At 44.4% G+C, this 266,901-nt stretch overlaps 6 protein-coding genes and 4 non-coding genes across 14 annotated transcripts; 7 read left to right on the top strand and 3 right to left on the bottom strand.

Annotated features, from left to right (window-relative positions):
• Positions 1 to 76,831: 76,831 nt before the first annotated feature.
• On the bottom strand, positions 76,832 to 94,499 carry ZWILCH (zwilch kinetochore protein). 3 transcript variants are annotated; one of them, XM_032233093.1, is made up of 18 exons: positions 94,172 to 94,499; positions 91,534 to 91,585; positions 90,617 to 90,712; positions 90,424 to 90,539; positions 89,331 to 89,527; positions 88,469 to 88,548; positions 87,987 to 88,157; positions 85,575 to 85,646; positions 85,108 to 85,201; positions 84,751 to 84,806; positions 84,169 to 84,265; positions 83,946 to 84,025; positions 81,897 to 82,053; positions 81,419 to 81,447; positions 80,697 to 80,833; positions 79,561 to 79,656; positions 78,272 to 78,390; positions 76,832 to 77,432 (listed from the first exon to the last, which is right to left on the bottom strand). In XM_032233093.1, exons 1-18 carry the CDS (start codon positions 94,225 to 94,227, stop codon positions 77,344 to 77,346), a joined length of 1,794 nt encoding a protein of 597 aa, XP_032088984.1. In that variant the 5' UTR covers positions 94,228 to 94,499; the 3' UTR covers positions 76,832 to 77,343. The 3 variants fall into 3 exon arrangements, with proteins under 3 accessions (XP_032088984.1, XP_032088986.1, XP_032088985.1); XM_032233095.1 differs by lacking the exon at positions 94,172 to 94,499 and adding an exon at positions 94,077 to 94,093; XM_032233094.1 differs by having other exon boundaries at positions 76,833 to 77,432; positions 84,766 to 84,806.
• Positions 94,500 to 94,591: 92 nt separating this feature from the next.
• RPL4 (ribosomal protein L4) lies at positions 94,592 to 100,440 on the top strand. Its single transcript, XM_032233096.1, has 10 exons — positions 94,592 to 94,693; positions 95,969 to 96,140; positions 96,721 to 96,827; positions 97,176 to 97,314; positions 97,896 to 98,020; positions 98,357 to 98,486; positions 98,725 to 98,881; positions 99,789 to 99,872; positions 100,073 to 100,193; positions 100,283 to 100,440. The coding sequence occupies exons 1-10, from the start codon at positions 94,691 to 94,693 to the stop codon at positions 100,364 to 100,366; spliced, it is 1,122 nt and encodes a 373-aa protein (XP_032088987.1). The 5' UTR covers positions 94,592 to 94,690; the 3' UTR covers positions 100,367 to 100,440.
• LOC116519725 lies at positions 95,797 to 95,897 on the top strand. Its single transcript, XR_004256675.1, has one exon. It is a non-coding gene; the product is annotated as a small nucleolar RNA SNORD16 (small nucleolar RNA).
• LOC116519724 lies at positions 97,016 to 97,114 on the top strand. The gene has a single exon (XR_004256674.1). It is a non-coding gene; the product is annotated as a small nucleolar RNA SNORD16 (small nucleolar RNA).
• Positions 98,543 to 98,614, top strand: LOC116519722. Its single transcript, XR_004256673.1, has one exon. It is a non-coding gene; the product is annotated as a small nucleolar RNA SNORD18 (small nucleolar RNA).
• A 1,353-nt stretch (positions 100,441 to 101,793) lies between the features above and the next one.
• Positions 101,794 to 111,557, top strand: SNAPC5 (small nuclear RNA activating complex polypeptide 5). Its single transcript, XM_032233718.1, has 3 exons — positions 101,794 to 101,934; positions 107,917 to 108,006; positions 110,914 to 111,557. Exons 1-3 carry the CDS (start codon positions 101,845 to 101,847, stop codon positions 111,010 to 111,012), a joined length of 279 nt encoding a protein of 92 aa, XP_032089609.1. The 5' UTR covers positions 101,794 to 101,844; the 3' UTR covers positions 111,013 to 111,557.
• A 1,792-nt stretch (positions 111,558 to 113,349) lies between these two features.
• MAP2K1 (mitogen-activated protein kinase kinase 1) lies at positions 113,350 to 165,591 on the bottom strand. Its single transcript, XM_032232904.1, has 11 exons — positions 165,227 to 165,591; positions 137,141 to 137,351; positions 134,859 to 135,005; positions 132,160 to 132,237; positions 130,664 to 130,715; positions 125,701 to 125,825; positions 122,752 to 122,959; positions 121,366 to 121,430; positions 118,505 to 118,566; positions 117,161 to 117,206; positions 113,350 to 114,627 (listed from the first exon to the last, which is right to left on the bottom strand). Exons 1-11 carry the CDS (start codon positions 165,304 to 165,306, stop codon positions 114,514 to 114,516), a joined length of 1,188 nt encoding a protein of 395 aa, XP_032088795.1. The 5' UTR covers positions 165,307 to 165,591; the 3' UTR covers positions 113,350 to 114,513.
• Positions 165,592 to 170,263: 4,672 nt separating this feature from the next.
• TIPIN (TIMELESS interacting protein) lies at positions 170,264 to 184,710 on the top strand. 2 transcript variants are annotated; one of them, XM_032233573.1, is made up of 8 exons: positions 170,264 to 170,363; positions 172,705 to 172,857; positions 176,452 to 176,545; positions 177,647 to 177,722; positions 179,694 to 179,816; positions 179,914 to 179,977; positions 182,658 to 182,861; positions 184,260 to 184,710. In XM_032233573.1, exons 2-8 carry the CDS (start codon positions 172,728 to 172,730, stop codon positions 184,388 to 184,390), a joined length of 822 nt encoding a protein of 273 aa, XP_032089464.1. In that variant the 5' UTR covers positions 170,264 to 170,363; positions 172,705 to 172,727; the 3' UTR covers positions 184,391 to 184,710. The 2 variants fall into 2 exon arrangements, with proteins under 2 accessions (XP_032089464.1, XP_032089465.1); XM_032233574.1 differs by lacking the exon at positions 170,264 to 170,363 and adding an exon at positions 170,380 to 170,899.
• On the top strand, positions 181,414 to 181,548 carry LOC116519730. Its single transcript, XR_004256680.1, has one exon.
• A 2,513-nt stretch (positions 184,711 to 187,223) lies between the features above and the next one.
• On the bottom strand, positions 187,224 to 222,558 carry DIS3L (DIS3 like exosome 3'-5' exoribonuclease). Of its 2 annotated transcripts, XM_032233528.1 has the most exons (17): positions 222,421 to 222,558; positions 217,899 to 218,052; positions 212,516 to 212,644; positions 210,737 to 210,872; positions 207,536 to 207,712; positions 202,938 to 203,016; positions 201,903 to 202,082; positions 201,106 to 201,275; positions 200,838 to 200,999; positions 198,683 to 198,930; positions 196,957 to 197,049; positions 194,572 to 195,105; positions 193,227 to 193,381; positions 192,956 to 193,134; positions 190,365 to 190,510; positions 188,338 to 188,512; positions 187,224 to 187,681 (listed from the first exon to the last, which is right to left on the bottom strand). In XM_032233528.1, exons 1-17 carry the CDS (start codon positions 222,548 to 222,550, stop codon positions 187,367 to 187,369), a joined length of 3,162 nt encoding a protein of 1,053 aa, XP_032089419.1. In that variant the 5' UTR covers positions 222,551 to 222,558; the 3' UTR covers positions 187,224 to 187,366. The 2 variants fall into 2 exon arrangements, with proteins under 2 accessions (XP_032089419.1, XP_032089420.1); XM_032233529.1 differs by lacking the exons at positions 187,224 to 187,681; positions 192,956 to 193,134 and having other exon boundaries at positions 188,416 to 188,512.
• Between the last annotated feature and the right edge of the window lie 44,343 nt (positions 222,559 to 266,901).

The raw sequence follows: 266,901 nt of genomic DNA, 5'->3' as shown, positions 1-266,901 counted from the left end.
AAAAACAGCTTAATACTTCAGTCGCTGGGAACCTGGCAGCATGTAAATTTAATAAATTATTAAATCAGAATCAGAAGAGTTGGAAAGGACTTTGCAGGAGACCCTATACTATTTTTAACATATATTTTATTAAACAGATAAAAAAAGATAAAAAAGCCACCCCTTATTTCGCTTCTTTGTCTATATATGTGATACTATTATATACAGTCCTTAATTTAGAATCCTTCACTCCATTGAACATGTTTGTTCATCTCTACCTATACATTGTTAATTTCTAACTCCTGTATCTTCTTCATTTAGTCTTTCCTTAAGCCTTACACCTGTCCTGTACCATTTGTACCACTCGTTCCATACCATATAATATTCTGTTTCCTCCTCCTCTTTTATTTCTTTTATAAATTTGTCCTCTGCACACTCTTAACACTTTCATTATAACATTCCCCTCTGTTGGTATATTATTATTCTTCCAATTTTGTGCATATGTTATTCTCACTGCCGTTATGATATATATAATTAAATATTGTGGGGGTTTTTGTCATAATTCCTTGTAGGTATTCCCAATAGAAATAATTCCGGTTTCATATCTATTTGCTGTTTACTAAATAGACTGCATACCATTTCAAGCAGGTGGCTGTCCAGTCTCTTTTTGAAAGCCTCCAGTGATGAAGCACCCACAACTTCTGGTGGCAAGCTGTTCCACAGGTTCCACAGGTTAATTGTCCTCACTGCTAGGAAGTTTCTCCTTAATTCCAAGTTGCTTCTCTCCTTGATTACTTTCCTTTTATTGCTTCTTGTCTTGCCTTCAGGTGCTTTGGAGAATAGCTTGACCCCCTCTTCTTTGTGGCAGCCCCTCAAATACTGGAATACTGCTATCATGTCACCCCTAGACAGGGGTGGGTTCCTGCCAGTTCTATAGAAGAGGTTCCACAAATCTTCAATACCGTTTAGAATCGGTTCCAGCTCCCTCCCCACCCACCCTCATCCACACGTCATCAAGATGAAGAGCGAGAGGAGGAATTCTGGGAGTTGAAGTCCACAAGTCTTAAAGCTATCAAGTTTGAACACCCCTGGGTTTTTTTTCTAAAGGGTTAGGGGCGCAAGGGTCTGGTAACTTGACAGCTTTAAGACTTGTGTGCTTCAAATGCCAGAGTTTCTGAGCCAACATGGTTGCTAAGCAAGAGCGTTGTTAAGTAAGTTTCACCACATTTTACAAGTTGGCCATGCCCACCCAGTCACATGACTGGCAAGCCACTCCCACAAAGCAGGTCACACCTATAGAAGAGGTTCTAAAAAATTTTGAAACCCACCACTGCCTCTAGACCTTCTTTTCTTTAGACTGGCCAAATCCAATTATCAGTCAATCAAATTTTAGACTGGCTTTGGCACTTCTGTCCACTTGTGAAGTCCTTCCCAAGAACCTGGAATAAGCAGATGTCAGTTGATGGGGTTCATGTCACAGGCTGCAAGTTGCTCCAAGTAAAATTGCCTTTTGTAATTGACTGCCGGTGAATTTCTCAATGCCACTGATATTCAAATAGTGTTTCCAATATTTTGGAATTGCATCTGAGATACTTCTTATTGCTGGCATTTACTTTTTATTTTCTTTTGCCACAGTCCTTCTAATCTACATCTTTTTTGTAGGTCTTTGTATTTTGTGGTTTTTCTCCAGTTCATTCTCTTTTCTTTTGCTGTCTCCAGGTCCTGCCATGTCCCCTCTCCAGCCTTTTTTTTATCTTTCTTATCAAATTTTTATTATTGTTATGACTAGCAGAGCCATTAAGCCCCATGTAAAATTATATGAGAGCTTAGCAGAAGCAGAGTGCTTACTCAATAAATCAAAGAAAGTAAATCCACAAAGGTAAAGTTAATGAAATTAAATTTTTAAAAAAGAATCCATATGAGCATTGAGCAAATAGGTCATGCTTGGACTAACTGTTGCTGCGTTTTCACTGGAGCCAGGTAGAATTTTGGTTCTTGTATTGACAATAGCACAATCGATGCCTGACAGAAGATTAGTCTAAAAATCTTCAGTTCTTGAAAGTTTCTGCTAGGTAACATAAGGGCAGTCTTGTCTCAGAACTGGCTAGTTTCTTTGTTGATTAAATATCTTGCGTTGGGGAGCTGAAAAAGTCAGAAATGCAATTGCTATAGAGTGAGCCAAGTCCCAACCTTTAAAAAAAAAATCTCTTGCCCACCCTTGCCCCGGACCAACATATGTTAGTTTATGTGGTTTTGCTGGTTCTCAGAACTACTCAAAATTTCCACTACTGGTTCTCCAGAACCTGCTGAATTTCACCCCTGCTATAATTCCTTACGGGGTGGAATCTGGCCAACTGAATGTAGCTGAGTGTTTACTGGCCTGATGCCCTTCCTGTTGCCAATGTGGAGTTTTGTTCAGCAGATACTTTCTCATTGTTCCCAGAGAGAGAAATATCTGCCTCTACCTAGGATCAAACTCACTGCCTCCTGATTGTGAGGGGCGAGCTCCAGCTCTAGGCCACTGCACCATTCCCTGTTGCACGTGAGTCTGATGCATATAAAAAAGGGCGGAGTTCAACTATGGATTACAGATTCTGACAAGCCAAGTCGAGATTTGCTTAACAACTGCAGTGAATTGCTTAACAACCATGGCATAAAAAGTCACAAAAATTGGTGCATCTCACTTAACCTGCACCTTGCTTTGCTTAGCAAAGGAGATGCTGCTTCCAATTGCAGGCATAACTCGAGGACAATCTGTCATTAAACCTACCTGTTGCACACCCAAGTGTGCTAGGCCTTCGTCTCTTTTGGTGTAAGTGTGTGGAGCAAACACAGCGAATGTGAAATGATCAAGCAGCTTCTTCGGGAAACGGATTCTAGCTCACATTTGAGGTATAAAGAGTAAAAATGCTTCTAAATCAGATTTATCTCGTGGTGACTTCATGGATCTAACTGGGCAGTTTGCTTTACAAACACATAGAAGTAGATATGATTACAGATTAACAGAATTGGAAGGGACCAACTTCCTGCCCAAGTAGGAGACCCTACACCACTTCTGACAGATGGCTGTCCAGTCTCTACTTGAAAGCCTCCAGTAATAGAGCACCTACAACCTCTGAAGGCAACTTCTGTTCCATGGGTTGATTGTTCTCACGGTCAGAAAATTCCTCCTTATTTCCAGGTTGAATCTCTCCTTGGTCAGTTTCCATCCATTATTCCTTGTCTGGCCTTCAGGGGCTTTGGAAAATAGCTTGACCCCCTCCTCTCTGGGGCAGCCCCTCAAATATTGGAAGATTGCTATCATGCCTCCCCTGGTCCTTCTCTTCCCTAGACTAGCCATGCCCAGTTCCTGCAACTGTTCATCGGATGTTTTAGCCTGCAGTCCCCTCATTATCTTGGTTGCTGTTCTCTGCACTTTTTCTAGAGTCTCAACACCCTTTTCATAGTGTGGGGACCAACACTGGATGCTCTATCTTCTTCTTGGAGCAATGAATCATATATTAAAATTTCCTTCCTGGTGCTCTCCTATCCATGTATTCAACCGGGCCTGTTCTGGCTTAAGCTTCTGAGAGTAAATAAGTGATCCAGGTCACCTGCTAATACTTGTTGAATGACAGAAACGTCAGACAGTTAATATAATCATAAAAGTAACCCTCCATGGTAAATTTTCAGAAAGGAGTCCACCCCTCTGCTTTCTCCATTTGGAACCTTCCAAATGGGCTGGAAAACACCCCTGCTGGTCATGTTTCAGAGCGCCTAGAAGAGTCATAATGGTCCTCATCCCACTCAGCCATCAACACTCACTGATGGATGAGTTTTGACCTGTCACTCCCAGTCTAACCTGCATTGCAGGATTGTTGGAGGACGGAGTTCCATTTCACTGTCTTGATGTCCTGGAGGAAAAATGGGATATAATAAACCGCATTTTATAGACCACATTTAAAGATATATAAATGTCTTTAAATATCTTTAAAAATGATATAGACATCACATTTAGATATCCTTAAACATTGCATTTAAAGATATCTGAAAAGGGTGGCTCAGTGGTTAAGATGCTAAGCTTGTCGATCAGAAAGGTCGGCAGTTCGACGGTTTGAATCCCTGGAGCCGCATAATGGAGTGAGCTCCTATTACTTGTCCCTGCTTCTGCCAACCTAGCAGTTCGAAATCATGTAAAAAATGCAAGTAGAAAAATAGGAACCACCTTTGGTGGAAAGGAAACAGCATTCCGTCCGCCTTCGGCATAGAGTCATGCCGGCCACGTGACCACAGAGACGACTTTGGACAGCACTGGCTCTTTGGCTTTGAAACGGAGATGAGCACCGCCCCCTAGAGTCAGGAACGACTAGCACATATGTGCGAGAGGAACCTTTACCTTTTAAAGATGTCTGATCACTGCTGCATTACCACCTCTCTCCACTAGGCGGTAGATGAGGAATTTATCCTCAAAATCCTTGGAATCCTGCAACTCTTAAAATCCCAGGTATTTTACTCCCTTCGGTTCTGTAACTGGTAATATAATGCAATAAAACCCACAGTGGCATCTCAGAATGGAACCCCCGTATATTGGAAACGACACATTGCATTTTTTTCTAAAAATCGTATCATTCCTTAAGAAAAAGAACACACCAGTACGGGGTTCTCTTTTCATGGGCACCAAAAGGATGTGCCAGCTTTTGCCTCCTGCAGAAGACTTCGCCAGGCTTCAGGAGCAAAGAAAAAGGGAGTCAAAGAATCCAGAAGAGCCAGCATCTGCCAGGTGTTTCGGCCAGGGGACTGCGGCTCAGAAGCGGCCATCAGGTGGGGTGGTTGGCCAGACTGAGCTGGCAAAGTCTTTCTTTCAAGCGCTTTACTTCCCAAGTTGGATGGGCATGTCGGATGGTATGGCTGGATGGCAACCTCTGGGCTCGGAAGGTAAGCAGGGTCAGGACTCAGATGGCAAATGTGAGGACCAAAGGTTCATTTGAGAATTGTTTTAAAAAATCACCCCAAAAGGCAAGTGTCAAATGGCTTGTTGGAAGAAATGTCATTCTGGGTTCAGTTCTAAGTTGGGGGAAAGACACTGGAAACACGGCTGCTTGGAAAGATGGTTTAATGGTGGACAGGACCACATGGCTTGAGGTCCTGGGAAAAAGGTGATCACATGCTTCCAGATGTTGGGTAAAGAGAGAAAAGAGAGGGGAAAAAGGGACTTGCTGGGTTTTTAATACTCTGTTTGGCCCCACCTATCTGTTTCCTGTTCCAGTGTAAGAAATGTATTCTGATTGGCTGTCAGACTCCCATGGGGCCATGCAGAGGCAACTCCTAGGCTGTATTTTGAGTCCAAGTTTGGTTGAGTTCCCAGATGCCATGTGGTGAGTTTCTGTAGAAAGCTAATCTTATCTTTGTTATGTAGAGTAAACTAGCACAGGGCCTCTAATGGGCTATTTAGGTGGGGGCTATTAAGAGTGAGTCTGTTTCCTGCCTAAAAACATATTTCTCCATTTCTGATCCAGGGAAATATAATATTCTGCCTTTTCAATATATCCCAGGATATTTCATTTTTCTAGGGGTGTTGCTATCTTCCTACAGGCTTATGGACAGTTGCCAAAAAATCTCCAAAGATACCACTGGGACTCTAACTCAGCTGGGCCAGCCTCGATCTTCACTATCACAACAAATGGTGGCCCCGTGCTCATCCTAATTTTGGAAAACTAGACAAATCAGGACAGGAGACCACCAAGATATCATAAGGTTTTTTTCTGTTCAATCATGTCCGATACTCAGATTGCCTGGACAAGTCTCTGCAGTTTTCTTAGCAAGGTTTTTTGATTTACCGTTGCTTCTTTCCTAGGGCTGAGAGAGAATGACTGGCCCAGGTTCACCCAACTGGCTATGTGACTGTCAGGACTAGAACTCACGGTCTCCTGGTTTCTAGTCCAGTGCCTTACCCACCACACCAAACTGCATCTTGGTTTATAGTGAGACTAGGACATTTAAAATAAAATCCCAGAAGAAGGCAATAATTGCAAACCATGTTACTGAACATGTTTTGTCCAATGAGTGGGATGAGATTTCATTTTGTGGTATACGGAGCAGATTCTGCTTGGAGCAAATTTCCGTCCCAGGTGGAACCCTCTTCTTCCCTCCTCTGGCACCTTGTCTCCTTTGCTGACTGGTTGCATGGATATCTTGGCTGCCAGCTTGTGGGGTCTTGATTTAGGAGGAATTTGAACTGGAGGAATTTGTTTGGGGATCATATGGTACTAAAGTATGTTGTTACTGCAGGTCACATCTCTTACTTTTTTATTTATTTCTGTCCTATCTTTATTATTTTTACAGATAACTCAAGGCAGAAAACGCACATTCCTCCTCCTATTTCCCCCCAGTACAACAACCCTGTGAGGTGGGCTGAGAGAGGGGGGGAAGGGAAGGGAGAAAAAGAGAGGGAGGGAGGGAGGGAAGGAGTAAGAGAGAGAGAAAGAGAGACAGAGAGAGAGAGACAGAGAGAGAGAGACAGAGAGAGAGAGAGAGAAAGAGAGACAGAAAGAGAGAGAGAGAGAGAGAGAGAGAGAGAGAGAGAGAGAGAGAGAGAGAGAGAGAGAGAGAGAGAGAGAGAGAGAGAGAGAGAGAGAGAGACGCCTTCCAATGGCCACCTCTATATAGAAACCTCTTAAAAAGGGTAAATGACTTGTGTGGACCCCACCAGAGTCTTAAATAGGCGATACATGTGGGAAGGGAAAGAGAGGGGGAAGGGAAGGGGGAGAAAGAGAGGGAGGGAGGTAGGACTTGAACTCACCATTTCCGAGCTTCTACCCTCTAGCCTTAACCACTAAATCTGTCACGTGTGCCCGAAGTGGCATGGGGAGCCATGTTGTCTGGCACATGCAGCATCGCCCATTCCTCTCCCAGTTTTATGATGCACATGTGTGCACGGTGATCAGCTGGCCTTAGTGCATCCGGCAGTGCTGGAAACTGGGAGAGCTGGCCTTCCATTTTCCAGCATGAGCATGGGTGCTGGTCAGCTGATTGTCATGGGCGCATGTCAGGGGTGGGTTCCTGCCAGTTCTAACCTCTTCTATAGAAGAAGTTCCACAAATCTACAGTGCCCTTTAAAACTGGTTCCAGCTTCCTCTCCCCCATCCCACCCGTCCGCACATCATCAAGATGAAGAGCAAGAGGAGGAATTCTGGGAGTTGAAGTCCACAAGTCTTAAAGCTGTCAAGTTTGAACACTCCTGGGGTTTTTTTCTAAAGGGTTAGGGGTTCAAGGGTCTTGTAACTTGACAGCTTTAAGACTTGCACACTTCAATGCCAGAGTTTCTGAGCCAACATTTTGGTTGCTAAGCAAGAGCGTTGTTAAGTGAATTTTACCACATTTTACAAGTTGGCCATGCCTACCCAGTCACATGGCCGTCAAGCCACTCCCACAAAGCAGGTCCCACCTACAGAAGAGGTTCTAATTTCTTTGAAACCCACCACTGGCGCATGTGCACCAGTAACTAGAAGACTAGCTGGACGGTGTGCATGCAAACGCCAAAAACCGGAAGTTCCTTTTCCGGCACGCAGCTCCTCTTCTGGGTGGCAGCGCAGACGAGCATGAGAAGGACACTCGCTCGCTCCCCTTTCGGCACTCAGGGCTGAAAAGCTTCGTCATCACTGCACTAGACCAAACTGGCTGTCTTGTGTATTACATTCAATGGTGCTTACATGGCAACGATGCAAGCAGTACTCTGTGGTCTCCCATCCCCATGAGGCTAATTCTATAGAACTCTCTCTGTACTATTTACTATTTAGCTGTACCCTTCTGGGATTCGGACCCGGGCTACTTGCATACTGGATAGATGTATTAACCTCTAAGCCAGGAGGGCAGGGCTAGCTGATGAGAGCCAAACAGCTTGAAATAGACCTTTAGTTCTTTGTCAGTAAACAGAAATTTAACACAAAATAGTATGTGGCAAACGCAACTGCCGGTGAAGGCCCCTGGATTGGGGCTGAAAGGTGGAAATGGAAGCAGTCTGCTCCATCCCATAATTGGGTACAGCAGGTTGCCCTGATTAAAAAACAACAACAACACTTACAAAGAAAGTGAGAACAATAAACCCGTGGAACTGCTTGCTTCTGGAAGTGGTGAATGCTCCATTTCTGGAGATTTTCAAAAAGAACTTGGATAACCATTTGTCTGGAATGCTCTGTGGTCTCCTGCTTCAGCAGGGGATTGGACTAGAAGACCTCCAGAGTCCCTTCCCACTCTGTTATTCTATATTCCGTAATATTTTAGCACCCAGAGCAAATAGCACATTGTTCAGAAGACAATCTGCCTTTTGTGGTACTCCGAGCCTAAGCGGGCTGTAAGTAGAAGGATAGGAAACTCCCCCCCCCCTGCCTTCCGAGTAAAACTGTGTGGCCCACTTCCCAGCTCTCCAGCTCCCGATGGCCCCATTGTCTTATAGTTTTAACCTCTGGCAGGAGCGACAAACCACAATGGTCTTTTGTGGTGGCACTCGTGCCCTTCATAACAGTGTCATTCATAAGATTTTCACTTTCAAAGAATTAGCAGCATCCCGCCAACTTCATTTCTTTTTCTATCTCTGAAAAGGGAAGAGGGCAAAAGATTGCCAAGGACGTTCTCTTACCTTTCTCCAGGTGAAATAGCTCTGGGTGAGGACCAGGGACATCCATCAGCTTCCCTGGAGCAGAAGTTGCGGGAGCTTCACCACTGGAGGCTCTCCAGAAGAGACCGGACTGCCTTCAGTCAGAAATGGTGTAGGGCAGGGGTCTCCAACCTTGGCAACTTTAAGACTTGTGGACTTCAACTCCCAGAATTCCTCAGCCAGTGAAGCAAGCTATGAAATTAAAATTAAGTGATAAAGCTCAGTAGCATTGAATGGAAAATAAAGCAGCCTTTCCAATATAATACTTTTCCAATCACAGATCAGAGAAGGTTGAACTTTGAAGGCACTGATTATGAGAATCTGTTTAGAATTACAGATGGTCTAGCTCAGGGGTCTCCAACCTTGGCAACTTTACGACTTCAACTCCCAGAATTCCTCAGCCAGCGCATGCTGAAATCCACAAACGCATGCTGGCTGAGGAATTCTGGGAGTTAAAGTCCACAGGTCTTAAAGTTGCCAAGGTTGGAGACCCCTGGCGTAGGGAACTGATGGCGAACCTTTTCGGCACCGAGTGCTGAAAAGATCACATGGAACCATCATGTATGTGCGCTCGTCAGGGCCACACTGAGGAAAAGCCGAACTTCCGGGTTCTAGCACGCATATGCGCCCGTGCATGCGCAGGCCAGTTTTCGGCACTGCCACCCGCCCGAAGGGATCATGCTCCGAAAAAGTTGATGTTCTGTGTTCTGGTGCTGATGAGCACCCAACAATCAGCTAGCGGGTGTTCATGCGCACACCTGTGTGTATGTGAAGGGCAGCTGATCGCTGTGTGCGCATGTGCACCAAAAGCACAGAAGACAAAGAGGCAAGGCCATGTGTGCCACTTTGGACACGTGTGCCATAGGTTCGCCATCATGGGTGTAGTGTCTCCTGCTTGGGCGGGTTGGACTAGATGACCTTCAAGATCCCTTCCAATTCTATTAATCTGTTAATCCCTCCAGGGATTGCATGCATTCTTCCCATGGAGATATGCAAGAACCATAGAATTACAGGTAGTCCTCAATTTATGACTACAGTGGAGGCCAAAATTTCTGTTGCTAAGTGAAACATTTGTTAAGTGAATTTTGCCCCATTTTACAACCTTTCTTGTCACAGTTGTTAAGTGAATCACTGCAGTTGTTAAATGAGTAATACTATTGTTAAGCGACTCTAGTTTCCCCATTGACTTTGTTTATCAGAAGGTCGCAAAAGTTGATCATATTATCATCCCAGGGCAGAGCAATTGTCGTAAATATGAGCCAGTTGGCAAGGGTCTGGATTTTGATCACATCACCATAGAGATGTGGCGACAATCATGTGAAAAACAGTCACAAGTAACTTTTTTCAGTGCTCTTGTAATTTTGAACAGTCACTAAATGAACTGTTGTAAGTCAAGGACTACCTGTATAGAAACATACAGTTGGAAGGAATCTAAGAGGTCATCTGGCTCAACCCTCTGGACAAGGCAGGATTTACTTACTCCAATCCTTCTAGATGACTATCCTGCCACTCCATGCAATAACAACTAATTCACTAATTGATAGCTCTTTGCATCACTAAATTCTTCTTAGTATTTAATCCAGTTTTGGTCAACTTTGGCCCCTTGAAAATGTGTGGACTTCAACTCCCAGCATTCCCTAGCCAGCACATGTGACTTTCAACTCCCAGAATCCCCCAACCTTGCTAAATTGGAAATTCTGGGAGATGACATCTACACATTTCCAGTGACCAAAGTTGAGAAACGCTGGTCTTAATCTGTATCTTCTTCCTTGGAAATTAGTCCCATGCATTCTGGTTAGAGCACTGAACCAGCGCTCTCTCATTAGCTTTGGGCACAGGGCTTCAACCAAACCTGGGAGCTCAGACAAACATGACTCCTACGGGGCCACATGGGAGTCTGACAACAGCCAAGACATGTTTTTGTACAGGGGCAGGAAACTCAAGTTCAAAGCCCAAGAGAGGCAGGTATTCTGCCAGTTCGGGCCGGTTCGGGCGAACCGGTAGTGGCGGCGGTGGCGTGAGGCTCCGCCCACCCATCCAGACGTCATCATGGACCTTCTGCGCATGCATGTCGGTAGCACCAGGAGTGAAATCCAGCAAGTTCTGACAGGTTCTGGAGAACCGGTAGCAGAAATTTTGAGAAGTTTGGAGAGCCGACAAATGGGACCCCTGGCTGACCCCAGAGTGGAGTGGGAATGGAGATTTTGCAGTATCCTTCCCCTGCCACGCCCACCAAGCCACGCCCACCAAGCCACGCCCACACCCACCAAGCCACGCCCGCAGAACCGCTAGCAGAAAAATTTCACCACTGGGTAGCGAGCTCTCACTACCGAACCGGCAGTGAAGAATATAGGATACCATGACTGAAGAGAGGGTATAAAAGCCCCCCACTCAACTCTATGTGGTCAGCTGCCCAGAATCACATGTGGCTGGGGCTTCTGTTTGACCATTAAACCATCTTTCCAATCAGGTTCCATGTTTCCCGGGTCTTCCTCCTAGCTTGGAACTGAACCAGATGGATATTTCTCCCAACCGGTCACAACTCTGGGTGATTTGAAACCCTGCCTGTTTTTTTTTAAATGTGCCACAAACAGTGACAGAAGTCCCCACGGGGGCCACAACGATGTGGTCAAAGCCCCGTCCTTTTTTCTTTTGCTTGCGTCTCACAATTGTGACTGAGTTTTCTGACTCCTGTGGCTACAGCATTTGCCAGTCTCCACCGCCATACTCTGCTCTCGGTCCCCCGTCTGCCTCTTTGCTTGTCTCTTCCCCATCTCAGCGTCTGCCTTCCGTGGGCTGCTTGGAGACAGGCTGGGTTAGGCCCTCTGGCCCCGAGTCGCCGTCTCTGGTCCCGCCTGAGGTCATTTCCAAAAGTTGCTGCTCACAATGGAAGAGAACCGAGACTGGGGAGACCCACAGGAAGCCGAGCCGAGATGGAAGAAGCAGATATTCCTTCACAAAAGAGCTCAGAAACCTTTCATGGCTTGCTCCTTCCTCATTGAATACTCCCTATTTTCAATTTCTTTTATGAACCAAGAATGGTCATTCAAAGCCCCAAGTGCTTTCCAACAGCTCCATTCAAGGCCAGGATCCAGGAAAGGAAACTAGGTCCCTGTTTTTTGTTTTGTTTTTTTAAGTTGAATTCTTTTAGCAAAGTCTGGTTGTAGAAACCAGAGCAATTCTGTCTCTTTAATGCAGGCATTATTCAGAAGTAGCAACCATGGCACACGGAGAGACATTATGTCCCAAAAGGCTCAGGGTTTTCTCTCGCCTTCTCCCCGCTCTTTTTTCAACCTTTAAGATAGATGGACTTCAATTCCCAGAATTCCTCAGTCAGCATGTGTGACTTTCAATTCCCAGAATTCCTCAGCCAGCACGTGTGACTTTCGACTCCCAGAATTCCCTACCCAGCACCTGTGAATTTCAACTCCCAGAATTCCCCAGTCAGCACGTGTGACCTTCAACTCCCAGAATTCCCATCAGTATGTGTGACTTTCAACTCCCAGAATTCCCCAGTCAGCACGTGTGACTTTCAACTCCCAGAATTCCCATCAGTATGTGTGACTTTCAACTCCCAGAATTCCCCAGTCAGCATCTGTGACTTTCAACTCCCAGAATTCCCCAGTCAGCATGCTGAGAGTTGAATGCCACATGCCCTAAAGTTGCTAAACTTGAGAACAGTGGCCTACAGCGAGAATACAAACTGAGCCTGGAATATGATGAAACCAGATGAGCTGGTTAATTTAGAAAGGAGGCATGATGTCCAGTCTCCAATTCAAAACTTAGATAAGCAGCCTGGTGCTGCGGGGTTCAAAGACAGCCTGTCCTGGGAGCCTCTCTGGCTGCTGGCCGCGTCTGGCTTGTCCTTTGGTTTAAAAAAGATTATAAATACATTAGAAGCTGGCCTGCTGCAAACAAAGAGTCGGCTTCTAGCATTATCTTTATTCCCAAGAGAACCTCCAGGCTTCGCATAATCCCTGCAGGCACTTGAAGAAAATGGAAATTGAGAGCGGCTGCAAATCAGGGAGTTGTCTGTCTCCCCAGGACAGAGAAGAGAGTGGCCCCCTCCCCAAGGGGCCAGAAGGGAGGCTTGATGTCACTGCAATAGTTGGCATTGTAAATTTGTCTGCTGCGACATGTTTCCCAATGGCAAGTATTCTGAGCAGGCACCTTCCCTGCAAGTGCTCCCTTGGGAGTGCATGACTCCGCATCTGACAGGGGGATGGACTAGATGACTCTAAGGTCCCTGCCAACCTTTATGTTCTGATTTTAGGCTCCCTGGCAAAAAGAGATTTCTTGCCTGGGTGTATAGTAGAGTAGAGCAGAGAATAGAACAGAACAGAATGGAATAGAGCTGGAAAAGACCTTGGAGATCTTCTACTCCAGATGTATTAAAAACTTACTTCTTAAAAACCTCCAGTGTTGGTGCACCCACAACTTCTGGAGACAAGCTGTTGCCCTGGTGAATTGTCCTCACTGTTTGGAAGTTTCTCCTTAATTCCAGGTTGCTTCTGTCCCTGATTAGTTTCCATCCATTGTAGGAAAGTAGTGTGGAGAAGGAGAATGGAAGCTTTGCAGTGAGTGATCCAAACTAAGGAGGAATTTATTTTCTGACTGGGAGACCTATAAATCAGTGGAAGAGCCAGCCTTCTGAAGTTGAGGTAGGTTCATCGCTGGCGGTTTTCAAGAAAAGAAGGGACAGATATTTGGCCAGCATGGAATGAGGATTCCTATGCTGGGGAGGGTGGACTGGAAGATCTCTAAGGTCCCTCCCCACCCTAGGATTCAATGAACACTTCCTTTTAAAAGTCACTCCATACAGTGACCTTTGGCTCAATAGTAGTAATTGTGTTGTAATTTACTACTAAGTAAAAGCAGTTAAAGTTTAGTAGTAGTACAGTAGTAAAAGTTTAAGTAAAAGTAGTAATTTCCCTGGCTCAATAGCAGTAATTGTGAGTAGGAGCTGGGAGTCCAGTGGACAAGTACTTGGCCGCCGAGCCAGCCCTGTGCTGCAACTGCCAAAAAAACCAACATAATCCAAGGTTGAATTTAACAGAGGGATAGAATCAAGATCACATGAAATACTAATACCAGTTTATAATGCCTTGGTAAGGCCAACCTGGAATACTGCAACCAGTTCTGATCACCACAATATAAAAAAAGATTTTGTGACTCTAGAAAGAGTGCAGAGAAGAGCAACGAAGATGATTAGGGGACTAGAGGCTAAAATATATAAAGAACGGTTGCAGGAACTGGGTATGTCTAGTTTAATAGAAAGAAGGACTAGAGGAGACATGATATCAGTGTTCCAATATCTCAGGGGTTGTCACAAAGAAGAGGGAGTCAAACTATTTTCCAAGGCACCTGAGGGCAGAACAAGAAGCAATGGGTGGAAACTAATCAAGGACAGAAGCAACCAAGAACGAAGGAGAAATTTTCTGACAGTGGGAACAAATAATCAGTGGAACAGCTTGCCTCCAGAAGTTGTGGATGTTCCAACACTGGAAGTTTTTAAGAAGAGATTGGATAACTGTTTGTCTGAAATGGTGCAGGGTTTCCTGCCTGAGCTGGGGGTTGGGCTAGAAGACCTTCCAGGTCCCTTCCAACTCTTGTTATTCTGTTCTGTTACAGCATACCCCTGAGTGCGAGGTAAAGCGTCTTCAGTTTATACCAGAGCGGAGGAGTGTTTAGAATTAAAAATCTCTCTATTTGTAGAGAAAGCCAAGTTAGATGATGGTAGCCATTTCTTTCCTTCTCCCCTTAAACCTGCTGTGGGGAAAATAGGAGGAGGAAGGTGTGCTGAATATGATCACTGTCTTATTTATAAAAATAATAAAGGCGGGATATAAATAAATAAATGTCTGCTGGAAATTGCCACTCCCTGCTTGTGCTCAGCCCAGACCTTCCACCATGCACTGAGTGTCAAACCTTGACAGGCTAAATATCCCTTGAGGGGCCTCACTTGGGACAGTTGAGAAATAAGGGGAGGGGGGGATATTTTAGCAACCATAAGGACAACCTGCTGTTTCTTTAGCAATGTCTCTTTGGGCGATGCCAAAGATGCTGCGAATGGTTGAAAACACTCCCTAACCCATGTACTTTGCATAGGACCTGATGATGATAATGATGATGATGATTTCTCACTTCAGGTCTGGAGATCAGGTGAAGGGGAGACAATGCAGGTAGTCTTTGATTTACAACCATTCATTTAGTATCTGTTCAAAGTTACAACAGCGACGTACAACCATTTTCCTTTGCAGCATCCCCAGGGGCACAATCAAAATCCAGATACTTGGCAACTGGTTCATATTTATGACGGTTACAATGTCCCGGGGTGATGTGATCCACTTTTGCTACCTTCGGACAAGCAAAGTCCATGAGGAAGCCACTTAACGATCATGTTAGTAACTTAACATTTGCAGGGATTCACTTAACAATTGTGGTTAAAAAAAGGTCATAAAATGGGGCAAAGCTCACTTAACGACTGTCTGGTGTAGCAACATAAATGTCAGGCTCAGTTGTAAGTTGAGGACTGTCTGTCATCGGAAGAAGGTAGTTGGGCCATGATGAGGCCAAATGAAAAAAAAGGTCATCCTTGATATGACTGTTCCCTCTTTCCCCCACCCCAAAGCACTCACTAACGCAGCTTCTCCAATCTGGTGCCCTCCAGACCTGGTTGGATCTGGATAATTAAGTATAATCTTTATTGTCATTGTACTTAAATACAATGAAATTGGTTCATGTGCAATATTATCAGGATAGCTCTGATGGGCTAGATCTCTTCTGCTCAGGTTGAAAGGAAATAAAATTCTTCTGATCTTCTGGGAGAAGGATGGGGGAATTCGCCTGGCTGATAAAAAGTGGAGTCTTTGATCAGCAGATCGGAGGCTGTGTGAAATTCTCCATTGACACACTACCAAATTGGGGGGAATTTTCCACTGAAGTGTTGTAGCTTTTCTGGGTGTAAAATGTATTTCAATGGCCTTGTTCACCTTTGGGAATCCAGACCCTTATTCATTCAGTTAACCATGGTTCCCCAACCTTGGCAACCTTAAGACGCAGTGGGCTTCATCTCCCAGAATTCTCTGGCTAGGCTGGGTGGGGAATTCTGGGAGTTGAAGTCCACACATCTTAAAGTTCCCAAAGTTGGGAAACCCTGCAATAAAGCATGCATAAAGAAACAGTCCACGAAGTGTCAAAAAGTGGCCATGAATGTGTCACCAACACCCTTTTTCACATGCTTTGAAGGTGTGATTGTGGCCGCCATAATGACTCTTTTTTTGACCCTTCCCCACACTCTGGAACAAGCCAGGATCCTGCGAACCTTCTTTCCCTGAGTTTGAGAGACCAGATTCCTAAATGACGCTCCCCAATTGTGCAACCTGATGAGAAACGGCAAAGGAAATTTTAGGGGGGTGGGGAAGGCCCAGCGGAGAAATGTTTGCTATGGCTGCAGACTGCCCTGCCTGGCAGAATTAGGACTCCGTCGCTATCTGGATTTTGAGTCCCAGCTGAGCTGTCTTCTTGTCTTGCTTGTTTTTCTTTTAGAGACATTTTATCTCCTACTGTAATGAATTTTCCTGCCCAGTTGCTGGCATGGAAAGAGTCCTGAAGGCGCAGAAATAACAAATAAAGGAAAAAACATTTTGAACAGGAAAGATGGAGGCGGGCAAGGCATTTGCGCAAGTGGGGAAGGAGGAGGGTCATTCTTTGACCCTGGTTTTCAGGTGGGTTTGCCCTCTTTCACCTGGGGAGGGGGGGTTCTTTTACCCAGGGCTGTACTTTCTTCTGTTCATTTCTTGGAGTCCTGCAGTTTTTCCTGGAGAAGTTTTTCAGAAGCGGTTTGCCATTGCTTGCTCCCTAGGACTGGCAGTAAGTGACTGGCCCAAGGTCATCCAGCGGCTTCATGTCCAAGCAAATGTGGAAGAAGGAATGGCAGGAGGTGGGGAGGGAGTCAAAAGAGGAATCAGCCTAGAGTCTCTATGTAGCCACAAAGGAACAAGTCCAACCTCCCTTGAATTTCATGGACCCTTAAGGTAACAGTTCCCCTCGCATATATGTGCTAGTCATTCCCGACTCTAGGGGGGATGGTGCTCATCTCTGTTTCAACGCCGCAGAGCCAGCGCTTTCCTAAGACTTCTCTGTGGTCATGTGGTCGGCATGACACAACGCCGAAGGAGCACGGGACGCTGTTACCTTCCCACCAAAGGTGGTTCCTATTTCCTATTTTTCTACTTGCATTTTTTACGTCCTTTCAAACTGCTAGGTTGGCAGAAGCCGGGACAAGTAATGGGAGCACCCTCCATTATGCGACACTAGGGATTCGAACCGCCAAACTGCCGACCTTTCTGATCGACAAGCTCAGCGTCTTAGCCACTGAGCCACCGCGTCCCCACATGGAGCCTTATCTAGAGCTAAAACTGTGCTGTTATTTGTGGAGGTTTCTGTGCATAGGCATGGGTAGTAATTCATAAATTTAACCAGTCCTTGTCTCAGGATTAGAATTCACAGCCTTTCATCTTTTTAGCCTGCTGCCTTCTCCACATCACACTAACCCCGATCTCTGCCTATGAAATGACTCTGGGCAACTGGCAGAGTTGCTTTCCCAGACGTCCCCTGGACTTTCTTGGGGTTTCCACCCCCCACCCCACCCCATCCTTGAAAACCTTTCCCTTCTCATCCAAGAAGCCAATCCATTGAAGTTAGAACTGAATAACCTTCTTGGATGAGAAGCAAAACGTTTTCAAAGGAGGGGAAGAAAAAAAAAACACCCAAGAGAGGCTAATTGCCTTTTGGAAAAACACCTTTGGGACAACCATGACCAGAACGGTTGAGAATCTCCATAGACCAGAGGTCCCCAAACTTGGCAACTTTAAAATTTGCGGACTTCAACTCCCAGAATTCTCCAGCCAGCATGCTGGCCGGAGAATTCTGGGAGTTGAAGTCCACAAGTCTTAAAGTCCAGCTATGCTGGCTGGAGGATTCTGGGAGTTGAAGTCCACAAGTCTTAAAGTCCAGCTATGCTGGCTGGAGAATTCTGGGAGTTGAAGTCCACTAGTCTTAAAGTTGCCAAGTTTGGGGACCCCTGCCCATAGACCATCTGGGCAAACTCCTAGCCTTCAACTCTTTGTTGTGGGGTAGGAGGGGGAGGAGAGCAATTATTCCTGCTCTGCCACAAATTCAGCAGAAATCCCTAAGCAGCTCCTGGCTGCAAAGAGGAAGACTACGTTCTCTGTCTCAAACCGTCTAGACATTCAAATCGCACAGAGCTCTTCAGCAGACAGGCAGGAATCTCCACCGACGGGTTTCCCGGCTCTCCCACACGCCCATCAAAACCTTGGCGCAACTTTGGGGAGGGGGGTTGCCTCCCCTCCCCATACCTTTTGCAGGGGAGGGGAGGATCGTGGCGGGAGAAGCGGGCAGCGGTGGCCCAGCGGGTGGCACTTTTGCCCGGCAGGGAAATCTGGCTTTGCGCCTTCGCCGTCGGGGCTGGTTTCCAGCCCCGGATCTCGCCCGGGGGACCGTCCGAAGCAGCCCCTTGCTCCCCGGGGAGCTGGGGCCTTGAAGGGTAGGCGGCGGGTGGAACGCCCGGGAGGCAGCAGCGTTATCTCCCCCGGAGCCCCTTATTCGCTGCCTGGCTCCGGCGGGGTGGGCGTCTGCGGGAAGCCCCAGCCAAGAACCAGCCGGGCCGGAGCTCCGGGACATGCAGGCAGCGGGACTGGCGTCCTTATCTGGGCCGGCCAGTTGGATGGAACGCCTGGCGTCTGTCTGGGGGGGCTCGACGGCTCCCAGTTCACCCCACCAGAGACGCCCGGCTGGAATGCGGAGAGGACGCGCCTGGAGCTGCTTCTCTCTCTCTCTCTCTCTCTTCCCTCCTTTCTCTCTCTCTTGCTTTCCTTCCTTCATCTCTCTCCCAGGTCTCCCTCCCTCCCTCCTCTCCCTCTCTCTGTTTTCCTCCCTATTTCTCCCTTCTCCTTCCCCCCTCTCTTTCCCTCCTTTATCTCTCTTTTCCCCTATCTCTCTTTCCTCCCTCTATCCATCCTTCTCTCTCTCTTTCCTTCCTTCCTCTCTTTCCCTCCTTTATCTGTTTCCTTCCTTCCTCTCCCTCCCTCCTCTCCCTTTGTCTCTTTCCATCCTTTCTCTCTGTTTCCCTCCTCCCCTCCCTCTTTCTCTCTTCTCCTTCCCCCTCTTTCCCTCCTTTATTTCTTTCCTTCCTTCCTCTCTATCCATCCTTCTCTCTCTCTTTTCCTCTCTCTCTTTCCTTCCTTCCTCTCTTTCTCCCCTTTCTCTCTTTCCTTCCTTCCTCTTTCCCTCATTTCTTTCTCTCTTTTCTTCCTTTATCTCTCTCCTTCCTTCCTCTCTCTCCCTCCTTTCTCTGTTTCCCTCCTTTCTCTCTTTCCTTCCTCTCTATCCCTCCTTTTCTCTCTTTCCCTCCTTTATCTCTCTCCCTTCCTCTCTCCCTCCCTCCTCTCTCTCTTTCCCTCCTTTATCTCTCTCCTTCCTTCCTCTGTCAATCTCTGTCTCTCCCTCCTCTCTCTCTCTTTCCATCATTTATCCCTCTCTCTCCTCTCACTCTCTTTCCCTCCTTTCACTCTCTCCCTTGGCTGGTAACGGCCAGGGGCCTTCCCTGGACCACCCTTTTCCCAGGATGGGTGCCTGCCCCCTCCTGCATTTTCACAGGGTGGGGAGGGGGTGAATCCCCGCCAGGCCTGAGCTTCCCCAGCCCAGTCTCCCTCCTGTTCCCCCACCAGCCCGCTTCACTGCCCCAGGGCCAGACATCCAGGAGACCGGCTGGCGATAAGAGCCTTCCCTCCACCCTCCCTCGCCCCTGGCTCTGCTCTGCCGCCAGCCTCAGGCGGGGTCGCCAATCGCTACTCCCCTTTTGCTCAAGCAGGACTGCTCTTCCCACCACCCAGCCTGGGGAAGAGAGCAGAGGGGAAGGCCTGTAGCTTTGAAAAGAAGAACAAGGACTTTTCTCTGGGCGGCTTTGCAGAATTAGAACCTGGGGGCGAGAAGGGACCTCGGAGGTCTATCGAGTCTGGAGGTCCCCAAACTTGGCAACTTTAAGACTTGTGGACTTCAACTCCCAGAATTCCTCAGCTAGCATCCTTTAAGACAGAGGCCTTCAAACTTGGCAACTTTAAGACTTGTGGACTTCAACTCCCAGAGTTCCTCAGCCAGCTGGAGAATTCTGGAAGTTGAAGTCCACAAGTCTTAAAGTTGCCAAGTTTGGGGACCCCTGATCTAGTCCAACTCCCTGCCCAAGACAGGAGACCTTACACCAGCGTGGACAAAAGGCTGTCCAATCTTTTCTTGAAGACTTCCAACGATGGACGATGCACAACTTCAGGAGGCAAAGCTATTGTATTGATTCATATATTCTCAGTCAAGAAATTACTCTTCAGTTGTGGATCTCTCTTTAATGTTCTTCCACCTGTTACTTCTACTCAAGTCCTTTGGAAAATAGGTCAACTGCCTCTTCTGTTTGACAGCTCCTCAAATATTGGAAAATTGCTTTCATGTCTCCCCTCATTTTATTCTTCATTAGAATAGACATTCCCAGTTTCTGCAGCCATTGGTGGTAGGTTTGAGCCTCCAGTCCCCTAACCATCTTTCTTGCTCTACCAGTGCTTTTTCTAGGGTCCCATCATCTTTTTAGTCTCTTTTTTCGGCTGATGCTTAAGGTGGGGTTTTACATTTCCCTCTGCAGTGCCCAGAAGTGGCTTTTGCAAGGCTTACCCCCTCACCCTTTGTGGCAGCTTCAGATCTGTGCTGTGCCTTCATCTTGGCTGCCATCTTGCCGCCACTGCCTTGTGGGGCAACAGTTGTGCCAACTTCACCAACAGAAGAGACTATTTGTGGCCCAGGGTGGAACTGTGGGATCATTTGTGGTCTCTGAGCTTGGTTTTTTTTTTTGGGGGGGGGGGCAGACGTTACATTGCCAAATTAGATAACACCATCAGTACCAGAAGGGAATAGGGATTGCAGAGAGGAGGAGGAGGAGGAGGAGGAGGAGGAGGAGGAGGAGGAGGAGGAGGAGGAGGAAGAAGAACTGAGGGGTCTTTAGTGATCTCTGAACTTGCTTGTTTTTCTGCAGACGTTTCATTGCCAAACTAGGTAACACCATCAGTACCAGAAGGGAATAGGGATTGCAGAGAGGAGGAGGAGGAGGAGGAGGCGGGGGGGAACTGAGGGGTCTTTAGTGATCTCTGAACTTGCTTGTTTTTCTGCAGACGTTTCTTTGCCAAACTAGGTAACACCATCAGTACCAGAAGGGAATAGGGTTTGCAGAGAGGAGGAAGAGGAGGACTATGTGGTCCTTGGGGCTCTCTGAGCTTGGGTGTTTTCTCGCAAACCTTTCATTACCCGACTAGGTAACATCATCGGTGCTAGAAGAGAGTGGGGGGCCCAGAAAGAAAACCCAATTTCCTTCTTGCTAAATGAAATGGGACAACAGCCAAGCTCAGAGAGGGAACCATGGACCTCACAGCATCTATAACCATGTTCTCAACCTGGGAGACTTTATGATGCTATCCATGAGACAACCTCCCAAGTCTGATGGTGGATCTCCAGAGGCAGGATGCTTACAGTTGCCTTCAAGGACAACCCAGCCTGTCTGAGAGCAGGGATGACGGATGTCCTCCTGCTTTAATCATGGCTTAAACAAGGTTAGTTGCTTTGTTTTCAGCCAGAAGCTGCAATATAAATGATCTTTTCCTTCTGGGCTCAAGGAGCAAGAAGATGATGGGACATTTCATTGCAAATGCCAGGACAGAAATATTCAGCATTTGGAGAACCTTTCAGTGATTTCTTTCAACAGCCAGAGAGTGTGTTGAAGTGTCGACTTACAACAGTTCATTTAGTGACCATTCAAAGTTATAACTATAAGAGAGATTTTTGACTCTTTTTCACACTTATGGCCATTGAGGCATTCCCATGGTCACATGACCAAACTTCAGATGCTTGGCTGACTCGTATTTATGACTGATGCAGCATCCTGGGGTCACACAATCCCCTTTTGCAACTGTCTGATGAGCAAAGTCAATGGGGAAGCCAGATTCACTTAACAACTTAGCAAGTAAGTGGCTGGCTTAACAATTGCACTGATTCATTTAACAATTGTGGCAAGAAAGGTTGTAATAATGGTGCAAAACTCAACAACTGTCTTGCTGTGGAGGATTATCTGTATTTTTTCACAATGCCTTTCCGTTTTGAATTCCATATGTCAGTGATGGTTAACCTTTTTGTCGTTGCATGCCAGAAGCGTGTGAGTGACAGTGCTCCTGCGCGGCCCCACCCATAATACAATGCATGTGCAACGCCCCCTGCCTGTGCATGCACGCACACACACACACGTGCTCCCCCTGCCTGCCACATGCATGCGTGACCCGTGATCCATTCTGGGCCACGCTGCAACCCCCTGCGCACCCCCATCCCCCGTGCATGCACATGCATCTCCCGCATGCACCCTTCTAAATTCAGCATGTGCCGTAGAGCTGAGCTGGGGACAGGGCTCATGTGCCTGCAGAGAGGACTCCGCGTGGCACCTGTGGCCCATGTGCCATAGCTTCGCCATCACGGCTGTATGCGATTTGATCAACCTCGGCTGCAAAGTCTTGTTTAACAATCTGGAATATCCCATTGATTTCTCTGTAAATGCAGGCCTGGCTCACTTCACTATACATCTCGGCAATTCTGGGATTGCCAAAAAACAACCCCATTTTTTTCTTTGCCACTAAGGAGGCCAGCGTCTTGCAGGCTTCTCCCTTCCCTGCTGCTGCTCCTGTTCGCCTGCCTCCCTCTCCCCCTCCCCCTCGCCGCTTTTGCCCATAGCAGCTGCCAAAAAGGCCGGACCCAGCGTGCCATGAAAAATGCAGACTTCTGAATTTCAACCTTTTCCCTCAAAGAATAATTTATGATTGTGTGGTGGAAAGTACATTTTCCCACACCAATGGAGACAAAAAGAATATCTTTACAAAAATATATCAGCAGCCGATGGGGGTGGGCAAGAGACAGACAGAGAGAGAGAAAGAGAGACACACAGAGAGAGACAGAGAGAGACAGAGAGAGACAGAGAGAAAGGGAGAGAGACAGAGAGAGGGACAGAAAGAGAGAAAGAAAGAGAGAGACAGAGAGAGAAAGAGAGAGACAAAGAGATTCAGAGAGAGAGAGAGAGAGAGACAGAGAGAGACAGAAAGAGAGAGAAAGAGAGAGAGGGGGAGAGAGAGGGAGAGAAAGAGAGACAGAAAGAGAGAAGAGAGAGACAGAGACAGAGAGAAAGAGAGAAACAGAAAGAAAGAGGGAGAGACAGAAAGAGAAAAATAGAGACAGAGAGAAAGAGAGAGAGAGGGAGAGAAAGAGGGACAGACAGAGAGAGAGAAAGGGGGAGAAAGGGACAGAGAGAGAGAGAGTTGGGGGCTGCGCCTGCTGGCACTTTTCATGGGGAAGGAATCTTGGCTGTGGTAGTATAAATATATATATATATATTGTGAAAAATCCGATGAACTCACAGGCGAGGGGGAGAAGGCAGCATCCAAATGAGAGCTTGCTAGGACCCTTTGACTTATTTGGACACTAAGTATCCTTCCAAAGTGTCTTGTCTTTGACACTTTTTCAAATTACGAATAGAACAGAATGGAAAGGAACAGAAAGGAATAGGAACAGAAGTGGATGGATCCATGGAGGTCTTCTAGTCCAACCCCCGTGCTGATACAGGGCAACCTATCCCATTCCAGACAAGTGACTCTCCAATCTCTTCTTAAAAGCCTCCAGTGATGAAGCACCCAGGATGTCTGAAGACAAAACCTTACGCTGATTAATTGTTCTCACTGTCAGGAAATTTCTCCTTAATTCTAGGTTGCCTCCCTCCATTGCTTTATGTCTATGGAGATTCTCCATCATCCAGCTCATGGTTGTCCCAAGGGAGCTTTTTTCAAGAGGCAACTGGGCTTTCTGATTTTTCTTTGAAGACGTTTTGCTTCTCATCCAAGAAGCTTCTTCAGCTCTGACTGGATGGTGGGGAATGGGAATTTTTTTTACTCCTTGCAGACAGCTGCTCATTTGCATCCTTTCAGAGGGTCCTTGAGGCCACTTGGAGGTTTATCTGTGTCCTCAGGGTCACCCGAGTGGTGCAAATGGTTCCTGTGGAGCCTTCTTGGAACTGCTGAAAAGACTGTGCTGTAGACTGGAGATAGATGACGTCTCTCCCTCTCTGTTGAGAGAAGGTTGTTCAATTTGGACATAGATGGCCTCTTTCATTCCTCTTTCACACCAGCGGTCCTCTCTGTCCAAAATGTGGACTTTGCTGTCTTCAAAAGAGTGGGCTTTGTCTTTTGAATGCAGATGGACTGCTGAATCTAGTCCTGATGGGTTTGTTCTCCTATGTTGTGCCATGCATTTATGAAGTGGTGGTTTTGTTTCCCCAATGTACAGATCTGCAAGTATTTCACTGCATTGTACTGCATATACCACGTTGCTCAGCTTGCGCCTGGGTGTTCTCCTGTGTGCTGCTTGGAGAATCCAAGCATGGGTTAACTTTGTCCATTAGCCTAGAGACTGAGTTATGTAAATGTTGACCACGCCTTCTCTGACTGGATGGGTCAGTTTTTTAACTCAGTCCAGCCTAAAGAGACGTATATCAATTTTCTCTAGACTAATCGACAAAATTCTCATCTATTTATTGAATTCAGCAATCGTTAGGAACGGTTAAGATTGGTTTATTACAAGACGGAAGGTAGAGGCAGCAGTTCGCTGCCAGCCCAACCCTTTTCAGCGTCAGCTTTATCGTCCAGGGATCGGAGGCTGCGAGGTCCACAGGAGACATCGCGCCCTGGACGCAGCAGCCGCGTTTCTAAGTGTGGGATTGGTTCGCCACTTCCCCTTCTTTACTGATCGCACGCACCCTGGGTTGGTTTGCCGCCCCACGCCGCCTCGCATCGGGAGCAACCTGCCTGAGTGGCATGGTCTATCTCCAGGCTTCCTTTTACTGCCGCCGTTGCCTTTCCTTAATCGGAGCTGCTGCGGGTCTCGCCGAGGTGATGGTGTGCCGGAGACTTCCAGGCGCATCGTCAGTTGGTTGGCAATTTGAATTTTGCGCCTCTGTTGCGGTCACCATTTTGGACCGGGTTTTCGTGCACGCCCAGGAACGGCCAGAGAAGGCGTGTCGTGCATTTTTGCGCCCAGGCAGTAGCGCTGTGCCAACAGCTCCTCCTCTTTCCCTCACTTTCGGCAAGTTGGCTTAGTGAGGAGATCGACTCATCGCAGCTCTTCCGTTCCACGCGGTGCCTTGTGCAGTGGTGCAAATTCGTGGCGCTTTGCAATCCTTGTGTGAGATTGAGCCTTTTCAATTCTCCCTTATTATAATGGCTGATCAGTCCATTTGCGGAGGTGCTGTAGAGCCCGCAAGTGACTCCTGCTCCCCTGGTGTGGGGGGGACTAGCCCAAGGCCCGGCAGGGCCGTTACCAGGGCCTCCAGCCAGAAGCCCCGGGCCTCATCCACAGCTCTGGATAAGTCCCATAAGCGTAAGGATAAGTCCAAGGCAGCAACTAAGGCCTCTTGGGGGGGGGGGGGGGCTAGCATTTCACCTCCGGTGCTAATTCTGCAACGGACTTCTCCCGTGCGCCCTACAGAGCGCCAAGGTTGGTATTCAATTGCCCTGGGCATCTACTTCTGAGGAGGGGGTATTGGGGCCCCAATTCCCCCCCCCCCCGGTTCTATCGGAAGCGAGTGTAGCCTCGGCCCACACAATTCCATGTGCAGGGCCCTCTGCTACATTTACTCCTACCGCTGCAGGCCTCAGACCGGTGGAAGGCCAGGATCTGTGCCTTCCCCCTGATCTTTACCAGATTATCTCTGCAGCTATTTCTAGGGGCGTGGATGCGGAGCTGCATCGTAGAGCCCAAGTTCCCAGGACCACTGGTGCCCAGAATTGCCCTGAACCCCAGGCCATGCAGGTGGATTTGTCAATCCCTCAGACAGACCCACCTTCACCTCTACCCTCAGTCTGTAGTGAGGATTCGGTCTTGGTGGAGGAAGGTGAGGTAGTAGACAGGGATTTTTCTGATGATGAAGGGTTGACTCTGGACCAGCCTAATTCTTCTGGATTATTTTGCCCCACACTGTTTAAGTCTTTATTGTATAAGGCGAAGACCACCACTCACATGGGGGAGGCAGCCACTCAGGCTAACACTGCAGTTGGTTTGGATGCAACTGAATGCCTTTTTGCTGAACAGGTTTCACAGCAGGAGGTTATTCCCTCCCCCAAGCTGTTTCTTGATTTTGTTCAAAAGCAGTGGGATCAACCGACTGCGGTTACCCCACCCAGCAATGGGGATCAGAAATTGTACACTTCCACTCCAGAATTAGAAGGTATTCTGCAATTTCCCACAGTGGATCCACCTGTTGCTGCCCTAGCTTCACCAGCCTTAATTTCATCAGAGATTTCTGAAGGGCTGAAGGCGGAAGACCGTAAGGCCGGGTTAGTCATTCGTAAGACCCATCAGGCTGCGGCCTGGGCCTTACGTGCTGCTACTGCGGCGTCCTTCTTTAATAGGAACTCCTTGGTCTGGCTCAGGCAATTGCAGGGTAGGCTTTCCCCTGATGACATGCGCCTTCACCAAGATGTTACCAAACTGATGGCAGCCCTGGAATTCTCTGCGGATGCCACTCTTAATGCAGCAAAATTTGCATCCCGAGCTGTTGTTTCCAATGTTGCGTCCCAGCGTTTGCTATGGCTTCGCCATTGGCAGGCAGATGTTAAATCCAAGTGGCGCCTTCCTTCCACACCTTTCAAAGGTGGGGCCTTGTGAGTTTGACACTCATGGGTCAAATCCTTTCTAAAGGGTGCAGCTAATCTCAGACCTCAGACCGTGCACCGTTACCCTACCTGGGACTTGACTTTGGTTTTCAGGGCTCTCACAATTTCTCCATTTGAGCCCATTCAATCCATCAGCCTCCGATTAGTAACACTTAAGATGGTGTTCTTGGTAGCTATCACATCGGCCAGGAGGGTGTCTGAGCTGGGGTGCTCTCAGTTTGCGCAGACCTCTGCATATTCCATCCCAACAGAGTCGTCCTTCGTTTGGATCCGGCCTTCCTTCCAAAGATCAACACGTTATTCCACAGAGCTCAGGAGCTTGTCCTCTCGGACATCTGCCCCCGCCCTTCCCATCCGCAGGAACGCCAGTGGCATCACCTGGATGTCCGCAGGACTCTTCGGCGCTATGTGAAACGCACTGCGTCGTTCCGAAGGTCGGAGGCGCTTTTTGTTTCCTTCCAGCCGTCATCCATGGGGCAGAAGGTGTCTTCCCATAACATCGGCCGATGGTTAAAGGCATGCATCGCTCTTGCTTATGACAGCCAATATCGACCGGTTCCCAGGCGCATTACTCCTCATTCTACCAGGAGTGCGGCTACCACAGTGGCCTGGGCTACGCAAGCCTCAGTGGAAGAAATTTGCAGGGCGGCTACCTGGTCGTCGCCATCACCATTTATTAGACATTACAAGGTTGACATGTATGCCTTGGCTGAGGCTTCTTTTGGGCGGTGAGTGTTGCAAAGGGTGCTTTCTTCTCCGGAGGACCCTGACCAGCCTAGCTCCACACACACACACACACAGTCCAAATGCATCTGGGAAACGAGGAGGAGTAAATTTGGAAACAACAGGGAAGAAAAGAGAAAGGGAAAAACAAACAAGAAGAGGGAAAATCAGAAGTCAGAATCGGAAACAGGAAGAACTCAGCGTCAGGACGGGGCCAGTGATAAAGGCAACTGTGCTGAATACACAAACAAGCAGAGCTGTAATGGAGGCCAGGAGGGAAAGGACCCTTTGGCTGAGGTCCCCACTACTGCAGATCCCAGGACGGAGCTGAGATCTGACAAAGGGCGAAGGGAGCCCAGGCCAAGTGGAGGAAGAGGGCTGGGTGGGTTGAGGGAAGCGCTCGCATTGATCGCATTGATCGAGGGTCTGTAGCTGAAGCATTGGGGGGGGGCACAGGAGAATGCCTGATTGGGGGTTAAGGAGGGAGGGAGGAAGGAAGAGAGAAGAAGGAAGGAAAGAAGGAAGGAGGGAGGGAAGGAAAGAAAGAAGGAGGGAGGGAGGGAAGAAGGAAATGAAGGAACAGAAGAGGAAGGAAGAATGAGGGAGGGGAAGAAGGAAGGAGGGATGGAAAGAGGAAGGAAGGAAAGAAAGAGGGAGGGAAGGAAGAAGAAAATAAAGAAACAGAAGAGGAAGGAAGGAGGGAGGGGAAGAAGGAAGGAAGGAGGCAGAGAGAAGAAGGAAAGAATAAGGAAGGAAAGAAGGAGAGAGGGGGAAGAAGGAAATAAAGGAACAGAAGAGGAAGGAAGGGGTGTTCATGGGGGTCAGAAAAGTCAAGATGGCAGCCCAAGCAAAACCCCACCCCCGGGAAGTTGAATGAAATGTTTCTCCTTCCCTTAGGAGAAAAGGTTTTAATTTGGGATTGGGGTGGGGGAACGGCTTGCAACAATTCCCAGGGAATTGTGATTTTGATACCTCTGGGTTGGTGAGTGTTCTTTTTGTTTTAATCTGAGTAACAGAGGAGGAATTTTATACTCTCCGAGTTGGTCAGGATTCTAATAAATCATAATAAAATAGAGAAAGAAACACACAATCTGTTACAGGTAGCCAGAATCAGCTATGTGTGAGTTTATTCAATTTGTTTAATAAAATAAATAAAAATAAATAAAATCTGACATTCTCAATCTTCTGCTGCATGGTGACTACACTTCCCACGATTCCCAGCCTAAACAGTTTATCATGAAATGAACCAACGTTCCCGTAATGCCTTGAATAACACAGTTATTTTAACAAACACCTTTGTGAATAATTATTCACAGTGATGGAGCACCCACGATTTCTGGAGACAAGCAGTTCCACTGCTTAATTCTCCTCACGGTCAGGAAGCGTCTCCTCAATTCCAGGTTGCTTCTCTCTCTGGTTAGTTTCCATCCCTTGTTTCTTATCCTGCCTTCAGGGGCTTTGGAGAATAAATTGATCCCCTCTTCTTTGTGGCAGCTCCTCAAATACTGGGACACTGCTATCATGTCACCCCTAATTCTTCTTTTCTCTAGACTAGTCAAACCCAATTCCTGCAACCATTCTTCGTATGTTTTATCCTCTAGACCCCTAATTACCTTTGTTGCTCTTCTCTGCACTCTTTCCAGAGTCTCGATTTTTTTTTTATAATGTGGTGACCAATAACATTCATGTGGTTGTCAACATTTTGTTTATTATTGCCTGTTGCTTCATTCAGTTGTCTTTCAATTCTGCCTCTACCAGGAGACGCCCGGAATTAAGTGTGTGCAAACCTCCTTCGAAGGCTCTGCAAACATCCTGTGGTTGAAACCAAGTTTCCCCCAATAGTGAGATGCAAAGTCATTATCTTAATTCAGACCATCTGAAAAAAAAACAAAAAACCCAACAACTCCTCACTTTCTCCCAAAGCTGCAAGTCAGCAATTTCCACTTGAAGATTTCCTTTGAAGGTTTTGCTTGTTTGTTTAAGACTGACCGCTCTCAGATATTGGCCGCTGAGTCTTCAGAGGGGTTGGAAAGTGGGAGCCTCGCAAGGAAAGTAAAAATAACAGTCCTAATCGAAAGAGGATGAAGAGGTGATGGGAGAACAAAGCCAAGCAGAATTTACTAGCTCGAGGGTCCCCTTAAACAGTATCAAAACAAGGGGGGAATCCAGCTTCAGTCCAGTTGTGGTTAAGGACTTCTTAATCTTGTCTCCTTCCCGGCCAAGAGCCAGTTGGAGCAGCGCCAAGAAGTCCTGGGAGAAAATGTTGGGGCCAGAGTTACATCCATCCATTGGAGAGGAATAAAGTTTGCATAGCCAGCTTCTGGGCCAATCTCGGGTTGGTTTTCCTTCCCTTTTCTGTTGTTCTTCACCCATCCATGCATGGACCAGTTTGGGCAGGAGGCAACGACAATCCAGATAGAAGCCACAAACTGTAAACAAAGCTTGCCATTCCCACAGCCTCCCATTCTTCTCATGGACCCCGGTGGCCCTGTGTACTGGGGATGATGGTCTCAAGTGGGAGGAGAGCAACTTCTGAGTACCACTCTATAAAGCCCTAGTAATACCACATCTAGAATAGTACATACAGTTTTGGTCACCATACTATATAAAAAATGTTGAGACTCTAGAAAGAGGGCAGAGAAGAGCAACCAAGACATTTGGGGACTGGAGGCTAAAACATATGATGACTGGATAGTCTAATGAAGAAAAGGACCAGGGGAGACATGATAGACATTTTCCAATATTTGAGGGGCTGCCTCAGAGAGATTAGATTATTATCAGAGTTGGAAGGTTCTTTGTAGGTCATCTAGTCCAACCCCCTGCCAAAACAGGAGACCCTACACTATTTCTGACAGAAGGCAGTCCAGTCTCTTCTTGAAAGCCTCCAGTGATGAAGCTCCCACAACTTCCAAAGGCAACGTCCATTCCATTGATTGATTGTTCTCATTGTCAGAAAATTCCTCCTTATTTCCGGGTTGAATCTCTCCTTGATCAGCTTCCATCCATTTTTCCTTGTTTGGCCTTCAATTTTGTTAGCCTGAGTGAAGGTTTAGTGTGTTTGCAAAGCCATCCAGGGTCTTCAGTGCCTTTTTGGGTAGGGTTTTAGAGAATGAGGGTGGGATGGAATTAAGTTCTGCTTGGTCAAGCATTGGAAAGGCACGTTCTTAAATGCTGAATTGGACCTTGAAGATAAAGATAAGCACATCAGCTGTGGGCCTTCTAGAAGAGCATGTTGATTGATTCCATCTGCTCCACAGAAAGAAGGTCTTTCAAAGGCAACTTTGGTTCCATGGGTTGATTGTTCTCACTGTCAGAAAATTCCTCCTTATTTCTGGGTTGAATCTCTTCTTGATCAGTTTCCATCCATTATTCCTTGGCTGGCCTTCAGGTGCTTTGGAGAATAGATTGACCCCCCCCCCCTCTCTGGGGCAGCCCCTCAAGTATTGGAAGACTGCTCTCCTGTCTCCCCTGGTCCTTCTCTTCCCTAGACTAGCCAGGCCCAGTTCCTGCAACCATTCATCGGATGTTTTAGTTTATTTTCCAAAGCACCCGAAGGCCAGACAAGGAATAATGGATGGAAACTGATCAAGGAGAGATTCAACCTGGAAATAAGGAGGAATTTCCTGACATTGAAAGCAATCAACTAATAGAACAGCTTCAGAAGTTGTGGGAGCTTCATCACTGACTACCATTTGCCAGAAGGGCTGTAGGGCAATGATGGCTAACCTTTTCAAGACTGTATGCCCAAAGCGCACAAGCGCATGTGAACCTCCAAAGTGCAATGCACACACGACCCCCATGAATGTGCCCTGCCCCCCCCACACGCATGCCCCCCCCACACACATCTCACTCTCCCTGCATGTGTGCCAGAGACTCAAAGACCAGCTGGCCAGCAGGAGGCGCACACCCATGCACGGCCAAGCTGAACTGGGACGACGGCTCCCGTGCACACAGAGAGGGTCCTGCGTGACACCTCTGGCAAGTGTGCCATAGGTTCGCCATCACAGATGTAGGGTGTCCTGCTTGGGCTAGAAGGCCTCCAAGGTCCCTTCCAACTCTGTTGATCTGCCATCTGCTTCACAGGGCCTGGGACCACCATGAAATCACCGAGCTGTTCACACATACTAAACCAGAACAAACACATTATGGCTTGGTGTGATGTGTGGCTGCAGATTCTTAACTTTCTATAGAGCAACAGTATACAGGTAATCCTTGATTTATAACCCTTTGGTTTGTGACTGTTTGAAGTTATAAAGGCACTGAAAAAAACTGACTTATGACCACTCCTTGCACATTTGGCCATTACAGCCTCTCCACAGACACGTGATCAGAATACAAACACTTAGTCATCAGCATGTATGTATGATGGTTGCAGCATCTCAGAGGTTCTCAGGTCACCATTCACAATCTTCTCCTCCCGGTTTCTCACGAGCAAAGTCAATGGAAGAAAACAGATTTGCTTAATGACTACATGATTCTCTGCAGTGACTCTCTTAACCACCGTGGCAAAAAAGGTCATAGAATGAATCAGACACAACTCTTACAGGAACGGCTAGTTTATATTATTATGGAAAAGTTAAAAAATGGAGGTTTGAAGTTAATTTTATTCTATTGCAACGGAGGAAGTTGGAAGCCAACACCTTTTCTTTCTTTTTTAAACTTTCCCCTCCTCACTTTTCTTTCTCCCCCTCTTCCTCCCGTGTCCTCCTATTCACTTTTGGATTTTATTCTATAATCTAATCAAGTTTTTTTTTTTAAAGAAAAGAATCTTAACCGCCTTGCTTAGCAATGGAAATTTGGTTCCCAGCTGTGGCCGTAGATCAAGGATGCTGCCTCTATCCAGAGCAAAGTGTTGGGTTGCCACACAGCAGAAGGGAGGCCTTTACAAGCACTCTCTGGGTGACTTTAAATCAAGAGCAGTTTTATCCAGTTCTTGTACAGGGGCATCTGTGGCCTCTCTCTCTCCCTCCCCCTCTCCCTCTCTCTCTCCCTCACTCCCCCCCCCTGTGTGTCAAAAAAGAGCAAAATGGCAGCTGCAGCTACATGATGATCCCCCCTTTTTCCTTTCCCTTCTATTTTTGATAGTATAAAATACACACACAAAAAAGAAAAGAAAATAGGAAATGGGGAAAAGGGAGTGTGAAATGCAAGGGGGAAGAGAAAAAGAAAGAAAAGGGGGCATTGACTCTTCCAAGTCTTCCTAGCACAGTACAAGATAAACACACTCCAACCTAAACTTTTTGCTCTTACATATTAATATATAACTAGCCATTTCAATAACACCAAATCTTTCTAATCAACAAAACCAAGGTCAAATTTCATTTTTTTTCTTCACAAGCACAAATTCCAGATGTGATATCCGAATAAGAATATATTTTCCTCTTTGAATGAAGTATTCAATTTTACCATTCCTGCTTTATTTTCCTTGCTATGGAAATAGCATGTATTTCTATTTGCACCTAGTAGTCCTTGTGAACTTACAATTCTTATTTACAAAATTTATTGTATTTTTTCCAATTATTTGACCTTACCGGAAAAAAAGGACGGGGGGGGGGGTGAATATCAAAAGGAGTGGGGCTTTGATCACACAGCCCTGGCTGCCATCTTGACTTTTTTGACCTGATGACCTTCTTGCATCTCCTTTTAGCCTCTTCACTCCTGCCTTCGCAGCCCAGCCTGAAAAACTATTGGGCAAGTTTTGCTACCAGGTGGAATGTAATGTCACCAGCTCTGACGGGAGACTATGTAATGTTCACCTGTCATTTGCTTTATAGCATCATCGAGGCGGTAAACGGAAGACTCTATTTTCTGGCTAAAAATGGGAGGGGAGGATAAGAGGATGAAAAGCTTCCTTGTTTCACTGGCCGTCTAACACTACCCTAATCCATGCTGTAATCAACAGTATATTTTTGTGAGATTGAATCTGTTTTGCCAAGCCAACAAGAAGCAGCCAACTTCAGCAAGCCGTCTAAAAATACCCAGCTTATAATTTACACCAAGTCAACAAACCTCCTCATTTGCTCATCCTCTCCTCAAACCACATCAAAGAGGAAGCTGCTGGGAAAGCAACGTGTTGAAAGCCCAGCTGACGGCTCTCGCTTTGTGTGATTCCATTCGTAAATAGATTACAGAGTTGGAAGGGACCTTCTAGGTCATCTAGTCCAACCCCACCCCCAAGCAGGAGACTCTACACCTGTGATGGCGAACCAATGGCACAATAATACAATAGCAGAGTTGGAAAGGACCTTGGAGGTCTTCTAGTCCAACCCCCTGCCTAGGGAGAAAACCCTATACTGTTTCAGGCAAATGGCTATCCAAAATCTTCTTAAAGACCTTCAGTGTTGGGGCATTCAAAACTTCTGAAGGCAACTTCTGTTCCATGGGTTGATTGTTCTGGTCAGGAAATTTTTCCTTAGTTCTAGGTTGCTTCTCTCCTTGATTAGTTTCCACCCATTGCTTCTTTTTCTACCCTCAGGTGCCTTGAAGAATAGTTTGACTCCCTCTTCTTTGGGGCAGCCCCTGAGATGTCGGAACACTGCTATCATGCCTCCCCTGGTCCTTCTTTTCATTAAACTAGACAAACCCAGTTCCTGCAAGCGTTCTTCATATGTTTTAGCCTCCAGTCCCCTAATCATCCTGGCTGCTCTTCTCTGCACTTTTTCCAGAGTCTCCACATCTTTTCTATAGTGTGGTGACCAAAACTGAATGCAGGATTCCAGGTGTGACCTTCCTAGGGCTTTATAGAGTGGTATTAGTACCTCCCTTGATCTTGATTGTATCCCTCTGTTAATGCCATTTAGGATTGCATTGGCTTTTTGGGCTGCTGTCGCACTCTTGGCTCCTATTTAGCTGGTTGTCTACTAAGACTCCAAGATCCCTCTCAGAGTTACTGTTTTGCAGCCAGGTTTTGCATAATCTGTATCTGTACATTTGGTTTTTCCTGGCTACTCAATGCCCCGTTCCTTTCCCCCCTCCTGTGCCATTCTTTTCTGTTTTCTTTGTGTTTTATATTTTGACTCATAAAATTTGAAACGAGAATTACGCTGAAATTCTCTTCCACTTTGAAATAGTGGAAGAATTTCCAAAGAAATATCCTTTCCTCGAATGAGTACCACTAGGGAAAATAAATAGAGAAAAATGTCTGTCACTAAGATCAAACGGGTCATCTCAGATGCCATTTGTTTTAGAACACCAGGATTATAAAAAGAGAAAAAGTTTGCCTCTCTATGGCCACGGAGTTTCCTCGCTCTCAGCTTGAAGGAAAGCATTTTTTAAATTTAATACCATCAAGCATTTGGTTTCAATCCAGCCCAAATGAAGAAGATAGTTTATTTCCTCATATGACTTCTTCCTGTGGCCTTGTGGGAAGAAATGTCCCTCTGGGTTCAGCTCCAAGTAGGGGGAAAGACACTGGAAAGATGGAGGCTGCTTGGAACGATGGTTTAATGGTGGACAGGATCACATGGCTTGAGCTCCTGAACAGAAAAGGGGGATCAGATGCTTCAATGTGGGGTGAAGACGAAGAGAGGGGAAGGGCTGAATGCTGAAAGTCCCTGGTTTTATGCCCCCCCCTCTGGCCTTTGATCTTGAGCCTGTATTCTGATTGGTGGTCAAACTCCCATGGGGTCATGCAGGGGAAACTATCTAAGCTGTGTTTTGAGTCCAGGTTTGGTTGAGCATCGCTTCTTCCCAGGTGTCCTGTGGTGAGGTGGGTAAAGAGCTAATACTATCATGCCTTAATTCCATTACCCTGGAGCCGAAGGGGGAGATCTTTGTTATGTAGAATAGACTGACCCAGGCTTTTTTAATGGCCTACTGACAAAGGTGGGGGCTATTAAGAGTGAGTCTGCTTCCTGCCTAAAAACATGTTTCTCCATTTCTTATCCAGGGAAATATAATATTCTGCTGTTTCAATATTTCCCAGGAGATTCCATTCTTCTAGGAGAGGGGTGGATGCTAACTTCCTACAGCCCATTCCTAGGAAGTTGTTAAGGGCTGTGATTACAGCTTTTTATACTAATTAATTATGAGGGGGGGGAAATGGGGAACATTGTCTTCATTTGCATCAGAAAATGGATCCATCCCACATGTGCTTAATTAAACATTATTGGCACAAGGCAATTAGCATTGGAAGCAAAGCTGAGACAACGCGCCTCTTTTGCTCAGCTTCGCAAATGGTTAAGCTCTGCAATTCAGTGAAATTCCAAGCTTGAAGCAGACCAAACCTATGACACGCATGATTTTTGCCCTTCCAGCCGTTTTCGCCCTCCCTAGTTTTCGTCCTCCCCGTTTTCACCCTCCCCAGGCTTCAGAAAAGCCTCCAGAGCCTAGGGAGGGCGAAAAACAGGCCCAACGGGCGAACCAGAAGTTTGTTCCCAAATGTCCGGTTTGGGCCGTTGTGCTATTTTTCGCCCTCTCTAGGCTCCAGCCTTCTTGAAGCATGAAGAGGACGAAAAATAGCCCAATGGGCAAACCGGAAGTTTGGGGTTGTATGCACATGCATGGAGGGGGGGGGGTTGTGCATACATTTTGGCACACCTTTAGAAAAATGTGGGGTCTGCGGTGGGGTCTGGCCTGCTGGTTTGCTTGTGTGCGCACATGCGCAGAACTCAAAACCAAGATGGCAATGGTGATGGCGACTGGGCAACCGGTCCAGGGCGTGGCAGGCCTGAGTCGTAGCCGATTCCACTGACCCAGGCCGCCATACGGCTACTGGTTCGACCGAACCGATCCAAATCGGTAAGAACCCACCTCTGATCTGGAGTAGAGATTCCGCCTACAATTTCCCAGCTACAATTTCCACACTTCAACATCTAGGTAGTCCTCGACTTACAATAGTTTATTTAGTGACCGTTCAAAGTTACAACCGCAGTGAAAAAAGTGACTTATGACCATTTTTTCATACATTGCAGCATCCCCGTGGTCACATGATCAGAACTGGGACGCTGGGCGCCTGACTCATATTTATGACGGTCGCAGTGTCCCAGGATCATGTGATCCCCTTTTGTGGAAGCCAGATTCACTTAACAACCGTGTTACTCATTGAACAACTGCAATGATTCACTTAACAACTGTGGCAATAAAGATCATAAAATGAGGCAAAAACTCACTTAACTGTCTCACTTAGCAACAGAAATGTTGGGCTCCATTATAGACGTAAGTTGTGGACGACCTGCAAGTCGGTGTACAGGTACTCCTCAAACCTATGACCATTTGAAGTTATGACAGCACTTGAAAAAAGTGACTTATGACTGGTCCTCACACTTACAACATCTTCACGTTCAGCTGATCAACATTTGGACACGAGGCAACCAGCGTACAACTATTATGATTTGCTTTATGGCCAGGGTGATTCAATTGCCAATAAAAGGTTGCAAAAATCAGGCACGACTTACTTAATGACCACTTTGCTTAGGAACAGAGGTTCCAGTCTCAACTGTGGTTGTAAAACACTTTATGAAGGCTAACCAGCATCCTGGCCCTTGCATCCAAGTTGTGTAGCCACTAGAGCAGGGGTCTCCAACCTTGGCAACTTTAAGCCTGGCGGACTTTAACTCCTGGGGAATTCTAGAGAACCTTCTGCATGGCCTTTGGAGGTCCTCCTCCCCTTCTGTGTGCAAGCTTCCCACGCCAGCCATGTGTGTTTGTGTTTCATGCTGCACTCTCCCACCTCCCGCCTTGAGCCCCTTCCCCAAAGGTCAATGTCCTGTCTTCAGCCTTGGGCTATGCAAACAACCCAGCCAGAATGATAAGATATGAAGAGGGTTTTTCCTGTCCATCTCCCCAAACCCAAGAGTCCAGGAAGTGCTACTGGGGCCAGAGAGGGGCCCCTTCCAGCTGTCTCAGCCAGAAAGCCTCCAGACCCCACATTCCCTTCTCCTGCCTACTTAGGGAAGGGGCTGCAGCCTTATCTGCATAGACACCCCCCCTCAAGCTTCTGTGGAAGAAGATCCCCTGCAGAAAAAGGCGCCCAGCAGAGCTTCTTCTCTTCCTCTTGTCCCCCTCCCTCCTGAGCTGCCCCCTCCCTTCTCCCCCCAGGATCTCTGGAGCCACCTCCTTCTGCACCGAATTAATCTGAGGCTTTGGACAAGGGCCAAGCCCCCCCCCCCCCCCCAACCATCTACACAGCACCAGAGGAAATGAGATTAGGGCCAGGGATGGGATTCCTTTGGTTCGGTCCCTCTTTTCAATTACCAAGCCCTTCCTCCCAGGAAAAGCATCTTCAGGCCAGGCCTAGAAAGGGGCAGGAATGGGGCAGGGCGGGGTGGGTGGGGGAAGAATCCCACCATGGGGAACCAGAGAGAAAGTGGCAGGCAGTGCAAGAGTGATGCTGGAATCAGGATTTGCAGCAGCCTCTAGGACAGTGTTTCTCAACCTTGGTGACTTTTAAGTCCTATGGACTTCAACTCCCAGAATCCCCCAGCCAGCATAGCTTAAAGGACTTAAAGTCACCAAGGTTGAGAAACACTGCTCTAGGATGCCTTCGGAGACTCTGGAAGGCTTTAGGGAAGCCCATAGATGAGCTGGTCCCCTTCCTTCCTTTCCTTCCCTCCCCATTCTTCCTTCCCTCTCCTCCCTTTCTTCCTTCCCTTCCTCCCTCTCCTTCCTTTCCTCCCTCCCCCCTGCCCTCTCAAGCTGGGGAATTCTGGGAGTTGAAGTCCATGTATCTTAAAGTTGCTGAAGTTGAGCAGCACTGGGCTAGATAAAGCCGCATTGCATCTTGTTAAAGAAACAGACAACTCTGAAATCTCAGCCAGTAACTTTTCTCCTTTTCTCTGGATCCAAGACTAAAGGAGCGAGTAAGAAAACTGGGGGTTTCTCTGAGCCCATACCTCAGAGTACGCTGTGGTTTGCTTCAATAATGATTTGTTGCACCATTTTTGGTTGGGTTGCTGCATAATACTGAGTCCTAAACTTTGATTTGCAAAACACCCAACAAAGTGAAATCTAAACCAAACCAGTTGGGAAGAAAGAAATCTGCAAGGATAGACCAAGATATGCTGCTGTCTTAGAAATAGCAAAGACACCTTCAAATACAAGTACATATATAATATACAAATCAGGAAGGAAGGAAGCAGGGAGAGGGAGGGAAGGAAGGGAGAGGGAGGGGAAGAGAAGGAGGAGTGGAGGGAGGGAGGACAAGAGAAGGGGATGATTTAAGCTGCCAATCTCTGCTACCTGGAAAATTCATACATGGTGCCCAAAGCTTGTGCCATCTCTGTGCCCCCTCCATACGGTGCTGGCCGCCCTCCTGCTGATGCCTCCCCCAGCTTCAGGTTGTCCCAGAAGCAGCCACTGACCCTGTGGCCTCTTTCATGCTCACCCCAGACCAGATCTGTTGTTTAATTCATCTTAATTCAACACAGCTAATGTGATCCCCACCCCGTGGGTCCCATAAAAATGACACTTTGGATGGGTGACCTTTCCCTGGCAGAGAGCGTCCTGTGCACCTGGAAGAAAGCTCTGCTGGCTGGGGGATTCTGGGAGTTGAAGTCCACAAGACTTAAAGACAGCAAGGTTGAGAAACACTGGTCTATGGAGGTCCTCCATCATCCAGGTCACGGTTGCCCCAAAGGCGCTTTCTCCAAAGGCAACTGGACTTCCTTGGTTTTTCCGTGGTTTCACTTCTCATCCAAGGAGTTTCTTCAGTTCTGACGGACTGGTGGAGAATGGAAGGATTTAAATCAGAACAGAAGAAGCTTCTTGGATGAGAAGTGAAACCTCTCCAAAGGTGGAAAAAATAAGGAACTCCAGATGCCTTTTGGAAAAAGTGCCTTTGGGACCACCAGCCCCTTTCTCAGATCTGCCTGCTCTCGAGACCGTGAGCGTCTGTGTGTGCGTGTGCGTGTGTGTAAAGCAGCCCTGCTTCTTGGTGACTTTCTCCACACGGCACCTCTTGGCTGGGCCGGTCCCGTCCTGTCCCTTTCCCATGCCAGCAAGAGATTTGCTTGGTGCCAGCCAGTTCTTTGTCCCGGCGCAATTGATACAGCTTCTCCCAGATAAACAGGAGCTTGTTTAACTCCGTCTGTTGATAAGTCCCCGCAAGACCTGATAATGTGGCCGATCGGATGTTGTCCGGACGAAGGAATCAGACACGCTGGCTGCAGCTTTTTCCCTTTCAAAGCAGAATTGTTTAGAAAAGAGGCGGCCGAGGCGAAGCATCAAATGCAGCCTGGAATGCGCTCGCCCAACCTCAGAAAAGGGTTCAAGCAACACACAGAAACAACACACACACACACACACACACACGGACAGCCCCCGTGTCCAGACATTGGTGGTAGGCAATACAAGTAGATCTCAACTTACCACACTTCATTTAATGACTGTTCAAAGTTACAAGAGAACGTAAGTTTTTCACACTTACGACTGTTGCAGCAGCTTAATGGTGACAGGGTCAAAATTTGGACCCCTAGCAACTGACTCATATTTACGAGGGTTGCAGTGCTCCGGGGTCATGTGATCCCCTTTTGTGACCTTCTGACAAGCTAAATCACTTGTCTAGATAGTATAGGTTCTCCTGCTTGAGCAGGGGGCTGGACTAGAAGACCTCCAAGGTCTCCTTCAAGCTTCTCTTCTCTTCTATATTTTTCTCTATTGTATTCTATTGTATTCTATTCTGTATTCCGTTCCATTCCATTCTATTCCTATTTTCTCTTCTCTTCTATTTCTATATTTTCTTCTCTTCTGCATTTTTCTCTATTCCATTCCATTCCATTCCATTCCATTCCATGAAACTGGATTCACTTAACAACTGTGTTACTAACTTAACTGCAGTGATTCACTTAACAACTGTGGAAAGAAAGGTCATAAAAATTCACTGAACAATTGTCTCGCTTAGCAACAGGGATGCTGGGCTCAATCGTGGTTGCAAGTCGAGGATTACCTGTAGCTGGTTTGGGCCTTCAGTGTTGCACCAACATGGTCACTGTGATGCTTTTTGATGCTCTTGTGGTTTGCACATTATGATCCCAAAATAGCTTGTGTTGGAAACCCACCTAATCCTGGTTTGATAAAGCAGACTGAATCAAACCAGGATTTAAAGCTTGGGGCATACCCAACATGTGTGAAGGGATGCACTTTGGGGGAAGACTCAGGTCTAAATGCAAGTCAGCCATTGAGGGTGGCAATTGGCTTTGCCAGTGCCCTGCCGTAGGCAAACCTGGCAGAAGTCAATCATCCTGCGGAGAGCCGTGATGGGCATGCAAGTTGCAATTTGTTGATAACTTCATCTTGGTAATGAATCATGCAAGCAGGAACTCACCTCATGGAGACAAGAGTCTGGAGCTGTTAAGTCAAAAGGGAAATGTAGACACAGCCGACTCTCCCTTGGCTGGAGCTCCCTTTCAGGGTTCATTGTTTTCTCATTTCAAAAAATGACATTTCTGCTTATTTTAGCTGTTTATTTTTATCCAGTTTTATTTTGCAAAACTGGGCAGGGGACTGGTTTTAAATAAACACCACTTCTTCTCATTTTTTAAAGCTATTAAGAATGGAATTGTTCTGGGTTTTGTTTCTCTGTTTTGGTGAGGTTTCTCTTTTTAAAAAAACTAAACTAAACTAAAATATGCAACATACAAGAAGGAATACCACCGTTCTTTAAAAATAAAAAGAATATGAGAGCGTTTCTCCCATCTGCTGGAAAGAATCGTCAGCATGAGTTTCCTTTCTGCCATTAATGCCATTATTCAGAGATTTGGGGTGCTACCTTTTACACAAGAACTGTTGGGGACGGGAGAAGACAAATGGGGTCTCCTCGTGTGGGAGGGGGTGGTCTTGGCCCGGGACTGGCTGCAGAAACCCCTGGGGCTGGGCTGGAATCCTATTTGGTTTTGCCCTCCTAAAGATTCAACCCTTTTAAATTTTTAATAAAATGAAATAGGAAGCTGGCTCATTTTAAAATGGATTGATTATGTAACCATCAAGTCGATGCTTAGCGTCCACATAGATGAATCTTCTCTAGGACCATCGCTTTTCAACCTGGCTGTCCAGATCTTCCAACAATGACCCTGTCACTTCTCTGATGGAGTCCATCCACCACCATTCTCCCCATCATCCTCTTCTCTTCCACTCTTCCCAGCATTATGGTCTTCTCAAGGGAGCTGGGTGTTTGCATGGGTTGATTGATTAACTGATTTTAAACAACCTCTGTTTATAGAACCACAGAGAGAGACGTCCCAAAGGTGTTTTTTCAAGAGGCAGCTGGACTTTCTGGTTTTTCTTTGAAGACCTTTTGCTTCTCATCCAAGAAGCTTCTACAGCTTTGTCTGGATGGTGGGGAATGGAAGGATTTTTCCACCCCAAGGATAAAACACCCAGACAGAAAATGAGCAACGTGGTATATTCAGTACAATGCAGTGAAATACGTGCAGATCTGTACATTGGGGAAACAAAACCACCACTTCATAACCGCATGGCACAACATAGGAGAACAAACCCATCAGGACTAGATTCAGCAGTCCTTCTGCATTTGAAAGACAAAGCCCTCTCTTTTGAAGACAGCAAAGTCCACATTTTGAATAGAGAGGACCACTGGTGTGAAAGAGGAATCAAAGAGGCCATCTATGTCCAAATCGAACAGCCCTCTCTCAACAGAGGGGGAGAGATGTCATCTATCTCCAGTCTACAGCACAGTCTTTTCAACAGTTCCATGAAGGCTCCACACCCATTAGCACCACTCAGGTGACCCTGAGAACACAGACAAACCTCCAGGTGGCCTCAAGGACCTTCTAAAAGGATGCAAATGACCAGCTGTCTGCAAGGAGTAAAAAAAATGCCCATTCCTCACCATCCAGTTAGAGCTGAAGAAGCTTCTTGGATGAGAAGCGAAACGCCTTCAAAGAAAATCCAGAAAGTCCAGTTGCCTTGAAAAAGCATCTTTGAGACAACCAGGACCTGGATGACTGAGAATCTCCATAGACAAAGAGATAGACCTTCTCCAGTATAATCTGCCTCCAACCTGGTCCTTCAATTCTGCCAATGTTGCACTATTGATGATATTTATTCGACTTCTTCATAAACAACTTAGATGCAAGAATAGAAGGGAAACTCATCAAATTTGGAGACAGTGCTACACTGGCAGGAATAGCCAATACACCAGAAGATTGGCTCAAGATCCAGAGGGATTTCAACAGACTGTGGGAAGGATCTTGATGTCCTAGTGGACTATCACTTAAATATAAGTTAGCAAGGTGCTGTAGCCACCAAAAAGCCAATGCAATCCTAGGCTGCATTAACAGAAGGATAGAATCAAACTCATGTGAAATGTTAGCATCGTTTTATAAGCCTTGGTAAGACCATCCTGGTAACACAGGATCCAGTTTTGGTCTCCACACTGTAAAAAAGATGTTCAGAAAGGGTACAGAGAAGACCAAGAAAAATGATTAGGGGATTGGAAGCTAAAACATATGAAGAACAGTTGCAGGAATTGGGTGTGTCTAATCTAATGAAAAGAAGAACACATGATAGCAGTGTTCCAATATTTGAGGGGCTGCCACAAAGAAGAGAGGATCAACCTATTTTCCAAAGCACCGAAGGCAAGACAAGAAATGTTGGATGGAAGAGAGAAGGAAAGAAGCAATCTGGAACTAAGGAGAAATTTCCTGACAGTGAGAACAATCAACCAGTGGAACAGCTTGTCTTCCCAAGTTGCGGGTACTCCATCACTGGACACTTTTAAGAAGAGACTGGACAGCCACTTGTCTGGAATGGTATGGGGTCTCTTTTTCAGCAGGGAGTTGGACTAGAAGACCTTCAAGGTCCCCTCCAACTCTGTTATTCTGTTATATAACTCAGCATATAACCCCTTGCTGATAGTAATTCTCTTCTCTTCCCTTCCACTTTTCCTAGTTGCTTTAGTTGGATAGCAGGGATAGTTTTTATGCCTCAGGTGACCCTTCTGGGAGTATATATAGTTGCGAATATACCAGGCATTCTTTGTTTATACCTTCCAGGAATATTCCCACACCTATGATAAAGCAGCAGAGCAGGACATGAGGAGGCATTCAAAATTAATTATGAATGTATTGCTATGTAACAACTACAATAGTATTCAGCCACACACTCTATGCTCTTTTGTTCTGAGCTGAGTTTCCTGTTACAAATGTATAGTTGAGCAGTAAAACACATGGTGACCGTACTCTTTGTTTGCTCTGTGTGGTGTTTATGTTTATGTTTATTTAATTTGTATGCCGCCCCGAGGGACTCGGGGCGGCTAACAACCAAAGGAAGGGGGGGATACAAATAGGACAAAAGACAGACAGAGTAAAAACAACAACAGTCATAACGATTCAAGTGGGGCTGGAAATTCATCAGCCCCAGGCTTGCCGGAACAACCAGGTCTTCGTGGCTTTGCGTGAGGGTCCGGATCTCCACGGGGAGATCGTTCCAGAGGTGCTTTATATAAACAGAATTTCTAACAAATTAACATTTTTTTTCATACTTAGAAAGTTCCTAGCACCAACTTTATTTCCAAAATTCTTCTAGAACCCAAATACAGTTATTCATTCCAGGTACTCCTCATTTAGCAACTGCCTTGTTTAGCAACCATTTGCAATAGACACAATTATGAAAAGGTATCTTTGCAGGATTCGATCTGGGTCGGTTACTGGGACCAGAGGTTTAGTCTTCCAAGCTTTCATCAGCCATCAATACCCCAATCAACAACTAAAAAGCCACACACAACCAGGCACTATTTTAACAGATTAATAGAGTTGGAAGGGACATCTAGCCCAACCCACTGCCCAAGCAGGAGACGCTAGAGCATTTCTGACAGAGGGCAGTCCAGTCTCTTCCTGAAAGCCTCCAGTGATGAAGCTCCTGCAACTTCTGAAGGCAACTTCTGTTCCACTGGTTGATTGCTCTGTCAGAAAATTCCTCTTTATTTCCAGGTTGAACCTCTCCTTGTTTCGTTTCCATCTATTGTTCCTTGTCTGGCCTTCAAGTGCTTTGGAAAATAGCTTGACACCCTCCTCTATGTCAGCCCCTCAAATATTGGAAGATTACTATCATGTCTCCCCTGGTCCTTCTCTTCACTAGACTAGCCCTGCCCAGTTCCTGCAACCGTTCAGTCCCCTAATCATTCTGGTTGCTCTTCTCTGCACTCTTTCTAGAATCTCAACATATTTTTTGTGGTGTGCTGACCATATAAATACTATGTCTAGAATAGCCCAAAGCACAGATTCTGGTGAGAGAGATGTTCCCTGAAGATGGGCTCCAGCACGAATCTGAAAGCTTGGAAGACTAAACCTCTCAGTGACCGACCCAGATTGGATCCTACAAATGCAGATTACTTAATGCAATAATTTTTCCAATTGCTACTTACGGCTGGAAAACTTGGCCTCGGAAAAAGGCAGATAGAAAAGAGAAGGGGGGGGGGAAGCCTTTGAACTGGGGTGCTGAAGGCGACCATTAGGCATCCCATGGCCCGCAAAAAACACAAAGAAAGAAGTCCTAGACTGAACCTCCCCCAAAGTGTATCACTTGAATCCACCAGTTAATGCAAAAGTGTTTTAACAGCCATAGCCCCTGTTGCAAGGGCATGCCTCAAGGAGTCTTTTAAGAAGGAAGGTTGGCATTTATTAAATCATGACAGAATAAATTACATCAGGGCCCCTGCCAGAACATAATTGCTTGAATGGGGGGAGTGTTTTTCTAAACCCTGGCATCAAGGTGAGGGCGATGTGGCTGCCTTCTCTCTCAAAGGAAGCCAAAACTCTGGCAGTTGAGGCACTGCCTCTTCCCAGATTCCCTTGTAGGGAAGAGAAGACAGGAAGAATTTGGGGATGGAGCTGAGCGTCACAAAGGAAGACCCCGGGAGCAGAGAGGAATGGCGTCACCCAGCGAGACAGGCACTGGGGCCTTTTAATCACCCCATCACGGAATCATCCTTTGGCAAGAAGCAGGGCAGGATGGCAGCCCTCATTTAACCTCGCCTGGGGTTGAGGAGGCCTTGGGGCAATGCTCAACTGCAGGCTGCAGATCTTCTTTTCAAAGTGAGCTTTGGAGTTGCATCAAATGCTAAATAGGGAAGAGAGTGTTGGAACAGAGCTTGTCAACCTCAGCAACTCAGAGATGTGTGGACTTGAGTTCCCAGAATTCCCTAGGCAGCATATGTGGAGAAGTCAGCTCCGAGAATTCCCTTGACAGCATGTGGAGAAGTCAGTTCCCAGAATCCCCCAGCTGGCCTGGGTGGACTTCAGTTCCCACAATTCCCAGCATGTGGAGAAGTCAGTTCCCAGAATCCCTCAGTCAGCATCAGAGTATTCAGCCGGTTTGGACCAGTTCAATCAAACCAATAGTGGAAATTGTGGGTGGTCAGCATTTGTGAACCTCAGCTCCCAGAATTCCAAAGCCAACAAGCTGGCTGGGGAATTCTGGGAGCAGAATTCAACACAGCTTAACATTACCAAGGTTGAAACACATTAAGTTAGAAGAACAATCAAACAAGAAGTAAAATATATTCTAAAGTAGGAACAGCTATAGGTTTTGAGGGAAATAACCCACTGATAATGCACTAAAGAAAGGCTCAAAATTGGAAATTTCCAAATAAGCATGCCAAATCATTGAAGAATTGGCATGCTAAAGTAAGGTCAATGGGTTTTGGATATAATAAAATCCAGTTATAAAAAGCATATGATAAAATTAAATTACTGACATCTCAAAAAAATGAGTCATATTTTTATCAGATTTGGAAATATTATAGAAGTCATAATAACAATAATAACCTATGATTGAATATGAAATGCATTGTTCTGGGGTGTTATCTTGTTTCTGCTTGCCTTATAGAACATTAAAAAAAATAAAATTGGGATGGGTGAGTGGGTTAATTATTTTTCATCCTTTTTTTTGCAAGTAGGACAAATTCAGCTGATCAAACTTGTATAATTTTTTTCTAAAAGTTTATTCTACCATTTATAAATAGACATTTTGTTCAGAAGTGTGCATTTCTCTCCCCAGTAATGTCAAATCTCTACATATTAGCACAATAAAAGGCATTGTTGCATTATTTTCAGTTTGTACAGATTCCCCCTAATATGGAGCATTATTTATTTGATTTACGTGCCACCCATTTTGTTTGACTATTTCAAATACTAACAAATGTTCTCCTTCATAATACTTTGAAAACATAAAATTAGTTTCTAGGGCTGGGCAGTGCTTTGAAATTAAGTACAAAATTTTTGGGGGGTGGGTACGGAACCCACAAGATGGACACAAGGGGGAGGGGAACTACTAATGTGGGCCAGTTGACCACTGGAGGGGATTCTGGGAAGTTTTGAGAAAAGGAGGCTGGGAGAAGAAAGTCCTGTCCCCAAGTGAGTCTTCTTCCCATCTTGATCGGTACAAAACGGTCTCCAGTTCCAGAAGTAAAGCGATGGAATCTTTGTGGTTAAAAAGGCCTCAACCCTTAATGTAAAAATCCTTTTACTTTGGTTTTAACTTTGAATGCTACCCCTCCTGCTGCACTTTCATGGCGGTTCATCGATCTTTCTTACGGGCGTTTAGATTTTTCTTAGCTGCTCTGGGAGCTTTAAAGATGGGGATAGATTTCAAACCAATAATTCATAAATCAACTTGCTGGTTTGAACGCTTCGTGAGCATTTCCTCCTGGCCCTCTTCAGCCCTTTGGGAGGAAAAAAAATGAGGGCAGCTAACGTTTCAGCTGCTATAAAACTAGTAGGAGAAGAGATCAGGAAAAAATACTGTACGGTGTTAAAACTTTGCTGTTCTGACTTAAAATTTACTTATGGGCCTTTCCTCAAATGAACAGCAACATCGATATGCCTTGGCAATCTCTTTCTCTTTTGCAATGTCCTCATAACCTTAGAAATATAGAATATCAGAGTTGGAGGGGACTTGGAGGTCTTCTAGTCCAACCCCCTACTCAAGCAGGAGGCCATATTACATTCCAGACAAGTGGCTGGAAGACAAGTTGTTATACTGGTTTATTGTTCTTACTGTCAGGAAAATTTCTCCTTAGTTTCCAGATGTTGTCCTTATTTGGTGCCCATCCAGGAATAAAGCAGCAGGAAGTCATTGCTGGGTTGTCAGCTGGAAGGTGGTTAGTTTGGAGACCCAAGCATTGTGCAACGGGGTGAGCTTCTATCCTCACCCCAGTTCCTGCCAACCTAGCAGTTCGAAAGCAGGCAAATGCCAGTAGATAAATAGATACTACTTCAGTGGGAAGGTAACAGCCTTTGATGTATAGCCATGCTGGCCAAATGACCACAGAAATTGTCTTTGGACAATGTTGTCTTCCTTGACTAAGAGGAAGATGAGCACTGCCCTCTAGAGTGAAACACAACTGGACAGAGGAAACCTTTAACTTTTTTTAAAGTCCTCCTTACTGGCACAAATGCTAACGTAAAACTTCTTTCTTAATCTGACATCATCCCGGTTTAGTCCTACATCTTTTACACTTTGTCATCCATCAGCAGGTGATGGGCGAGACAGAGAACAACCAAAGAAGGATCTGGGTCAGCAAGAGGCAGAATGGGAGATGTCACTACGGCCAACTCATCCCGGGACAACTCGGCATGGCCAACTCGCCACAGGACAATCCGCTGTGGGTCAATTCAACAGTTCAATTTAATTATTTAAAATAATTTTAAAAATATTTTAACTTTTGTCATTTGTACGTCATTTTGTCCCTTCTTTGATAATTCTATTCCAGTTAGTGTAACTTTTGTCCCATAGCGAGTTAACCACGGCAAGCTGGCCACGGCTAGTTGGCCAATCCAGTATTGATGCTAGTGACTGATACTAGTCCAGTTGACTCAAGGATGGGAGGAGAAAATGTTGTAAAATTTGGTGTGAGTACTTAACAACTGCTTTTTTGCCAAGTGGAAAAATCTGTGTCCCAATTGTGTTTGAAAGTCAACATGTTGGAAACAATAGGGAACTGGTTTGCAATTGCTCCTTTCTAGGTGGTCTCCTGTCTAAAGATTTATCAGCTCCATCCTGGCTTTCTCCTTTTGAGATCAGCCAAGATCAACTAAGTGTGGTCACCTGTTCGAACAGTGTGAGAAAAGACACGGGAAGGTTTGGAGGAATTGGTTTTTACAAGCTGCAGAGATCTTTGGTCCTAAGGAATGGAAAGATCGGTTGAGTTTACCTTGGACCAGGCAGTTCATCTGAGCCCATGACGTAACCATGGCTCACTCCATTAATCTTCTGGATCTGCACAACACAGTGAACAATTGATTAACTCACCTAGACTGTGGTTTTGCAAAACTCACCAGGGTACAATGTGATTGGTTAGTTTGCGGTTCAGTTTGTTCTGTAAAACATTGTTTATATGAGGGCTGAAACTTGGCTCCACTCCAGACTGATTTTTTTCTTAACAAAGCACTCAGCAAAAAGAGTTAAGGTAATTTTTGGAAGAGGTTAGCTGCAGGTTTTTGTCAGATTAAAAACTGTAGAATACAACCATTAAGGAAGGCCACCGGCTTTTAAAAATAGCAACTATTGTTTCAAGAATTAGGATAAATATTGGGGAACTCTGGAAGTTGATGTTCGCCCATCTTAAAAATGACAAGGGTAGGAGATGAGCAGGCTGAGACCGAAGGAGGGGTCAAAGGTGGCCTCAGTCTCAGGTCCCTTCACGTCCACAAGATATCAAAGTCCAGCCATCCTTGAATTCCGTTGACTCTTCTCTATCGCCTTGACCGTTAGTAGTTCAGATTCTTGTAGAGAGCTTTAGCATTCCACGGTACCTTGAAACTCAACTGCTTTGAAACTCATCAAATTTGATACTCAACACATTTTGACGTAAACATTTTGTCCCAGTACTCATCATTTGTTTGATGCAGGTAGTCCTCAACTTGCAACAGTTTATTTAGTGATTGTTCAAAGTTACAACAGCACTGGAAAAAGTGAGTTATGATTATTTTCATATGCATGGCCATTTGGGCATCCTTGTGGTCATGTGATTCATACTCAGATGCTGGACAACTGACTCATATTTATGACGGTTGCAGTGTCCCAGAATCTCCTTTTGCAATGTCCTGACAAGCAAAGTCAATGGAGGAGCCAGATTCACTTAACAACCGTGTTCCTAATTTAACAACTGCAGTAATTCGCTTAACAAATGTGGCAAGAAAACTCCAAAAATGGGTCAAAACTCACTTAACAAATTTCTCACTTGGCAACATCACTTCTGGACTCAATTACAATCATAAGTTGAGGACCATCTGTTCACAATACACAAACCAAAAGTTGTCGGGGTTAGCTACTTGTGATTCACTATATTATTCCTTATGGGGAAAAATTGTTTGGTACTCATTATGTCTCCTAGAAGCAATTAAGGTTGAGTTCCTAGGTACCTTGGTACAATAAATGTATATCTTCATTTGAGCTGCGTGGACTCCCGATTTCCTGCACTTGAAACCGAGGTTGGGAAACCTTGCGTTAGAGGAAGGGAGATGAACCTTCACCCCATGCCCACTAATCCTATTACGGAATTAAGAAAACAAATTCCATCCAACATGTTATTTGGTGCACTCTGGGTCTTTTGAAGGAAAAGGAGGGGAAATCTTCAGGTTGAAATGCAAGGAGAAAATCCCATAAAATACCACATCGCTGGAGGCAAGGAAAGCAGAGAAAAAGATAGGGTAAAGATTGCTTTCAAGCTACTCTCTTTCTGCCTTCAGTCTCCTTCCTGTTTCTCAGGCTGTAGGATAAAAGGGAAGATTATTTTTAATTGCTGAAGGTGTGGGAGGGCTCTCCTGCTTCGGAGCCATCTTGATTCACCACAAAACCAACTAACAGATTCAGTAGCATCCAGGTGGCAGGCATTTTGTGAGTTTTGGGGTTTTTTGCCCCTCTTCTCAGTTAAATACAAAGGAGCATTTTGAAGAACAGAAAGGATGATGAATTCTCACCTTCAATTGCTCAGTTTTATGGGCAGCTCACTTTGAATAAAATATGGTGGACAGGGGCATAGAACATAGGGTTGGAAGGGACCTTGGAGGTCCTCTAGTCCAACCCCCTGCCAAGGCAGGAGACCCTATTGGACAAATGGCTATCCAGTTTCTTCTTGAAAACCTCCAGTGATGCAGCACTACAACTCCTGTGGTGCTTTCTTCTCATTCTTATTCCATTCCATTTTTTCCCCTCTTTTGTGTAGGCTCCGGAGAGTAACAAAAAACAAACTGTGGAGTGTGTGTAAACCATTGGCCTGCGCTGGAGGGGAGGGAATTTCCATCCTTTGTGCCTTAATCTGTTCAAAGGGCTGAAGGCTGGAGCAGCTCCTAACTGGGGGAGGCACTTTAGTTTCTTCTCTGCCCCCCCCCCCTGAAATAACTTTTAATCACAGCAATCGTTTAGAAGCCCGACAGGGAAGAAGCCCGTTTAAGAAAGATATCAACATTGGAGCTATTAATATATGTCTGTGTATAAAATATGTGGGTATATGCATTAGTATGTATGTATTTTGTCATGTTTATGTAGTGTATATTGGAGGTGGTGAGAGCTGTGTGCAGTGAAATTTCATTTTAATGTATGCCAATTAGTGTACATTTAAAGTGGCAGTGGAATTATTCCAGGCCTAAGCCAAAGTCATGTAACCTGATGGTGACCACAGGCAACCAGATCAAAACCTGGCTGGGATGGCAGCCCCAAAGCTCTCTTGGCCTAGATCCTTCCCTTTCTTTCTCCCCTTGTAATTTCTCCTATGGCTCGGCAAGAAGCTCGGAGGGGTGATTGTCCTCCAGTCGTGGCGCCAGTTGTAGGCTCTGATGAGCTCTGCGCCAAGGCTGGTGCAACCCGGCTGGGAGATAATGAGGACTGGCACTGCTCCCGTCTGAAGCTGGTTTGACGGGCTGGGCATACCCACAGGCAGGCAGCAGGCACTGTGCCACCACCATGCCGTTTTTTAAGGAATCCTTTGTATGTTCTCTTGACCTTCACCTGGAGGCCCTAGCCAGATCCTGTATTTCTCTGCAGGCACCCAGTTTTCCTGCCTATAAGGAGACTTCGGAGGCAAGAGAATTTGGAGCAGATTTCCCTCTGCTGGAAGGGAAGAGGACTGTATGAGATGTCAGAGAAAAATATCCAGAGTGAATATTCCAGAAAGCTGGGTACCAATGAACAAAGTTTGAACATTTTTAGGCATTTTCTAAAAGGAGGAGAAATTCTCCCATCAGGTCTCAAAGACGGGAATTCTCCTTTCAGGTAGCCCTCAATTTATGACCACAGCTAGGATAGAATTTCTGTGGCTGTCAGACGTGTCTCCGTTCAAAACCCAAGAGAGGAAAACTCCATCTTTGTAGAGAAAAGGTACTTTGACTGAGTTTGAATTGATAGCAATGAAAGAAAAGCAAGATCTGAGGCTAAAGGCAGGAAAGTTACATATTGAAAGTATGACCTAATCCCTCCCCCCAAGGACCCAGACTGAATGTCTAATTCCCAACCCACGTGGTGTCATGTGGGGCGCATCTTCAGGTGCTTCCACCCATCTGGTATGCTGGGACGGTTGACCCCGACTGGGCATAAACCAGTCCATTCAGCTGTGCAGTAAATGATGAGAGCAAACCTCCCTTTTCCTTCACACATATCCTCCAGCTCCCTTCCCCTCCCAAATGCAAATGCTCCCCCCTCCTTGTTACTATGGCAGCCGATAGCAAGCAAGCATCACAGAGGCTGACAGTTGCTAAGCAAAATGACTGTTGAGTTGCGCCCAATTTTATGACCTTTTTTTTTGCAACGGTTGTTAAGGGGATTGCTATGGTTGTTAAGTGAATCATGCAGACATTGAATCTGGCTTCCCCATTGCCTTTGTTTGTTAGAAGCCAGCAGGGAAAATTGTGAATCGAATGAGCCCAGGATGTCGTAAGTACATACTGGTTGCCGAGTGCCTGAATTTTAATGATGTGACAGTGGGAAATGCTGTGATGGTCATATGTGTGAGGACCACTTGTAAGTCACATTTCTCAGTGTGGTGGCAACTTTGTTCACTAAACAAAGGTTTTAAATTAAGAATTGCCTGTGGTCCTATGCTTTTGAATTCAGACCTCTGAATCCCAGGGAAAAGGTATTTAAGGTGAATATTAAAAAGCACCATACATGGAAGTTTTACTCCAGAAGTCATTCAAACCTCTCTTAACGCTTGAGAACAATTATCCAGTGGAACAGCTTGCCTGCAGAAGTTGTGGGTGCTCCATCAGTGGTGGTTTTTAAGAAGAGATTGGACAGCCACTTGTCTGGAATGGTAGAGGGTCTCCTGCTTTGGCAGGGGGTTAGAGTAGAAGACCTCCAAGGTCCCTTCCAACTCTGACATTCTGTGAAATGGAAAGGAAGGATAGGAGACAAACCTTGAGCCTTCTTATGTCCATTCCAATTCGATCCTATAAACTGCTCTGACTTGAGCCCATTGATAATGCTGCAAATTCAGGATAAAACAGGAATAGGAACGGGTGAGGGAGTCCTCAAAAGATATGCAAATTTTGGACTTCTCCAGAGTTCTTCATCGGGCAAGAAGCTTTAAAGAAGTGGAGATAAGGAAGCAGCAAAGTCCAAAAAACTAGGCCAGATGTAAACTATTTCTTTGTAAGTTCAAATATGACGTTTGCGACAAAATGAAATGTCAGTGCTGGCATCAGACGATGCCTACTTGCCAAGGACAGAGGAAACGGTGTCTCCTTCCCATCTCTGAAAACAGGAAGTCCATAATCCCTGCACTGAAAAGGGTTATGATCGCCGGCAAATATCTCACCGAAGGAAGCCAAGAACTGTTTTCTCCTTATTCCAGAGTTCAGGACACAAAACTATGGATTTAAATGACAGGAAGACAGATTCCAGTGCAATGTTAGAAAAAGCTTCTCAGGAGGGCAGTCAGATGTCCAAATGAAGTCCTTCACTAGAGAGCTTTGTCTTTATTTTCTATTTCAGAATAGAAGTGGAAGGTACCTTGGAGTCATCTAGTTCAACCCTCCTGCATGAGTAAAGACTCAATACCATTTCAGACAAATGGCTGTCCAGTCTCTTCTTAAAAACCTCCATTGATGGAGCACCCATAACTTCTGGAGGCAAGCTGTTCCACTGGCTGATTGTTCTCACTGTCAGGAAGTTCCTCCTTAGTTCCAGGTTGCTTCTCTCCTTGATTAGTTTCCATCCCTTGTTTCTTGTCTTGCCTTCTGATGCTTTGAAAAATTTAATATATTGAGCAGGTCTTTTGCCCTAGACAGCCTTCGGTTTCTTCTTTAATCCAGCAAGACAGACACAGACTTCAGAGGATAATTAGAACTGGGGAAAAAAAGATTTGCTACTAACCTGTCTTCCATTGAGGAACTGCACACTGCACGAGTCAAAAAGAGGGCTGTGAAAATATCTATAGACCCCTCACATCCTGGACATAAATTGTTTCAACTCCTACCTCAAAACGATGCTATAGAGCACTGCACACCAAGACAACTAGGCACAAGAAGAGTTTTTCCCCAAATGCCATCACTCTGCTAAACAAATAATTCCCACAACACTGTCAAACTATTCACTAAGTCTGCATTACTATTAATCTTCTCATCATTGGTATCACCCATCTCTTCCCACTTATGACTGTGTGACTCTTTGTTGCTTGTACCCTTACAATTTATTTATTTTTTTGATTTTTTGATTTTATTTTAATTGAACAAAAACACACAAAAAAAGAATCATCCTTCATTACATCTTGTAGAAAGCGTGTCAATTGGTTACAGATAACTTTTGTGCATTTCTTCCACAGTCATTACTTACAGTTCATATTAGATTATATACTTTAAGTAAAAGATCTTTGTATATCTTACTATCAGTGTACCATAATTCTCATTTGACTACAATTATTTGAACATGCTTTTACCTCAAATCATTCATACTTAAAGACACAACCACATAATGGCATTCATTAGCTATTTCAAAAAATCCTCCAATTGTTGAATACCAGCGCGGGAATACAAGCGCTGGAATAAGGACTCCCTTCTGATTGGCTCCCGGGCGGAGCCGTTTCAATCTCCGTCCCGATTGGTCGAGTCACTCGACGCCCATTGGTTCCTTGTTCAAACCTGGAGGTATAAATGTTTGGCGCGAACCACGCCAGGTTTGAATTGCAGTCACTCTGTTTTTAATAAAGGTTGCTGTTTTACATACCCGTTGTCGCGTTCGTTCCCTTCGCTCCAAGATGCAAAACTGGCGACGAGGGTGGGATTCTGATTCCCGCGACCACGGAGAAGAACGAGCCAGCTGCCACCGCGTTTGAACAAGCACGAACGCTATCTTCAGGCTGAGAACTCCGGCAGCGAACGCAAACTTTTTTTTTCTTCGCCCTCTTCCTCCCCCTCTCTGGCTTTACACCGATGGCAACAGCGCTTCCTCCTTTCGCGCCATTCGGATCCGCCGGAGAGTCATGGGATGGCTTCATGGAGCGTTTCGAGTGCTACTTAATCGCATCGAAGAACCAGGCACAGACCGACGAGGAGAAATGCAGTTTCTTCTTGTCCTGCTGTGAGCCTTCCATGTTTGCCTCTGCGAGAGCCCTGGCCGCCCCGAGGCCAGCCTACAAACTTGGGTGGGACGAACTGATGTCCAGGCTGAGGAACCACTATGCTCCTTCACCCTCTCTGATCGCACGCCGCTTCACCTTCCGCCGCCGGGTGCAGAAGCCCAACGAATCCATCAGCCAGTTTCTGGAGGTTTTGCGCACAGTGGCCGCCCAGTGCGATTTTGCAGACCTGGAGGAGAACCTCGTGGAGCAGTTTGTATGCGGGGTCCGCGACGTGCATTTGCGCAGCCGAATGCTCCGGAACCACAAAATCACTCTGGTGCAAGCCGTGGAGACTGCGCGAGCAGCGGAGCTCTCCGAACAATCCACGGCCGACATCGAACGCCTCCAGCTGAAACCCCCCGCGCAAACCGCCGCGGGGCCTTCCACCCAGACGAACCTCGTCGACGACCTCTCTCCTGCCGAAGATGAGGAGGAGGAAACCGTCGGACAAATGAGGACGCAGCCGAAGCGGAGGCCACATCAGCAACCACCGACGCCCGCTCAGTCAGTCTCAAACGTACTTTGCCGCGGATGCGGCGGCCGCCACAGCCGCGCATCCTGCCCGTTCCGTTCCGCCGTCTGCCGCCGCTGCCGAGGAGAAGGACACCTCGCCAGGGTCTGCCGGGCTCTCGTGCCAGTTCCATCGTTTTTGCAGTCCAGCGACCAGCGCCAGGCACCGCAACGCCGCCAACAGCCACGTCCCGCAAGGCGAGCTGAGGACTGTCACTCAACCTACCAGCCCTCTAGCGCCGACTGCGTGGTCTACCAGGCTTCCCATGTTCCCGCCGGCGATCACAAAATCAGTACCGCCGTCCGACTCGAAGGTCAGCTGTGCCGAATGGAGGTGGACTCCGGGTCTTCCCGTTCTCTACTATCTTGGGCCCTGTTTTCACGCCTCTGTCCCGGGGTTTCCCAGAGTAAATTGCGCCCCGTCGGGGTCTCCCTCCTAGACTACCAGGGAAATGGGATTCCCACGGCAGGAATATTCCACATCCGGGTGGAATACGGAGACTTTAAGGGGAAACTCCCAGTTCTAATCGTCAGGAACGATCTGCCCGCTCTCCTTGGGTTGGATTGGTTCCCCGCTTTGGGCCTCACCATAGAGGGGGTGCATAGGGTAGTCCCCCTTACCGTAGATAGCGTTCTAAGTGAGTTCGCAGATGTGTTCGATGGGGAACTGGGTTGTTATAAGGGCACCCCCATTTCCCTTTGCCTCGACCCCCAGGTTGCTCCTATTAGGCTGAAGGCACGCAGGGTTCCCTTCGCATTGAGAGCAAAGGTGGATGCTGAGCTTGATAAGCTTATAGAGCAAGGGGTAATCGAGCCCGTAGATCACGCCCGTTGGGAAACCCCCATAGTCATTCCGGTCAAACCCGACGGATCGGTGAGAATATGTGCCGACTATAAGTCGACCATTAATTTGGCCCTGCAGGCTAACCCATATCCGGTCCCCGTAGTGCAACACCTACTCCATTCCTTAGGGGAAGGCCGCATTTTTGCGAAGCTAGATATGGCACAGGCCTACCAGCAGCTTCCCGTAGACGACGACGCGGCTACAGCCCAGACCATCGTCACCCATCGCGGGGCTTTCCGTTGTCGCCGCCTCCAATTCGGCGTTTCGGTGGCCCCGGGGATTTTTCAGAGCCTCATGGAGCGTTTGCTCCATGGGCTCCCAGGCGTCGTTCCCTACTTCGACGACGTCCTGGTCGCAGCCCCCAACCACTCGGAACTCTTAAAAATACTGCGGGAGGTTCTCACACGTTTTAGGGAGGCAGGACTGAAACTAAAGCGCAGCAAATGCGAAATTGCCGTTCCTAAAGTAGAATTCTTAGGGTTCCTTATTGATGCCCAAGGCATCCACCCCTCTCCTTCCAAAATTGCCGCCATCAAAAACGCACCTACACCCACTTCTAGGGCGGAATTGCAGGCGTTCCTGGGGCTTTTAAACTTTTACGCCCCCTTTATACCCCATAAGGCGTCGCTAGCCGAGCCGCTACACCGACTGCTTGACCGGTCAGCGGCCTGGAAATGGGGTAGCCGTGAAGCGCACGCGTTCGCGGCTATAAAAGACATTTTGATCTCGTCGGCAGTCCTAATCCAATATAGCGATAGGATGCCCCTAGTTCTGACTTGCGACGCCTCTCCCTATGGCATAGGGGCGGTCCTGAGCCATGCCCTCCCGAACGGCTCAGAGGCCCCCATAGCTTTCTATTCCCGGACACTCTCCTCTACGGAGCGGAACTACAGCCAAATCGATAAAGAAGCCCTGGCTGCAGTGTCCGGCATTAAGCGTTTCCATGATTACCTCTATGGTAGGAATTTCACCCTTATCACGGATCACAAGCCGCTTCTGGGGTTATTGGCAGGCGACAAGCCAACCCCCTCCATCTTGTCTCCCCGCATGACACGCTGGACGGAGTTTCTAACGGCGTATTCGTATACGCTGTTATACCGTCCGGGGAAGCAGCTAGGGCACGCAGACGCCCTGAGCCGTTGCCCCTTGCCAGAGACGGATACAGCCCACGTGCCCGCTCTCTCTATTTTGTCCATCGCCGAATCCGACCTCCCCGTCTCTGCCGCGGACGTCGCAGCTTGCACAAAGGCTGATCCCGTCCTATCCCAAGTAGCTTCATGGGTTTTGAGGGGGTGGCCTACGGAAAAGGTAGCGGAAGGATTTCGACCATTTAAAGTACGACAAGCCGAACTCGCCCTTCACGGGGGTTGTCTTGTCTGGGGGGATAGGGTAGTGATCCCCACAGCCTTGCGGGCACGAATCCTGCCTGCACTTCATAAAAACCACCCTGGCATAGCGCGAATGAAAGCCTTAGCCCGTAGTTATGTGTGGTGGCCATTGCTAGATTCGGAAATTGCAGACTACGTAGGCCGTTGCAGGATCTGCCAAAACTCTAGGCCGAATCCCCCCACAGCCGCCCCTCGTGAGTGGGAAATCCCTAGAGGCCCATGGTCCCGTTTACATATTGACTTTGCCGGCCCCTTCCACGGCCGAAATTTTATGATAGTAGTCGATGCTTACTCCAAGTGGGTGGAGCTGGTAATCATGACCTCCACCACAGCAGAGAGTACAGTGAGGGCCCTTCGTAAGATGTTCGCCACCCATGGGTTACCGGATGTGATAGTCTCAGATAATGGGCCCCAGTTTACCTCCACCACGTTCCAAGGATTCCTGGTCGAACAAGGAATTAGACACGCAGCCACAGCCCCTTATCACCCAGCTAGTAACGGCCGGGCGGAGCGCGCAGTTCGCTCAGCCAAGGAAGCTTTGGGCCGCATGGACCAGGGTGACTGGCAAGAAAGGGTGGCGGCATACCTTTTGAGCCAGCACTCCATACCCTGCCCAACGACTAATAAAAGTCCTGCGGAGCTCTTGATGGGTAGAAGATTGCGAACCCCCCTAGACAGGCTCCATCCACTTTATGCAGGGGATCTATCGAGTAACCTGGGGGCCCTCCCTTCCCATGCGTTTAAGTTAGGGGATCCTGTATGGGCCCGTTCCTTTTCTGGGGACCCACGGTGGGTTCCCGCAACCATCACAGCTCTGACTGGCCCCTGTTCCTTTAGGGTCGGCCTGGCCGACGGAACACAATGGAGGCGCCACGTGGACCAGTTAAGGCGACGCCTCCCCGCGGAAACAGACGGCCCGAGCCCCTCAGACATCCACTCTCAGCAGGAGCCACCCTCGATGACCTTCCCCCCATTGGACTGTCTCCATCCGGGGAACAGGGGGCAAGCCGATACGAACTTTTCGGACGGACGTGCCTCACCCGGCTACCCCCTTTCCCTAAGTCCTTATCGAAACTCTGAACCGACACCCCAACTAGATTGCACGGGGCCACTGTCGGACACTCCTGTTGCCACGGAGACGCCACCCCGGACAAATGGACATCGGGTACGGGACCCGGGGCCAGCGCCATCTCACGGGGCCGCGCCGCAGATTCACCGCCCTGCCACAGACACATCTCCGCCGGCGGTTCCCCCCCCGACGACAACCGCCGGGGAGCCACGAAGGTCGGGACGAGAACGTCACCGTCCCGCCTACTTACAAGACTATGTTTGTCCTTCCTAGGGAGCTCTTGACTAGGGGGGGAGGGGTGTTGAATACCAGCGCGGGAATACAAGCGCTGGAATAAGGACTCCCTTCTGATTGGCTCCCGGGCGGAGCCGTTTCAATCTCCGTCCCGATTGGTCGAGTCACTCGACGCCCATTGGTTCCTTGTTCAAACCCGGAGGTATAAATGTTTGGCGCGAACCACGCCAGGTTTGAATTGCAGTCACTCTGTTTTTAATAAAGGTTGCTGTTTTACATACCCGTTGTCGCGTTCGTTCCCTTCGCTCCAAGATGCAAAACAATAACATTACACCTTAGAGTTACAAAATTCCTACTTATTAATCACCAAAATCAACTAATTTTTTACTATCAACTTTCATTGTCAACCTGTATCTTTCCAATAACAAAACAGTCTTATCTCTCTTGCCAATTGTGGTGTCAGTCTTCTTTTTGTCCTTTATAAGGTTTTTATAGGCTTCTCTCCGCACTTTGTTGCTTGAAGGGTCTCTCAGATAATCTTGTTGCCCACCAGTTGCTACTAAAATTAGCTTGTTTTTGGTTGTCAATCTTGCTTCTGAAAAAAATTCTCTTCTTATGTCTATCATCATTAGTATTTTTTCTTCTTCTGTGTCCTGGAATCTGGGGTAGAGCTCCAATTTGTCGAATTCCCTTTTCCATATTCCCTTCTTTCCACTTTCACTCACATTTGCTCCATTAATAAATTCATCTATTGTCTTATCTTTATCTTCTATATCTTCATTCTCCCCTTTAATTTTTGGGGCGCCAACCCCATCATCTTTTGCTGTGAGGAAGACTAGTCTTTCCAACTACTTCTCAATTCTCCCATATCCTTCCAATAGATTTTGAATTCCAGCCAAGATATTTTGGAATTTTAAGGTTTCCTCATCTAAGTATTGATCCATGTTTCCAAAACAGAAGAGAGAAAGAAACAGAAAAAAACCCAATAGCAACTGCCACTCTAGCCTTCCAGGCCTCTCTTATTTTTTATTTTAAATTGACGTGAACACAAGTTCTTTTATGCTCTTCAAAGGGGAAGGGTTCTGTTTTTCCACCCCTTTCTTTCTTTCCCTGCCAAAATAATTCTGAGGCACCTGTGAAAACAATTCGTGCCCTTGGTTCTTTATCAGTTTCTGTAAACAAGTTGCAAACCCTTCAGCTACAAAGTTAGTAAAGTCAAATAAGGAAAGAAAAGAGTTTCAAAAACCCCAGCCTTTGACCTCCGAGTGGCAGTTAATTTTCAACCTTCTATAGGGAACAAAGTTCTTTAGATTTCTTTTAGTGTGATTTAATAACAAATAGTAGGAACAATTGATTTAATAACAAGTAGTAGGAACAATTGTTAAAATAAAAAGGAAGGTTTTAATCCAGAAGTAAAAAAATAAAGCAACAAGAAGCAAAAGAAAAAAAATCAATCCGTTCACTTTAAGAGGAGATATGAAGAACGTTATGAGCACTTCAATCCACAAAAAATAGTTACAAAGAAAAAAAAACTTTCCACAGCGATCCAATTAGGATTATTTTCAAAGCTCAGTTCTTTTGTTTAAGGATCTAATTTGGCTTTAAAGAAACATTTATTTGGGCAGTCTTTAGCAAAATAGAAAAAATACCTCACCAGATGGACTCACTTTCTCTTTTCACTTTTTTCCTTCTGGAGCGTCCCGATTTCATCAGCCTAGAGGCTGCCTGTTTACCGCCGTCTTGAAGCACTTCCCTTGGGTCTATCAGGGATTTTGCGATATCCCTGAGAGCAGTAAGGCTTTGTCTTCCTGATCAATGTCTCTATGGGACAGTTTAGGTCTCAATGGACCCTCCAGTGGCAAAAGTGTCAATGGCAGTCTCGGAGTATCAAGACCACACGTTGTAACATCGTGACGTGGCTCCTCCTTCATCTGTATCCTTACAATTTATATTGATTGTTTCCTAGTATGATTTGATTGCTTACTTGTACTCTATGACTATCATTAAGTGTTGTACCTTATGATTCGTGACAAATGTCTCTTTTCTTTTATGTACACTGAGAGGATCTGCACCAAAGACAAATTCCTTGTGTGTCCAGTCACACTTGGCCAATAAAGAATTCTAGCTATCTCCTTTAACCAGAAGTTTTCCTCCTCCCTTTCTGGTCCTGGAAATATAATATTTGCTTCCTTATTTGGGAATGAGGACAGAGCCCTGGAACCCTCCATTTCTTCTCTGGATGAAGGATGGGGTGGAATAGATCCCTCCCTTGTAGAGCAATCAAGTGAATGGCAACAACCAGATCCTTTCAATTCCGTGTGCAAGGAGAACATGGCCGTCCCAATGGGGCTGCCCAAGTAGAGAAAGGCTGGCAGGGAAAAACCCTTTTGAAAGTGTGGGAAGAATTGTCCTTCTGGGTTCAGTTCCAAGTGAGGGAAAAGACACTGGAAACATGGAGGCTGCTTGGAAAGATGGTTTAATGGTGGACAGGATCACATGGCTTGAGTTCCTGAACAGAAAAGGGGGATCTCAGGCTTCCAGATGTTGGGTGAAGAGAGAAAAGAGAGGGGAAAAAGGGACTTGCTGGGTTTTTTATACTCTCTTCAGCCCCACCTCTCTGTTTCCTGTTCCTGCATAAGAAATATATTCTGATTGGCTGTCAGATTCCCATGGGGCCATGCAGGGGCAGCTCTCTAGGTTGTGTTTTGAGTCCAAGTTTGATTGCGTTTCCAGATGCCATGTGGTGAGTTCTGTAGAAGGCTAATCCTACCTTTATTATGTAAAGTAGACTAGCTTTAATGGCTCATTGACAAAGGGTGGGGAGGGGGCAGGAAGCTGCAGGGAACTACTTTGTCTTTAAAAACATGTTTTTGAGGGTAGAACAAGAAGCAATGGGTGGAAACTAATCAAGGAGAGAAGCAACTTAGAACTGAGGAGAAATTTCCTGACAGTTAGAACAATTCATCAGTGGAACGTCTTGCCTCCAGAAGTTGTGAATGCTGCAACACTGGAGGTCTTTAAGAAGATGTTGGATAGCCATTTGTCTGAAACGGTATAGGGTTTCCTGCCTAGGCAGGGGGTTGGACTAGAAGACCTCCAAGGTTCCTTCCAACTCTGCTATTGTATTGTATTGTAACATTTGCATGGCTGATTTTTGAACTGTGTGTGTGAGTGTATGTGGAATTGTTTCACACTACTCTGGCTTTTTCTTTTGGCATGGCATCAGGCGCAAGTGAACAGCTGTGTCTTTGCTCAGGGTATTCTCCAAACGGGGTTGTCCGTCTCCTTCCCATTTCCAAGCTTAATGGTCCTTGGATTAGATCTGAACCAAGGAAGCACACATCCACCGCAGTGTGCTAAATCTTTGTCAGGCAACTGTGAGCCTGCCTTTATTTTAAGGAAACGAGGCCGGCTGGGAATTAATTCAGGTCAACACCAATGTGCCAGAGAAACGGTGAAGTCTATTTTTGGAGCAATTATAGAGGAGAGCCGGGCTGAACCTCAGCAGCCAAAGGCTCTCCCATGACCCATCCATCCCCAAAACGGGGCGGCTGCGTTTTTATGCGTGCTCTGCTCCACGCAGGAGCTGAGGAAGGAAGGAATGGAGAATTCCCTTCTCCCCGTTAATGGACAGGTCCTCTAGGGACGTCTTTTCACAGCTTCTCCCTATATTGACACAACAAAAGTTGCATATTTGCTTCGAAGATTGGCTTTGAAGAGAGAAAGCTGGAAAAAAAAAATAAGCAGGAAAGACTTCCGCACGGCTCAGCCTTCTTCCACGGATACATACATTCCTCTTTCCCTCGTGCCACAATGGAAGTCTGTGGGGATGAACCACAGAGGTATTTGTGGTTTGTAATGTGATCCAACACACACACACACACACACCACCTTCTTCTTTTTAAACACCTTTGTTTTCCCAGGAACTTGGCAATATGAATGCCGAAAGGTACACAAGAAACTCAATACATGTCAAAACATTTGAGAGGAGGAGAAAGGAGAATATTTTGTTCTTGAAACCACCTTCCTCTCAGATCCCTCTGCAGATAGAATCTTTTACAGGCAGTCCTAGACTTACAACCACAATTGAGCCCTACATTTTGGTTACTAAGTGAAACACTTATCAAGTTTTGTCCCATTTTACAACCTTTCAGAGGTGGGGGAGACACCAGATAATTGTTGCCTTTTTCACCAGCATCTCTTGTGGTCACCAGAACAACAGAGTTGGAAGGGACTTTGGAGGTCTTCTAGTCCAACCCTCTGCTTAAGCAGGAGAATCCCATTCCAGACAATTTGCTGGCCAGTCACTTCTTAAACGCTCCAGTGATGGAACACACCCAACTTCTGGAGGCAAGTTGCTTCATTGGTTAATTGCTCTCACCATTAATAAATTCCTCCTCAGTTCTGATTAAATTAAGGTTTTAAAGGCATCACATAGAAATAAGGTATATACTGTACTTCTGATCCTGAGGTTCTGTCAACGATAGGAGATAACCAGGCTGAGCCTGAGGGAGGGATCAAACACACAATCAGTTTGGAGTGTCCACACCCTAAGTCCATCCACCCCCCTTGAAGTCCGTTGACTCTTATCTGATCCTAATTTGCCTTGACCATTAGTTGTTCAGACTCTTGTGTATAGATAGTATGGAAGACACTTGTAGTACTTTTAAATTCTATCCTGGTTTCTGACTTCTTGAATCTGAGATCAACCTTTCAGAGGTGAATGCCACAGGTTTGGGCAACCCTGAATATGTTTCATATCTGTAAATCCACCAGGAGCCTCATCCAAGCCAAGAACGGTGTTGGCTCATTCTCACATCCTTTTGACGACACAATGAAGATCCTTTGCTATTCCGATCATAGAATGGAGGGATTGGAAGGGACCTCTGGTGATCCAGAGATTACCAGAGGTCCATTCTATTCTATTCCTATTCTATTCATTCTAATTCAATTCAGAATTCTTCCATTCCATTCCATTCCATTCCACCCAAAATATCAAAATCCATCGCTTACTATCTAATGCAGACAATGTTCGGTTACCCACATCAGAATTTGCGATCAGCTGACAGGATTGTAGTTCCTTCAACTGGAGCCCACAAAAGGGACTTCCAGGCTGAGGGCCAAGAACGTAGAATGCCTGATTTCTGGACAAAGATCGGAATAATGTGAGTCTCGGAAAGGTTTTGGCACAGGCCGGAATGACACTTCGGCCAAAGCCAAATGCCACTTTAGCTGGCTTCCAGCTTATCCTTCCTTCACCCCCTCTTTTATTGGGGTCTTCTGCTCTGAGCAAATGGGCAGCCTCCCAAGGAAAGCTGAAGCGTTCACTGCTCTTGTTTCTAAAAAATGCTATTTCCTAAACTATCTCGAGATGCTTCAACATATGATACATAAATGGGTTGAATTCCAACTCAATCTAGTTGGAAGCAGATACAGGTAGACCTTGACTTATAACCACAATTGAGCCCCAAATTTTTGTTGCTAAGCAAGACAATTGTTTAGTGAGTTTTGCCCCATTTTACGACCTTTCTTGCTGTTGTTAAGTGCTATAATTGTTAAGTGAATCAAAGCAGTTGTTAAGTTAGTAACACAGTTGTTAAGTGAATCTGGCTTCCCCATTGACTTTGCTTGCCAGAAGGTTGCAAAAGGGGATCGTGTGACCCCGGGACTCTGCAACTGTCATAAGTATGTATCAGTTTACAACCATCTGAATTTTGATCTGCAACAGTCAAAAGTGTGAAAAATGGTCATAAGTCAGGTTTGTTAGTGCCATGGTAACTTTCAACGGTCGCTAAACAAATTGTTGTAAGTTGAGGACTACCTGTATTTGTGACATGAAAGCTACTGGGTAACTTTGGGCCAGTCCCTCTCTCTCAGCCCACCCACCTCACAGGGTTGTTGTTGGGAAAAGAGGAAGAGGAAAGAGTATTACATATGTTCAGTGCATTGAGTTACATACATACATACATACATACATACATACATACATACATACATATGGCAAATATCACTCACTCATCACGAAATCTCCAAATCCGTAAAGCCTACAAATTTGAAATGTGGCATGTACGTTCCTCTTGGCTTCTAGGTTGTTTCTTGCTAAAAAAGGGTTTCTTGAAATGACCATCAGATCATTAGTATTTTTTATACAGTAATTAACACGCTCTGATGCTAAGGAGTTCTACTCCCCCTCCCCACCTGAAAAGAACTCTGTTCCAACTGCCAGTTGCCTCACATTCTGTTACCTCAGTTCAAACTGGCAGATATTCCACTCTTTCACTCAAGAGCGGTCTGGGGTTCCTTACAGTACTAAATGTCGCTACCTCACCAAAATGTCTATGCCTTCCACCTATGGAACTGCTTCCAAACTCAAGGCAGCAGGAGCGATATTCTCTTATGTGTTTCAATCACCAACCATCACTGAGCCAATGGATTGAATCAGAGTGAACCAGATTTCTCCTGCATTGCCCGACCACATAGTTTCGTTGTGAAGCATGGGTATCCAGCTAGTAAAGTACTCTTTACCAGCCACCTCTTAGCCTGGGGGGTGAAATTATACACACTTCAGAGAGGGCCCGCAATTTGGGTGTCCTCCTGGACCCGCAGCTGACATTAGAACACCATTTGTCAGCTGTGACCAGGGGGGCTTTTGCCCAGGTTCGCCTGGTGCACCAGTTGCGGCCCTACCTGGACTGGGAGGCACTTCGAATGGTCACTCACGCCCTCGTCACCTCAAGACTGGATTACTGTAATGCGCTCTACATGGGGCTGCCCCTGAAGAGTGTTTGAAGACTACAGTTGGTCCAGAATGCAGCCGCGCGAGCGATATTGGGTGTATCTAGATACACCCATGTTACACCTATCCTCCGCGAGCTGCACTGGCTCCACATTGGTCTCCGGACGCGCTTCAAGGTGCTAGTCGTTACTTTTAAAGCCCTACATGGTTTAGGACCTGGCTACCTGAGAGACCGCCTCCTGCCATTTACCTCCCAACGACCAATAAGATTGCACAGGTTGGGCCTCCTTCGGGTACCGTCGACCGGACGATGCCGGCTGGCGGCCCCTCGGGGGAGGGCCTTCTCTGTAGCTGTGCCAGCCCTGTGGAACGATCTACCCGTAGAGATCTGGAACCTCACCACTCTCCTGGCCTTCCGTAAAGCCACCAAGACCTGGCTGTTCCGGCAGGCCTGGGGCTGTTGATTAATATCCAGCCCCTCTTGGACAGAATGGATGTTGTGTTAATTTTAATATTGTATTTCTTATTTTAAAATTTTTTAAAAATGCTTTTATCTTGCCTCTGAGCCGCCCAGAGTCCTAATGGGAGTGGGCGGCATACAAATTTCATTAAACTAAACTAAACTAAAGTACTAAAGGTGCTTTCTGTAACTTTTTGTGCTACCCTGAGCCAAAGGGGGCCAAACTTTACAGAGGAGATAAAACAGTTAGCAATATAGTCTGCACTGGGGGCCACATTTGACCCAAGCAGAACTGGGTCTCGCTTCTCTTTATCCCCTCTTGCAAATGCACAGGGCTACAAGACAAGAATCTGCTTGGCTCAGACGTTTAGTCCTGTTGTTTCCTTGTGCAACCTTGAGAGCTTCCTGCGAGGAGAGCATCTCTGCTTCTCATCGGGTCAAGAGACAGCAAGACTAATCGTTTCAAGACACGAGCCTGGACCAGTTTTCCTTTTCCTGCAACTGCTCAACTCTTCCGCTTTTGCATCCATCCAGAAAGCCTTAGCACATGCGGCTAGATTGTACCAATCATGAAAAGGAAGCAGATTGCAGGGTGCAGAAGCCAGAGATATTCATTTTGTCAGGAAAAAGCTCAACCTTAAACCACCAAGGGTTGATCGCAATTGTAGCAGGATGCAAATGCAATAAAGAAAAGTGTGAGAGACCATACTTTCAGAATAGCCTCTGGAAAAGCATGACCAGCCAGTTGCAATTTTTGCTTTGATTCCAATCAGAATCTAAGTGTGAGAAAGTGGCTGTCTTCCCAAATGAGAGAAAAGATGCCATTGGTCCCTGGGTAATAGAGGACTGGAACCTGGGTCTCCCCACTGCAACGTCAGCCCCCTCCCCTCTGTAACGCCTTGGCTCTCTCTTTGAGGACATTCACACACAAAGCATTGTGTTCTCTCGTGGTTCCCCTTTGCGTGCCAAAGACGGGTATGTTGGCAAACAAGGCTGCATTCAGAGAGGCAGAAGTCAGGCTCTTGTCCAATAAAGTGGAAGTGGAGATGGCTTGATGTACATAAAGGATCCCAAAATGTTGCATGCCGATAACAAACAAACAAACAAACACACACATACACACAAGAATAATAGAGTTGGAAGGGATCTTAGAGGTCTTCTAGTCCAACCCCCTGCTCAAGCATGAGACCATATACCATTTCAAATAAATGGCTGCCCAATTTCAACAAAATACAAACTCCAAGAAGAAAAAAGAACAGACATAAACAAGACATAAAATAAAAAATACAATTGTGAATACAAAAAGCAAAAAGCAAACATATACATAATTTGTTCCCCCTAGTTGAATACTGATAGATACATTTCAAAAATAATACTTCCCTCACCTTGTGAAACAGGCCTAGGGTTTATGAACTTCTACAACTCTATTTACACAACCAATTTGACCTGACATCTATTTACGATAAAAAAGCATAGTTAACAAGTAAAGCCAAAACAGCAAGGTTAAACTTCAAAGCCCTTAGTTAACAATCTATTCTCCTATGTCCTCACAGAAAGCCCACCATGGCTTTTAATCTACAATAAACCACAATTGTTATCTCTGGTTTCTCCAGGGTCAAATACCTTTGATTGATTCTTCACAATGAAACTTTTCCTTAAAATTTTAATTTTAATGGGGATCTTTCCCCAAAGGGTACAGGTGATCCTCGACTTACAACCACAACTTAGTCCAAAGTTTATGTTGCTAAGTGAGACATTTGTTTAGTGAGTTTTGCCCCATTTTACGATCTTTTTTGCCACAGTTAAGTTAGGAACACAATTGTTAACTAAATCTGGCTTCCCCATTGATTTTGTCAGCTCACAAAAGAGGATCACATGATCCCAGGACATTGCAACCGTCATAAATATGAGACAGTTGCCAAGGATCAAATTGCAATCATGTGACCATGGCGATGCTCCAATGGTCCTAAGTGTGAAAAACAGTTGTAACTTTGAACAGTCATTAAACGAACTGTTGTAAGTCAAGGACTACCTGAAATCCAAAATCTATTGGGAACCTTTCAAAGTGGATGTTGGACTTGAACCTAGAGCCATTCTCGTGGGCCAGCACGCTAACCACTGCACTCTACCGTCTCTTGCAAAGTAGTTGGGATTGGTTTAGAATGAATGAGGATTACTGTTATTTTTAATTGAATTATGTCTATTTTACAGCCCCCACGAGGTGTATTCTTCATCTTTCCCAGCTGCAGCGACAGCCAAAAAAGCCAATGGAATCCTAAGTTGCATTAACAGAGGGATACAATCAAGATCAAGGGAGGTACTAATACCACTCTATAAAGCCCTAATAAGGCCACACCTAGAATCCTGCATCCAGTGTTGGCCACCACACTATTAAAAAGAGGTTGAGACTCTAGAAAGAGTGCAGAGAAGAGAAACCAAGATGATTAGGGAACTGGAGGCTAAAACATGCGATGAATGGTTGCAGGAACTGGGCATGGCTAGTCTAGGGAAGAGAAGAACCAGGGGAGACAGGATAGCAGTCTTCCAATATTTGAGGGGCTGCCACAGAGAGGAGTGGGGTCAAGCTATTCTTCAAAGCACCTGAAGGCCAGACAAGGAATAATGAATGGAAACTGAACAAGGAGAGATTCAACCTAGAAATAAGGAAGAATTTTCTGAGAGTGAGAACAATCAACCAATGGAACAGAAGTTGCTTTCAGAAGTTGTGGGAGCATCACTTGAGGCTTTCAAGAAGCGATTAGACCAGTGATGGGCAACCTTTTTGGCGTGGTGTGTCAAAAATCGGCAAAAAATCGAGCATAACTCGCGTTGTGTGTCACTTCGACAAAAACATAATTTTGCGCAATTTATAGTTGCTGCTAATGGCGCTCACAGTTCCCGTTGGCACTCCGCTGTTCCCTGCTGTGGTGCGGTCGTAACCGACAGTCCCAGGAGTAGACTCTCTGTGCCGGCCTGACTGGAGAGAGGCGCGCACTGTTCCCGCGCTCCTCTCCTGCGGGTCCTCCCTCGCCGCGCTGATGACGTGTGTGCGCACGGCACGCGCGCCTTACCAGCAGCCCCTGTGCTCAGAAAGGGGCGGCGGCGATACAGTAAGTGAGTGTGGGTGGGGGAGATCACACGTCCCCCCCCCCGTTCCTCCAGCAGATTCTTTCATCCTCGGCGGCCGTACAGGAGCCGAGGATGAATCGCATGAAATCCTGTGCGTGTCACCCCAAATGGCTACGCGTGTCAGCACTGACACGCGTGTCATAGGTTCGCCATCACTTGATTAGACAGAGATTTGTCAAAAATGGTGTAGGGGCTCCTGCTTGAGCGGGTGGTTGGGCTAGATGACCTACAAGGTCCCTTCCAACTCTGTTAATCTGTTATCTGTTAGAAAATGATGGATAGCCACATGACCGGTTTTCTGCAGCCGCATTCAAAAGTTTGATGTTCCCTGGAATTGGGAACGGGAAGCCTTTCGGTACGAATTCATCCCTGGGGTTCCGTGTTGCCCTCCAAATATAAACGAAGAGATGTCTGGGATTTTACATGAAGCTCAGGATAAACATTCCCTAAATAATGTTGGGGTCTGGATGCTGCTGCAGTCCTGTGGAAACCCAGATGAGGCACCCCGGTCTCCCTCCAAGCAATTCAGCCAAATCAAGGAAGGATGTATCTTAATTAGCCATCAGCTGCACCATTAACAGGGAGCTCAATTAACTGTTCTAAAATGGTAGCTTTTAAGTAAATTAAGATAGGCGTTTAGATTTTGCCCGGCTGGTGAGGGAACAGATGGACAAAGAATTAAAAGGACACAAACTTCGCTGGAAGACACCTGAATTTGTTTCATTACTAGGACTATGAAATAATCCACCAAAAAAAGGAGTCATTTTTCTTTAAGTGAGGCCAACAATCTTTGGAGCATTACCATGTACCTTGACTTATGACCACAATGGAGTGCAACATTTCTGTTGCTAAGAGAGACAGTCATTAAATTAGTTTCACCCCATTTTATGACCTTTCTCACCACAGTTAAGTGAATCACTGCAACGGTTCACTGTAATATGGTTGTTAAGTGAGTCGGGTTTCCTGGTTGACTTTGTCAGGTTGCAAATGGATGACGTGTCCCTGCGATCATTATCAATATGAGTCAGTTGCCAAGTGGCTGAATTTTGACCACATGACCATGGGGATGCTACAATGGTCATAAAGTGTGAAAAATGATCATAACTGGCAAGTCACTTTTTTCAGTGCTGCTGTAACTTTGAACGGCCACTAAAAGACCTGTTGTAAGTCAAGGACTACCTATATGTACAAATATACCTTAGGAAATGTAAGAATGTAGTGGAGCACTCCCAGCCTTCACTTGTGCCCCATTGGGCCTTTTGTCTCTGTGACTGGGAGAGGAGGAATCGAGACAGCCATTTTTGAAGTGGGCAAGGCCTCTATCCTTGCAAGAGTGGCCAAAATTGCACTCTTAAGCAAGGATGTGGCTTGCAGAAGAGGCAACCTGGCTTAGCTTGCACTTTGCATTTCTTGGAGCCCCAGGTTTCATTAGCAATGGTGATTCCCTAGTGATGCTGGGTGAACAGCATAGAAACTAATGCAAGGGATATAAGATCCTGGCTAAGTTAACAGCCTGATTTAAATATCTTAAGAATAGGGTAGGATAGGATAGGACAGGATGGGGTGGAGTGGAATGAAACAGTACAACAGAACAAGAATGAATAGAAGTTGGAAGGGACCTCAGAGGTCTTCTAGTCCAATCACCTGCTTGAGCAGGAGACCCTATATTATTTCAGACAAATGGTTGTCCAGTCTCTTCTTGAAATCCTCCAGTGATGGAGCACCCACAACTTCTGAAGGCAAGCCCTTCCACTGGTTGATTGTTCCCACTGCAAGGAAGCTTCTCCTTAGTTCTAGGTTGCTTCTCTCCTTGGTTAGTTTACATCCTATTACTTCTTGTCCCGGCTTCAGGTGCTTTGGAGAATAGCTTGAGCCCCTCAGAAATAGTTATACTGCTATCATGTCACGATTAGTTCTTCTTTTCATTAAACCAGGCATACACAACCCCTGCAACTGTTCTTCGTACTTTTTAGCTTCCAGCCTCCTGCTCATTCTTGTTGCTCTTCTCTGCACTCTTTCCAGAGTCTCAACATCTTTTTTGTATGATTCAGACATACCCATTTACACCCATTACAACCATGATCCCCCCCCCCCCCCACTCCTTTGGCTTCATTCTTCAAACAGCCTGTTTCATCATTTCCTATTTTGGGGCGAGGTATTTTTATTTGATTGCATTTTAACTGTGGGCAAGCAACTTACAGAGATGTCTGTGTAATATAAACCCCTGTATGATTCTACCGGATGCAGAAAAAAAATTAAGACCAAAAGCTGAACATCGGAATCTGATCCTTAAGGGGGGCGGGGGGGGGGGGGGGAATTCACGCTTGTGAGACCATGCCCAGTTTTGCTATTGCTGTACCGGATGCTCATGTTTTAAAGTCTACTTTGCTGGAGAAAATGGGAGGGGTGGGGGCTGGCTGAGTGCTGAATCGTTGCCTGGGGCGTTGTGTCGATGTCAGCGATACCAACTAAGCCTGAAAGTATCCGTTGATTACCAAGTGTGATTAACCAATTAATAGCTTGATTACAGACTAAATATACAGCTCTGGTTAATTGGTGCTGGTAGCCCACTGGTATCTTGCCTTAAGCCCTCTCCCAGGCTCCAAGTTAATAAATTATTGTTCACTTCCAAGGACTTCTATTTTTAAAGCCAGCCGCTTTTACACGTTTACTCACTGTTTGCAAATGTGAACTGAAGCCTCAGAAGCTCCAAAAGGATGAAGGGAAGGATGCCAAATGGAGCTGTCAACTAATTTCTCTTGATAGTGCTACTCTCCCTCCTTAAAAAAAAAAAAGAGCGATTGAAGGCAAACTTAACTGGCAGAAATTTAAAACATCAGCTTTGGGACTTTCAACCATTCTGGCTTAGAGCCATCCTTTAAGCTGCTTATCGCTGACACAACAAATCACAAAAATTGTTTTCAGGGGATGCAACAGCACTGCAATTAATGAGCCTTTAACACTGTTTCTTGAGCATGCAGGATCGAAGGTTTCTTACCACACGGGTTAACCTGCTTAACCAAGGAAGAACATCTGGGTCACATTAAGCACGTTAACCAACTACAGTGTGTGTACATTCCTTTTTCAGGACTAGAGTCCCTGCCTGCATCAAATAGACTGTCACCCACCCAAAATGTGTGCAGCAAATATTTAAGTTGCCATAAAACTGTTATTTTGGCTGGACTCAACAGGGCACACCCTGATAAATGTTCTGGTGCTGCCACCTTGTGGCCTCAGCCAAACTTTACAGTTTCAAAGCTGTCTTAATGCACTCCACCTGCAAAGTGCCGTGTCCAGTATTTGTGCTGAGCTCTCCAAATGTGACTTGGGCACAACTCCTGGCTTAAGGGTAGGGCAAGGGGCACAGCAGGCAGTCCTTCCAACCAAAAAGCAACAGACGGGTTCTTCTTCTTGTGCCATATCCATCATCGGTCGAAAGGATGGATTAAACAAAGGAATTCACACTCTGTACAGTTTCTCCAAGTGAGGCTGAGCCAAATTTGTAGGAGTTTGTTTTTGTTTTCTTGAAATGCGCCCCAACACATTAATCTGGGGCATAACCAACCACAGAGGTAAGTCCACTGCTATTTTGCTGTGTAAAATTCCTGCCTTCTGGCGTATTTGGGTTGACCACAGAGCATAGTCCTTGACTTATGACCAAAATCGAGCCCCCAATTTGTTCCTAAGTGAGACATTTGTTAAGTGACATTTTATGACCTTTGCTGTTAAGTTAGTAACATGCTTGCTAAATGAATTTGGCTTCCCTGTTGACTTTGCTTATCATAAAGTCACAAAAGATTACGTGACCTGGAGACATTGCAACCGTGACACACATCAGCTGCCAAGCGCCCAAATTTTGATCACGTGACCCTGGGGAGGCTACAAGGGTTGTACGTATAAAAATTGGTCATAAGTCACTTTTTTCAGTGATGTTGTAACTTCGGCCAGTAAACAAATGGTTGCAAGGCGAGGACGGCAGAAACACTTGGGGTTTCCATATTTCTCTGCTTGGAGTTTTGTAAATGAAACACATGCTAAAAATCCATTTTGGGACTCCTGCTTGAGCAGGGGGTTGGACTAGAAGACTTCCAAGGTCCCTTCTATCCTAGAACCAGAGCTGTTTCCAAGAGCATCTGCAGGGGGACTCAAAAAAGCCAAGACGGCAATTGTGATCACAGGAGCATAAAAAGAACAGGGCGTTGGCCCCCAATAAGAGTCCTATTTCCAGAAATCTGCAGATAGGAAAATCAATTGGTATCGGACCTGGTTACTTGAGAGACCGCCTCCTGCCAGTCACCTCCCAAAGACCTATCAGATCCCACAGACTAAGCCTCCTCCGAATTCCAACTGCCGGCCAATGTCGGCTGGCGATCCCCGGGGGAGGGCCTTCTCTGTGGCTGCTCCGGCCCTATGGAACAATCTCCCTGTTGAGATCCGGACCCTTACCACCCTTCCGGCCTTCCGTAAAGCAATTAAGACCTGGCTGTTCAGGAGAGATTATGCTTTTTTAGTTGAAGAACTTAGAAACCATCAGATACAGTATAGATGGGACGCACCATTTGGCATTATACTTACATTTGGTAGGCAAAGATATTGTCTCAACTCCGTATGGAAAGCCCGAGATTTTTATCATATTTTGAAGGCTGGACACCCTGCACCATCTGGACCCGGAGAAAGACCACAAGGACAGGACAGACAGCAAACCACACAACTACCAAATAAGATGGATCATCTCTCTCCCCTAGAAGCGCAAGGTGTTATGGAACAAAGACCTAGCCGTATGACTACTAGACGAATGGAGAAACAAGCTAAAAGGCAACAACCCCAACAATCACCAGCCATTGATCAAGGAGCCACAGCAACAAGTCCAGAAGCCGTGGGAGGAGCTAGGCCAAAGGTTAAACAGGCCATGCGGAGGCTCTAAAAAAGCTTCAGGTAACCAAAGATGACAACTAAGATTTTAACATGGAATGTCAATGGATTGAATTCTCCACAGAAGAGAAAGAAAACATTTCACTATCTTAAACAGTTTAAGAATGACATAATTTGTTTGCAAGAAACTCATATTAAATCAACCGATCAAAAATATCTGATTAACCCAAAACTTGGTCAACACTTTGTAACTTCTGCTATGGAAAAGAAAAATGGTATAGTTGTATACTTAAGAAAAGATATGAAAGCTGAATTAATTGAAGCAGATCCCTATGGAAGATACATTGTGTTAGATCTAATCCTAGAAGGGAAAAAGACATTGCTTCTGGGAATTTATGCTCCTAATCAACAGCAAGAAGGATTCTATAGAAATCTTCATGCTAAATTAGTACAGTGGGATTATAGGTCTTGTATTATTGGGTGCCTGGAATGGCGTTATAGATACCAAGAGAGACAAGAAGATTTCTCGCCCAAATACTAAGATGCGAGCAAAGCTACCTAAATCCTTTTTTGACATGATGGATGACTTTGAACTGAGAGATATCTGGCGAGACGAAATGCAGAGGAATATGATTTTACCTTCTTTTCTGATAGACATCAATCCTTTTCTAGGATTGATTTCATATTAATCACTAATGATTTGCTTTTTAGGGTCAAGAAGACGAAGATTGCGGCTAGGGTCCTTTCGGATCATAACCCAGTTTGGATGGAATTGGGAGGGGTGGTACAGGCAAGAAGGTCTTGGAGATTGAATGAAAACTTATTTAGATATGAAGAGTATATCAATGATTGTAAAAAATTGCTAACCGAATACTTTGTTTTTAATATAAGGGTACACCCATGGAATTCATATGGGATGCAAGCAAAGCGTATATGAGAGGAGTACTGATAAATATAAACAAAGCACATAGACATAAACAGAGTAAAACGAACAGAATTGGAAGAGGAAATTAAGAGGAAAGAGCTGGAGTTACTGTTGAAGATATTGCAAAAACTGCAGATAGGAGATTTTTACAGTCAATTAAAGCAATATATCAACAGCAAACAGCTCAAATCATAGTCAATGGAAGTTTAACAGACTCTTTTCAAATTGGAAAAGGTACAAGACAGGGCTGTCCTTTGTCCCCACTATTGTTTATTATAACTTTGGAAGTATTGTTGAATAAAATATGGGGCTTGGATGGTCTTAAAGGAATTAAGATTAGGCAGCAAGAATACAGAGTGCGTGCTTTTGCGGATGATTTGGTCATAATATTGGAACAACCGCAGGAATCCAGTATGGTTTTAATGAATGCGATTAATCAATATGGTCAAGTGTCTGGTTTTAAAATAAACTTAGGGAAAACAAAAATATTAGCCATAAAGACCTGGCTGTTCCGGCAGGCCTGGGGCTGTTGAAGTATCCAGCCCCATCCGAGGTTATGATTGTTGTGGAATTTTAAATTGCTGTTTTTATTTTTATTTTTTGTACCCCCTCGCTTATTGTTAGCCACCCTGAGTCTCTCAGGAATAGGGCGGCATATAAGCTTAATAAATCAAATCAATTAATCAAAGCACCACACTGTGTCAAGGGTGGGCAGCTATGGCCCCTTTACAACCTGTGGACCTCTACTCCCAGAATTCCTGAACAATCTGAAGTCCAGATTGTAAAAGGACCACAGTTGACCATCCTGTTATAGGTATAACTTTGCACTGAGTAGTTGCTTACGCATTGGAATGGAGAAGCCCACTTGGGAGGAAAGAATGGATATCAGCTGATTCACACACACACACACACACACACACAATTGCAAATTTGTTCTGATCCAAAAGTTTCTACTGGCAATATTAACCTAAAGATAAAGGTTTCTCTCGCACATATGTGCTAGTCGTTCCCGCCTCTAGGGGGCGGTACTCATCTCCGTTTCAAAGCCAAAGAGCCAGCACTGTCCGGAGACGTCTCTGTGGTCATATGGCTGGCATGACTCAACACCGAAGGCTCACGGAACGCTGTTACCTTCCCACCAAAGGTGGTTCCTATTTTTCTACTTGCATTTTTACGTGCTTTCGAACTGCTGGGTTGGCAGAAGCTGGGATAAGTCATGGGAGCTCACTCCGTTCCACAGCGCTAGGTATTCGAACTGCTGAACTTTTTGATCAACAAGGTCAGCATCTTAGCCACCACATCCCTTAATATTAACCTAAAACAGTAGCTAAAAGTTTTGCTTGGCTACTAAAAGGATGCTGGTTCAAATCTCAGTAAATTTTTCTTCCTTTCCTCCCTCCTTCTTTTCCTAGCTATTAAGTGAAAATAACTATTTCTGCTAAGTTTCTGCTGGATGCCAAAACAGCAACCTCTTGCGTAGTAGGTAAAGTTCTTAGCCACCAAGCTGTAGGGGAGATTACTAAGTTTATTAGACTACAGACTGGCTGAAAATAAGCTGCTTGCCATGCATATTTATTTTACAAGTTAATCTGCATTTTAACTTACTACCTAGATAAAAATAAATGCGTATATATCAACCCTAATATTACTTCGCATGGATTTGTTTTTAGGCTTATGTGTGAGCATTTGCACACATACTATAAGCATATACACACTTCTTCTCACAGAGATAAGAAACTGGTTTTTCCAGAGTAGAAAATTGGGATGGCACAGCAACAAGAGGAGGTTGTAGCCTTGGGATAGGATAGTGTATCTGTATGCTGCAAATTGTTGCCAAAGTCTAAGCAGGGTTTTCTTAAGCCTGCGTGAGCACAAGAGCAGCATATATTTTAAGTGTGTATCTCAGGGGTGTCCAACCTTGGAAACTTTAGGATCTCTGGACCTTAACTTCAAGAATTTCCCAGCCAGCATGATGCATATACAAAGGCTCCCAATGCTTTCTGAATTAACGGCAAGGTGAGCATGAAATGAAAAATAAAGAGAGGGCGGGGATTATTTTGGAGGTTCCAAAATAACAGTTTTTACTTTGCAAACCAGAGCTTGAAATTGCTTGATATTTTTGGCTAAGGGGCATTTCCCAAAAGCCGACTGTTCCCAATTCCAAGATTTGGCTGGATCACCATCCCAGTAAGAGGAAATCTCTACAGATACCAGATCCCTAATAGGATTCCAAAATGCTGAAGTGTTCCTTGAATTGCCTTTATTAATGTCGTTAACAAAGAAGAGAAGCCTTTTTGCTGCATCTCTCACCTGCTTTTTGTTACTCGGAGCAGTAAGGAACTTCTGAGCTTTCCTCCTTCGATGGGGAAGGAAGCATCCATCAAGGGCAGTTATGGCTGCTCTCCACTAAAATGCACTTTTCCTTTCAATCTGCCCTCAGCTAAAGAATTTCAACAAATGCAGCAAGCACAACAATGCAACTCTTTCTGGGTGTAGAAAAGAATCATGAATTGCACATTCATTTGATGAAGTCCACTTGAGAGCACTCAGAAAGAGTGATAAAATGCTTCCCTTCGTTGCCACAGATTTTGGTGTCATCCAGTGAATCTGCAGAACAAAAGGCAATGGTAACAAACATGGGGGAGGACTAAAAAAAACATTTTAACTGCCTTGGATGGGAGGCTTACTTATGAGGGCTCTTTCAGGTTACAGGGGAATTTTATTGACATAATTTCTTCTGGGGAGATACATCCATGGCTCAAGATTAGAGCCAAGGTGGCGCAGTGGTTAAATGCAGCACTGCAGGCTACTGCTAGATCAGCAGGTCAGCGGTTCAAATCTCACCGGCTCAGGGTTGACTCAGCCTTCCATCCTTCCGAGGTGGGTAAAATGAGGACCCAGATTGTTGGGGGCAATATGCTGACTCTCTGTAAACCGCTTAGAGAGGCCTGAAAGGCCTATGAAGCGGTATATAAGTCTACTGCTATTGCTATTGCTATTTGGACAGTCTCTCAGCTATGAAGCCAATTAAAATTATGCAAAACAAGAAAGTCAGAATCTATTCACTCTGGAAACTAACTTCCCCAAACATAAGAAGAAAATAGGACAGAAGGTCAACTATGGGTTCTAGTTATTTTAACCAAAAGGAAAACAAAACAAGGGCATTCTTCTCATAGACAGAAAACACAATTTTATCTAGATCTGTGGATGCCACCTGTTAGAATAGAACACCCAAAACAAATAGAAAGATGGATAAGTTCCATAGATAAGAAGCCAGAGAATAAACAGAGGGACACAAAATATTATATGCCACATGCCACCAAGTGATCTGCTAATTAATTCCAGAAGTAAATTTCAAAACAGGGCTTTGATTACAATAGCAGCGGTAATGAATAAAACATAAAAGCTAATGGCATTCTAGATTCCAGACTGCAAAAGTTCCTCACCTCCATTGGCTGGCTGCAGGTGTGCAGTTGGAGGGGTGTTGCTAAGTTGCCATATTGTTTTCACCCTTTTTGGTCCTTGACCGCTGCTGATTGCCACTCTCCATATCTGAGGATGAGCACTGTAAAAAAAAAAAAAAAAAGGTAAGAATTGAACCATATTAAAGAGGTGCATATATTTGGAAAGCTCGGTGGTAAAACCTAAGGGTCTCCTGCAGGTAGCCAGATCTCAAGACTACCTCTAAATATTGTAGCTACAAAGGAAAGCCGAGAGCCTTAAGTCAGAGAGATAGATGCCTTACAACTGCTTCCAGTCAGCTGAGACAGGGAGTAAAGGTCAAGCTGTCAGCCACCCCATTAAGTGGGGCTCAGTCTTCTCCCCATTACTATTTAACACCCAGATGAAATGACTGGGACAGGTTATTTTTAGGATGGGGTGAGGTATCACCAATATGCTAATAATATATCCAAAGTAGGCTGACAGGGGACAAGTAGAAATCCTCACTTGCTACCTGCAAACTGTTAGGTCTGAATAGGGATCCTAGCTTGGATCTGGATGCCAGTTTAAGTCCCGAGACAGTTGTCAGACGCAAAGAATCAGAACAACTCTGTGAATGGGCCAAAATTGTTTGGTTATTGATCACCTATTTATCAGAATCTTGCAAAACTGACTGCAAACCCCTGAGAAACTGGGAATAGACTTTCATAGCCTGGCCTCTGTTGTTTCCTCCCCTGGAAAAAGATTCCATAACAGGATGTCTTTTTACTCCCTCCGTTCTCCCTTGGCAGGTATTTCCCACACAATAATTCATCGTTGACTCTGGAAAGGAGAGTGCTTTGACAAATGGAACTGGACACTCCTTGGGGAATCTTGGGATTCAACTTGAACAGGACCTGGAAGTTGTAGCCAGGAGAGCGGGTGAATAACTCCGTCTGGTGCAGCAATGGTGGCCTTTCCTTGATTAGCTGACTTTACTCAGTCTCATCACAGATGGATTACTGTATTATGTTCTAAGTGGGACTGTACTGGAAGACCAACTGGAAACTACAGCTAGCGCAGCATCCAGGAGCCCAGGTAATAATGAGCACACTGTGGTTTGTCCATCCACCCCATTATAACGAGAGTTGCACTGGCAGTCTGTTAAGTTCTGAGTGCAATTCAGGGTGCTGGTTGTTACCTCTGAAGCCCTACATGACATTACAAATGTCATACTACTGCCCACCTTTACCTGACAATTATTATTACTTCTATGCCAATTGATCGGCTTTAATTCCCTGAGGACTTAACTTACTTTTGGTAAAATTCCTTCAACAAACTTGTCCTGACTGGTAGCTGAAATGCATGCTTTTCATTCAGAGGATTTTCTTTATAATAATTGATACAAGATCTACAAAAACAAAAACATTTTCACACCATAAATTCTTAGAAAAATATATTAGAGAACATGTAGATTACAATGTAAATCAAAACCAGTGGCATCTTCCGATTTCTGTTCAATACATGCAATTATATTTATATTTAATATATATTTATATTTAATATTATAAATAGCAATTTATAGATATTATGACGAACATGCAAAAGTAGCACGTAACTGAACACAATGGAGACTCATGACTCTAACAGCTTTCAGGAAGAAGAAACTTGGACTGAACTGAAGAAAAAGCAAACGACACTAATTATACCCAAGCTGGGAAGTTCACCCACAAGGTAGCCTACATGAGCCAAAGAATAAGCAGATCAAAACAAGTAGGCAAAGCTAGGCCAAAAACTAAAGTTGATTCTATTTTTCATACTTAATCAAATGCAATACATATGATCACTTTCCAGTCATATCAAATACATTTCTGTGTTATATCAGATTAAGTTTTTACTTTGGTAAGAAACAGGGATACACAAGTCTCAAAATATTTGTTCTGTGACAATTGAGAAGTCTTTTAAGTTTGAAAGGGATTTAAGTTTTTCAGGGATTGCTCTGAACTTTAAACCCTTGCAAAAAAATGGATCTCACATCCAAACTTTCAATTTCAAAGTATATTCGCCATTCAATACTCCTTGGAGATGGTTTTTAAATAGCATACATCAGGGAGAACTCTCTTTTCAAAAATAAATTATGTTGTGACTTTAGGGGCATAATGGGAAGAATAAAGTTTCTTCCCCCGCCTCTTGATTTAACACAAAGATAGGAATTGAAAATGAGGGCAAGAATGAAATGCCACTTTTAAAGGATCAAAACAATTCAGTAGCTATTAATTTATGGTGTTCCCCATACTGCTGAAATATTCCTTTAGCCTTCTTTCTCCCAGTGCAGAAAGAAGCGTAGAAGCTGCACACTTTTTGCACAACTCTGTGAAGCAAAACCACGCCAAACATCACATTATTCAAGGGAACCCTCTTATTAAGCGAAAGTTGCTGGCAAGCAATTACTGTGTGAGAAAGATGAGGTTCTCTTGCTCTAGTTTGATAAGATTCATGCAGTTGTCCACAATTTCCAACATGTGGTGTAGTTTCTGGATACGATGAGCCTGTTCCTGAAGACCTACTGAAGTGGACATGAAGTAGTCCTTTGAAAGAGATAGCAGAGGACAAGCATCAGGAGCTATTGACAGCATCTGTAATCTTAATCAAAGGCTAACTTTCCTAAGGATTGGGTAAATAACAATATGTAGGCAGCCTCAGTTGCAAAAATCTAGTAAGAATCTCCCCAATGCCCTCCACGCCAGACATCTGTCGCTATTCAACTCTCAAGTAGAGTAGTTCTCGACAGCCATTTTTAGCAACCATTCAAAGTTACAACGGTGCTGAAAAAGTGACGTACGACCGGGTTTCTTTCCCACTTTTAAGCATTACAGCATCTCCATGGTCATGTGATCAAAACCCAGGCACTTGGCAACCAGCAGAGTCCCAGAGTCATGTGATTGTTCTTTGCGCCCTTCCTCACTGGCTTCCAACAAGCGATCAATGGGGTACTTAGATTTACTTAATGGTCTTGTGATTCACTTAATAACTGTAGCAAAAAAGGTCATAAAATTGGATGTGACTCATTTAACAACCACTCTGCTTAGCAATGGAAATTCTGGTCCCAGTTGTGTTCATAAGTCAAGAACTATTTATATAATATTATTTGGAAAGTGGGGACTATGACTTACCAAATGAGTCCGTATGGCAAATTCTTTGCCTGAAACACAAAAAATATAATTTGTATCACAATTTCATACAAAATAAATGCTAAAAGCTGCAATGAAAGCCTTCATTTATTACAAAATTAGAAAACCAAAAGCTGGAGACAATGACATTTGCCTCCATGTTTGCATTATTGGGACCCTCTGAAAAACTGAAAGAAAAACTGGAATTAGAGACAGCTAAAGAGTTTTTCCTTCCCTAGTTCAGAGTTTGGCAGGGCAAAGTGACTGTGGGGAGGCATCCAGCAATGTCAGATAATCAAATTTGTTCAGAAAAAGTTTCTATTTGTTAGTTTGTAAATTAAATCAATACATTTGATCTCTGATAAGTAATTTGCTCACCCTTGGTATTAGTTGACAAGATACTAATATCTTGTTTTTTTTAAACAGAAAGATAAATCATTTGGATACAACTACCCAAAATCAGGATGGGTAGCCAACATACCCACAAAATAGCTGATATAGTCTCTCTTCATTTTATCCATGCCTATTTCTAGAAGCATCTGAATGGGAGAATCTCCATCAAGAGAAACTGTTTCCATTTTCCCATGATAAGACTGCTTGATCAATTTGCTCAGTAAACTGTTACTTTCTTGATGAATCTACAAAGAAAACAAATGTTTTACATAGATCCTCCTGCTCTATATAGTATACCCTGAAATATCTCAAAATAGCTATTGAAATAAATCTAATTTGAAATATTCCACATTTTAAGTGTACAAAATAATCCTGCTCCCACCGTTCAACCAAAATATAGTTGCCAACCAGCACCCCCAGTCTCATGATAAGCTCAGTTTGGAAAAGAATCACAAAAGAATATTTGAGACTCCCTCATGCACAGGGCACAGATTAAAGAGCCAAGGTGGCGCAGTGGTTAAATGCAGCACTGCAGGCTACTGCTAGATCAGCAGGTCAGCGGTTCAAATCTCACCGGCTCAGGGTTGACTCAGCCTTCCATCCTTCTGAGGTGGGTAAAATGAGGACCCAGATTGTTGGGGACAATATGCTGACTCTCTGTAAACCGCTTAGAGAGGCCTGAAAGGCCTATGAAGCGGTATATAAGTCTACTGCTATTGCTATTGCTATTGCTAAATCAGAATAAAAAAGGTTGAAGCACAGAGATGGAATCGTGGAAGGATGGGGGATTAGAAGATGGAAAGAGGGAAGGAGTGTGTTATCCAGCCCAAGCCTCAGAAGCAAATCTCCTGAAAAAGGAAGGAAAGATATTGTCTGGGGAAATGTAAGACATCAGATTAAAAACACTTCCACGCGATGGGGTGTTAATCACATGGTTGTGGCTGCCATCTTGAATTTTTGAGCACCACCTGAGTAGATATAAATGCTGTAAAGATCAGCAGGAAGAAAAAGGAAAACAAACTAAGTCCTTTGAGTACCTAACATTATTTCTAACAATTAAGTACATATACTTGGCCAGGAAAGACTATTTGACTGGATTGATATCTCCTAGCAAGCCACATTTTATTTAACTGGTTTGGGAAATCTGGAGTTTAACGGGAATTAGACCTAAACCAGAATTAAAAAAAAAAACACATGATACTGTTGTGCCATAATAGGATGCTAATGCCTATTATGTCCGACTAGTGAACCCAAATAGTGAAACCAAAATCTAAGGGATCTGATTTCTATTAAGTGCTCAATGTAATATTATTAAGAAGATTTGAGGATGGAGGACTCATTAACCTCTATCAAGCAATCCCAAACCAGGGAGTTCCTAATTTATACAATTCTCATTTTTTTAAAAACATCCATCTATAGGACATGCCTTCTCTCCCCAGCCCCATGTGGTTCTCCAGCCCTCCCCTTTCCTGAAGTGGCTAAAGCTGCCCTATCTTCACAAATTTTTCTGAAGGTAGCACAGCTTTAGCTACATGTAGTGAGTGGCTGGGTCTGAAAATAAGAAAGCAAATTCAGTGGGATGCTGGGAACAACAGGTGAAAGGTTGGTGGGAGAGAAGGCAAATGAATGCTTGCTGAGGCTTTCTGGGCATGGCAGCACCTGCAGAGCACTGCAGTTGTTTGGGGTGGGAGTTGTGCCACCTCACAAGGCAGGGTACAGGGCAGCCAAAAGAGCAGAGATGGGGGGGGAGGCAGGTTTGGGGGGTGGGTGTTGAAGTGCCTCTGTGGTCATAAGGGCAAGTGGGCTGCCAAGTGGTTGAATACTGATCATGTGACATGGAACTGCTGCAACTGCTGTAATTTGAGCACAGGTCGTAAGGCCATTTTTCAGTTCCCTCATAATTTCAAACGGTCACTGAACAAATGGTCGTCAGTCAAGGAATACCTGTAACTGCATTCCGCTTGGGTTTTGATTTGGTTTTGCCTAGTTCTTGGTCCTAATCTTGCCCTGGTTTTAGAGGGTGCAGCCCTTTGCACATCGCATCACCTGCAATGTGCAAAGGCTGGTTCGAAAAGGCTGGGCATGCTGAAGAACAGTATGGCTCTGCCTGCATTCCAGGTTTGTTACTCCGACTCACCCATGTCTGCAGTTCTCCATGCTGAAGGGCTCTTATTACCAACGAAAAACACTTCACCAGTTCCTCATGCGAAGCAACATCTGGGGGACGGGGGGAGTCAAGTATTAAATAAAGCAGTAACCAAACTCAACGTAGACCAGGTAAATTAATAGAAATCCTTCCCTGGTCCCCTTAAAGACAGCATCTCAAATTTTTTTGAGACAGAACCTAGAAACATACATACTTCTCCATATATTGCACCACAGCAGTTCAAGGAAATCAAGGTCTCTGCGCTGATTAAAATGCGTTTTCATGGAACCATTGATTGTTGTAGTGTTATCCTGGAAAATTAACAAAGGGAAAATGAATTTCAAATTGAAACAGGAATTACTATTTTAGTTATTTAAACATCACAGTTCAAAGAAATTTTGTAACCATATATTTATGTGATTAAGAAAACTAGAAATAGAATTTTAAAGGTTCAAAATAACAAAGTGCATTAAAAAACTATGAAGGTGGAAGGAAATATAACACACTTTTGCCATCAACTCTCCAAGAAAGGGTGATTGACACTTCTAATATAACTTCTGCCATTTCTAGTCCCCTCCCAGCATTCCATTTAAGTTTAGAGGTGTTGAGTAACAAAATGGCCACTGCAGGAGGCAGTTGCTAAACAACGACTACTTATATCAGGCTTGCAAATAGGTTTCCCAAAAGAATGTCTGTTATTTTTGCCATTCTAGTTGAAGCAAAACTCACTGAAAGCTTCAATATTGAAACAGTCTTCAGTCAATCTAGAGTTCTGAGGGAATATTTTTCTACTCACTATCTTACCAAATACCTCAGTATCATCTTCATTTTCAGTATCATCATCTTTTAAGTCTAAAAGAAAAAAAAAAGAAAGCTATGTACTATGGCCATCAGCTTTAATACAATGGAACATACTTTGCTGTCATGAAACTTTGGCTGGAGGGAACATTTCCTGAATACATCAATTTGTGATGATGTGGCACACTTGCCTACATGCCACGTATTGGCTCATATGTGGTATTTTCTTTTTGGGATTAACATGCTGTGTGAATGCAGCCACTCTAGTTTATTCAGCAGACCAATGCAAACACAGCCATTACAGATATTTCAGTTAAGACTTCAAGGGAATTATTTCCAAAATGCTTAGCATTACCTTTCAAAAGTTTCTGCACTAGTTCAACAGCAGATTTTCTTCCCAGACTCTTCGGACATTTTGTTAGTCCATTCTTCAACGTCTCAGCCAAACTCTAACGCCATCATCCAAAAAGAAAGAAGTCTAAAGTCATGGCTTGATACAGCAGAGTGCAACACACACGGCTATTTAATACAGGCTGCTGCCTGTATTAAACTATCCCATTAAGGGTGTTTGCTCTTCAGCAGAATGCATTACATATACTTGTGTGACCAGATGCACACACACACACACAAAATAAAAATGGTACTGAAATTTCCACAACATTTAAGCATTAACACATTAAAAACATTCATTTAAAGCATGTTTAACAATTCTACCTTGATTCCATTTCAAAGAGGACTGTTGAGTTTTTAGCTCGCAATCATCCTTGCTATTACTCAGCTAAGCATTATTTTCTGACTGGGAAATAATGTTGCAATACTCACCAAGAGAAACTGCAATTCTCTGTTTTGCTCATATACAGAACTCAAGGGGCTCCCAGAGGCCATCTGAAGGGTCTGAAATTTTCAAAAATAAAATGATTTGTGTGTGCGTGCTGGTGTTGTATTCAGGTCTTTTCCTGTGTAAGTTTGATATTGTCTTGGCAACGTTTCGGCGAGGTCTCACTCGCCGTCTTCAGGCTGATGTTTTCGGCTTCGTGTTTGTGTCCATAAAGCGTGATCAGAGCTGCTGTCTTTCTATAAATCTTGGTGGAGTGGGTTGAGTGCTGGCTTTGTTTCAGTAAGTAGATTGATTGGCTGTGTAGTTGTATCATGATTGGTAGATTGGTGCTGGCTGTGTGTCTGTCGTTGTTTTGTTTTGTAACGGCCTGGGTGGTGGGTGGGGCTCATTTGATTAGGGCTGGATTTTTTGTAGATTAGGACAACCCAATGGCTCCCTAGGACACACCATCTACCAGAAAAAAAAAACCAACCGCTAGCTAAAAGCACAATCCCATCACCACCCTGCACAGATCAACTCTGTAGCCAAGACCCTCATCACCAGAACCAAATGCCTAGCCGATAAAGACCACCTGAAAACTGAATTACACACTCTCACAAACGTATTAATCTCCAAAGGATTCCAAAGAAAAACAATTACCAACCTAATCCAAAGGGAGACTCCCCCCCTCCTGAACCGAGACACAGAACAGGACAACGGCATCGTCCTCCTCCCTTACATCAAAGGCACAACAGATAAAATCAGCAAAATTCTCCACAAACACAATATCAAGATAGCCTTCAACACTGACCAAAAAATAGCCAATATCTTAAGAAACCCCAAAGACAAAATCCAGCTAGAAAACCAAGGAGTCTACGAAATACCATGCAAAATCTACCCTGCAACATACATAGGACAAACTACTGTATATACTCGAGTATAAGCCTAGTTTTTCAGCCCACTTTTTGGGCTGAAAAAAGCCGCCTCGGCTTATACTCGAGTCAGTGAAAAATTTGCCCGAAATGGAGGAGAAAAAGGGGTGGGGCCATGCCGCTGGGTGACACTCGTGAATGGCCCAGTGCCCCTGTGAGTTTCCCCTCCCTCTGTGTCAGTTTGACGCGCAGCGCGCACCGCACCATCCCCCCTCCTCACGTTCTAATGTAATGCAGGGCTGTCTTACGATTCCCCTTCCTCCCCCTCCTGCCGCTCTGCAACGATGTCCCACCTCCTCCTTGTTATGGCAAGCAGCCACATAGCGATGTCCCACCTCCTCTGGTACAGTGATCCAATGATAGGAATCACTGTGCCGTGTGTCATAGGAGGCGGGACATCGCTCCCGCGGCTGCACGGGACATCATCATCACAGCGGGACATCAGCATCATGAGGTGAGTGAAGTATTTCATTGAATACACCGCTAGTTTACTGTTTTTCTTTGAAATAAATATTCAAAAACATTATTGGTATCTATTTTTATTTTTGAAATTTACTGGTAGCTGCTGCATTTCCCACCCTAGGCTTATACTCGAGTCAATAGCTTTTCCAGTTTTTTGTGGTAAAATTAGGTGCCTCGGCTTATATTCGGGTCGGCCTATACTCGAGTATATACGGGTAATAGGAGAATAAATGCACTCATCGCAGAACACAAGAACGCAGTCTGAAAAAAAGAAAAAACTTCCTCCTTTTCCAGCACCTTAAAGCTACAGGACACGAAATTGATTTTGAAGAAACCAAATTAATCTCCAAAACTGAACACTTCAACAAGAGAATAATTATGGAAGCTATTGAAATAGAGAAAAAAACCCACAACATGAATAAACGTGACGATACCTCCTGCCTACCAGACATCTGGAAACCAGCCCTAGTCAACAAACCTGCCCCACCCACCACCCAGGCCGTTACAACACAAAGCAACAACGGACACACAGCTAGCACCAATCAGCACCAATCAACGAATCATGATACAATTACACAGCCAATCAATCCACTTACTGAAACAAAGCCAGCATTCCACATACCCTCACCAAGATTTATAGAAAGACGGCAGTTCCAACCATGCTTTACTCACACAAACACAAAGCCGAAAACACCAACTTGAAGATGGCAAGTGAGACCTCGCCGAAACGTTGCCAAGACAATCTCAATCTTACACGGTAAAAGACCCGAATACAACAAGACCAGGATACCTACACCCGTGAAAATGTACAAAAACACACACACACACACAGAGTCTAGGCCTAGAAAGAATGAATCATTTATTTATATTCATTATTTCTTGAATTGCCTTTAAGAGTTTAGGTTTTAAACAAGATCGTTTGCACACTACCTCCTTTACCCAGTTCACAATTAAATGGGTGCTAAATTAGCAGCAACATTTCAGCATCTGTTATCACAGTATTAAAACTGTTAATTTCCTTACCAGCAGAGCAGCAGAGGAGAGGGGAGGGGTTTGCAGCATCATTTTCACACCCTCCCAAGAAAAATCTGCATATATATTTCTCTCCAATGGAATAAGAGAATCCTCCTGAGTCAAGGAGTCCAGTGAAGTGGATTCAAGAAATTCATAACGGGCAAAGCCTGTTATTGTCAGCTAAGATACAAGAGAGTTTATAGCTGTAGCCAGCCAAGCTGAATGGCTGTAGCCATGAAAACATCACATTTTATAAATTACCTTAAAATCAGATTAAGACTGCAATAATAAAAACTCCCTAAAAGCCACAATGAAAACAACGGCTTCTGCATTCAATATATAATGATCCATCATATATTGAACTCAAAGTTATTGTGCTACATAATAAAACACCATATATTAAACTTAGAAATTTTTCAATTGAGGTTTGTTTCATTTTTTTTAAATGTTAGTGTATATTTAGTTGTGAATAAAAATCAAAATAAACATACATCTGAAGCATGATGTCTCATTCTATGTTTTTCTTTCAATTTCTCCAAGTCAATAGAATAATTACTATTTGACACAGGACCTAGGGAAAAAAACTGAATTAAATGAGGACTATCTAATGATCAAAACTAGATAAAAAGCTTTGATTTCATTTTTAAAATCTTCTAATATTAATTCTATTATTCCTATCAGCAGCAAAAATGTAGATGAATACTGTATCAAAAATTATAATTAGCAACCAATAACATACCTCAATTAATCTGTATGTTTGAAGTAGCAGAGAAAAACATATATTGAAAAGTAAAGAGATATTTCCAGAGACTACTTTAAATAACCAATCCTGTTACATACAGTTTTAGCCCACAACTTCAAAAATAACAGTTTGTCTGAATCAATTTGCTAAAACAGGTTTCATTTTAGAAGAAGTACCGCATTTTTCGGAGTATAAAACACACTGGACTATAAGACACATCTTGATTTAGAGGAGGAAAACAAAAAAAAGTAGTTTTTTTGCCTCCACGGGCACTCTCCAGGCCAAAAACAGGTGGGCCTCTGTGGGTCCCGTTTTTGTCCTTCCCAGCATCCAGAAGCACTCTCCAGACTAAAAACGTGCCCAGGGAGGGCAAAAATGGGACCCGCAGAAACCTCCGGAGGCCTAAAATGGGCCCGTATTCACTATATAAGACACACAGACATTTCCACCCACTTTTTTGGTGTGTGTGTCCCATACTCTGAAAAATACGGTATATACCCTAGATTCTGACTTTTAAAAAAACAGGAAAAACATAGTCCAGTTGCCTTTTGAAAAAGCATCTTTCGGACAACCATGACCTAGATGACCAAGACTCTCCCATAGACACTTACCACTGCATGTAACAGTGTGAAGCCTGATTCCCAAAAGGTTATTTCCATTCCTCGAAGGTTCTGCTCCAAGCCAAATAATCTGTTTTGGGTCAGAAGGTTCACATCGTACCCAGAGCGGAGGAAATTGCACTGCATGGTTTATTTGTAGATGTTCCATGTTTGGATTTTGAGACATTGTGTAGAAAGAAATCAATTGCCTATCAATGGTGAAAAGACATTATGGAAGATTACTAATTACAAAATATTTGATGTATTTTTCTTAACCTTTATTTTTTTGTATCCCAAAATAGCTAACATCAATTAAAAAAGAAAGGTAGTATTTATTCCATTAGGTCAGTGATGGCGAACCTATGACACGCGTGTCAGTGCTGACACGCGTAGCCATTTGGGGTGACACGCACAGGATTTCATGCGATTCATCCTCGGCTCCTGCACGGCCGCCGAGGATGAAAGAATCTGTGCTGGAGGAACGGGGGGGCAGGACGTGTGATCTCCCCCGCCCACACTCACTTACTGTATCGCCGCCGCCCCTTTCTGAGCACAGGGGCTGCTGGTAAGGCGTGCGTGCCGTGCGCACACACGTCATCAGCGCGGCGAGGGAGGACCCGCAGGAGAGGAGCGCGGGAACAGTGCGCGCCTCTCTCCAGTCAGGCCGGCACAGAGAGTCTACTCCTGGGACTGTCGGTTACGACCGCACCACAGCAGGGAACAGCGGAGTGCCAACGGGAACTGTGAGCGCCATTTTTGTAGTTTAAACTATAAATTGCGCAAAATTATGTTTTTGTCGAAGTGACACACAACGTGAGTTATGCTCGATTTTTTGCCGATTTTTGACACACCACGCCAAAAAGGTTGCCCATCACTGCATTAGGTACATGAATGCTTATTATACACATACACAAACCAAAGGAATCTTATAATTGTCCTTCTTTAAGGAATTGTTGGTACAAAATTCTACTCACTCGAATATCTAAAGTTGATACCATTTTGTAGAAACTAATATACGTTGAATTATAGCTGTTCTGCTAGGCAGTAAAATTAGTTTTTGCTTTAGGAAGAATAAAGATTAAAATAATCACACAAACATGCATACCTTGCTCTTGAAAGGGCCAAAGGAGATGCTGAAAAATTTTCTTTTGGGAAAGCCTCGGAAACTGAAGGTTCACCATTTTGACATACTTTCAGGCTGCTGGTTTCTTCATATGATCTCTGCAAAAAAGCAGCTGTGCTAGACATTTGCTAAGTTCCAGAAAGGTGGAACATATGGAAGTTATTTACCAACTTACCAGTTTCTCTACAACAAAAAAACTTCCATTTTGGTCCCAAAGCTTTTCTAAGGGATTTGTATGGCCTTCATTGATCAAATGGACTTGTAGGTCAGTCTGGTAAAAAGAAACAAGTTGTTTCCATAATACAGTACTTTTCTCAATCTAAATTTAAAAATAATTTGACTTACAGCACCACATGCTTATACACTGAAAGTATGGAAGGCAAATTTATTGCAATTTGCATTCATGCATATCCTTTCCTTTGCAGCATAGTCTTGCTTCAAAGTAGCAGATGTCAGAATTTCAGACCAGATTTTTCAGTAACTTTCTATAGTCTGGGATCTCCTTAGAGGACCGTGTGTTCCACCAGACTATATAAGAGTTTTAATGTTGATACATACATAACTTAGCAATCATGCTTTATAGCAGACTTCAGGACTTACGAATAGTCCTTCCCTAGCAAAGTAAAATTTATTTAAAGATAATAACCATAGTCATAGAAAAGTAACACAAACCAAGCTACAGAGAAAAGAAATCTATATTTCCTTTCATAGAATATATTCAAATTAATTTGAATCAACAGTCCAAATTTGCAATTTGAATTATACAACATATCTGTTAAGATGACTTGTAACCATATTACAACAACGACTTGTCATTTTTATTATTTATTATACTTATATCCTAAGTTTCCTTCTGGAGTACATATATAGCACTACCTTTCCAAATTTATCCTTACAATAAGAAGGAACATGTCACACTTAAAAATATAAATAAATTAAACTTCATTCAGCATTATACTATATTTTCCCCTTCTAGAATCTATATCTAACATTAAACTATTTAAAATCTTAGCATTTCTAAACTTTACTACCTTTAACTGCACAGCATTTCCTGTAAACCAATACTGTGTTTAAAACACTTAATAGACATACCTCAAAAGTAGAAGGGCCAGTTGTATTGTTCTGCTTTCCTTCCTCATATACTCTGAAATATAAATAGTGATTTACTTATTTTTCTGAATACTGGAAACAGATCTCAAGAGCAAAATGAAATTAATATATTTTCAGAATGTAGCCAATGCTAAAATGCTGTTTGACATGAGATGTGCCTATATACACACGTGCTAATGTTACTTTTAAAGTCAATCTACCATAAAGCAACCTAAAACAAAATAAGAAAATTCTGTCCATCACTTTCCTGCTCATTGCTAGCAGAGGAAAATACAAGACAACTCTACACCATTCTCTTGACTAAATTCCAAAGTATTTGATAAGCACAATGGCAATTACATGCACACAGAAGAAAATAGATACCCATAACAGAGTACTCAATAGTTCTCAAGAACAAATGAAACCATAACTGTGCTTATGCTCTTACTTCAGGTTCCTTTACTTTACAGACCTGTGAAAGTCATAAATATGAGGATTGGTTGAAACTTTTTCATCACAGTTATAACTGTGGTTGCTAAACAAGCCTATTACATGAGGACTACCAATAAACTATAAAGGTTCCAGCTAATATTCACAATGCATTTTGTAAACTACTACAGTTCTAGTATCTGGTCTGTCTACAGATAGACAAATATTAGATTTGCCTAATACTTCCTGTAACACACAACTTTCCACATTGCCTGTAGCTTCGGAAATGTATGTATGAATGAAAAAATAGTTGATTTTTGTTCTATTAAAAAGTGGGGTTAGTCTTGGCTAGTACTTGGATGGGACACTCTCAAGAAATCCTAGGGCAATAGTCTAGACTGGGAAATTTTATAAACACCTCAGAAAAATCCAGCTGGTGAACTTCGGCCAGTTACTCTCTCTCAACCCTAGGAAGAAAGCAGAAGGAAGCCATTTCCAAACATTTTGCTAAGAAAACTGCAGGGTCTAGTCTAGACAGTCATCAGGAGTCAACTGACTCAACGCCCCCCGAAAACTCCTAACACTCTTTCTATACTTTGGGCAGAATCAGCTGCCTCCTTTGACTTTGGTTCCTCCACAATGGAGCCAAAACTTTTCATTGCTAATTGAAGGCAATTGTTGAGTTTTGCCCCATTTTATGCCCTGTTTCCAGTTGTTAAATGAATCACTGCAATTATTAAGTTAGTAACATGGTTAAGTGAATCTGGCTTCCACATTGACTTTACTTGTCAGAAGGTTGCAAAAGGGGATCACATGACCTCCCAGGGCATTGCAATGGTCTTAAGTATGAACCAGTTGCCAAGTATCTGAATTTTGATGACGTGACCATGGAGATGCTGCAGGGGCCATCAATGTGAAAAACAGCCATGTGTGAAAAACGACCATTTTTTTCAGTCCTGTTGTAACTTTGAACGGTCACTAAGTGAATTATTGTAACTCAAGGACTACCTGTATTAGCATTTACTGAGAGCTGGAGAGAAACCATCAGGGTCCTCTTTAATTGGTTACAGTGTGTTAATCTTTCCTTAGTTTTGTCAAGGTATATATTACCTGTATTTTTTGGAGTATGAGATGCACCAGAGTATAAGATGCACCAAGATTTTGAAGAGGTAAATTTAAAAAAAACATTTTTGCACTCTGCAGACCTCCCAAACCCTCTGCACACCTCATTTTTTGTGAAAAACTGGCTATGCAGAGAGTTTGAGAGGCCTGCTCCTGGGGGCTGGGGGGGCAAAAATGAGCAAAAAAGTCAAGTTTTTCATGAAAATGGGCCAGTTCTCCCCCCCCCCCTAAAAAGGGCAAGCATAGCCTTTAGGAGGCTTGTAGGGGCTGGGCAAACACGACCAAAAATAACTGTTTTTTGCAAAACCAAGCCCGTTTGTTGCCCCAAAAACGGTATGCATAGCCTTTAGGAAGCTTACAGGTTGGGGGGGGGGGGAAACGGTCCATTTTTTGTTCTTTTTTGTCCTCCCCAGCCCCCAGGAGGACTTTGCAGGCCTCCCAAACCCTCTGCACGTCCATTTTTAGGAGGCCAAAATGCTGTATTCAGTGTATAAGACACACCCAGATTTTCACCCCCTTTTTGGGGGGAAAAGGGTGCGTCTTATACTCCGAAATTACAGGTCCATTTTTTTCACAGGCTTCACTGAAAGCCACCACAGATTCCAGCCCACTCCAGTATTTTCACACTGGGCTTTTACAGGATGGAACCTGGGTTCAAATCTTCCCTCAGAGTTAATAGCCATCCCTGTCCAGGAATGGAATGGGTTCCAAAAATAATTGCAAAATAACTAAATCTGGATAATTTCATTTACTTTATTTTTTAAAATTAGTTATATGAAGCAAAAGAGTTCCAGCAGGAACCTAAAGGCAATTATTTGAATGGCAGATTTTTATTACCCAGAGAATAAAAATAAACTAGATCATAATAATCGCCCTATTACTGTATTACAAGGCTAGTAAGGCTCACTCCTGGTGTTTCACTTTTTCCCTCCCTTTTTATAATCATCTCTTAAGCTGGAGACCCGTGAACCTCACCGCTACCCTTTCAAGCCTACCTCGCTGGGTTGTTGTGAAGATTAAAGCGGAGAGCTAAAAACCCTATTCTTTTTTTTGAACAGTTTCAAGATGAGAGGAGGACGGGCCCACTTACTGCACGAGGAAGCTGTGGAAGCGGAGGATGCCCTCCTGCCTCCGCCGCGAATCCATCCCAGAACCGCCGCCTCAGAGACGGCCAGCAGCCCGGACGCCGCGCACATGCGCAGTCGCTTCCTGTAGCTCAAACTTGCGCGCCAGAACTACTTCCCAACACCCGTGGGTGCCTGAGAAATCTCTCCGCCGAAGAGAGACGCCTGCCGGATCCTTTCTCTCTCTTCCCCCTCCCCCAAGAAGATAATCCCGACATCTTCGGAGGAGACTTTAAACGGAGAATGCGGCTGGAAAAGATTTTTTCCCCTTCATCTTCACTAGACGAGGACATCAGAACGGAAAGAGAAGAAAACACGGGCGAGCTGCCGACTGAGGGGCGCTTCCTTTGCTCGTAAGGGGCGGGGTCGTGCGCGCAAGCGGCAAAAGCCATAGAGCTGTGAGATGACTTTCCTTTTCCGGTCGGGGCTGAGGCGAAGACGGGCGCCGCGCGAGGGGCTCCTCAGCGGTCTTGACGGCGCCCATCATGGTGAGGAGAGAAGCGGGCCGGATGGTGGGGAAACCGGGGGAGGCGGCGGGGGGGCTCGGGCCGGAACGCCTCGGCTGACAAGCGGGCAGCGAAAGGGGCGCCTCCTGGGGAACACGGGGAGAGAGGAGGCCGGGTAGGCTGGAGGCCGGGCAGGCGCCATCTTGGCGTCATGGAGGAATCGCTGCCGCGTGGAGGCCGACCGAACCAAGGCGGAGGCCCGGGCCTCGCCTCGCAGGGAGTCCTCACCCGCTTTAAATCGAGGGGAGCGGGGAAGACGGTCGCCCTCCCAAGAAGGCCGACACGCACCGTGGAGAATGGTCCGCGATGACTCCATCATCAGCAATAATGAAAGGGTAGATTCCAGATCACATTAAAGCACCAATGTTGCTGCAACCCTGTGCTGGGCAGTTCGTTTAACCTTGACAGAAATAAATAATAATAATAGTCTTAGGAATGGTTGTAAGGAGGTGAAATTCCCGTTTGGGTTTCTTGAAGCAAATCAGCAGACCGGGGTATATCTGATATATTCAAATTCCTTTCAGCTGCTCAAGGAGGATTGACTTAGTGTTAGATCACACGCACACCATCGAAATGCCGAGCCAGAGGGGATCTCCATATCGAATTGTCTCCTATCTAACATTACTCCCCAAAATTGGCCACATGCCTTCATTTCAGTTCTTGTAGTTGCAAGATGAATGTAGGCTTGTAGGACCTTTTGTGACTACATAAGTATTGGTATGATCTAAACTGTATTACTATGGTCTAAAATAATGGAGTACATAGATAACTATGTAGTTCAGTATTAGTTATTCCTGATTATGATTGTAAGTGGCTGAAATTCACGTATGGGTCTTGTGAAGCAAATTACAAGTTCAATGGCTTGGGAAGGATTGGGATGGGATGGTCCTTGTGACAGAAGAGGCAGCAGCTCTTCCATTATTACCTTCGTGTTTCAACCTCTTCCCGCCAACCAAGTGTTGAGGTAAATTAAATTTCCATGATGAGAGGCAGTATAATTCATATTAAACATTAAAGTCAAGATGCACTATGCTGCAGCATGGTGGTTATAGGCATGCAGAATCCAATGAATTGAACACCTGTATTGCTATGATGTTGTAATTTGCGTCCTATCTGGTATTCAGGGGCGGTTGCCTGCTGTCCATAAACTGTTGCCATTGAACTGACGATTCTTCCAAACTGAGCAATAGTTCTATATTATTAAGCATCAGCAGAATGAGTTGAATTGCAAGCCTAATGCTCCTTTTCCCTCTACAGGCTTGTACTCGGCCATTAGTATCGGTTTACTCCGAAAAGGGAGAGGTTTCAGGTAAAAATGTCACTATGCCTGCTGTATTCAAGGCTCCGATTCGCCCAGACATTGTGAATTTTGTTCACACTAATTTGAGGAAGAACAGCAGGCAGCCCTATGCCGTCAGTGAACTTGCAGGTAAGTTGCAGAAGAGTTGTGCTTTTGTAAAGTTTGAAAGATGGGCATTTAGTGCTTTTCAATATTTAGATTGATAGTAGTTATCACATCACAAGCAGTAATGATACGTAATTTGAAATATGCAGTAATCCACTATAAAACACATTTTCTTCAGACGTTAACATTAAAAAAAACAAATATCATAGCGTGTTGATTTAGTTTAGGATTTAAAATCATCCAAAGAGTTACTGGGTTTGAAAATGAGATACTGCAACAGAATATTAATAGAATGGTGAAATTTTATTATTGGTCTTGAATTTCCCATATTTCCATACCACTGCAATCACATCTTTAGATAATATACAAACTTGCAAAAAATCAAAATCATTGATAACCACTTTTAAAAAAATCAATAACATTTAGAATAGCTCATGGATTCATTAGGAAACATAAAGCAGATGTTTGCTTCCAAGGACTGTTGGAAAAACATTTGCTTTTATTAATATTACTAGACAATCTGATGTTGGTGCTTAAATCTTCAGGGAAATTACCTAAAATCTATCATCTGTGTGGTTAATATATATATTTTTTCTTTCCCCAGGGCACCAGACCAGTGCTGAATCCTGGGGTACTGGAAGGGCAGTTGCTCGTATTCCAAGGGTTCGTGGGGGTGGAACTCATCGATCTGGCCAGGGTGCTTTTGGCAATGTATCCTTTGTTACAACTTATTTGATATGCATAGCAACTGTGTAATGTAGATGGCTTTTAAACTTCACTATTTTGATTTAAAATGTTTGTTTTGTTTGATGGGCAGTTCACTTAAAGCCCTAGTAGCATAGAAAACCCTACACCAATTGCTTACCTTGTTTTGGTTACAAGAAGAGAGGTCCATTACTTGCAATGATGTTGTAATTTGCGCCTTACTCTGTATTCAGTGACAGTTGCCTGCTGTCAACAGCTGGTACAGATGATTGATGATCCTTTAACTCTGAGCAAGGTGGAAGAGGGGCTTCCTGCAATAAAAAAAAAGTTCCATCCTTGACGCCTGAAGCATAGATGTGTCGTGGAGGTCGCATGTTCGCCCCAACCAAAACTTGGCGACGCTGGCACCGCAGAGTGAACGTCACTCAGAAGCGCTATGCCATCTGCTCTGCTCTGGCAGCTTCTGCCCTTCCAGCTCTAGTCATGTCTAAAGGCAAGTGTCTTTCTGCAATGGTATTGGTATACAGAGTAAATGTAATTGAACAGAGCCTATGAAATATGTACAAAAAGGTATCAAATATTACTGCACTTGTATAAATGTCCTTGTAACCATAAGAACTTCACAATAGATAAATCCATAAAATGTAAAATGATACTGCAACACAGTAACCATATGCCACAATTATAAAATCAAAACAGTAATTTAAAAATAACTTACAACAAACAGATATAAACTCCAGTGGAGTTTACCACAGTGTTTTTACTACAAAAACACTTCCAAAGCCTTGAGTTGTATGAGGGTAGGTGGGAAATGAACCTGTAGGGAGAAGTTATTCAACAAGGCTGTGAGCACATAAAAACATAGCTTGCTTCCCTTTCAATTAGGGTAGGGGTAGTGAGTGATATAAAGCATGCTCAAACAGGTTGCACAGAAGAGGTCATTTTGGAGACAACTAGATCACTCCATTAAGTCTTTAAATGTACTCAGAAATTAATTGAAAGTCAACGTAAAAGTCAGAGTAGTAGGTTTTGGGCTTCGCTTGCAAACTCTAAATGATTCTTTTGCTATCTTAGGTCACCGCATTGAAGAGATTCCAGAACTTCCTCTGGTAGTTGAAGACAAAGTTGAAGGCTACAAAAAAACCAAGGAAGCTGTTCTCCTACTTAAGAAGCTGAAAGCTTGGAATGATATCAAAAAGGTGGGTTGATCATCAATTACAAAGCAGAAGCGTTGCTGACTGATGGACAGACTGATTGTTTTATTTGGCTTGAAAAATCTCTGTTGGCCAGTTCATTACTAGAATTCACTAACTTCAAAGAGCTTAGCGTTTAGTACAAATATATATGATTACCGCAAAGAGAGGTACCAAAAATGACTGATCATACGTAATCATTTGCCTTTGCATATGATGAATTTTTCACTGGTCCGTGTTTCAGATAAACGTTGACGATGGTGAAATTCTGAATTGCTGGGTAACACATCTGTAATAGTGAAGTTGGTGAATTTGGATTTTTACACACATATTTCTGTCCAGGTCTATGCCTCTCAGCGCATGCGGGCAGGCAAAGGTAAAATGAGGAACCGCCGTCGCATCCAGCGCAGGGGACCTTGCATCATCTATAATGAAGACAATGGCGTCATAAAAGCATTCAGAAATATCCCAGGTACTCCCTTCAGTTGCCCTCCAGGATTCAAACAAGTTTGTAGGCTAGAGAAAGGCCCTGAATGATGATATTCCACTTCATTGGTCCGTGTTTCTGAAAACACATGATTTGGTGGAAGTTCTGACTTAGGTATCAAATAGTGGACCATTTGAGACACATTTACTTTCTAAACTTCATGGATTGAGTTTAAGACAATAACTTTACATGAAAGGGCATCTGGCATCCTCTCCCCTAATAGGAATTACTCTTCTGAATGTGAGCAAGCTGAATCTCTTGAGACTTGCTCCTGGTGGCCACGTTGGACGTTTCTGCATCTGGACTGAAAGTGCTTTCCGCAAGTTGGACAACTTATACGGCACTTGGCGCAAGCCTGCCACCCTGAAAAGTAGCTACAAGTGAGTCCGCCTTAGCCTCATTTTCAGCTTTGCAAACTGGAACATTGAAAGTCCTAACCCAGATATGACCAACTCAAGGGGCCATTGAATGGGGGTAACCTCAGTCCGTGTTCATCTTTGCTGTTCCTTTCACGATGCTGAGGTCAGCGTGTTGAAGGGAACTGGGCAGTATCCTTTCTCTTCATTGGGGGAAGGGGTTTACACCCGGGAATCAGAAATGACATTTTGGCTCATAGATCTACGTTACCAGTGCATGAACATATTGTTGCCAATTCAGATCAATGCTGATTGAAAAAGTTGATCCTGGATATCTCTCCAACACAAGTCATGGGGAAATAGCAATAGCACTTAGATTTGTATACTGCTTCATAGTGCTTTTACAGCATTCTCTAAGCGGTTTACAAAATGAGTTCATTGCCCACAACAATCTGAGGTTTTTTTTTTACTTCCATCAATTTTACTTCTATTCAAAGGATGGAAAGCTGAGTCAACCTTCCATTAATTTCCTAGTGCTGGGCAGAATCAGCCTGCAATAATGCCTTCTAACTGCTGGGCCACCAAGGCTCTTTTAGTAATTTATATTATCTAGAAATATAGTAGAAGCTGTGCAGTACTTGAGCTTTGAATGAGAGAGAGGCTTTCTTCAGTGTAATTGGCAACTCCATAAAGTAGTTGAGAGGTGTTGCATATACCTGTAGGCCTTCATACCTGAAGTGCCAGAGCCAGTCTCTGGGTAATCACGTTTGGACGGGTTTGCACTATAATCTCAATCTGGTTCTTTTTTAATGCTTGTTCCACCTGTTTTTACTATGAAATAATAATCATGTTATATATACCTCTCAATACTCCATCTTGAAAAGAATAATTCATTAGTTATATCTTTGTTCTAATCTGTCTTTCAATGCAGTCTGCCAATGCACAAGATGACCAATACTGATCTTGGAAGGATCCTAAAAAGCCAGGAGATCCAGAAGGCCCTACGTCCACCCAAGTACGTATCCAAACCATAAGCTTTTGTTCTCTGGAGGATAAAGGTGTGTTTGTGTTCCCATGAAGATGGAGTTGTGTTATACTACTTTTCTGCATGCTACCTCTTCTCCCCAGTATTGGTCTTTGGTAGTTACCCTTCATGCACACTGAGTGGTCCACCAAAGTTGTGTTCACAGTTCTGTCTACCCATCTGTTCTGCAGGAAGAAGATTCATCGTAGAGTCCTTAAGAAGAATCCACTGAAGAATTTGAGAATCATGGTTAAACTGAACCCATATGCCAAAACTATGAGGCGTAACACTATTCTGCGCCATGCTAAAAATGTGAGTGGCTTGACATTTCTGAAGTGTTATTCCAGAACACCTGTTTTAAAGGAATAGAAATGACGGAACCCTTTTCTCTTTTTTGATAGCACAAACTCAGAGAGGAGAAGGCAGCGAAAGGGAAAGCGAAGATCCAAGTTGCAGGTGCTGAAAAGAGTGAAAGTACAGCATAAAAAGAGCTGCTGCATTTTTATGATTCAATGCCCAAAAGATGACAATTTACTCATAATAAAAAATATATACAAAGCAGTGTCATCATTTCATCTTTTAGAATGCAATGTAATTAGAAATAGAGCAGCATGACTGAGCTAAAGGATGCTCTTTGCATGAACATATTCACTCGAGCGACCAGATGTTGCAGGAATGGCAGAAGCAGAAGACTAGGTTTCATCAGCGAGCTGGAATCTTCCCATCACAGCCACAGAAAAGGAATTCAGGAGCAAGATCAAGATCTTGGGAGAAAAAAAATGTGGGAAGGACCTTCACAATTAGTTCCTTGCTTTTTTGTTACTTTGCTTTTTATTTCTGCATAAATATCTCGATTAGAAATTGATAGGAAAAGCAGGATATGCTATTTCTGTATATATTAAATGTGCAATTAACAATGGTACCTTTTGGGGGTAACAGCTGCTATGTTGCACCAGATTTGGAGGGTGTTTGGCTTTCCTTTAATGCTTCCTGCTCAGGGATCCCCCAGCTATATAACAAACCTGATGTGAAAGAATGATGCCTGGGAAAACAGATTTACAGAAAACAGGATCTACCCATGTGATTGGTGCTTGCTGTTTCTGTGTTCAGAGATTTTCCAAAATGGGAAAAGCATTGTAAATGTTTACAAAGGAATTTTTTCTTTATCAGATTTAAAAATCCTGGCACACATTCCTTATACCACAAACTGGCTAAACCAGCACAGGAAGATGGTGCGTTTTAATCTCAGATGCTGCACTGCTTAATCGCAGGGTATTTGAAGCAAAAATATCCAGTGTGAGCCTTTGCACTCCCCAGCTGTACTGGGACAGACTGCAGCAGGGAGAAAAATGCAGATTTGCGATACAAACATTGGCAATATGTGAAGATGTATTGATCAACATTTTTAAACTGCCCATCTCCCTCACAAATGCTAGGGTGCCAACAAGCCTTCAAAAAAAAAAAAAATACCCAGCGTTTCTTATCTGTCCTTCGAGAGTAACACCCTGAGCCAGAGGTCTTGAAACTTGGCAACTTGTGAACGTCAACTTCAGCTGGCTGGAGAATTCTGGGACTTAAAAGTTCACAAGTCTTAAAGTTGCCACGTTTGGGGACCCCTGCCCTGGGCATAAAAATAATGGGTAGAACGGGAAGGGACTGCTGTGGCTGGGCACTGCTCCCCTCTGCCGCTAGCCTCTTTCCTGACCAGCTGCTTTTCTGCCCACGTCATTCCTGGCCTTTCCTTCCCTCCACATTTGGGGGGAGGAGAGAAGCATGAAGAGCTTAACCCGAGCTCTTCAAGGCCTACAAATCAGGCACGTGGCTTTTCTTCCCTCTCTTCCGCCCTGGAGCAAAATGGCGCCCCCCGCGTCCCACGGCTCTTCTCCCTCCGGCCGGCAAGAGGGCCGTCGCCGGCGACGTCATCCGTGCGCGCGCGCCCCCCGAGGCGGGGAGGGGGAGCAGGATGCTGAGCCGCCTGCAGGAGCTCCGCAAGGAGGAGGAGACGCTGCTGCGGGTCAAAGAGGCGCTGCACGACCAGCTCACCCGCCTCAAGGTGCGCAGGGCAGGGGGGGGGGGGGAAGGGAGCGGGACCAGCTCCCGGGGAGGGGGGGCAGCAGCCCAGAATTACGCACGTGTGGACGCCCACACGCGTGTCGTACCCCGCCCGAGCAGCATGGGGCGCTGTCACCCCAAAGACATAGCCTCTAAGCTGGGAGAGGGGAGGAAGAGGGTCTGCCTCTTCCCAGTGGTCAGCCCCCCGACCCCCTCCCCCCAATTGTCCCAAAGGTGCTTTTTCAAGAGGCAACTGGACTTTCTGGCTTTTTTTTTCTTTGAAGACGTTTCGCTTCTCATCCAAGAAGCTTCTTCAGCTCTGACTTCCATTCCCCACAAATATATATATATATAGCCTTTCTTGTCATTGTACAAAATAAATACAACGAAGTTGGTTTTAGACCACTGGTGCAATCCATGACAACAAATACAAACAACATAACATATAAAGAATAAAATAGGGGAAAAGAAGAAAGAAAAAGAAAAACTATTCATACGTGTGTGGGAAGTGATTGTGGTTGTGTTTAAGAGTCGGACAGCCCAAGGATAGAAACTACTTTTAAACCAATTTGTTTGGTTGGCTATGCTTTGGCGTCTTCTGCCATCCAGTCAGAGTTGAAGAAGCTTCTTGGAGGAGAAGCGAAACGTCTTCAAAGAAAAACTAGAAAGTCCAATTGCCCCTCGAGGGGGGGGGACCCCTTTGGGTCTGAAGGAGGACTGGAGGACTGAAAATCTCCAAATCTCCCCTCCTCCCATTGTCTCTAGGTCTGTAAGACCCAAGGCACAGGATAATGGGTGTGATAGTCCAATAAATTTGGAAGGCTGCAAGCACAGAGACCAACCCCCCGCTTTTGCACCCACACAAAAATAGAGGGGATTGCAGGCAGGGCTGTAACTCAACTTCCCCCAAAAGATCCTCCTGAATGGCCTACTCTTCCTCCCTCCCCGGACTATTTCTTTGCCTGGGGATAATGGGTGTTTTAATCCAAAAGCTATAGGAAATCGGATTGAGGAGTAACAAAGCCTATGTTCCTTGCACCAATACTTTGTAAAGGCCAGTGTGTCTCAAATTATGGTTCAAGGTCCCAGGGAAATCCTTGAAATCAAAATGATTTGCCAGCCTACATAATTCAATATTTAAAAACCCATGAAACATTCTTGACAAGTGGCAGTGAATGCATCAATTTAAATTTTAATATGGTAAATATTGATAAATATAAGCCATGTGAACAAAAGCTTATTTGTGATTCTCTATAATTTTTTTAATGGCTCAGTGGCTAAGATGTTGAGCTTGTCCATCAGAAGGATCGGCAGTTCAGCGGTTCGAATCCCTAGCGCCGTGTAATATTGTGAGCTCCTGTTCCTTATCCCAGCTTCTGCCAACCTAGCAGTTCAAAAGCATGTAAAAAAATGCAAGTAGAAAAATTGGAACCAGCTTTGGTGGGAAAGTAACAGTGCTCCTTTGGCATTTAGTCATGCCGGCCACATGACCACGGAGACGTCTTCAGACAGTGCTGGCTCTTTGGCTTTGAAACGGAGATAAGCACCGCCCCCTAGAATCAGGAACGACTAGCACATATGTGTGAGGGGAACTTTTACCTTTATTTTATAATTTTTTAAAGTGGGGAGGGGTCCTAAGAGATGAAAGCCTAAGATAGCCAAGGCAGCCATCTAAGCTGATCCCTCAACCCCAGACCTGCCTTTGGGTTTATGGGATGGGCCCTTGTTCGGTGGGTGTTTGGTTTTGTGTTGTGCTATTGTTGTTCATCATTTCAGTTGATGTGGCTGTCAAGGATAGTCATATCAAGATATGACTCCGGGCTTCAGGGAATTATTATTTGTAACCCATTTAAGGATTGAGGAACTCTGGAGAAATGAGGACAGAAAATGCATCAAACCATAATGATAAAGATTTTAAACGCCTTGATAAAAAAGGAAACACTTGGTCTAGCTTGCAAGGAGACATGGTTCGGGGCTCCAAGCAGATTGTTCCAAAGGAAGGCATTTCAAAAATGGAGGGCCATAACTACAGAAGCCCATCCTTTGTGCCCGTCCACCTCCCTTCAATTTGTGGAGTTGCTTAGAAGACTTCTGAGAATGGCAAGAGGACTTGGGCTGGCTTTCCCTGAAAGGCATCCCTTGAGATATTCAGTTCTTGGTTTATCTCCAGGCAAACGGCAAAAAAACCCATTAAAAATGTCAAAACAGTTGGACTGCCTGGACTAAAATGATCTAACAATAACTCAGATCAAAGAACACCCCCCCCCAAAAAAAACCCTCCCCAAAATACAACAGTACAATCAAATCCAGGTCCGGGACCAAAGCCAGGTTTTAAGAACTGTCGGAAAATCTAGGATGACCTTTGTGTGTGTGTGTGTGAGAGAGAGAGACCTTTTCTCTGAAGAGATGCTGTTCCAGACCCTGGGGGTCTTCCCCAGAGAAGTAAGTGTTTTTTTTTCCCAGTGAAGCCGGTCTATCAAGGCAACCTGGTGTACCAACTATGGGACAGAGCATACTGTTTCTGCTTTCGCCTTTCAGCCCCAATCCAGGAGCTTTCATAGAGAGCCGCTTTTGCGATAAACTATTTTTGTGTTGAATGTATATTTACCGGTATAGCCGACAAAGCAAGGAGAACCTGTGCCCTAGAAGTTAATACATCTTTCTAATATGCAAGTAGCCCAGGTTCAAACTCCAGAAAGGGTATGGCTAGCTGATGAGAACAAGTACTTTGAAAAAGATCTATATTTGTTGTTGTTGTTAGTTGCGAAGTCGTGTCCAACCCATCGCAACCCCATGGACAAAGTTCCTCCAGGCCTTCCTGTCCTCTACCATCCTCTGGAGTCCATTTAAGCTCACACCAGCTGCTTTGGTGACTCCATTCAGCCAACTCATTCTCTGCCGTCCCCTTCTTCTTTTGCCCTCCATCGTTCCCAGCATGAGGCTCTTCTCCAGGGAGTCCTCCCTTCTCATCAGGTGCCCAAAGTATTTGAGTTTCCTCTTCAGGATCTGGCCTTCTAAAGAGCAGCCAGGGTTGATCTCCTCTAGGACTGACCGGTTGGATCGCCTTGCAGTCCAAGGGACTCACAGGAGTCTTCTCCAGCACCAGAGTTCAAAGGCCTCCATTCTTTGGTGCTCAGCCTTTCTTATGCTTCAACTTTCACAGCCATCCTTTGCAACTGGGAAAATCGTAGCCTTGACTATATGATCTATACTAGTCTATATGATCTATACTAGTCTATATGATCTATACTAGCCAATAGATCTATACTAGTCTCCCTTTATTTCTTGATCGGTAAATAAAAATTCAACACAAAATAGTTTGTCACGAAAACAACTGCCTGTGAAAGCTCCTGGATTGGGACTGAAAGGCAAAAGCAAAAGCCGTATGCTCCATCCCATATTTGGGTGGACCAGCTTGCCCTGATACGCCGGTCTACCTGAATATCGGTTCTCTGGTCTCACTGAAAGAAAACAATCTGTCCTCTGGTGTACCCAACAAAGCGAGGAGAGCCCATGGCTTAGAGGTTAATGCATCTACCTAATATGCAAGTAGCCTGAGTTCGAATCCCAGAAGGCTAGGCTGGCTGATGAGAGCTAAATAGCTTGAAATAGATCTAGATTAGTCTTCCTTTATTTCCTGGCCAGTAAAATATAAATTCCCCAGAGGATATTTCCCTGGTGCTGCTGCCTGTCTGGATAGAACTAGCAGTGGGTGGATGAAAATGCAGGCTGTGATCCAAGTAGGAGCTAATCTGCCTTTGGAAGCCCAACCCAGCCTAGAGCAACTACAGATACCGGTTGGCCCTCAAAAGCCCTCCTAATCAGAAACATTACAGATAGTTCCCACCTTGCAACCATCCTTTTAGAGACTGTTTGTGAAGTTACAACAGCGCTGGGAAAAGCGACTTGTGGATGTTTTTCACACATTAGGACCATGGCAGCATTCCCACGGTCACATGATCAGAAATCAGACGCTAGGCAACTGGCTCATCTTTGGGACAATCGCAGTGTCCTGGGATCATGTAATCACCTTTTTGCTCTGAGGGCAAACAGGTAAGAGCCCTGGTGGCGTAGTGGTTAGAATGCAGAATTGCAGGATAACTCTGCAGCAGTTCGATTCTGAGCGGCTCCAAGTTGACTCAGCCTTCCGTCCTTCCGAGGTGGGTAAAATGAGGAGCCAGATTGTTGGGCGCAAATAGGCTGACTCTGTAAACTGCTTAGAGAGGGCTGTGAAGCACTGTGAAGCGGTATATAAGTCTAAGTGCTATGGATAGTGCAATTTTGTGACCTTCTGACAAACCAAGTCAATGGGGACCCAGATTCATTTAACAACCATGTGTGAAGTTCCCAGAAGATGCCTAATTAATTTAAGAGCCTTAATATTACCCATTCATTTGAAATCCATTCGTTTATTAGGATCAACATTCTGGCATGTTCTTCTGCGGAGCCAAAACTGATTTCCACTTAATTGCGTTTGGACTTTATCTCTCTATCCCCTCCCTTGTGCCTGTGTCATAAACCATATCCACCAACTAGGATGTAGAAGTATGAGATCCGACTCTGGCCGAAGGTATGCATGGAATCCCCCCTCCAATGCCAACCTGATAATAGTCATGGCAACACTTTACAAGTTGACACCAGGTTACAAACTTAAAAACTGCAGAATTCACTTAACTGTGGCGAGCAAGGTTGTAAAATGGGGCAAAGCTCACAACAACTGTCTCGTTTAGCAAAAGAAATCTTGGGCTCAATTGTGGTCGTAAGTCGAGGACTACCTATAGACCTCTCTATGTTCAGTGCTGGGGAGTCAAACCACCAACTTTTCCAAGCCATTGGGAGAGTTTTCTGGGGAAGACCCCTCGGATGGGAAGAGGGTCTGTTTGATTTCACTGGGTTGAAAGGGACCTCAGAGATCTTCTAGTCCAGTATAGGTAGTCCTCGACTTACCCCTCCCTCCCCCCCCTCTTTACATATATACACACATATATACATATATATAGTGTGTGGGTATGTATGTGTGTTACATTTTTGCTGATAAAGGAAGTTTGTCATGAAAGCGACTGCCTTGAATACTCCTGGAGCGGAGTGAAAAGTGAAAGGGAAGCAGTCATGCTCCCTCCCATATTTGAGTAGACCAGGTGCTCTGACAGAAGAAAAAAACACCACACACACACACCTTTTTCATCAATTGCATTCATCTGCAAAGGGACATCTTCTGAATTTTGGCTGCCATAGATGAATATAGCTCTCCTCCAATAGTGGCTTGAGACTTAACGCCCCGTTTCTCCCCATGGCACTCAGGGCCATACAAGGGCTGAACCAGCCATACTCCAGGCCTGGTGTTTGCCATGTGTATTTGAATGACACAGGTGCTGGCGAATGCTCGGCCAGCTGTTGGCAAGGTGCTAAGACCCTGGTATGAATGAGAAAGCCAGACCCAGCCATATGCACAAAGGGTAGCATTATAAATAGACACCCAGGAATGTGCTTTCCGGAGGGGATTAGCCTTTAAGTCTGGTGTTCAGCTCCACTTCCTCTTCTGCAGATCTGCTTACAATTGTTTGGATACCTAAATACTTAGATACCGAAAACTTAAAAGAAGCCCAGCCAGTTTCTAGGCCTCCTGATGTGGCCAGTCGTTGACATGTGGGAGTAGTGCAAGTCTCCCCTTCATTCTGGGGTCTCCCTGAGGCTTGATATTCCCTCAAAACAGAGGGTTTCTGTCACAAAATATCAAGGGCTTTTTTGTCATTTCCAACTATTGTCTCAATTGCAGGATTCTCTTGACCAGATTTGACTTTAAATTGGTCATATTCATCTCATCTCACAGGATTGTTGCTGGGATAAAATTAGAGGGGAGCCCACACGTTTTGGTCACCATAATTTTGGTCACTATACTACAAAAAGGATATGGCGACTTTGGAAAAAGGTCAGAGAAGAGCAACCAAGATGATCGAGGCTGACCGTTATTTTCTGTTTCCAGGTGGAAGAGTTGGCTCTTCGGTCCATGATCAACGCCCGGGAAGAGACGGTATTCACTCCCTCGGCTGATGTCACGGAGGAGCATGTAAACGTAAGGCTCTTTTACACCGCTGATGTAGCTCCTCCCGTTTAGACGCCACCAAGACTGAGTCCCCTTCACCACAAGAGAGAAAAGGATCCTTTGCAGCTCTGGGGCTAATCATTTACAGTTACTGGTTGCAACTGGTCCCTCATTTATCACAATGCCAACTGAGCAGAGATTCTCTCCGCTGTTTCTGTCTATGCAAGTGAACCATATTTCCAAGCAAAGAAACTCGTTTTCTTTTTAAAACACTCGAGATCTCCCAAGGATGATTTTTTCTAAAGACAGTTGGATTTGTGACTTTCCTTGAAGATATTTCACTTCTGATCCAACTTGATTTTCTTCCTGAGAGTCCTTGAGACCACATGGAGGGTTATCTGTGTCCTCAGGGTCACCTGAATAGTGCAAATGGGTGTGCAAGAGGGGTGAAATTCAGCAGGTTCTGGAGAACCAGTAGCAGAAATTTTAAGTAGTTCAGAGAACCAGCAAATACCACCTCTGGCTGACCCCAGAGTGGGGTGGGAATGGGGATTTTGCAGTCTCCTTCCCCTGGAGTGGGGAGGGAATGGGGATTTTGCAGTTTCCTTCCCCTGGAGTGGGGAGGGAATGGGGATTTTGCAGTATCCTTCCCCTGGAGTAGGGAGGGAATGGGGATTTTGCAGTATCCTTCCCCTGGAGTGGGGAGGGAATGGGGATTTTGCAGTATCCTTCCCCTGGAGTAGGGAGGGAATGGGGATTTTGCAGTATCCTTCCCCTGGAGTGTGGAGGGAATGGGGATTTTGCAGTATTCTTCCCCTGGAGTGTGGAGGGAATGGGGATTTTACAGTATCCTTCCCCTGGAGTAGGGAGGGAATGGGGATTTTGCAGTATCCTTCCCCTGGAGTGTGGAGGAAATGGGGATTTTGCAGTATCCTCCTTCTGGAGTGTGGAGGGAATGGGGATTTTACAGTATCCTTCCCCTGGAGTAGGGAGGAAATGGGGATTTTGCAGTATCCTTCCCCTGGAGTGTGGAGGGAATGGGGATTTTGCAGCCTCCTTCCCCCATCATGCCCACCAAGCCACACCCACAGAATTGGTAGTAAAAAAAAATGAATTTCCCCACTGGTGTGCAATCTTCTTGGAACTGCTGACAGGACTGTGTTGTAGATTGAAGATAGATGATGTCATATCCCTCCCCATCTGTTGAGAGGGCTGTTCAGTCTTAATGCAGGTAGTCCCTTGGACCCCTCTTTCAAACTTTTGAATGCGTGCTAATGACCAGAATATGAATCCTTCCATTCTCCACCATTCCGTCAGAACTGAAGAAGCTTCTTGGATGAGAAGTGAAATGGCTTCAAGGAAGAACAAAGGAAGTCCAGTTGCCTTTAGAAAAAAAGCATCTTTGGGACAAGCATGACGGTGAATCTCCGTAGACCCTCATAGGCTGGATGCAGGCATGACGGCAATGATTTATAAACACTCTGTCACTATTGAGTGGGGAGGAAAACGCATCAGCCACATACGTAGGCAGGAGAAAAAGGACTTTAGAAACTTTTCCCTGGCAGATTCTTACATCTTCTGGCCCAGGGAATCTTTAAATCGGGGTGCATAATGTGATTCACTGGGGTTCAGGAAGAGCAACAAAGATGATTAAGGGACTGGAGACTAAAACATGAAGAACGGTTGCAGGAACTGGGGATGTCTAGTTTAATGAAAAGAAGGACTAGGGGAGAAATGATAGCAGTCTTCCAATATCTCAGGCATTGCCACACAGAAAAGGGAGTCAAACTATTCTCCAAGGCACCTGAGGGTAGAACAAGAAGCAATGGGTGGAAATTAATCAAGGAGAGAAGCAACTTAGAACTGAGGAGAAATTTCCTGACAGAACAATTAATCAGTGAAACAGCTTGCTTCCAGAAGTTTTGAATGCCCCAACACTGGAAGTTTTTAAGATGATGTTGGATAGCCATTTGTCTGAAGTGGTGTAGGGTTTCCTGCCTAAGCAGGGGGTTGGACTAGAAGACCTCCAAAGCTCCTTCCAACTCTGTTATTCTAAATTCTAAAATATTAGACCCATTTCACGCTTTTTACATTTTGTTTGGGGACAAGCATATTTTATAAGGTAACATCTTGGTGTGCTAATACATGTAATTTCTAACATATATGGGGGGGAGGGGTGTTTGACAGTTTTACAATGTTTTTGCTGAAAACCAGCAGTTTCTTCCCATTTTCGACAAAATTGTGCCATAGCAAATACTGGATTCATTTAAAGATCTTAACGCTCATTTTACAATCACGTTTAATGGTAACTGTGAAAGAGGTCGTAAAATCAGGTCACACAACCAACCCGTTTTACAACCATGACGGCATACAACCTTAATGGTTAGGCTCCATTATGGTCCCATGTCAAGGACTACAGTATTTTTCAGAGTGTAAGACGCACCTTTCCCCCCCAAAAAAGAGGGTGAAAATCTGGATGCATCTTATACACTGAATACAGCATTTTTGGCCTCCCGAAATCCCCCCCTTTGCAAAAATGGATGTACAGAGGGTTTGAGAGGCCTGCAAAGTGCTCCTGGGGGATGGGGAGGGCAAAAACGAGCGAAAAATGGGCCTTTTGCTCATTTTTGTCTCCCCAGCCCCTAGGAGCACTCTACAAGCCTCCCAAAGCTCTGCATACCCCTCCCCCTTTTTTGTGTGCAAAAAATGAGGTGTGCAGAAGATTTGGGAGGCCTGCAGAGTGCAAAAACTTTTTTAAAAAAAATTACCTCTTCAAAATCATGTTGTGTCTTATACTCCAGTGCGTCTTATAGTCTAAAAAAATACGGTATCTCTATGTTCCCACCAAGCACAACATATCCTCACCTGCTTCAAACAGCATTCAGGATGTTTCTCCACCCCGACTGGAAGTGACCTGTTTCTTCTTTCTTTGAACAGATGGACAATGAAATGGCCATTAATCAGACTAAGCTGCAGTTACAAGTGCATGGTGATGAGGAGGAAGAGGAGGAGGAGGAAGAAGAATCAGATTCCTAGGGTGCCAGTGTCGCTGTCAGGCCAGTTTCCCAGGACAGACTAACGAAGCCTCCTTGGCTTTGATGAAACTTTGTGTGGTGCTACAGAGACTAAACTCCAACCGGAAATGCCACTGAGCATCTCACAAACTTCCAAAGGCGGTAATAAAATCACGGGGCGGGTTTGGAAAAAGGCAGCATTGAAGCCTAACTATGTAGCACGAGTCATTTTCTAGAGCAGACCTAATGTTTCAAAACAAGTAGCAGTTCAGGAAATGAAGCTTTTGAAGCAATAATCTGTCCATGAAACATCTCCTCCCCGGTTATAAAAAAAAAAAAAAAAAGAGCTGGGACCACTTCTGTGCCACTTGTTTTCCTGACCTTCCTATGGATAAATTGCACAAGAGTCCTGAAAAATGTGGGAATTTCCCCCCCACCCCCCTGTATGGCTGTATACGACTCCTTAATTCTGCTTGGTTTGGGCCCGTTTTATGAAACTTATGTTTGAATTTTAAAAAATGTTTTGTTTACTATGGGTAATATTAAAAAATACTTTCCTAGCGGGCAGATGGCATGTCCGTCCTTCCGACAGATGTCAAAATGACTGTTTGCTTTGCATCGCTGGGGATAAGTTTCTGATTTTGGGGATTACAAATCACTCCCAAAATAGGAGGGTGCTTTTTGGCCTGGAAGCATAAATATTTTCATCCCCAGTTTGACTCTAAAATACGGCAGTGAATTGGCAGCTATTTGGCAGGTGGCATCCCATATATTGGCACTGTTTTCAGGGAGAAGCAAACCAGCTGGAATGGAATGGGGCAAGTTGCAAACTTAAAAAGGCAGGCACACAAGTGCAAGCATGGACAACTATGTCAACTTTACAACTTGAGGACTTCAACTGGTAGAAGTCCTGCGCCAGCTATGCTGGCTCAGGAATTCTGCCAGTTGGAAGTCCACAAGTTGTAAAGTTGCAATCATGGCCTACCCCTGCACAAAAGAGAGTATATGTTAGTCACCACCATCCTTAATTTTCTCTGTGTCCCTCCCTTGTGTGTGTCTTCTAGTCTTCCATACTCTTATGTTGTTGAAAGTGAACAGCTGCTTCCAAGGTTTCCTATAGGCGACTTGGTACAACTGGTCGCTTAGGGACCATAGGAAATTTTAACAGACCGCTGAAATGGTTCTTACAACCTGGTTACAAAGTTTGGAATGCCAGCCACTCCCCCGCTGTCCCGCATGTCGGCCATTCTGTAACTGACCTGCCTTTATGGCAGTTTGCGGTGTCCCATGGTCACACAAGTGCGTTTTGGCTTTTGGCCAAAACCCAGTACAGGTAATCCTCAAGTTACAACCACAATTGAACCCAAAATTTGTGTTGCTAAGTGAGACCTTCGTAAAGTGAGAGTTGCCCTATTTTACGACTATTCTTGCCAATGTTGTTAAGTGAATCATTGCATGTATTAAATTAGTAACACTCGTCAATCTGGCTTCCCCGTTACTTTGCGTGGCAGAAGGTTGCAAAAAGTCATCACATGACCCCAGAACACGGACATAAACATGAGTCAGTTGCCAAACGCTTGAATTCTGATCATGTGACCATGGGGATGCTGCAACCGTCATAAGTGTGAAAAGTGGCCACAAGTCACTTTTTTCAGTGTCATTGTAACTTCCAACAGTCACTAAACAAACAGTTATAAGTCGAGGACTATCTGTGGGTATGACAGTCCAATTGGGGGCTGGATTGCAAGGGGCAGCAGGGCAACAGCTATGCTTCATGGTCATCGTCCATCAGGTGCTACAGCATCTTTATACTCCATGCTGCATTGTTCACAATCCTCAGGTTTCCTAAAAATGCCCTAATTGATTCATGAGTATCGAGCCAAGTTTCAATACAAAACTAGTCATTTATTAGGAGCGCCATTAGGCAAGGCCTTTTTGCAGTCAGATCGGAGCTTTGAGTTATAGCTGAACTTTACCCCTGTTCGTTCCCCTCACCCCCGTCAGTCTGTGTCATAAATCACATTCCCCAATGAGGTGCACCCCTCCCAAGCCTGCTGCAGTAATCTGAGATCTTACTCTAACTGAAAGTATGTGCTCCTCCCCACCCCTTCCCTCACCATGACAACTTTAGGAGTTGACACCTCCATCTGGAGAAGGGAGATATCTTCAAGATGGGTTATGGGGTATTTGCAGATGGGTTACGCAGTGTTTGCAGATCCTTTGTTCAATCTCATGCCTGGGAGACCAGCGGCATAGCTAAATCCAGAAGTCACTTCCTCTCCCCCCCCCCCCCCGCAAATGCCACCAAGTCCACCTTAAAGCCAACAGCCGTGTTGAAAAACCCCACAACTCTCCAAAGTGATTTTGTGTGACATTTATTCAATGTAAGATGCAGTTGCTCAACATCTGAAGAGTAAAATGATTAAAAGAAGTTTCCAACACAACGGATGTACAGAGTTCATGATATCTAATAACCTGGAAGGGAAATAATCTTGATGCCTTTAAAAGATAAAGAGAGAGAGAGAGAGAGAAATGCACTGATTCTGCCAGACAATTTCCTATGGCCCATGCTCAACAGACAGATACCAAATTAACAGATGGAGGAGATGAATGCCACTAAGACAGTGTCTGTCTCAACCTTGGCCACTTGAAGATGGGTGGATTTCAACTCCCAGAATTCCCCACCCATCTTCCAAATGGTGAAGGCTGAAAAACACTGCACCAAGCCAGCCCAAAATATCCAACAAGGCAAATAAATAAATGCATCAGCAGTTGTGTTCATACTGACCCAGGAGCGGAGGCCAAAATAAAACAAAACAAAACCGCTACTCGGGCTGAAGCCCACTAATGGTTTCCCACCAGTTCAGGACCCAGGGTTCTTCATAACTTCCACCTCAGCTTAGTGGCATCAAATCCATTTTTTGGGGGACCGTCTCGTCTAAAGGCAGTCCCCCCCTAACTCCCGCTAACCGTTCTGACCAGGACTGGCTAAGCAAAAGCCGGAGAAAAGAAAGGGGACCACCAGGATATACACAAGGCTCACGGGACAAAGTCTGCAAAGGGCTTTGGACAGCAACCAGGCCCAGCAAGGTTCCCCATCATTCACTTCAACTTTTGCAGATTGGCGACTCAGAAGGGTCACATTTGGTCATTAAGAATCAAACACAACAGCTGATCGCGCGAAGCCTCAAAAAGGGATTCGACCTGGAAAAGAATTTGGCACGACAAAGCTGAGAAGGCGCAGCACGGAAGCGGGACGGCAGTGGAGGGGGAACAGCAGGATACTTTGGAGTAGACAGGAAAAGGAAGGGGGGGAAGGGAGGGTTACCCCAGAACAGCATGGCTCTAAACAGCGGGAAGTGGCTGGGGACACCAATGCCCCACATGCCATGCTCCCCAACCCCGGTGCGCGTCAATGGGTCTGGAGTGAGCAGTTCCGAGTCGGCCTCCCCCGTGGAATGGAAGTTGCATAGCAGCAGCAGCAGCAGCCGGTGGAGTCTTCGTACCGTGGCCAGCGAGCGGCTCAGAGTCCGCCGACGTGGGTTGGAGTGCTGGGCTGGTTGAGGCCGATGGTGGAGCACAGCCAGCCCGCGAAGTCCACCTCTTCCGCTTCCGATCTTTTAATGAAAATGTGGACCTGGAGAGGGGAAGAGACAATGGCAACAGCACTTAGCCTTGTGTATTGCTTTAAGGTGCTTGACAGCCCTCTCTAAGCAGTTTACAGAGTCAGCCTCTTTGCCCTGAACAATCTGGGTCCTCATTTTACTCACCTCGGGAGGATGGAAGGCTGAGTCAACCTTGAGTTGGTCGTCCCAAAGGTGCTCTTCGAAAAGACAAGTGGACTTTCTGGCTTTTCTTTGAAGACGTTTTGCTTCTCATCCAAGAAGCTTCCTCTGCTCTGACTGAAGATAGATATCTATCCCCACCATCCAGTCAGAGCTGAAGAAACTTCTTGGATGAGAAGTGAAACGTCTTTAAAGAAAAGTCCACTTGCCTTTTCAAAAAGCACCCTTGGGACAGCCAGGACCTGAGAATATCCACAGACATTTAACGATACACCTTGAGTTGGTCAGAATTGAACTGCTGGCAGTCAGCAGAGTTAGCCTGCAATACTGCATTCTAACCACTGTGCCACCATGACAGTAGAGTAGAAAGAATGGAATAAAATGGGATGGGATATGGATAAAATATGGACTGGACTAAGAATAGTGCTCACACTTAGACTTATATATCGCTTCATAGTGCTTTATAGCCCTCTGTAAGTGGTTTGCAGAGTTAGCCGACAATCTGGGTTTTACCAGCTCAGAAGGATGGAAGGCTGAGTCAACCTTGAGCCGGTCAGGATCGAACTCCTGGCAGTGGGCAGAGTTAACCTGCAATACTGCATTCCAACCACTGCACCACCAGAGCTCTAAGTTGCAGAAACACAAGACCGTTGTATAGGTAGTTCTCAACTTACAACAGTTCATTTAGTAACCAATAGAAGTTACAACGGCACTAAAGTTACTTACAACCATTTTTTTCACACTGCCTTTGCGGTATCCCCATGGTTGTGTGATTTACATTGGACCGCTTGACAACCGACTCACATTTATGACGGTTGCAGTGTATCAGGTCAGGTCCCCTTTTGACTCCCTTTTGTGACCTGACAAGCTAAGTCAGTGGGGAATCCAGGTTCATTTAACAATCGTTACTAATTTAACAACTGCACAGATGAAAGGTTGTAAAATGGGACAAAGCTCACTTAGTAATTCTCGCTTAGCAACAGAAATGTAGAGCTCAATTGCGGTCATAAGCAGAGAACTGTGTGTAAACATGATCAGGGAAGTATTGGGGTTACCAAGCAGATAAAGCAAACATTCCATAAATGCTACTTTATTGTTCAAGGGTATAATAACAGAAAGCTGAGCCTGCTCATATACTCAACAGAACAAGGAGGGGGTGTTTTTCTCTTCCTTCTTCTTTCTCTTTTCCCACCTGCAAGTTTTCTTCTTTTTCCTAAATGTTTGCTGCATGGTTGAGCTAGATTATATTCTTCTACAACTGTTTCTCTCAACCTTAAAAACTGTTTTAGATCAGTGGACTTCAATTCCCAGAATTCCCCAGCCAGCATAGGAGTTGAAGTCCTCACATCTTAGATCTGCCATGGTTGAGGAATACTGGGGTTGGCCAGTAATGAAAGGTCTTCGCCATTCACAAGTAGCTGCCTCAGGGCTCTTGCCTATCACAGCTACCCCAAGGGAACCATCTGGAACTTCTCCAAGGTTGAGTTCCACAATTTACTTAGCCTGGTGATGTCTCCCTTGGACGACTCCTCAGATTCTTCCTCCGAGTTCCTGGCACATCAGGAACGGAGTTAATTAAAGACTCTGAACAGCCAGCCGAAAGAGATTTACTCGGCTGTGGACAGCTTGCAGGGGTGGGCGGTCAGTGAAGAGGAAGAAGAGGAGCTGCCTTCCATACTGAATCCGAGAGCACACAGGGCAGAGAAAAGACAAGAGCAATGGAGATCTGCCAGATTACTCTGGAGACGGCCCTTCCCGTTTTGATGGGCTGCACTAGAAAGCTATTTATTGCAGAGGGGAACAATGTGTTTGGTTTATGACTATGTGTGCTTGTTCTTTGTGCTTCCTCCTTGACTTTGTACCTTGGAAACTCTGAACTTCTCTTGCAAAGTGAGCTCTCGTGGGTGTATTTCAGTTTGGCCAGGTGGATTTAAGTTTGTTTGGTAGACATATTTATTGGAGCAACTTTCAATCATTTTATGGACTATTGGCCATTGCCTTGTGGACTGATCTTGGTCTGCTTGTGGCTGGATTTATTTGGGACAGTGCTGAGGCTGGGTGAAGGGAATTGCTGGGGAACATTAATGAACTCTCTAAACTACACTTATGTGTGTGTGAATGACTGGGGCAACACAGGTTACTAGATAAGCCATTACCAGGGGTTTCACAATTAACTCAGGCTTAGATAAATGGAGAGCATTTATACAACACCCTAAGTCTACTCCAACCAAATCAGGATTAAAAGTAACCTCATTTGGAATTTGTGCATGTTGACTTTCTAAGTTTTTAATGAAACCACTTTAGCATGTTAAAGAAACCAGTACATTCCAAGGGGAGGAATCCTGCAATGTGCAGCTTTCAAAAAACCAGGAAGAATTCACTCACCATAAGCTGTTTTAGATCTGCTCTCTCAGCCGGATTCTTGATCAAGCTGTCAAAAATAAAAGTTATACATTGCAGCTGATGTATGGGAGACCAACACACACAAACTCCCCAATCATGGTTGCGGTATATGTTAAATTGGAGGCCTGTAATTCTGGATTCCATGCAAAGGCTGAAGGAATGACAAGCCAAAATGCGAAGCTTAAATGCATGGTCCAACTTTCATTACGGTCCCAGACCAGAATAAAATTAAAACATTAAAATAAAACAAACAGCAGAAGAAGATATAAGAGTGTATTATAATTAGGGATGAGTTCATTGATGGATAGCCAAAATCTGCCTAATTTTACAGTGTAGCAAAATGTAACTATGCTCAAAGAAACGATCATATGTACCTAAAAGAGGTAAGATTTTGATGATGATTATATATACAGTATATACTAGCTTCACGACGAAACTATGTGATCAGACTCTGCAGGAGAAATTTGGTTCACAATCGACTCAGTTGACTCAGTGGTCGGTGACTGAAACACATAAGGGAATATCGCTCCTGCCATCTTGAGTCCAGAAACAGTTCCATAGGAGGAAGGTGTAGACATTTTGGTGAGGTACCAATGTTAAGTACTGTATGGAGCCCCAGACTGCTCCTGAGGAAAGGAGTGGAACGCCTGCCAGTTTGAACTGAGGTAACAGAATGTGAGGCAACCAGCAGTTGGAACAGAGTTCTTTTCAAGTGGGGAGGGAGAGTAGAACTTCTTAGCATCAGAGCGTGTTAATTACTGTATAAGAAATACTGATGATCGGATGGTCATTTTGAAAAACGCTTTCTTAGCAAGCACCTAGAAGCCATGAGGAACATACATGCCACATTTCAAGTTTGTAGGCTTTACGGTTCTGGAGATTTCCTGATGAGTGAGTGGTATTTGCCTTTGTATATATCGAAGAGAAGGATCTTATTATATCCAGTGCAATCTAATAGGACATGAGCTATGGTTGCAATGGACCATACTAGGGGTGCAATCTTAGCTTAAGCCATGGTCAATCATTCCCACATTTTATTTGAATGAAATAACATCAGTTTTGGATTTTGCCCTGGCTTTATCCACATTGCTGGAGTGTGCATCCCAGCACATGGCTCAAAAACTATGTGTGGCCATCAAATGATCCCCCCTCCCAAATCTTAAAAATCATGTCATCATGTTAAATTGTGAGCAAGTGTAGTCCAGAAGGGCACAAACGGGCCTCATTTTATTAATTACCAAAATGTCTTTTCAAAGAGACTACCCCCCCCCCCACTGCATTTTCATTGCCCTCCTCCAAAGGAAACAGTTTGGAGACCAAACTCACCATTTGTTCACAAAGTCTTGGAATTCTGGACTGAAGACTCTGCTTGGCAGCTTTGGAGGGGGCTGAAAGCAACCGAGGGACAAAGGTGAAAAGGGAAGAAAAGATCTTGCAACGCAGAGCATTTGTTCACTGCGTTTTTAATACCGCCTTTCTTACTCTATAAGTAACTCAAGACAGCGAATGTACCTAATAATCCTCCCTTCTCCAATTTTCTCCATAACAACAATAAACCTGTAGGTTGGGCTGAGAAAGAGGGACTGCCCAAAGTCACCCAGCCAGCTTTCATGCTTAAGGCAGGACTAGAACTCTCCGTCTCCTGGTATCAAGGCCAGCACCTTAACCACTAGGCCAAACGGTCTGTCTGTCTCTTTCTTTCTTTCTCTCTTTCTCTGTCTGTCTATCATCCATCTATCTATCTATCTATCTATCTATCTATCTATCTATCTATCTATCTATCTATCTATCTATCTATCTATCTATCTATCTATCTATCTTACCAATCTACAGTATCTATCTTCTCTACCTGCTATTGCAGGAGTCACAATTATGTCAGTCTTTCATGACTGTTGATTATTTAAATGCTGCTCCATTTTCAAAGACTCTCAGCAATTTTCCAAATGCTGTAGGGTAGGGTAGAGTAGGGTAGGGCGGAATAGTGTAGAGAAGGGTAGGGTAGAGTAGAGTAGTGCAGTGTAGTGTACTATCGGGAAGTGTAGTGTAGTGTGTAAGGTAGGGTAGGGTAGAGTAGAATAGAATAGAATAAGAAGAAAATTAGGAATAGAATAAGAATGAATAGAAAATTAGAATAGAAGAGGAATGGGAAGAAAATTAGGAATAGAATAGAATAACTTTATTGTCACTCTGAATGTACACTAATTGGCCTACATTAGAAATGAAATTCCGTTACATACAGCTCTTCAAGGGTCACTACCTCCAATTTTACACTACATAAATATTGCAAGACAAAGAAATAAATACAAAGTTATGCATATACCCACATATATGACACACAGAGAAACAACACAGTCTACATGTTTATGGTGAGAAGAACCAATCTTGTGAGTTTACCAGATGGATGGCCTAGGGAACAAAGCTGTCACAGAATCTGTTAGTCCTGGTGGAAATGCTACTAAAAATTAGCAGAAATGTGGGAACTAAATGAAGTCAACCTGAAACAGGTCCTTGAGGAAAGATGCAAGAGATTCGCAGGTGGAACACCAAGAGGGAAAAGAGTTAAATCTGCCTCTACTCAGCAGAGAGGGGCCAACAAACCATCTTGGATTCTGTTCTGACCTAGGCTTCCTGAGCAAGCATAAATCACAATCTTAGTCCCCAAAACCCTTTTTTATTTATGCGGCTGTAAATTATGGTCATTCACAGTCCGCAAGGCTTCATAAATAGTCTGTGAAGGTTCCGACAGATGCCTGCTTGAGTTGCCACAGTCTTTCAGGGGAATGTTGACAAACACCCACCTTATCTCCCTGGGAATCATGCCAGAGACCTAACTGCCAAATGCAGAGCAGGACTAAACTTAGCACAGAATCAAACAGAACTTTTCAAAGCTTGAACTGACCAGATAAACGAACTGCTTCCTGCAAAAGCTCCTGTCCCGTCCGCTCCTCTTTTATGTCTTATGGGAGGGGCCAATCATCTCCAAGCTTTACTCCTGAGTAAACCCTGTTTTCTTAATGGTTCTTGCCTTTTGGCAGCTCTGCGCATGCACACACTGGGAACAGGCTCCTGCTGTTCTTCTGCCTCGCTGATGTCAGACTCCGGAGGCAACAAATAACTACCAGATGGCCTTGGTCCTCTCTCTGCCTCCGATGCAGAACCCTTGTCCGAGCCTTCCCCAGCCTCCAGGACTGACCCATGTTACTCCCCAACCTCCTTACTGTCCTAATATGCTGCCAGCTCTGCTGACTTCTTTTCGCATCCCAGCATCAGCTGCCTCTGACTTTAACGTTGCCACAGAAACGGGCGTTGCAACTCATGCGCCGGTTAGAAGAGCAAGACGTTCAGCCACACAGGGAAAGGCTGCTTCACTTTCAGATGCACCACTAAAATAACCCTTTTTTTGAATATCTGGTCTTGCTAAGACCTTGGGTGAGACTGTCTATCTCACGTGAGATGTCATCCATCTACAAAGATTTTTGGGGGAACATCCCAGCCATTGCTTGAACCTCATTGGGGGTTCTGAGCACTGCAGAATGGAAGGGGTCCTGGAGGTCACTGTTCTGACCCAGCTCCCCAAACACAACAAACCCTCTGAAGTGAACTGAAAGATTCCTTTATTAGGAGCCACAGCAAAAAGTTTCTCTCTCAACGGAGGCTAACAAATCTGTCTGGCCAGAAGATGAATAATTGTCTGCCATTATTCATCTCCAACCCCTGCCTTTTATCCCCAGAGCTAGGATGGGGTCTCACTAGCAGCAGTGGCTCTTCTGTCCCAAGGACCGGCCAATTGATTTCCACTGCTCTCCTCTCCTCTGCTTTCTGCACATCCGCACGTCAGGCACTGGACCCAGCTGTTCCCCCTCTTCCTCATCAGCCACCTCCAGACCTGGGGGCTGTTGACTCCCCATCTGAGGGCTGACGGACAGCCCAGGCTCTGCCTCTGTCTCTGACAGCTCCATTCCCTCTTCCCCCTCAGAGCTCTCAGGTTGCCCTGATGCTGACCCTAACTCCCAAGCCTCCTCCTCTGCTTCGGCTGCTGGAGTGGCCAGTGGCCGATAGGCCACAACAGACATCTATCCAGGGCAGGAGCCAATCACGACAGCATGATTCCAAGATGCTTCTTACGATAGCAAAAACCCTTCTGATGGCAGGAGACAAAAAAGCAGAAGACTCACTATTCCACTCACCTCGTTGACAATGTAGTCCAGGAGCTCAAAGATGGCCATAGGTGGCCGGCTGTCTGAACTGTAGGCTGAAAAATGACAATACGTCAGCAAAATTAATTTCACTCTTTGGTTTATAGCTTATTTTTCATTCTTTTCTGATGAGACTTATTTGCCTCCAAAATTCGTTCAGTGGGAGGTCTTGAAATTTCTTCCAGAAATGCTGATGAAGATAGTGTAGGTTTTGTCAGCGAGTGTTTGCTAAAAACAAAATGTTTTTCAAACTCAACAACCTTGAGATGTGTGGACTTCAACCCCCAGAATTCCCCAGCCATCATACATAGACCAAGTTCCGGGTAGTGATTAAGGCGCTGGCCCAGAAACCAGGAGACTCTGAGTTTAGTCCAGCCTTAGGGATGAAAGCTGGCTGGGGGGCTTTGGGTCACTCCTGCTCTCTTAGCCCAACCCATCTCACAGGCTTCTTCTTGTGGGCAAAATAGGAGGGGGAAGGTGTGTTGGGTATCTTCGCCATTTTCAACTAATACAAGACGAATGAATGAATGAATGAATGAACACTGACAGGAGAATTCTGGGAATTGAAGTCCACACATCTTTAATTAGCCCCATTTGAAAATCCCTGGCCTAGACTGTCAGGAAATCTTGGCCCTGTAACCAAGCAGGGGCTGTCTGAACGAAAGCAAAGCCTTGGTAGAAGCAGGTGTGGGCAGTGGGAAGAAATGGCCCCTTCACTGAAGATGTTTCAGCAGATCGGAAGACCCAGTGTCAGCCTCTATATTGCTTGCTTGCTATTGGCTGTCATAGTAAGGGGAGGGAGTGGTATTTGGGAGTGGAATCGTCTGGTGGAGACATTTTGAAAGGGGGAGTTTTGTTCTCACCATCTTCTGTGCATGCTGAAGGCTCGTGCTTGGGTTTGGTCAAAGCTAACTGTTTCTGCATATCTGCTGGATGAGGCCACCTGAAGATGCACCCCACATGACATCTTTGGGAGCTGGAGATTGGACATTGGTTGGGATAACCAGGGGGAGGGATTTGGGTAAATGTTTGATATGTACAAATTCGTGCTTTTTTGCCTCAGATCTTGCTTCATCTTCGCTGTTTTCATTTCATATCCAGTAAATGTACCTTTTCTCTAACTAATTGGAGTTGGGGGTTTCTTTTCTTGGATGCTGAAGGAGGCACGCCTGACATTCAGCTCCTAGCTCCAGTCCATGCTGGAAGGATCAGGTGGCTTTGGCATGGCCAGCTCTGCCTGTGCCCACCTATCCCAACATGACTGCCATACCCACAACACCCACTGGCCTTCCTAAAATCCCCAGTCACAATTCCCTTCTCAAAGGAGTGGTCCGTTTCCAGCCCCCAAGGTGGCACTGCCAGTTGGTGCCCTCTTACCGCTCATGGGCCGGCCTGGCGTTCTCTGCCGCGGAGACGTCTCTGAGACGGGATAGTCGGCTCCGACAGGACAGCCGAACATCAGCTCCAGCTCCTTGCCATCGGGCGGAGGGATGGGGTACCTGCCGATGGCCATCTCGACCAGGGAAAGCCCCATGCTCCAGATGTCCGACTGCACCGAGTAGTGGGTCCCTTGCAGTCTCTCTGGCTGGGGGAAGACAAAGAGAGAACGAGTGGCAATGGTGGGAAAATGTGCCTCGTGCAGCAGCAAAAGCCCGTCCAGTCACAGCATGGAAAGGGAGATGTTAAATGTTGACCCTGTAAAAATTGAACTTGAAGACATACGTTGCTAAACAGAAAACAGATGGAAAAGAAATGATAAGTTGATTTGTTTCTAAAGAGGAGGGGGGAAATGATATTGTTTATATATATTAAAAATTAGAAATGGGAAATTATGAGAAGAAAAGTATATGGCTAAAATTGGAAATAATGGAAATATAGTGTAGAATGAATGATGTGTTTTTGGAAACATTAAAGGGAAAATCCGGAGAACATTCTATTCGCAAAAGAATTTTTTTATTATGTAACAATAATAAATGAAAAAAACTTTTTATTATAAAAAAGGAAACGGTGATGGAGGGAGAAAAATCTGATAATGTGAAACTAGATTCCACTTCTTCAAACCTTTAGGTTTTGTGGCCAGGGTGTGGACTCAAGAGTTTGAAAACTTATCAAACTCAACAATGGAACTGGGGATTCCATAAATACCAAGCAGAGTGGCCCCATTTTGGTCCTTCAGATCTTCTGGCTGTCATCATATCAACCCTGAAGCTGGGCTGACCGAGGCCATTTTGAGACTTCAGTGCTGACACACCAAAGAAGAGGGATAGGGATAGGGAATAGAGGTAGTTGGGTAGTTGTAGCCAAAACAAAATACTTTTTCATGGGACCCAAGGACATTCCTGCAGGTGCTTGGAAGGAGTGGACTGGAGTCACCTGGCAACTGGACAAGTATCCTGATTGGACCGTGTGACTGATTGTTTTGAGAAAGTGACAAACTTTCACTTTTAATTACGTAGGAAACTCTGAAAATATTCAGAGTTGTTCCACCAGCCTGTGCCAATATGACATATCCAATAAAGCCATCCTTTGAGGAAATTGCCTGCCTCGGAGTTTTGTTTGCTATGGGTATGTTACTTGGAACCCCAACACATCACTGTAATGAAGCCCATCCACCTTGTTGCATTATAGACTTCTCCATAAGGTGTCCAAACTAAGAGCTTGGTCATTTTTGCCTTGGGTGAGAATCTCGGGTTGATTTATTCTACAATCCATTGGTGGCTTTTCTTAACCTATCCAAGACTCCCTAATCTACCAGACTGAAATTTCCTATGAAGTTTTTTAAAAATTCCTTAATGGGAAGCCCATCCATTGAAAAACCAGGTGAGCCTTTCAGCATTCTGGAACCTTCGGCCCCTCTGGAGACTTCCAAGGATCATTCCGTGGGGGGAAATGGTGGCTGGTGGCAGCCTAGTGGTTTGATTAGAAACATGCCCCAGATTTCTGCCCTGAATTTGCAGGGGAACAGGAAGCATCCTTGTTATGTGCTTTTGACTGCCCACTATGGCAGTTGATTTGTGAGAAGGCTAGACTCCATCTCCAGATGTACCACCAGCCCAGGAAGCTCTGGACTTCAGCCCCAATCGTACTCCTTCCACATGACTGAAACTCTCCAAAAGACAATATCATAGTATCCCAGCACTGGAAGGGAGGAGGTTGGAGATCTTCTATCTAGTCCAACAGCTTGCCCAAGGCAGCAGTTCTTATACTATGTCGGGCAAATGGATATCAAAACTTTTATTGGAAACCTCCAGTGCTGGAGCCCCCACAACCCCAGGAGGCAAGCTGGTCCACTGATTATTACATCTTCTCACTGTCAGAAAATTTCCCCTTACTTCTAGGTTGTATCTCTCTTTAATGATCTCCCACCTGTTACTTCTGGGCCTGCCCCTCTGGTGCTTTGGAGAATAGGTTGACCATCTCCCTGTGACAGCCATCAAGTAATGGAGGATGGTTATTCTGACCTAGACTTCCCAAGATCACGAAGCAGACTCCTTGTCCCAATAAAACCCCTTTTTACTAAGCTAATGTGAATTCCTCTCATTCACATCCAGCAAAGTCCCGGCAAACAGTCTTTCAAGGGTGAATTGACAACCACAGACCTTATCAGGCTTGGAGAGCTGCCAGGCCGATATCCTCCAAAGGTAACTGCTGTAGAAGGAAATACTTGGCAAGGAATCTCTGAGAGTCACGAACAAATCTTCACACTAATTAAACAAACTAATTGTCTCCTGAAAACTCCCCTCCCCTTTTGCTCCTCTTTATTCCCTATGGGAGGGGCCACTCACCGTCCACCTGTGCCTTTACTCCCAAGTCAACCTCTGTTCCTTAGCTGTTCCCTTCTCCTGGCAGCTCTGCACATGCGCACATCGGGCACAGGCTCCAACTGTTCTTCTGCTTCACTGATCTGTGACTCCGAAGGCAGCTAATAACTGACAGATGGCCCTGGCCCCATCTCTGCCTCTAAAGCAGAGTCCTCATCAGAGCCTTCTGCGGATTCCAGGACTGGCTCATGTTCCTCCCCAACCTCCTCACTGTCTGAGTCTGCTGCCAGCTCTGCTGGCCGCTGGTGGGCCACAACAGCTATCTTGTCTCCCCTAAGTCTTCTCTTTGTTAGGCTAAATACCACTCTCTTTAGCATCTCTAAATCTCTGCCTCAAGCAGCAGCCCTGGGCAGAAATGAGAGGGCATCCTTATGTTGCACACTCCTGTGCAAAACACTTGTGCTCTTTGCAAGCAAGGAAACACTCAACAAGAGATTGATCATGACACTGAGCAGCTGTTAGGATGTCGGAATTCGACAGCAGCTATCCCACGGCCTGAACTTACCGACATGTAAGATCGCGTGCCCACAAAAGAGTTGGCCATGGAATCAATCAGTTGTCCGCTGACCCCAAAATCGCAGAGTTTGATTTCTCCTCTTGAGTTTACCAAGATGTTTGAGGGCTTCACATCTGGAGAGAGATGGGAGGAAGTGGGAGAGGGGGAGGAAAAAATGGGGAATACTTCAAATATTTTAGCTCTGGGACAGCTATTCTGTTTGGTAGCACACAAAAGATTGTAAAATCCCCCAAGCGTTCTCTCTATTGTGCTCACGGACAAAATATTCAAATCCTTAAATAAAAAGGAGTAACGCATCGGATATACAGGGGGTCCTCGACTTACGGCCACATTTGAACCTGAAATTTCTGCTGCTAAGCAACAGTTGTTAAGTGAGTTTTGCCCCATTTTACGACCTTCCTGGACCCAGTTGTTAAGCGAATCATTGCAGCTGTTAAGGGTAACAGTAATTATTAAGTGAAGTTGGTTTCTTCATTAACTTTGCTTGTCGAACGGTCGTAAAAGGGGATCACATGACCCTGGGACACCGTAACATGACCCTGGGACATCGTAACGTGAATTAGGTCTGAATTTTGATCCCGTGACCGTGGGGATGCTGCAATGGTCATAAGTGTGAAACACGGTTAGATGCCACTTTTTTCAGTGCTGTTGTAACTTTGAACAGGCACTAAATGAACTGTTGTAAGTCAAGGAGTACCTGTATAGAAAGGGGTAAACGAGATTAAAATGTTAACATCCCACGGAATCAACCTTGGTCTAAGGCAGAGTCACCAGAGAACAATGTGACTTTCTCTGCTAGCCATGATGACTGACAGCCTGCTACTGATGTGAATGTTGCAGTGAGAGGCATTGCTCTAGAGCAGGGGACAGCAAACTGCGGCTCTGGAGTAGCATGTGGCTCTTTCCTCCCTCTGCTGCGGCTCCGTCACTGGTCGGCGCCATAATTTTGAGAGGAGCTTCCGGTGGGGGGAGGCGAGAGAAGCACAGTGCGCCAGGAGAGGACTCTATGGCAAGGGGAGGGTTTTCCAGTTGTCTCCACAATTGAAAGGGCTTTCGGTTATGACAGGTAGAGGAAAAAGTATGTTGCGCTAGGAGGAGACCATGGTGGGGGAAACTGAACTTCCGGTCAGCTCCAGAATTGAACAGGGGGCTTCCGGTTAGGACCTTTGTGGCTCCCGGTGTTTTCTTTCCTGTGGGAAACGGGTCCAAATGGTTCTTTGAGTGTTTACGCTTGCCGACCCCCGCTCTAGAGCAGGATCTCCAATATTGACAACTTTAAGACTTGTGGACTTTAACTCCCAGAGTTCCTCAGCCAGCAAAGTTAGCTGAGAAATTCTGGGAGTTGAAGTCCACAAGTGTTAAAGCTGCCAAGATTGGAGATTCCGCTCTAGAGGCCTCTGAAAGCAGAGAAGATGCATGGAACTTATTTAGAGACACAGGAACAGCCATCGAAATCCATTAGCATGCTAACATTATGGGATACGGAGAAAAGTATAGCCATAAAATTATTAGAAACAGATTTGGGGTTTTTGAAAGCCAGTAAGTTCCTTTCATCTTCCATCTCAGTAGGCATTCCATTCTAAACACAGTTACTGGATGAAATAGATGATCCCCCTCACTCTATTATATAGCTCCCACTATAGGACGTAAAATAACAGAGTTGGAAGGGACCTTGGAGGTCTTCTAGCCCAACCCCTTGATTGAGCAGAAGACCCTATACAATTTGAGACAAGTGGCTGTCCAATCTCTTCTTAAAAACCTCCAGTGATGAAGCACCCATAACTTTGGGTGGCAAGCTGTTCCACTGGTTAATTGTCCTCACTGCTAGTAAGTTTCTCCTTAATTCCAGGTTGCTTCTCTCTTTGATTAGTTTCCATCCATAGTTCCTTGTCTTGCCCTCTGGTGCTTTAGACCTGTGGGCATAAGACTCCCCTGTATGCCAGCTTGGATACCAGCTGTTGTTGGTATCCAAAAAGCAACAGCCAGCTCTGTCTTGCAGGACCATTTCAAGAGTCTCTACAAGCCACTCTTGTGGAACAAGACAGGATCCACCTTTCGCTAGGTTTCCTGATCATCTGAATGGGCTTCTTCCACCTGAAGTAAATCAGCAGCCAGAATCTTCTCCCTGCCTGCAGCATCTCGAGCTCTTTGGAGAACCACAGGATGACCGGGCGGGATGAGGACATGTTGGGATGCTCCTCTTCCCTGTGGGAAGGCTGCTGGTAACCAGGCAACGGCTTCTCCACCAAGACTGAAGCCTTGCAAGCCGCTCCCCCCCCCCCTTCCTGTGGGCGTAGGACACCACTCAGCAGAGCACAGCACTTAAGCAGTCATTAGCCCTGCATTAAGGCTCCCGGAGAAAGCAAGCCCATCTGCCATTCATCCCACCACCCGGGCAGGGAGAAAGGAGGAGGGGGGGCGAGTTCGAGGAAAGCAGGCATCAAGCAGCGGGAAAGAACTGCTTGCTGCTTCCACTTGTGGACGCAAAGCGCCTTAAAAACCACAAGAATGGATAGAGATATAGGTAGGTAGGTAGGTGGGTGGGTGGGTGGGTGGGTGGATGGATGGATAGACGGATAGATAGGTGGATAGATGATAGATAGATGGATGGATGGATAGATGATAGGTGGATAGACAGAAGATAGATGAATAGATGCTAAATAGGTAGGTAGGTAGGTAAGTAGACAGACAGACAGAAGATAGATGAATAGATGCTAAATAGGTAGATAGATAGGTAGATGGATGGATGGATAGATGATAGGTGGATAGATAGTAGATGAATAGATGCTAAATAGGTAGGTAGGTAGATAGATAGGTAGACAGACAGACAGACAGAAGATAAATAAATAATAAATAAATAAATCCATCCATCCATCCCTGGGCTGTGGTTTCACCCCTTCTTACCTCCCCCTAAAGAAAAGGTCATTCAGAGCAACTGACCAGAGCAGTTGGTTTTGTTTCATTCGGTGTAGCATCTTATGGGACCCTCACAGGGGAACATAGGACAACCCCTCCCCTCCTTTCCCCTGAATTGTTGGAGGTAAAGAACAAAATGAACACAACGGTGAAGAAAGTAAAATGGCCGCTGAAGAGCAGGTGTGTTGCTGCCATTTCAAAGTGCGTGGAAATCACCGAGGCTTTGAAGTTTTCAGACTCTTTAAGCACAAAGCAACATCCAGTTCCGGTACATTGTTTCTCACGGCTTCGTCAGTCTCATTTTTCTCAGCCGTATTTCCAGCTTGTATTTTCTCTGAACTCAGGTATTGATTTCCGCCACCTGAGCGTCCAATAATGACTAGCAGGAACCAGCTGGCGGATGTGAGCATATCGAGCGCATTGATTGGTGCAAATGGCATTATTTGCCCCTGGGGAGCTGGGACTGGATCGTGCTGGGACACAGCCCCCCACCCCCACCCCATTCCTCTGCAGGAAGCCAACTTAAGTGGCAAATCTTACACTCTACAGCATTCTGGCTGGCTGGGGAACTCTGGGAGTTGAAGTCCACAAGTCTTAAAGTTCCCAAGTTTGGACCCCCTGCCCTATAGGCATCGTAGATAGAAAGTGGTCTGAAATTCGGTGCTTAAGATGAAGCTTTTTCAACCCTCTCAAAACACAGGTAGTCCTTGACTTATGACCACATTTTGGGCAAGTGGCTCCCATTTACAACAGAGTCCTGCAATGATCCAGCCATTATTTGAGATGATTTTTGTCATTTTGTCATAGCAGAAAATGGCAAAAAACACCCATCAGGCCATGCTGGATTCACTTAAGGACCAAGTGCTTCATTCAACAACCATGTGATTCCCTTACCAACCATAGTGACTTGTTTTACAACAATGTATGGACGATAATCAAACTTAGTCTCGTCACATGAAAACTCAAATTCTGACAATACCTTACGACTGAAATTATGGGTTTGTTGTGGTCGTAAGTTAACAACTACTTTTATCGCCCGGTTTTCAAGCCAGGGAAATGCAGCAACATTGGTGGACCACTCCCCAGGTGATTTGCAAGGGAGTGGGAGGGATGTCAGGCCCTTTGGGGTAGACCCAAAGGTGCTTTTTTCAAGAGGCAACTGGACTCTGGTTTTTCTTTGAAGATGTTTCGCTCCTCATCCAAGACGCTTCTTCAGCTCTGACTGGATGGTGAGGAATGGAAGGATTGATACTCCTTGCAGACAGCTGGATATTTGCATTCTTTTAGCAGGTCATTAAGGTCACCTAGATGTTTATCTGTGTCCCGAGTGGTGCAAATGGATGTGGAGCCTTTTTGGAACTGCTAAAAAAGGACTGTGCTGTAGACTGGAGATAGATGATGTCCTGTCCATCCCTCTCCATTGAGAGAAGGTTGTTCAATTTGGACATAGATGGTCTCTTTGATTCCTCTTTCACACCAACGATCCGCTCTTTCCAAAATATGGACTTTGCTGTCTTCAAAAGAGAGGCCTTTGTCTTTCAAATGCAGATGGACTGCTGAATCTAGTCCTGATGGGTTTGTTCTCCTATGTTGTGCCATGCGTTTATGAAGTGGTGGTTTTGTTTCCCCAATGTACAGATCTGCACGTATTTCACTGCATTGTACTGCATATACCACGTTGCTCATTTTCTGTCTGGGTGTTTTATCCTTGGGGTGGAAAAATCCTTCCATTCCCCACCAGTCAGAGCTGTAGAAGCTTCTTGGATGAGAAGCAAAAGGTCTTCAAAGAAAAACCAGAAAGTCCAATTGCCTCTTGGGGAAAAAAAAGAGGGGAAAAAAGCACCTTTGGGACAACCTGGATGACTGAGAATCTCCACAGAGTTTTAGGAGAGAGTTCCGGTTCTGTAGTCTCAATCTTGATTTTCCTGACATTTCTATCTCTACAAGCCCTGCTCGCAATTTTTAGCAAAACATTCCTAGTGACGAAAATCTGGCTGCGTTGAGGATGAGCTCGAAGGAAAGATAAATCACCTACCTCTGTGCATGATCTTATGCTTTTCTCTCAAATACGTTAGGCCTTTTATAACCTGTGAATCAAAAGAAGGCGCTCATTGCAGCAAGCAAACAGTGACCAGCATGTCACTGGATAAACATTGAAGGAATGTAACCGTATTCCTCCTCAATAGAATCTTCCAGTTTGATGCAGGCACACCCAGGTACCTGTTATCATTTTCTCCAAGCCCAATATATATATTTTTTATAAAGAAAAATTGTTTGCAGCTCAACCAAGCACAGGAACATTTTCCACGGGGCAGGTTAATGTTTCTCAGTTTTGCCAACTTTAAGATGCACGGATGTTGACTCCCAGAATTCCCTAGCCAGCAGTACTAGCTGGGGAATTCTGGGAGTCGAAGTCCACGTATCTTAAAGGTGACAAGGTGGAGGGACATTGAGGCAGGTCATCTTACGTTGTCTTAAAACTTTAGGAAAATTGGGAAGCTATTTTTTTTTTGTTTCAGCCGATTATGACAGATGGAAAGCAGAAAGAGAGACGCACATAGAGAGAATGTCTTTTCCACTTGTCTTTTTTTCTGCTTTTTCTCTCTATGTGACCCCAATCCATATTGTGTGCCAAGGAATGGAGAGCTGTTGTTAAACACCATCAGGTTTAACTTCTGGCAATCACACCCACAAATGTTCACCCATCTGGATGGGTCTTTCGTAATAATTCACACTCTTCCAAAGGCAAGTGAGTCATTTCTTTGCAAGAGCAAATGTGTTCCTGGGGATGGAGGCATAAAACAGAGGCTACTACATGATTTACAATCCTTGGAGGGGAGGAAACATCCCTGATTTTGCCCCTTGCAGAGTCAGCCTTATTTGAGGCCTTCATTTTGAAAGGAAAAGAAAGACAGAAGAAAAAAGAAGAAAGGATGAGAGGAGGAGGAAAAAGAGGAGGAGGGGAAAGGAATAAGAAGAGAGGAGGAGGAAGGAGGAAGAAAGAGAGGAGGAAGAAAAGGAAGGAAGAAGAGATGAGGATGGAAAAAGGACGAAAGGAAGAAGAGGAGGAAGAAAGGGACAAAGAGGAAAGAAATAGAAGGAAGGATGAAGAAGAACAAAGAAGAAGGAAGGGAGGAGGAAAAGGAAAGAATAAGAAGAGGTGGAAAAGGAAGGAAGAGAGGATGAAGGGAGGAAGAGGAAGGAAAAAGGAAGAAATAAGGAGGCAGGGAGAAGGAGGAATGAGGAGAGAGGGAGAAAAGATGAATGAGTGAGGACAAAGAAGAAGGAAGGGAGGAGGAGGAAAAGGAAAGAAAGAAGGAGAGAGGAGGAGGAGGAAGGAAGAAGGGAGAAGGAGGAGGAAGAAGAAGGGGAGGAGGAGGAAGGAGGAAGAAAGAAGGGAGGAAGAGGAAGAATTTCATGTCTCGTTGCTTTAAAGATGTTCTCAGCACTCTCTCCCTTCTGGGCCTCTACCCAGAGTGACACCAACCATGTTGACATCTGCCTTTTCACATGCCCAAATTACATACTTACCGCAATGCTGACTTTGCCGAGAATCTTCTCGGGAATTCTGCCAGCCTTCTTCAAGACTTGATCCAAGGATCCGCCATCCTATTAAGAAATGTTCAAGCAGAGAGAGAGAGCCTTTAATTGTGTTCATTGTCAAAGTGTTGAGGACACAGCAAAAGAAACCCAGGGAAATGTAAATTTGGCAACTGGCTGATGAAACTCAACCTAAAAAAAAAGATGTTTTCAGCATGGAATAATCCCGCATGGCTGGAGGAATAACGCTGAATCAAATCTCTACAACTCAACTCTTCCCAAACTGACCCTTCCTTTGGTAATATCAAGGCTTTAGTCCTCAAGTCTCCCAACTAAAACTCAGGATACAAACACATTCCAATACTTGAGAGATTGCCAAGGGAACAGGTGCAGAACAGATGTTACCTTTCTCCTCTCATCACACAAACTGCACAAACTTCATCCTTCCCTCTCTTCATCTCTTGATGGTTCTTTCCCCAAGAGTCTCTATTTTCTGTGAAGTCAAAACTAAATTTCCACCTCAAAAGGAATATTAGCAACCCAACAGGGGAAGATGAGTTAAAAGCTCTGCTTGGCCATGAAAAAACCTCCGTAGCAAACATGGCTCAAAAAAACCAGGAATCAAAAGCTATTTTTTGTTGAATTATTTTTTGCAGAGCCCCAAAGCAATTTCTTCCCCACATAGAGAACTCTTCCACCTCTCATCAAGAATCAGGTGAGGAGGGGCACAACTGACCCCCGAGCACAGAAACAGAGCTCTAACATGTGTGTGTCGGGCTCCATCTGGTCAGACCAAGGCTGACAGATGTCCAAAATAAAGTGAGATTTTTGTTTCTATTAGCAGGAATGGCAAACATTTTTTAAAAAAATGAACAGGAAGGTGGGCGTAGAAGGGAACAAGAAATATTGCCTGCAATGAAATAGAGACAAACTCAGTTCCCCAATTCTTTAGTTTAGTGTTTCTCAACCTTAGCAACTTTAAGATATGTGGATTTCAATCCCCAGAGTTTATGTTGACATCCACATTTTAAAGTTGCTAAGGTTGAGAAACACTGAGGTCTCTAACCGTAGTAGCATGGCTGGCTGGGGAATTTGGGGAGCTGAAGTCCATGAATCTTAAAGTTCCTAAGGTTGAGAAACATTGAAGTCATCGTACATAATTTCTAGGAAGTCAATTTGGGCATAAGACAATCCCAGCACCGGTGGGATGGTAAATTGATGAATCTTCCAGAATAGGAAGTGAAATGTCTTCTTTTCCTCAAAAAATCCGCCCAGTTGCCTTTTCAAAATTAAAAATCACTTTTGATGCTATATCAAGAGTAATAATTCATGAAATGTGTGTACTGAAATTCTGGATAGTTCACAAATCGTTAAAAACTTTTAAAAGAGACAATGCAGCAAATACAAAAACAAAAGGAAAAAAAATGGCAGAGAGAAGAAACCCAGTTGGGAGTAAAAGAGAAAAAGGTCCAAAGTTTGGGGCATTTAAATCTCAGGGCAACCTCAGTCCAGAGAGCAGATGCTGCTATAGAGAGGGGCCATTTTGGGGTCCGGATAGATGGCCTTGTTTGAGCCCTGGGTCAGTGCAGGACATGGGAGGCAAGCAAGCTCAGCCAATGGCTGCTTACTGTGTTGTGAGCGAAAGCAGAATTTCTGGCTGGCAAAGCCCCCAACAGATGGTCTCCAGTGACTCAAACCCTTCAAAAGAGCAACTAGGCCAGCAAAGCTGCATTGGGTAGCACGTGTTAATCAAACAAAATGAGCCTTAATCCTAATTCTCAAGGTCAGAAACCATTTTTTTTTAAGATTTGTTTTTTAGTGTTTCGTCTCGACCTGCCTTTCATTGGCTTTCCCAATGCAATGAGATGAACAACTCTGTCCTTAGGCAACTAGATTAGGGTGGCTTCTGTCTGGAGGGCCAGCATCACAATTATGATGTTATTTTTGTGTTTAGTTGGTATCCATAGTTGGGGTTTTTTTGTGTGTGGCATTTTTGTTCATTGGATTATTATACATTGCCCAGAGTTGCATTGCTGAAGCTGGTAGCCATAGGAAGGCTTTAAATCAGGAAGGGAGGGAGGGAGGAAGAAAGGAAGGAAGGAAAATAGAAGGATGGCTGAACAGAGGGACGGAGGAAAACAGAAGGTTGGCTGAGGAAGGAAGGAAAATAGAGGGATCGATGAATGGATGAGGAAGGAAGGAAAATAGAGGGATGGCTGAGGAAGGAAAATAGAGAGATGGATTAATGGATGAGGAAGGAAGGAAGGAAGGAAAATAGAAGGATGGCTCAACAGAGGAACAGAGGAAAATAGAAGGATGGATGAGGAAGGAAAGAAGGAAGATAGAAGGATAGATGAGGAAGGAAAATAGAGGGATTGATGAATGGATGAGGAAGGAAGGAAAATAGAGGGATGGATAGATGGAGGGGAGGGAGGAAAATAGAGGGAGGGAGGAAAATAGGATGGATGGATGAGGAAGGAAGAAAACTAGAAGGATGGACAGATGGATGAGGAAGGAATAAAAATAGAGGGATGGATAGATGGAGAGGAAGGAGGGAGGGAGGAAGGAAAGAAGGAAGGAAGGAAGGAACTTCTGGCTCTGCTCCTCCAACCAACCTCCCTTAGCCCTTGATGACTCAAGCACCACAGGGACCCAAGCAGTTCCCCCCGCAAGCAAAGAGGGTCACTTACCATGTGCTCCATGCAGATACTGATCTCGCCGTCACTGTAAAAGGCCCCGTAAAACCCCACAATGTAGGGAGAGTTGCATTCGTGCAGGACTTGGAGCTCCCGAATGATCTGGTTGCGAATTGCCGGCTTGATCTCCAGATGAATCAACTGCCAAAAGAAGCAGTCACTGTGGGTTGCCCCTCGGTTCCTTCCAGGACTTCCAAGCCCAGCCCACCCTGCTGCCCGCAGAGGACTCGGGGGGGGGGGGGGGGCTCTGATCTGAAACCCCTTCTGATCTTTACTGCTCTGTGCCCACAAGCCACCCCTCAAAGGTGCCCGTGCCATCCTTCATTTACCAAGGAAGGAGGCATTTCATCGTTCCTTGCCTGCCTAAGAGGGGAAGGCAAAATTCTAAGACTGAATATTGGCAGTCCTCGAGTTATGACCACAATTGTCACCGGAATTTCAGTCACCAAAGACGCAATCATCGTGCAAGTCATTGTCTGACCAGATCCAATTTTATGATTTAATTTTTCCCCAAGTTCATTAACCAATTCAGGTGGCTGTTAAATGAATCACATGCTCATCAAGCAAATCCATCTTTCCCAGTTGGCTTTGTTTGTCAGAAGTCATCTGGGAAGGTCCCCAAATCACGGTCATATGGAGACAAAAGACATCGCAACCCTCACGGCTGTACATTGGGTTGCAAGTACGTGAATTGCCATCGCGTGACTATGGGGTGGTACAACAGTCCTTAACTTCTGGGGCAGGTTGTAAGTCACTTTGAAGGCTGATGTAACTTTGAACCATCCTTCAACGAAGAGTGGTAAATCAAGGACTACCTGTGCCCCATTTGAATCTCTCTCTATCTGAGCTCATGATGGAAGAAAAAGAAAGAGTTTGATACAGCAACAAGCTAGCAGGTGACTCATTTGTTAATTATGTCCTTAAAGAGTTTCTGAAGGACACGAGCTTGACGAAAACGAGCAGGCTCAGAGAGTGACTGGACCAAGAACATGATTTTCTGCGGGTGAAGGCAGACTCCAGCCCAGCACTTCCAGGCCTCTGCTTTCACTTTTAAGCATTTTTAAAGGTAAAACAGGTGAGCAGAGAAGCTGGCTGGTTGTTGTGGTCCGCGGACTGCCAGCAGAGCTAGCAGGGGAGTCAGAGGAGGTTGAGGGAAGGCCCGGGCCAGCTTCAGAGCCTTTGGAAGGCCTTTGATGAGGAAGCAGAGTCAGAGGCAGGTGGAGAGGCAGCTGTCTTCAGGGCCAGAGCTAAATGACGGGGAGGAACAGATGGGGCCCATCTCAGATGCATGTATGCATAAAGAGGAGAGGAGAACCACGGAAAGCAATAAGCCGGCTGTCGGGGAAAATAAGTCGTAGACGCTAACCAGCCCTTTCCTGGCTGGGAAATAAACAGTAGGGGTTTGGGAGTGGCCTGTCGTTGCAGGCAACTGTTCGTTTGCATGTGTGCATCCATCAAGTCGGATTCCTTTGCCAGAACCAGGTTTGTCTGGACTAATTGCTCTGTATTTGAGCTGCTGACAGACTCCCCTGCTGGGAAACAATAGGGAGTGAATTTGCCTCAGCCGGGCATGAACAGGGGCTGTTTCTGTTTGGCTTAATCATTGCAAGGGCTTTTTATCCTGAGTTCTCATGTCAGGCCTGCAGCCATGTTTTCTGTTGGATCTTTGGCCTGCCACACTTTCTATTATTCTGCTAGGCATTTTCTATTGTGGGAAAATGGGAGGGATTGTATGGAGTTAGATGTGATGTAGCCATAACAAAATTCTTTCCAGAAAGCCAAGGTCATCCTTTGTCTTTGCACCTCTGCATCTGACCAGAAATGGATGGGTGGAACTGCCAGCATGGCAGTGGAAGGTTGGACCATGTGATGGACTTGTGGGTGTGGGGGCAAGATCTTGGACTTTCAACTGGGTGGGGAAAACCAGGAAGTTTTCAGATTCCGGTTTTCCCAGATGTGCCAACATGGCTTTCTCAATAAATTGGAACTTTGAGCAATACTTTGCCTTGGACTCTGATTTACTTTTGAGCGCTATTTGGAACCCTGACAACGGCTCCTGCTCTGTTTTAAAAAGGGGGTTGTTTTACGTGAGTAAGTGATTTCTCATTGCATGCAAAGGCTGGGCCAGAACACAGGTAATTGGAGGTACATCAATGCTCAGGAGGTCAAATTGTCCACCTCCAATTAATGGCTTCTACAAAAGGCAGCTGATTGAATAAACCATGGTCAGAAATGGCTTAGCAAGACATGCAAACTTTGCCAGTCACGAAACTCACCTTCCTGGCCATGATGAGTCCAGAAGGCTTGTGTGAGACTTTGAAGACCACGCCACCATTGCCTGCACCCAGTTCGCTGATCTTCTCGAAGTCATCGTCCTTCAGTTCTCCTACTTTTTGCTTCTGGGTTAAAAAGGCCTCCAGCCGTTTCCGCTGCTGCTCATCCAGTTCCAACTCCTCCAATTTTTTCTGCAGGGCTTCCAAATTAGTCCTGTGGGACCCAGGTGAGAGAAGGGAGAAACTCCTATTATTAAAGACACAGGAGCCGAGAACTCTGGGCATGCTCTTTTCTCTCAAGGTACAGAAAACTTGCTCGTAAGAAAGAAAAGTTTTGATGCAGGTTAGAGCAAAGCTGCCTTGTTGTTTCTCCTGTCACCCACTACCCTGACCAATTGTTATGGTGTTTGTGTCTTGCCTTTTGTCTGCAAGCTCCCCTGTAAGAGGAGGAGCGGCAGAATCTGGGGGTGGAGTCAAGAGAGGAATCAGCTTAGAATCCCAACCTAGCCACAAGCGAGCCAAGTCCAAGTCCTCTTGAATTCTGTGGACCCTTGTCTAACTCCAAGCAGGTGCAAACCATGAGTTGAGATGATTCTTGTGCATAGGGTGTTTAGCAATAAATCAGTCTAACTTAGGTAGGTATATATGATCTTTTAGGTAGATATGATCTTTTTCTCTTGACATCTCCTTACAAAGAGCTCCCTCCTAGTTTTATCGCCCAACCACCCTGTGGGTAAATTGGGGCACAAGACAGCATGGCCCCTAGGCATCCCAGGTTGGTTGGTTTATTGGTTTTGTATGCCGCCCACTCCCGAAGGACTCCGGGCGGCTCACAATAAACAGGGGAGGGAATAAATAAGACAATACAAACAATTTTAAAATCCACAACAGTCACAATTAAGACGGGGCTGGGTGCTTTAACAGCCTGCCGGATCAGCCAGGACTTAGTAGCTTTACAGAAGGCCGGGAGGGTAGTAAGGGAGCTCTACAGGGAGCTCTACAGCCTACTAAAGAGCAGGTAGAAGCCGCAAGATCTTCAGCTGCCACAATGCACCTCCTGAGGTTTGGTTGGGAAGGGAAGGACCAATTCCACTTTCTATGAAATGGATTATTAGTGACTGGCAGCCATCTTGTGAGAGTGCTCCACTTCTGTTCTCAACGTTAAAGATATGTCCCTATCCACACACATGTATTTTTCCTGCCTCTGTTCCTCCCTGTTGCACAGATGGAACACCTTAATGCCGGGGTCTTCAACCTTAGCCACTTCGAAGACTAGTGGACTTCAATTCTCAGAATTCCTCAGCCAGCAAAGCTGGAATTCTGGGAGTTGAAGTGGCCAAGGTTGGAGACCTCTGCCTTAATGGGACGCCCATCCAGCAGAAATAATAGCAACCACACAAGCATCACTAATTAACTTTCAAACCGAAGAAAAACGTTTCCCATCCTCTGGCGTTCATTGATTCAACACAGCTGTCTTGTTCCCGATGAGCAATCATTTCCCCTACAGAAAATATTCTCAGATTCCATTTGCCACAAACAGATAGTACTTTCCATTCTGCTGAAATGTTTTAGGCACTCAAGGGAACCACATCTGCAAGCCGTTACGCAACCACTCACACTTCGCATGGATGCACCTCACTTGTTCATCATTTCTCACAAGGAAAATACAGTAAACAGGTTTAAAAGAAGACGACCGGAGATGCTATGCCTCTTGTTCTAAAGGTCCATCATCTCTTAGACCAGGGGTCTCCAACCTTGGCAACTTTAAGCCTAGCGGATTTCAACTCCAAGTTGAAGTCCACCAGGCTTAAAGTTGCCAAGGTTGGAAACCCCTGTCTTAGATACCCCCTCCCCAAATGTTACAAGGTATGATGATTTCATTTCCCAGAATTCCATGCTGGCTGGGGAATTCTGGGAGTTGAAGTCCACACATCTTAAAGTTGCTAAACACTGTCTTGGGCTTCTTTCAAGGTTCCTGCAGATGGTTCCTGGAGGTTATTTTTAAGCTGAGAGGTGTAAAAGCCATTCTGTTCTTCTCTTGCAGCAGATCCTGTCAGCTGCTAGTGTATTTTGGGGTCTTCAGCTAAGCACGTTTAAGGAGTTCAGGAAAGCCAGCGGCCACTTTTGAACCTTGCTAACCAAAAGACAGAGAAATGAGCTGACGCCAACTGTTAAGCCTAACACTTTCCGCCTTGAATTTTGGCAGTTGTTGCAAGATTAGGCTTGACCAGTTCTCACCATTAAGCAAGACTCCTGCAGATGAAAAAGGGCTTATGAGAAATCCAGCAGGAAAATCAGCAACAATTTGCAAACTCAAGCGCTGCACAGCAACAGATTTGTGGACCAGTAATTTTTAAAACAGCAGGAAATCACTTTTCACGCTCACAATGAAATGGGTTTTGGTTAGAACACAGCTACGGAACATTGCAATTTTCACAGAATGGATGGTTTAAACCACAGGTCTTCAAACGTGGCAACTTTAAGACTTGTGGACTTCAACTCCCAGAATTCTCCAGCCAGCATAGCTTCAACTCCCATAGCTGCCTGGAGAATTCTAGGAGTTGAAGTCCACAAGCCTTGAAAGTTATCAAGTTTGAAGACCTCTGGTTTAAATTCTCCTTTGGTGGGAGGAGGGAGGAAGCAGAGGGCAATTTCCAAGCACTAGCTGAAAATAAAAAGCTGTTAAAAGAAATAAAAAACCCAAACAGCTGTCTTTGCCTACCCCTGTCTTTAGGTTGACAATCTCAAACCAAAATGTGAATAAGCTATCATTAGGAGCAGCACAGATCTCGCATTAGTAAGCCACAGTAAATTTTCAACTGTCATTGCAATTGGATTATGTGCTTCCTGCTCCGGGAAAGATTCTTTTCCCTTAGCAGAGTGGAAGACAGCTCGTGTGGGAAATTACCCCATAATTGGCTGGGTGAAATTAGCTGGGATCAATAGGATAGGATAGAATATCTCAATTCTATCTGGATCAAAGGATCCCAGTGAACATTTGCCAAAGAGCCATATGGAAAAAACAGTCCTGGGAAAGCTTTTAGATAAGGAAGCCAAATTCATTTCGAGTGTCTATGTGAATAGCAATACACAGATACACACAGAGATGAGAGGCCTCTATTATCTGAGATATAAACACACAGAATTAGCCTTGCATCCTTTTGCCGCCTCGTGTAACAAATCAGTCATTCCCATATGCCTAATGTAGCTCTCTGTATGATTTACAATTCCTACCTCCCTTATCAAAGAGTACCTTTTGTCCCTCCTCCCTGCCCTTTCTGCCAGAATGTGTAATCAAGAAGTGATTTGTAACATACTGTGAGATCCTTTGTTTTGTATTAAACTGCTGACTAGCTTTCTTTGAACTTTCCTAATAAAAAGTGTTCTGGTTTAGCCAGAAGACGCCATTTTCACCCAGTCTGCAGTGTGTGTGTGTCTCATTGCCAAAGCAGCCTAGGAATTAGAGATTCGTGAAGTGGACCATCGGATTGTGAGAATGCTTGTATTCCCAATGCAAGCTCACTCTAACAAGTGGTGACCTCCGACGTGATCCATTTCACAACGCCAGGAATCAGTCGAGGTGCGACGCAGGGAGGCCCGGACAGGTCGAACGGACTTTCAGCGTGCCCAATATTCCCATCTCTTACCCAGCGCACCTTCCGTAAGTATGGGAAAAGATTTGTCTAAAGGGCGGGCGGCCCATCTTAAGGAAACAGGACCCCTGTCCAGAGAGCAGAAGGCTCACCTTAAGGAAATTGGACAGATTATTGGAGCTCATAAAACTATATTAAAGGATAAAAGTGAACTTCCCACAAAAAAAGAGGTTAGAGAATTAATGAGATACATTTGGCAATACTGCCCGTGTTACCCAACATTTGGATCTCTTAATATAGACACATGGGAGAAAATAGGCTCCTATTTACACGAGGAGCCCAGAGCACCCACAATAATATTAATCAGCTGGAAGGCTGTTTTAACCGCTCTCTGTCTTCATCACGGAGACACATTCACGCTTTCCAAAAAGCAGGCAGATGAATTAGCATCTCTAAACCCCACTGCCCCTCCCAAGTATGAGGAAATAACAACAAAGGCTGTAGGGGGAGAGAAAAGAGAAAGCAAAGAGGAGATTTTAAAGCAAACTCCTCAGGAAGAAACATCTAACACCCCAGAAAAATCTGATATCCCTCCTAAATATGAAGAAGTAACAACAGAGATTGTAGAAAAGATAAAAGAGGAGATCAAACAACAGGCTCCTCAGGAAGAAAAATCTAATATTTATCCAGTTTTAAGAAGTACTGAGTACTCACTCGGTCCCCTCACTGCAGGAATGCAAAAAAAGAGAAGTGGGGACGATGTGAAGTTGGACGACCTGAAAATGTTAGCCACCTTTCCTGTTGATTTTACAGGACAAAACCCTGTATTCACCCCCTTGCCACATAATATTTTAAAAGATTTAAAATCAGCCATAATAACCTATGGCTTGTTGTCTCCATATGTGCAAGGTTTATTGCAGAGTTTGTCTGAAAATTATGTTTTATTGCCAAATGAATGGTACTCAGCAGCAAAAATACTTTCCACTTGGCAGATTGTCACGGAATGTTTAAAAACTCATGAACAAGCCGTGATGGGGGGAACAGACACCCCCCTGCTATATTTGAAAACCTCTTTGCTAAACTCTCACTCTGAATCCAAGGCTTTCTTTTCCCTTGTATGCATGCCTTTGAAGCTTCTCAACGTTACGCTTCTGTCTGTTTCACGGTCGGGAGATTAATTTTGGGGCATTCGGCCAGCCCCACACAAAAGGCTGTCTTTTATTTTCCTTCTCATTTCAATCTTTTGGCAAGTGAATCTGCCTGGCTCTTCCTATTTCTTCCGGTGATTCCGGCTACCTCTATTTCATTTCTTGTCTCAAGGAGTTCTTGTTACTCCCTTTCTTACTGACTCATCTAATTTTTCTTCTGATTGCTTTAAGCACATTCTTCTGCCTGAGCACCTGAAACTTTTTCACAGATGTTTCATTTCTCAGAAACCTGCACTCTTTGCAGCTCTAATTACAAAAGCCCGTGTCAGATTTGAATTGGAATGGAGAAAAATGTTTTTGTGAGTGCATGAATGTGTGCCTAAGTTTTTGTGCACCCTCAAGGTAATTGTAGATAAGATATTTTCAATCCAAAAGACAGGGATTTTAAAGTGTTCAATTTTATAACAAATTTGCTGATTTTCTGGCCACCATCAGATGAAAATTGTTACAGCTGTAATAGTTGTCTTTTAAAGGTTCTATAATTAAGGCACGTATCCGACCGGTCGTTTTAAAACTGCATGTTAATTTGTGGGGGAGAGATTTGTTGTCTCAGTTTGGGGCAACCCTAACTTTGGAGTAAAAGTAGAAAAAGAGTGAAAGAGAAAGAGTGATAAAAGAGTGAGAAAGAGGTAGAGAGAAAAAAGGAAGTGAATAGAGGTAAAGAGAAAGAGGAGAATTGACTAAAATTGATGTTTGAAGTTTGTAAATGGGCTTTGGCTTGAAGCTGTGAGGGTGAGAAGATTAGTTAGGATTTAAACTGCTCTCTGAAATTCCTCGCTGTTTGAAGAATGCATGACAAAGGATTTTGCATGTGAAGTTAATTTACACAAGCAGTTTGATTGCAGTGTTAAATGGTAAAAGTTGGTATGCACGTACCTTGATTTCTTTCATATAAAGAAACAGCAAGTTGCAAAGATTGTTTATGTGTGTATGTTTGCGTGTTATCATTTCCAAGCTTGTTTAGAGGAGGCAGAGTGAGAACAAAGGAGAGATTGTAAGAGGTTAACACCCAGCCATTTCCCCCCCCTTCCTTTCCCCCTGAATCATTCCTTGGAAGGAAACAGGAGAAGGGGGGAGAGAAAGAGAAGTGTGTGTGAGTGACTGCTTTCAGATCTAGAGGGAGAGAGACAGTGAGAAAATAGAGCTCATTGGCTTACGTATAGCTTTTTGAACTGATGGTAATGAATGTTTTGTATTAAGAATAAATGAAATGGACCCTTTAATGAAGCTTACATTAAAAAACTTTAATCCAATTTGGATTGAACAGTGGTCCCTCCCTATTGTTAAATTAGAAGCCTTAAAAGAAATTGTGCAACAGTTGTTATTAGATAAAAAAAATAGAATTGTCAAATAGCCCTTATAATACTCCTGTATTTTTAATTAAGAAAAAATCAGGGAAGTGGAGAATGCTTCAAGATTTAAGAAAGATAAATGAAGTGATTTGTCCCATGGGGCCCCTGCAATGCGGTTTACCAAATCCTAATATCATTCCTCAAAATTATGCTTTAACAGTCATTGATTTAAAAGATGCCTTCTTTTCAATACCTTTACATAAAAAGGACAGAGTATTATTTGCATTTACAATTCCTGTACTAAATTATAGTGAGCCAACAGTAAGGTATCAGTGGAAAGTTTTACCCCAGGGAATGCTAAATAGCCCAACGCTTTGTCAATATTACATTAATAAAATTTTAAAACATTTTAGAGCCAAGTATAAAGGTATCCTATTCTACCACTACATGGATGATATCTTGCTAGCCATAGAAAAAGATGCACAAAGTGCATATTCACAGGTTTTAAAGGAGATCATACACGATTTTAATGATAAAGGATTTAAAATTGCTTCAGAAAAAATTCAAACTATGCCACCATATTTATATTTGGGACATAGAATCATGACATCTCATGCCTCACCAGTAATTCCAAAACTACCTGAGATGGATAAATGTAGTTTGGTGCAGTTACAACAGTATTTGGGTTCAATTAACTGGGCACGTCCCTACATGGGATTAACTACGAGTCAATTACAACCCTTATTTGCATTGCTGGCAGGAGGAAAAGAGCCTGCTGCTATACTAACCATAGGGGACAAAGAAAAACTGTGTATTCAGGTGATTGAAGCAGCTCTAGCAAAGACTTGGGTAGACAGGATGGTTTCACACGTTCCTATCTCAGCTGCTATTTTCAATACCAAAAACTTGCCCACAGGGTGTTTGCTGCAAATACAACAGAACAAAGTGTTAGTGATTGAATGGATACACTTAGCAAACAGCCCGGGGAGAACAGTTTCAACAAAACCTCTATTGTTATCCCAGATAATTATAAAGTTAAGAGAGAGAGCTCGAGCTGTACTAGGAACTGACCCAGAAACTTTTTACGTTCCTTACCCACTACCTTGGTGGGAAAAATATTTTCAAATATCAGATGCACTTCAATTGGCCTTAAGTGACTATTTAGGGACAATTAAATACCACTATCCCACAGATTATAGGTTTTTGTTACTGAATCTACAACATTTACAATTGACTTCCTTACAAAGTAAACTGCCAATTAAAAATGCAGTTACAGTTTTTGCTGACGGAACTAAAAACAGGGGTGCATGTGTGTATCAAATCTCAGGACAATGGGTGATTTACCACACGCACCCTCAGAGTTCAGCACAGCGTTCTGAGTTGGCTGCCTCCATATTAGCATTTGAGAAATTAAAAGATCAAGCATTTAATTTAATTGTGGATTCATTGTATGTTTACCAAGTGATTAATAACTTGTTTGATGCCTATCTTTCACCAGCCCTAGATAAGCAATTGTTAGATATGTTTTTACAGTTACAGCAATTAATTATGGATAGAAAATTTCAATATTTTGTGGCTCATATTAGGAGTCACCAGTCACTTCCTGGAATGCTAACAGAGGGGAATGATTATGCAGACAAAGCCGCTAGGGAAAGTTTTGTTGGATTTGCAACTCCATGGGAAAGCCATGAGTATTTTCATCAAAATGCAAAAGCCTTAGTGAAGATGTTTGGAATTTCAAAAACTGAGGCTGTAGCGATTATCCAGCAGTGCTCAACCTGTAGCAGGCAAGGTAACGCAATTCCTATGGGAGTTAACCCCCGAGGAATTAAGCGTTGTGAGATATGGCAAATGGATATCACACAATACCCTTCCTTCGCACCCTGGAAATATATTCATGTCACAGTGGATACCTTTTCAGGTTTTATTTTTGCAAGCCCACAGCGGGGGGAAACAACCAAACAAGTGATCAACCATTGTATGCGCTCTTTTTCAGTCTTAGGAAGCCCCCTGGAGATTAAAACAGATAATGGACCCGCATACAGTAGCGCTGCATTCGCTACTTTTTGTGATCAATGGAAAATTGTCCATAAATTTGGCATCCCATACAATTCCCAAGGACAAGGAATTGTAGAAAGAGCAAATTTAACACTAAAAATGATGCTTGAAAAACAGCAAGGCCCCTTTAAGATAGGGTTGCCTGAAATCCAAAACCGTTTGAGCAAAGCCTTATACACACAGAATTTTTTAAATCTTACAGGCTCACCCATAGCTTCCACAGCTGGGGAAAGACATTTTCAGCATAGCGTAGTTTCTCCCCGCCCTCTTGTTTATTACAGACAATTGCCAGACCCTCAGTGGAAGGGCCCCGTGGAGCTCGTTACCTGGGGACGTGGATACGCTGCTGTGCAACTCCCGGACAGAGTGTTGTGGGTTCCTGGAAGATGCATACGACCGTTTCATGAGAAATCAGTGAAAACAGATGATAAAAAGGATCCCGAAGCAAGCCTATCCCTTTTGTTTCAAGCCACAGACGACTAACATTGCTCCCTGCGAAGCCTGTTGCTGTTTCCATTGCTTCTCCTGTGAGCTGACTGCAAAATCCCGTGTGACATTGTGATAATTGAACAGTATCTTGAGGAAAATTTTTCCTATACCAATCCTTCTCACACTGAACTCCGTATCACACCAACAGTACAACAAGCTATTGACAATCCTTTTTATAACCATTATCACCAAGGATCTCTTGACCCCTCTTTTGATATCTAGTACTCAAGATGAAAATCCGTCCGGAACAGGTTGTTGGCCGGTCATATGTTCCCAGAGTACGTCAGCCCCGATGCCCATTTTTCAGAGGACCGTCGCCTGGACAGGAAATGGGATTTTGGGATCTTTGGGCTCTTCCGATGTCTTGTAAGCATTTTCTGTTGCACCTTTTGCTGATGATGTTGGGAATGGGAATTATGCTTTTAATTGTATGGGGGGCATGTGAATATGAACGCAAAAATAAGAAGGGAATAGTGGAGGATATTCAAGAAATTCCTTTCACACACAACCGCTCAAAAAGAGCGATCATTCCATACTCCAATGGGAAAAACTGCAATTCTCAAGGGATATGCATCTACCCTCACAATACATACGGAGAAGCCAATACACAAGTTACCTTAACTTGTTATTTGAAAAATCCAGCTGCAGCGTGTTTAATTACATGGCAATTTTTGCCTGCAAAATTCAAAAAGGCAATCCAAAATGTGAGAGGTATTTCACACCCGAAAGAGAACGGCTGTTTATCACACATTAAAGTAAAAATTACAGAGAATTCTATAGGTTGGTATCAATGCACGCAATACCAAAAAGGGTTACCTAATAAAATAATAAAAACAGAAGTAACCTCAAGAGCAAGTATAAAATTTCCCCCAGTTAGTGAATGGTTCTTAACATTATTGAGTTATCAACAAGAGATAGGAGGAGACAGCTTTCACCACCTAACAAAAAGAGAGATAAAAGAGGACATTTGCACAGCCTGTTTACAAAAAACCAAACAAGGTACAAAAATTTCCATGACCTTAATATATTATACTATGAAACCTGAATGCAATGGAACCTTAATACCACCATGCACACATAATAATACACAATACAATCAGTGCTATACACCAAATGGAATACAATGTTATGAACCGAAAGCGGTAGGACCTATAACAAGTAGCATCTATGTTTATGGCTATAAAGGAGGATCTAGTTTAAAACATCAATTTCTTACAGCACAAAGATTATCAGGGTACATAGCCCATAATGTTTCAAAGGGAATGGCACCTGTCACTGTTTGTTTTGATACATGTTTAGCAATTGATATAGGGCAAGGAACAGGATCCGCGGGGGTAACCTGTGGAGGACAGTCGTGGGAACAATCATACATCCAAAACCATAGATATTTATTCACTCGCTCGACACTTTCAGCACATGGAGGCTATACCCAACCGAGTGTATATTGGTATACAAGTGGCTATGGACCTAACAATTTTGATCTTTCTGTTACTCCAGTCACTACTGATTGTCAATCCCATCACTGCACACCACTCTGCCTTTCTGCACAGGTAGCAGGTACTTTAGGCACCCGATACTATCATTATGGTATTGGTATAGATAAAGCAGGAAAGGATCCTTATGGATACATCATTGTAAAGACTGAAGCAACAAAATTAACAAATCAACCTGTAAAGTTTTTTTGGAGCTATGACCAGGAGATTGCTAAACTTAATGATCTACCTACACCTCCAAAAGCAAAAAATATGTTTATTAATTTGGCTCAAGAAGTTGCTACAGAACTTATGTTAAAAAATTGTTTTGTATGTGGAGGAACCACTATGGGAGATCGCTGGCCATGGCATGTACAAGAAGCAAACTATACTGAAATAGCTCAATGGAAAGGGAACTTCACCTTTAATAACAACTTCAATGAAACCTGGCAAGTTACCTCTCATATAATAGGTCACATATGTTATACCAGAAATAAAAATAATCAGACTAAAAGAAATAAACCTATGGGATTTTTAAAATGTTCTAATGAGTGGGAAAATAACACTTGGGTTTCACAAACTAATATGACCCAACCTGAAAACTCATTGCTGGAAGTAACTAAGTTACGAGGACTTTCAGACCCTGAAAATGATACTATTGTGTGGAATTCACCTGATGGGTTATATTGGATATGTGGTAATTTTGCCTATAATATGTTACCCACGGGTTGGTATGGGTCATGCATCTTAGGGGCGATTCAACCATCATTCTTCCTAATGCCTATAGAGAAAAAACAAAAATTGGGAGTCCCTGTATATGATACTCTTGAAAGACGTAAACGTACAATAGATCTTGCTAAAGGGATAAAAATAGGTAACTGGAAGGATGATGAGTGGCCCCCTGAGAGAATTATTGCATATTATGATCCTGCGACGTGGGCACAAGACGGATCGTGGGGATATAGAACGCCTATATATATGATAAATCGCATTATTAGATTACAAGCTGTATTAGAAATAATTACAAATGAAACTGCATTGGCATTAACTAAGCTTGCAAAAGAAAGTGTATTGTCAAGAACTTATATTATGCAAAATCGTTTAGCCTTAGACTATTTGCTCGCTGCCGAAGGCGGAGTGTGTGGTAAATTTAATCTTAGTAATTGTTGTATACAAATTGATGATTCTGGAATTGTGATAGAAAAAATAACTCGAACTATGATACAAACTGCACATGTTCCTGTACAAACTTGGAAAGGCATATTGGACACTGACGGTTGGCTTGGAGGTATTTTTAACAATTGGAAGCAAGGATTATTTTTTATCGGAATGATATTTTTGGGATTAACTATGTTGCCATGCATAATACAATTATTGAGATCCACTATGCAAAGTATTGCGGACGCTGCTATCCAGAAGCATCACGCATTATTAATAAGTGTCAATACATCAGAATTAATAATCCCTGGATATCCAATGGAAGGGGGATTTGTGAGAAAGAAACAACCCATGGCAATTGCTTCCATTTAAAAAATAAAAAAGGAGGAGATGTGGGAAATTACCCCATAATTGGCTGGGTGAAATTAGCTGGGATCAATAGGATAGGATAGAATATCTCAATTCTATCTGGATCAAAGGATCCCAGTGAACATTTGCCAAAGAGCCATATGGAAAAAACAGTCCTGGGAAAGCTTTTAGATAAGGAAGCCAAATTCATTTCGAGTGTCTATGTGAATAGCAATACACAGATACACACAGAGATGAGAGGCCTCTATTATCTGAGATATAAACACACAGAATTAGCCTTGCATCCTTTTGCCACCTCGTGTAACAAATCAGTCATTCCCATATGCCTAATGTAGCTCTCTGTATGATTTACAATTCCTACCTCCCTTATCAAAGAGTACCTTTTGTCCCTCCTCCCTGCCCTTTCTGCCAGAATGTGTAATCAAGAAGTGATTTGTAACATACTGTGAGATCCTTTGTTTTGTATTAAACTGCTGACTAGCTTTCTTTGAACTTTCCTAATAAAAAGTGTTCTGGTTTAGCCAGAAGACGCCATTTTCACCCAGTCTGCAGTGTGTGTGTGTCTCATTGCCAAAGCAGCCTAGGAATTAGAGATTCGTGAAGTGGACCATCGGATTGTGAGAATGCTTGTATTCCCAATGCAAGCTCACTCTCGCAAGCTCGTGTTTCAAAAGGACATCCGCTGGCAATGTGCTCCTTTCCCAGCTAACTGATTGAGTTGAACACCCCAAAACCTGGGGATTTATCCTGTGAAATTCATGGAATTCCATTCATTCCAATTCCAATTCATGGAAGTCCAGGTTTACTCATATGCTAGACTTCACCACAATCTGAGATACACAAAATCACTATACAATGGCAAAGTCTACACATACATCAAGCTTAGAACACAGAATCACAGGATTTGAAGAGACCTCAGAGGTCTTCTAGTCCAACCCCCTGTTCAAGGCAGGAGATTATACTATAAAAAAGATGTTGAGACTCTAGAAAGAGTACAGAGAAGAGCAACCAGGATGACTGGAAGCTAAAACATATGAAGAACGGTTACAGGAACTGGGCCTGGCTAGTCTAGTGAAGAGAAGGATCAGGAGAGACAGGATAGCAGTCTTCCAACATTTGAGGGGCTGCCCCAGAGAGGAGGTGGGGGGGGGGGGTCAAGCTATTTTCCAAAGCACCTGAAGGCCAGACAAGGAATAATAGATGGAAACTGACCAAGGAGAGATTCAACCAGGAAATAAGGAGACATTTTCTGACAGGGAGAGCAATCAACCCATGGAACAGAAATTGCCTTCGGACGTTGTGCGAGCTTCATCACTGGAGGCTTTCAAGAAGAGACTGGACGGCCATCTGTCAGAAATGGTGTAGGGTCTCCTGCTTGGGTGGGGGGTTGAATTAGATGACCTACAAGGTCCTTTCCAACTCTGTTAATCTGTAAATCCCAAGCAAATGGTTGTCAGCCTATTTCAGGAAACCTCCTGTGATGGAGAATCCACAAATCTGGTAGACAAATTGTTTCACTGATTAATTCTTCTCACTGTCAGAAAATTTCTCCTTACCTCTAGGTTGGATCTCTCTTTGATCAGCTTCCACCTATTGCTCCTTGTCCTTCCCTCAGGTGCTTTGGAGAAAAAGTCAACCCTCTCTTCTCTGGGACCGTCCCTCGAGTACTGGGAAATGGTTATCATATCCCCCTTAATCCTTCTCTTTGATAGGCTAGACGTACGTAGCTCCCTCAACCATTTGTCATACAATTTAGCCTCCAGATCGTTTCTCATTGTAGTTGCTCTTCTCTGCACTGTCTCCGATCTCACCATCTTTTTTGTATTGTGGTGACCAGAACTGGACGCAGCACTCAAAAGGTGGCCTCCCTCCCTAGTGCAGTAGAGTGGCACTGTCACTTCCCGTGATCTTGAAGTTATCCCTTGGTTGATGCAACCCAGGACTGCAGCACGTTGCTTAAAATCAGGTTGCCCCTTTAATCAGAAATAAGGTAAAATACACAACCTCAGCCAGGCAGCAGGAGGAATAACAGAATTGGAAGGGACTTTGGAGGTCTTCTAGTCCAACCCCCTGTACCGCCTCCTCCCCACACATGCACGCACAACTCCCCCCAGGCTCCGGAGGCTTTCCTGAAGCTTGGGGAGGGCGAAAATGGTGTCCCCCGGCCCCCTGGAAGCTGGAAACAGATCGTTCCCGAACTTCTGGTTGTCCCGTTGAGGCCATTTTTCGCCCTCCCCAGCCTCCAAAGGCTTTCCTGAAGCCTGGGAGGGTGAAAGCAGCCTCCCCTGGCCCTCCGGAAGGGCGAAAAATCCAGAGCTGACGGCTGGCGTGCCACCAAATATGTCTCCACGTGCCACAGGTTCACCATCATGGCCCTATACCATTTCAGACCATTGGCTGTCCAGTCTCTTCTTAAAAGCCTCCAGTGATGGAGCATCCACAACCTCTGGAGGGAAGCCCTTCCACTGGTTAATTGTTCTCACTGTCAAGAAGTTTCTCCTTATTTCTAGGTTGGTTCTCTGGTAGCACCTTAGTAACTAACAATGGAAATGAGTAAGCTTTCATGAGCTTCTATCTTTATTTGAGTCTGAAAAAGTATTCCAGACTCCTGATTTCTGGCTTCCAACTAACTTGCTTTTGCTCCAACGATGAAGAAGTGCAAGAAGAGAATTTCAGAGTGATTAAACAGACTGCTGTTTTGGCTCTCCCCCTTGCCAAAAAGATAATTCTTTAATTCAACAATTGGATGGAGTTAGACACAGCGGGAAAAGCCTCTTGCTTCCGTTCAACTTAAGTTTGCAGTTGTCATCAGGGTTGGCACTTCTGAATCACAAACGCCATCCATTTCTTCTCTCAAAGGGACCAGATAGCAGATAATGGCCAATTTGGTTCTCAGCCCAAGGAAACAATTCAACAGGCTGGGCTAGATGGAGGAATAGGCTGAGCTCACATCCTGCCTTAAGCCATGATGTAATTTGGCCCTGATGGGAGGGGTTGCTGCTGCAATTCTAGCTGGAAACTATGGTTTGTGACTTAGCATGTTATGGAAATCCAGCCCAAGATGATTACGGTAAGTCAATAAACTCTGATTTAGCAGTGTGAAAACCTAATGATATGATAGAATAGAACAGAATAAGGAATAGAAGAGAATTAGAATAGAATTGGAATAGAATAGAATTAGAATGGAATGAAATGGAATAGAATAAGGAATAGAAGAGAATTAGAATAGAATTGGAAAAGAATAGAATAGAATTGGAATGGAATGAAATGGAATAGAATAAGGAATAGAATAAGGAATAGAATAAGGAATAGAATAGAATTAGAACAGGAATAGAATAGAATTAGAATATAGGAATAGAATAGAAAATATAGGGAATGGAATGGAATAGAATACAATAGAATAAGAATAGAATAAAGAATAGAATAGAATTAGAACAGAATAGAATTGCAATAGAATAGAATAGAATAAGGAATAGAATAGAATTCTTTATTGGCCAAGTGTGATTGGACACACAAGGAATTTGTCTTTGATTCATATGATCTCAGAGAAAAGATACATTCGTCAAGAATCATAAGGTACAGCATTTAATGATAGTCATAGGGTACAAATAAGCAATCAAATCATACTAGGAAACAATCGGAATAAATTATAAGGATACAAGCAACAAAGTTACAGTCATACAGTCATAAGTGGGAGGAGATGGGTGATAGGAATGATGAGAAGATTAATAGTCATGCAGACTTCGTGAATAGTTTGATGGTGTTGAGGGACTTATTTATTTATAATCCCTCTTGTTAAGGATACTTTCTGTGTCCTTAAATTGTTCCTCAGCCAGAGGTGTTAGAATGAACTTGGTATTTTAAGACTGATGGACTTCAAGTCCCAGAATCCTCCAGCCAGCAAAGCTGGCTGAGAATTCTAGAAGTTGAAATCCACAAGTCTCAAAGTTGCCAAGTTTGGAGAATATCGTGTTAGAATATTGATAACCATCTCTTCTGGGTCCATCGGCTAAGCATTCTGGGAGTTGGAATCCTCAAACATCTGAAGAATGCCTGGCTGGGAACAGCTGCTTCAAGCTCCAGTATTATGCTTGGAAAATTATCACATGTTCTTTGTTTTTTTTTTCTGCTTCAGCAATCAAGGATAGAAAAAGACAGTTGCCCTTGAAAATGTATGAGGCTGTCTTCAGAATCACTCCCTCCCTCGCTAAAAGCCTCCTCCACCTCCCCAGTAATTGCTCATGCAAATTGAACTGTTAACTGCCTCCTACCTTCTCAAAAGTGCGTGGGAACACAGCAGAACAATTTCAAGTTTTGCACTTCATCCTCCCCCAGATCTAACTTTTTCTAGGGGTATAAATGCAACCGGACCCAAGACAGATCCCTTGGGCAAATGTGAATTTGTTCAAAGCTGGGGTGAAATCCAACAGGTTCCGGAGAACCGGTAGTGGAAATTTTGAGTAGTTCAGAGAACCGGCAAATGCCACCTCTGGCTCGCTTCAGAGTGGGGTGGAAATGGGAATTTTGCAGTATCCTTCCCCTGGAGTGGGGTGGGAATGGAGATTGTGCAGTATCCTGTTGCAATTTTTAAAAAATATATAACATAGGCTCATGATGTCAACGTTTAAAGCGTTTCCATGACTACTATCAACTTTAGAAGGGAGTAGAATTCCATGCATATCTTTGGTCTCATATTTCTACAATCTAGTTGGAGAATATGATTTATGGCAGGACAGAAGGGGGAAGTTTGGAGGGTAAAGTTCAAACGCAATTAAGCGAAAGTCAGTTTAGGCTCCACAGAAGTAATGCTAAGATGTTGGTCCTAATAAATGAATGGGTTTTGTTTGAACTCTGTCTCGAGGCTCAGGAACTTCACATGTGGCAGATCTAAGGGTAGTCATCCTTCCAAACTAGAACGGAAGCTAAAAAAGTTCCTAAAGTTGCCAAACCTGAGAACACTGCAAAACAACTAGACACAAAGATGGTGTCTTTCCCCTCGTGCTATCACTCTGCTGAACACCTAATTACCACAGTGCTGTCTTATGTCTAAGGATATTTACCCATGTAGTAGTGCTATGTTACTATTACCTTCTCATCTTTTCCCTCGTGCCATCACTCTGCTGAACACCTAATTACCACAATGCTGTCTTATGTCTATTTACCCATGTAGTAATGCTATGTTACTATTACCTTCTCATCTTTTCTATTACTTTTCCCTATTGGTATCTTATGATTATATTACGCACATTAAGCTTATTTACTGGAGACTAATTCTTTGTCTGTCCAATCACACTTGGCCAATAAAGAATTCTATTCTGTTCTGTTCCACACCATCCCATTCTGTGCTGTTCTGTTCTATTGTAGTTCTATTCTATTCCACTCCATTCCATTCTCTATATTTTCTATTCTATTCTGTTCTGTTCTATTCCATTCCCCATATTTTCTATTCTGTCCTGTCCTCTCCTATCGCATTATCTATATTTTCTATTCTATTCCATTCCATTCCACACCAACCAACCCCATTGTCAGCATTCCAAATATCATGCAGAATTAAATCAGAGTCCAAGGCAGAGCTATCCTTAAAGTTCCAATTTAATAAGACAGACATGTTGGCACAAACTGTGGAATCCTGAATCTGAAAGCTTTCTGGATTTCCACCCAGTTTAAAGTTCAATATCTTGCCCCCACACCCACAAGTTCATCACATGGTTCACATTGGCATTTCCACCCATCTAGTTCCGGTCAGGTGCAGAGGTGCAGAGACAAAGAATTACCTTGGGCTTCTAGAAGGGAATGACAATAACACATTCTACAATTCCACTCTTTACTATTCCCCCTCCCAATTACTACACTAATAAAACAGCATAGGAAAATAATAGTGTGTGGCAGGCCAAATATCCTAAAAGAAATATAACTGCAGGCCTGACACCCATTCTGTATTCTATTCTACTCTGCTCTGTTTCACTTCACCCCATTCTGAATTCTATTTCTATTTTATTCTGTTCTGCATTCTATTCTGCTCTGTTCTGTTATTCTATTCCATCCCACCCCACCCCACCCTATTTTGCATTCTATTCCATTCCTATTCCACTGAAATTAAATGCATGTCAATTTCATGTTAGACTGAAGGTGATTGTTGCTTTCAGAACAAGCCTCCCCAGTCGGTGCCATCTGTCCTATAATCTGCCATATTGTCACTTCATATAATAAATAAATCTCACAACCTCCACAGCAGTTGGCAAAGCAACCAACTATTTATTTCTGTTCGAAGAGCTAGGAAAGGCTGTTTAAAATCCAGATTTAAACGGCACACAACCCACCATAGGGGCAAGCTTCAAGATTTAAAATAAGTATGATTATACAGAGTACTTTTGGCCAATTTCAAGGAACTTACAACATTCCATGTAATTCAGCAATGAAAGATTTTGGAAAAATTCAGGCCTTTACTCAGGAAGGCTGAGAAGTAGTTAGATGAGATGACTTCTAGGAAGAGAAAATGTTTTCTCAAGGTTTATTCTGAAGACAATTTTGCCCAAAGGCTATAAGTTCACTTATCAAGAAGAGCCATTTTGGAGATCTGAGATATGGTAGTAGAGAAATGAGCCTGAAACCAATATTTGATTCATTGGGGTTCATCTAAAAAGAGGTCATTTCTGCCATCTGGACATTTTTTGATGGCCATGGTACGGCAAGATCTATTTTGTATTTAACATGATTGATCTGTAAGGAGAATTTTTTCTTCCCTGCAGGCCTACCCATACTTGCAATTTGGTGGGGACTTTGGAAGGTCACCATGGGTGGCAACCATCCCTAAAGAAGTCATAGTGACACCTTAAGCTTTACTTCCTGGACAGGTAAACATTCCCCTCGCACATATTTGGTAGTCGTTCCCGACTCTAGGAGGCAGTGCTCATCTCCGTTTGAAAGCTGAAGAGCCAACACTGTCCAAAGATGTTTCTGTGCTCATGTGGCCGGCATAATTAAACACCAAAGGCACACGAAGCGCTGTTACCTTCCCACCAAAGGTGGTTCCTATTTTTCTACTTGCATTTTATGTGCTTCTGAACTGCTAGGTTGGCAGAAGCTGGGACAAGTAACGGGAGCTCACTTCATTACGTGGTGCTATGGATTTGAACTGCTGAATTGCCAACCTTTCTGATCGACAAGCTCAGCTTCTTAGCCACTGCGTCACCAATTTGCTTGGTCCTTATGTGCCCCTGAGAAAACATTCCAGAAGCAGTGAAATCGTGAGTAAAAGTTGCCTCCTTATCCTCGCTGGGAAGGACCACCAGCTAACAATGTTCCCACGGAATTCGTGATGGAGAAGGCCTCAGTCAGAGAGCAGATGTTGGTCAAGAATTGCTTCTTCCTCTTTAAGTAGCCCCTGACTCTATGCAGGACAAAGCAAGCAATTTCATCATTCCCCCCATCAGATGTCTTGTGTGCAATGAGTGGTGCGGTGGCCTAGAAGGTGGAGCTCTCAACTCACAATCAGGAGGCTGTGAGTTCAATCCTAGGTAGAGGCAGATATATTTCTCTCTCTGGGCACAATGAGAATGTATCTGCTGAACAAAACTCCTCATTGGCAACAGGAAAGGCATCCAACCCATAAGCACTTCTGCTAGCTCCATTCAGTTGCCCAGACTCCACCCTGCAAGGGATTATGGGGTTGTTGAAAGATGATGATGTTCTCTTTGTGCAATGGGAGAAGAGGAGGTGAAGGAGACTCAACCGGGATGAAAGAAATCTTGTCCACGCTCCTAATGAAGCTCATCAAGATGTTCTCCGCAGTCAAAGTATTCTGTATCTCAAGACTTTATCAAACAGACATTCACAGTGATAAAAGCCTCCCACAGGCTTCCCCAACCTGCTTCCCAGATGTGCCAGCCTGCAACACTCATCACAGCAGCCCAGGGAAGGCTGTCCCTGCTTAGGGTAAAGACCTGCCTGGAATAACTGGAGAATGCAGAAGAAACCAACTGGCTTGGTAGAAGGCATCTCCCGAAGGAAGCTGGATTGGGGCCAGGGAATGTTTGCGCACAAGGCAATTTGCCGTAGCACAAACCACACAGGAACAGATGCTGGGTTGGAGGAGACCAGCTGAAGATGTCAGCTGCTGCTTTCATGATGAAGCTACCAGAAGCATCTGACTAAGAAGCTAACAGAATGCCAGATGAGAAGCATCTTTGGCCCAAAGTGATGAGCTCCCTTTCCTCTTCCATGAAAAAAAAAAGGAGACCTACACAAAATTGCTCTTCCCTGTTTTATAAGGCATATAATAATATGATTTCATAATATCAAAGGTTCTCATCAACTTACCACTATTTTTTAAATGACATTTTGATGACAAGTTATGATGAAGCCGGACAAAGTGACTTACGTCCCATCCTTGAATTTACACTTGCACCCCCCCCCCTCACGGTTGCGTGATTACGATTCAGGCACCCGCAAACGGGCTCGCATTTGTGAAAGCTGCAGTGTCCTGTGTTCGCAGGGTTTCAATTTGCAGCTTTTCCCAGCCGGCTTCCAACAAGTCAATGGGGAAGCCTGCGGGAAAGGTTACAAATCGTATCATGTGAAGTCTCGCTCAATGACCATGGTGGTTGACTCAATAAACGTGGCAAGAAAGTCGTAAAATAGGGTGCAGTCATGTGAAGCCTCACTTAAGAATTGCATACAATGAGTTTTCTGGCCCTGGTTGTGACTGCACGTCAAGGGCTCCCTCTAATAGTGAGTAAAAGAGAAGCAGAAACTAAATAGCTAATATAGCAGCAATAGCACTTACAGCTTCACAGTGTTTTTACAGCCCTCTCTAAGCAGTTTACAGAGTCAGCCTCTTGCCCCCAACAAACTGGATCTTCATTTTACCCACCCTGGAAGGAAGGAAGGAAGGAAGGAAGGAAGGAAGGAAGGAAGGAAGGCAGGAAGGCAGGCAGGCAGGCAGGCAGGCAGGCAGGCAGGCAGGCAGGCAGGCAGGCAGGCAGGCAGGCAGGCTGAATCAACCTGGAGCCGGAGAGCTTTGAACTGCCAAACTGCAGCTTGCAGTCAGCTGAAATAGCTTGCAGTACCGCACTCTAACCACTGAACCACATCGGCTCATATATATTGCACCAGAGGTTGTTCAGCTGTTTGCTGCTGGGGGAAGTGGTGGGTGGAAGAATGGAAAAACCAATTTCCTGTCCTTCTACACCACCTTGTTGGTGGATGAGACCTTCAGAGATGCTAGACTGGAGTCCCTCACGCAGGGCGAGACTGTATTGGATTAGACTTACTCACTCCAAGAAAGGAGGGGACCACCTGGGAAAGGTCTCTTCCAACCCTATCTCTTCATGCCCAGGTGTAATGGAAGGCAGTCTGGATTCCCAGAAGGGATTGGGTCAGAGGTGAAATGTAAATTTTTTTGCCACCAGTTCTCTGGGTGTGGCTTGGTGGGCAGTGGCTTGGGGGTAGGTGTAATGTGACTGGGTGGGAGTGGCCAACTTTTTTTAAAATTTTTAAAGCATTTTTTACTACCTATTCGCCCAAACTTGTAGTAAAAACTGCTTTAAGAAGTGGGGGGAAAAAGGTTCAGTTGTGCCGGGCAACAGTGGGAACCTTTTTTTCTACCAGTTTGGGTGAATACGTAGTAAAAAGTGCTTTAAAAAGTGGGGAAAAAAGGTTTTGACGATCGCATGGCACAGCTGATTGTCATGGAACCTGTCCCCCCACTTTTTAAAGCATTTTTTTTCTTGCCATTAGGCAGGGGGAAAATGCTTTAAAAAGTGGGGGGGGGGGGGGGAAGCTTCCGACAATCACAGCTGATCCACGCGATCGTTCGGAAAAATGTTTCCTGCTTTTTAAAGCATTTTTTTCCTGCCTATTCGCCCGAACCAGCAGAAAAAAAATGCTTTAAAGAGCCGTGCGATCCTCGGAAGCTTTTTTTTAAACTACCGGTTCATGGAACTAATGGCGATCGTCCCTAGCGGTTTGCGCAAACCAGTGAGAACCGGTAGCATTTCCCCCCCTGGATTGGGTGCAATCCAGAGAAGTCAGAGACAACTGAGTTCAGATAACTTGTGTAAGAGAAAGAGGGTGAAGATAACTCCTCCCTATCAGTTCCCAGAGTACATGCCGGAATATCTATGGAGATTCTCTGCCATCCAGGTCATGGTTGTCCCAAAGGTGCTTTCTTTAAAAAGGCAATTGGACTTTCCTTCCTTTGCTTGAAGACATTTTGCCTCTCATCCAAGAAGCTTCTTCAGTTCTGACTGAATGCTGTGGAACCGAAAATGTTTCTTGAATGAAAAGTGAAACATCTTTAAGCAAAACAAGGGAAAGTCCAGCTACCTTTTGAAATAAAGTCCCTTTTGGGATAAAGAGGATGGCAGATTGCTTTAGTCTGGCAAGAATCTGTTAACAGGTTAGGAAGAATAAAAGAATCTGCTTGGAAGAATTACCATGTGGTAATTGAGCCCAAAATTTTGTTGCTAAGTGAAACATTGGTTGTGAATTTTGCCACCTTTTGTGCCACAGTTGTTAAGTGAATCACTGCAGCTGTTAAGTTAGTAGCACAGTTAAGTGAATCTGGCTTCCCCATTGATTTTGCTTGAACGAAGGTCACAAAAAGGGAATACATGACCTCGGGACACTGCAACCATCATAAATATGAGTCAGTTGCCAAGTGTCCAAATTTTGACCAAGTGACTCTGGGGATATCGCAACAGTTGTGTGAAAAACAGTCACAAGTCACTTTTTTCAGTGCTGTTGTAAGTCTGAACAGTCATTAAATGAACTGTTGTAACTCAAGGATTACCAGTATATCTTTCTTAATTTTTAATTTTTGGAGCCTGACATCAGTAGACTAAGCAGACCGTTCTCACACTGAGGACAGGCCTCTTGAGATGGGAGATTTCTTTCAATCCACAGAAATTCTGCCCGATGGGTAGAGAGCATCATGAACTGTCCATCAGGAGGGGAGGTTGTTGAGAACAGGTCTCAGCTGGACATCTTGGTGGATTCCACCAAGCTGCTTGCCATAAATCACATGTGAGACATGGTGGTGCAGTGGTTAGAGTGCAGCGCAGCAGGCTACTTCTGCTGCCTGCCAGCTGCCTGTAATTTGGCAGTTCAAATTTCACCAGGCTCAAGGTTGACTCAGCCTTCCATCCTTCCAAGGTGTGTAAAACGAGGACCCAAAATTGTTGGGAGCAATATGCTGACTTTGTAAATCACTTAGAGAGGCTGTAAAGCATTGCAAAGTGGTATATAAGTCTAAGTACTATTGCAACCAACGGCTGTCAAGATAGCATACAATTAAAAAAACCTTTAAAACCATCTACTTTGAGGACTGGGGCCTTAGTCCCCCATTCCACCAGAGCCACCGTTCTTTAGTATTTAGCAAATGAAAGCAGCAGGATATTTTTCAGGTTCCATGTTGTATTAACTGCCAGATGTTTAATGTATTATACATGGGCCTGCCCTTAAGATGGTTTCATAACAATTCATCGATATGGGTGCCAGATGACTAAAATGAGACCAGGCTCTCTGATCCTATTATGCCAGGAATGGCAGGGTATAAATCAAATCTAATAAAAATACTTCAGCTGCCTTGTGCGTCCTATTTTAATTCACAGCGCTGGTTTTGATCTTTATAGCTTTTTATCTACATCTATATTATTACCTATATTATTTTGACAATAAAAACTTTGTATTTTCTCAGGTGTTTTAATTCAATTTCTTCTACTCTCATCTTGTTACTTTAATGTTATTCTAGGATTGTGTGATGCTTTAGAATCAATTTGTGACAGATGTTTTGAAAAGCAAGAAAGTACCAACTCAGCATCTCTGGGTGACTCATTAAAGCAGTCCCATCCCAGACTGTTTCCTGCAGCTGTAAAAACAGAGGTGGCTACTTTCATAAGTGACAGGTGAGAGAGAATTAATGCTCTCACTGCCAAAATTATACATGAAACACCCAAGCCTCTCTTCAACTATCACAAGTGTCTTAAAAAGAACATTTTAACTTGCATATTTTATTCTGCGATAGATTAGATTATAATCTATGCAGTATTACAAAATGCAGCAACCCGGATAATCTGAAAATTCACACATTCAAAGAAAGTTTGCTTATACAGGGATCCCCAACAGATTTGCATCTCTGAAATGCAGAAAATTACAATTTCTGTCAAGCAGCATACCTGGATAACTTTTGGTTTGGAAAAAGCAGTAAAGGTCCAAACATCTTCAGCCTTTTGGTGGAATTGAGTGTAGTGCAGAATTTCTCAACTGTGGCAACTTAAAGACATGTGGACTTCAACTCCTAGAATTCCCCAGCCAGCATGGAGTTGAAGTCCACTAATCTTTGTCAAAATCAAGAAATATGGCCCTAGATTCTGCTCACCTCATGCCCATTTTCACAGTGCTTAAAGGCAAAGCTTGAATTGTTAATGATTATTCCTTGGTCTTTTGTTTGGGGCCAACAAGGGTGCTTTTGGGCAAAATATCGGAACATAGTTCCAAATTTATTTTCTAGGAATACCTATGGATGATGATAGCATTTTGCTCTGCAAGCTGTCTATTTGTATTTCCGCATTTTCTGTGTTAAGAAATGGTGACAAAATGTAGAGGTCAAAATATAATCCCCCTTTTTAAAAAAAAAAAATCATGCCATGTGCAGTTTTCAGGCTGGGCAAATAAAAGCTGGATGAATCACTTGCATTTACTTTGCAAACTGCATCAGGGATCCAATTCTACCCCCAAAAGAAAGGAAGGATGATTTTCCTTTTTATTCCATTTTTTTTTGCACCAACTGGTTGTTCTCTACAGGGGCTTAATATGTTAACAAATCCTCCTCGATCCTACCATTTACTAAATTATTACGGTACTATTGGGAGGAAAGATGGGGAAAAAACAGTTCTGGAAATACTGCTGAGAACTGAATATTGGTCTTGGGTCATTTTCTCTAAAAGTGTTTGAATTATGACACTTCAGCACAGACTGTCCAATTGTTTGTCAATGACTTTATTTTACTTTTTTGGCTATATGCTGCCTGGAGTCACTCACACATCTTGTAAGATGGACAGCCATACAGGTTTGATAGCTTATTCACCTACTCCTCTCTCGATAGATGGGTGGACAGATATTAATTTGATAGTTTATCCATGTATTCCAGAGAGAGAGAGAGAGAGAGAGAGAGAGGGGGGGGGGGGGGGGAGGGAGGGAGGGAGAGGGAGGGAGGGAGAGAGGGAGAAAGAAGAAAAAGGGAAGAAAGAAAGAAGAAAGAAGGAAAGAAAGAAAGAAGAAAAGAAAGAAAGAAGAAGGAAAGAAAGAAGGAAAGAAAGAAAGAAGAAAGGAACAAAGGAAAGAAAGAAAGAAAACTAGGAATGCAATCCGATCATTTCTGCAATGGAGAAAGTCAGCACTTGACCTTCTCAAGAATCGCCATGGCTATTGATCGTGATCATTAATCTGGAGTTTACAATGAGGGTAATGTTCATTCTGAAATGTGTCCCATCAGGTTGCTGAATCCTCCCATTTGGAAGGGATCCGTCCTCCACTTCAAACTCCTGCTGGATGCCATCTCAGGAAGGCAGGAGCCAGAACTGCACACCACGTTTCCTAGCTTGACACCACCACATCATCACAGCCTCCGCAGTAGCCCGAGTGCCAAAACAATTACATTGAACACCCTCGGCTGCATGGCAGGTGGGAATATTTCCTGGCTCCCGGAAGATCTGCGTCATTTGCTCCAGACTGACTTTCTGGATCCCTCTCCAATTTGGCTGCTCCCATTTGGTCAATACGATCAATACTCGGTGCCCAGAAGGGGACACCATAATCTGGAGGGCAACCTTCGATCAGCAGAGAGGCACAGCTTCTCACACTGCGGTTACTGTGCTCACCTGGAGGCAGCTTAAAATGGCGTTTGCTTTTTTCGCAGTTAAGTTGCCCTCTGGGCTCAAGTTTGCTTTGCAGGGTGTGAGCTTCCATTTCTAAAATAAATAAACCTTTTAAAATCAGACGGGGCGTGAAACCTGTCAGCAACCTGGTGCCTTGCTTGGGCCAGGCATCAAAGCAGAATGAACACTATTCTCATTTCGAACTCTAAATTATTTATCACCGCCCAATATCAATGGCAATTCTTGAAAAAGTGAAGTGCTGACTTTCCTCCACTTCACTCCTTCGTTTCTAGTTTTCCATTACCTAATCCGATATATATGGGTGGGAGAGTGGGTGGGTGGGAGAGCGAGAGAGAGGGAGAAATGGAGAGGTAGATAGATAGAGATAGATAGATAGAGATGAAGAATCAATATTCAGATCTCAGTGCATTTCCAGAAGGCAGTTCTATTCTTTTCCCAACTTTCCTGCAAATAATGACAATAATTTATTAAACTTGTAGGCTGTTGCATTCTCATGAACTCTGAGTGCAAAGCAAACACAGAAATTACAGTGAAATAATAAATAATGGAAAAATACTGAAAAAATTTACTCTCCACAAAGGCTAAATAAAGGAGAAATACAACTTAGTGCTTTGGGGTGTGTTTTTTTTTTTTTTTTTTAATAAGGAAAGGTTTGTTACTACCAAAATTTCTGCCTAGAGCCTATATTCTCTCCCGCCCCAACCTATCTTGTGCCCCAGCACTTCCACTGATATGGTTTAATCTGTCCTAACCAGCTGACCTGCCAATTCTAAAGCCTATTTTTTGGCCACAGACTCTACAAATACTGGCAATTACAACTGCACATTTTCAGATCAAATCAAGCAAATGCAGAAGGGGGGAAAAACACCTCCCTGATCTAAAAGCACCATGTTGACACCATGATAACTGTCTGCTTTGGTTCTGCAACCCAACAAGACAGACTCAGACTTCAGAGGAGAATCAGAACTGCAGAAAAAACAATGGCTACCAACCTGCCTTCCATTGAGGACTTGTGCACTGCACAAAAAGAGGGCTGTGAAAATATCTACAGACCACTCGCATCCTGGACATCAATTGTTTCAGACACTATAGAACACTGCACACCAAGACAACTAGACACAAGAAGAGTTTTTTTTCCAATGCCATCACTCTGCTAAACAAGTAAGTCCCTCAAGGCTGCATTAAGCCTTCTCATCATTCCTATCACCCATCTTCTCCCATTGATGACTGCAGGACTGTGTTGCTTGTATCCTTACAATTTATATTGATATTTTTTCCTGATTGCTTATTTGTACCCTGTGACTATCATTAAGTGTTGTTCCTTATGATTCTTGATGAATGTATCTTGTCTTTTTATGTACACTGAGAGCATAGGCACCAAAGATGTGTTTGTCCAATCACTCTTGGCAATAAAGAATTCTATTCTATTCTATTCCATTCCATTGTTAGGATCCCTCCTTCTTGGGTGCATTAGATAAAGCGAAACCACCTTTCTAATCAGAAGCCCAGCATCAACTTCTAAACAGGGGCCAGAACTATTGTTAAGTCTGCTTGGCATGCTTCCCTCATCCTGTCCGGGGTCTGCACCGAAATCCTAGGAAATCCCACCTGAACCTTCTTCCATATCCCAAGGAAGGGGGCATCCTGGTTTTGACCTGAGCGCTGCCTGCCCAGAATAAGGAAAGCCAGGACAAAACAAGGGAAGAGTCCAGGCAAAGAGGAGGGGGGAGCAGGTCCCTTGCTTGGGGAGGGGCTGCAGAGCCTCACTCCCATTGGGGGTCCCGGCTTCCAAGCAAGGTTGCTTCCCGCGCCAGGCGCTCCAAGGGGCTCCGCTAAAGGGCGCTCCGGGACGGGCAGCAGCCCCGCACCAGCCGCAGCGCCCAAGCGGCTCCTTCGGCGGGCGAGACGCCCAGCGCGGGCCATGCCTCTCCGGGGCGCGGCGCCTCTCTCGCTCGGGCAGGGCGGCATCCGCTCCGCGCGCGCCCGGCAAGGATTGCCCGAGACCAGGAAGCGCCCAGCGCCGTCCGGAGCCTCCGGCAACAGGCAGTCCGAAGACGGCCGGAAAGGGGAGGGAGGGCGCGGTTGAGAGCTGCCCGCACCGGTGGCCGCAGGACCTCCGGCTTCCCTCTTTCTTCGCTCGCTCGCTCCCTCCTTTCTTCCTTCTCTCCTTCTTCTCCCACTTGTTTCCTTTCCTTTCCCCCTCTTTTCTCTCCTCCCTCCCTCCTTATTTCTTTTCTTTCCGTCCTCCTCTCCACTCTCCTTCCTTCCCTCTTTCCTTCTCTCCTATCTCCCTTCCTTTCCCCCTCTTTTCTCTTCTCCCTATTTCCTTTCCTTCCTTTTTTCTCCCCACCCTCCCTCCTTCCTTCCCTCTTTCCTTCTCTCCTATCTCCCTTCATTCCTCCCTATTTTCCTCCCTCCCTCCTTTCCTTCTCTCCTATCTTATCTCCCTTCCTCTTCCCTCCCTTCCTCCTCCTTTCTCTCCTTCCTCCTTTCCTTCTCTCTTCTCCCCTTCCTTCCTTCCTTCCTCCTTTCCCTCCTTCCGCCCCACTCACTCGGCGGCGGTGGTGCCGTTGATGGCGGAGCCGTCGGGCGCGGGGGTCAGCTGAATGGGCCCCGGCTTCTTCTTGGGCATGGCGGCGGCGGCGGCGGTGGGCGCGGGCAGGGCGAGGCTCGCGGGGCGCGGGGGCGGCGGGACGGCTGCGGTCGGAGCGCCACGGCGGGGCCCGGCGGGCGGCTGCGCTCGGGGGGCGCTTTAAGGCGGGCGAGGGGAAGGGGCGCTCCCCCTCCCTCGGGCCGGGCGGCGCGCAAGGCGCATGTGCTCTTGGCTCAGCCGGCAGCGCCAAGACGCCGCCGCGCTTCCGCCCCCCCCCCCCCCCCCCGGAATGCGTGGGAGGGGAGGAGGGGGAGAAAGGGGGGACAAGAGGGAGGAGGGATAGGAGGAGGCAAGGGAGAGGAAGGAGGAAGGAGGGAGAGGAGGAGGGGAGGAGGAAGAGAGGGTGAGGTAGGGTGAGGGAGGTGGGGGTGGGGGAGGAGAGGAGGGAGAAGAGGGGAGAGGAGGAGGCAAGGGAGAGAAGGAGGAAGGAGAGGAAGGAGGGAGGGGAGGAGGAAGAGAGGGTGAGGTGGGGTGAGGGAGGTGGGGGTGGGGGAGGAGAGGAAGGAGAAGAGGGGAGAGGAGGAGGCAAGGGAGAGAAGGAGGAAGGAAGGAGGAGGGGGAGGAGAAGATTGGGAAGAGAAGAGGGGGAGAGGAAGAGTAGGAGGGGAGGGAGCAAGGGAGAGGATGAGGAAGGAGGGAGAGGAGGAGGAAGAGAGGGTGAGGGAGGTGGGGGTGGGGGAGGAGAGGAGAGGAGGCAGAAGAGGGGGAAAGGAAGAGTAGGAGGGGAGGGGCAAGAGAGAGGAGGAGGAAGGAGGGAGAGGAGATGGGGAGGGGAGGAGGAAGAGAGTGTGAGGTGGGGTGAGGGAGGTGGGGGAGGAGAGGAGGGAAAAGAGGAGAGGAAGAGGAGGGGGCAAGGGAGAGGAGAAGGAAGGAGAGGAAGGGGGAGAGAGTGTGAGGTGGGGTGAGGGAGGAGGGGGCAGGGAAGGAGAGGAGAGAGAAGAGGGGGGAGATGGAGAGGAGGGAGAGGAGGGGGCAAGGGAGAGGAGGAGGAAGGAGGAGAGGAAGGAGTGAGAGAGTGTGAGGTGGGGTGGGGTAGGAGAGGAGGGAGAGGAACAGGAGGGAGAGGAGGGGGCAAGGGAGATGAGGAGGGCAGAGGAGGAGGGAGAGAGGGTGTGGTGGGGTAAGGGAGGAGGGGGTGAGGGAGGAGCGGGTCAGGGAGGAGGGGGGAGAAGAACAGGAGGGAGAGGAGGGGCAAGGGAGAGGAGGAGGAAGGAGAGGAAGGAGGGGAGAGGAGGAGGAAGAGAGGTTGAGGAGGGGTGAGGGAGGAGGGGCAGGGGAGGAGAGAGAAAAGGTGGAGAGGGAGAGAAGGTGGCAGTCAGGCGCTGTTCCCACTGCGCTCCCCCTTTCCTCTGGCTCCCTGGACAGTGGGAGGGTCAGGGGAGCCCCCCCCTAGGTCGTCCACACTACTCCCAGGATTTTTGGCTCTGGCTTGACTCTCCCATTTATGCTCCGGGTGGTGGTGGAGGGGAGGGATCTTCCCAGATGGGAATTTGACGGATTGTTTGGTGAAGGGCACCATTGTTACTTTGTAAACCCCCCCCCCCCCCCAAAATAGGCGGCTGTATACAGTACAGGTAGTACCACTGTTTGCTTAGCTTGCCGGTACAACCTTTGCAGCATCCTCAGGGTAACATCATCAAAATTCCTCCACTTGGCAACTGACTCATATTTATGATGGTCACAGTGTCCTGGGGTCACGTGATCCCTTTTTTGCAACCTTCTGACAAGCCAAATTGGGGAAGCCAAATTCCCTTAATAACCACGTTACTAAGTTAAGAACTGCAGCAATTCACCTAACAACTATGGCAAGAAAAGTTGTAAAATGGAGGAAAAAACTCACTTAACAAATGTCTTGCTTAAGCACAGAACCGTTGGGCTCCATTGCGGTCATAAGTCGAGGGCTGCCTGTGTTGCATTCACCTAGATCGGAATTTCCCAAACTTGGAAACTTTTAAGACCTGTAGATTTCAACTCCCAGAATTCCCCATCCAGCTTCCCTTCATGGGGGAAGCTGGATTTGCTTAACAACTTATGTGATACACTTAACAACCGAGGCAAAAAGGCCAGGTGCCGTGGTGGGTGCTAGGGAGCATGGGGATTGAGGATGGCCTTTGTGGCGTTCGAGGCCTCGTTCCGGCCAGTGCTGGCCCTGAATTAGAGGCATAGAAAAGTGGCAGCAGATGGAGACCCCAGGCGGCCACTGGTGTGAAGGGCCAATTCAAGTCCTCTCCTCTCCAGCACCTATGGCCCCCGCCTGCCTGGGACTTCTGACTCTTCCTGCTTAACGACCTGCAAGGTTCTGGGGTTACGACAGCAAGCAGGACTGTGAGGATTGTGATCCCTAAATGATGCCGTCATGCCCATTGGGCTGTGATCACTGTGACAGAAACCCTGGTCCAATGACTGTCACAAGTCAAGGAGTAAATGCACTGCGGACAATTGTCTTTGCATTGTTTGTGAGAACAATGTGGTCTGTGAATCCAATCCCTCCACGGTTTTAATATTCTGCAAGGCTCTTAAGGTGGCTGTGTTCACACATTGCTTTAAGCCAGGTTGTTCTTTTTTTAAAAAAGGTTTTTTATTAGGTAAACATTAAAAACATTTGACATAGTGCAACATTTCTGGCATAAACGTTTCCATATAGTGATTAGATCTTACAATGATTACATTTTATATCCATTACATAAGTGCATGTAGTCAGTCAGATTACCCGTCCATTGATCCTTTCTTTTATACAATTACTAACTATACAAATACATATCCAATTCCTACCTATCCCACATTCTTAATACCATATTTTCCAATTCTTAACTTGTCTGTGTTTTTCTCTCCCGGCCTTTTCCCCTCATTTCTCACCATCATTTGTCCCAGATTTCGTGATATTCCGTCTCCCACTTGCCTTTGAGCTCCAGAGTCAGTCTGTCCATTTCTGTACATGTCAGTATCTTATTTATTATTTCTTCTTCCGATGGAGTCTCTTTTTATTTTTCAATTTTTGTGCAAAAACTAGTCTTGCCACCGTTAAAATATGCAGCATTAAATATAGTCCACCTTTTCCATATTTTTCTTTTGTGATCCCTAATAAAAATAATTCTGGGGCTCAACTCCATCCTTTGATTTAGCAACTCTTCCAAATACCTTCTAACCCAGGGGGTTCTTAACTATGGCTTTTTAATTCTGTTGCAATGGCACACTTGTTACACTAGCTGTCAAAAAGACAAGCTGTCTTGTGCACAGGTCAGTAATAGAAGCAATTGTGTCTAGTTCATTCAAGGTGTATTATCCAGCAGACAACATACTTTGCCACATGGCATACAACATACTGTGTGTTATATATGCAGAATTTTGTACTTATTTTGTCATGTTTATGTAGTGTCAATTGGAGGTAGAGACCCTTTCGAGAGTTGTATGCAACGGGATTTCATTTTAATGTATGCCAATTACATTCAAAGTGACCATAAAGTTATTCTAAGTCTTAAGCCTAAAGAACTACAACTCTCAAATGCCCCAGCCAACAGGGGGAGTGACCAGCAGTAAATCACTGGGCGTGTCCACATGGACAGGCAACTCAGTAGACGCTGCAGCACAAAAGCAGCAGAATCGTCAGAGAAGTGTCCTAAAAAATGCAACAAGATTTCATGCTCAAAGAAAACCCAGCTAGCAAAAAAAACCCCACAATATTAAAACTCAATTATTCTTACCTATTTCGTTGTATTTATATTGTACAATGACAATAAAGACTATACTATTTAATACATACAGCATAATATTAGACTAGAAAAACGTACAGAGATTTTTAAAAAACATTAATATTTAGGTTTAAAAACCTTACACTAGCAAACCCGACCAGAAAATAAACGCACAGAACGAACTGCCCAAAGTTCTAAGAAAGTTGTAGCGGCAACAGCAGCGCATGCGCACTCGGCGGCAGCAGAGCGGCCCATAAATACGAGGGCAGGGCAGGCCGGGAGTGGATACGCATGCGCAGAGGAGGAACGTCACCCACCGGAATATGAGCGTGGCAGAGATAGGAGATTTTTTATAGAGGTGACCTCTTCCTCATTCGGAACTTCTCTCACCTGATGGGACCTCTCAGCTGGGCTGGGCTGCCTTTTCACCCAAGCTATCTGGAATGGGGGGAAGGCGTTTGTATCTGAGGGTGGCATCTCCATGAAGGAGGCCCCTGCAGTAGTGAAGGGCAGCATTGTTTTTTCCTGGGTTGCAGCACCCGGGTTTGCTTTGTTTCACAGCAGGACTGAAGTTGCTTTCCCCCACTTTATCCATAACCTGGGGATTTCCTCGTGGCCTCCTTTCCATTGCAGCTATTTTTTTAATGCCGGCCAAAGGACCTAGACACAATCTAAACAAGCCTCTTTCTATTTTTTTTGCCCACCCGCTTTGCAGAATGTCAACCTTTTAAAACGCAGGCCTTCCAACTTGGCAACTTTAAGACTGGTGGACTATTTTGACTGGAGGATTCTGGGAGTTGAAGTCCACCAGTCTTAAAGTTGTGCCTGGAGGATTCTGGGAGTTGAAGTCCATCAGTCTTAAAGTTGCCAAGTTGGAAGACCTGCTTTTTAAAAGGTGTTTGAGCAGGAGAGAGAACGTGACCTCTCTCTACAGCTATGGAGATTCTCAGCCATCCAGGTTATGGTTTTCCCAAAGATACTTTTTCTTCACGAAGCAACTGGACTTTGCTTTTTCTTTTGAAGACGTTTCACTTCTCTTCCAAGAAGCTTCCTCAGCTCTGACTGGAAAGAGGGGGGGGGGAGGAAGCTTCCCGGGTGAGAAGCGAAACGTCTTCAAAGAAAAAAAAACTCCAGTTGCTTCTTGAGGGGGGGGGATAGCACCTTTGGCCGCTCTACATTTTTAAGTTTATGGTACCGCGGCTCCTCACGCGAGAGGACGCGAGATGCCCGCCTGCGATTCCCGCGCTCCCGCGGTTTTTTTCCTTCGCTCCGGAAGCGGAAGCGCAGCGCAGAAGGCGGGATCAACTGTGTCCGGAGCAGCCGGCGAAGGCGAAGCCGACTCTCTTGGTATGAAGGAGCGGGATGGCGGAGCCTTTCGGGAGGCAGCGGGATATTTGGGGTGCGGGTTGGATGGACATCCTCTGCGCTGGGAGGCTTCTCTCTCTGGCGCAGGAGGTTCATTTGGGAAGCCCCGGTTGTCCCGGTCAGTCCGTGGATGGGAGGCCACCAGGAGAGCCAACTCCAGGGCGACATTCTTTCCTGACGTGAGAGATTAAAACCCAATCCTTACGCTCACAATTCGAAAGACGAGTCTGGTTCAAAATTCAAAAGGTTTATTGCAAAGAAATGGAATAGAGGTTACCCAATGGCTTGAGTACAAGGAGCGCAAAAACACAGATTTCAAGCAATACTGTTGTCTCCAATTCGGGTCTGAGTTTGGTGCCGAAGCCGATGATGGACGCCAGACACGAGGTGCAGGTTTTCTGAATGCTTTTTATGGGAGGACTCCAAGGAAAAGGGTTCCTGGTCAAAAGGCCAAGAACAAAAGAACAAAGGATTAAGGGAGCTTTGCACATTTTCATTAAAGGAGAAGGCGGGACAAGGTGAAATAATAAGAACTTTCCTCTAATAAATATTTTAGCAATTTCTACAATTTGTTCTAATAGTCTATTGCTGTCCCATTGCTAATCCTTGGCTAATGAATGCCCCAGGAGTTATCTAATGCGCATTCCATTTGCTGCAGGTCACCTCCATTGCTAACGTTTAGCTGAGATCTGCAAATTGTCTAATTCTTGTTATTTTTTATCAGCTTTCCAGCTATCCATAATTGCAACAAGCTTTACACACGCATATTTCCTGTTGATAAGCATTCTTTGTTCTTGTGAGACAGACAGACAGACACCCCCTTCCCCATTACAGTCTTCCTGATTTACTTTCCAGTGTGTGCCATGATCTTGCTTTAGCAGCCAGCCCATCAGTACAATTTATACTTTTCTAATCATTACGCCCAACGCCTGAGAAGAAGCCCTCCCCACCTCCAAGGTCATTCTTTGAAGTTAATTCATCTTTCAAGAGGTCGGCCTGACTTTTCTTGCAGACCCCTTTAACTCATCTGTGTTCCAATCTCACTAACTAGTGTCCTTGTCTTCAGACTTGACTTTACTGTATTTCAATACCAAAGGAATTTTAGCAAGTCATCCTGTAGTGTCTTTACTGCTTACATTTGTGTTTAATTTACATTCAGGAAAAACAGCTCCAAGAGTCTCATACCTTCGTGTTACATTTTACACTTTTACATGAAAGAGTAATTTATTTTTATTTATTCATTTCCTTCACTGGCATAGTACTGTCTCCCATCTTTCCTGAGGGCAACACAAGGAGCAATGGGTGGAAACGAATCAAGGAGAGAAGCAACTTAAAGAACTAAGGAGAAATTTCCTAGACACCAGGCCCATATATATGTGGGGCACATGTGCAGAGGCAAAAAAACATTGGGCAAAAATTTGCATGTGTGGGAAAGGATGATACAGCAGCATATTGATTTAAAGCTGGAACTGTTTTTGTTGGGTATTTTACCAGAGAAATATGGTAAAAAAAGTGTATATTTAATTATTCACGTAATAGTTACAGCTAGAATTGTATTTGCACAAAATTGGAAAATGGAAAAAAATTCCCTCAGAGGGTGAGGTAATTAAAAAGAATATTAGACTGCAGAAATGAACAGATTAACATTGGCAATTAAAGAGAAGGAAGAACCAGAGTATTATAAGATATGGGGATGTTTTTATCAGTGGATAGAAAACGAATATAGACAAAAAGAAACAGAAAATTGAATAATTTGGAAAAGAATGCAGAATTATAGGGGAGGAGTTGAATTAAAAGGCAACTGAAATGTAAAGGTACATTTACAAAAATAGGATTGCCAACATGATCGCCAATGTCTGATGATAGATATGGCACAAGAAGAAAAATAGAACAGGTAAGTACCTGGCTAAACAGCACTAAGAGAGAGAAAGATCTTGGAGTCCTAGTGGACAATTGCTTAAATATGAGCCAGCTGTGTGCAGTCGCCGCCAAAAAAGTTAATACAATTCTTGTTTGTATAAACAGAGACATATAATCAAGATCACGTGAAGGGTTAATAACATTTAGCAATAAGGCCTTGCTAAGACCACCCTTGGAACACTGCATCCCATTTTTGTCGCCACAATATAAAAAAAGATGGTGAGACTACCAAGTGCAGAAAAATGCAATAAAAATGATTAGGGGACTGAAGGCTAAAGCAGGAAGAACAGTTGTAGGAATTGGGTATCGCTGAATTTTGAGATGTCATTTAGTTCTGCAAAGATTTCAGAATTCTGCTCTTCAGCTTTATATTTCCTCTTCCTCTTTTTATTGATATCTTCAGGTTTTAAGCGTTCTTGAGGCAACATGATAGATCCTGTTGAAAACAATTTGTTCGATCTTCCTGATTATGAAAACACCCACGATGAGACCTTTCAGCCCCTCCTCCCCCCAGACTCTCCAGGGGGGGCAGCTGAAGATGCCTTACTCAATGGAGGTAACTATTCTCTTGACAATTGAAATATCTGTTTATTTGTGGATAAGCCTTACAATATTCGTTGGGAGTTTCTCCAAAATATACATGCAGATAAATGGTCAATGCTAGTAATACCAGTTATTTTAGGAGGATTTCATTTTATATATAATTATATGCATGCAATGGGTGGAAACTAATCAAGGAGAGAAGCAACTTAGAACTGAGGAAAAATTTCCTGACAGTTAGAACAATTAATCAGTGGAACAGAAGTTGCCTCCAGAGGTTGTGAATGCCCCAACACTGGAAGTCTTTAAGAAGATGTTGGATAGCCATTTGTCTGAAACGGTATAGGGTTTCCTGCCCAGGCAGGGGGTTGGACTAGAAGACCTCCAAGGTCCCTTCCAACTCTGCTATTGTATTGTATATATCAGTGATGTGCAGGCAGGGGAGGCACAGCCTCACCACTGTCATGAAAAGAAAAAAAAATGTAAAAGGAAAAAGGCGAGAGCTGAGGTCAGGCTGAGCTAGTTGCTGCCTGAGCTTGCCTCACCGATTGCTCTGCTTAACTGTTTAAAAAAGCCTCTAAAAAGTGCCCTCTACTATGAGGCAGGAGAACTGTGTGCCTCTCCTACGTCAGGAATTTTTAGGCTTTTAACCCTTAAGTTAAGCACGCAGTTCTCCTGCCTCATAGTAGAGGGCGCTTGTTTGGGCGGGGCTTCTTCAGAAGAAACAAGGCAAGAGCAGAGTTGAAATCCTCTCGGAAACAGCTGGAAAAGGTACATGTGGGTCAGAGGGAGGGGGAGGAATTCAAACTTCATCCTCCTGGTGCAATTTTGTGTGTGTATGTGTATTTGAGAGAGAGTTTGTTTGAGTGAAGAGAGGGAAGTGGGTAGGAGAGGCAGGGAGGGCAGCCCGCCTTACCTGGCCAGAGGGGCATCACCTCCGGCTTCAGTCCAGCCTGCGGCACTTGCAGTTCCTCCAGGGAGTCCCAGACTCGGTGCTGGAGAACCGCCACGAGAGAGGCTGGTCAAGTTGCCCGAGCGGCGGCAGAGTTCCCTTTGTTCTTTTGGGAAGGTGTGGGGAGAGGCTTCCTCCGCTCCATCCACGCCCCACCTGCGCTGCCCTCGCCCGACAAGCACGCCCCGGATGCTGTGCAGCTCTGGCGGGCAGTGCGGTGGCTGAATCCTAGGGTGGAAGGCAGCAGGAAGGCCAGGCCGGACCCTTCACAGGGTGGCCGGCTTCCCCCGAGCCGGACTGACCTTGGTTGAGCATGAGCATGCCTGGCTGTGGAATTCTGGGAGTTAAAGTCCACAAGTCTAAAAAAATTGCTGCCTCATCAGCCATAAACCTCACCGCACGTGACCTTTATGTATGTGTCTGTGTGTGTGTATGTATTTTATATATATACATACATACATACATACATACATACATACATACATATATATATATATATATATATATATATTATTTGTGCTGATAAATAAATAAAGGGAGACTAGTATAGATCTATTTCAAGCTATTTAGCTCTCATCAGTATGGCTAGCTGATGAGAGCTAAATAGCTTGAAATAGATCTATACTAGTCTCCCTTTATTATTTATCAGCACAAATTAAAAAAAACACAAATATAACAAAGGCAACAGTAAAAATATTGGGTTTCTGTCGTGATGGACTCTTGTGACGAGCCGAAGGACAGATGATGGAAGCAGTTAGCTTCCTCCCATAATTGGGGCTTACCAGGGGTTGTAAAAAATCCTATATATATATATATATATATATATATATATATATATATATATATATATGTATATGTATATGTATATGTATATGTATTTGTATATGTATATGTATATGTATATGTATATATGCTGCACATGGCAGAGCTGTGGCAAAAACTTGAACTAGTGTACATATTTTCTATCTGGCTGAAAAAGTCACATGTAATTAAAAATAATTTAAAAGGGTTGTCTAGAGTCACTGAAACGGAGTGGGCAGCCATATACATTTTCTAAAAAAAAACAAAAGGAACAACAAAATATCAATATATCATAACTTAGATGGTGTAGCGATACTGGCTAGAAACCAGGAGGTTATGAGTTCCAGTCCTCCCTTGGGCACAAAGCGATCTGAGTGATTTGGGGCCAGTCACGTCCTCTCAGCTCTAGGAAGGAGGCAATGGCAAACCACTTGTGGAAAACCTTACCAACAACTTGTCCAGGCAGTCTCTGAGAATCAATGAAAGGGAAGTAAAAATTTAAAACGACCTATCTCTGATGCTGGGGTCAGTAGAACCTGTGGCATTTCTAGCTATGTTGTTTGGTTGGTCTTGAAGAACCCAATTTTGCCAGGATTGTCAGACAGTGGCTCCTTGGCATTCATTTATGTAAGCTTGTTCATCAGTGATGCTATTTCTCACCTTGTCCTCTTGGGTTGTTGTTTTTTTGCGTTCGATTTTTCCCCACAGGCTTTCCCAATGACCCTTCAGTTATCATTATGTGGCCAAAACATTTAAACAGAACCAGCAGCTCTGGCTTAGCGTTTTGCCATTAATCGGGGAAGGGAGGGGGGAACAAATGAGCAATTTGCTGTAATACCTTTATGATGGGAAATTGGGAGGCGGGGATTTGACAGTTGAGGAAGAACAGAGCCGTTTGGAATCTGTGTTGTGTGGGCACACTGACCTCTTCAAGGCCGTTTGTCCCGAGAGTGGAATTTTACCAGCCCAAACACCTCAGCTTTAGTTCTGTATTGGCGCTCAGGAATTTTAGATTCTGCTTGACTCTCCTGCAATCTTAGTAAAAGTGCCTTTTCACTTCAAATGGAGTGGAGAGTTTTACTTCCCTAAGGGATCAGACTCGGATAGGTCTGACATGAACTTTTCTTTCATTTAGCAGTCTAATTGTACTTCATCTAGAATTATTTGGTTCTGAGGGGTCCAAGGAATTCTCATGATTTTTTCCCCACCATATTGCAAAGGCCTTTTTCTTCATTTAGCTGCTCCTAAGGTTAAGCTTTTCCAGCCTTCTCCTATATGGACTTGATAGGGCATGTTCATATAAGAGCTGTAGAGGCACAGTGGTTAGAATGCAGGACTGCAGGCTACTTCTGTTGACTGCCAGCAGTTCGATCCTGACCAGCTCAAAATTGACTCATCTTTCCGAGGTTGGTATAATTAGGAAGCAGATTGTTAGGGCCTACAGGCTGACTCTGTAAACCACTTAGAGAGGGATGTAAAGCTCTGTGAAGTGGTATATAAGTAAGTGCTATTGCTAAATGCTATTCTTGTTGGCAAGAATAGCCTCTCTTCATTTTAATATTTACTCAAGTAATATCTGTTGTGCCTATAGGAACCATATTTGCACATTTTGAGCCTGGGTAGATAAAAGTCATGCCTTATCTTCAACACCATTTCTGCCCACTTGCAGTAGATTGGCCCTTGCTAGTAATACTGTCTCTTTTAATATTGGCTATCCTGTTATCTTTGGCATTCTCTTCTTGGTTGTACACATATTTTAGCTAGATGTATTTCCTAATATGAATAATTCATGACGAAAATCCTATAGGTACAATTTGTGTTCCTATTTTTAGAATTAGATTTTATTTCATTCACCAGATCCAGAGGGAAATCAGTTGACACAAAGCAAGGATTCTTCTGTGACCACAAGAAAAGCTGTTAAAAGAACAATACCCAGATTAGATGCTCAAAGGTATGTAGTCATTTTTTACTCCCTGTATGATGCTATCCTATTTTTATATGTATGCATGTAAAAATATGTACATACATACAATATATGTATGTATGTATGTATGTATATATGTATATGTATGCATATGTATGTATATATGCTACACAAGCCTCAATTTTGCTGTTTTGAAAATGGTTTTCAGGCCAAACTCCTGGAACAGAGATGATAGGCTATTTTTTTTCTCGGTTGACCTGTTCGTTGTCCTCCCAAAGTTATGAGAAACATCTTTTGTTGTTGAGTATTGGGAAGCCCCTCAGCTGCCTGTAATTTCCGCTAGAGACACATGGGCTCACTCCTTGACATTTAGCTATGGGATTGCCCTGACTTGCTTCATGGATTTTTCTTAAGTGCCTGTGATCTTAACACCTGGTTTCTACAGATAGTCCTTGACTTACAACCATTCATTTAGTGGCCGTTCAAAGTTACAACAGCACTGAAAAAAGTGACATGACCATTTTTCATACGACTATTGTAGCATCCCTTTAGTCACGTGATCAAAATTCAGACACTTGTAAATGACTCATATTTATGACGGTTGCAGACTCCTGGGGTCATATAATCTCCTTTTGTAAGTCTTCTGATAATCAAAGTCAATGAGGAAGCCAGATCCACTTAACAACCGTGTTACTAACTTAAGAACTGCAGAGATTCACTTAACAACTGTGGCAAGAAAGGTGGTAAAAATGGAGCAAAACTCACTTAACAACTATCTCACTTAGCAACAGAAACATTGGGCTCAATCGTGATCGTAAATAGAGGATAGCTGTATTTTGTAAAAAAAAAAGTCAAGACTGACTGATTTCAATTTTTGTGTAAAATGTGTTGATTTGGGAATTATGTGTTGCAAAATGTACTGTTCCTTTATGAACCCTGCTGGGCCTCCAGAGGGGGGTTGTGGGAAGGTGATTAAAGGACTTGGAAAGTAAATCCTGCAACAAAGCCTGTTGGCTGGACAAGGACTAAGACTCATAAAGGGTTGACTTTCTCTTTCAAGATCTTGGATGATGGAGAACCTATTTATGATATTTCCCAAGTAACTGGAGACCCTTCTAATGTTTGCAGATTGATTTCAGAGCGCGGACTTCCAGCTTTGTGCAATTTGTTCGACAATGTAACGTTCAAAGGTAAAGGTCACGAGGTAAGAAATTGGTGGATTTTTGTAGTTGTTGTATCCATATATAGTCTAAAATATGTCAAAGTTGTAATGTCTTTGATATACTGGCTGAAATTTCCAGAGCTTCCATGCCAGCCTGATTATTTTAAGTATTTTTTGTTTGATTTTATACTTCTGCAACTGTTGAGGCTCCATCTCTGCAGACAAAATAATTATTCAAATAAAGATATTCTGGATAATAATGAAATGACAGACATATTACAGGTAGTCCTTGACTTATGGTCACAATTGAGCCCCAAATTTCTGTTGCTAAGTGAGACATTAGTTAAGTGAGTTTTACCCCATTTTACAACCTTTCTTGCCACAGTTGTTAAGTGAATCCAGCAGTTGTTAACTTAGTAATTCAGCTGTTGAGTGAATCTGGCTTCCTCCTGGACTTCCCTTGTCAGAAAGTTGGAAAAGGGGATTGCATGATTCTCCGGGACACTGCAGCCGTCATAAATATGAGTCAGTTGTCAAACATCCGAATGTAAATCAGATGACCATGGAGATGATGCAACGGTCATAAGTGTGAAAACTGGTCATAAGTCACTTTACAGTGCTGTTATGCCTTCAAGTCATCACTAAATGAACTGTTGTAAGTTGAGGACTACCTGAATGCAGTCTCAAGACACAACAATCTGAATACAACATCTTAAAAACAGAAACCAAAAAAAGGAGAAGTGCATTCTAATATTAAGATGTGGGGTTCTAAAAGTTCTTTTCTGAATGCTCTTGCGGCATTTAACCTGTTTATAAGGCTATTAAATGGTCAGATGGTGTGGTGCTAACAGGGAGAGGCCAGGAGAGGCTAAAATGCTGCATTTTCTTCATATACTTGAGGGGCTGCCCCAAAGAAAGAGGAGGTCAACTTATTTTCCAAAGCACCAGAAGGCAGGACAAGAAACAATGGTTGGAAACTAACCACAGAGAGAAGCAATCTGGAATTAAGGCGAAACTTCCTAACAGAGAGGACAGTTAACCAATGGAACAGCTTACCTCTAGAAATTGTGGGTGCTCCATCACTGGAAGTTTATATTTAAAAAAAGACTGGAGAGCAGCTTGTCTGAGATGGTATAGGTTCTCCTGTTTGAGCAGAGGGCTGGACTAGAAGACCTCCAAGGTCCCTTCCAGCTCATTCATTCTATTCTACTTCAAATGCCTAATGCAGAAATAATTATTGCCATCGATGTAAAAGAGCCAGTCCAATTCAGATGGAAAGCCAAGGTGTTTCTAGCATCTCAAATTTCTGCTAAGGAGGAAAAAAAAGCTCACAAGGACAGTGAATGTAGGTGTAGTATAAACATCACATACTGTAGCAACCGGTTTGTCCAGGCCTGGGAATGGGAGTGTCTGTGTGTGAGTTCCCCTGCCGCTTTGGTGGCCCAGTTCCGAATGGCTCACGGCTCAGCAGTGGCCACTGCCCGACGGTTGGGAGCCCTGCTTTACGTGATACATATAAAGAAGGTTTCACCAAATCCTTTGAATTAAACAACAAAATAAACCCTAGTGACAGACAGGTCTCATTTATTTATTTAAAAAACATGTCTCGTATAGCAACAGCATTTAGACTACTTGACTAAATATTAAAATGAAGAGGGACCATTTTTGCCAACAAGAATAGCCCTTAGATTTATATACCGCTTCGCAGTGCTTCACAGACCACTCTAAGCCGTTTACAGAGTTGGCCTCTTGCCTCCAACAATTTGGGTCCTTGTTTTACCCACCTCGGAAGGACACAGCTTATCTAATGATCCCAGGGCCCTCAAAGAGACAGTAAGAAGAAAAATCAAAAGAAAACAACCCTTCCCATCAGTTGCCAGCTCAGACCAACAGCCTCCAAACTGAATGCCATCCTAGCTTAATGCTCTTCGTGGCCTTTGGGAAGACTTAAAAGGGAGGGGTCCCTCCAGTTTCCTGTTGCTATGCTGGTCAAAAGTATTCTCCTTTGTTTAGGCAGCCGACCTGAAGACGCTTATAAGGCACATGGAACATTGGGCCCACCGCCTCTTCCCCCAACTTCAGTTTGAAAACGTTGTGGAGACAATAGAGAGCTTGGGAAATAAAAAACCTGTTCAGGTGAGTGTTAACAGGATTAGTTGGGGGGTGCGGATAAAACAAGGGAAAGCTTACACCTCTTGACCTGGGATAAACAGCATTACCTTTGCCCCTCTAGGCGTCCTTAAAGAGAATTCGACTTGATCTCCCTCTTTCGAACGAAGACTTCAGAAATCATGAAGGCATGTATGGCTTTAAAACATTTGCACTCGATTCTTTTCGTTTGAATTGATCAAACGTAAATGCCCCTGAGAAAAAACAATAAAATAATAAATAATAATGGTCTAGGATTTTTAGTCTTTAGTTATTCGAAATTATTAATCCTCAGTTAAAATTAACGAGAATTTATACTGAGGAACTTATGTTAATCATGTAGCATAGTTAGACCTCTCAGGCGAAGCTCTCCCCTTACCATCAGGAGGCTGCAAGTTCAATCCTAGGTAGAGGCAGATATTTCTCTCCTTGGGCACTACGAGAATATATCTGCTGAACAAAACTCCACTTTGGGACAGGAAGGGCATCTGGCCATTAAAACACCCAGCTCTATTCAGTTGCCCAGACTCCACCCAGCAAGGGATTATGGGGTCATTAAAAGAAGAGGATAGGTAGACCTCAACTTATGAACACGGATTTCTGTGGCTAAGCAATTCAGGAGTTAAATGAGATGCACCTGATTTTATGACCTTTTTTTTTTTTTTTGCCATGGTGGTTAAGTGAATCATGGGCATTAAGCAAATCCAGCTTCTCCTGTTGATTTTGCTTGCCGGAAGCCAGTTGGGATGGTCCCGAATGGCCCATCACATGACTGAGACCCTGCAGTTGCTATAAATACACGCCAGTTGCCAAGTGTCCAAAATTTGATCACGTGACTATTGGGCATGCTGCAACCGTTGTAAGTGCGGGGATCGGTCAGAAGTCACTTTTTCAGTGCCATTGTAACTTTGAACAAGCAAATGGTTGTAAGTTGAGGATTGCCTATAGTTTCTATTGAGTAAGCCTAGAAAATAAAACACCTGTGTGTGTTTGTTAATGAATGTTTTGATGAGTAAGAGCAAAACCATCCCAATTCCACTATAGCCTAACCAGACGCTTTCCATATAAATTGGAGTCACTTTTCCCAAGAATCCCAGCTATCATATTTTGGTTAAGAATCCTCTACTTCTTTCTTCATAAGGACTACAGGTAGTCCTCGACTTACAAACATAATTGAACCCCAAATTCCTGTTGCTAAACGAATCATTTGTTAAGTAAGTTTTGTCCCATTTTATGACCTTTCTTGCCTTCTTGTTTGAGTCACTTGTTGAGTAAATCACTGCAGTTTTTAAATTATTAACACGGTTGTTAAGTGAATGTGGCTAGGTCAGGAGTGGGCAATTAACTTGAGTCAGGGTCGTAAAATGCTCATGTCTGTAATAGGTAGAAATATTGGAAATCGTTAGGACAGTGGTGAATTTCATTAAATTTATTTGAATGGGTTAAGAATGACTTTGAGAGTATATGTTAAGAGACAAACTGGAATTGGGAAGAAATTCAGTTACTGATTTCCAAACAATTGAAAGCCAGGGAAAACTGTTCAGACTGTTATAAGGAGTTGTTTTACTCTCTTTCTTCAAAACATGTGGCTGTGATAAATTATCGGTTGTACTTGTAAGCAATACAATACATCCCCAGGCAGCCACACACATTAATGCAATGGTTCCTGCCGACAGTGTCTGTCTAGTTATCAGATTTCTGTGCGATGGTTCCATACATTTATTTATGAAAGGATCGGGTTGCAAGGAAAGAAAAACGATGTCAGTGCTTGCTTTGGTATGAATTCCAAAGATTACCATATTTTTCGGACTATAAGATGCTCTGAAGTATAAGACACATCAAGCTTTTGGGGAGGGGAAATAATCTGCCTCTGCCTCCCAGCAATTTGCAGCAAACAGCGTGGTCAGCTTCAGCACAGCCTGATTTAGCACAAGCAGCTGATTGGTGGTTGGATCTGCCTCCCGGAATTCCTCCCAATCAGCTGTTCTAGGCTGCGGGGATTGTTGTCACCCATCGGCGCCTGGAACAGGTTAAAAATGGGATGCGTGGAGGCTGAAAAAGGGGCATGACCAAGCTGTTTGCTGTTTGCTGCAAGGAGGCAAATTGCTGGGAGGCAGAGGCTGAAGGGTGGGGACAAGTAGGTGGGCGGGGCTTTGGCAACATTTGCTGTATAAGATGCAGACATTTCCACCCACTTTTTGTGTGTGTGTATGTGTGGGGGGAGTGCTTCTTATACTCTGAAAAATACGGTATGTAAATAGTTTTACAACTAGGTTTCTTTATTGTATGGCCACTCCAAAGTTGCTTAGAGAAGTGGGCAACCATGCAGATCGAACAATAAATTAAAAAATGAACATATCCTGAAAAGAGGGCATATTGATTTGGGCGTTTCTAGCAATGAGATATGGCTTAAGGGTGAAGTGATCCCTGGAGGACTTTTTTTGAAGCAATCCAGCTTAACTGAGTCCCCTTAGGGAAAAGGGCGGCATACAAATAAAGTATAAATGAAATGAAATAAATAACTGTCAAGGTTGCCTGGATGAGGGGTCTCCAACCTTGCAACTTTAAGACTTATGGACTTCCACTCCCAGAGTTCCTCAGCCAGCTTTGGGAGTTGAAGTCCACAAGTCTTAAAGTTGCCAAGGTTGGAGACCCCGGGTCTAGATCAATGATTCTCAATCATAACAACTTTATGCTGTGTGGACTTCAACTCCCAGTTGGCTGGGGAATTGTGGGAGTTGAAGTCCACACAGCTTCAAGTTGTTACGATTGAGAAATACTGGCCTTGCTGATAATTGATGAATAGTGATACTCTTCCATCTAAAACAGGTGAAGATGAGACCAACAGACTAAGCCCAGCCACCGAGGAACCAGCTTTCCTTCCCGAAACGCAGAATACCCCCAAAGAATCTGGTTCTCCATCTTTAAGTCCTGCCCTGACCGAGGAGCAACAGCAGAGAATTGAAAGGAACAGACGAAGAGCCCTTGAAAGAAGACAAGCCAAAAACCAGCTCAGTCAATCTCAGAGTGATGGTGAGCTCTAAGTATCCACTGTGAAAGACCGAGGCATTTTGGGGACACCAGAATGCTCAGGTTCCTGCTCAAAAGTCACAATTTTAAACCTAGAGAGGCTCCTCTTTCCATCCCCCAAAAGCTGCTTTCCTGAAAGCCAAAGAGTAAATAGTAATTTTAATATTATTATTAAATAATTTAAATAAGTAGAACTTTGAACACAATGGCTGGAGGGAATTTTCATGTTTGTGTTGCTAGAATTCACCACTTCAGGCTGTGGTTGAAAGTTGACGCTTCTCATTTAATTTGATTTTTGAAAAAGGGCACCCAATCTCTGTTTAATGGTGATAATTGAGAGTAACAACTAGTGAAAAAAATGCAGGCATCTTAATCCGCATTGTTGGGAGACATAGATTCATGTTGGTCAATTGTAGTATGGGTTTAAATGGGGGGGGGTGGACAGCTGTGGCCCCTTAACAGCCTGTGGACTTCAACTCCCAGAATTCCAGAGCCAACCTTGCTGTGGTTTATTAAGGCAGCCCTCTTTTTTTCTGAGAAAATCAGTTTACAACGGTATTTCTCAACTCCTGGCAAAAATGCAGGAAGGCTACCCCAAACTGCCAGGGCTGTAAACCAGTGTTCACCCGATACAGCCATCCCAGCTGTTGGGTGCACCGCTCCAAGAATTGTTTTCAATATGGCAGAAGAGGAAATTTACTACATACATAAGTAATTAACTATATTGAAAGTTTTTCTTCTGTTAAATTGTGTCCAATTTTCAGAGATCAGTTTTCTTGGCAAGGCTTTTCGGAAGTAGTTTGCCATTGCCCCCTTCCTAGGGCTGAGGGAGAGTGCCTGGCCTAGAGCCACCCAAATGGCCTTGCACCTAAGGTGGGACTAGATCTCCTGGTTTCTAATCCATTACCTTTCCCACTACACCAAATGGGTCATCTTGAAATTTTACTTGGGCTTCATCCCGTGTAGTTTTGGCCCCAAACTTTTCTCCGAGTCCTTCCCGGGCACTGGGACTTCTAGCCACCCAACGGATGAAGCTGGGAACAGAGAAACACCTCAAGGTTTCTTATATTCTGTGTTATTTAAACAGTGCAAGATTCTGTTTTGAGAACTCTGGCAGAGCCTGATAGGATTTGGTTATAGTCTTCCATGGAAATCTATAATGACCAGTATGTGCCTATCAGTATGTGCATTGGTTTTTTTTTTAAATCAAGTATTTCCTGCAAGTTGATCCCTGAGTGATAATTATTTCCCATTTTCTACTTAAGAGAATTTTTTCACTTCATAAAACTCATGAAGCAATTGACCAGCTGGAAAACTCTGCCATGGTAATTATGTATGTTAGAGGAAAAGAGCTGATGCACAAATCATGATTTTAAAGCCAACTTTTTTTGTTTCCTTTAGAGTTGCCTACAAATGAAGAATACGGCACCCTTACAGCTCAGGAGGAGGACGAGGTCTGCATAGACCAAGCTGGTGTTCCTTTTCAAGCTACCGAGGACACGCGAAGTAGTACAGAGCAAGTGACTTTTTAGTTGTGTGGAATGGGAATTTCAGCATAGTTTTGTTTTTACTGCAATTTTAGATGTCAGGGCTGGTTAATTTGGCAGCTACTATAATTTTTAGTGTTTTCTGTTATGCCAACGTTTTAAAGAAGTGTTTTCATTTCAGCGGAAGAACATTTTAAGCTTTAAAGCAACATTTGTACAGCAAACGTTAATGAAAACTATACATAAAAGTCAAATGATGCTATATTTCTACAATTTAAATCTTTTATAACTTTCCCATTGTGAAATATTTGTAATTGCCCATATTTTATACTAGAAATGAAAATAATAAATCTTGGAAACCAGAACTAATATATAAGTTTCAACCTGAAAAAAATATATTCTAATGCCGTAATTGCTGGTTAAAAGCTATGATTGCCTTCCAGAAATTGGCTCTCCAGACCTTTTGGATTTAAAGGCATGGACTGAAGGATATGCAGAAATAGTGAACTAAAATCTTTGTTTACTAAAAGAAGCAAGGGATGAATGAAAAATAGAATAGAGCTGGAAGAGACTTTGGAGGTCTTCTAGTCCAGCCCCCTTCTCAAGCAGGAGGACCTATACCATTTCAGATAAGTGACTGCCTATTCCAGGGCTGTCAAACTCCCAGCCTATGGCCGGATGTGTTATGTGCTGGCCATGTCACATAACCCCACCGTGATGACGTGAGTTTGACACCCCTGGTTTAGTCTTTTCTTTAAAAAGATATCCAGTGACTTCTGAAGTCAAGCTGTTCCACTGGTTAATTGTCCTCACTGTTAGGAAGTATCTCCTTAATTCCAGGTTGCTTCTCTCTTTGACTAGTTTCCATCCTTCGTTTCTTGTCCTATCCTCTGATACTTGGAGAATAATTTGACCCCCCCTTCTTTGTGGCAGCCCCTCAAATACTGGAATATTGCTACCATTACACAATATGCCCCTAATTCTTCTTTTCTTTAGACTAGCCAAACCCAAATCCTGCAGCCGTTTTTCATATGTTTTCGTCTCGAGGCCTTTGATCATCTTATTTGCTCTTCTCTGAACTTTTTCCAGTCTCAACATCTTTTTTGTAGTATGGGGACCAAAGTTGGCCGCAGTATTCCATTTCATGCAGATCACAACTAACACTTAATGGTTTGCCACTGTCTCCTTCATGGGTCTGAGAAAAAGGGATTACCCAGCTATTATGCCCAAGTTTCCCTTCTGACACCTTAACATCAGACCCAAACTGACTCCAACTTATATCTAGAGACTGGATTTAAAATATCTTACATACCTGATGTGGGGAAAGAAAATACACCCGTGGCTCAGACTTGAGTCCCGATGAACACATCTATGCTTTTTTTTGGTGGCAACTCAAAAGTTCTTATCAACACCGTCCTCTAGAACTTCAGGATGTTTTGCTTCTTACTGTAAGTTACAAACTAGAAATTCCCTGTAAGTCTCCAATCAGGTAAGAAACAACCCTACTTGTATTTGGCTTCCAAGTCTAGAGAGTGTGAGCACACATTGTACAAAAACAGGTTAAAGAATAACCATTTTTATTTTCCAAAACCACTACAAAGAACTGTACAATGTGGATGCCCACATCTATAACCAGCCAAGTTTCACAGACACTAATTTTCCATTCCCCCCCCCTCCCTCCCCCCCTGGATGCTAAGTTCAGACAAGGCCATGAAATCTTTGGCCCTTCCACTGAAAGTGATGCCTGCCAGCTTTGATTGTAGTTGGGGAAGGAGAAGACATTTGTATTGCTTCCACAAATTCGTATGAATTAAATCTTAAGCCTGGCAATTCACAGACGTTTGCTAAGAAATAAAAGCTTGCTTCACATATTATGCCAAGCTGCTGTGAACTCACTTGAGGAGTGCTTGTGCTACAGGGGAAAAGGCAGGTGTGACCAATAAGCAAGCTTGGAAGTTCCACCCTCAATAAGAAGGACATGGTACTATAAATAGCAACTAAGATTGAGGTACAAACCAGTCACCAGCACTTTAGTGTATTTAGAGAACCGATGAGGTTAGTACATGGTCCATTACAGATCCAGAGGATTAGGTTAACCATTTGTAAGTATATTGTGCAAATCCAGGTGTTTTTGTGCTTTTATAGATAAATTAGGATTCCTACAAAGAAACCTTGCAAATTCAACTTTCAGCATAAGAAAATAGCATATTTGAACATCAAAAATTACTTGGTTTTGCTTCCTGTAGACTTCAAAAACTTCAAACACTAAGCAAACACTGCCTATAAACAAACTTTTATTTTTAAAAAAGACTGAACTAAGTTTCTTCTTAAAGTTACATCTGACTATTTCCTGTCATTTAAATCAGGGGTCTCCAACCTTGGCAATTTTAAGACTTGTGGACTTCAACTCCCAGAAAAGCTGGCTGAGGAATTCTGGGAGTTGAAGTCTTAAAGTTGCCAAAGTTGGAAACCCCTGATTTAAATACTGCGTCTGCATGTCAAAACAACTAAAAATAACTAAATGTTATTTTTATAATAACTAAATGTTAACTCAGTGTTTCTCAAACCCAGCAACTTTTAAAATGTGTAGATTCTTGATTCCCAGAATTCCTGAGTCAGCATGCTGGCTAGGGAATTCTGGGAGTTGCCATCCATGATCTTAAAAATTGCTGAAGTTGAGAAACGCTACACTACCCATTAAAATAATTTGAAACAGCTCACTTAATGTAGGTTTCTACACAGTCAAAATTACCAAGCAGGAGTATTTTAAAGAACTAAGCTGCTACATCATCACTTAACTCCCTGAGGTGCTTAAGAGCTATATATATTTCTCTGTATTTAATTTATAAAAGACAAAGCATATCTTCCATGACCAATAATGGCTGTAAATGGATTTAAGAATGCAAAATAGAATCTCCACAATTTTTTACATAACATTGTAATAATAAATGTACAACTTTAAAAAAAAAACAAGGAAACAAGAAGAGAGGTGTTGGCACAGAAGCTGTGCGAAAGGAGGCCTCACGCTCCATGGTCTGCAGATACATCCAAGAGAGACAAATCCTTGATTTCTTCTAGCAGGTGATACAAACTCCTCCTGCACTGGGTTTGCCGATACTCTTCGTCAAATCCTTCCTTTGCCTGGTTTGCTTTGGCCAGATTCTGTGCAAGTTGCGTTTCCTCTGCCGTCTTCGTGACTTCCCTGACCAAGTCTGTTCTAGACATTTGGGGCCCCTGAGATGCCTCCGTTTCTGAAGTCTTGTATGGTTTGCAGCTTGTGATCTGAAGTTGGATCCTGTCTGCATGGCAGCGAGACATCTGCACGGAGATTTTCACCTGGGTAAAAACAACTCGGAGTAAATCTCTCTATCAGACCTGCCACAGCTTAAACTCTTAAATAGAAACGATCCTTGACTCCCATTTTGCTGAGAAAGGTATAGTTTTATTAGAAATCAAGCTTATTGCAATCATGCAAAGCCAGAATCGAAAACTGCACGCCAAAATCCCTTAGTTCAACTTCCTCCCATCTCTTATCTACCTCCCATTACCCACTCCCAGGCAACCAATGAGGTTCAAGCAAGATGTTTTCTTAATGGACAATACAGACAGAGTTTGATATGCTGCTGGTATGCTGGAGAACCTTGAAGCAGCATCTTGAGGAGATACAGCACGCACTTTCATTTTCCCATTACGTTTTCCCCTGCCCCCTACTGTGCCTGGCAGTCTGTCATCAAATAGTGAGCACAATAGCATAAGGTGGCAGCTGCCACTCTTAATGGTGTGTGTAGTAAAGCAGTGGCCCCCAAGCTTTTGAGCACCCGGGAGCAGTTTCTGTGGAGGGAGATTTTCCCACAGACCAGGGAGGGGTGTGGTTTCATGCACTGCCTGGATCCTGCACATGTGCAAATGGGGCCTCGCTTGCACAGCCCGGTTCCTGATGGGCCGCGGACTGTTGCCGGTTGGGGACCCTGTCGTAAAGATGCATCACTTACGGTCACATGATCAAAGAGATTCAAAGTCACAGGCTTTCCGACAGTGGGAGTGGCGATAATTTTGCTGGGGAAGCGCTGCAAAGAACCAGGTTGCCATTCATAGTTCCCATCGGTTGGACAGGAGAGGACCAACCCTTCCTTGCTCCTCAGGTAGGCAGCTCCTTTAATGCCATACCTGTAAGAGAAAGGGCATGCTTGATACTTCAGCAAGATCCTTCATAACTTTATATTTAACGGCCAGGAAGCTGATGCATCAAATACAAGTCATTGGCCGTAAGTTAAAGCAGGGGTGTCAAACTCAAGGCCTGCAGAATGTTTAGATCTGGCCCACGGGACTGCCCTGGAAACTGCGAAGGACCGCCCCGCAGTGCCCCTGCCAGTGAAACCAGGCTCGCAAGCTCCATTTTCGGCTGCCACGGCCTTCTGCAACCCTCTGCCAGTGAAAACGGAGCTTAGGTATGCGGCCCTCCCGAGCTCCATTTTCGCCAACAGAGGTCTGCAAGAGCCCATCACAGACGAAAACGGAGCTCGGGAGCCTGTTTTCGCTGGCAGAGCACTTGGGCCACCATAGGTGCCCCCGACACGAGTGATGTCAAGCTGGCCATGCCCACCCCAGCCCCCCCAAGATCAAAAACAACCCTGATGTAGCCCTCAATGAAATCAAGTTTGACACCCCTGAGTTAAAGGAAGCCAGTAGCTGCTGGAGAAAAGAACCCTCTGGATTGGCATCATGAAGATCCTGTCCTAGATACCTTATTTGGGGGAGGAAAATGCCCCCTGAATCAGAGACTCAGAGCATGCTCAAAGGAACCACTGCAGAGCACCTACTCTAGAGGCAGATGCGATGTCAGTCCTTTGGGGAAAGTCCAGACAAGAAGAATAAACCATGAGTACTAAAGGTGCTTTTCCAAAAAGGCAACTGGACTGGGCTTTTTCCTTGAAAAACTTCCACTTCTCATTCAAGAAACAGTCTTCAGTCTTCATTTCTTGGATGAGAACTGAAATGTTTTCAAGGGAAAACAAACACCCAAGTCTGGTTGCCTTTTGGAAAAGAACTTTTGGGGACAAACATGACTTGGATGATTGAGAATATTTGAAGACATGAGTACTAAAAGTACCTTTATTGTAAGACTAGCTGGCGTTGCTCGGGTATTTATTTACAGAGCAAAAAATGACCACATGTAATTTCTAATGTTGGATTTCCCCCCCTCACCAGTGGGAGCCCCCTTCTGGAGTACTGTGAAGCCGTTACCATGGCAACTCCAGTGCCCTGCACAGTAGAAGCCATTTTAGGCACAACAGGCTGTATTGTAACAGAACACATACCTCGAGCGGTGTTAGGGGTGTCTTACCCCCCCTCCCCCAAATATTTTTCTCCAAAGGGTAAGTCATCTGTGTACCAAGTTTGGTTGAAATTGCTTGAGGCGTTTCAGAGTTATGCCGGAACACACACATGTACATGCATGTTTTAGTCTGTCTGTCTGTCTGTCTGTCTGTCTAATCTATCAATCTAATCTAATCTTATCTATCTTTCTATCTATCTGTCTATCATCTATCACCTCAGAATCTTGAAGTCTGGAAGACTTCTCTCCTTACTTTTACTTTCCAGAGAACCAGGGGGTTCCCTTCTGAGACACTTCCCAGGCCTCTTTTCCTTTCGTGGGCTGAGATACCTTTTGCATGTTGTTGTCTAGGCTGCGTTTCTTCCTCCTCCCGTCTCCCAAAGTCATTCTCACATGCCGTTACATGAATTGAGGTATAAACCACGGCATCTGTTTGGCAGAGATCCTTCTCAGAAAACTCTTACCAGCCACTGCCTGCAAAAAAACTTTGCTAGCTGATTGTGGGACCTCCATGGAGCCTTTCCCCAAGTTTCTAAGTGTAGCTGTTTCTCGTCTGTTGACTCTCCCTTGACAAAACGTTTCCACCCCTTTTTCACTGGAGCAAATTCAGAACAACTTCTATCTTGAAATTCCGCCATTGCTTCCAGTGCCTTGCCTTTCCTCACCTCCCAAATGCCTCCTCACCTTGGCACAAAGACGAGCACCCCGTTGGTTCGGATGGAATAGATCACTCCGTCCGCTGAGCGCTGCTCCTCCCGCGCAGGACTCTTGTCGTTGAAGAACATGCACTGGAAGAGCCCCGTGGACTCCTTCTGAACGTGCTGGGCCGCCTTTCCGAAGAAAGCAATTGCAATTAGCCACAGACGTTGCTCTCAAAATGTTTTAGGGTCTCAGATATTGTCAAATCCAGAACTTCTAATGTTGCCTGCCATTTCTTTGGCCCTTGTCCCTTTGCCAGCAGGATCTGAACTGCTGGTCTGTTCTGTTGTAACAAGCTAACCAGCACCCTTGAAACAGAAAATCCACTGTGGCTATTTTAAAGAAAAACCAGGATTAGAGAGCCACTTTGGTGTTCTGGTTAAAGCAGCAGGCTAGAAACTGGGAGTCCATGAGTTCTAGTTCTCTCTTGGGCACGAAGCCAGCTAGTGACTTTGGGCCACTGCTCTCTGACTCCAAGAGGGCAAATCTCTTTCAAAAATAAAGGTAAAAGGTTCCCCTCACACATATGTGCTAGTCTTTCCCGACTCTAGGGGGCAGTGCTCATCTCCGTTTCAAAGCCAAAGAGCCAGCGCTGCCCGAAGACGTCTCCATGGTCATGTGGCTGGCATGACTAAACACCGAAGACACACGGAACGCTGTTACCTTCCCCCCAAAGGTGGTTCCTATTTTTCTACTTGCATTTTTTTACATTCTTTCGAACTCCTAGACTGGCAGAAGCTGGGACAAGTAAAAGGAGCTCACTCCGTTACACAGCACTAGGGATTCGAACCGCCGAACTGCTGACCTTTCTGATTAACAAGCTTAACGCCTTAGCCCCTGAGCCACCATGTCCCTCTTCCAAAAATACTAGCTAAGAAATCTGCCAGAACGTGTCCAGGAATTCAGTAGTAGGCAACACCAATGCATAATACCTGTGGATTTTGCATCTGTGCAGCCCAACTGAATGGCTGCACAGCCAAAAAAGTCCTAAAATCACCTGCACCCTTGATTGTGGCAGCTTCCATGACATCGTCAGCATCTTCTCAAGAGGATACAGCTACCATCACGATGCCATTTGGAAGGGGGGGGGGGGTCCCTGATGGTCTCTGATCTTTGGCTGTTTTCTTGCAGATGTTTCATTACCCAAACTAGGTAACATCATCAGTACTGTTTGGGTGATGAAATGCCTACAAGAAAATAAGCAAGCTCAGAGAGCATCAAAGGACCGCTCATTCCAACCCTGAGCAACAAATATTCTCTTTTATTGTGAGTTTGGAAGCAGTGCCGTATTCTGGATCCTGCTGTCATTCAGCACTTGGCACATGTGGGAGGATAGCTTGTTCTCTATCCCCAGGAACCACACTTGAAGAACTATTGACTAAGGTGGGCCTTCTGCGTGATCATCCACGTTGAAACCAGACCCTGACTTTCCTTTGGGGTTCAAGAACCATTGTCCTATTTAGTCCACCAGGGTGGAGCTACAACCAAAATTCATGAGGTTTGCGTAACGTGAAATAATGTTTCTAACACTCTGACGATCTATGCAAGCTGTGTAAGATTACAAAAAGATTTTTTTCCCATGACGGTGAGGCGCGGAACCTGTTTTCTCTCTCTGCTCTGCTCTATTAAGGTGGGAGACAAAAATGACCTCAAGTCTTTTTTGCTTTCTGCAGAAAATAAAAACTGATTATCAGTAGCCTCGTGTTCAGAGTTTTATTGGAATTATCAGATTCTGAGCTGAATTCAAAAACCTGACACCTCTTTTTGAGAGAAAACTTTTATAAGATGTTTTATAGATGGCATTTAGATCCTAAAAAATTGGCTTCCGAATTTACAACCTAAATGCTGGAGATGTGATTCTGTGGACGCTACATATTTTCATATATGGTGGACTTGCAAAAAGGTTAAGGCATTTTGGATAAAAATATGGTGGATTATGCAAAATGTTCTTAAAAAAGGATAAAGTTTACCCCTCAGTTATTTTTATTAGGTATAATTACTGATTGTACAGTTGTAGAGATTAATTTGATTTTACACTTAATAACTGCAGCTAGATTGTTTGGTGGCGCAATACTGGAAGAAGGAAGATTTGCCTACTATCCAAGAATTGAAAGTCACAAACCTAGCAGAGATGGCTAAAATATCTGCATATCTTAAGGACTATTCAAACGAGAGATATAAACAAGACTGGAAAAAATGGATTGATTATATTCAAAATAAATATGGGACTAAGAAATTCCAGATAGCTTATGATTAAGATCAGGAATGATATAAATTGTTTAGAGTTAGCCTAGCAAGGAGGAGTTAAGCTCAATTTAAAGACGTTATTAACTTTCTACTTTCTTTTCAAATATATTTTAGACTGTTTTTGTTAAAGACTTATACTTATATTGGTCCTGGGAAGTCAGAGTGGGGGGAGAAGGTGGGGGGGTTGGGGGGAGGGAGGGAAGTAAATATTTGTAACTAAATTAGGCTTGGGGGGGGGTGTTGGGTTTTAAAGCACTATGATCATTAAAAAAGAAAAACCTGACACCTGGATGAGGCATGGATAAAAGGAAACTGGTCCGTAGCCTTACCCGGTTTCTGTGGTTGATATGTCTGCATAGCTCTTCAAGTTCTTTATTGCCAAGCAAGCCATCTTTCGCACCCACTCCCTCTTCTGCTGAGGTGGCCACTAACAAGAGTCTGTGGACAATTATATCTGCGTACCTCCTAATGGGTGATGTGAAGTGGGTGTATTTATCTAGAGCAAGGCCTAAGGTGGAAAGCACACGAATAAGCCCAAAGTTCGCAAGGCCAGGTGCAGAAGTAAGAAACAAGACCCGTCGCCCACGGGGCAGCAAATACCGTAATGGAAGAAGTCTTCCTCGGGACAGGATCCAGTTGAAAAATAGACCGCGTTTGACATGGCTTGAGTGACCATAGACCTCAACAGCTGGTTTACCAGGGGGTCAGAAGGGTCAACCGCTCTGTCCAGAGAGTCAGCTAATGCCTTGTTAGACCTGTCAGCGAAAGAACTACCATTACTTCTCTTAATCGCTCAATGCCACATAACAGGAGTGGGCAACGAGGGTCCCTTTACGACCTGTGGACTTCAACTCCCAGAATTCCTGAGCCAGCTGGAGTTAAAAGTCCATAGGTCGTAAAGGGGCCATCGTTGCCGACCCCTGCCCTGTAGAGTTTTCAAGCTGATAAGTACACTATATTGCCAAAAGTACTCGCTCACCCATCCAAATAATCAGAATCAGGTGTTCCAATTCCTTCTGTGGCCATAGGTGTATAAAATCAAGCACCTAGGCATGCAGACTGTTTTTACAAACATTTGTGAAAGGATGGGTCGCTCTCAGGAGCTCAGTGAATTCCAGCGTGGAACTGTGATAGGATGCCACCTGTGCAACAAATCCAGTCGTGACATTTCCTCGCTCCTAAATATTCCACAGTCAACTGTCAGTTGTACTATAAGAATGTGGAAGTGTTTGGGAAGGACAGCAACTCAGCCACGAAGTGATAGACCACGTAAACTCGTCCAACATCAGTGTGTGACCTCACAAATGCACTTCTGGAAGAATGGTCAAAAATCCCCATAAACACACTCCTGAACCTTATGGACAGCCTTCCCAGAAGAGGTGAAGCTGTTATAGCTGCAAAGGATGGACCGACGTCATATTGAACCCTATGGATTAGGAATGGGAAGTCACTTACAGTAAGTTCATATGAGAGGAAAGGCAGGAGAGCGAATACTTTTGGCAATATAGTGTATAATACAGTGGTGAAATTCATTTTTTTTACTACCGGTTCTGTGGGTGTGGCTTGGTGGCCGTGGTATGGCTTGGTGGGTGTGGCCTGGTGAGCATGACAGGGAAAGGATATTGCAAAATCCCCATTCCCTCCCCACTCCAGGGGAACGATGCTGCAAAATCCCCATTACCACTTCACTCTGGGGCCAGCAAGAAGGGCATTTGCCAGTTCTCCAAACTACTCAAAATTTCAGAACCTGTCAGAACCTGCTGGATTTCACCCCTGGTATAATAAAGTCAAGATGTGCTGTGGCATCCAAACAAGCCAATGCAATGCTAAGTTGCATTAACAGAGGGATACAATTAAGATCATGGCCAGTGCATGATGCATTCAGCCCATGGGCTGGGAGTTTGACAGCCCTGCCATGCATTAAATAAATAATACATCCACTTACCGTGTGTCAATCGAAAAGCCTTTTGCAGCAGCACATTCTCGGACCTCAGAAAAAAACTCCTGCCGGGGCGGGGGATGCTGACGAAGCAACGCCTGGTAGGGGAACACCTCCCAAATCCTCCTGGCCACCCAGTGGTTTGCCAGGATCATGCACTCGGCGATCGTCTCGTGGACTTCCAGCGGCTGGCGGGGGATAAGGTCATCAATGTTCTTCTTGTCGTCCAGCTGAACCCTAATTTCCACCCCTTCCAGCTCCAGGGCTCCGTAGCTGCTGCGTTTGGCTCGGAGATGGCGGGCAACATCAGTTAATTTCCCGATGGCCCATGTCAGTTCCTCTAACTTCTGTCGCCGTGTGTTTTCCTCCATGGCTTTGAGCTCCGGGATTTCCGTGGCAGCTGTCAGGTCTCCCTCTAGCAAAGCCTGGGCGGCCTCGTAAAAGAGTTTGTAAGAAGAGCGAATGATGGTTCTCTTGTACCGGACTCTCTTTATTTCATAAGAGGCCTTGTCCAGCTCCCAAATAACACTCACGGCATACCTGAAAACAAATATTCAAACCATCCCCAATGAAGGCACCTACAAGCAATGTGTCAGGGTTCCAAGAAATACACCCATAGCACACAGAACTCCGAGGCAGATAAATTCCTCAAATAACAGTTTTACTGGATATATCATATTGACACAGGCTGGTGAAAACCGACTCTGAATGTTCCTGTGGTTTTCATCTTGTGTTATGTAAAGTGTATTAGGTGTAAAAATGGAGTTGCTCATATTCTTCTCTTTTACAAGAATAACCCCAATTCTTTCACTTAATTAAAAGTAAAAGTTTTTCCCGTTCCCCAAACAGTTATATGGCCCAATCAAGGTGCCATCCAGTTGCCTAATAACATCACTCCTCCTCTCTCTCTGACCAGGTGTGAGAATGTCCTTAGTTCCCAGGAGAAAGTACCATATTTTGGGGAGTGTAAGATACACCTTTTTTCCTCAAAAAAGAGGCTGAAAATCTGGGTGCGTCTTATACATTGAATACAGTATTTTCTGCCTCCTGAAGCCCCGCCCTGTTCACCAAAATGGCCGTGCATAGCCTTATGGAGGTGTTCAGAGAGCTCCTGGGGACTGGGGAGGGCAAAAATGAGCAAAAAATGGGCCGTTCCCCCCCCCCCCAGCCCCCAGCAGAACTCTATAAGCCTCCATAAGGCTATGCATGCAATTTTGTTGACAAAAAACAGGCCCGTTTTTGCGGAAAATGGGCCTTTTTTGCTTGTTTTTGCCCCCACCCCCAGGATCACTCTGCAAGCCCCCCCAAGGCTATTCATGCCTTTTTGTTTTGAAAAAAAAAAACCAGGGCCGTTTTCCTCCTGTTTTGGGGAGGTTTGCAGAATGAAAAATCTTTTTTTTCTCCCTTTTGGAAAGCTCTTTAACTGATTGATGAGAATTAGATTGATCAAGTGCTGTGCCAGCAGAAACAAAGTGTTAGGTACTGCAGATTGTCAGTGATTTCCTTCTCCAGCACGTGGATAAATACACCTGGAAACATCTACCTACCTACCTACCCACCCACCCACCCACCCACCTACTTACCTACCTACTCTCTCTCTCTCTCTCTCTCTCTCTCCCTCTATCTACCTACCTACTCTCTCTCTCCCCCTAATTACCTACTGTATTTCTCTCCCTCTATCTACCGAAAAAATACGGTATTTTGTTTTGGCTACAAAACCCCAGTTATCTCTATTCCTCCCTCCCTATCCCTCAGCTCCATTGTGGCAATGCTGAAACCTCAAAATGGCCTTGGTCAGGTCAGCTTCAGGGTTGACATAATGTTTTGTACAATAATAATAACACAGAAAAAAAGTTTACAAGTATTCTATGTCATTTAAAGCAATCACTTAACATTTCCAGACTCTACTTTGCTCTCTCTCTCTCTCTCTCTCTCTCTCTCTCTCTCTCTCTCTCTCTCTCTCTCTCTCTCTCTCTCTCTCTCTCTCTCTCTCTCTCTCTCTCTCTCTCCCTCTCCCTCTATTCTAATTCTAATTCTAATTCTATATGGCATGTACGTGTCTCAGCCCGCAGAAGGAGGGAGGGCATTGGGGACATCTTACTTTCTATTTGCAAGATTCTACTTCTGTAACCTTATAATAACCTTATAACCAAGTACAGTTTTTTCATACCCTACTGGAAAACCATCTTTTACTGCAGCGGGTGAGCCCAGTCATACACTTGGCAAGAAAAGGCAGCCTGTATTTTCTTTGTTAAAAGACGGCAAGTCTTTATCTTTAGAATCATAGCTCCTACCAGAGTTAGTGTTGGTGAAAAGGTGTACTAAGGTGGTGGTGTGGGGGTGTTAGCTTAACTTCTCCAACACAAGGAGCTGATAAGGCTTAAAACTCACCTGTCCATGTTCCCAAGAAGAGAGCATAAATTGGCACTCAAGATGGCAGGCAACATGTCATAACGACGGTCAGCTAAGTAATAAGTAGTAGCCCTAAGAAATTGGGAGCAAAGCAAAAGTACTGAGTGGTTTTTCTCTCACTGAATATGTTTTTGAAGTTTTTTATTTTTTATTCTCTTACATATAATTATAGGTATATATTCACATAATTCTTCTTCTTTACATTTATCATTCATATGTTATTCCATTTAAAAGTTGATAATATAAATTTGGGTTGCTTTATTTACCATCCCTTCTGCCTGTTTTAACATCACCTTATTTTCTCTTTTTTTTCTCCCTCCCTCCCTTCTCTACTTCCTTTCTTCCTCCTCTCCTTCCCCTTCCTTCTTCTTCCCTTATCTCTCCCCTACTCCTATTCTTCCTCTTCCCCATCCCCTTCCTACCCTCTCGCCTTCTCTTTCTCTCCCTTCCACCCTCCTCTCCTTACCTCTTCCTTCCTTCCCTCCTCTTCCTCTCTCCCTTTTTTTTTCTATTGTTATAGGTGTCTCTTTCAAATCTCAGTTTATATTTTCCGCAAACCCAAATATAATTTAGTATCATTTTCTCATTGGACATTTTGAAGCTTTAAAAAAGATTAGATACACCTTGTAGCATCATGGTCTTTTTAAGCCTTCGAGTCAGTCTTGACTCCTGGACAGCTCCAGGCAGCTCGCTTGGTAACATATTCGGATGTGTTCAGGCTTTTAATTACGGAATATAAAATAACTTTAACTAGACAAGAGGTGTAGGTTTCATGTAGCATTTGGATTAATGAAAACATGTTAAATCTTTGTTGAGAGTCGTTCTGGTGTTGTGGCTAAGGCCTTGGGCCAGATACTGAGTTGTAGCCTGAGTTGTAGCCTTTTCTGGTGCCTGAAAGCCAGCTGGGTGACTTTGGGCCAGTCACTCTCTCTCAGCCCTAGGAAGCCGCCAATGGCAAACCATTCTCAAAATCTTGCCCAAAAGAACCTGTAAGGACCTGTTCAGGAGACCACAGTGACTCAAAGGCACACACATTTCAATGGCCATTAAATGAACTTGTTCTGACCTGGTTCCAGGAGTGAAATCCAGCAGGTTCTGACAGGTTCTGGAGAACCGGTAGTGGAAATTTTGAGTAGTTTGGAGAACCGGCAAATGCCACCTCTGGCTGGCCTCAGAGTGGGGAGGGAATGGGGATTTTGTAATATCTTTCCGCTGGAGTGGGGAGGCTATGGAGATTTTGCAGTATCCTCCCCCTGCCACACCCACAAAGCCACGCCCACAGAACCGGTAGTTAAAAAAAATGAATTTCACCACTGCCCAGTTCCCAAACATGATAAGCCCTTTGTAGTTAATGAAACATCCCCTTTATTAGGAGCACCAGCTTTCTAGAAGCTCAAGGTCATTCTTTGTCTCCGCACCTCTGCACCTGACAGGAACTAGATGGGTGGAAATGCCAGTGTGGCAGTGGGAAATTGGACCATGTGATGGTCCTGTGGGTGTGGGGGAAAGATCTTGAACTTTCAAGTAGGTGGGGAAAACCTGGAAGCTTTCAGATTTGGGTTTTCCCAGATGTGCCAACATGGCTCTCTTCATAAATTGGAACTTTGAGCAATATTTTGCCTTGGACTCTGACTTAATTTTGGATTCTGTTTGGAACCCTGACACTTGGCAGATTTCCCTTGCTGTTAAACAGAAAAAGCCCTACCTTGCTTTGGCCTCCATATCGGTGTAAGAATTGGCTGCCACAAAATGAGTTACGTCGGCAATGTGGACGCCCAGTTCCAGGTTGCCATTGGGAAGGAGCCTGATGGAGAGGGCATCATCCACATCTTCGCAGCCTTTTGGGTCAATGCTGAAGACCAAATGGGTCTCTCTCAGATCGAGGCGTTTCTGCTGCTCTTCTGCACTTACTTGCCATGGCTTCTCTTGGATGAGAGTAGGCATCTCACACATCTACAGGAACCGAGAGTGAGACAAAGAGAATGCTGCGTTATAAACTGAGTACTGGTATAATGGAGCTCAGGGATTCTTGACCTGTGGTCCATGGACCCCTGGAGGGACACAATGTCACAGAGGGTCTGCGAAGCCTTGAAGAAATGTTATGATTTACCATATTTTTGGACTATAAGACGCTCCGAAGTATAAGATGCACCTAGCTTTTGGGGAGGAAAACAAGGGGGGAAAATCTGCTTCTGCCTCCCAGCAATTTGCTTCCTTGCAGCAAACATTAGAGACAATATACACTGTTTGTAGTGTTCCATTTCAGACTATACTTGTACAGATGCTGTTAAAATTGATGTGGCTTTCTGGAAGTATACTTTATTCTCTGCTATTTAAAAGAAGATACAATAGCACTGGGCCTCTTCAGATCAAGCATTTATTTTAAAAACCTTCTTCATTTTGTTAAACTGTCTAGAACAATAATAAAGCAGTCTTTAAAAATATGTCTAATAATTTGAACATTCTATAGGCATTTATAGTTATTGACTTACCTCCTTGCGGCAAACAGTAAAAAGCCTGATTAGCACAAGAAAAAAAATCTGCCTCTGCCTCCCAGCAATTTGCCTCCTGGAGCAAACAGCAAGTTGCACTTTCAATTTCAACAGGGCCTCCCCATCATCAGCTGTTTCAGGCTGCAGGGATTGCTATGGCCTATTGCAGCCTCTCTGCAAGCCCCATTTTCCTTGTTTGCTGCAAGGAGGCAAATTGCTGGGAGGCAGAGGCCAAAGGGTGGGGAACAGTCGGTGGGCTACATTCTGTATATAAGACGCACCCAAATTTTCACCCTCTTTTAGGGGGGGACCATGGGGAAGAAAAGGTTGCCAATCACTGATCTGGGTATTACTTTCTAGAAGTATTTCTCAACCGTGGCAACCTGAAGAGGTGTGGATTTCAGCTCCCAGAACTTCCCACACATCTTTAAGCTGCCAAGGTAGAGAAACATTGCTCTAGAGAGGTAACAGTTCATCAGTGCAGGTAATCCTCAACATACGACCATAATTGAGCCCAGAACTTATGTTGCTAAGTGAGAAATTTGTTAAGTGAGTTTTGCCCCATTTTACTTGTCACGTTTGTTAAGTGAATCACTGCTGTTCTTAAATTAGTAACACAGTCATAAAATGACTTTAACACAGGTAAACCTCCAAGTGCTTCAAGGACTCTCTAAATGTGGAAAACTGTCTCTTTCTTTCAGTTCCGTTGTAACTTTAAATGGTCACTAAGCGAACGGTTGAAAGTAAAGGACTACTTGTGTACCGCCCGAAACATTTAATTCAAATTCATTTTTAAATTTAATATTTTTTAATTTAATTTCTAAATTTATTTTTTTATTTAAATTTAATTTTAAAATTAAATTAAATTTCTAAATTATTTTTTATTTTAATTTAATTTTTAAATTAAATTTAATTTAATTTCTAAATTTAATTTAATTTTTAAATTTAATTTAATTTCTAAATTTAATTTAATTTCTAAATTTAATTTGATTTTTACATTTAATTTAATTTTTACATTTAATTTAATTTTTAAATTTAATTTTTAAATTTAATTTGATTTCTAAATTTAATTTTATTTTTAAATTTTATTTTATTTTTAAATTTAATTTAATTTCTAAATTTAATTTAATTTCTAAATTTAATTCGATTTCTAAATTTAATTTGATTTCTAAATTTGATTTAACTTTTTAATTTAAAATCACCATGTCGCGTCTTCGAACAGCACTGGCTCTTCGGCTTTGAAACAGAGATGAGCACTGCCCTCTACAGTCAGGAACGACTAGCACATATGTGCGAAGAGAACATTTACCCTTATTCTAATCTAATCTAATTTAATTTAACCAAAGAACAAGAACAACAAAAGCTTACCTGGGCCTCAGAGAAAGGACTAACCGAAACGGTATTCTCCACCAGAATTGTTTGTATTTCTCCTTCGAGGTCGCCTATCCGGCCTACAACCCGCACAAAATGTCCGTTGGGGTACAGCGAGGTGGATTCCCAAGAATCTATACGCACGACAACCCGGAAATCCTGACGCAAAACCACATCAGAGGTGTCAGAAGAACAGAAAATATCTTCACACACACACAAAAAACACGGACTCTGAGGGAACGTTGAAGGCCAAACAACCGCTCACCTGCAATGCCTCGGCCTGCTGAGTGCTTATTCGGATTTTGGGGATCCTGTAATCCCATGGGGTCACAAGAACCTTCTGGGCGTTTTTGCTGTGCAACTGATTCTCTTCCCTGGATGGGAAAGTGACCACATACTCGCGCCAGTTCTTCTGCAGGATGCCCACTACTTTGCCTGGAAGGGCAACCGAGGCCAATGATCAGATTAACAGAGTTGGAAGGGACCCTGTAGGTCATCTAGTCTAATCCCCCTCCCAAGCAGGAGACCCTATACCATTTCTGACAGAGGGCAGTCCAGCCTCTTCTTGAAAGTCTCAAGTAATGAAGCTCCCACACCTTCTAAAAGCAACTTCTGTTCCATTGGTTGATTGTTCTCACTGTCAGAAAATTCCTCATTTCCAGGTTGAATCTCTCCTTGTTCAGTTTCCATCCATTAATCCTTGTCTGGCCTTTGGGTGCTTTGGAAAATAGCTTGAGCATCTCCTCTCTGTGGCAGCCCCACAAATATTGGAAGATGCTATCCTGTCTCCCCTGGTCCTTCTCTTCCCTAGACTAGCCATGCCCAGTTCCTGCAACCGTTCATCGTGTTTTAGCCTCCAGACCCCTCATCATCCTGGTTGCTCTTTCAGAATTTCAGAATGCACACTTACACAATTAAGCACCATATCAGAACCCATCCCAGTCCTACACACACCAATATCCTCTCCCCCAAGACCTGCCTTACACTTGATAATAAAACCGAAGTATAATTTGGGCTGGGAGCTGATCCAAATACGAGACTGGTTTCTTCTTGGACACGTACCGGTGGGCATGGGTTCACCATAAACCTCCCCAGGGGTTTTCTCTTCGCCCTCATTCTCTCCGAGGGCCGCTGTCCGTCTTTTCCACTCCTTCTGAGGCAATAATTCCACGGCCACCACATCCCCATGGATTGCCCTATTCCGAGCTTTTGTGCCGTAAATGAGAACATCCGTCTTGAGATCTAGGTGCCAAGGAAGGAAAATATAGCAATAGCAGTAGACTTATATACCGCTTCATAGGGCTTTCAGCCCTCTCTAAGCGGTTTACAGAGAGTCAGCATATTGCCCCCAACAATCTGGGTCCTCATTTTACCCACCTCGGAAGGATGGAAGGCTGAGTCAACCCTGAGCCGGTGAGATTTGAACCGCTGAACTGCTGATCTAGCAGTAGCCTGCAGTGCTGCATTTAACCACTGCGCCACCTCGGCTCTTATAATATAATTATGGATCAAGAGAACTAGGATCTCCAGCGTTAGAGAGGAGAGAAAAAAAGAGACAGGAGATTTTCAATCTGATTCAGTTTGTTAATTAAGGATATTCATGGATAAGAGAGATGATCCATTCAATAACGAATAATTAATTAAAGTGGAACAATATTATTTTAAAAAATCAAATATGCAAAAAAGCCTCATTTTAACATAACTGTTAAGATATGGCTTGTCAGTTTTTTTTTTAAAAACCTGCCCAACATTGCAGGATATTAATCTTGCTAATTGTTATCCCAATCCAATCCATTCCTGTTCCAAGTATCCTCAATAGCTTTAGGGAACCCATCCCTCAAATGGCCCTGAAGTTCAGCTGAACCCACCACAGGGGCAAAGGTCAGAGAAATGTGGAAACAGCATTCTCAAAAGCAGATTCCACTCATTCAGCCAGCCTTTCTTTCAGGTAGCCTAGTTAGGTCAGGGATTGAGGTATAAATGAAAAGAATAATATTGAATTGAATTTTTAATGAAATTGAATTTTAAATTAATTTAAATTGCCCCAAGGGTACATTGCACAGGAAGGCAAAGGGAGTGTGCTGAATTTGTCCTCACCTTTCTCCTTGTTGCTAGCGCCTTGAAGTCGCATGAATGCCTCTACTTGGGCTCTGTGCTTATTCACATTCAAGACCCCCTACAAAAACGAACAATAAAATAAAAGAATAGCAGAGTTGGAAGGAACCTCGGAGGCTTTCTAGTCCAGCCCCGTTCATGGCAAGAGACCATATGCCAGTGATGGCGAACCTTTTCAGCACTGCCTGCCCAAAAGGGATGTTGAGCAAGCACACGCAGCACCGAGCGCCGCAAAGGAAGCACTTTGAGTGTGCTGCTCTCATCTGGGCCGCAACCAGGAAGAGGAGCTGCCCAGGGGGCATGCTTGCTCCCAAAAATGAACTTCTGGTTTGGGGTGCATGCATGGGAGCCGGCCAGCAAGTCTTCCGGTTACTGCTGCGCACGCATCAATCAGCTGGCTCACTGCCGCATGCACAAAAGCCAGCTGACCATCGCGGAAGAGGAACAGGTGATGCCGTGCGTACTTCGGGCACATGTGCCATAGGTTCGCAATCATGGCCATATACCATCCCATTAAAATGACTATCCCATCTCTTCCTGAAAGCCTCCAGTGATGGAGTACCCACAACCTCTGGAGGGAAACAGTTACACTGAATAATTGTCACTGTCATGAAATTTCTCCTTAATTCCAGGTTGCTTCTCTCCTTGATTAATTTCCACCCATGGCTTCTTGTTCTATCCTCAGGTGCCTTAGAGAATAGTTTGACTCCCTCTTCTTTGTGGCAGCCCCTGAGATATTGAAACACTGCTATCATGTCTCCTCTAGTCCTTCTTTTCATTAAACTTTACTGCAACCGTTCTTCATATGTTTTAGCTTCCAGTCCCCTAATCATCTTTGTTGCTCTTCTCTGCACTCTTTCCAGAGTCTCCACATCTTTTCTACATCGTGGCAACCAAAACTGGGTGCAGTATTCCAAGTGTGGCCTTACCAAGGCCTTATAAAGCAGTACTAACACTTCACATGATCTTGATTCTATCCGTCTGTTAATGTAAGGATTGATTGCATCGGTGTTTTTTAAAAAAATATTTTTTAAATTGTGGAGCAGTTTCAGAATCATACATGGCAAAGCCTTGGTTTATTTCAGTTCCCTGATTATATACTGTAAAGGGAGGTTTTTCTCAATTATATTGATAAGAGCATCTCTGTGGTATCAGAGTATTAGGAAATGAGTGACAATCATTAGTCGTGGTTTAAGATAAGCAAAGAATTGAACCGTGAAGGGCTTTGGAAATACCTAGTATAAAGATTGCTTCAGGATTCAAATACTAAAGAGAGCCACCCACAGCATGGAAATGAATGGCAGTCCATATTTATTTTTGTTTGTCCTGGATATTCTTTGTTTGATTTGCTGGCTGACATTCTTTTAAGTGCTGCCTGGAGGAATACTGAGAATTTTTACCAGCCGAATGGTTTAGGTATCATAAAATGTCCATTTGTATTCGTGCACAAGATAAATAAGTATTTTAAAAATAAAGTCACATGCAACAAAGCAAAGTTGGTCCTGATGAGAAAGGATGAGGAACACAAGGAGGGGATGATTCCTTACTCAAGTATTTTTAATAGAGGTAGTCCCCTGGAACCAGGATTTCAACTGCTAAGCAAGGCAGTTGCTGGATGAGTTGCATCTGATTTTATGACCTTTTTGACATGGTTGTTAAGTGTATCACTGCAGTTGCTAAGTGAATCACATAAGTTGTTAAGCAAACCCAGCTTTCCCCATTAAACTTGCTTGTGGGAAGCTGGCTAGGGGATTCTGGGGATTGAAATCTACAGGTTTGAAAAGTTTCCAAGGTTGGGAAATTCTGATCTAGGTGAATGCAATACAAGTAGTCTTCGATTTACGACTGCAATTGAGCCCAATGTTTCTGTCGTTAAGGGAAGCATTTGTTAAGTGAGCTTTGCACCATTTTACGACCTTTCTTTCCACAATTGTTAAGTGAATCCCTGAAGTTGTTAAGTTAGTAAGATGGTGGTTAAGTGATCTGGCTTCCCCACTGACTTTGCTCGTGAGAAGGTTGCAAAAGGGGATCACGTCTCCTAAGACATGCCAGTTGCAAAATGTCTGAATTTTGATCACATGAAAAATGGTCAGAAGTCACTTTTCCCCAATCCTGTTGTAACTTCAAATGGTCACTAAATGAACTGTTGTAAGTCAAGGCAACCTGTACCTTTAATTTTCCCTACAACTTCAACCCGGAGAGGCAGCCTGGATGAGATACCGGCTGACACTAAAAGTCACTGAGTTTTCATGGCGAGAAAAGATTTGAACCTGAGCCTCTGCGGCTCTTAATTCAACCCCTTAAGCAGCGAACCACATGGGTTCTGTCTATGGAGATTCTCTGCCACCCAGGCCATGGTGGCCCCAAAGGTGCTTTTCCAGGAGGCAACTGGACTTTCTGGTTTTTTTCTTTTGAAGACGTTTCACTTCTCATCCCAGAAGCTTCTTCAGCTCTGACTGGATGGTTTTTCTGTGTCCCCAGGGTCACCTGATTGGGGCTCCTGGTTCTGTAGTCTGCAATTTTTCCCGCTGGAAATCCATTCCTACTCCCACATCATTCCAAGGGTCTTCATCCCAAATTGTATGACTACTGCAACGTGCTCTACATGGGGCAGCCCTTGAAGAGTATTCGGCGACTTCAGCTTGTCCAGAATGCAGCCGCGCGAGCGATTGTGGGTGCACCTCGGTTCACCCACGTAACACCTATCCTCCGCGAGCTGCACTGGCTGCCTATTGGTCTCCGGATACTCTTCAAGGCGCTAGTCGTCACTTATAAAGCCCTTCATGGTATTGGACCTGGGTACTTGAGAGACCGCCTGCTGCCAATTACCTCCACTAGACCAATTAGATCCCACAGACTAGGCCTCCTCTGAATTCCATCCGCCGGCCAGTGTCGACTGGCGACTACCCGGAGGAGAGCCTTCTCTATGGCTGCTCCGACCCTCTGGAACGAACTCCCCGTGGAGATTCGTACCCTCACCACCCTCCAAGCCTTCCGCATAGCCCTTAAAACCTGGCTGTTCCGACAGGCCTGGGGCTAAAGATTCGCTGCCCCTATCTCGAGTGGTATGATTGTTGTGCTTTTAACTATGTATTGTTTTGTGTTGTTGTTAAATTGTCTGTATCCCCCCCTTCCCTTCTTGAGTTGTGAGCCGCCCTTAGTCCCCTTAGGGAAAAGGGCGGCATACAAATGAAATAAAACTCTAAACTCTAAAATTCTGTACAGATTCTCAGTCATCCAGGTTACGGCTGCCACAAAGGTGCTTTTTCAGGAAGCAACTGGACTTTCTGGTTTTTCTTTGAAGACATTTTGCTTCTCATCCAAGAAGCTTCTTGAACTGAAAAGCGAAACGTCTTCAAAGAAAAACCAGAAAGTCCAGTTGCCTCTTGAAAAAAAACAAAACACCCTTGGGACTCACTGCCTCATGCTGCAGATATTATACCCATCAAACTGGCCTCTCTTCTATTAGCTTTCCCCAGTTCTTTGAAGCTTGGGGCAAACGCCATCAACCAAGCCATGTTATTTATTTTATCTGGCCAGCTGTGCTCCGTTTATTACAGTTGCTTCGCTATGTCATTTTCAGAGTCATAAACGGCTAATTTTTATTACTACTTGTCAGGCCATTTTCAATTTATCTAAAATAAATTGCTGCTAAACGCTCCGGATTTTCGTTTTGTGGATTTGGGGCTTTTTTCCTACCAATTCCGTAATTCTACAAAGGCCAGCAGAGACACAGCTGCCAAGATTCTGGGCCCTTTTATTTTACCTACAGAGACAATAACCCTTTTATACTATTGAGGGAAAAGAGCAAGAGAGATGAAATACATAGGAAGGGCTCCTATTTTCAGGAATTTCCCATACCCGTTTTGACATATCTCCGACCCTCTAACATTTTCACCATTATTTCCAGGAAAAAAAAACTGCATATAAATATTATCATAGCTCATGGCTTATTATTCTGTGCAGGTCTGCCTCTTTTGGCATTTACAGCCGACTCTAGCAAAATCGACCCACTTGGCCAGATTGCCTGATCTGGTCTGCAGATTTTAAAGAAAGATGCTTGGAAGTTTAAAGTAAGCTCATTGTCAGATCTGTGAATCTGCCATTCTTCAGGGGAAGAGGGCATTGGGCATCTTTAGTGTAAACTAAAATGTAAACTTTGTATACTTTTATACTTTACTACTCTCTCTCCTATGTATCCTGTAACCATTGATTTATAACCTTTAGCCTGGTGCTTTCTCAGAGCGGACGGTACAATAACATCTTCAGACCTGCGGATTGGCTGAATCCACACTGGGCTGTTGGGAGGGGTCTCTAATTCCTTTTATTCTAACTGCATGGCCTGAGGGCCCTCAGAGCCTGCTTTGATTTCGCCCTGCTATCACTCCTGTTCAATAAAAGGTCCCTTTTGAAATGCTAAGTTTCAAGAGTCTTTTCTTTCTCGAATGAGGAGGAGGAGGAGCTGGGCCTTACACTCCCACTGAAAAGGCTCTGTTGTTGTTGAGCTACTTTGAGGTCAGAAATACTGTTAATTTCCCCTCTGACATTTCCGCTTTCTGTGTGTGCATTGGAAGCCTCACCTGGATGTAGTGTCCTGATTTGATCCCAGCTTCCAGGGTCTCTATAGGGAGATGCTCGGGATATTCCTTCCCGCTGTTTTCATGGCTTTCGCTTTCCCGTTCACGTCGCGACTGGAGGATGGAATCCAAAAGCTCTTGAGCGGCTTTTAAATCAGGCCAGAAGTTGTCCAAATAATTCTGTGTGCACAGACAACAAAAAAGAAGTTACCCACCAATTTACTTCATGAATTGCAAGATTGATGTCAGCTCTGCAAGAGAGGCCAGTCAACAAACATACCCCCAAGAAGTAGTTCTACTTTACACTGAGATCACTTTAACAGAATCTTACCAGTCTCAATGTATAGCTCTCCTCCCCTCCCCTTTACATCCCAGAAACTAGGGAGGGTCCTTTCTGAGCTGTTTGCCACGCCCATGTTGCTTATCCAGCCTCTGCTGCGTCTTATCCAACCACTCTCTCGCCTGCAGTTCTTCCTCCCGCCTCCAAGGCCATTCCCACATACCATTACAAGGCCTGGGGAAGACCAGTTAATAGCACTTCCAGTGACTGAAGTGAGGGGAGCAAGACGTCCATTACTTTTCTGCAGGGAGTTGAGATGCGCAGCGCACAGGACGACACTTCAAAGGAGCTGGGCACATGTCCACTTGGTGTGCTGCCCAACTCCTCGCCACCATCACACATACAGCAAGAGTTCCACAGGTATTTATTCAAGCCCTGCAAACAGGTCCTCAGAGAAAACCCCCGTTGCGCAGGTCTGGATTTTGAGCACAGTATGAGAGTCGCTGGGTAACCGAGTCCAATGGGCACACATGAAGTCCAGGAAAGAAGTTCATAAGTCAAATGAGTTCAGGATACACAGCAGGAACACACAAGGCACAGAACTGGACACGCGGCTCCAACAACACTCAAGCCCTCCGTATGGGGTTAAGCAGGGGATGCTGTGCAATCCTTCATGAGAAGCAAGGATGCCTCCACACGAGTAGCCTAGCTCAGTGGTCTCCAACCTTGGCAACTTTAAGACCTGTGGACTTCAACTCCCAGAGTTCCTCAGCCAGCAAAGCTGGCTGAGGAACTCTGGGAGTTGAAGTCCACAGGTCTTAAAGTTGCCAAAGTTGGAGACCACTGGCCTAGCTGACAGGTGTTGTGCCTGCCTCCTCTCTGGTCTACCTCCTCCTCACTGCTAAAAGGCAACAGCTGTTCTGACTCTTAGCCTGGAGCCTCCTGACCAACTGGCTGCAGCTGGTCAGCTTCAGCCTGTCGCTTTTCCAACGACCCAGCTGAGGCTGCTCCGTCAGGCCAGCACTCCTGACCCAACACTCAGCTCTGTGCTTTACTCTGTCGACTCAAATTCACCCTCCTCCGAACTCAGGTCCAGAGAAGGTCTGGGGGGGAGGGGGGAATCCATGAACCACTCATAGAACACGCTCTGTCAAAAGAAAGCCGTGTCTCTTTGGTGCACGAACCTTAAAACCCAGCAAAACAGTCAACTTCCACTTCTAAGAGCATGAGGGCATCTCTGCAAAGAGGGCATCTCAATTCTCAGCGAGGCTGGAATTGATGGGCTCCAGGTACCTTAAACAAGGTAGGGGACTTGCAGCCAATAGGAAGGTTGTCAGGCCTGCAGCCATCTTTTCTTTTGGATCTTTGGCCTGCCACACTTTCTATTATTCTACTATACATTTTCTATTGTGAGAAAATGGGAGGGAGGATTGCAAGGAGAGATGCTATGTAGCCATAACAAAAAAAATTCTAGAAAGCCAAGGTCATCCTTTGTCTTGGCACCTCTGCACCTGACTGGAACTGGATGGGTGGAGCTGCCAGCATGGCAGTGGAAGGTTGGACTGTATCATGGACTTGTGGGTATGGGGGGAAGATCTTGAATTTCAACTGGGTGGGGAAAACCAGGAAGCTTTCAGATTCGGGTTTTCCCAGATGTGACAACATAAATTGGAACTTTGAGCAATACTTTGCTTTGAACTCTGATTCAATTTTGGATGCTATTTGGCACCCTGACAAAGGTAAGGTGTTGAAGAGCACAACATTCATTTCTGAAAGGCAGCAAATGCCTCTTTGCCCTCAAATGGGGTTGTGGATCCTCCCAATATCAGGAGTGACTCCAAACTGGGCCAATAGGTACTTTATGAAAAAAAAAATCCTCCCTCCGGTTCTAAAAGGACAAATCCAGATCCTTCTTCATGGATTCGAAAAGAAAGAACCTGAAAGTCTATTACAGGTAGTCCTCAACTTACGACCATAAGGGAGTCTGCCCCTCATGGCTGTGATGCTTGTAAATGGGTTGGTCACGTGACTTTTAACAACCTTTTTTTTGCAACAGTTGTTAAGCGAACACCGCTATTGTTAGTGAACCAATTGTTGCCAAAACGTTGAAGTTCCAGTTTTAAGCAAAACTGGCGTATGAATGTGTGTTGTCGCTGGGGTAGGGGAAGTTGGGGGGGGGGGGGGCAGACATTATTATTTTATTATTTTATTTTTTATGGTTTTTCTTTTATATTGTGTTTTTATATTCTTGTAAGCCATCTTGAGTTGCCATGTGTGAGTAGGCTGTAATATAAATTTTCTAAATAAATTAAATAAATCATCATCTTCTCTCTCTCTATATATATATATAAATGGCTGTGTGTGTGTGTGAGTGTGAGTGTGTGTGTGTGTGTGTGTGTGTGTGTGTGTGTTCCAGTATAACTCTGGAACGCCTCGAGCAATTTCAACTAAACTTGGTGCACAGATAACTTTCTCTCTGGATAAAAAATATTGTGGGGGTAAGATACCCCTAATGTCCCTTGGTGTGTGTGTTCTGTTAAAATACAGCCTGTTGTGCCTTAAAATGGCTTCTACTGTACAGCGAGTGGAGTTGCCATGGTAATGGCTTAACAGTACTCCACAAAGGGGCTCCCTCTGGTAAGGGGGAAAATCCAACATTAGAAATTACGTTTGATACGGACATTTCCCCCCTATAAATAAATAACCAGAGAACGCCAGGTTATCAGCTAGTAAATGAATAAAAACATGATCATGTGAACAAAGGATGCTTCAAATGGTCTTAAATATGTCTGCACCCCAGGTTCAATAGTTGTTGGCAGGGGCAACCATCAGAATCCAGGTCCTAAGTAGCCCCAAAGTAGTTTAAGCGACCGGTTGTAAGTCGAGGACTACCTGTACACAAAAGAACAGCACAAAAGCCTTACCTTGAATGAGATCACAAAGACGCCTTCCGTTTCACTGCCAAACAGTTGCACAGCCTCTTCATCCTCTGTTACCATGACGATGGGCATCTGGCCCGAGAAGTGATTATAGTACCACACGGAGGCGTTGTAAATACTCCTAGGAGAATCAGCGTTCACATTTATCTTTGGATGTCAAGTTTCATCTTCTCATTTCACTCTGATCCCGCAGTTTGTACCACTTAATGTCTGCCGTTTGAAAACATGCCACAACCCTCTACGTCTATGCCGGAGGTGTCAAACTCAAGGCCCAGGGACCAGATCCAGCCCGCGGGGTACTTAGATCTAGTCCACCCTTGAAACAGCAAAAGGACTGGCCCACCAGTGAAAACGGGTTCCCGAGCTCTGTTTTTGGCTGCCGCGGCCTCCTGCAATCTTCGGCCAGTGAAAACGGAGCTCGGGAGGGCCGCATGCCTGAGCTCCGTTTTCGACTGCAGCGGCCTCCTCCTTGGGAGCCTGTTTTCACTGGCAGAGCGCTTGGGCCACCACAGCGGCCAACAAGAGTGACGTTGAGCTGGCCATGTCCAGCCTGCCCTCCCCACCCCCTGAGGTCAAACACAACCCTGATGCAGCCCTCAATGAAGTTGAGTTTGACACCCCTATTCTACACAGTCCTTCAAAGGTTCCCTGATCAACACTGCTGAACACCAAAGAGAGTTCCCTCCACATGACTTTACAGTAATACTTGATTGATTAGGCCTTATCAGAATATATTTTATCGGAGTATAAAAGAGGGAACAGGGAATAAGACCATAGGTGAAAAATAGAGCAAAAACACATGGATGCAAAACGATGCACATCTTATTTCGGTATCACTCCAAACAGATCCAGGCAGTCTCAATTGTGCTGCTTTGTTTGCATACATTTGCCCTGATACAGGTAGTCCTCGACTTACAACAGTTCATTTAGTGACCATTCAAAGTTACAAAGGCATTTAAAAAAGGGAACAATGACTGTTTTTATGACCGTTGCAGCATCCCCACGGTCACGTGATTTGCATTCGGATGCTTGACCATTGACTCACATTTATGACTGTTTCCGTGTCCAGGGATCACGTGATCCGCTTTTGCGACCTTCTGACGAGCAAAGTCAATGGGGAAGCCAGATTCACTTAACAACCGGGTTAACTAATTTAACAACTGCAGTGACTCACTTAGCAAACGTGGCAAGAAAAATGGAAATATGGGACAAAACTCACTTAACAAATGTCTCACCTAGCAACATAAACTCTGGGCTGTAAGCAGGGATGGGCTGTTACGAAATGCCCAGGACTCGGGAGAACCCATAGCTAACGTTATGGCCGATTTGGAGAACCTCCAAATCCCATCCGTGGCTGGCCTTGCCCACCCCACCCTCCCAGGAGTCTCCATGCGGACCGTTCTGGATGCGAGGTAAGCTTGGAGGCTTGGGGAGGGTGAAAAACGGGCCTCCCAGAGTCCAGAGGAGGCAGTTTTCTCTCTCCCAGGGGCTCAAGGAAAGCCTCCGGAGCCTGGGGAAGGCAAAAACAACAACAACACCCTGCCTTGGTCCAGGAGGCCAACTAGGCCACCCCCACCATGGCCATGCCCACCCAGCAATCAGAGAACCTCTTGCTAAACTTTTTGAAGCCCACCCCTGGCTGTAAGTCAAGGGCTCCCGAGACAACGATCATCCCCCAGGCCACGCCTGGTCTGATGACCACGAAGGTGTCACCGCTGAGCTCAAGTTGCCCTGCATCAGGGCTGCGTTACGTGGAGCACCTACCTGGTCTGCCATTTCTCCAGCGATTCTCCCCGCTCTCGTGGCAAATAAGAAAGCAGCTGGAATTCATTAAAAAATATAATGCAATCGCGACGGGCATCCCTCACTAAATTCCGCAGTTTATTGTAGTGCCTGTAAAAGAAGCAGAAGACAAGAGGCTGTTTGAGAGAGAAGGAGAACAACTTCATTATTTAAGACACGAAAGAGCCATCCCTCATATTTAGACTTTCCTGCTCAAATCATTTGCAGACTTCATCTGCTGCCAGGAAATCTGGATATACAGTATATACATACAGAGCTTCAGATAATATGTTATGTTAAACTACGTGAAGAACCGCACTGGCACGGAGGGTTTTTTATTTTAGAAGCAACATAGCATTTTGAAATTATTGAACAGCTACATCAAAGGAATTGTGTAATGTGACAGAGGGCCCTGAATGAGTTTCCTTCTGGGCTCTGTTTCATTTTTGCCTTTCATCTGATGGCAGTGATTTATTGGAGGGCATCAACCACTTCAGTGAGGAGCAGGTGGCTGGCCAGGTGGTGTCCTACAGCGTTTTCACCAGCCACCCCACCTGTCCCTGCCTGGGCATCCCTTCCCCTGCCCTGCTCTGCCTGCCAACAAGAATGCCAGCGCCTCCTTCTGCCTGCCAGTCTGTCAGGTCAATGGAAGGGCTGTTCCTGCCAGCCGGGGCTGCACCTGGGCACATTTTAGAAGGGTTTGCCCATGTCTGCTTAATGCAATGAGCCACTCAGAGTCATGTACAGGTAGTCCTCGACTTACGACAGTTCATTTAGTGACCGCTTGAAGTTACGACTTCACTGAAAAAAGTGACTGGCTCAGTGGCTGAATCTGTCGCTCAGAAAGGTTGGCAGTTCGAATCCCTAGTATAGGTCTCCTGCGTGCGCAGGGGGTTGGACTAGATGACCTCCAAGGTCCTTTCCAACTCTGTTACTGTTACTGTTAACTGACTTATTGACTGCTTTCCACATTTAGGACTGTTGCAGCAACCTCACGGCCAAACTCCAGACATATCTATGATGGTCACACTGTCCCCGGGTCAGGCGATCCCTTTTTGCCACCTTCTGACAAGGAAAGTCAGTGGGGAAGCCTGATTCACTTAATGACCATGTTACTAACTTAACTGCAGGGATTCACTTAACAAATGTGGCAAGGAAGGTCGTAACATGGGCCAAACCTCACTTAACGAATGTCTCACTTAGCAACGGAAATTTGGGGCGTAATGATGGTTATACCATATTTTTTGGAGTATAAGATGCACCTTTCCCCCCCCAAAAGAGGGTGAAAGTCTGGGTATGTCTTATAGACTGAATAAAGCATTTTTGGCCTCCTGAAACCCCGTGCCCTTTGCAAAAATGGAGGTGCAGAGGTTTGGAAGCCCTGCAATGTGCTCCTGGGGGCCGGGGAGGGCAAAAACGAGTGAAAAACGGGCCATTTTTGCTTGTCCCCCCCAGCCCCCAGGAGCACTCTACAAGCCTCCTAAAGGCTATGCATGCCCTTTTTTTTTGCAAAAAAATGAGGCATGCAGAGTGCAAAAACCTTTTTGAAAAATTTACCTCTTCAAAATCATGGTGCATCTTATACTCCAGTGCGTTTTATGATCCGAAAAATATGGTAAGTTGAAGACTACCTGTAGTTGTAAATGGGCAGTTGTATAAAGGAAATGAAATCAATTTAAATCCAACCATATCGTCAGTAAATGAAGGAACAGCCAGATTTCCTTGCCAACAAAAGCACCAGAGGGGTTTCTGGGCCAGCCTTCCTTTATTGGGGCTTCCCATCAAGAGGCGGATGGCAAAATTTCCCCCAGGCAAAGGGTCCTTTTGAGAATCCTGGGGTTGCGCTGCGTATTTGGAGGGTGTCTGGAGAGCTGCCCTAACCTATGTGAACATATTCACCTGTTGGGTACCAGTTGGAAACTTCACAATTCTGAATTATAGAACAATGATAGAATAATAGGATAAGATAAAGACTGAGACAAAGAAAGATAAAGATAAGATACCTTCACTGTTTTCTATTTTTCTCTCTGGAAAAAAATATTGTGGGGGTAAGACACTCCTAACACCCCTCCGGGTATTTGTTCTTTTAAGATGCAGCCTGTTGTGCTGTAAAATGGCTTTTACTGTACAGCACAGTGCATTTGCCATGGTAAAGGCTTCACAGTACTCCACAAGGGGGTTCCCTCTGGCAAGGGGGAAAATCCAACATTATAAATTATGTTTCCCCCCTATAAATAAATACCCAGGAAATGCCGGATTATCGGCTAATATCTGAATAAAAAAGCATTGCATTCCAAACCTTAAAAATTCAAACTATGCATAAGTATTTATGTGAATAAGGTGTCAATCAAAAATAATTCATTTAAGCCACTGAAACATGCCATCACACCCATGTCTTCCAAGTTTAGTGAGGAATATTTAACCCCATCTGTCAGACTATGGGGAGGTTGCACGGAGAGGCAAATGGCATATGGTGTGTCAGGAATGAAATAGATTAGTAAGTATTTTACAGGCATAACATGGAATCATTTTCACGATTCATGGAGGGTCCACCAGTAAAACAAAAAACATACCAGCGGCAGAAAGATTTTAAACATTTTTATTAACTTGCTGTATTATGACTTTGGATTAAAATCTTCTATTACCTCTGAAATATATTCATAGATAATGATGCTATAATTAATGTCAGCTATAAAAAAAAACATCCCTGATTAACCTTTCAGGTCTCAAGGGTATTTAGAGCACGGATGTATTCATATAATCGCCAAGGCAGATTATTAACCTTTGCAATCGATTTTTTTTTAAAAGAGACTCCAGTATACTTTTTAGAGTTTGATTCTGTATATCTTGGCTTTTCCAATGCCACTGTAAATCTGAAATAAATCTGCAAACTAAAGAATATGTGATTTTAAGCATGTCTATTAATTTGCAAGGTAGATTAAATATGGAAGGGCCTGCAAATCTTCATTTAAAATTTTTTATTAACAGTATGTTGTGGATGGATTGATGCATGCATGTATCACAGATTGCAAATAAATGGAAGTATTTTAGCTTACAGATCTAGGTATGGAAACATAAACATCCATCAATTCTAGGTGAAAACTGGAATGTCAGAAGATGTTGGATTTATATCCTACCTTTCTTCAGAAGCTCAAGGCTACACACACATATCTCCTGCTTCTCCCATTCCTCCCCATCACCACAACCACCTGGTCAGGTAGGTTGGGCTGAGAAACAGCATCTGGACCCAAGTCACCCAACCAATTTTTGTAGCTGACAGCAAAGCTGAACCTGGATTTCTCTAGCCACTATTCCAACACCTTCACCCTGCTTGGCTCTTGGTGGAAAAGCAGAGTGGAAACAATCCAGAACATAGAATAATAGGGTTGGTAGGGACCATGCGCACAATCGGCAAACCCCCACCCCCAGCTTTGCCGTGGTTTTTTCATCTTCCCCAGGCTCCAGAGGCTTTCTAGGAGCCTGGGGAGGGCGAAAACAGCCTCCCCCCAGCGCCACCCTCCAGAGGCCTCAGGAGCTTCCCTAAAGCCTCCAGAGGACAAAATTGGACCTATGGGGAACCTGGAAGTTCGGGAATGGTGACTTCCGATTTGCTCGTAGGGCCATTTTTTGCTCTCCGGAGCCTTCAGGGAAGCCTCCTGAAGGTCCCTGAAGGCTCCGGAGGTTGAAAAGCGGCCCTACGGACAAACCAGAAGTCACAATTCCCAAGCTTCCAGGTTCCCTGTAGGGCCGATTTTTGACCTTCGGAGCCTTCAGGGGATTTCTCTGAAGGCTCCGGAAGGTGAAAAACGGCCCTATGAGCAAACCGGAAGTATTTTTCTGAACTTCCGGTTTGCCCGTAGGGCCGTTTTTTCTTGTTTTAGAGGCTTCAGGGAAGCCTCCGGAAGGTAAAAAATGGCCTCAAAAGAAGGCCTAAGTCAAAAGAAGGCCTCGCATGCCCTGACAAATGGCTCTGCGTGCCATAGGTTTGCCATCATGGTTCTAGAGTCTCAACATTTTTTTGTGTATTATAGTGACCAGAATTGAACACAGGACCGGTAGCCCTCGACTTACAACAGTTCATTTAGTGACCATTCAAAGTTACAACAGCACTGAAAAAAGATGCATGATCATTTTTCACACTTATTACAGCTGTTACAGCCTCCCCATGGTCACGTGATCAAAATTCAAATGCTTAGCAACTGACTCCCATTTATGACGGTTGCAATGTCCTGGGGTCACCTGATCCACCTTTGCGACTTTCCGACAAGCAAAGTCGAAGGGGAAGCCAGATTCACTTAACAACTGTGTTATTAGCTTCTGTGATTCACTTAACAAACGCGGCAAGAAAAGTTGTAAAATGGGGCAAAGCTCACTGAACAAATGTCCCATTTAACAACATAAATTTTGGGCTCAGTTGTGGTCGTAAGTTGAGGACACCCTGCCTTCCAAGTATGGCCTCTACTGGTGCAGCAAACAGACCCTTTGTGATGGAGATGGGTGGTTAAGAAGTTTGATAAATCAATAAATAACATAAATAAAGAGTACTATCATGTCACATGATGCCAGATCCGTGAAGAGGGGGATCCTAATTCATTATACATCTTTATTATACTTTGTATACTTTTATACTTTATCGCTCTCTCTCCTATGTATCCTGTAACCACTGATTTATAACCGTTAGCCTGGCCCCTAGGCACGCCGGCATTTTCTCACATTTTGGAGCATGGAAGGGCCCTGTGGATTGTATCCAGAGGTGGATTCTGACAGAGACTCCTACTGGTTTGCTAAGGGCTGCGCCACGCGCGCATGTGCAATACAACTAAAATTGCTCTGTGCATGCAAGAAGATGGTGGCACCTATGCTGCCGGGAGAACCGGTTCGGACGCGTGGCAGGCCTGGGTCACTGCCGGTTCCCGCAATCCAGGCCACCAAGCTGCTATTGGTTCGGTTGAACCTGTCCGAACTGGTAAGAACCCACCACTGGTTGTATCACTGTAAAGCCGGCAGAGGTTGACCCTGCGAAAGTCCCCTTATCACTTTCTCAAAGTGGCTGGTACAATGACATCTTCACACCTGCGGCTTGACTGGGCTGTTGGGAGGGGTTTCTAATTCCTTTAATTCTAACTGCATGGCCTGAGAACCCTCAGAGCCTGCTTTGATTTCGCCCTGCTATCACTCCTGTTCAATAAAAGGTCCCTTTTGAAATGCTAAGTTTCAAGAGTCTTTTCTTTCTCGAATGAGGAGGATGAGGAGGTGGAGGAGGAGAGGCCAGGCCTTACACATGATCTTGAAACTGCCTCTGTTGATGCAACCTAGGGCTGCATTGGCCTGTGAAGTGCCAACCCTCCCGGAGCAGACCAGATACCTGCGGCCTCTTTGCTGCTGCATCGCTTGACATGCGGTCTGCATGAAAACCAGCCCCTTCAGCTCAGGGAATTCCAGAATCTCCAGGTAATCTTGAAGCACTTTCCAGTCAGGCACAACATAGTGAGTGGCATCATCGGACAGCAATTTCCCATCTGAAGCAGGAAAAAAATTATTAGCAATGTATATAATGATGTTCTCAGGTGTGAAGATGACAGGCAGGGGAGTCCTGAGAGATTTACAATTTAAAATGGGATAAATTTCATGTATCCCATCATTTTAATTTACAATGATGGCGAACTTATATGTGAAGCCATGTTCTCTTCTGGGTTTCTGGTGTGCATGCGTGCTTGACCATCAGCTTGCCTTCCTGCATGCAGTGGGGCCAGAAACTGGAAATCTGCATGCATTGCGGGAAGGGTAGCTGGTAGTCGCGCGTGCATGTATGCCAGTAACTGTAAGACTAGCTGCCTGATGCGCATGTGTGCGGTGGAAGCCAAAGCCCATTTTCCAGCGTGTGCATGCTCCCTCAGCAGCTCCTCTTCTGGGTTGTGGCCCAGACGAGTGTACGTGCGCGCATGCTCCCTTTTCAGCCCTTGGTGTTCGCCATCACTGGGATAAAGGAAAAAGCTGAAAGAAGGGAAGAGAAGGTTAGGTTTAAAAGTGTACAGAAGGGGGAAATTATGCAGTTTTTAACTTTTTAAAAAAACTTAGAAACGGAGACCAGGGGGGAACATGATTAGCAATGACTTCAACATTAATGACAAAGAGAAGGTAATAGTACAGCAATGATTACTGGAATTGAACCCATGGGAGTTACAAGTAGACCCGTGATGGCAAACCTGTGGCATGGGTGCCAGAAGTGGCATGCAGTGCCCTCTCTGATGGCACATGAGCCGTCGCCCCGGTTCAGCTCTGCTGTGCATGCCTCCTGCCGGCCAGCTGGGCTTCAGATCTCTGCCACACATGCGCGTGGTGGTGGGGGGGTCAGGGTGCATGCACGGGGTTGCATGTGCATGCATTGGGGCAGGGTGTGTGCATTTTGGAGGTTCATGTGCGGGACCGCACTTGCATATGTGCGCATGTGCACTTTGGGCACTCTTGACCAAAAAAGGTTAGCCATCACTGACCTAGACGATATTATTAAAGCTATTTAACAATCATCCTTTTGGGAGAGGAGAGAACATTTATTCTGCTGTCAAGGCCATCACCCATAAAATGGGAGGGTTTGCCTACAAGTATAGAACTGAGGTGGCGCAGTGGTTAAATGCAGCACTGCAGGCTACTTCAGCTGACTGCAGTTCTGCAGTTCGGCTGTTCAAATCTCACCGGCTCAGGGTTGACTCAGCCTTCCATCCTTCCAAGGTGGGTAAAATGAGGACCCGGATTGTTGTTGGGGGCAATAGGATTGTTGTTGGGGGCAATATGCTGACTCTGTAAACCGCTTAGAGAGGGCTGAAAGCCCTATGAAGCGGTATATAAGTCTAACTGCTATTGCTATTGCTAAGTACAACTGAGGTTTCTTCTGGGGCTGGGAAGCCTTTTGGACTCAAATTCTGCACTGAAACACCCAAGGGCAAGATGCGGCATTGAAAGCAACTGCGTCTTTCCCTGCAGCTGCTTTAAAGAGTCAGAGACAAGGTGCTATCCTCAAACCAAACTTCATCTTTTGAGAATGCCTGTATCAATAAGGGGACTTCCCATGCTTTTTAATGAAAAATCAAAAGCAGACATGCTGTTCACAGTATTGAAGCAGTTTAGTTCAAGAGTTACAAACATTGCATCCAGAGTTACAACAGGGTATGCACATTGAGAAATTGAATTAAATACCTGATGAGAACAATTGAATGATATCCTTTTAAAATATCCTATTTCATCCTTAAGCAATCATGAAGGAAAAAACCTCTCTGCTTTTGACGTATCACATTTAGTCCTGGGGAGACATCCTTATGTCATCTGCCCCCCACCCCTCCATGAGAAAGAGACTGCATTGCTAAAATGATCTGGAAATAATTTTATTAAGAACACGTATCTATTTTATTAGTAAAGGCCAACAGGTGAGTAAAGGACATTAGTAAAGGTCAATTCGGGTGAGGAAACATTTTCTAACAGCTTTCAATTTTCATATCATTGCAGCATCTCCACCGTCCTGTGATCAAAACCTGGACGCCCAAACTGTCTCGTATCTATAACGGTTGCAGTGTCCCCAGGTCGTATGATCTCCTTTTGAGACCTTCTGACGAGCAAAGTCCATGGGGAGAGCCACTTAACAAGTGTGTGACTAACTCAGGGGTCAGCAAACTGGGGCTCTGGAGCTGCATGTGGCTCTTTCCTCCCTCTGCTGCGGCTCCGTCACCAGTCAGCACCACAATTTTGAGGAGCTTCCGGTGGGGGAGGGGAGGGATGGGGAGAGAAGCACCGTGCGCCAGGAGAAGACTCTATGGCAAGGGGGGTGGTTTTCCAGTTGTCTCCACAACTGATAGGGCTTTCGGTTATGACAGGTAGAGGAAAAAGTATGCCACGCTAGGAGCAGACTCTATGGTGGGGGAACCGAACTTCCGGTCAGCTCCAGAATTGAACAGGGGGCTTCCGGTTAGGACCTTTGTGGCTCCCGGTGTTTCTGTGGGAAACAGGTCCATATGGCTCTTTGAGTGTTTACATTTGCCGACCCCTGGACTATCTTAACTGCAGTGATTCACTTAATAAATGTGGTGAGAAAGGTCATATAATGGGTCAAAACTAACTTAACAAATGTCCCCCTTAGCCACAAAAATTTGGGGCTCAGTGGCGGTTGCAAGTCAAGGACTACTTTGTGGAAAGACACCCCCCCCCCCACTGAAAAATAAAATATTTTGGGAAATATTAAAAGAGGCAGAATATTATATTTCCCTGCAGGAGAAATGGAGAAACATGCTCTTAGAGGCAGAAAGCAGCCTCCAGTCTTTTAAATAGCCCACAGCAGATGCCAGCACTTGAGAATAACAAGCTTATTGAAAACCAACTATCTAGATGGCTCCATTCATAAGCAAAACAAATAATACCAACAGAAGTCCATTCCAAACCCCTTGCAGCAAGGTTTGACAGCTAACAAAAGATGAGTAATAGGATTATAACAAGCAGCCCCTCACCCAAATCCAGCACAGGACAAAATCCATCAGCCACCATGGGAATTGCTCAATACCCTTTTTAGAAACACAAAGCCCATATTGTACAAATCCCAAACTTCAAAAGCACAAAACCATATAAGAACCCTTCCTCTCAGCTGGTTGTTCAGCTGACCCAAAACTGCACAGCTGTCTTTATGTGTGGTTCTCTCCATCAATAAACTTTCTTTCCAATCAGCCCCCATGTTAATTTCAGCATCTTTCTCCCACCTTGGAAATGAACCAGATGGATTTTCCTTCCTACAGTTTAAAGCTGGCTTATGCCTGAATCCTATATACTTTTCCTAGATTCAACCTACATAGCTTGTAAGGCCTTTCCTGCCCCTGTAACTGTGCAAAAAGCAATCTGATCTTCCTTCCAGCTCCGTTCTGCTCGGCATGAAGCCTTCTTCTTGCAAGCTACCATAAAAACGTGGAATAAATTCTTTCCATTTGCTTGTCTGGGCTGAATTTATCACTTAGGGATGACCCTCAAAGCCTTTCACCAGAAGCTTCTGGGGAGGGAAAGGTAAGAAAAGGGCTGGAATGCAACTCTTTCTCTTCTAAGGAAGTTGCTTTAACAGCCTACTTTTAAAATGCATTTATGCATTTTGACTTTCCTCCCCCCCCCATCCCTTTGCATTCAATGAAAAGTAATGAAGTTTTTTCCCCCCCTTCACAAGCACAAATTCCAGAAGTGAAATTAAAATGAAAACAAATTTACCTCTTTGAATAAAATAATCAATTCTAACCATGTTTCTTGCTATGGAAATAATGCGTCTTTCCATTTGCACCTAGTAGTTTTTGTGAACTGTCCCCAGTTTTATTTCCAAAATTCAGTATTTTATTTCAAATTCTTTGACTTTACTGGGGAGGAAAAAGGTGGGTGGGGAAAAGCCTTTTCCCCCACCATTTTTCCTTCAAAGTACTAAAACGTTTAAAAAAAAAGAAAAGAAAAAAGTCCATCTTTTTTCTTTTCTCTTTTTAAACCAAAACTTCCTAATATGTCTTCTTCTTTGACTTCTTAACATACAAGCTTTAAACGACAATATTAGGTTTACAGCCCTGCCTCCAATGGACATTGAGTTCCTTCAGCGGGTCTGAAATAAAAGCTCTCAGCAACAGCAGTGATTTTGTTCCACCAACAAGCCTCTTTTCAACTCAACACGTGTTCACATATTCACACAAAACTGTCCCCATGAAACTAATATTTTGAGATCAGACAGAAAACCTCCCCTTGGCTCCGCCCCTTCCTGGCTCCCCCCGCATTCACAAGCCCCGCCCACACACGGGAAGGCCGAGAACGGCGTTCCCACGACCATCCAATTCCCAAAGCCGCCGCCCCGCCCCCTCGAAGCTCCGCCCTCGCTCTCAACGCACCGCGGGGACAGCCCGCCCGGCAGAGGGCGCTGCCACAGGGCACGTCGAGGCGCAGGTAGTGCTCACGCACGACCCGCACGGAGCGGCCTTGCAGGCTCCGCAGCAGCAGCACTTTCTCGGTCCGCAACATCTCCGCGAGAAGGGGGGGGGCTCCCTCGCCGGCCCGCCTCCCGTTGCCGGGCAGCCCTCCTTCCTGTCCCTCTGATTGGCCGTCCCCGAGGAGGGGCTGGGTCTAATAGAAAGGACGCGCGCGGAGGGGCGGAACCGCGCGAAAAGGGCGTCGCCACTTCCGCTGCCGTTTCTCACCAATGTCTGAGGTAAAAGGTGGACGTTGTTGTCGCCATCGACCTCTCAGCGGGCGTTGCGCTCTGGGCGAGTAGCGCGAGTTGTGAGGGCTCCTCATTATTTCGGAGCCGCGAAATAAGCCCTGCTCCGTCCTCCTGCTTCCGCCTGCCATCACGACACCCCTGTGAGGCAGGCCGAGCGGAGCTGGAAGCCGGATCTTTCGTCACTTCAGCCCCCCAAACTCTCCTCCTTTTACTGTCCCGCCGTTCCTTCATGATCTCGATGGGACTTCTTTTTCCTGTTAATTCTCCATAGCAACAATCCTGCGAGGTGGGCTGGGCGAACATGAGGCCCCAGCTGTGCTGAGGGAGCTTCTGAAGGAGGCTTCGGTCTCCGTCGTGCCAGTTCAATGCCTTCCCCACCGGCCCAGAGGCCACCAGGGAGTCCCTGCCTCTCCCCATTCTCAGGCATCCCCTTCACAGGGAGCCTCCCAAATGTCACTTGGAAAACCTACCCATCACTCAATGTCAGTCCTTAACAGCTCAACTTGACAAAGTACACTCAATGGAGATGTGTGGACCTAGAGGGAAGTATCTAGTGGGGTATCCCAAGGTTCTGTCGAGTCCAGTACTCTTCCAGGAGCAATAGCAATAAGACTTATATACTGCTTTACAAAACTCTGAGCAGTTTACAGATGTTAACAACTCCCCGCCCCTCAACAATCTGGGTGGTCCTTTTATTGACATCGGAAGCATGGAAGGCTGAGTCAACCTTGAGCCTGGTGAGACTCGAACTGCTGGCTGTGGACAGAGTTAGCCTGCAATACTGTATTCTAACCACTGGGAACGAAGGAAGATAGCAATAGCACCCAGACTTATATACCGCTTTACAGAACCTAAGGATCCTATTGCCCCCAACAATCTGGGTCCTCATTTTACTGACGTCCAGAGGACAGAAGGCTGAGTCAACCCTGAGCCTGGTTAGACTTGAACTGCCAAACTGCAGTCAGTCAGCAGAAGTAGCCTGCAGTAGAGGATAGAAGGGGAAACCATCAAATTCGCAGATGACGCCAAGTTGGTGGAAATAGCCAATACTCCAGAAAATGGGCTGAAGATTCAGAAGGATCTTAACAGACTGAAAACACGACAACTATCCAACAAAAGGCAATTCAGTGGGAGAAAAGTAAGGGTTTACACTTAGGCAAGAAAAAAATACAAATGCAGTCTGCATCAATAAAAGGATAGTTTTAAGAACATGGGAAGTGTTAAAACTGCCTTATACTGCAAGGTGAGATCACACTTTGAATGCTGCATCCAACTTAGTGCAGCACTTTTCCCCACCACCCCATCAGTAGGTTGACCTTGAATCCCCCAGGGATAATTCATGGCTGAGTGGGGACTTGAATCCAGGTCTCTGCACTCTTAGTCCAGCACAAAGAAGAAGGGGACCACCACTTCTCCAAACCTCTTGAGGGCAAGACAAGAAGAAATGATGCAAATTAATCAAGGAGACAGAGAACCAAGCTAGAAACAAGGACACATTTCCTAACAGAAAATTAATCAGTAAAATGACTTGCCTTCAGAAGTTGTGGGTGGTCCATCACTAGAGATTTTTAAGAAAAGATTGTCCAGAATGATATAGTCTCCTGCTTGAGCAGGAGGTTGGACTAGAAGACCTCCAAGGTCCCTTCCAATTCTTTTATGTTGTTCTCTCCTTTTGGTCTTGTTCTTCCTTTCCTTTGTCAAAAGAGTGCAAGTCCTATGAAATAAATAATGCACAATAGCTGTGAGTTTTATGTATTTTATGAAGCTTTTTAAAATGTGCTTTTATATGCATTTTCCATGTTTTTAAACGGTTGTCTTATTCTTTATGGTTTATATTTTCTTTTTCATTCTTTGTAAGCTGCCCAGAGTCATATATCAGTGGAGGGCGGCTATATAAATTTGAATTGCTTATTTATTTGGGAAATTTATATAGCTGCCTATCTTACTATGTGAGAGTCTGAGTAGCATACATAATTAAAAATATGAAACAGTACAATTTTAAAATTTAGTATCATTTTTGTTACAAAACAGATTTTAATCTTTAAAATTTTTAAAAATAAAAATGCAAACTAAGAACAAAAAAACCTTACATTTTATATGTGTAAATAGTCTCTGGTTTAATCTAAAACAACACAACAAAATAATCCAAACCAAAAGTATTAAAACCACAATAAATATATAATTATTATAATTCTTGTTTTTTTTTCTTTATATAAATAACTCAAAGTGGTGAACATACTGTGAGCATAATTTGAGTTTCTAATTGTGTAATCCTACCATTCTGACACATACAGAACAGTAGGTATAAATGTGTAAATGATTCTCAACTACAAAAGAATTAACAAAAAGTTCAATGAGAAAAAAGGAAGAGTGCTAGTGAGATATTGAGACGGGTAGGAGCAACTATATCTTTTGTAGGATATGAACTGTCTTTCTGATGAGGGCATCCAGATGAAGTGGAAAGACTACTGAGCCACATCAAAACTACTAATTGCAATTAACTCCCATTTGTGGATGTGCATTATAGCTAGAAGGGGACAATTACTTTAAGGGAGATTACTTTAAACATGTGAACATCAGCTCCCAGAATTCCCCAGCCAACATGTTTTAAAGTTGCCAAGGTTGAGAAACACTGGTTTAAATATAAAGTCGAGTAGGAAGTGAAGAGGCTGGGTGTGAAAGTAAGAGGGCTTTTTTTTTTTTTTTGCAGGAAAGCAAGATCCTGAAAGTGAATAGATAATTAAGAAAATTGTATAAAATCTGAGATTCTTAGACCAGCCCTTTCCTCAACAGTATGAGACTTTAGCCAGAATAAGGCTATGCAAGACAAAAAATAATAATAGAGGTGGTGCTTACAACCATTTTGTTTAGTGACCGTTCAAAGTAATAGCATTGAAAAAAGTGACATGGCTATTTTTCACATAACTGTTGTAGCATCCCTATATTCACATTATCAAAATTCAGATGCTTGACAATTGGCATGTATTTTTTTTGTTGTAGTGTCTCAGAGTCATGTAATCACCTTTTGTGACTTTTTGACTAGCAAAGTCAATGGAAAAGCCAGATTCACTTAACAACCGTGTTACTAACTTAACAACTGCAGTGATTCACTTAACGGCTGGCAACAAAGATCATAAAATGGGGCAAAATTCACTTGACAATGGCCTTGCTTAGCATGAAAATGTGCTCAATTGTGGTCATAAGTCAAGAACTACCTGTATGTGGCAGCAAGACCATTAAGCAGTGATAATCTCATCTCTCCAATACAAAGGCTTTACTTAACAGCTGCCCTGTTTAGCAAGCATCTAAAATTCTTGACGGCATTGAAAAAGTAAGAGTACCACTGGCCTTTGCATTAATGACTGTTCCAGTGTCCCTGTGCTGATTGACATTTGCTTGCTTCACAACTGGTTGCTGATAAGGAGAGTCAATGGAGAAGCTGACAGTAAAATTGCAAGTCAAGGTCGCACTTCTTGCTTGCCAGTCAGGAGGAGTGACTCACTTAACCACCAAATGAGAAGTGATGTAAATCTGCTGCAGTCATGTGATGTTTTGTATATCGACCATATTGCTTAGCAGCAGAGTTTCCAGCCCCAAAAGAAATTGGAAGCAAAAATAATACTGCTATGGATTATGGTTATACAATTATGAGTTATATTATAGAGATGGCAGAGATGTGACCAAACTCTTTGTAAATCATCTCACAAGTTCTCAAGAAAACAAGCTATAGTGGTAATGCGAGACCCCTTCAGAAAAGCTGTTAAGACCTGGCTATTCCGGCAGGCCTGGGGCTGTTGACCTCATTGTTGAGGTCCAGCCCCAACGGAAACGAATGTATCTCTGTTGTTTTTAACTTGTATATTTTTTTATTTTTATTTTCTTCTATTGTTTTTCTTTCCTTGCTGTAAGCTGCCCGGAGTCCTCCGGGATTGGGCGGCCTTTAAATAAAATTAAACTTGAAACATGAAATACCTTGATTTTAGCTGGAAAATAAACTCCTCTCAGATTGAGTGGCCCTACAGATGTTTCACTCGCTGACCATAGTGTTTTTCAGAAGGGGAATAAGAAATGAGAATCCACTACCCTGGACTTAATTCGGACCGAAGAGAGGAGCTGATCAGTAGCCTGATGGTATCAGGTGCCCTGGGAAGAAGTGGGCAGGTAGTGTCGATATTCAGACTAAAGGGGGAGAAAAGCTGAGTGGAATTAGCCATGGACTTCAGAGGTGAGCTTCAGTCAGCCTGGGCAAAAAGTATGCAGCATATTGAAACTTGAAATCCTAAGTGAGAAGTCAAAGAGGGATGGGAGGACATGGGAAAATAGATATAGGCATAAATGATCCCCATAATAGGGGAAAACGAAAGCTTTTAAGAAGTCTGTGAAATTCACCGAAAAGCGAAAAGATGCATATCGAAAATAGACTCAGCAGGAATCCAAACAGATAATTTAAGTATGTAAGGTTGGAGTTGGGAGGAATAAGGGTGTTAAAAGAGGTTTTTTTTTGGGGGGGGGAGTGTGTCTGAAAAGTAAGATAACACAGGTAGTCCTCACCATAAGACCCCTACTGGAATTAGAATTTCTATTGCTAAGCAAGTCCATTGTAAGAGAGTTGCGCCTGATTTTACAATGTTTTTTGCCATGGCTGTTAAGCAAATCACTGCTGTTGTTAAACAAATCATGTGGCCTTTAAGTGAATCCAGCTTCCTACATTGACTTTGCTGGTCAGAAGCTGGCTGGGAGGGTCACAATTGGCGATCCTCTGACTCTGGGAGGCTGCAACCATCGTAACTTCATGCTGGTTGTCAAGCGCCTGAATTCTGATTTTTTTCAAAATTTCATTTTTTAATGTGTGCCAGTGTGTTCCCAGAAAGAAAGTGACAATAAACCTTACTGGCCTTGGAAATTCAGCTATGATCAAGTGTGATGTAGGTCGGTTTTTAGTGCTGTTGTAACTTTGAATCGTTCCTAAACAAATGGTTGTAGAACAAGGACTATCTGTAGAACAAAGCTGGTATTCAGCAGATTCTGAGCAGTTCTGGAGAACCGGTAGCGGAAATTTTGAGTAGTTCGGAGAACCAGTAAATAACACCTCTAACTGCCCCCCCCATCTATTCTCTGCTTCCCGAGTCCCAGCTGATTGGGAGGAAATGGGGATTTTGCAGTATCCTTCCCATGCCACAACCCCCAAAACCACACCCACAGGACCGGTAGTAAAAATATTTTGAATCCCATCACTGCTGTAGAGCCTTCCTCTTAGAAACAGAATGATCCAGGCAGCTTCTGAGAGAAACCTCTTAGTGGCCAGAACTGTTGAGCAGTGGGACAATCCACCTAAGAGGGTGAGGGGGACGGATGGACGGACACACGCACACGACTCTGGGAGGAAGCTTCCAAATAGGGGCTAGATCTGTGATGGCGAACCTATGGCATGTGTGCCAGAGGTGGCACACAGAGCCCTCTGCGGGCACGCACATCATTGCCAGTTGTTCTCTTGGTTTCTGGTGCGCATGAAGACCAGCTGGTCAGTGAACATGCACCCCGGAGCACCAGAAACCCGAAGACCAGCTGAATGCGTGCCAGACACCTGGTCTTCAGATTTCTGGTGCTCCGGTGCACGCAAACGCATGCACACATGCGTATTCCAATTTGGGCACTTGGTGCCGAAAAGGTTCACCATCACTGGGGTAGATAGTCTTCTGTTCAGAAAGAGTTACTGGATTCCCAAAGTAACCAAGGAATGGTCCAGATCTTTAAGCTCCCCCCACCAACTCATATGTGCTGTGATACTTTCCTGTTACAGGTAGTCCTTGACTTACAACAGTTCATTTAGTGACCGTTCAAAGTTACAACTGAAAAAAAGTTACTTGTGACCAGTTTTCACACTTACATCCGTTGCTGCATCCCCATGGTCGTGTAATCAAAATTCAAATGCTTGGCAAGAGGTCCACATTTATGACGGTCGCAGTGTCCCGGGTCACGTAATCACTTTTTGCGACCATCTCACAAGCAAAGCCAATGAGGGAGCCAGATTCACTTAACAACCTGTATCAGTAACTTAACAACTGCGGTGATTTATTTAACGGTGGCAAGGGAGGTCATAAAATGAGGCAAAATTCACTTAACTGTCTCATTTAGCAACAGAACTTTTGGGCTCAATTGTGGTCGTAAGTTGAGGACCACCTGTATTTCTCCCAGAGAGATGGTACTGTTTTATTTCAGCATAAAAGAACTTACTACTCAAGTAAACAATGCTGTTAACAATGAAGATAATCGCAGGTTGCTAAAAACACAGGAATAGACCCAAAGCTGTCATTCTGAATGCATTAGTATCTTCATTTTTGTTGGCATGTTTGAATCACTATGATCAATTATTAAGTAAAGAAGGAAAATTTACTGTGATACACACAACTCTGATTTTTCCATATACGTGCAGTTGTAATGTATCATCTTTTGACATTTTAATGACATTTTAATCTGGTAACTCCTTTCATTTTCAGGTTATGTTCATTTACACTGTAGAAGCTCCCATCTCCTTCCCTCCCCCATGCCAGTCAAGGAAGAAAAATGTCTTTCCCTCCATATGGCAAATTAAAAGATATACAGTAGCTGAACTCAAGAAATAAGCAACAAAAAAATAAGACAAAAAAAGTTTATTCTGTATTTTAAATGCTTCTGTTTCCAAAATCATGACTCACAGCTGGTCTATTGCAATCCTATGAATCTTTGCATAGAGATAAATCCCACCCAGTTAATTCACAGATTTGAGATGGCAATAGAGAGCCATAGATCATCTATAAAGATTTTTTTAATTCGTTAAATCATTTAAGTGCATTTGCAAATAGTTTTCAGGGTGTAATTTCCATAACTGGCACTGAGAGTCACTCTTTCCCTAGATCAGCCCTGCTGCTGGAGGAAGCAGAGAGCTTCATTGCCTTTTTGTGATTGTTCCAATGTCCCGGCTGCTTCCTTCAAATTATGCTTAATAAACCTGTAAGTTCATCTTCCAAAAAAATGCATAAGAAATGCCGCTCTGTATACATTGTCACAAGCAATGATGATATTAGATACTTAGAGAGAGATCATCCTCACTCTACTTTTATTTTTGCTTAGTTTTTACTGTTACATATTGGTTAAACAATTCCAACATTATTAAGATTAAATTGCTAAACTCTACTTTTATACATCGTGCCATTTTACACCTGTATAAAAGGAAAAGTTTGGTGACTGCAAGTATTTGGCAACATCACATTTGTCATTCTGAGATAAATTTGTTGTGTGTTTTAACTAATAAGGGTGTATATTTGTAGCTCAGGGTTGAAATGAGGGGTCCTTGGCGCGCTGAACTTGGTTGTTTTCTTGCAGACATTTCATTATCCAACTAGTTGACATCATCAGTGCTAGGGGGATTTGGATGTGCAGAGAGGAAGAGGAGAAGGAGGGGAACTATGAGGACTTTGGTGCTCTCTGAGCTTGGTTGTTGGGGTAACATCATCTAGTGCTAATGTTTTTTAACTTTCCAATCTAGCCTAGAGCTCCGCATACATCTTTTTAAATCAGTGCACTTGTCTATATCAACATTTAAATTATAGCCTATGCACGCCTTACCAGACAATGTGCTCCACCAAATTAAATACTGCAAAACGTATTATATTACAATTAAGTGTATTGTCAAGCTCTTTGGCAACTACCTCAACCCAGAGTAATTCTTCCAAGCAAGATTCTCACAGAGTCTTCTTTAACGCCATCTATCAAGATGAAAAAGGATTACCAGAATTCTAGAACTGACTTATTCCAAGTGTCGAACTAATTTATTCCCCCGTGCCTTATTGGTGGTGTTTTTCTTAGTTCCTCTCTAATAGCTTTGTTGTGAACCAACAAGATGGCAATTCTTTTCACTGATAACAAAGGAGCAGGTGGCTGTTTACAAAACTGCCTCCTGAATTCTTATCAATTGTTGAACTGAGTAACACACATAATGGGATCCAGCTGTTCATTTTTTTAATAATTTCAGAAAAGTGCTTCACAGTTAACATAGCAGAATTGGAAGCCAGTACAACACGGGGAACTCTTTTATTAAAACCATGTGTTGCATTATTTATCCCATTGCACTATTGTAAAGTAAACTCTTTCAGTAGAATTCTTCTCCTGTATGCTGTATCTTAGATTATCCTTTTAGCCACAACTCAGTCTGGCAGGTTAGAGGGTGAGAGAAGCCCAAATCATCCTGAGAGTATAAAAAAGAGAAAATTGGAAACGGGTCACCACCAGCAACTTATCTGTTATATCCAAATAGCTTTTACACTCATTAGTAGTTTTTCTGAAAATTGGCATTGGCAAAAACATGAATGGATCAAAGATGATAGAAGATTTCTGTGTATAGCTAGTCCTCAACTTACAACAATTCATTTAGTGACTGTTCAAAGTTACAACGGCATTGAAAAAAGTGAGTTGATAGTTTTTCACACTTACGATTGTTGTGGTCATGTGATCAAAATTCATACGCTCTGATTTATATTTATGATGATTGCGGTCATGTGATCCCCTTTTGCGACCTTTTGACAAACAAAGTCAATGGGGAAGCCAGATTCAATTAACAACCATGATACTAACTTAACAACTGCAGTGATTCACTTAACAACTATGGTGTTGTTAAGATCATTAAATGGGGCAAAACTCATGTAACAACTGTCTCATCTAGTAAAATAAATTTTGGGCTCAATTGTGGTCATAAATCAAGGACTACCTGTATATGCTGTCATGGAAATCTGATTGCTTTCAAAGGAATCTGAAAATATTCATCACTATTAGATCATTTTAATGCGCATACAGATGAGAAAAATGCTGGTGGACCATGATTTTTCCCCCTTCTACACACCTTTAAGGTACCCTCCTAAACTTTCTCCCATCTTATCTGTGCAGCAAATGATCAATCGAAATAGTTCAATGATGCCACCTGATTTAATTTCTCCCGATAGATGGCTAAAAGGAATTAAATCAATTCCATTTTTTTTAGCAGGCCTTTGCAATGTAATTCTAAGCAGCCAAACTGAGTCAAGAGACACCCTGGGCCTTGTAATCAAAGAACTCTAACCACCCCATAAATATTGGGACATTCCAACTGGGGTTCCTATCCAGATAAGGACAGATCTGAACTATTCGGACAATCCAGATCCCTTGTTCCTTGGATATTGGTAAAATAAGTGTTTAAGCTTATCTTATTCTGCAGTCTTACACTAGCATTGTTACAAACTGTAATTTGCCTGTAAGGACAACGTCAGAAAACCAGAATTGCAAACAAAATATAGGGAGTATCTTTTTCAGAATGATAATTGGCATATATGGCTCTTTTTATAGCACCATAGAGAGAAACAAAAATGTTTCCATAACCACTTGAAAAGAAAAAAGGGGGGAAAACTCCAAAGAAAATGTTTTGTAATAACGGTTGAATAAACTTGTCTGTGTTGGCAGAGAATAATGTTTAAGCTATAGATTGGTCTAAAATTCAGGCAATGGACATGGAGATACACAGCTATTTTTATAAACAATTCCAACTATTAAAGATTCTTGACTGATAAAATCAGTAACCATAAAGGTAAGACAGCTTCGGTGCATGGACTGTGTGAACTACACATAAAAAGTGGTCGGAAGAATAAAAGTATTTGCCAGTATTTTTTATTTCAGTACCCTGGACAGTTTTCCCCATCCTGCAAACTTTCCATTGTCACCGCTTCATTTTTCTGCAGCCCATAGAGATATTTGGCAGGCTGGATTTCAGATGAATAAAATAATATGCAAAATAGACATATGTTACGATGCCTAATATTGCACGTGCAGAACTTAAATTTTCCTGGTGAATAATTTTTGACTTTGTTAATTGTTTTATTTTATTTTTTTGCACTGTAAACACGCCCCCCCCCCCCACATCTGTTGTTTGGTTTTTCTTCCGAAAGGCAGGGGAAAAAATGCAGTTTGTGCTGACAAACCTCTAAGCAAGCAGGTAAAAATGAAACGCTACAAGGATGAGGAGGCACAGAGGAGACGGCGCGCAGATTCTTTGCTGAGCCATGTCGCTCTGCTTGCGTTCTCGAAGGAAAGGTTTTTGCTGGTGCAAATGCAAAACAAGCTCTACCAGGACTGAGATTTTGGCAGCCAAAGAACAGGAAGGTCAAACGGCTTGCCAGAGGTCATCCACTGAGCTGAGTGTCTTTGACAGGACAGCAGCCAAATTTCCCACCGTCCCCTTGTCCTGATCTGTTGCCCGTTGGCTGTTTTATGCAGGACCAGGTTCTCTTTTGAGTCGTATTTCTTTCCTCAAGCAAACTATTTTTATATAGAGTTTTGCAGTAACTTAATATATCCTGCAATGAAAGTCAGAGGGAGATATTGATGGCCGCCTTAGCATATTTTGGTGCAGTGCCAAGAATACCCCTGGGGGAAAGGCAGTTACTCTGCAATGGAGGGGTTCCCACATTCTCAATTCTCCCGGAAAGGTTGTTCCTTATTATTACGATGCCATCATTCGGTACCTTCCATCTTACTAACCCCCAACAGCACATGTTCAAAAACAGAAGCAAGGGCATTCATCTTTTACCACAATTTAACCACGGGGCCTGTTAACATGGCCTGCTTAAATGAAACCATCTTACATTATTTTCAGGACCTGATCTTTGTCAATGACAAAAGCAACACCAAAGAGGAGCATTTATTCAGAATTAATGAATTCAAATAAATCATCGGTTGACTTTATTAAGTAATGAGTTATTTAATTAAGAATGGAGATGGATGGAGATAGAGAGAACTCGTATGAGGGGCACAGTTTTTCCAGACCCTTTTTATCTTCTCTTGCGCCAGTCCTGTTGAAATAAATGATAAAGAAAATATACAGGAGACCTTGCACTATTTTTAATATGCTTCTAATCACCTCACTTTTATTAATGTTAGAATTTAAGTATGCCTTTTTCTTTTTCCAGATTCTTTTATTCCGTTTTGTTCATCCAGCCTCCTTTTTTGCTGATTGTCTCCTGGGTATCAGATAACAGGGAGGAAAAAAAAATGAAAAATGCCAAATGATATGCAAAAACAATAGCAGGTATCTAGACTGGTCAACTTGAATGTTAAACTTATTTTGAGTGCATTGCCGATTTTGACCTCAATAAAATTATTCATGCCTGCAAAAGTCCATAACAACATTAAGCACCATTTATTTGCAGGGTTTTCTCATTATCTTCATTTTTGTGAATTAGCTTTTATTAGAGTTTGATGGCCAGAACTGCAAACGCAAAACAGAAAGTGTGCAACAGAGGTATAGCTGTTGTTTTGGAGTACCAAGCATCTGTGGGCCAAAGTAGATCCCCCCCCCCAATAATGCAAATTAGTCATGCCAGGATTTGTCTTCTGGAACCTGAACTGTCATTTCTTGCTATCAAATCTGCTTACTTGACTAAATCTAGCTTTGTTGGTAATTTTCTAACAAATACCTAGGACAGTTTTTGTAATGTACAATTATCTCTTTTTATCTTCACAGCAACTGTGCAAACGTCGAAAAGCAGCAGCTTGCATGTTGCCTGGTCGACTAAAAGGGTTAGGAGACCTCAGCTCCTGGTTTTCTGTGGCTCCAATGAGTGGTTTTACATTCCTGGTGAGCATTTCATTCTTTGGACCCTTAGACCCGTTTTCAGATTCTTCAAACAGCTGTTCCAGGTGCCATTTCCTCCCTCCAGCATACAAGTAGTCCTTGGTTTAAATTGCAATGGTGCCCAAAATGTATGTTCTTAAATGAGACAGTTGTTAAGTGAATTTTGCCCCATATTACCTTTCTTGCCAGAGTTTAAGTGAAACACTGCAGTTGCTAAGTTAGTAAAGCAGTTGTGAAGTGAATCTGGTTTGCCCATTGTCTTTGTTTGTCAGAAGGTAGCAAAACGGGAACATGTGACACCCCCCCCCCAGGACGCTGGAACTGTCATAAATATGAGACAGTTGCCAAGCATCTGAATTTTGTTCATGTGACCATAGGGATGCTATGCAATGGTCATAAGCGTGAAAAATAACTTTTTTCAGTGCCGTTGTAACTCTGAACCAGTGGTGGGTTGCAGGCGGTACGCCCCGATATGGGGAAACCGGACCCTGCCCGGAGCACCAGGTACCATTCCGGTACAGTGCTCCAGAGGGCCCACCTGCCCGCCTGAGCTCCTTGCCTATCCTTTAAGCCTTTGGCACTTCCGCGCACACACATGGCATATATGGCACCTGCACGATGCTCCGCCGAGCAGCTGGAGCATCGATGGAGGCTTGTGGAAGCGTTACAAGCAAGTATGACGCATGTGTGCTTGTGCGCCATGCGCATCCATGTGGCTGACGCCAGGGCCGTTCCAACTGTACCAGTTGGAATGGAATCCAGAACCCACCACTGCTCTGAACGGTCACTAAATGAACTGTTGCAAGTCGAGGACTACCTGTATAGAGTAGTTTCAGCTGTTTCAAAGTGCACTGAAAAATGTGATTTAGGAGGAGTCTTCGCACTTACAGCCATCCCAGCATCCTGTAGCCACGTGGTCAAAATCTGGGCACTTGGCAACCAGCAGTTATTTACGTTGGTTGCAAATGCCCCATTTGTGATCTTCCCAGGGAAGGAAGCTGGATTCACTTAACAACCATGTGATTCACTTAGCGACATGCTTAACTGTGGTAAAAAGGGGGTAAAATTAGGTGTGCCTCACTTAATAACCACCTTGCTTAGCAATGGAAATTCTGGACCCCAGTTGTGACCATAGGTTGAGGACTGCTGTAGTGATCCACCTGTTTCCCCCCAAAATAAGACCTCCCTGGATACGAAGCCTAATTGGGCTTTTGAGCTTATGCACTAAAATAAGCCCTCCATGAAAGTATTGCAACACAGCAGCAGCCCTGAGGTGACCACGCTCGCTGCCTCCTGCACCTTAAAAATAATAAGACCTCCCCGAAAATAAGGCCAAATGCTTATTTCAGGAGTCAAAAAAAAAATAAAATAAGCCTCTGTCTTATTTTCAGAGAAACATGGTAGCTATTTTCATATACACAGCAACAAGAAATCTGGAACTTTGGTCTAGAACAGGGGTGTCCAATTCGATTTCATGAAGGGCCACATCAGGGTTGTGTTTGACCTCAGGGGCCGGGGTGGACATGGCCAACATGATGTCATTCGTGTCAGGGGTGCCTGTGGTGGCCCAAGTGTCTGCCAGCGAAAATGAGCTCCCGATGTCTGTTTTCGGCTGCGACGGCCTCCTGCAACCCTTTGCCAGTGAAGCACTGTGGCAGAGGCACCACGGACCAGTCTTTCAGTGTTTTCAGTGTGGCCCCATGGGCCACATTTAAGCACCCTGTGGGCCGGATCTGGCTCGTGGGCGTTGAGTTTGACATCCCTGGTCTAGACAAAAAAAAGATATTTGGAGACCATTTCATTCTCCGTCTCATTTCCTTTGGGTCCTGCGAGAGATTAAATCCCATGGGCACCGATTCAGCAGCTCAAAGGAAAAAGACCGAGGAATCAAATATGTATCTTTTTGATATCTATTATTTTTCCAAGGGACAGGTTTTCAAAAAGGCTGAATGTGGTGAGGTTTTAGAGACAGAAAAATGTCCAGCTGAGGTTTACAGCTTCAGCCTGATTAAAAACTTATACTTATCTGGTGGCAAAATCCAGAGTCATGATGTCTTCGGATCAAAGTGGGTTCTCCCCCCCACCCCCACTCACATATTCTTTCACTGGGGAGGGGGAGCAGGAAACCATCTTGGCATCTCTTCTAGGCCATAATGAAGACAGATGGTTCACCTGGCACCCTCTCCTTCCTGCCTTCTGTCTGCGGACAAGCAGATCATGAGCAAGGAGGGGGCATGGAGGCAGGTCACTCACCCACCCCCACCCCACACAGACAGTTTAATCTCCCCTGGGAGGGTGCCCTGAAGGGAAGGAAAAAGAAAACGAGGCAGAAAAGCCGAAGCTTGTGCCAAAAGGAGACGTCATTATGAACTGTAGTGTAAAATGGAGACTTGCTTTTCTGTGCTGCTGCCACTTTTTAAACCACTTTCTTGCCTTCTAGCCAGGAATCTGCTCTCCCTGTTTAGAAGCACAAAAGAGCCACTTCCAAGACTTTATGCACCTTTATTACATTAGAAAGGTGCCCTTTCCCATTTAAGGTTTTACTCAGTGCAAGTCTAATCTTTGGACATTCTGCTGGGTCCAGAGAGCTGGGTATAAAAGTAGATCTCGCACAACTGGCTTGGAGAGGGTGACTGCCTTCGGATCTGGAACATATTCATCATCGCTAGAAATCATAGAAGAAAAGAACGCTTGGGAGAAAAAAAATGAACTCTGGAATGACCTTGAATTTCAAACCATAGGAAACTTTCTTCTTTTTTTCCCTTTGTTCCCATTGTAAGTTATTTTAATGAGTCAAGCAGTGCCTCATCATCATAACAATGGGGTTGGAAGGGACCTTGGAGGTCTTCTAGTCCAACCCCCTGCTCAAACAGGGAACCCTATCATTTCAGACAAATGGTTGTCCAATGTCTTCTTAAAAATCATCGTTCGCTTGATGGGTTTCTTGCCCATTGCATTTTTTTTTCTGCCTGGACTTTGAGACTGGAACACACACAATCTTGAGTCCTCCATCTTCCCTGCCAGCCATGCTTCCTGTGAGCCAATGCAGGAGATGCTTAATATTATCTTGAAAAGTGTGATTCTGTGCTCCGCGGGCTTGCTATCATTTTAAACTGGGTAAAAATATTGGGAATTTTGGCAGCATGTTATGGCACCAAATGGCCTCCTTGGGCTTCGCTTTTATCTTCTAAGAATTCCTATGTGGAACCCAGGCAATCTTGACAAGAAAGTAATGTTAGAGCATGGTGACTGTTTAAAAAAAAACAACCCATAATTTTTAAATTTCTAATTTAAAAAAATCAGTAAGAGGAGCAGGGAGTCTGGTAGACACTAAGAAGGAATTAACCGTGACCCGTCAAAAGTGCGGAGGACAAAATCGCGCTCGACGAAAGCGCGCATGTGACGTCATCACAGCGCGACGAAAAAAATTAAAAATTGAAATAAAATTAAAATTAAAGCAAGCCGATTCACATAAAGGTAAGCGTTAGGGTTAGGGTTAGGGTTAGGTTAAGGGTTAGGGTTAGGTTTAGAGCGTTAGCGTTAGGTTTAGCGTTAGGTTAAGGGTTAGCGTTAGGTTTAGCGTTACGTTAACGGTTAGGTTTAGGGTTAGATTTAGGGTTAGGTTAAGGGTTAGGTTTAGGGTTAGGTTTAGGGGTAGGTTTGGGGGGGTTAGGGGAAGGTTTTAGCTTTATTTTTACATTTTTCGATCACAGCGTGATGTTTTCGTCGCGCTGTGATGACGTCAAATGCGCACTTTCGTCGAGCGCGATTTTGTCCTCCGCGATTTTGTGGTGGAACCGGAATTAACAAACCAAATTGATGCCACTGGGCACTTCCTACCCTGTTTCCCCCCAAAATAAGACCTTCCTGGATAATAAGCCCAATCGGGCTTTTGAGTGCATGTGCTAAAATAAGCCCTTCCCAAAAATATTGCAACCCAGCAGAAGCCATGAGGTGACCATGTTGGCCATCTCCTGCACCTCAAAAATAACAAAATCTCCCTGAAAATAAGGCCAAGTGCTTATTTCGGGGGTCAACAGAAAATAAGACCCTGTCTTATTTTTGAGGAAACACGGCAGGAAAAATTAGTCCTATAAACTAAAAAGTACAGTATTGTAGGGTTGCTGTTTTTGTTTGTAAAGAATGAAAATGGGTCTTAATAAAAAGTCTGCTGATTTGTTAGGGATTCTAGATTCTTCCTTCAAGCTCTTCCCTGAATTCTTTTAGTCTGAAGAATCCTGTCTTAAATTTCAGCAAAGATGATGGACAAAACTGGGAACGATACAGCCATTGGGCATCACCTGATGAGCCACCACGTTGTGGGTTTCGGGTGGCTCTTTCACTAGATTTACTCCTTAACACTTCTAGGAAAACAGTGGAAGTGCTGCTCTTTGTGAAACAATCCGGAATCACTGCAGCAAATTAACTCAACCTTCCTCAGTCTGGGGTTGGATTGCAGCTGCGGGAGTCTTCAGACAGTTAATCCAACCTCTGTCTGGCTTATTGGCAGCTGCCTAAAAGTGAGCCCTTTCCATGCGTCATGCTCACGGTTTTCTTTAGCAAGATTTATTGAAAGGGATGGCACGGGGGTTGCAAGAATGTGAAGAGCTGAACTGTTTCTCATTAGAACTAATCTCTTCCCATATATGTTATGGCAAGACTCTATGTTTCTCTTTCTGGATGGATTGGCAAGGACTTTTTACCAAGCTGGCAGCTGACTGTTTCTATAACCGCCTCCTGAATCTTTATCACTCTTACATCCCTGGCAGGTCCAGGATGGAGGCCGATCACCTTGATCAATTATTCCTCAAAGCTTTCCAATTTTGATAAGTTCCCTTTTTTCCCCCTGCTCAGGCAAAAATTGAGTGAAATCAGCTAAATGGAGAGCAGAGTACAGAATGAATGTTTTGCATTGAGACTCGGCACCGAAATCTAATATAAGTTATTTGATTTGAGTTCTTTGGATTAGTAAGGAGAGATTAGCTGTGAAGGAGACCAGATTGTTATTCAGCATTATTAATGATGTTGTCTATTCTTAGATTCCCCCAAACTAGAAAACTAATACATTTTGCTTAGTGGAGGGAAGGGGTGCGATGGGGGAGAAGCAGGGAGTAATCTAACAAATATATAAATTCTTTAAAGTATTTAATATGTGTTAAGAAGACAGCATGATAAATTCAATATTGAAAAGCAATATCAGGTTTACAATTATTTTCCATTTATCATCGCTGATTGTGTAGACAGTATCTTATAGAGAAGGATAAAGCGATTCATAAAGAGGATTCCGGTGGAGAAGAAAGAAAATAAAAACAGGGGAGAAGACAGATGCAATCTACGCATCTCTTTGCTACCATTTTCACCAAACCATTATTTGTTCTTCCAAGAAACAAACGGTGTCTGGATTTTGTGTGTCTGTCTGTGTCTGTGTAATTGCGTGCACTTGGATATTAGCGATATGATAAATTTATTAAGGATGGTCCAGGCACATTTTCTGAATAGTGCCCCGACAGCAGATTTTTCTCCAAAGATCTGATTTTCCATTTTCAGAGAGAGCTGAGGTTGCTTACAATGAAGAAGGCAATCCCTCTCTCTCTCTCTCTCTCTCTCTCCCTCTCTCTCTCTCTCTCTCTCTCTCCCTCCCTCCCTCCCTCCCTCTCTCTCACACACATACACATGACCTGGCAGAAGAAAATTCTGTTTCTAATTCATCTGTCGTGTTTTTAGAAATGACTCGTTAAAAGTTGTCTCACTGGTGTAAATTTGTGGCTGACTGAAAGGGCATATGTTTGTTAAACCACTGCATGCGAAGTCCTGTTAGTTTTCCAAATCATGTGAGCTGAATCTTTGTGGCTTGTAAATGAGGGTTTATTGCTTTATGTGACACAAGAACAGAGCATACAGAATAACACAGCTGGAAGGGATCTTGGAGGTCTTCTAGTCCAACCCCCCCTGCTCAAACTGGGAGACCCTACCCCATTCCGGACAAATGGCTGTCCAATCTCTTCTTGAAATCCTCCAGTGATAGAGCACCTACAACTTCTGAAGGGAAACCATTCCACTGGTTGACTGTTCTCATTGTCAGGAAGTTTCTCCTTAGTTCTAGGTTGATACTTTTTGTCCTGCCTTCGGGTGCTTTGGAGAATAATTTGACCCCCTCTTCTTTGGGACAGCCCCTCAAATATTGGAAGACCACTATCATGTCACCCCTGGTTCTTCTCTTCGTTGGCCCCTAGACACAATTCAATTCAATGAACGTCAATTGCTCACGCCTTAGTCTAGAGAACATTTGGGAATCTGAACTGCATCTGCACATAACTACCTAGAATAGATGTGATGTGGATGTACATGTCCCTATGTAGAACAGGCACATAAATCAAATTGGTGGCCACAATTGCCCGATCAAAGCCATGGCCTCTTTTTAAGCACTTCTAGACAGCATACTTAAAAGCAGAGCATCACCCTGCCAACCAAAGTGTGTATAGTCAAGACTATGGTTTTCCAAGTTGCAATGTGTGGCTGTGAAGATTGGACCATAAGGAAGGTTGAGCGCTAAAGAATGGAGGCCTTTGAACTCTGGTGCTGGAGAAGACTTCTGCGATTCTCTTGGACTGCAAGGCCATCCAACCGGTCAGTCCTAGAGGAGATCAACCCTGACTGCTCTTTAGAAGGCCAGATCCTGAAGATGAAACTCAAATACTTTGGCCACCTGATGAGAAGGAAGGTCTCACTGGAGACTCGTGCTGGGAACGATTGAAGGCAAGAGAAGAAGGGGACGACAGAGAAGGAGGTGGCTGGATGGAGTCACTGAAGCAGTCGGCTTGAGCTTCAATGGACTCTGGGGGATGGTAGAGGACAGGAAGGCCTGGAGGAATGTCCATGGGGTCACGATGGGTCGGACATGACTTTGCAACTAACAACAAAAAGGGGGCTTTGATTATGCAATTGTGGCTGCCATTTGACTTTTTATGATACCCACACACTCACACACCTTGTTTTCCCCAGGGTTGAAACTGAAGAATTCGCCAGGAGACTGCACTTGGCACTTACAACGTATTTCTTACAGCCCAATGATAGATTTCCTTGCCTGGAAATGTTCCATGAAACTTCCTCAGTAATAATAAGTGTGCTTAGAATCAGGGCCAAACCATCACTCTGTTGACACCATGTTAAGCCACAATGGGTTGTGTTTGTGTTTCCCTGAGCCCAGCCAATTGAAGTTTATTTAACAAACGAATAACAAGCTCCTATCCAGCCCAAGATGTGAACCCTGTCAGGGTTTTGATGGAGTAATTTAGCATATTTAGGAAACTGCTGTTTCGATCAACTGTGGGGAAGGAATCAGCCCAGCTAGTAGATTTTATATTTTTTCCTCCATGAGTAGAAATGGATTTTGATCGCAAAGGGTTCCAGGAAGGAAGGGTTAAGCTTTGCTGCACTTAGCCTAAGACCCTGTTCCTCTTCTCAGCAAAAATAACCATCCTGATTTCCCAGAGGTATTACAATGTGCCTGCTAAAGGGGAGATGTTTTTTCCCCTTCTTTGGGTCATTTTCTGGAGCAGGTATTGATTGCTGATCAGTAGATTATTGAAGCCTTAATTTTAGATGCTGCGCTACAGCAAATGCCAAATGGGCGCATGGAGATTTTGTGATCCAGGGTTTAAAACAATGGCTGCGTTTGCAAGAAATCTTGCAGAAAAAGCTAATCCCTGCAATAGCACAAACTGCTCAGCTGGTATTTAAACTTGGTTTCCTTGTGTGGTGCTTAGCAGGTGGGGCAAACTCCAGACCGTCTAATTCATTTGGGATTCACTGCGTCCTGCCAACCAGAGCATGGGTTAATCCAGCCACCAGGTTAAATGTATTATAGGAACGCAATCTCTAGCCGACATGACTGGGTCATTTGAGACAGCCATGGCTACTTGATCTTAGGTCTACCATCCCAGCTTTATCATTCAGCTGCCGCATAACCACAATCTTTGGCTCCTCCTTCACATTTTTTGCTTGGCAAAGGCCAAGCAGAAGGAAAGAAAAAAGGAAAGAAAGAAGGAAAGGAAAAAACAAACAAACCAAAGATGCTACCCCTAAAAGAATAGAAAACCTAAGTCCCAATCCATATCCTTGACTTACAACAATTCATTTAGAGACTGTTCAGAGTTATAATGCGCTGAAAAGAGTGGCTTATGACCGTTTTCCACACTTGCGACCATTGCTGCATCCCTGTGAGCAAAGTTCAGACGCTTGCCTAGTGACTCACACTTATGACGGTTGCAGTGTACTGGGTGAGGGCTGGGGTCATGTGATCCCCTTTTGACAAGCAAAATCCACAGGGAAGCCAGATCCACTCAACAGCCGTGTCGCTAACTTGACAACTTCAAGGATTCACTAAACAATTGTGGCAAGAAAGGTCGTAAAAGGGGAGCAAAACCCGCTTAAACTGTCTCACTTAGCAGCAACATTTTTGGTTTCATTGTGGTCGTAAGTGGAGGACTACCTGTATTATTGCAAGCTTTTAGATTCTCCAGAAGTCCTTAGATCTTTTAAAGCAGAGGTCTTTAAACTTGGCAACTTATAAGACTTGTGGACTTCAACTCCCAGAATTCTCCAGCAAGCTCTGCTGGCTGGAGAATTCTGGGGGTTAAAGTTCACAAGTCTTAAAGTTGCCAAGTTTGGGGACCCCTGTTTTAAAGCCTATATGGAAACCAAAAGGAAAGGAACTCTTTAATTTCTTCCCCCTTCCCTTCCCATGAAGGGACTCTTTCAAGGTTAGAGCATCTGCAGAAATGTTTCCCATCTATTAAATCTTAGTGGTGGGCTGTGAAAGTCTTTCCTGAATGAGATCTTTCAGGTTGCAGAGATTCAGAAAGATGCCCTTGAGATGACCTTGTCCAACACACAGCCAGTGCAAAATATTCCGAGTGGCTGTCCGTAAGCAACCAAATAGCTGCCTCATGCACCAGGCACCAGCTGAAGCCCCCTCCCCACGCCCACGCCCCTTAGTGTAGCACAATAGTTTCATATATAGATGTAGCCAAGCAGCGGGAGCCATAGCAAAATTGCTTTTTAAAAAGGTATTTAAAGAGGTGCTTGGTGGCCATGGTCTGAATTTTGGTTGTGAATCCCACAACACTGTCAAATAATTTACTAAGACTGCATTACTATTATCATTCTCTTCCTTCCTAGTTCTTATCTCTTCCCACTTATGACTATAACCATGTTGCTTGTATCTTTACAATTTATATTGTTTTATTTGTTTCCTAGAATGCTTTGATTGTTTATTAGTAACCTATGACTATCACTAAGTGTTGTATCTCATGATTCTTGATGAATGTATTCTATTTTATTTTTCTTTACCTACACTGAGAGCAACTGCACCAAAGACAAATTTCTTGTGTGTCCAATCACACTTGGCCAATAAAGAATTCTATTCTATTCTATTCTATTCTATTCTATTCTATTCTATTCTATTCTATTCTATATTCTTTATTCTATTCTCCGTTCTATTCCTATTCCTATCCCTATCCTATCCTATTTCCTCTGGCCGAGGAAACAAAGGCTCCTAAAAGCTAATACATTTATTATTCCAGAAGTTTTTGTCCTATGTAATTTCTTAAATTATGGATACCCTTGAAAGGTGTGAGTCTTTAACAAGATGCTTCCCCCACCCCTAATAGATTAAATACCTCGCCCCAAGAAGAGCCTGACGTGGCAGAAGGCTCAGAAAATGGTTTTGGCAAACTCTGGGGGCATCCCACCAGCTCCTGATAATGGAATATCTCCCATGCTGCTTCACATTTCACCTTGAAGAATTGGGAATGAGGTGTCATTGTGATGCAACTCAAGAATTCTTGTTGTTGGAGAGACGTTTTAAAGAAGGAAGATCGGAGTTGCTTTCTACTATCTTTCTCACCCCTAGCAGGAAAGGAGAGGAAGATATAACCACGAGATCAGGATTCTTTTACCCTTGCATGTAGAGGGCTGTAATTTCAACCTACCGTGGTTTAATCCAAGGGGTGAATCCAGCATAAAGGTCTCATATCTGTGGAGTCCTTGATGCTCTTTAAGGTTATTTGTTGGCTTGCAGAGGTTAACTGGTCGTGCCCTGATGATGCATTGATGGAGCACTGATAATGTTACCTAGCTGGGTCATGAAATGTCTGCAAGAAAGCAACCAAGCTCAGAGAGCATCAAGGACATTAAATTTCTCCTCTTCCTCCCCTTCTCCTTTCTGCAAATCTCACTCCCTTCTAGCACTGGTGATGTTACCTCATCTGGTAATGAAATGTCTGCAAGAGAACAACCAAACTCCAAGAGCACAAAGGTCCTCACAATTCAACTCTGAGTTTCAGAGAGTATCTTCTCTTCTCTTCCCCTCCCCCCCTTCCCCCCTCCCCTCCCTTCCCCTCACCAGAGGGCAGGACAAGACACAATGGTTGGAAACTAACCAGAGAGAGAAACAACCTGGAATTAAGAAGAAACTTCCTAACAATGAGGATAATTAACCAGTGGAACAGCTTGCCTCCAGAAATCATGGGCACTCCATCACTGGAGGTTTTTAAGAAGAGTCTGGACAGTCACTTATCTAAATTGATATAGGTTCTCCTACTTGAGCAGGGGGCTGGACTAGAAGACCTCTAAGGTCCCTTCCAGCTCTATCTTATTGGTTCCCTATCTTTCCCCCTGGAGCGGGAGAGCACTTTGAAGTCAAAAACCTGCTCAGAGAAAGGACTGAGCTTTTGCCATATGCAAAGCCTCCCTCATTGCCCATGAGAGTCACCTCTCCTCTTAGCTAAAGCACTGAGTGTTGATTTCCCAGGAGGAAAGAAGGAGAAGAAGAAGAAGAAGAAGGAGACGGGCTACTTGTCAAGAAGAGGCCAGATCTTGGCTGCATTTTTAAGAGATCCTTTTTCTTGAGTTTTTCAACCTTCTCTTTGACAGTTTGGCGTGGGCCACCTCTATTTTTTACACCCGCTTCCCTTTCTCATTGTAGTAATTTTATCCCTTTCTATACCTAAATTACCATTTGTATATACTGCTGTATAATTATTAGATAAAGGGCAAACCGAATATTTTTAAATAAATAACGCTTCCCCCCCACAATGCTCTTATTGTCAGGAATGGAATTTGCTTAGAGATAATTGTTACCTATTTTTAAATAAATATGCTCCAAATGTTCTAAAAGCATTCAGTAAAGAACAGCTTCGCTGCTTTATTCTCTTTCTACCACTTTTGGAAGGGGTTGTAACTTTAAAAAAAACGGGGTGGGGGGGAGAGCAAAATCTCTCACCACAAGTACTCTTCTCCTAGATCTGCATTTGTTTTTAATATTCTAATGCAAATAATAAAGAAAAGCAATTAGGCTCGCTCTTGTTTATTCAATAAGCCATTGCTAAATTTCAATCAATATTCAATGGTTTTCCATCCTGGCTCTAATTTAATCAGCAGTCACTTATTTATTATTGATGTTATGAGTTAAGAAGTTTTGTGTTTTTGTTTTCCAAGGGGAAGATAATTAAAAGTCTTCCACCAAACCCAGTGCCCAAAACCTGCTTTAAACCCAGGAACAAGGCAGAGGGACCACAAGGGCAGAGGCCATCAGCAAATCATGGCCACATGTGTGATCAATTCTCCTGGCTGGATTGATCATGCCATCAGTGGCAGAAATCAGGCCACCCTCTCTTGCTCCACCGGCTTCCTGGGTGCTTCATTCATCTTCTAGAGAGCCAGATCTATACGGCAAATCCTGCACGGATCTGATGATCGCGCCTTGCCTGCTGGTTTCTCACTCCAGCCTTGTGTCCATCAGACAGGCAGAATTTGGGGATCAGAAAAAGGGGAGGGGGGAGGTGGAACGCTGACTTTTTGGGGTGCATGCAAGCAGAGGCAGCCGGGATTAACCTCAGTCATGTGTGTGTGTCAAGGATGGGCCCCATCCCCGCAGCTGGTGGGCATTTTCACTGCTGAGTGTGGAGAAGTGTGAACAATAACTCAGACATTTAGTAAAAAGCACCTGTCCGGAGTGAGGGGGAGGGAGAGAAACAGGGAGTCGGCAGAGAAGGGGGCCACGGGATCCCTAACTTGGGAAGCGGGAGGCAACAGCTTCTCTTCGCAGTCCAAAGAAGCAAAGCAACCCCCCCCCCCGCCCAGAAGAGGAACCAGGACCGCATGGCTCTTATCTGCAGCTTTGCTCCAAGCGCCAGGTAGACTGCTCCTGTCGCTGGAAGCCCGTCGATCGGGGCATTTATTTCCCAGAGGCTCCGTTCTCCCCTGCCACGAGCGCATTTCCTTGGGGGGGGGGGGGAGAAGCACGGTTGCCCGCCTCCCCCAAGCCCCGTCCTCTCCCTCCCACGGGTCCCGAGGAAATCCGGACGACTGCTGGGAGGCGGAGGGCCAGGCGGGCTTTCGGCTGCCTTCCCGGGGCGGTCGGAGGGAGCGGCGGCGTGGGGGTCGCGCGTGGGAAAGGTCGGGCCGGGGGTCGCGCCTCCGTCCGCCTCCTGGCCAAACTTCTGCTCCGCAAAGCGGCGGAAGGTCTCGCCACTCGCGCGATCGCCCGTCCTTGTCGCAGGACTTAATCATTTATTACCTGCAGTCTCCGGCACGGCCGAGGCCGCCGGCTGCAAGCGCTCCTCCCCGGCAGGCAGGCAGGCAGGCAGGCAGGCAGGGAGGCGGGCGGGCGGCGGCGCTCTGCAGACGCTCAGAGGCGCTGTCCCCCGGCGGCGGGGGCGGTGCTGGGCCGGGCCGGCTCGGAGTCCCCGCCCCGCCGGGCCGCCCCGTCCTGCTGGGAGGCGGGTTTAAGGCGCTCGGGCGGCTGCTGCAACTTTCCCACCGAGCCGACCAGGCGCCGGGAAGGACCAGCGAGCCCCAGCCGGCGGACGCCCCCAGCCTCTCCCGGCCTCGCCAGCGGCTCCTGCGGCGGCTCCTGCTGCTCCGGTCCCCCCTGCTGGCTCAGTCCGGCTCCGCGCATCTTCTCCGCTGCCCTCGCCGGCTCCCAGCCAGGTAAGCGCCGAGTCTCTGAGCGCGTGCAGAGTTCCGCTTCCTTGCGCGGGCGGCCGGGCTGAAGGCGCAGACCTGGCCCGTCTTGCGGGTCTTTGGGGAAGGCGAGGCGGGAGAAAGGAGGAGACAGAGAGAGTGGGGGGCAGCCTTTCCCTTCCCTTCCCAGCCGGGCTCATTTTTCGGCTCTCAAGTTCCTAGTCCCTGGTGAGGCTCTCTCTTCCGCGCCTGCCCTGCCCTGTCCTTGCCGGAGGGTGACGCTCCCCACCCCCAGGTTGGCTGAATGGCGGCTCGCGGGAAGCCCAGAAGGGGATGCCAGCTTCGCCATCACCCGGTGCCCGCAAGAAGCGGGAAAGGATCCCCCTTGGAGTCCCGACGGGTGTCTGTGTGTCTATGTGGGGGGGTCTCCACCAGCCGGGATTCCCCACTGAACTGCCTGCGCCCCCTTCCCCAGATCCTGACTTAATTCCTCTGCTGGCTTGACTTTCCTTCCAGCCTCTCCCCCCCCCTCCCCAAAGAAAACTGCATTGGGAAAAAGAGCTTCCCCCCTTTTTGACCCCTCCAAAGAAGAAAAACCTTCCCAATTGCTGCTCCTTTTCAGGACTGTTCCCCACTCTCCAAATACACCTGGGGAGATGTTACTCCCCACCCAAGTGCCTCTGACTGTGTGCGGGGAGGTTGTGCGGGGCTCCCTTTTCCCGCTGCTTGTTAAAGATGAACTTCTCCCCCCCAAAAAAAACACCTACTAAATCCCTGCGGTTTCGGGGCTCCCGGGTCATCCAGGCGGCCCCCGCGCGTGATAAATGGTTTTTTGGGGTGCTGGGTGGGAGAGCGGGGGACAATGCGGGCGTGCTGGCCACTAGCAAGGAGGGGCCGGGAGTTGGGTGGCAGAGCCCGCTGGGAACGCGGGGCCGGGTGCGGGAGGGAGAGACGGGGGTCTTTGCAAATGACAGCCTGCTGGCTCGCAGCTCTCCAAAGCGCATTGCAAAATCTGCGTCCGTTTCGTATCTGCAGAGGCTTATCCAGATTCCGGGGGGGGGGGAATTCCGAGCTTGGTTTTTAATTGTTTTGCCTGCTCAGATGCCAAGGTTAACCCAAATCCAGAGCGTTAAAGGCTTGAACTTGCCGGCTCTTAGCGAACCGAGAGCCGTCCTGCTAAATGACTGGGAAGACCCCCGCTGCTTATTTTCCCGTGACCCTAAATCCAAGCTCTTTGACTCTTAAAGTTTGCTCTGGAGGTTGTTGAGAAGAGAGATGGCATCCCACTTGTTCCTTCCTAGATGGGACTCACAGCATGGGGGGACAGAACCGATAGATGTCAGGGGGCAAGAGACCCTCACTCAAATAAACCGGGCCCCATGCCACCAACTAGGGCTTTTGTCCCCAACACCTGGGGTTGGATGGAGCCCACCTTGAAGGAGGCAGAGCTTTCCCCCCATACGTGAGCCTGCAAAATTACCTTAAAAATGACTTAGTTGAGCAAAAAATCTCCAAGTCAGCATTGGTCAGCATCTTTGAGTCCCTGGAAGTAACTCCGCTTCCTGAATAGTCCATGAAAATATGCCTGATTTCCTTGCGCTTCTGTCAACTCAGGGGAATTAATTGGGTGACTTTATTTTCTTGTCTGTTACTGGCAACCGACTCTACTTGCTACTGAAGTTCCTCTTAACAGGCTGCTGTGCTGAGGCAGAATTTTTTTAAAAAAAATATTGTGTCATTCACACATCCTCAGGATTGCCTTTAGAAGGAGTCACGGCTCAGGCTTGTACATCCACCAACCTGTTGTACTTTTAATGAAATTTAAATTTGCCTGCCTCTGTAGAAGAGACTTGGGTGCAGAGTTAACTGGATTAATAATGATAGAGAAGGCCAAGAGAACGGGAGAAAGCTTCGGCACAAGCCAGATGTCCTCCTGGGAAAATGTTCCTCTGAAAATGTACGTTACAAGGGCTAGCAGATACAACTCGTGCTTTGTCTCATGAGCTGGAAGGATGCGTGTTGAATGCCACTTGCCTGCTGTATAGGTGGAGGGTAGGGTTAGGGGATAATTTATACCGTTTAGAGGGCTATTCAGATTGAGTCTCAGAAATTCTGCTTGTAGCGCGTCCCTTTATGGCTAAATACTTGGGAAAGTTTGTTTGCTCATTGCTGCTCATTTGCAGTTGCATTTTGTAAAAGGAAAATTGAAAGTAATTCAATTTGAGTAATTTGAAGTAATTTTCAGAATAAATAAATATTTGTTTCATGGTTGCTCCAAGAAAAATCAAATTAAAGCTGAACAAATTCCACTTAATTTAAATTAACAAAGAGATTTTTAAAATTTAATTTTAACTCTGAAGGTAGAAAACAAATAACTCTCTCTGGCTTTCCTTCCAAATCTATGTTTTTAGCTTGAAGAATGTTTCAAGCCCCCACCTTTTCTTTCTTTTTTCTTTTAAAAAAGTCCCACTAGAGCAATTTTGCTTTATAAATTCATTTTGCATTATGTTTTAAGCTGTCATTATTGTTCTGTGTCTTAAAGCCAATGTGCTACTCAGCAAAATTATGATTTCTTGACATGAGGCACTTTCTAAAGGGAGTGAATAGAGCTTTTAAAAGCAAGTTGTGCCGGCTGTTTTTACCCGTGAAAAGGTTAAACGAACCCTCCTCTAAATGTTTGCAATGTTTTCTGCATTATTGCAAAGTCTACGTCTGGCGGTTGTTTCTTGAGTATCATTTCACAGGTTCCTTAGTTGCTTTGAAACTTTCAACAAGCTGCAAAGGCAGGCAGAGGCTGCTAGGGAAAACATGCTCAAATTCCCAGAGATCATTCATTTTATGAAGCTGAGCCAGATGACATAATAAAAGATGGGTTGTATCACGGTTATTTTGACTAAGAGCTTTGAATGGGGAGGAATTTCAGGTTGCTCTTAAAAATTGCACCTCATTATCCAGACTTCCCTGCTGGACACAGAAAAGGGGAAAAGGCGGCTATGATAAATACTTATTTAATTTGGCCAAGTGATTTAGACATACAAAGAATTTGTCTCTGGTACAGAAACGCTCAGTGTACATGCAAAGCGACAGAGAGAATAATAATAATAATAATAATACCAAGAAAAGGGGGAAGTAAAGAGAGTAATAAGGATAAATAGTATGACTACACAGCCATACTACGTGAGTAAATATACAGCACATAGACATTAGACAGGACTCTGTCTATATGAAAATTAGGTTTTCAGCAGAGTGATGGCACGAGGGGGAAAAACTATCCCTGTGTCTCGTTGTCTTGGCATGCAATGCCCTATAGCAGGGGTCTCCAACCCCCGGTCCATGCCATGCCATCAACGGGGCCACGCAAACAAAGTCCCATCCGTGAGTAGCACACAAAACCACGTCCCTGCCGATCTGCGGAAAAACCTTGCTCCCTGGAAGCAGTCCCTAGTGCCCCAAAGGTTGGGGGCCCTATAGCACCACCCTGAGGGAAGGAATTGAAACTGTTTAGGTCCAAGGTGCGAGTGACTTGTGGCTCTCTTCTCAGCCCCCCCTTCTGACTTGTGCAATACAACATCTAGGTCTTCTACGGAAGGCAACGCTGGTTGCAATTATTCTTTCTGCAGTCTTACTATCCGTTGGAGCATGAAGTTACACAGAGCTTGATGGTCAGTTTAACTGCCCCACCCACCCTCTGAAGAAGTATCAAAGAGTTTTTGGATGCCCATGAGTCTTTCTGCTGGCCTTCCACATATATTTTTTTCAAGTCCATTCTTGCACTTAAAGAAATTAGGGAGAGTGCGTCTTGTTAGGTACTTGGATGGCTCACCACCAGGAAATCCCAGGGCAGTAGGCTAAGTTGGGAAATCTAAAAAGCTTCCAGGAAAAAAAAGGGGGGGCATGGGGAAACCATCTCTGGGTTGTTGCCAAGAGCATTATATGGATGCATCTATAGAGCCTCTAGGAACCAAAATTAACTTGGAAATAAAAAATACTTTTTTCCTTTCAAAAGCAGCCTTCTCATCAAACGCAGGTGGGGCCGTATTCCTGTGTATGCAAGGAAACGTCTTTGCAGTCACACATAAAGCACTTAAAGGTGGCAATTTTTTTAAAAAAAACCAACTGCTCAGATGATGTGCAAATCCAACTGTTCGTTGCACTGCGGTTTATGGCTTAGCATGATGGGCGAAACCAGTGGTGGGATTCAAATAATTTACCAACCAGTTCTCTGCCCTAATGACCAACTAGGTAGGCAGGGCTCGGTGGTCATGTGATCATGTGGGCGTGGCCAAGTCAATGTCACTCAGGTCGATGGGCACTTCACCTTAGTTGTTACAATGGTAATAAGGGTTAACCAGAGAGGCACTTTCTGTAAGCAGGGCAATAAAGATGAGGCTAGAAACAACACCAGAATGTTTCCTTCCTGCCTTCCTTACAGGATTAGCCCTGTAAAGTGGATGGAAACTAAAGATTTCTTCCAACAACCGGTTCTCCGAACTGCTTAGAAAGTTACCAACCGGTTCTCCCGAATAGTTGCAAACTGGCTGAATCCCACCACTGGGCGAAACCCTTGTGGCATAAAGTAGAAATGATGGTTAAGGACTGGCATGATGAGCAAGGGACTAATGGTGACATTGACTTTGCTCTGGAGGAACATTGTCCACAAAGCCCCTTTCCCAGTTGCTTTGTTTCCACCTTTCCTCCGTTCCAGACTAGGGATCCCAGTTTGTCCCAAATACCACTTAGATTTTTTTGAGTAGCGCATGTTAGGAAGAGCTGTATTGGCAGAGTACAGATGCCGAAAAAGCATCTTTATTATAGGCAGCCCTCGAGTTATGGCTACAATGGAGCTCAACATTTCTGTTGTTAAATGAAACACTTCTTTAAGTGAGTTTTGCCCCATTTTATCACCTTTCTTGCCTCAGTTGTTAAGTGAATTGCTGCAAGTGATAAGTTAGTAACCTGGTTGTTAAGTGAATCTGGCTTATGTATTGATTTTGCTGGTCAGAAGGTCGCAAAAGGGGATCATGTGACCTTGGGACACAGCGACTGTTGTATGTATGAATCAGTTGCCAAGTGTCTGAAGTTTGATCATGCGATCATGGGAACGCTGCAAAGGTTGTAACTGTGAAAAATGGTCATAACTTTGAATGGTCACTAAATGATCCATCATAAGTCAAGGACTACCTGTCTTGTAAGGAGCACTAGAATTGCTCCAGATGTACCAGAGACCCAATGGCTTCGTATCGCCAAGGAGAGAAAAGACAAACCGATTCTCAAACTCTTGTCAGTGTTCTTTTTTTTATTATTATTGAAAAAAGTTTTTTATTTTTGTTTCTCAAAGATTCACAAATATACATTTCTCATAAATATTATTAGTATTATATGTCATCCTTTAACATTTATGCTTCCATTCTTTCCCTAAAGATCTAATATTTATAGCCGGGCTTGCTTTCCTGCCATCCCGTACATCCATCTTGTATTACAACTTCTTCCCTCTCTCTTTCTCCTACCCTCCCTTCTTCTCTCCTTTCTTCTTTCCTCCTTTCCTTTCTCTTTTTTCTTCCCCTTCTGCTCCACTACTCCTCCCCTCTTCCTCCCCTTCCTGCCCTCTCTCCTACTCTTACTACCCCTCTCTCCCTTCCTCTCCTTTACTCTTTCTTCTTTCCTTCTTCTTTCCTCTCTTCTCCTCTCCTCTTCCCTCTCCTCCTCTCTCCCTTCCCTCCTTCTGTTGTTGTGTTTTCATACTTTACTCTGATGAAACGCTTGTCAGTGTTCTAAGAATTTGTGCTTCAGAGGCAACTTTGGATGTTTCTATTTTGGAAGAAATTCTGAATTTAGATGAGAGGGAGACGAAGGGGATCTAAAGTTTAATCCTGCAACTTTTTTAGCTCTTTTCCAATGTTTAGTTTGTCCTCTGATGTAAAACATTCTCACCCCCGGCTTAACATCTGAGATAGCACCCAGTTGCAACCACATTATCCTACGATTTCTGGATATGGCAACTGCTCCTGTTCTCGGCTCACCCAGGAATTAAGGAGAGGGTAGATATCCCATGGAGAGATGCGGTGGCTCAGTGGCTAAGATGCTGAGCTTGTCAATCAGAAAGGTCGGCAGTTCGGTGGTTGGAATCCCTAGCGCCGTGTAACGGAGTGAGCTCCTGTTACTTGTCCCAGCTTCTGCCAACCTAGCAGTTTGAAAGCACATTAAAAATGCAAGTAGAAAAATAGGAACCACCTTTGGAGGGAAGGTAACAGCATTCCGTGCGCCCTTGGCATTGAGTCATGCCGGCCACATGACCACGGAGACGTCTTCGGACAGTGCCTGCTCTTTGGCTTTGAAACAGAGATGAGCACTGCCCCCTAGAGTCAGGAACGACCAGCACATATGTGCAAAGGGAAACTTTACCTTTACTAGATATCCCATTCCCTGCGCCTATGGTGGCATTTACCCCAGTTGGTTTTCCCGATCCCTTCAAGCTTCTGCTGAAACAGGACAAGAAGTTTTGCTCATTTTGTTGGCAATGGGTCTGGGGGATTTTTTTTACAACATTCACAGCATCTCTTCTGGGAAAATGATTTAACTTGGTCCTTATTTATGTAGATACCTTCCTTTCCCCCAGGTGACTTCTTGGCCACCTGGACACAATGTTGACCAGATTGGAGCTTGAAGCATGCTTGTAGGAGCCGCCCAGGATACCAACGTGTCAGCTTCTAGAATTTAGAATGTTAGAATAACAGAGTTGGAAGGGACCTTGGAGGTCTTCTAATCCAACCTTCTGCTTAGGCTGGAAGCCCTGTCCCATTCCAGACAAATGGTTATCCAACATCTTCTTAAAAACTTCCAGTGTTGGAGAGTTCACAACTTCTGGAGGTAAATGGTTCCACTGATAAATTGTTCTAACTGTCAGGAAATTTCTCCTTAGTTCTAAATTGCTTCTCTCCTTGATTAGTTTCCACCCATTGCTTCTTGTCCTGCCTTCAGGTGCTTTGGAAAATAGCTTGACGACTTCTTCTTATTTGTGGCAGCCCCTGAGATATTGGAAGACTGCTATCATGTCACCCCTAGTCCTTCTTTTCTTCAAACTAGACAAACCCAATTCCAGCAACCATTCTTTATATGCATTTGGAGGGATTGTCCGTGGGGCTAATCCCAGTGCCATTCTAAGTGCCCCAAATCTTTATGCTGGTTGCAAGTAGCACAAAGGACTGCCAAAGCCATTCTGTTGGTGACTTCCTGTATGGCTGTGCGGTGTTCGCCCATATATTAGCTTATCGTGCTTCCCACATGCACAGCAATATTGATTTACATTTCAAATTTTATTAGCTTTCGTGTCTCCTTTTGCTGAGCCTGCGTTATTTTCAGTTGGATTTTAATAACTTTATTAAAAATAAAATAAAATCAGCTAAAAACAATGGCAGGAAACCTTAGAATTTGTAATAAATTCTCAAAGGTGCTGCTGGGAAGCAAACGTTTGCAAGGGAGATGGATTTGGGAATGCTGTTTCTTTAGATTGATTTCCTTTGCCTATTCAATATAGATCCAGTTGGTCTAAACTAAAACTAAAAACAAAGAGTGCCAATTTCGGATTCAGAGTCGCGCATGGACAGCAAACTCTGAATGATTTTCATAAATTTCATCTCTTAAAAGAAAATCTGTTGGAATGAGGGAATACAGGAAGTTATGACCTTAATTGGGGCAGAGTTTCCATTGCTAAGCCAGGTGGTTATTATGTGAGTCGGATCAGATTTTATTACTTTTTGCAATTGTTGTTAAGTGAATCACTTGAGCTGTTAAGTGAATCATGCATCATTAAGTGAATTCGGCTCCTCCCCCATTGACTTTGCTGGTTGGAGGCCTGTGGGTGCCAGGAATAGCAATAGCACTTAAATTTGTATACTACTTTGTAGTGCTTTTACAGCCCTCTCTAAGCGGTTTACAGAGTCAGCCTCTTTCCCCCAACAATCCGGGTCCTCATTTTGCCCACCTCGGAAGGAGGCAAGGCTGAGTCAACCTTGAGCCTGGTGAGATTCGAACTGCCAAATTGCAGTCAGCCGGCGGTCAGCAGAAGCAGCCTGCAATACTGCACTCTAACCACTGCGCCACCCAGGAAATCATAAAATCAAGGCAGTTCACATGAGTATAAAGATTTATTGCAAGCTCTTTACAAGAATCTGAACTACTAACAGTCAAAGGAAATTAGTGGCAGTTAAGAATAGAAAGGCATTCAAGGTTGGCTGCACCTTGATCTCTTGTGGGCACGCAGGGACTCATGACTGATGGCGCCTTTGACCTCTCCTTCAAGCTCAGCCTTGTCATCTCCTACAAAAATGCTGATTGCCAAGTGCCCAGATTTGATCAGGTGACCGTGGGGATGCTACAATGGCTGTAAGTCACTCTTTTAATGCCATTGTAACTTTGAATGGTCGCTGAATGAATGGCTGAGAGTCAATTATCTGTATTAGAATTTATAGTTCGTATAATCCCCGACCTCCGGTCCTTCCGACGCGCCCTAAAAAGTTGGCTTTTCCAGCAAGCCGGCCTGGCCTGAACAAAATAAAATAAATGATTGATTATTGTTAATTTTAATCAAATTTTAAATGTTATTGTTCATCTTAATTGGGTTTGTTTTTGGATACTTTAATTTTTTTTAACTTTTGTAATATGTGGGGTTTTTATGTTGTACGCCGCCCTGAGTCCTTGGGAGAAGGGCGGCATATAAATCCAATAAACAAACAAACAAACAATAGTTGGCACTGCCAGTTCCAATCTTCCAAGTTCTGGCCCCACCTTAACTGGTGGGCAGCAGGTTGGGGAAAGTAAACTAGTTAGACACTGACCTGCTTATGCAACCTAAAATTCCTCGAGATTTCTAATTCTACTTTTCTGGTCAAGTAAATTCTTCTTCTGTGTGTTATCTCCACATCAAATCCTCTCTATTATTCATATCTGATAGCTGTATGATAGTGTTGGAAGAAATGTCCTTCTGGGTCTACTTCCAAGTGGGGAAAAAGATACTGGATTAATGGAAGTTGCTTGGAAAGAAGGTTTATTGATGAACAGGATGACATGCCTTGAAGATCTTGGGCAAAGTGGGAAAAAAGGGAAGAGATGCTGAGAATGCCTCGGGTTTTATGCCCTCTCTGGGCTTTTGAATTTGAGCTTGTCTTCTGATTGGTTGTCAGACTCCCATGGGGCCATGCAGGGGCAACTCTGCAGGCTGTCCTGAGTCCCAGGCTTGGTTGACTCTTGCTGGGTGATGATGTAATGAAAGGGCTTTGGGATTCCTATTATGGCTCTGCTTGAAGGAGGTATCTTTGTTATGTAGAATAGACTGGCCCAGGCCTTAATGGCCCATTGACAAAGGTGGGGAGGCTGAGTTTCTGCCTCCCTTTTAGGAGAAAAAAATCTGCCCTTTTTATATTTCCTAAAATATTTCATTTCTCTAGGAGAGGGGTGGGTGCTAACTTCCTGAAATAGGCTGTAGGATATTTCATAAATGCCAACTTTGTCAACTTTAGCAACTTTAAAATGTATGGACTTCCCCTTCTAAAATTTCTGGGGAATTTTGGGATGGAATTCCACACATTTTAAAGTTGTCAAGGGTGAGGAACACAACTGTGGGCTCTGATAGGGCTTCCAGATGTTCTACAAAAATTAGACCCCCAGTAGAAGGCAGCAAATTTCCCCTCTCTTTGTTTTTCATCAGTGATCCTTTGAATTTCTGTTATCCTTTCTCTGTCTGGCTATCCAGTTTTGACTGAATCTTCCATTGAATCAGTCTGTTATTTCCATTTTCAGACCAACTGAAAATATTTTTCTTAATTTTCCATAGGGGACCATGTCAAACTGTACTATTTAATTATTAAAATTGCTTTTCTCCCTGTTTTTCTACTATTGGGCAAACTGGTTTAAGTTTACGTGATAGGAAAAAAAAAGAAAAGAAAATGAATATACAAATTGATATATAAAGTCCAAATTTCCCCAGTTCTCCAGTTTCCATCCCCCAAAATAAAATGGTTGTTCAAATAAAGAAAATGAAATACGTCCCTCAGAACATTATATAATTGACCAGCAATAGTTTTATTACTTTTTTTCCAACTCTAACAACATGCCTTCTCCATTTCTGTTCTTATTCTGGCCCAGGCTTCCTTAGAAAGCAAGAAGCAAAGTCTTGGTCCCAGCAAAACCTCTTTTATTTACACGACTGTGAATTCTTTTCATTCACAGTCAGCAAGGCTTAGCAAAAAGTCTTTCAGAGGAATGTTTATCCACACGCACCTTATCTCGTTTGAAGTGCTGCCAGTTTCAAAACACAGACTCTCTTGGCACAGAGTCTCTTAAATCACAAATAGAACTTTCCACTCTTGAAATGACCGAATGAATGAATGGTTTCCTGCCAAAGCCCACTCCCCGTTCCTTCCTCTTTTGTTTCCTAGGGGAGGCGACAATCACCTCCAAGGTGTGGCGTTACGCCTAAGTCGACCCTGTTTTCTTAGTTCTTCTTGTCTTCTGGCAGCTCTGCGCATGCGCACACTGGGAACAGGCTCCAGCTGTTCCTCTGCCTCACTGCTGTCTAGCTCCCTCTCTGCCTCCGATGCAGAGCCCTCGTCTGAGCTTCCCTCAGCCCCCAGGACTGGCCTGTGTTCCTCCCCAACCTCCTCACTGTCCGACTCTGCTGCTCGCTGATGGTCCACAACAGTTCTCCAGTTGCTAATTTCCAACCATTTGTATGTAATTCAAAAGAAAATGATCATCGGCAAAAATCATCGCTCCTCTAGAATACAATTTATATCCAAAATATCTTTTGCCCAAATGTTAAGCCCCAAATATCTCAGTGTTTCATTATGTGCACTTGGCCTCCAACAATTCACTGAACGATTCCAGTTTCTTCCTGGAACAAAAACAAAACAAAACAGAGGAATCGAACAGACAGAAAACAAGGACTTTTGTAGAGTTAAGCAGATCTTTAAGTCTATGGAAATGTGACGAAGGGAGTCACAAGGGGTTGAATGGAATGAATTAATTGATTGGTTGATTAAAATTTATTTGTAGGCCATTTTGCAGATGAAGCAACTCTGATGAACAGCTTACAACATATAATCACAGTTATAAATATAAAATAGATTATGAAAATTATGGAAAATTAACAAACGAAAAAGAAGGGTCCGGAAAGGAGATCTTCTCTGTTAGTGCACTAAATACTAAATAATTTAGGAGGTTGTAAATGTTTTTAATGCACATTTTTTCCTCTTTGTGTACTCTTGTCTAGTTTTGTTTCTGCTTCTGTATTTCCCCCCTTTTTTCCTTTTTTTGGGGGGAGTCTGCATTTCAAGAAAAATTTGATTTTAAAAAAATTTGAATTGAAAAAAACATTCAATTGCTGGGAATGTTTAAATCAGAGGCCGGGAAGGGGGGTGGGTTTCATTTGGCAAGAATGCTTCAGGAATTCTGTCTGCTCTGAACGACGGTTAGACTAGATCAGGGGTCCCAAACTTGGCAACTTTAAGACTTATGGACTTTTAACTCCCAGAATTCTCCAGCCAGCTGGATTAGATGACCTCTAAGATCCCCCCCGCAATCTTTGCCTTTCCTGATAATTCCCGTAACTCTATTGATGTCCACATCCAGAAATTAACGTTCTTTAACTTTGTGTTTCTCTTGTCTTCAAGTTAATTAAGAACCATTCTTGACATCAACACCGGGTGAGAACAAAACAGGCCACTTTGTGGCTGTAGTCACACAACAAGCTACGTCTGGTTTGCTTAACTGCAGCTTATGGATAACCACAATTGGCTGGGTTCACCCCAGAGACCAAACTACCTGCAAGGAAGCCACCTGGGAGCGTTGTGGAAACCCAGCTGATGTTTTCTATCTAGTGCTGGCCCAAATCTGCTTTTCTGATATTGGAGAAAAGCATCCAGAATGCAGGCAGTGGTTCTGAAGAGCGGCTGGAAGAAGGGCTGGAGTGCAATTCTTCTCAGGCAGCCAGGGAGCTCCCCCCCCCCCTCTTATGCCCATTCATTGCCACGAGCCCTTCAGTGCCGGGCTCGGCTCGGGATATTGGCTGAGTTCAGTGACTGTTGTTCAGCCACCTGGTGCCTGAGGCTAGCCGTGTAAAGCGGAGAGATGCTTTCTAATAATCTCCTCGGCTTCAAGTCCTTGTGGCAATGTCCGGTTTACATGAATCCTCCGCTGGCTGCTGCTCCCGATTTGGGGAATGTGAAAAAGCTTTAGTTGAAAAAGTGAGCGTGGGTGGGGGGAAGAGACACTCTAGTGCCAGGTTCCCTTTGGGTGTTGCACCCAACAGTGATTTGATGTTTTCAAGGAGTTAATGATCATCTCGCTCTTCCTTTCATGTCCTTCTCCTTCCTCTTCCTTCCTTCCTTCTTTCTTTCTTTCCTTCCCTCCCTTCTTTCTCCTTTGCCTTGTTCTTCTCTTTCTTCCTTCTTCCTCCTCCTCTCCTCCTATTTCTCACTCTCCTACTCTCCTCTTTCTCACTCTCCTCTTCTCTTCCTTCTCCTCCTTCCTTCCTCCTCTCCCTCCCCTCTTCCTCCTCCTCACCCTCCTTGTTCTTTCCTTCTGCCTCCTCCTCCTCTCATCCTTCTTCTGTCTCCCCCACTCCTCTTCCTCCCTCTCCTCCTTGCTCTTTCTTTCTTCTTCTTCCTCCTCCTCTCATCCTTTTTCTTTCTCCTCCTCTCTTCTTCCTCTCCTCCTTGTTCTCTTCCTTTTCCTCCTTCCTTCCTCATCCCTACCCTCCTCCTCGTTCTTCTCTCTTCTTCTGTCTCTCCCTCTCCTCTTCCTCCCTCTCTTCCTTGTTCTTTCCTTCCCCCTCCTCCTCCTCTCCTCCTTCCTTCCATCTCCTTCTGCCTTCCTCCTCCTTCCTTCCTCCCCTACCTCCCCTCTTCCTCCTCCTCCTCCTTGTTCTTTCCCCTCCTCTCCTCTTTCTCCCTCTCCTCCTTGTTCTCTTCCTTTTCCTCCTTCCTTCTTTCCTTCCTTCCTTCCTTCCTTCCTTCCTTCCTTCCTCATCCCTATCCTCTTCCGTCTCCTCCTTGTTCTTTTCTTCCTTCTTCTGTCTCCTCCTCTCCTTTTCCTCCCTCTCTTCCTTGTTCGCTTCCTTCTCTTCCTTTCTTACCTCCTTCTCCTCCTTCCTTCCATCTCCTTCCTCCTCCTTCCTCCTCGTCCTTCCCCCAGCTTTTAATCCTCTCACCCCAGCCCTCCCCTTACTTTAGACTATTCCTGTGGACCCTTCCCCGCAAGAGTTATGCCCCCGAGCGAGCGGCTTTTGCTGGGTTCCTTTCATCTCCAGTTTGTGCCTTTTAAAACCTTCGGCCCCAATTCCCATGCGGAGAGTCGGAGCGGCTTCACCCACCCCGCCAAGCTGTAAATCATGACTTGTTAATCACAGTGGCTGTGTTCGTACAATAGTCTAAGCCAGAATCAGAAAAACCACATTATAGCAATTTACCGCAATGGGTGAACCCAGCCAGGGGCTATTTTAAGTGCTTTTAAATCTTCCCTCCTTATTGGAGTCGTTTGCAGCTGGGTCTTCAGAAGCTAATTTTGTGAGTCGCCCAGCCTTCTCACTTTCTTTCCCCAAGATTTGGTGTTTTATTCCTTTTTTTCCTGTGGATTTTTTTTTTTGGGGGGGGGGAGGGCTTTCCTTAAATCCAGCAGATATAGGTTACAGAGTTGGAAGCAGAGGTGGGTTCCTACCAGTTCGCACCTATTCGTAGAACCGGTTCGTCAAATCTACCGAACCAGTTAGAAGAGATTCCACAGTGGACCCGGAAAGCAGGCCCACACCTACAGAAGAGGTTCCAAAATTTTTGAAACCCACCACTGGTGGGTGTGTAATGTCCCACAGTTATCTACGCATTAATAATGATCTAGTAATATTTCCTTATACATTTTAGGGACCTTTCCTTACATAATTGGTATTTTCTTTCATACTTTGGATTTCTAATTTCTGTTTCCATTAGTTAGCAATTGCTAAACAAATCCCACGTGAAAAAGTATTCAAAGCCTTCTTGATTTTAATTGTCAATTTATTTATTCCTGCACATTGTAATATTTATTCATTTACATATCTCTGTTTTCCACCGTTTTTTCCACTGTTGTGCAAGCACAATTCCAGCAGCTGCTAACATGTAACATAACATGAGAGACCGCCTCCTGCAAATTACCTCCCTAAGACCGATTAGATCCCACAGATTAGGCCTCCTCCGAATTCCATCTGCCAATGCCGACTGGCAAATCCCGGGGGAGGGCCTTCTCTGTGGCTGCTCCGGCCCTCTGGAACGATCTCCCCGTGGAGATCCGGACCCTCACCACCCTCCAGGCTTTCCGCAAAGCCACGAAGACCTGGTTGTTCCGGCAGACCTGGGGCTGATGGATTTCCAGCCCCACCTGAAATGTTGTGACTGTTGCTGTTTTTACTCTGTTTGTCTTTTGTCCTATTTGTACCCCCTTCGGCCCCTTTGGTTGTTAGCCGCCCCAAGTCCCTCGGGAGTGGGGCGGCATACAAATTAAATAAACATTCCAAACATTCCAAAAAATGTGTAAAATTAATATATATTACACTCCCTTTCAAATAGCCAACAAAATATTTCTGGTTTTAATTCCATATCTTGCTTTACGATTGCTGCTAACCACTAACTTCTGAATAGCTATTTGGACCGACCTAAGTACTAATTTATAATTTCATATCCGGTTACATGGGCGGCAAGCCACTCCCATCTGGTCACATGGGCAGCAAGCCACTCCCATCCGGTCACATGGGCAGCAAGCCACTCCCATCCGGTCACATGGGTGGCAAGCCACTCCCACAAAGGAGGCCACACCCACAGAGTAGGTTTCAACAATTTTTGAAACCCACCACTGGTTGGAAGGGACCTTGTAGGTCATCTAGTCCAACCCCCCCCCCCCGCCCAAGCAGGAGACCCTACTTACAACCATTTCTGACAGATGGCAGTCCAGTCTCTTCTTGAAAGCTTCCAGTGTACTTTTTTTTTTGCTTCTTTTCCTAAGGATGCGGTCAAAGCGCCTGCTTCTAAGATTTCAATTTAATTTCAATTCAATTTTAATGGATTTGTATGCCACCCAATCCCAGAGGACTCCGGGCAGCTTACATAAAAACAATTAAAAAAGAAATATTAAAAGATTTAAAATATAAGACAGAACGAATTAAAAAGGACACAACATGCACTCGATCTTAATGGGGCTGAAGGTCACTCAAAATCAGCAGCCCCAGGCCTGCCAGAACAGCCAGGTCTTAACAGACTTTCGGAAGGCCGAGAGAGTGGGGAGGGTCCGGATCTCAGGGGGTAGATCGTTTCCAGAGGGCCGGGACAGCTATAGAGAAGGCCCTCCCCCGAGGAGCCGCCAGACGACATTGTGCAGTCGATGCACCCGGAGAAGGCCCACCCTGTGCGATCTTATTGGGCGCTGGGAGGTATGTTGCAGGAGGCGGTAACGGAGATATCCAGGTCCTAGGCCATGTAGGGCTTTAAAGGTAATAACCAGCACCTTGAAGCGTGTTCGGAGACCAATAGGGAGCCAGTGCAGCTCACGAGGATAGGTGTAACATGGTGTATCTAGGTACACCCAATATCGCTCACGCGGCTGCATTCTGGACCAATTGTAGTCTCCGAACACTTTTCAAGGGCAGCCCCATGTAGAGCGCATTACATTAGTCGAGTCTTGAGGTGACGGATGCGTGAGTGACCATTTGGAGTGCCTCCCGGTCCAGATAGGGATGCAACTGGTGAACCAGGCGAACCGGGCAAGGCTCACCCTGGTCACAAGCTGACAGATGGTGTTTCTAGAGTCAGCTGCAGATCCAGGAGACACCCAAGTTGCGAGCCCTCTCTGAGGGGTGTAAGATTTCACCCCCCAGGTTTAAAGGTGGAATATCTGGACTATCTTTGGGGGGCAACATCCAAAGCCACTCAGTCTTGTCAGGGTTGAGCGCAAGGCTTGTCCATCCCATCCAGACCCTGACAGCTGTCCGGCACTGGAACATTACTTCCACCGCTTCACTGAGTTGGCACTGGCGGACAAATACAACTGGGTATCGTCCGCATACTGATGGGATTTAATCCCGTACTGACGAATGATCTCACCCAGCGGCTTCATGTAGAAGATGTCCTGCATATAAATTGGGCTGACCTAAAACATATTTAAGAAATAAAGTCTGCTCGAGATTCAGCCGCATTGCCACCTTGACTTTTTTGAGCACATCACTGGGATAACCTCTGCTTTCTTGTTGCGGTATTAAAGAACTTATGAATTTGTCCAATTGGAAAAGGTCTTCCTTTGGGTTTTGAGGAAGATGGTCCTTTGACTTCAAAAGGCTTCTTCAAAGCCCCTTTTGGAGGCCCGAGAGCCTTTTCCAATTCTATTAAATGAGCTGTCCAGGTGCATTAAAAAGCAAAGTTGTCTCTTTGACATGCGTAGCTGGATGGTTTCCGCTAAGGGCGAAACTCTCATGCTGTTAGACAAAGACAGAATCTGTGGAGGTAAGGCACAGTTGCCCCCCTCTCTGGGAAGAGATATTTTTAATCTGCTCCCTCCAGCTAGCTCACCCCATCCTCAAATTAAAACAATGTGGTGGCATTGTAGCAATAGATACGGTGTTAATTAGTCTTTGATTGCCTTGGCTTTAAATTCAAAAGATGGACAGAACTGCTTGTAGTTAAAAAACTGTGTGGGCAATTAGTTTGGAATAAATTGTAGCCTCGCTGGTTTGGAGATAAGGTTAATTTTTTTTTGCTTGAGGAGGGCGGTGGGCAAAATCCTGACCTTTCTAAATTTCTAACACGAAACAGGTTGGAAACTGCGTCCACTTCTAGTTTCTGCTGTTTTGTAACTCATCAGGAAAATGCTGAATTTAATTTGCCTTTGCAGGCGTAGAGAAGGTAAGAAACAACGCTGGGAAGCCATAGGAGGGATAGGGCCTCAAGCCGGCCACATATCAAACATAGTTACTATGGGAACTGGGTGGGGGGATGTATGGAGCTTGGGAGATGTGTAGCCATAATAACATTCTCTCAGAAAGTCAAGGTCACCTTACCTCTGCACCTGGACCGATGTGGATGGGAGGAATCTTCTCCACGGCAGTGACTGATTGGACCAGGTGATGGACTTTTGAGTGTTGGGCAGGATCTTGAACTTTCAACTGGGTGGGGAAACCTGGAAGCTTTCAGATCTGGGTGTTCCCAGATGTGCCAACTTGGCTCTTCTATAAATTGGTGTTTGAGGAACTTCTTGCCTTGAGCTATTATTTCATATAAGATGCTATTTGGAACCCTGAGAGCATGGCCTTCATTTGGTATCATAGTATTCATTAGGGCAGGGGGTGTCCAACCTTGGCAATCTTAAGACTTGTGGACTTCAACTCCCAGAATTCCCCATGCTTCTGGGCAATTCTGGGAGTTGAAGTCCACAAGTCTTAAAGTTGCCAAGGTTGGACATGGCCTGCATTAGGGTCTCTAGGTCAGACAAACCTGACATGGTCAATTGGGTTGCACCTTACATCACCACACAGATGACTTGCTAGGAAGGAATCTGCCAGCAGATGGGACATTTTTTTCTTGGAAGGTGCTTGAAGGATCTTAACTAAGAACCAGCTTTGAGATATTTGTCCTTGGTTGGTTTCAAGATCTCCTGGCCAGTGCTTCTGGAGAGTGAGAATAACAGTGGCCCTGATGTTAATGGGATCTGGCTTTCTGGAGTCAGAGATTTTTGACTGTTGACCAATGGGCGGATCCTTGGATTCCAAACTTTGTATGGATCTCATAATTCGTCTCCTAAAGAGGTGCTTTGGGAGAATTGGAATAAGAGATCTACCTCTGAGGTTGGCCTGATGCTTTTGGGACTGCAAGAGGGCAGGATCATACAGTAGAATGAGGTGTTTATGAATCAAACCAGAACATGGATTTTGTTTCTTGTTATTTTTAGATTTTTTAAAGTATTGTAAATCAATCTTTCTTTCTTTCTTTCTTTCTTTCTTTCTTTCTTTCTTTCTTTCTTCTTTCTTTTTCTTTTCTTTCTTTCTTTTCTTTCCTTCCTTCCTTCCTTCCTTTTTTTGTCTTCTTTGGAATTCCGAGTGTAAGTCAAATTGCCATTCCCCAGGAATTTCTGACTTCTACTTCTGTTTTTCTGTTTTATTTCAAGGGACACGGACATTTCTTTCAACCCCCCCTGGCTGAAATCTTCCAGAGGGTTTTGGTGTGGACCAGAGAGGGCTACACTTGGTATTGCTGGTTCCTTTATGTTTTGGTTCACCACCTAGACATTCCAATCGAGAAAGATCCTCAGGAATCTTTCTTGGTAGATGAAGTTTGCCAAGGTATTCACCCCCATATTTGGGTTCTTTTGTCACCTCAAACTAACATGTGAATTTCACCAAAATTTCTCACCTGAAAGCAAATCTTCATCCGGCTGAATGAGAATGGCAGAAAAACAGAGGACTTGTAGAGAAGCTCTATGATTACTGTTCTTTGTAAGCCATGGCTCAGACAGATTCACAACACAAAACCCCACAGTTATATTTGCAACCCCACCCCACCCTTATTTTTTTAATACAGCTACCAGAGCCACTTCTGCAGATATTTCCACATTGTGACTTCTAGTGTAACAAGGAGGAAAGCTATTAAATACGGTGATGATAATTATATTAATCACATTAAATGGAGGTAATTTAATTTTAATGATAGCGAAATGTAATTACATGGAATCAAATGTAATGTTTAGCCTGGTTTCCCACTCATTTACTTGTTCTTGTCGTCAACCTCTTTGGCATGTACTTCTGCTTCTTCCTCCTCAGTGCAGTCATTGACGGCCAACATCACAAGAGGGAGAGAGAGAGAAAAAGAGACGGAGAGAGAGGGAGAAAGAAAATCACACTCTTGAATCATGATGTACAAACAGTCTTTTTTTTTAATGGTGGACTCTCTCTACCCTATCCAGATTGCATGCAATTCAGATGACTGATAGCGCAGAAATACCAACATGTTTAACCATCTAGTGGGGTCTAGAACAACTCATCATGGCCAACTCAACTGAAGCCAACTAGCTGCAGAACAAGAGTTACACTAATATTGAAAAATAGTGGAATAGGATCAATAAAGAAAGGATGCCAAAGGAGGGCCAAAATAAATTGTAAATGACAAAAACAAAATATTTTTAAAATTAAATTGAATTGTTGAATTGTCCCACAGTGAATTGTCTTGTTGGCCATGGCAAATTGGCCTTGGCAAGTTGATGGTGGTGTGTTGGCCGTGGCGATTTGGCTGCATATAGTGGTAGTCTGCATATCTGCAGTCCAGATGTCCTAGTCCTGTGATGTGAGGAGTTCAGATTTTCCATCCCAGAACTTCCCACTATGAAGAAAGCCGCAATCTTCTCTGCTTGACACTCATTTCTTAAGCTACTTGGCAAAGTTACTTGCCACAGGATAAAGTGTCACTTATGCGTTGGTAAGACCACACCTGGAATACTGCATCCAGTTCTGGTTGCCACAATAAAAAAAGAAGATATTGAGACTCACTAGGT

The sequence above is a fragment of the Thamnophis elegans genome, chromosome 16, assembly GCF_009769535.1.
Source record: "Thamnophis elegans isolate rThaEle1 chromosome 16, rThaEle1.pri, whole genome shotgun sequence".
NCBI lineage: Eukaryota > Metazoa > Chordata > Lepidosauria > Squamata > Colubridae > Thamnophis > Thamnophis elegans.
This window is presented reverse-complemented; position numbering and strand designations above follow the sequence as displayed.

Coding starts and splice junctions, on each gene's coding strand:
- ZWILCH (XM_032233093.1), bottom strand. CDS start 94,227: ATGGATTCGCGGCGGAGGCAGGAGGGCATCCTCCGCTTCCACAGCTTC. Junction 88,158..88,468: donor TGAGACATCATGCTTCAGAT/GTATGTTTATTT, acceptor CTTGTATCTTAG/CTGACAATAACAGGCTTTGC. Junction 80,834..81,418: donor TTGCCATACGGACTCATTTG/GTAAGTCATAGT, acceptor TCTCTTTCAAAG/GACTACTTCATGTCCACTTC.
- RPL4 (XM_032233096.1), top strand. Junction 98,021..98,356: donor CTTGGAATGATATCAAAAAG/GTGGGTTGATCA, acceptor ATTTCTGTCCAG/GTCTATGCCTCTCAGCGCAT. Junction 99,873..100,072: donor AAGGCCCTACGTCCACCCAA/GTACGTATCCAA, acceptor TCTGTTCTGCAG/GAAGAAGATTCATCGTAGAG.
- SNAPC5 (XM_032233718.1), top strand. CDS start 101,845: ATGCTGAGCCGCCTGCAGGAGCTCCGCAAGGAGGAGGAGACGCTGCTG. Junction 101,935..107,916: donor ACCAGCTCACCCGCCTCAAG/GTGCGCAGGGCA, acceptor TTCTGTTTCCAG/GTGGAAGAGTTGGCTCTTCG. Junction 108,007..110,913: donor TCACGGAGGAGCATGTAAAC/GTAAGGCTCTTT, acceptor TTCTTTGAACAG/ATGGACAATGAAATGGCCAT.
- MAP2K1 (XM_032232904.1), bottom strand. CDS start 165,306: ATGCCCAAGAAGAAGCCGGGGCCCATTCAGCTGACCCCCGCGCCCGAC. Junction 118,567..121,365: donor TGGACTACATTGTCAACGAG/GTGAGTGGAATA, acceptor GGTTGCTTTCAG/CCCCCTCCAAAGCTGCCAAG. Junction 117,207..118,504: donor CAAGACTTTGTGAACAAATG/GTGAGTTTGGTC, acceptor TATTTTTGACAG/CTTGATCAAGAATCCGGCTG.
- TIPIN (XM_032233573.1), top strand. CDS start 172,728: ATGATAGATCCTGTTGAAAACAATTTGTTCGATCTTCCTGATTATGAA. Junction 177,723..179,693: donor TCAAAGGTAAAGGTCACGAG/GTAAGAAATTGG, acceptor TCCTTTGTTTAG/GCAGCCGACCTGAAGACGCT. Junction 182,862..184,259: donor CAGTCAATCTCAGAGTGATG/GTGAGCTCTAAG, acceptor TGTTTCCTTTAG/AGTTGCCTACAAATGAAGAA.
- DIS3L (XM_032233528.1), bottom strand. CDS start 222,550: ATGTTGCGGACCGAGAAAGTGCTGCTGCTGCGGAGCCTGCAAGGCCGC. Junction 212,645..217,898: donor CAGCAGCAAAGAGGCCGCAG/GTATCTGGTCTG, acceptor CTTCTTTTACAG/GCACTACAATAAACTGCGGA. Junction 193,382..194,571: donor GGCTTTTCGATTGACACACG/GTAAGTGGATGT, acceptor TTTCGCTGACAG/GTCTAACAAGGCATTAGCTG.